We start from the raw sequence: 221,923 nt of genomic DNA, 5'->3' as shown, positions 1-221,923 counted from the left end.
CACTTTACCCAAACGTGGCAGTAGCGTATACTTCATACTGCCTGGTGTGACCCTTTTGCACTGCAAAGAACAAGAAACAGAAACTTAGTAATAAGCATAACAAAATAATTCAGGAAATCAAGTCACTGATGGACACAAAGCAAGTGGCACCAAACCATCTTACACATGCCAATTGTCATGGCTCTTTTATTTTATGTAAGTCCCTCCAGAACATGTAGCATGTGATGTAGCAGGCGGAGGACACCTACATAACTGATATTGCTGCTGTATCCATCATTTCATCATCCATCATCACTTTAACTTCTCAGCCACTGCAGTTTGACCATTATTTAACTTTATTGCACTTTATTGCAGTCACTGCATGTAAAGCCACTGCTGATACTGTCTTTTAAATTAAAAAAAAAAAAACATTCAAAAAAATAACATCCTATTTCCAGTAAGGCTAAATGTTAATTTGATATTACACCAGTAAAGTTATTCTTCAAAACTTTGTAGTTTTTTCCCTCATTTTTCTTTTTTCTAATTTTCTGCTGGAGGTGTTCAACATGAGTTTTATACAGAGCACAAACAAATGCAGCATACAGTATACTGCACCACTCTGCAGATGTTTCATCAAACATATCATATATACAGTATATAATTATTTTGGGGTAACATGATCAAAAATACAATGCATACAATACAATATATGAACTATATATAGGAATATTCAAGTAACAGTTTGTAACCAAAAATATTAAACTGTAGAGACAGGCTTAAACAGACAAGGGAACAAAATACATATAAATTCACTGTAAATCTACAATGGAGGGCAACATTTGATTCAGAGAACACAAGCGGTGGAAAGTAACTAAGGGCATTTACTCAAGTACTGTACAAGTTCTTACTGTACTTCAGTATTTAAATTTTCTGCTACCAATTCACAACTACTCAGCAGCACGTTAAGTCATTAAAATGACAATAACTCTCCTTTTACCAGCTGAAACATTCAAGTAATGTACACATTAATATATATAATCCAATAATATAATACCCAATATCTGAAATGGGCCATTGTATCTAAAGAGTACCTTTAGTTTGGTACTTTAAGTATATTTTGATGCTGATACTTTTTTACTCTTACTTAAATAAAAGATCTGAGTACTTGTTCCACCACTGGGTAACACCCACTGGTGGTGCAGGACAGTATAACATATACTGATGTCACAATATTAACAAAAATGCAATGCAATAAGTTGTTCAATTTCACTCAGTAGCCGAGTGCAACAGCATGCATGATTCTTTATGCACACAAACACATTGCTATGCAATTCGATACACAGTGGTTCTCACGATCCAAGACGCTCAACATCAGCTGCATCTACAAATCATATCCAGTTAAGACTGAGACAGTCCCTTACCTTAGTGCATCCATATTTAAACAAGATGTCTTACTGATTTACTGTAAATGATGCTGCTCTCCAGGCCTCAAAGTAACAATACACAACAGGTTCAGGATGTTCTCCTGCCTTCTATGTCAGAAAACCTCCAGCCCCTAGAAAAAAAGAAGCAGATAAACACATTTAGTAGATGTGCAGCCAGCAATATAGAATGGGCCAAGGCTCCTCTGCCTCCTACATCATGTGCAGCATGTGGTAGTTTGTACAGTGGCGATTCTTATTCTTCATTCTGAAATACTTATGCAAAATTTAAGCTTTTTGTTTCACAGGCAGTTTGTCTTTGTTAATTAACGTAGTTCATTTATTTTCTAAAAAAAAAAAAAACTTAATTCACCAGGTACGCGTTTCGATGCATTCACTGTGAAAAAACAAACATAAACAAAAAGAGCACATTAGGGGAAGTGTTAGGGGTTGTACTGCCACTTGGTCGTATTTAATTAGACAGAAGCGTGGCATTCATTGCCTTTTAGCCGAATCATGTTTCAAAAGATGTAGATTGTTGGGAAGGTACAGCTCATATCTGTATTCCCATCTCAGGGTGCCTACCGAACATTCTGTTGTTGTCCAAAACATGTGCAGTTTATCAGCTGCCACATAAGGGAGTCTGAAGACATTGCAAAGGGATATTTTGTAAATTAGTGTCAGTGTGGTTTTTAACTGTGGTTTATTGTTATTGGAGATGTATTCGAAATGTGTGTGTGTTTTTTTTAATATATCTGAAGCTCAATAACCCCACACAATTAACAGTTTATTATTGGACAATGCTTAACTTCTCTTTCCATTAACATTACTGCAGTTGCAAAGTGCATCTAAAACAACCTCTTGCTTAATTGGCATGTACATTGCATCACTAAAAATGCATTTGTTTTCAGCGTGGGAATCAACTTCTAATTGCACAAAATCAAATATCCAACAATACAACAATTAGTTCCATTCATATTGCTGCACATTTGTTTGTTATTATACAGGGTAAAAATGTGCAAAGCCATAGATCAAGAGTAACAGATGCAAAGCTCAAAGTTGTACTATAAATATTCATAGGACAAGACAGATGCAAGAGCATTGCAAGCAGGAGAGGAACATTTGGAAGCAAACAATGACATTTGAGGTGCAGAGGAGAGTGGAAAACAGGGGGGGAAATATTAAGTTTATGCTGAAGAGATGGGATTTAGATGAATAAAGGGAGTGACTATTATGTCCTGACAGCAGAGGTGCGAAGGTTATTCCACCACTGAAGAAGCAGGAGTGCCATCCAGGTCACTGCAGGGAAGGGGAGCGCTGAGCAGCAACAAAACCTAAAAAAAGAGCAATGTCGGTATGGCGCGGAGAAAGCTAATGCTCAAACATCTGGAGAGTGTTTTAGATGCACTGGGACGGAGGCAAAGACTTCAATTTAAACCAAAGAAATGGGCAAAGCTGAAGGCCGTTAGGTGTACATACACTGCTGGGCGGAAATCTTTAAAACACCTTGAGTCCTTTAAGGTCTTTTTTCATTCAGAAGTACTGCCTTACACTTAATACAGTAGTGTCAAATTTTAAATATTATGGCAAGTGCCATATTTTCTATTCAACACAAACCCGTTCAGTTTACCTCCATTGTGCTTCTTTTTATGTATTCAGGACGGTCGTCTATAGAAAGTTTTCGCTGCAGCGTTGCGTAGAAGTTCACACACAGGCCTCAGGCAGGAGACTCAACTGCCAAAACAGAAGAACAAATATTCTCTTTCCTCGTTTGTGTTTTCCTTCTATGTGCCCTACAACGAAATTATGTAACTATGTTCATTTATGTTCCCTGTGCTCACTGTCTGCATCCTTAATTTGGGCCTTTTCTCCATGTAAACAAATGTGACACCTTGCTTGCCAGCTTAAAGGGTAGGTTCACTGTTTTTCAACCTGCACGTAATAAAAAATGCCATCTCCCGACACGTGCGGCACAACCTCACAGCTGCAGTCCTTAAAGCTGACCACTCTCGCCACTTCAATTACTCGCTGGGTTTTTAAACAGTCCATTAAGGTAATTATTTAGCCTGCCAAATCCTACAATGAATTTCCTTTTCAAAATTGGAAAGGTGGCAACGCAATGCTTTTCTGAGGAAAAAAAAAAACATTTTTCTTAACTGAAATTTTAAAAAAAGACAGTTTTCCTACTTTCAAAAAAGGAAATTTTACCTCAATGTTTGGTTGCCACGCTGGGGCGTATCTGCACCAGGTGAGAGGCTGCAGCAGAGTGTTAGGTTACAGCTACAGGTGTATCAGAGCCGTGTGCGATTACACCTGAGAAACAACAGTTGAAGCTCTGAGACAAAAAGCAGTGAACCTATGTTTGCTTTTATCATTAAGTGTGAATTGAAAACGCAACATGTATGTTAATGGTGTAAATACAATTCTGCCTTCAAAATAAACACACAGGGACGCAAGCGGTGAAGGTTATCACAATGTTTTTCTTTGGAAGATTAAAGCTAAGGTTTCTGTGTGCTGCTAATCCTTTTGAGTGCTGTACTCAATGAGGCGACACACTCACAAATGTCTGCATTATGCTGTTTGAGTCCCTCTTGCACTCTCCCCATCATCTGTGCACAATATTCATGCGGGGTTGGCATTTTCCTAAAAGAGGCCTCGCCTCGTATTTCTCGGCTTCTGACTTTTCCTTTTCTGCCATGTGATCTCTGTTTTGGAGGAAAAAGTCGCAGGAGTGAAGCAGCCACTTTGCATTTGAAAAGGTATGGATTCCATAGCTCCTATAAACACAGTCGCTTCAATTCACTCATTTTCCCTGATGCAGTTTGGCCTTACAGGCATCACAAGATAATCCCAAATCATAGGAACCTGATGAAGTTTACATACAACGATATGCTAATTTAGGCTGAGGCTCATCGGGGCTATAGTAAGATTTGAAACACAACATTGATCAGTGTTCAAACAGTATAATGAATAGTTGACATGGCCACTGTGACGTCACCCATTGTTTTGGGTTTTTTTGTTGCCTTTAGTTTGGCGTTTTGGCTGTTGCCATCTTGGCTTTTTGGTGGTGGTGCCATGGATACACATAGCTACACCTCTATCCATAAGTGGCACCATAATTTACAAAATGAACACCACGCTGCATTGAGGAAGATCTGAAAGCAGTGATAGGGACAATAAACTCATTAGGAAACTGTTAACTGGGGTAGTAAATCCAGTGAGAAGTGGGGTCGTTGTCTCATAAGTTTACATACGATCAGACTTCTTCTCCTAACCAGTGGGGTTGCCCCCTGCTGGCCATTAGAAGGAACACAGGTTTAGAGCACTTCAGCATCGGCTTCGCTTTTCAGACCTGGAAGCTCTGTCCACTTATTTTGCTGTTTATGGATCCGTGTAGAAACCTGGCAAAGTTGTAAGTAGATATAAGAGATCATTAAATATTTTCCTCTGCACACCTGCCAGCTGTGATGCCTGCATGGAACAACTCAGACTATAAGCGTCTTGCCTCATATAGCTTTTATGGCCTGAAGGATGTAGGCACGTGATTTACATGCAGTGACTCTGAAGCCTCTCTGTTCTCTGCCTTTATTTTCATCTGGACATACTCACTTTTTTGTTTTGTTTTTTTATGTGTCATTAATGGGTTATGTAACAGCATGACAACGTCAGCCCACAGCTAAAGACCGAAAAGGATGCAACACTGATCAAATTATGTGCAAGGTACCTGCACTGAGATGGAAAATAAAATGATAAACCTTGGGAACATAATTGAATGCACTTACAGTGGACTGTCATGGGAAATATGATGACGAACCACAGAAAAAGGGAACATGGTGGTGTATGCACCTCCTATAGGTTTGCAAACAAGAAACCAATCTGCTCTAGGTTTTAAACTGCGACTCTGAAAACATGAAACAGCTATTAAAACATTTGCAAAGCACAAATCATATGATAAATATTTATACTCAGTGGCCACTTAATTGGCTGCAGCTCATTAGACCTAGGATCTGTTTGCCCACAGCCTGGAGTCTTTGAGGCATGACTTATACGTTGGAAATGTTACACAAGAATTCCTGTTCATGCTGTAATGTTTTATTACAATAATTATTATTTCTGTTTTTTTATTTCTGGTGTAAAGGGCACCAGATTGAACAAGACAATTAAAAATGTCTTTTGTAGACATGAGCACGGTTAGAAATTGGTATCTGAACTTGCATTTCAGGCATTTAGCCAGCCGACTTCTCGTGTCTTGATAAACGTCTTCTGTTCCAGAGGCTGTGTGAATGTGCATGCTTGTCTGATGTTATTTACGGCCGACGATCATTGAGAAGAATTCGCCGACAGGTGCGGGCCGCGGCGCCCTTAGGACGGTCTGAGTAACGTCAACCAAAAGGGAAATCTGTGGAATGTAATGGAAAATCTCAACACTCAAAAGGCTTAGTCATGACACTGAGTCTCATCAAAATGAACTGTGTGTAAAAAGATATGCATTATGTGTACAGTTCTACTGAAACACGATGTTATGGAAAATAAAACTGAGAAATATAAATCATGCTTTGTGGTAGTTGCTCATTAATACATTTGTGAAAAACATTAACATTTGTTGCTCTCTTTTCCAACACTGTTTTTCATATTTCATACCTTAGTAAGTGGCTAAAAGGGTTCCTGAAAGCCCAAATTCCCTACAACCAACACATTTCTCATTGTAGACCAGGATGCCAGACTTCTTAAGGGTGTTTAAACTGAAAGTTTCCTGTGGATGAGGTACCCTCTTAACGCTGAGAATTAGGCTGAATTGGAGCTAGAGAGCTTTTGCCAGCTAGTGGTGCATACTTTGAACTCCCTCATGCCATCAGGCCCTGCTGCCTTGCACTTGCAGAGCCGTTCCCACCTCTTCTTTTATATTCGTAGGGGAGATGGATGGCTGGTTTGAAGGGAAAGCATATTACTGCCCTCAGTTTGGGGAAAAGGCGAGGATGTGAATGTGGTAAGCAGCTCGTGGAGTTCAAGGAGTGTAAGTCGGGTCACATTAGGCTTGCTTCCTGCACTTGTTGAAAGATACATCTTAGGTTTTGTACTCATAAATAGAATTTTGTATCCATAAAACTTTAAATGAAATTTACTTTTTAATTAAGGCCACTTTAAATTGCAAAGAATGATTGTCCAATTACTAGCCCATGTGTTTGTAGCAGTTCTTTACACGTCATCCTTTACACTAAATTCATATATGCAGTAGTCACACAATATTTACAATCTTATTGTGTATTTCCATCACTCCACAGGTTGTGTGTGTGTGTGTGTGCGTGAAAGAGAGAGGGAGAAAAGAAAACGCAGATTTGATTTCAGCAGACAGCAGGACGTGGACAAGTTGCTGGAGGTGATCCAGCCCCGGAGGCAAGGATTATGATTAAGAAAGGGGGGATGTGGTTAAGAGCAATAACTGCTTGCTCACGATGAATAATTGCGAGGGGTGATATCCAGATGGTGGTCTTGACTCATCCCCACAACCAAACCCAACACAGGACAACGAGTGGCTTCCACATGCATGCATTCAACAAGTAGCACTGACGATATTTCCTCATGCACATGTTTCTGTGTGACAACGAATAAAAAAAATTCAACAAGAGGTGTTGAAGGTGTACTTTCCGCTACCACCTGCGGCCTCATACGTAAAATCTGTGTCCTTTTCATTAAAAAACAGCATCTCCAACCATGCTACAATACGCTGCCACAGATAAGGAGGTCAACTGATATCAAAGAGATTAATAAGGCCTCCAAGTATAATAGCTTTGTTCCATTATTCATTATGACCATACTCTATTCTTCACTTAAATATCAAACTGTAATTAGACCCCACCTAAAAAAAATCCGCCCTCTCCAGCTGCAATATCGGGCCACCACGTGGACATGAATGTCACGAGTTCAAGAGATCAACAAACAGCTGACGCTCATATTTCTAGTTGATGTCTGAATAGCCGGGCAATTTTCATATCAAGGCTTAACTGACTGGTTGCGTTTGCCTTAAATAATTCTGACTTTTAATGTGTAAAAGTGGGCTTTAATTGCTTCTAATGCACGGATTACCAAAAAGAATCCATACATCAGATTAACTGTATAATTCATTTAATCCACACACAATATTATAGCATTTCATTCGTCTGGGATTAGAGGGCACTCTTTTATGAAATGGCATGACTTAATTTATCATAGTCACAGATATTATAGAGTAAACATGTTATGGATTATTGTTTAGAAAGTTTGTTTTAATTGATGAACGTTTCTAATGAATGAATTTGTGCCAGGAACACTAAAAGCACAATAACATAGAGAATATGCCTCAGTTCTGAAATTTAGACGACATGTGCTCTAAACCCGTGTGCCCTTTTGACCCCTTCACATTTAAAACAGAGACAACATGCCAGATACTTCCCTGTTGAGCAGGACTCAGCAGGCTTTTAGAGAGGAATGGGATCAAAGGACATCATGCTATTTTTTTATTTTATAATACAGCTAAACTGATATTACATCTCTAAAAACTGTATCTGCCATGGTTTTTTGTGTGCTACGGGTGAGTTAAAGTAACATTTTTGGAATTGTTCTTATTACACATATGACACCTTAACCCCGTAAGCCCCCATTGGATGGTGATTTTGAGCATGTTATGTCAATGTTGTAAGTGTATAAACCTGGGTTGGGGTGATAGTCAAAGTAACAGTTGCACCTTACACATTACATGGGGACATTTCACTTCTCACAAGTTCACATATGGACAGACATATTAATAGAAATGCAATGTCTTTGATGATTACTATTATAACTAACTCTGAATGTGTTTTCTGTATTTCTGCACTGTATCCGTGTCTCACAGTTAAATAAATATATAATTTAAGTGATCCTGGGCTTTTTTTTTTTTTTTTTTTTTGATTGTCACATTACTGTAGGCAGAAACAGAGTCTGAATGTTTTGGGGGGGTTCTCGTTGCATTGTTCAGGGACAGGTGAGAGTGTTCTGGAATGTGTGGATGTGAAGCTCCCCTTTTAGTATGATAAGTAGGGAGCATAATAAGCTATACAGACATATATTATATATTTGGTGGAATGTGAAAGTAGGATTATTATACATTATACATTTGAATTGAAACTATTTAGCCAGGAGAATATGTGCTCATATGTGTTACTTACTTACGTACATATTTTTCTGTTTCTTTTACTTTTTCCATTTCAGAATGCCACAAGCAAAGAGAGGTGTTCTTTACAGTGTGCAGGGTGATTGATGCCATCTCAAATGGAGACAGTGATTTTGAGATGGAATCAGACACTGATCCGAGTGACGAAGAGGCAGATGAAGATGCCGGTGAAGTGGACAAAGAAAAGCCCAGCTGATGGTTATGTGGACACTGAGCCCCAAACTAACAAACACAAACACACCATGCCCCGTGAAAGGTATCGTTGTCTGAAAAAGGATTTTATCAGTCCCAATAGTGATTTGTCTGTATCACCAATGATTCCCTCCATACGCCTCTGGAGTACTTCCAGAAGTTTGTGTCAGAAGTCATGATTCAGGCTCTGACAAAAAACACAGATGAGTACAGCTTTCAAAAGAATGGGACATCTATAAACACAAGTACAAAAGGAATTGAAAAAGTGATTGACATGTACCTGAAGATGGGCCTAATGCAAATGTCTGGACTCCGTATGTAGTGGGAGACAGACACCCGGTACACCCCTGTTTCTGATGTAATGCCATGCAATAGATCCCAATCTCTGTTGACATCATTACATTTTGTAAACAGCTTGACAGTGTTGGAGACAGAAAAGAAAGACAAACTCTGTAAGCTCAGACCATGGCTTCATTCATTCAAAAAGAAATGCCTGCAGGTGGTACCAGAAGAGCACGACTCTGTGGATGAGATGATGATTCCTTTCAAGATGAAATTCAGCAGCATAAAGTGTGGGTAAGAACTGGAAACTACGGCATGCTCTGTGACCTGGAGCCCAATCCGAACTTGGATCGTCAGATGATGTCGTGATGAAGCTTGCCTCCAGAAGGTCAGAACTACAAGATCTATGCAGACAACTACTTTACCAGTGTCCCATTCAAGCTCCTTCATTGTGAAATTCACCACATGGGAACAGCTGGGCAGGTATGTCTACCCAACTGTAGAGGCGAGAGGAAGCTTTGACATCAGAGTGGAGGGGAACCACGACATCTGTGCTGTGAAGTGGTATAACAGGTCACCCTTTGCTGGACCAGAACCCGTGCAGAAGATTCAACACTGGGACAAAGCCACCAAAACCTACATTAAAGTTAAGAGGCCTTACATTGTTGGTACCTACAACAAACACACAGGAGGTGTGAATTTGTTGGGCTCATTTGCAGCCAAGTACAAGTTCCCCGTGAAATCTCACCACTGGTGCACCTTCATCTTCTGGCACACCGTCATCCTCGCTGTGATCAACGCCTGGCTCCTCTACAAGCGGGACTGCAAAGCTCTCAAAATTTCAAAGAAGGAGGTGCTTCAGGAGAAATACAGGAGACAGTTTCAGGCACAACTAGCATCCTCCATCATCGTGATGAATACAACACTCAACACACCAAAGAGAGGGCGATCATGTTCAGGCAATAGGAGCCCAGATACACAGACATGGACATCAAGGAGCCCCTTGAGTGCTCAGAAGAGACCATCATTTGATTGTCCATCAAATGAGGTCCCAGCCAAAAGGTCATCTGAAGATGAACAGAGGGCGCTGCAGACACTGCCATGCCGAATATACCAACACCCCATGCAGCAAGTGTGCTGTTCGTCTTCGCTTTCCAGAGGAAAGAACTGTTTGAAGAACTGTTTTGAAGCATGGCTGAACGTTGGCACACTCAGACTGTAAATACATTTTTATCTTCTTCTATGCATTCATAAATGACTTTCAAAAAAATATAACTGTTCATGATTGATTGATGATTAATTGTTCATTCATGATACTGTTATGGGACAACATAGCCACTCAACCCTGCGAATGAACCCTTAGCTGTTTTGTATATTGGTTCAAACAATGTGAATATGAACGTTGCAATATTACAACATGTCCCAAAAACTTACTAAAACATAAACATTTTGAAAACCCTTTAATTTCTGCTTTAGAGCCCCCCTACAACAACATCTGAGAGGTGAAAAAAATTAGCTCATTTTTTTGGTTTTACAGGGTTAAGGAAGACCTTGATTTATGACACTGATCTAAATTAAATCAGTATTTTCAATCCAGAATTGCCCTTTTTTTACTTTAAGGTTGGATAAATCATCTAATTCCACCCTGTCTGACAGTCCATCTTGTTGCAGCTCTTCGCTGAAGCTATACGCTGTTTACGTTGAGTGGAATATTCACACCGGACCTCTGAATGGCTGCACCAGTCCACCAAATGGAATTCCACAGGTGTGTAGTCTGACACGGTTTTTGGAAAGACCCACCAGTGAGCCACAGCTTATTAAGGGTTTAATAGGTCTCAGCTTTAACAGTGAAAGGTGGCCTGCAGCCTTTTGTTTACACGAACAAAAGATGACTTTAATTACTGTAAACAAATTTTCTTTCTCGAAAAGAAAATTGTCTGAAAGCTGCCTGCTGGAGTTAAAATAATTTAAAAGAGCCAGACCGGCTTCACAAGCACGGCCAACAGAAAAACACATCCACAACCATCGACTCTCGATTACAGCTCTTGTCTCACAGCCAACAAGCTCGTCTTCTGCCGCTCAATCACGGTCACATCACCGCTCCACTTTAAACACTCTCAATTACTGTACTCTGCGGCTGCTAGAAGTGCGCTGATAGCAGTCAGCTGTACCAAAGGACCGAAGGAGCCTGAAGCCTGTCGATAGCAGCTGACACCTCCACTGTTGCCCTATGGTAGTCATGACGACAGAAGCGGCAGATGCCAGCTTCTCTGTATCAACAGCCCTAAACAAACCCAAACTGTAAGGCAGCCAGCCTGTCGTGCTGCTCGGCATGTGGCTGAATGTTCAGCGGTGGGTATTACAGTTTTAATTTACTTTTCAGCCTCTTTTATCGCAGCATAATGCTCAAAGTCAGTTGGTCTGAGCTGCCATCCGGCACCATCCCTAAAACTGCTGAGCCTCCATGAACTGAGCTGAAATCTAGGTTGATCAAACTTTCACTTTTTGGATTATCTACTAATAAAACCATGTTTGCCTTGTGAATCACTGAAATATCCTTCTCCACTTTTGCCAGTCAATAGAGGAGAGTAAAGCTTTAATTTCCCCCAGGCACAATCTGGCTCGCAGGCAGCAGTCAATAGAAATACAACAAATTAATTTTAAAAACGGTGGTCCACGCGATATATACATACCTACACAATGAGCACAAGCACACAGGTCAATTGTCAGTTTTTCTAAGAAATCATTACAGAGGTCAGTGGAGAAAACAAATAAATGAAGAAGAGAAGAAGAGAAAAGAAAGAGGGGCACTGCATCACTTCCACCGGTAGTCACAGTTCAAATCGCATTTGTTTAAAAAGCCAATAGCTGAGGGAATTAAAACCGGCCCGTGTATCTGTTTGTTGCACCTCTGGGGGGCTAAAACCTCCACCTTGATGGAGGCAAAATTAAACTCAGGTTGTGAAGGCTTCAGAGAGTCCAACATTATGACCTGAGCTTTCTGTGCACGTGATACAAGTGGCAAAGATCAGTTTTCTTTACACCAGCAAGCGTGTTTATGGGACACATTCACAGTTTTTGAGGTCACCAAATCAGGGGATTGCAGCAAACGTTAACTCAATAAATCTATGCGTTGCCTTTTTGTAAATAAAATCAGTGTTGGCACCAAAGGTGAGCTCATCATCCAGGATAGTTCTCAGGTTTTTGAATTGCTGGACTGCAGTCAGAGGCTCCCCTTTATAACAGTAGGGTCTCCTTAAAAGTCCATGAGCGTCTCTTTGGTGTTAGACACGTTCAGTTGTTGGAAGGAGTGCTCGCACCAGCTGACAAACTCTTCAACCACTGGACCGTGACTCTGTTCCTCATTGTTCCAAAGCCTGACAATTACAGAGTCATTCGCAAACTTGGGGACGTACCTGTCTTTGCGATGAGTCATTTGCGTCCGAGACAAATGAATGCGGGGCGAGGACGCGGCCCTGAGGAGATCCCGTGGAAGATGAGAGCGTGCATGCTGAGGGCCATTTACTGCAGCTCTGTTTGTCAAAAAATCAGCCAACCAACAAACAGCGTTAAAATCCGAGTTAATACTTGACAGCAGCCTTTGTGCAAGGATGTGTGGTCGTACACAATTAAAAGCTGAAGAGAAATCGATGAGGAGCGTCTTTCGGTTTTTTTTTTTTGTTCCCATCAAGATGCCTCAACAGAAGATTTAACAGGGTTCCAGCAGCTTCAGCCCCTCTTCTCGCCTTATACTTAAGAGGGTCCAGTCTTATCTAAAATCTCGCTTTTATCAATTTGTTAAAAGCTTTTCATTACAGCCACAGGCAGTACTTATTTAATGACCTTGATGAGCCACTCCTTCCAGAGTCTGGCTACCTTCTGCTGTTCCAAAGAAGACTGAAAGATACACATAAAAATGACACTTTGTCTAGCACATTTCGGGAGTTTAGCCCCGATGGGCTCAGGACCAGGACTTTTCCTCTTCTCCAAGGATTTACATACTGTGGCTTAATCAATCTGTATCTCACAGCCCTCTACCCTCTGTCTCTCAACTCAGAGAGTTCATCATTTAAAAAAAAAAAAAAAAAAAAAAACTCCACCTCATTGATAAAGTAATGACTCATCTATCTTGTCTATGTGACACTCAAAATCTATTTACAGTGGAGGCAATCCATCTTGAGGCTGTTCTTTTTACTGGATCCATCATCGGCTCTCATATTTCACACATGGTTGTGTTATAGTAAGTGTTTCCCCCTCACGGTCCGCCGACATGCAGGCCAGGCGAAATGGCACGATCGTGAGAGTGAATGTGTCCGTGATAGACTGGAAACCGCGCACTCCGTGATGAGAGGTGGGGTACAGCCTTGTCCAATCCCACTCGCCGTCTGCCTCGCGTGGCCCTAAACAGGAAAAGGACAAGTGGTTTACAAAGTGGATGAATGGGCGTTGTGTGTAACAAAACACAGAGTCTCCAATTAGTGTCCATATTTTATATCAAGAGACAGATCACACTGACTCAGCAGTCTGGCAATACATGGAGAACAAAATCATTGTTTCACTTTTCACAATGCACAACACAATCGGTGCCGTTTAAGTGCCGTACAGTTAAAGCAATTACAAATTCAACTCGGTGACTCGCTCTCCAAATTTCCTACCTCAAAGTGAATGTCTCCTCTGCCCACATACGGCTTTGTTTCCAGGATTTCCGGCATCACTGCTTGTACTTCACACTTTCCAACCGCTGTGAGATGAAAATTTGCCTCTTCAAGAATCACTCCACACACCCTCTCCCCTTGAATCACCCCCTCTCCACTCCTAAATGCTCCTCTTCTACTCCTAATGTGCATTTCCCCGAAAGTAAAGAAAGCCATTTCTGCCTGTCTCCTCCGGTTTTGATTCCCATATTCTAATATTTTTTAACTGTACTTGACTCGGTCGAACGTCAGAGGAATATTTTGTTACATCGATCGACATCTAGAACTGTGGCTCTGACACATTTTGTTATTGTATTTGGATGTGAATTAATAGCTAAAAGGGCCAATATTGACTTGTTGTGTAGCTGAAAATGGTGATTGTGAAGCTGTAAATACAGACCTGCTGTAATAGGGGATATCATCTCCAGTAACTATGGTTTAGTATGTATATTTGTAATTGCATTACCTTAATTGATAAAGATAAAATATCATATCCCCAACAGTTTGCCTACATAGGCTATATTAGCAAGCTAAAGCATGCTGTAAAAAATACGCTAATATAAGTGAGTCCGAAATGCAAATTAATCCATCTCTCTGAGAAGTTATCAGAATGAAGTATGGATCGGCGTTGAACTCAATATGAAGAGGTTTATGCCCAGATGATCAGCTTTATCTTCAATAGAAATAGGCAGCGAGCACGTAATTGGTTGTGCAGGCTTTAATTTAGACTGTGCCCTCTTGTCCTCTGTGCCCTTTTCTGATTGAACGTCATGATGAAGTTTTTGAAGCAGTAAGCAGAAGGGCATTCAGCATTTCCACAGGGCTCTTCACATCTGATGCACATGACTCGGCTCTTTGCAGCAGCTTTCGCTGGTCACGTTGAAGTGCCGAATTTTGTCTGGGGATTTTTTTAATTTGTCATTGCGTCAAAACGTCAACAAAGACTCGCATTAATTTAATTTCAGTCGTCTTTTGTACCTGGGATGCTTTTGAAATTACTTTTACCAAGTTTTTTAAGAAAAAAAGTAGCTCTGAATCAGAATCATCTTTTTCCATCTCCGTCTTTCACCCTCGCTCTCTCTCTGTTACAGTATATTCTCACAAAGGACATAAAGATAAGAATTAATGAATGAGATCTGACCCACCAGACTGGCACAATTTAGCTTGTTAGCGATAACATTACTGCTGCAGCAGTGGTTATTTTAATGGTCAATAAATTAACTGAGAGTAGAGTATCCACGACGATACAGTTTACAAAAGCAGAAAGAGCCCCTGAAACTGAAGCATAAAAACTGTCGACAAGAAAAAAGCAACAATAATATGCGTTCCACATTTCTTTTCTGCTGTGCCTCAAAATAGATTTTTGTAATCTGACAATCATGTATGATCATGTCAAATGCTATATGTATATAATCACATTTGATTATGAGTAGCTAAATCGAATTTTCTCTTATTTTTTCGGCTCCATTTGATCCCTTATTTAATGTTAATTTTGTCTATTGGTTAGCAGACAGCAGATGATTAATGTCAATGATTAATGTCAGTAGCAGTTTGTTCATTAACTGTTCATTAACTGTTGTTTATTTGTGAACCTTATTTTCGGGTAAATGGTAGCTTTCATTCGACATTTTGGAAACACTTTCGTTTCATATGTTTGTTTCGGTGTTATTTTAAGGCTTTATACCATCTATTCATCCAAGTTGTCCACTAAGTATGAACAAAGCAATCATGCTATCATTATTTTCTACTCCCTGTGCAGGCATGCTGAGTACCGCTGGGATGCATGTAGATCTGTGGGACAAGCGTGACACGCCAGCATTTGAAAATACACGTGAAACAGATAATGGATTTCTCTTCATTCTGTTTGTATAACAGATGAACCGCGAGACTCTTGATGCATTTCAATTTCAAACACGAGTGAAGCTCCCCCACGGTTCACATTTTTTGCAAATGGCACACAGGCTCAGAGAAACAAAACTGCATTTCATGGCGCTTTACAGATAAATGTAGTTCGGTTAATAGAGCATTTCCTGAATGCATCTGTATCAGTGTTCACATGCTGAACACTCACTGTGCTGATTGGCAGGCAGTCCCAGTTCTCCTGATCCAAATCTGCTCAGCAGAGGCAGTCCAGAAGGTGTCTCAGTTGCCTGACTGGAAGGATTAAAGACAACATCAAACAGTAATCTGAGATCTGTTCATTACAGCTCCTCTGATAAAATGGAAATATGGATGTGAGTTATGCAAGTTGAACAGAGGGAGAGAGCGTCTGAAAACTTGATGTAGTTTAATGGTGCAGACACAATGAGCGTCACTGAGTTGCATCAAATCACCTAAACTGTTCAGACCATTAAGTAAATAAACAACTTAAGCAAACAATCATATTTCCTCACACGGTGCGGTTAAATTCTTGATTACACGCCAGTCGGAACAGTTTATAATTACACAGTTTTCATAGTCAGTTCAGTGCGTGTGAATCCATTCTGCTGCTGACAAAAGCTGTCAGCAAATCATTTGCTTCATTGTCTACTTAATAGGTGAGAATAAGTTTTGTGTTGCCTCACCTTACCTCCTGTGCAGCACATCATAATGCTTGTAGGAGTTAATCAAAAGTTTGGGCATCTAGCTTTTTTTTTTTTAACAACTCCTGTCTTCATATAACATACAGTTATCTTGTTTTTACTGGTATGAAGGTCTTAATCATCAAAATAATTTTGCGGGTGGGTGATACTGACATTTTTAAAGCTCTGTCAGTCATTTGCTTCATATTGCAAATACAGATATCAATTTAACCTTCATATGGTAAATACATCGTACACAGCAGCTCAAGGACACTGAAGCATTCAGATAATAGTAATGGTGCAGTATGTGCTACATGAGGGTCCAGTGATGACAACGCTCAATTACATTTCTCACTTTGTCTTTTTGTTCTCGCTCGAACTCAATCATCCGCCTCTTTCCCTTTATTACCATTTGATTAAAGTTCTCCAAAGGCGTGGGGTTTTATAACGCGTGAATCACCACTTAAAACAGAGTCATGCAAATTGCATGCACATATAAATAATGTGAGGTGTGTCACATTTGTCTTTCATGAATGCGACCAGAAATGAGTAACAGATCAGGATCCAGACTGGTTTTGCTCCAATTCTGCTGCATTTGTACATCAGATAATTTCTTATCTGACAATGCACATGTTAACATGAAATGCTGTGATAAATAAAGACTTAATTAATTTTGATTATAAACAGGATTTAGTAATGCCGTAGCAATATTCCGCTTCCGTCCACCTCCCTCAGGTGTTCATGAGTGGGTTCAAATCCGCTGACTACATCTGCATAATGTTGAATTTCCATAAGCTCTCAGTCATCCATACTGTACTTAACATCAGTGTCTTCAGAGACTCTTTAATGACCGACCTTTGTTGAGTCCGCTTCTACTGGTCCACAGCAATTTTCACAGTTTTTGCATGTGATTGATGTGCAAGAAGTGGAAGAGCAAGAGAAGGTCTGATTGAGCATGTGTTTGTGGAGGCCTAATAGCCAAATGGGGCCACCATAAATGGTGTTGTTGGACAATGTTGAACCTCGTTTCCTTGCTGATTATGTGGAAAATACATTTCCCTGATGGTGGGTTGATTGCAAAGTGTTGATCTGTAATATCTTTTTGGCCATGTGTTAATACCATATGTTGATTGGTTGCTGAATAATCTGAGCCATGCTTTCTGATTCCTGCCATATAAGAGGCTGTAATTTCGCCGAGGGGCTGGTGACCATGTAATGACGTTCCAGCTCAGTCATTGCTCAGGCAGAAAAGAGGTTGGTCCAGCTGGCGAGTTAAAAAATGAGCTGTGTCTCATTGCCTAACTGGCTTTCCCGTAAGAAAAGACTCACAGCTTCAAGTTTTGGTTGACTGGCCCAAAGAGGAGGAGGGACAAGCTGCTGAAGAGGTTAGCCAGACAAAGTCGTTTGACTGGCTAACTGTTTCAGAAAGGAGGTCAGGCCGGATGTCTGATCACACTCTCATGTTGGGCCTTCCACAGGCAGTGATGTAGTGCCTGGGCAGAGATCGCACCTGGCCGCACTAAATCACAAGCGACCACTAGCCATTTACCCAAACAGAAAACAGTGCACAATCAATGTAATGAGAACACACTCTGCACTCCAATGACCAAATGGACCAAAATGAGAATACAGAAAATCCTGGTTCACTTCCCTCGGTTGCTCAGTTGTCTCTCCTGAAGGGCTTTACAAAGCTCTGCACATGTTCACCAGATGCACTATGTTGCCTCTTAATTGCTGTGCAACAAATCTGTGCTCGTGTCATCAGATACAGTAACTTGTATATGTCTGGAAGAACTGTCACCAGTGTGTCCTCAGATGGCTTTTCCTTATATGGTCGTGTTTACTCTGCAAACGGTTGGAGGTTTATTGTCTCGGATTCCCCTGACTACACTCATCCCCTTACATCCTATGTTTCACTTCGCCTTACTAGGATTACCACTTTCTGTAAAAGTATATTGTATCCTCTTAGTCACTGGGGACAGATTATATGCTGTGCTTTGTACTCTTAGCATTATAATGAACTAGGAGATTTCTGCCAGACTTCACAAGCTCTTATACTTGATTCTATTCATTAACTGGGAGGTACAGTTAAGAGTAAAGGTAAAAATTGGTTCTCCAGATAGGCTGCCATTATGAGCATTAATGTCATAATTCTTTGGCAGAGTCTGTCTACACGCTGTGCATTACATTCATTTGCCAAACACATTCAACCTACACAGGAACAAGAGCTGGATGTCATCAAGGCTTTAAGTACATCCTTTCCAGAAAAACAAAAGTGCTCAACGCAGAACAAGTGCAAAGTTGCATTTCTTCATCTTCATTTTTTGTGTTTTTGAATGGCGCAAAAGTCTAATTTCAGTGACTCCCAACTTGGGGCGTCTAACTGTACTCCAGCAAATGAGATGGGGTACTGCATGTACAAAGATCAACTAATTAACTAAACTAAACCAGAAATTGGGCTTTGATGTAAAGAATATATCTAGCTTCCATATTTCTGTTAATGGAGGGAAGTAAAGAAGCAAATATGGTTACAAAATTGATAAGATGCTGGAGTGCAGTATATTTACAAGAATCAGTAAGCTGATCATTGACCTACACAGTGGCGTGCACAGAGGGGGGGCAGGGGGGGCGACTGCCCCCCCTCGTGGCCCAGTTTTTGAAAAACGCGCGCTAAAGTGCCCTCTTGGGAGCCAAAACACGCGCTAAAGTGCCCGCTGGGAGCCAAAATGCACGCTAAAGTGCCCTCTTGGGAGCCAAAACGCGTGCTAAAGTGCCCCATGGGAGCCGAAACGTGTGCTAAAGTGCCCCCTGGGAGCCAAAACGCGCGCTAAAGTGCCCTCTTGGATGCCAAAACGCGCTCTAAAGTGCCCCCTGGGAGCCAAAACGCGCTCTACAGTGCCCCCTGGGAGCCAAAACGCGTGCTAAAGTGCCCTCTTCAGTGGCGAGGACACGCTATGTGTGCCCTTTTTTTCCTTTCTGCCTCTGCCCTTCAAAAAGTCTGTGCACGCCACGTATGTCAGGTGGGTGTTAGCTGAAGTAGTAGTTAGCTTAAAGTATGGTAAACTGATGAAATAGCTAGATAAAAGTATGGATCAACAATTGAAATGATTAGATTAAATTAATGGATGAACTGTTCAACATTGAGTTTCTGTAAAAAAAATAAAAAAATTAACTAGTAGCCAACACGGCTGGTGCTGATGGAGGGGTAATCTGGGTAATCATCTGGTAAGGCTGTGGTGGTGTGTCAGACCAAAAAAAGGTTGGGAGCTGTCTTAGCATGATTCATTAGCGGCTTTTGATTATGGAATTGTTGATATATCTGGCAACTGAAGTATTCATTTCTAAATGTGTGCGATGCTCACAAAAGCTTCCTCTCTGGTTTTGCAGCCATTATGACAAAAAGGACATTTGGGGTCTGAGGGTAACACGTGACGTGCAGCCTAACAGCCTATTTCAGGCAGCTTACTACCCATTTTTGCATCCATAGAGTGAAGTTGTGCATAGATATACCCCACCGAACACTGAATTTGTACTGGGAATATACAGTCATGATAAATGATGAGCACATTTCAGCCTGCAGCTCAGCCGACATTGGCAAAGGTGACCTGTTTGTGGGCTCCACACATGCTCAAACATTCAGTGTTACAACGTGAAACGGCCTGAGCACAACACAGACTCCCATCTATTCCAGCAGCGAGGCCTTTTCCACGTGTTTTAACACAAACACTGCTGATAAATTAAGGCTACACTTTAGTTTCCAATAAAGTGGCAAATGCTCAGAGGTGATGGATAACAGGGGACCCAGGTGTGAAGTGTGGCACCCAGCTTTTCCATCAATATGTTGGCTTACAATAGTTTTTTAACAGGGGGGAAAAAAAATAAAAAATCCAGCCAACACTTCTAAGAGTGAAATGAAATGGAAGGATAATTTGAGCTGTATAGACCCTTTCAACAGGCCTGCTTCTTCTATGAGGTTAGCAAAAGTAACTCTGTTATTTCCTCAGTTCGGGCCTGGAAAATTACACCACCTTTGACCGTGTTGTTCATGCGGGTGTGTGCCTGCGCATATGTGTGTCTAACAAGGATGTATACTCTTTATGTACGCTGCTTCCCTCGTGCAATTAATCGATTTGTCAGGCATTAAACAATCAATAGCCGTCAGACTTGCTATAAGCATGCTATTGGCTATAGATAATCAAAGGCTTTTGATGAATTATTTAGGCTTTTCTTAGTTTAGCAGACTAATAGAATTCAGCTACCTTGATCTTGGCTTTATGTTCATGATATCCACAGATTGTATGAGTGTATCTGAAGAATTAAATCTTTCATTCCACATTGCCAAAACGTAAGAATACGTAAGAATCCTTGCACATATCTCACTTGATATCTGTCTCACCTTGGCAGTAAAACAAAGTTGACTTTAGCCGAGACAGCACACAGTCCAGGACCACACACATGCAGAAGCAGCAGCATTTCCATCAAACATTCGAAAGTGTTGCAGAAATATCCAAAGTAAGTATAAAAATGGTAATACATTCATTTATGTCAAAGATGGATGTGATCGTGTAGGAAAGAAAAATGCCTCCAGCGAGTGATAGCAGGGGGTCCATAAGGAGTGGATTGAGCGTGGAGCTGGTGAAGAGCATGTCAAATAGACATTAAACGCGTCAAAACCGGTATTTGCACCAGGGGGCTCAGAAAAACTGTATATGAAAGGAGAAAAAAAAACTTTATAATTGATGCCAGTGCCCTCTTGCTCAAACAAACATAAGTTTCATTTCAGACCGCTCATCATCAAGGAATGAAAAAAGTGAGCAGTTTGATCTTTCTTCAGAAGCAGAATAGAGCGAAAATGGAAAATATTCACAGCTCTGATTGCTTCTGTGCTTCTGCACGTTGCACATTTTGCAGGAAATGTGAGAGTTGTCCAATTCTCCAAAATAAAGGTGCACTCATAAAATCAGCATAGATTTGTTAAATCTCTAAGGCCCAGTCTGCAAGATTAAGACGTATCTATTGGCAGAAATTGAATATAATATTAAGATTTCTAGTGTGTAATCACCTGAAAATGAGAATTATGCCTTTGTTACCTTAGAATGAGCTCAATATCTACAAAGGGAGCAGGTCCTCGCAGCCTAGAATGGACAAATCAAACACTGGCTCTAGGGGGCGCCTTTTGCATGTTTGGCTGTTGGTTCTCCTCCACGCTTGGAAGGGGAGGGTGAGGTGAGGGGTATGCAGTTTGTTGCAATATGCAACCTCACCGCTAGATGCCACTAAATCCTCCACATTGGACCTCTTAATACATTCTGTAGGAGGGCCATGAGTTCATACTGTTGTCTGGATAATTAATTGTAGTGTGAACTGGTAGCACAAGACAGTGGACAGATTTAATGGCGGTCTTGACTATGATATAATACCTAATAGACATTGCAATTGATGGTGCTTATAGTACAGTCAGGCTGAAAAATAACTTGCCCAGGGTCTTCTTAGAAATCTCTCAATTTTTTTTGCTTATCATCCTTTTGTTTGCTTCGCCAGTCCAACTTAGAACAAGATTAATGCTCCACTTTTTTACTTGAATGCTTGTTCTGAAGCCGTTTGCGGCTCTCCAATAGTCCCCTTTCACAGATTCTCAAAATTCCATCCACCACCCCAACTTGCTCAGCCTTACTCTCTGTCTCAGTGCACATTACATCCTGCAGTGGAGCATTGCCATTGGACCTCAACTGTGAGCAGTTTTCATCCTCTGTGTCCAGCTACAGTACGTATGGATATGGTGGTTCTGAGGGCTCAACACAGTGGAAAAAGCACATGCAAATGCACATAGAGGAAGCCACTGAAGAAAACACCAAACTCAGCTCTTACACTCTGCATAGTCCAGAGTTGATCATACCAACCACAGCAGGCTGGAATATTTCTGTAGTATGCAAGTGTACACCAGCACCTGTGCACCTGCTATAACTCCTTGCAGCCACCTCAGCTACATAGGTTGTGGATGATTTCTTGGGAGTTTGTGATCATGTCAAGTATTTTTAATGTTCCACAAGAAGTGCTTTCGCTTCAGTATTGTTTCAGGCCTGATTCTCCATCAATATGAAGAAGCGGAGCTTGTGGTCTTCGTTTTTATGTAAAAATTTGAATTACTTGACATAATTCACTTTAAACTCATTATTTTTATCAGTGAATGTGATATATGTGATACATCCTTTTTGAAACATTGCACATGTTTCCATCTGTGTGGGTACAGCAGTGCAACATTTCAGCTGATTTAGTCGACCAGCGGCAGTGGCTGTGTTTTAATTGTGCGTGCCAGCCTCGGTGCAGCTGCTTTATTTGTATCCGTCTTGTGTGCAGTGTCTCTTTAAACGCTGTTTGGTGTTGAATTTTTGGAGCCACAGTGGTGCACTGCGATGTGGTTTTTGTTTTTTTGCGGTAAAATAATCCTGCAGCCACCTGCTTCACAGTTGTCTGTCTGGCAGAGAAGGACAATTCTATTTGCACAGTCTGCCCATTTAATTGGCACACATCATCCACAAATCACCGTCCTACTCATGCTATTGACCTATAGCACAAAATTAGTTTATTTATGTAGCCACTGGTTGGTTCGATGGGTGCTTTCATCATTAAAGCAGGTCAACAAGTCTGTTAAAATCATTTCTATAATGAAAGCTCCCACAACTGAATGATAATGTACTCATGCACCTTTATGCTTATAAATTAGACAAACTTATTAAAGTAATGTATCGTATCTCCATTATAAAAATTCAGTTGCATACATATTGATTCTAAGTAGGCTTTTTGTATGTAATGTGTTCACTCTAACAAAGTGACAAAATATGGTACACACAGCAAATGTTACGCCCGCTAAATACGATATTAAAACATTTTGCACTCATAGCATTTCTTGCTAGTATTGAAGGGTAAATGACTGATGATGATTGATGTTGATGATTAGTATTCTGTACATATTGTATAGAATTAGTGTGTAGTATCAGTATCAGTGTCAGTCATCTGCAAAATCGGTTGTGGTTAGCTAGATCTTCACAAGGATGAAGAAAAGGAGGCCCTTTTGGCCAACTCTGATATTGGCTTCTCTGGTCGATGGCTTCAGATGGCAGATCGTGACTGGCCATTTGAAACCTGAGACATCACAGAGATAGTGCCAAGTCATGCTGTTTCCGGAATTTGTAACAGGGAAAACACAGAAGACGAGCTCATCGCCTGCTAATTTGAAAGGAGAAAACAATTTTTGGATTTTTATCATGTTTTATACTAAATATTTTTACTGCAGCCGATCATCTGGACCTTTGTCGATTCAATGTTGATGTCAACTTTTGAGAAAACATTCAGGGCTGGAGCCCAAGAAGCCACCCACTACTCTGCCAATGGCCTGGTCCACACAGGTACTTTTCAAAACACCTTTTGTATGTTTTCTGGAAAAATCCTTCAAGGGTGAAGAGATTCAGAAACTCCATCTGCAGTGTTGATGTCTAAACGAGGAAAACACAGTTTTCTGCATGTGACGATGTTATCTCCTATACGATGGCAAAGGTGGGTCATGTCTGTTAGGATGATACCGTTAGTTGCAGGTAGCCTATTGGTAATAACCTTTTTCTGACAGGGCCCAGAGGCGCGAGGTTTCAGGACTCAAATGCAAGACTCAGACACAATCAGCGAAGTAACAAAATAAAGAAGTAATTTATTAACAAAAGGCGCTCAGGATAAATAACAACAGCACATACAACGTATGGCAACAAAGTACAAACAAAAGACGCTAAGGATAATTTAGAAGGTCAATTTCAAAACTCAAAAAGGGCTCAAATGGCAAGGATTCAAAGTAACAAATGAATCAAATCTAGACTAGAAAAATACTTGTTCAACAATGATTTACTTACAAAAAAACACAAGGCAATAACAGGAAGCAAGGATTAAGGAATGCTGGATAAATCACAGCTTGATACAAAGACATGGCACAAGACAATCTGGCAAAGGACAAAGGGAGACGCGGACTATATATACACGAGGTAACAATGAACAGGTGGAGACAATTAGGGCGGGGTAGACAATCAGACAGGTGGGAAACACACTGGGAAGTCAAGGGGCCTGAAACAAGAGGAGAGTTAGGTTTCACAATAAAACAGGAAGTGTAAGACTCGTGAACAAAAACACTTAACAGATCTGACGAGACATGACATTTTCAGGCTTCTGATTGGCCAACTGTCAATCATGTTTTTGCATTTTCATTTTTAAAACATGGCTTGTGTGGACGTGACTAAGGAGAAAAAAAAAAAAACCTGTGTGCATGTGGAATAGGCATATGACAAGTCAAAATGTCTGCTGTGAAAAAGGCCATTTAGGGAAACGCACCTCAGGTTAGGAAATTATATCTCTGCAATGACAAGTAATTTCACAACATTAAACCTTGGAGGCAGTGTGATCTTGATGATACTCAGCACAGTTGGTGGTTTGAGATAATATGCAATCGCACCCAGTATACGTAGCAATTACAGTTCGTTGGTGGTACAAGTCATCAGAGCTGTATCATTGTCATTCTTTGCTTGTTAAGACTCTTTTCAAAGTTAACTTATCCTTCACTTCGGTAAAAAACATTATCGTGCTCTTGTCTGTTACAAAGGACATTTAAGAGAGAAAGTGTGTGCATTTGTGTATTATTTGTGGCAGTGAAGATGACTGGGAAGCGTTTATCCTGTATCTGTGTGTGACTATGTGTGTGTGTGCATAGAAGGGGGTCCTCCTGGGGCCTATTAATACTGTTTTTTTTTTTTGGGGGGGGGGGGTTTGAAGTAATTCAAATCCCATAAGCACCAGAACTTCCTCGGGTCATGCTTTATCAACAGCTCCAGCACCTCTAGCTAATATTAACATGTGGCCCATGTGAGATTTGACAGTCAAATTTTCCTCAGGCCAGCTAAGTTCAATCCTCATGAAAGGCCACACACACAGTTTTCTATGGAGCTATTTACAAAACCTCTCTTATGTACTATAGAAAGACCTTCATGAAACCCTGGTGATGCAACCGTTGTATAATTGATAAAGCTACATACTAAAAGTATATAGATGAGAAATTACACCAGTGGAATTAAAACGCTCTTTAACCTGACAAACATAATTTGCCTCTAAAATCGTCTTTTCAATGTCACAATTCACTTAGTGCGCCAACATCAAGCAACATATTGACTGCACCAATATCAACATGTTGTCTAGCAAACAATATTGCTTGCTGCTTTGTCTGTCAATGTATCAGCAGGTAATTTGGTTTGGATCAGAGTGAAAACACAGTCCTGGGTGTCCTTTAGAAAAGCCTCGGCTTGAATGATACGTACCAAAATCATCTGCCAAAACAGATTATTCATGATAGAAAGTGATGTATTCGTTTGTGGTAAACACGGCAAGGGCTAGTATTATCATTGCAAATAGTAGTACAGGTTGTAAACAAAGGGAACAAAAATAGAGAGCCTCATTTTACCCCAAGTTGCCATTGTTTAAACTATTACCATATTTTTCCATTGTTTAGAACATGCATGTATATATTTTCAGCACTGAGACAGACTGGCAGCCTGCTCCAGATATACTTGGCCTTTGCCCCCCGTGACCCTGAACAGCATAAGAATGGATAGAAAATGATAGATATAGGTAGTTAGATATAGGTATATTTTGGCCAAATTGTAGTCCTCACTAAAAACTGAATGTGCATACACATAAATACAGAAAATGTGTCACATGAACCATACAGCCTTTCATGACACACAGGCATAGGCTTGTGAAGATGGTTCATTTTTTCCTAGAATACACATCCTTTTATGTAGATCAAACATGAGATAGAAAGTAATATCAATATATAATGTACATCACAAGTGGTTTAAAAAGACATTCAAGCAAAAAAAAAAATCAAATTACAAAGACTGATATTAAAACATATTTCAAAGAATCAACCCTTGTATATTTGAAGTCCCACATGCCACACATTCATGTGTTTTTTGTTTTATTTTCATCTATTATTGTTTATTTTTTGGCATTTTGTTTTTATATAAATAATTGTGCATGTTGAGTTTGGAAAAAGAAATTCAACCATTATTCAACCAAAGGTAAAAACACTAACAGGGTGTTTATGGAGATTTATTCCACTCAGAAATCAGAGGTGAAGGATAAATAGAAAGCATTCATCATTTAGGTGTGGATCTCCGGGTGCCTGGCTGCTTTACATTGCAAAATTCATTCCTGAGCCAGAGTGGAAACATATAAACAAAAGATTAATAGGTGTTTTAAGTGTCTTCTAATATCCCCTGTGGAGACTTATATTGTGTTTTTGCTTTTTAAATCGCTGGAGCCTCATTTCTTGCCCTTAAGGACAAAGAGCTATTTTTCAGGTACTTTCAGCACGGTAGCCGGTTTATGTTTGCAAATTGATTTCATTCAGCTGTAAAAAAAGCTTTGATCTGTGAAAATTTCCTCCCTTTATGATTTTATCCTTTAATAATGCAAAAAGAGAAAGCAATTGCTGTTTTATTTGAAGGAATTCGCTTATGGCACATAGTGTCTTGAAACTAAAAGTACAACAACGCTGCATGCAGGATATTGAATGTAAATTTAAAGGCACCCAGTTTTTCTCCTGTTCTGGTTGATTGGACCTCTTCTCAGGCCTGACACTGGGCAGTCACCAAACTGCATAAAAATATATAAAGGTGCAAGCTGTCTGGCTCAAGCTAGAGCTAAACAAATACGAGAATCAGGGAGTCATCAATCAAGCGTAGTCTGAACACGCCTTCGACCCAAGAAGAGGTCTCACACCAAGACCGGAAAAACTGTTGCTTTTGATCAATCTCAGAGATGCTTAAATATGTTAAAGCTGCTTTAGACAAGGCAGCAACTTTCAAACAAGGAGCAATTCAAAGTGCTTCACATGAGACACTGAAATGCATTAAAACATCACCTTTTTTTTTTTTGACCCGTCCATCCACCCCACCTTCGTCAATATGCAGACCTACATCACCTGGCGTCCTCCTCTGATCCCATTGTAATTACTACGGTCACAATAAGTGTAAATATAGGTCACATTGCACAGTTGATACATGCATTTCTTTGGTCAGGACGATCATGGAGGAACACAAATTCATCACCTTATGTACCTTATTCGGGTTAAATTGATAAATATGCTCATTAACTTCACAAATCCTCAAATGCAATCTTCTGAAGCAGTGTTTCTCCTTGCAGTGGTTAGAAAATGCCTAAGAACCTCAAATTTCCTCACAAACTCATGCATAGCTGTCACATACTGGCAGCAGGCATCATACCTTAATCCCAGATTAAGCTTTGAAGCAAGGTTACTCACTGATTATCGTAGAAGCTGTACATCATTCGGTATGTAACCATCAGTATTTAACTGACTTTCAGTTCCTCAACTGCAGAATGATTCCTATAGAAGGAAAAGGATGGACTGCATGAGACAAATATCTGACTCATTAATGCTACATCATTATACATCGGCTCCAGTGTCTCTCCTTTTTATCTTACTTTGCTCTCTTGTCAAGATTGTTATTCCTGAAGCAACCATCACACAACGAATACATTCTTTTTACCCTTGCAAAAGCAGCATATCGGTAGAATCTGAGACTTAAATATATTTTCTTTAAAAAAAAAGCAGCCCAACTTGGATGAATGAATGAATGACATGCGGGCCAAAAGACATAAAAGTCAAAGAAAGTGTTCGCTCACAATGGCTGTCACTAGTCAGACTATCGATCTGGCGATGCAGTTTCTGAGTGAACAGCCAGTCTCTTGTTCCTTTGAACCAGCCTGCTGTTGCTGCTGCTGAAAATATGAAATGCATTACTTCCTCGGGCTCTGGAGGATATTTCTCAGAAAATATTAGCACTGCAATTACTGTAGGTTTTGATTTCTGATTTTGTTGTGTACAGGTGGAACATGCGTTGGGAGAGTTGCTTAAAATATGAGAATTCGTTATCTCGGGACATGACTACTCAAAGCCAATTGCATCAAAATCTGGCTGTCTGGAGAATATAGACCAAAGTCGGTAAGGGTATTTTAACATTATTGTTTTTTACTTATTTAAAACTCTTGCTCTACAGTGGCCCAATGTTAAACAAAAATACCCTGTTGGGTGTCCTTCCGGTGGAGAAAACATGATAAACTGCCCTCTAAGGTGCCCTTCCGGTGCAGAAAATGCATTAAGTTGCACAGAGCTGGTGCTCTTTACAGTCCACCACTGTAGACAGGTATACTTACTAAAGGAACATCATAAAGGGTTTGGAATGATGCTTTTAAATGGTTCATTGGTACCTGCTGACATTGTTTCCCACTGCTAATGCTAATAATAATTTTGAAGACAAAAGACTGAGTGGTTATCCTCAGATTTCTGTGCAAAAAATATGATTTATTTGTCTGCAGGCTGGATCTCAGTAATAAGATTAGGTTTTCCAGAACCACACCACGATTAAAGTAGTAGTTCTCCTTATAGGATGACTGCATGCGTGTTTCTGAACATGTAATTTCTTGTATTCATTTATCATTATATTATTGGTGTGGTGATGAAAGAGGTGGCGGCATTGAAGGGTGGAGTTCACGCTCAGCATGAGACCTCCTGCTCATGCTGCCTGGGCAGATGTGTGTTTACACGCTTTTCACTGCCATTCTGTTCCTTGCGCGATGGTACGTGTCCTACATATGATGTGTACAATATAAAGAACACCTCTTACAGCAGGATTTAGAATTAGCTCTGGAGCTGTCCGTGACCGACATATAACAGCCACGGGGGGAATGTCATGCACGTATGGCTGCACGATATAATCATGCTTACACAAACATACAAAAAGACAAAGAGACAAAACCAGGACACACGTACGCATCTTGTAATGGTGTCATCATCAGTGTGGTCCAGATCAAAATCATTCTTAACAATTATGTATGAATAGAATCTATGAATAAATGAATAGAAAAAGACATAATACGTACTCTTTCTGTTCAATTAAATGCAACCTATTCTCTTGGAGCATTGCCTCCTTAAAGACAAAAATTTTAGTGTTGACCCTCTTTTCCCCTGTTATGTGTAGGATACAGTAGCACTAATTAAAAACCAGAGTCACTTACCTGCTGACCTAAATTCTACCAAATGCAAGGTCTGAAAGAGACAGACATGAGAAAAAGACCAATAGTAATAAGAACAATAGTGGCCAGATTGCCATTCATGGTTTCCAGAGGATCAGTCCGAATGACACCATGACTCTCTGTTGTTGCACCATCTGGATAAAGTGTGTCCATGCAGGGAAGTAATATTAACAGGCATAAAACGAATGGATGCATTATGGAACCTCGGTCATCAAATGGTCCATTTTGTACCCATGATATTGACAACCTAATCCCCAGATTTTCAGGAAATTTGCTGCGGACACACTGTCGGCTCAGGCATTGAATCCAAATGTATTTCCTTCCTCTATTGCTACAGATATAGTCAGATAGCAACCACATTTTTCCCTGTAAAATAGCATCATATTCCCTGAAATGACAGGTATTTCAAACTGTAATTAGGTGGAGCTAAAGTGGCTTCTTATTCCTCACCCCTGGCTGCCTCTGTGAGCTTCTGTTTTTCTCTCCATGCATTAAGTTCTCTGCTCTGCTCCATAATGGCTGAACCACCGCAGGCAACTATATCACTGCAAAACTTTAAGGTGCACAGACTTTTACGCATACATGCATTTGCCACTACAGTAGCCATGTGAGCCCCCCCATGGAGGTCTGATAACAAAATAAATGATGATCCTGCAGCAGCTGCGGGCAGCTCTGATTTTTCCATGTACATTCAGGTGTGTAGCCATACCTGATCAAAGCGTTTTCAGAGAGAAAATCAAGAGATAGAAGAGATGGTGGAACATATGTAACTTAATTAACAGTGACAAGTCTTGAAAATGTCATTCTGTGTCTCTGTTTAAACCAAAGTCTGTAATTAAGAACCCTGATTAAATCTTGGCTATCTCCGAAAGACCACATACTGCATTTAAAGCATTCGCCAGTTTAACTGTGGAATCTAATTAGAATGAATGACTTGTGGATCAAGTCCAACTTAGTCTGCCATGCTGCATTCGCAATGATGGAAGTAGAGGATGAGGAGATGGGGTGGATCAAGTGAAGTGGGAGAGAGAGGGGGCCTTTGAACAAGTAAAAGAGATGCGTGTGTTGGACCATATCAAAGCTCCCGGTTTATGTGTCTGTCTGGCTCTCTTGTATTTCACTCACTACACTTTGGTATAATATTCCGTCACTGTTTCCTCACCTCTGTCAGTCACACAGTTAAGCAATTTGGTGTAAAATTATACCTGAAAGCAAAACATCTTTCTTGAGACAAAAAATTACAGAATGCCACCATCACAAGTTTCTTTTCTTTCTTTTCTTTTTATTTGAAAAATATTTTGCGACATCTGAGTTGGAGAATAGACAGGTACATGTAAGCAAGCAATTTAAGGAGGGGAATTGCAGGAGGGGGGTTGTGATGAAATAGATTGTGAAAGAGACAACATTTAAAGCACACACACAAAAAAAAACATGAGAAAGGTAAAGCCTGAGTGTGTTTCCGCATACAAGTGATGGAGAAAGCAAGGCATTATGTCTCACCCTCTGATCTACGGGAGGGTCACTGTGACACTGAGCATCAACTAACCTCTGCTAATGCACAGAGGCTCCTAGTGGATTTATAACAACATAAAACAGGGAAAGCTGGCCTGTCTCCAAACTGCTTGTCATTCTGTTTCCAACAAGAAAGTTAAGAACTGTGCAATCAATGAGGTCATTATCACTTTTACTGCTCACGCCACAGTACAGCTTCTCCCCACCGGGTTCAGTCTTTCTCTTTGCTTTCCTAAAATGTTCACTCTTCATTGTTTGAACTCTGGAACTGAATCTATTTTGCATAATCTGAACGGCTGCAATGTGTGCACGAATTGCGTTAGTGGGAAATGATAGAAGCACTGACCTGTTATTTAACTATATTAGGTACAGTAAATGCATCTTCATCAGTCATAAAGTGCAAACATCCAGAGCGTGTGCCTTCCACGCTCAAGGCATGACACAGTAACTGTGATGTGTTTCCACACCTTACAGCTTACAAAAGACCAGATGTCATCACTGTAAGAGGAGCAACAGAGCAGGAAGTGGGCTATACTATTAGCCATAGCTTGGAGGAGGTCTTCCAGCCTCTACTTGATGCTGCCTCACAGCTTGTTATGAGTGCTGACTAATTATGTTTATTTTTTGCACTCACAGTAATGACCATAAATTGGTAGTTACGGGTTTGCAGATGTCAGGGATGCCTACAAAAATGGCTGATATACTTGCAAGGTGGCAGCTGCCATATTTTAGAGCTGCTTCCTGGACCCCTGAATGAATCTGATGTGTCTCGCCGGAGGCACTACCCCCTGGAGCGTCAAATGGAGTTTGTGCCTTCCAGTGTTTATGCCCCAAAAAAGAATGTGAACGTAAGTAAAAGTAATAAAGCGTGTGCATTTTCACATGAAAGCGACAGAAAAAGAGAGGCACTTCTGTGGAAGGCTGAGTCAAACAAGGTACGGGTATAATCAGATGTTGAGTACACGAGAAGTGAGCTTGAAAGGGTTTTCTGTAAGAACGAACTTGAGCAGCAACACTAACAGTCGCAGAGGAACTCCAAAGAGGAACAGAGCCGAGAGAAGCAGATCAACAATCATCCCGGCTGCAGAGTTCATTAAGACTTGTTCTGTTGCACGCAGTTAGCCCAGTGCTTCATTGAGGGGGACAGCTAGATCATGCCCTTGTGGAATAGCATCACTGAGTGCATTTGGGACTGCAGTGCAACAGCAAGCTCCTGTCACAATAAGACTTGTCACATGATGCTTCCAGGGACTATAAAACCAAAACACAAACGCGCATCGCAGAGTCTCAGCAGAGGCTGGAGGTTGGCAACGTAAAGGAGGCTTCCTCGTGGACGCACATGGGGCTGCATAGTCAGTTGTATTGGACTGAATTCTGGATGACTGGATATTAATATATTTAAGAATCAACCCATTCTCACTCCCAGAGCGTTGAATACCAACGCTTTGTCACGCCCATCTGCATCTCTTACAGATGCACAATGGTACCCTTTAGTGTCTGTATGGGACCAGGCTTTCAACTCACTCCAATGTAAACCCAGAGCAACCTTCTCCTCCCAGTCGTTCATGTTTAGGCATCAAAACTACTCATCGATCCACCCTACCGTCCTCCATTTGTGGGCTTTCTTGCTCTTTATATTACACCACCTCGCTCTGAGCATTTAATATTGTCCCGGATGGGTTTCCAGTGGAGTTAGTTTAAAAGCCTGGCGCCTGTATAAGACGCCAAGGTGTGTGACAAAGCGTCAGTATTTAATGCTCTGGAATTGAGAGCAAGCTCAAATAAACCCAGTCTCCTAGAAATTATGTTTATTGTACATGCAGCTAGTTTGTATTGCCAAGAAATTTTCAGGCAATGTAGCTGCCAGGATTATGTTCAGTAGCATTCTTTTTATTTTTTTGAGTGAAGGAAGTGCCACATTTTTGCACCACATACGAGTCAGGAAGGTGTCTGTAGAGGCATGGCTGAATGAATAATTTTGGACCTCCTCATTGTGTTAATAAAAAACATAACTCAGATGGCATCACGTTTCTGTCAGAGGAAAGAAGGAGACAGCATTGTTAAGAATATATTCAGAAGTTGTCACTTCTTCCTGCATTGAGCAGTGATCGTTTTGGTAATTTCTCACCTTTTTTTGCAGCAGAGACAGTTTTAGGGGTTGCCTGTTAGCTTGTTTGCCAGCATCACCTTCTTTCCAGTGCCTACATAACAAAACTGTGCTACCTTTCTCTTATCATTTGTCATTTTCTGTATCGTTGCTTTCATAAAAATGAACTGTCTTGGATAATATTTGCATGACTGCATTTCCTGTCAGGAAAACATAGTTTAAGCACAGCCACGCTGTCATTTTTGTGGTGAAAACAGTCTCAGGAGATGGTGTCGCTTGCCTTTATGAAGGTGAAGGTTTCATGTATGCTGCAAGCATCCCATTGCTTCATCATCTTCTTCATCATGACCATCATCTCGTTCTGTGATTATAAGAGGCAAGAGGGCAGATGATTAGGGAGTGACAGCAACCTTGAAACATCCCTTCATATCTTTTTAATCAAGGCGAGAGAGAGAGAGGCGGTCTGAGGACACGGTTGATTTTAAATCACCCTCAAAGTGAGTATTTTTTAAACGCGTGATTTCTTTTTTCCAGTGTGAGTGCACTTTGCTGTTGCCCATATGCCACGTTGGCATCGAGCCTACAGTTCAAATGGAGCAGCCAGCCAACCAGCTGGGCGTCAGGATGCACATACCACGACCACACCATCTCTCAGTATGTGGACGCGGCAACTGCTGCTGCTGCGCTTAACAAGGTAACTAACTGGCTGTTTGCCTGAGCAAGAACAGTGGTCGTTGCATAAGCGGGCTTGATGTGGGTTGAGGAGTCAGACACAGATCCTGCTTTGTAATACTGAGATGTCTAATGTGTAATCGTCTTTGACGTCCCATTTGCTGTCTCTGGAGGCTTTTTAGAGATGAAGGGAGCACTCTTATTTAACTTTTTTTTGTGATATTGTGGAGCTCTGTATGCAGAAGGTTATGTAATCATCAACACATGAGATACATTCTGTTGTGTTCATGTTTATTGATGTGCAGCCTTCCAAGTATCATGCATGACAAGTAAGAGAAGCGTATAATCACAGAAAAGAATGTGCATCATTATTGACTCTGCGTAGGTGATTGTGGCGGTTTCAGTTATTACAAACTAGCTGAAACTTATCAGACACAACTAAGCGGAGCAGACTTTAATAAAATAAGAGCAGAATCACATCAAAGCTTCTGACCAAATTGCTTATTTTTCCACTCCTTTCACATCTTCCTCTCAACCTAAAAGGGCCTCACTGGTGATTTTGGCCCATTAAAACCGTACACGCTTTACATTACTGCTTGTTATTTTCCGAAAACTACTTTAAAATTTTTAGATTGATTTCCTACTTTCTCAATTTCCAGAGGGAAAATCAGGCCAGTGACCCTTCCATGGTGGAGATTGTCTTCTTAGAGAGTGGTTAGCAGTGTGAGAGTACACAAACCATGAAAAGTAGCAATTACCAAAGTTGGGAGAAATGATGCTGTCACAGTCTGTTGGCATAAAGGCGTAAATCCTCTCTGCCTTGCCCACTTTCTTTCAGGTCCAAGCACAGTAAACTGAAATTGTGTAATGTGTTGGGAAATTTGAATACTTCTGCCTGAAGCTCATCAGCGATGTGACATGCATGCAGAAACCTATACAGAGAAGAACTTCCTCTCTGGTAAACAAAGTCACAAGGCATGCAGTGTTATTAAAGCACCATCTTGGCCCTGATGATGGCAGGGTTCTTGGCAGCGTACTACCCGGGGCTTAGGGATGCAGGTGGAATAAAGTAGTCATGCACACATACCTTTTATGCTTTTTAAACCTCTAACTGAAGGACTTTTGAGGGTCTGTAGCCCTTTTATCAACCACCGACAAGCAAAAAATGGTCCCTCTTTGAGAACACTTACACAAAGGTGCAGCGGGCGAAGTGAAATATTGGCACCTCCAGCACTCTTTGACACTGAAGATCAAGAACTGAAAACTGCAGAGTTCCACATTGAGGCTATAACAGAAGAGGCGGAAATTTGAATTTAGAGAAACTATGTGTCTTACTTTGCCAGATTTATCTTGCAATGTAATTTTTTAGAGGGTGATCATGAGGTGAACATTGTTCAGCATTCTACCGTTTTAGCTAGCGGCCTGGCTTTAGAGATGGCGACGTTGGCCTGTCTGTCCATCACTTTGTCCAAACGGGAATATCTCAACAAGTTGGATGAATTTCCTTGAAATTTGTTTTCACTTTTCTTCTAGTGCCACTAACGCGTTCACGTCCTCCTGTGGATGAATTCTAATAACTTTGGTGATCCCTTATTCTTTCCTCTAAAGCCATCATCAGGCAAAAATTGTAATTTGCCTTTGCTTATGACCAGAGTACCTGCTAATCTCATTATTCTCACCAGCCTTAGCTGTCCCTTGTGTCCTTTGTGTGTGCTATTTAGCAAATGTCAACATGCTTACATACGAAACTAAAGGACCTTTCAGAGACAACTTGAACTGCCATTTTGCACCCAAAGTTCAAGTAGTTTGAGGCCAAGCAACAACCTCTGGGGCTGAAAAATGAAGGCAACACGACGTGTCAAAAAACTGCATTTCCTCAAATGGCTACTTGAGGCTGGCTTAAAGTTAGACATAACTATGGCCATTGTCGCTTTAAGTGACACCCAGATGCTAGGTTTCAGCAACCAGGCTTCATTTGGCCCACCTCAGCTCCACCCAGGCTCCACCTCTTTGCCATTTTTGGATTAGCCGGGAGTTTTGCGGAGCTGGCAGCATCACAATGGCTCATCCATGTTTTATACAGTTTATGTGCTGGATATACATGTTACAGATGTACTAATGAAAAATTAATATTAATTAATGCAATAAGATGTGATCAAAATATTTTATTGTCATTGGAAAGCATTTTCTTAGGCATCAAACTGCTAGTTGAACAGTAACAAGGATTGTAATTTTCATTTTGAAATATTCATCTATTACATACTGGTATGTAGCCTACTTTGACCACCCTAAAATCATTTTACTTTTTCTTTTGTTCTCCATTCTGATTATTTTCAGCCACCTCTTATCAACAACATTAAAACACACATCTTGATACTGAGTATTAAGCTTAATGGAATCTGTGATCATGAGGACATGTTAATTGCTGCTCTTAAAACTCACACAAAGAGGGGTTGCGAGGAATTCTATTACAAAAGTCGATCTGTCAGTCAGAGGGCGCTGAAGTGGAGAAAATCATGTCGGCTAATAAGAGGGGGTGTTTGAAGACGTGAAAGTGAAATAAACCACGATGAGTCATGTCTCAATGTGACTCCGTTACAACACGCCGGCACAGCAGCACCTCATGTCATTCCAAACACTGCTGCCTACTTGGCATCTCTCCGCTCACTTCTGCAAGTCAGAGTGCTTAGTCTGCAGCTTTTCATATAAAAAGGAAGGTGTGGTTTGCGTGGGATTAAGGTCAGGAAGTGACACACTGATTCTGTACCTTGCTTACAATTAATACATCATGCGATCATTTGTGTTCATTTTAAGGATAAAAACAGCTGAAGAACTGCTTTTAAACTACTGTCACGACTGGAAAGATCTGATCAGTGCCAATCTTGAGCAAAAGCTTAAAATTATTATTGTTCGGAAAAAAAATGTCGAACAAGACAAGCATAAAATCAATAAGGGTGGCAGACAAACTGCTTAACAAAATGTCTTACTTTGGTAATATGTAACATGACACAGTGACTGAAAAGGAACCTAATTGGCTCTTTTTTTTCCATCTAACTGTCCAGTGATTTTGAAGGAAATCCTTGAAATGACACAAAACAATTCCAAAAAGAGAACACGCAAAGGTATACTTCCATCAATTGGTTTCAAGAGAATGAACTAGGCTACACATAGTGCAGTTTCATCAGTTGGCAGTATAGGCTACGTTATGCATGCCTGTAATAAACAGGCAAGTAGAGGTCACACACCAGAAACCAACCCTCATAAAACAAGAGGAAGAAGAAACAAACAGGCCACCTGTGAGAGAAAAATGGAGAGAGGTCTTCAGGAACTTTTCTTCTTCTTCTTCTTCTTCTTTATCTTCTTCTTCTTCTTCTTCTCTTGGAGCTGAAGCAGCTGATCAGTCATGTGAATTCAATGTCGACGTCAGAGCTCATTCAGAAAAGGTGTTTCCATCTCCCATCAAGCGTGTTAACTCTTTTTCGCAAAAGGAGAAAAAAAAACACCTCAACTGAGCTAACATTTTTGCAAAAAAACAAAAAAATCTCGCCATTTCCATCAGACCTTTTCTAATGCAATGCTTCAAAATGTGCATTAAAAAGAGAAGAATTCCACCATAGAGGACTGTTTTCTTAACAAAAGGACACTCAGGACTCTTATTACAGACGCATTTGTTAAGAGCCGTTGTTGTTGTTTTTGTCGGGCTGCTGTTTTGTTCCATGTGAAAGGAGCCTCTGCTCTCCTCTCCGCAGTTATTGCGGTACAACATACTTTGCCAAACACATGCTGCTGCTAATGCCACTACACACAGAATACCAACTGGGGCACATCAAGAGACAATCAAATATAAGTCGTGCACACTGGGAGCCAACGTGGTTGTACAAATACCGCCTCTATGATTAGATTGAATTTGACAGGATTGGAGGCAAAAAGCTGGAGGAGAGTTGTTTACTTGTCCCCTGCCCTAAAAAACACATGGAAGTACACACATGAAAGCGTGCAGACATGCACTGCACACACACACTTCTGAGCAAGATTAGATTTCATTTCTTTGTCACCATTTCAGTGAAATGATGGGCATAAATGCTCCCTCCTCTGCTAATCTTGACCCACAGTGCACACTCTCAGGGTCCCCAGACATGTTGTCAAATTCTTAAACCCTCTCAAATGTCATCATAGATAATAGCAGACAAAATACCCCAGTGAAAACTGTCAGACACAAGCTGTGTGTGCGTGTGTGCATGTGTGCAAATCATGCCTTAGCATCAGGAAGTGTTATTAGCTTGATAGACTGACCTGTTTTTTTTTTTTGTTTTTTTTTTCCAAAGAAGTTAACTCAGCACTCAGTCCATATGTTCCATATACATGTGCAGACATCGGGCAAAAAAATTTTTTGAAGTAGCATAACACGCTAAAGAAAAATTAAACTTGCTAGAGAACAATAAAAGTAAGTTTCTTATGAGTTTACTGTATTCTGGCTGTATTCTATTCTGTATTCTTCTCATGACACGGAGAAACTGGCGCACATAAAGAGACGGCAAGAAACAGCTAGAAACTGCAGCTATGTGGTAGTTGTAATGTTAGTGCAGACTTCATAATGTTAATCCGATTAAGCCAGAGACATCTTCAGTTCACAGATGTAGAATTTATTTAGGTCGCAGGTAAAGTAAGGCAGCACTGGGCTCGGAGTGACAGAGCTCTCGCAGGATCTCAGTCAGACGGAGCCCTGACTCCTGGGTGTGGTTCACATTTACCCTCTTGGCCTGGGACTGCCCGGTGCGTCATTGGCCAGTTACCTCTGACGTGAACAGGCCAACCACTGTTCATGTGAACTTACCAAAAAGTGAATGAAACATGAATGAATGTTGTCATTGAGGCGTGCATCTGCTGCAACAAAGCTAACATGACAGATTACAGAGGAACTTGTGGATACTTCTAGGTCCTGCTCTGAAAACTACTGAGACCTGCTTGATGGTCAGCATGAGCGGCCTTCTTTACCCGTCAACCGATTTTTTGTTAAAAATGGCTTCCTGTTGCAGAAACAAGTCCTGTGGATTCAACACAACTGTAGGTGATGAGCGACTTACTTCCTACTTCACATGACACGTTCATTTGTTTCCTTGCTAATTAGGAATTTTACTAATTTTTGTCCGTAGTTCCCACCCGACAAAGCTAGTGAGGTATATGATCAGATCAATCTAATATCAAATATATGTCAGATCAAGCATGATCAGGGGTAAACTGATGTCTGGAAAGGAGACCACTTTTAGTTTTGGTATGTGAGGCTATGAAGGGTCAGATCAGGGAAAGATAAACCAGAGGTAGTAATGTTTGGGGGGCTATTAGGACTAAATTAACTATAGATGTAGACATAGATTGTCACAAAGGAGAACATTCCGCAGTGGGACAATGCCCAGAGCATGATCTGGTCTTTAAGATGGGAAAGGTATGGGTGGAGTTAGATAAACAGTCATGCTATATATTGTGTTGTCTGTATGTTAAGGGGAGAGTCTTCTGATCTGAAGCTCTCTCCGATGGCCGGCATCCCTGATACTGCTTGTTAATAAAGGTCTCTTCAACTCAAGCTTGTATCAGTGGAGTTCCTCCTACATCATCATCATACCACTGCTTGGCAGGACCTGGCTGATAAACTTCACTAGCTACTTGAAAGCAGTTGTATTCCACGAGTAGCTCCACCTGAGGGAGCGCCTCAGTCAGAACACAGGCCCGGGTTCAATGAAAGTAAATTGAATTCATTGTCATCATGTTTTATTCATTAAATTATGGCCACTAAATAATTGCACGTGTGGTAGGACTGTCTTTTGAGAGTTGAGGCACTTTCAACTGCAATCAATGGATGACGTTCAAGAGCGACAACAGCAGACTGCTGCAGAGAAAGACACGGAAAGTAAGATGTAGAACATGGGATCGAGCTGAGTGTGCCATAATGGGAACGAGTTAACAGCTGGACCCTGAGGTTCTCGGCTGCTGGGTTAGTTCCTCCACAGTGCACTAAATCAGATCCTCAGGGGACTTGCATTCAAACAAGAAGCCCTGCGAGTACGGATTCTACAGCAAAAATTAACCCAACAAATTTTCCAAACCAATTTGTGCTGACAGAGAGAGATCAGCGTAAACGCATGAGACAGTGAAAAAGGAGGCATGTCTCACCCACCGGAGGGAGAAAGCAGAAATAAAGAGAATTAAGATAAACAAGAGAATTTAACGCCTTTCACGTAGAGGAAATCCGACTTGAAGCTATTGTTTTAGTGGCTTCATAAGCTCAAAAACAATTTTAGCTTTACCACAAATAAACTCCTCTTCACCACTGCAGGAAAGTGGCTGGATGCCACTTCTTTTGTTGCGCAGAATAGCAAGCGGGGAGGGGAACAACATTTCTGCTTTCAAAATCCTACATTGCCATCACATTCACTTTTATTCACCCTATGCTTTGTTTGATGGAGATATTTTATTCATATCCAGGGGATAATTGGGGATTATCGGCTCTAAGCTGGCATTTTGATGGCTTTTAAAGAACACTGATTTGCTCTGAGACAACCGATAGTACGTTTCCAAGTATAGTTTTATTAGGAGCTTTTCTGTAAGAGAGGGAGCCATAATAAAAACATGAGCATATGTGGTAAGAGAGGGGGTGAAACTAAGCTGCCGACCCAATTAAAAACAATCGCTTTTTGTTGTGTAAACTATTTAAGCAGCCATCGATCTCATTAGAATCATAACTGATCATCAAACTCCAATGATGTATGGTAACGTGTAATGTAACGTAAAGGCAGAATACTTTTCCCACTGAATGACTAGAGGCCAACTAGATATTCAGAAAAGAGCAACCATGAAAAACATTATTTGAACAGCATGTCCTCTCGTTGGGTATAGTAATTAGTACAGTTGTTATTTTACTGCTCAGTTCGTCACAGTTTCTGGTGTCGCTTCTCATAGTGTCATTCTTTTTACACAGTGGGTGAGTGAATGAGTAATGAATAAATTGTTGCATTCCTGTTTTTGCTATCCCACCTTACACCCCCATATGCTATTCACAATCTTGAGCCATTAATTCTGTGGCCCATTGTGTATAGTCCTGACAAGCTATAAAACTCATTTTTATCCGCCACAATGGCTCACTCATGTTGTCTCTCTCCCCTCACTCGCGCTCCCACTCCCGACAGTCTCCAGAACTTTCAGAAAGTTGTTCAGAGTGTTAAGTTGCTCAGTCGTTGTTGTGCTTGTTATTTGTACCCATCCTTTCATCCTACAAAAGAAAAACGGCACTTCTCCTCAGATTTTTTGGAGTGGTAATGAGGAAAACAGGGCCCACTCATCAACAGGACAATTGAGGAGAGGTGAAAGAGTTGAAAGCAATCATTGTCAGTGTGTCATCTTCTGGATGGGTCAATACCTTCCCCCGAAATAAGGCCAGTAAGAAAAGGCTGATGACGTGGCGGTGGTCTTTCGCTCTATTCATGGTTCCCAGAACATGATTTTGGTAACCTCCCTGGCATTAAAAGCAAAACTTTTTTAGCCCCTTTAGCGACATTCGTGGTCTCCAGAGGATGAAACCTAATAACCTTGTTAATCTCCTGACTTTCCAATCAGAGTCGCCAAAATTTTAATTTGTCCAATGCTTTCATTTATGACCAAATATGTGCATCAGCCTCATCTGTACTTAGTGCTAATTAGCAAATATTAGCATGCTAGCATGCTAAACAAAGACGTGAACAGAATCTTAGCATTGCAACATTAGCATTTAGCTCAAAGCATCTTGTGCCAAGCCTCAAACAGCTGCTATTGGGGGTGCAGGGTCTTAACGTTGTCCGGTCATGGTCTAAATGCCACCATTACAATTCCCCCCCAAACATCATTTTTTGCAGACCTTCCCATGAAATTAACATTGTCTTCCATGCATGAGATATAAAAAGCTGAGACTGAGCGGAAACTGGCACTATCAGCGTTTAATTGGGATGTCTGGTCTCCTCATCGCAGCCTCTAGGGGCCACTGTGGGTGGGCTTTAAAGTCTTAGTGTTACAGTTTCACATTCTAAAACATCTTCTCATATGATAGTAATGTACTTCAATAGGAATGCTTAGAGGGACAGGAGCAGACAAGGTAAGAGGACAAACTGGGATTGAATTCACCTCAAAAGTGGGCTTCTCAGCCTCTACATGTAAAATCACTTCCAGTTTTCAGCCCCTCTCTCACTTCAGTCCTGCTCTTCTTGCAAAGATGTTTGGACATGAATGTAGAGCATGAACTGCCTTTCTGCTGTTTTTGACGGTTCCTGTCATGGTTGCCGCTGCGGCGCCCCTCTCAGCTCAAAGCATTTGAAAGCCCTGAGGAGCGTTGAGCGCAGTGGGACTAAGCGGACTGGTCTTACTGTGAACAGAGACCGGTCAAGCAAAGAAGTTGAACTAAGAGCAGATTGTTGAGGACTTCACGGCACACAAGGCTCAGAGAATGACAACAACAGCAGAGACACCAACGACCGCTGCTGCACGGTGCAGCGCTGTGGGCGCGTGGTATGCGGTGTGCAAGAACTGTGCAGCTCTCGTTGCTTTGGTTTGTGGCTGCAGCTGCTGTGAGCTGAGAAACACAAGTAAGCAGGCAGACTTGATAAGCTTTATGCTTACAGTGGTCTGTAGTTTAAGTCGTGTGTATGGATTGTTTACACATCTCTTTATGTTGTCTGCTTTGGTGATGTTTATTCTGTTGTTAAAGTGGCAGTTACTTAATTATTTTTTTTTAATTCAATTAGACTTTTGTCCTGTTTTCCTGTCACTTCTAGCGATTATACAGAGAAGCGGGCCATTGTGTTTTTATAACTGTTCAGTGTTGCTGCAAAATCTGTCTGAACGACTTTATTGTTGGTGTGGAAATCAGGGCTCAGTGGTGTGATGTGATGTTGTTCCACCAGTGTAGTTGGATTGACATGGAGTGCAATTGTAGCCTGAAGGTGTTCTTTAATTTCACAATAGCAACCCAGCACACACACACACACACACACACACACACACACACACACACACACACACACACACACACACACACACACACAGGTACCTTTACTTGAGTACAATTTCTCTAAAGTAGCAGCACTTTTTTTAGAATAGTTACTCAGTTCAAAGTCACTGAAGATCACTCTGACAGTTTCAGATCACCATAATCAATACTTTAAAAACAGATAAAAAGCATGTTCACGTTTTTTTGTCACAAGGTTAGAATGTGAAAGTAGTAGAAGTTACACTCTTTGTTATATTTAGCAGCAGTACATTAAAATAGTCTCTCAGGGCTCTCACTGGGTTGAAGGCAGACAATCTGTACAACATGCCCAGATTTTAATAATACATCGGCTCTAAAAATCAAACTCTTTCACAGAGATAACGCTGCGCTTGCAGCAGAACTGAGCAGCGAACGTGGCTAAATGAGCAGCGAGGCATGTGTGGATGCGTGTTAACACTGGTCACACACCCCCCCGGGGTCAGCAGACACACAAACACACACCCCGTACACACACACGTATAGACACAAATATCTAAACACAGAGTTGACAATTAGTGCTATGGTGCAATGTGCTGCAAAAAGTGCAATTTGCTGCAGGTCACAGGGGTATCCAGAAACCCCAGAGACTCTGAGAGCAGGCGTGACCTCAGTGTGGAACTATTAGTGTGTGCAGGGGTGGAGGGGCCAGGGTGCACCCGCAGGTTGCAGCATTTTCTTTCCTTCTCATTACACCAAAGAAAACAGCGAGCAGAGCCCACCAACACCAGCGATTCATTTTCTTTCATTATTATTGAATGAGAATAGTTCCTATTTAACTTTTATGTCTGGAACACTGGAAAGCGATTAAGGTAAAATAATGCTTCTCAGCCAAACGTTTTACATTTTGTCCCCGTCATCCCTCTTGGACCACTGAATGAAGGCGTCACAGTGATGTTACACTCAGACAGAAATCATTGAGACTTCCATGACTTCCCCTGAAGGAAATGATGCTGCCCTTATCAAATGGAGCAATGTAGCAAGGTCCCCTTACACTTTGATTGAACACTGACAGAATACTGATAGAAATCCTCCTTTGGATAGCAGGCACTCTTCTAAGGCCAAATTTAAGCTATAAAGGTCATACACAGAATATGACTGTAAAGTTATCAATCATCTAAATGCATTGCGGGGTCTTCGGGGAGTATTCATAGTAAATAAAAGGGGAGAGCTCATAATATGTGAAAGAGAGATGAAAGGAATGAAAGCTGTTTGGATAACAGCATTTTGTGAGGCTACTGTCTGATTAGATACTGAGAAATTGCCACCGAAACCTTTGAAAACATTGCCGCCCATTCATCAAATATGCACATCAACAGGTTTATCTTGAAAATCGGAGGAACACTTTTAACGAAACCATTTGCCTTGCCAACAGCATTTCCATATTAGCCTGTTAGATGTGCACCAAGATGTAGCCTTAGAAGATTCAGACACTTTTCCCTGTTTGTTCTTATGATCTGTGCTAATTAGGTATAGTTAGATGAAGCCATCTCTCTCAAAGCTGCAGACAAATGATCCAATTCTTTGAAGAGCGAATTAATGCATTCGAAATCCAGTGTTGTGACATAATGTCTTGCAGGAATAATGTTGCTTGTCTCTACAGAATGGGGTAAACAAATGATTTAATTGGAGTAATGAAATCACATTTGCCAGAATTGCCCGTTATTTCTGTAATACTTCCTTTTATCTCTTTATCCCGGCAGCAAGTGTGGCGAGCTTTAGAGCAAAGTTTGGCTCTGAGACATCAAGCACTAGCACATGAACGAGGAGAAACGAGGCTGTAATGTGCTGGCTGAATAATATCAAGCAATCAACTTAGTAAGTTTTTCAGTCACATCAACTTATAAGAAACACTATAATGCATCACCCCTCCTGTGTTCGGTGGCTGGAAACGAAGATGGTTACGTATGTACTGACCAACGGATGGAGCTAAAAGAAATGTAAATGCACATCATGTAAACAAAATTGCGACACGTGTCTTCATGTGTTTGTTTTTGTATCAAGTTTGAATTAATTACAAAAGTATGATTCACAGTTTAGCCCCAAGTGGCTTATAACTGTTCAACCTGAGCGTGTTTGGAATTCATTAATAAAAGTGGAGTTTATTGAGATGAACGTTAATTAATCTTTCTGTCTTGTTTGTGTTTGTGTGCTCCCTCGGTATCTTTCTTCCTGGATGATCATCGGTGATGTAATCTAAAAACAAATGAGTCCCTTCTCTGTACCCTGACTGGAAGAATTAACAGCCATAAACACTGCGAAGATTTGCGTCTGTTGCAAATCATTTTCGCACCAGAGGTTTTCACCGCAAAGCTTCAGCGCTGCACCAGTGACTCACTCGTGTCGCTCTGTGTGGCTTCCTGTGAAGATAGGTCATCCTGTTCTCTGTCTCACAGTTTCTGCTCGACTCTTTAACCTCTGCTGACAGTCGACTGTTTCTGTCTTTGCAGAATCCCTCAATGGATTCAGCCTGATTGATCGTAATGAGTTTGGGGAGCTCAGACATGGCTGGGGGTGCACTGGGAACGGCCTTTTCCCTCCTGCTCCTTGCCTCTATTATACAAGGTAATCCTGGACCACATGTGCTGTTGCTCATACACCAGAAAAGATGGGATATTCACCGTGGGTTTGAAACATGTATTGGCTTCTGGTGTGACAAGCTGCCTCAGTATAAAGCTCTGATTTTATCTGCCTGCATCCCAGCGGACTGCAGCATGTAATATCAATTTCAAAGTGTGAGTAGTTTTGTCTCCTCACTTTTCTTGCTTCCAATGTTATCGGATGTGCTTGACAGGGCTCCGGGATGTTCAGATGTTCCATGAAGAAAAGATGGAGGCAATAGCGGGACAGGACGTTACGTTACCCTGCATTATAAAAAACAGCACTGGTCTCCAGATCGTCAGTATTGAATGGAGGAAGAATAGAAACGGAAACACAAAGCTGGCTCTGTACAGCTCAGCGTTTGGACGGAAACTGTTCTGGCCTAATGTCACCTTGCAGATTGAGAACAGGTCCATAGGCTCCTACCTACACCTTTCAGGGGTGACAAAATGGGACAGTGATATCTATATCTGTGACCTTACAACCTTTCCCCTGGGCTCCATCAGGAGAGAAACAGAGCTGGAGATCAAAGGTAAGACGACAGCAAACACATGCAAAGCCGTACCTGCACACCTCGGGCAGACGCTGCAATCTTCACAGGGCTTAACATTCAGATGATGTGCGGCAACTTTCTATCTAATTGTCCGTTGCATATATTTCATGTTGCTCCTGATTGCATCAGAGCGCTGCTCCTCTGCCAATCTCAGCGGTTATTTACGTCTGAGCAAATGTATGTAATAATTACAAGAATACATCTACAGTAAGGGCTTCTTTTTTTCCCTCTGTTTGGCCGATTGTTTTGCCCTCATCGGTCATTAGCAGGCAGAACACACCCTTACCTTCCTTTAAGCTATGAGTGAACAGGAGGGGTGTTGTGATCACAACAGAGGCGGCAGACAGTTACAGGAGGTGTTGTTTATGTGTATTGCATCTTACTTACAGTACTCAGTAATCTTTTGCTGAGAGCATTCTTGTGTTGTTGATCCCAGTTAATCTCACATTTTCTGTAAGATGCTGAAATAATATGCGATGTGGACGGCGCTGTTGAGGTGCATGCCGGAGAAAATGTGACCATTAATTGCACACGGCTCCCAAATGTACAGTACAAGTGGACCAAGGTAAGGGAAAAGAGAAAAAGAGTCAATCAGCCTATTTTTATATAGTGAACTTCACTTCATTCACTGATTTTGACATCAAAACCTAAAAATACAAAAGCATCTTTTCAATTTGAATGGTATTCATATGCTACGTAATCTTGTTTTGCCCTAGAACAAGAAGCTGGTGTCAGAGAATGAATCTCTGGAGCTCTCATGGGTGACTGACACTCACACAGGGGTTTACACACTGACTGTCAGCACCGGAAACACAAGTCTGCACAAAGAGTTTATCATCACAGTGCTGACAGCAACCACAAGCTTGTCACACCGTGGTGAGTTTAGTCTCGTCTTGGGTTTTTGTCTTGTCATTTCCTGTTTTATTTTGAAAGTCTAACTCTCCTCTAGTTTCAGAGCACTTCCCCTTCCTCATGTGTCACCTGTGTGTCCGCCCCGATCACCTGTTGTCTCCACCTTTTCCTCATTACCCTCCATGTGTTAAATAGTTGGTGTCTCCCTTGTCTTGTGCCAGTGTGTCTTTGTCCATCGGTCGATTCACCCGTACCTGCCTTTGATCATCGCCACAGCGCTCTTGCCTACGATTCCTTTGTTCCTCTTCGTGAGTGTTTTTTGTTGTAAATTCTATAGTCTAGTTTTTGCTGTTTTGTTTCTTCTTTTATTATAGCCGATTTTCAGTCTTCTGTAAGAGTGTCCTTTTGTTTGTTTGTATCTTAGAGTTAGTGCTTATCTTCATAGCCGTTTGTTTTCTTCCTCCTTCAAGAGCGTTTTTTTTTTTCAGTACATTTTACAGCCATAGTTATCCTTTTCTTATCCTCCTTTTGGAGCGTTTTTTTTTTTGTTACTTTGTTGTCTTATGATATATATTGCTAGTCGTCTCATAGTGTAATTTCATAGCCATTCTGTTACACTCTGCGAAGAGGTCTCTGGGTCGAAGTACAATAAACCTGTGTTATTTGCAATCTCTGAACCTGAGTACTCATTCAAGTATCGGCCTGACAGAGCTTAAGAACAGGTGAGCTTCCTCACTTCTCTGCCGCTATTTCTCTCTTTGTGTGGCACTCAATTTCAGCATTTCCTCAGGGCTGGATTAACAATCTAGCAGAGGGCCCGAGAGACTGAATGGCTTAATAAACTGCACTGGACCAGAGAGCTGATACTTGACTTTTGTTATTATAGTGTAGCTCACTCAATTTTAATTTTAATTAGCTGAAAGGAAAGAGAGAGATTCAAAGGATTTTGAAGCTGCCAGCCATGTTATGAGAACGTAGCAGTAACTGAGAATAAATTGAGAACTACAGAACTTTAAGAAAACTCTCAATTATTTGCTGCAAATCAATTGCCCCGTGGGATTCAGGGTTAATACTGTGCTAAGTTAAAGGAAAGCGGCATGCACAGTTTTAAATTGTAAAACAACCAAACTGCATGTTGTCTGCACCCACTGCTGATACAGCTTGGTGTATTGCGGCGAGTGGGCTGTGCTTAAGCAGGAAAATAATCCCCGGTTGTCTACTTTCTCATCCTGTATACGTGTTCCTCATGAGAATTTCAATGTGCAACAAAGGAAAGAACACAAGCCACACAGACGTCAGAAGTCACTTCCTCCTCATCTACTTTCGAACAGAACAAACACAGGCGGCAGAGTCTCGGCAGCCATCTCTGAATCATGACATGGGGTGAGAGCACAATCTGTTGGACAGATTGGAGAAGTACAGCCCTAACCGGGGGTTAAACGACAACATGCGTCTCAATAATTTCAACCTCTCGCTCATGTCTCATAGGATACGTGAGCTGAGATTAAGAATGGATCGATCCAGGTGTATGTTTGGATGTATGCATTGCTGCAGAAAAGAGCTGAAGCACAACGGATTAACTGTACTCATTACTTAGGAATAGATATACAACGTACTACTGAATTTGCAATTCATGCCCAGTCCTTTGCCTCAGGAATCTGTGCCCATGGCTTCACAGTCCAGGCTCTTGAATGAGCCCTTTCCCTTATTTTACCTATTGATTATGCACAGAGTGCTCATAAATGCCAACTCGGCCCATGTTTTAATGATGTATCACTGTGCTCTGGGTGTTTTAAAGTTTTGTGGTGCATTACTGATACTTCCTACTCTCTAGTCGGCTCTCCAATGTGAAGCTAGTTAAAGGAATAGTTTGACACGTGGGAAATATGTAAAAACAGCAACTTGCCGTTTTACTGCGCAGATCACAGCTGCCAGGCATCCAGCAGAGACTCCGGGAAGTTACTGCTCCCGGTGAAGAGATAGTCCCAGCGCGTGACTCCCCATAAAACCGGTTTCACATTTCGCTGTATTTGGATAAAACAAACTAGATGTAAGACATTAATTAGCGACTTTTAGAGGTGCTGGCATGCTGCCTTTAGATAGAGCCGGGCTAGCTGTTTCCACCCTTTATGCTAAGCTAAGCTAACCGGCTGCTGGTTCCAGGTACATTTCAACCATATAGATGCGAGTGGGATGCATGCAGACGTCAAACTACACCATAAACTTGAATGCTGCAAATACTTAGAATTCTTGTGTGACAGATACATATTGCTAATCCACAGTTTTCCATGTCAGGTATTTCTTTTGAATTCTTTTCAATGAAACCATCAAAACAGTCCTGTGTGTTGTGACAGCATGTTTATTCAAGACTACCTTTCTTTGCCACTTTCAGATCTTGTGACAGTGTCACCGCAGTCTAATGTAACTGAGGACGGTTTGGTCGAAACAACAGACAGCGGCATCACCACATCGCCCACCACCGGGTTTTCAACCACTGACACCAAGCGAACGGGCACCGGTGTGACAGATGATAATCCAAACCCCACCAATGCTACAATCACAGCTGGAGAGCATGTAACATCTTATAAAAATCATACACATATCAGCACCACATCATCTCCTGTCACACACACTGACCGCTATCATTTCAACAACTCCAATCAGGAGATAAACCCGACTCGCACTTTAAACACATCCACTTTGCCTGACCAATCAGTTGCCAGCTATCAACCCACAACATTAAGTAATGGTAGCAAGGTGTTCAGACCAACACAAGAGACAAGGAACGAGTCTGTGCCGCATACAGTGCATCCAGTGGTCAACTCCTCAACCTGCCCGGAGGAATCCAGCACCCTGGGAAGCATTACAGAAAACTCTGGTGCAACCCCAACCCAGAGCATTCTAAATATAAAGGCCTCTGAAGATGAAGGTAATAATTACTTAATATTTCACGGTTAATTGATCCATGTTGGCAAGTTCTCCCCTGCCACTAATGCAGCACTTCAAGGATAGACTCTGTGACCACATTAAGCGAAAAAATAATTATTATGATCAGCAATGTGTTACATTGTGCATTTCCAGTCCAAGTGTGATACCCTGCATCATCCAGCATCCCTTTATTTGCCTGAAATTGGCTTTTTAGTGATTCTCTCAGATTGGTTTGGGCACATCATTTGCCCTGCTGCTAGCAGTGTGCTTAGCATTGTTTGCGGCTAACGAGGTGAGGCGAGCCGCCGCAGTGCTGGAAAGTAAACAATAAAAAACGGTTTAAAAGCAGCAAATAACTGCAGACACCAGAGCTAAATGCTCAACAGGCAAGACCCCTTAAAGAGGACAGATGAACATGAGGCGCAGTTTCTTCACCCTCACCATCTGCATCTTCATCACATGTGGAGGCTTTATAGATCCGAGCTGTCTCAGCCTTAGGCTAGATTGCCTTTTCAAGATAGAAATCTCGTTAATAAGGAGCGTCTGCTCCTGGGTTTGGAGTCCGACCGGCTGAGGGGGAGGATTCAGGGCACACGGGCAAAAAGTTCCACACTGCAGCTTTACATTTATTATCAATATTCACTGGAGTCTGCTGAGTTTCACCAGAGCAAGCAGGTCAATATCTTGCAAACACATCCCTAGCTGTTGCTGTCCTCCAACATGACACTTTTCCCCTCTCGGGATATGCTTCTTAGATACGAATGGTGTACGGAGTCATCTGTTGTTGGTGTTAATCATCCTTCCAATGCTGGTATTGATCGCGGTGGCCGGCCTCCTCTACAGGAAACAAATTATAAAGCAAAGGTAAAACTCTTGCTACCTATTCATTAAAGCATCCTCTACACCTGCTTACACTTGTATTAAGGGTCAAGCGCCCGGTGACCCGGAATGAAGCGAAAAATCAATGGATCCAAAAAAATGCACATGGCCCACAATGGCTGCACGCTTCCCGGCTGCAGCTGACTTTCTAGCAATGTAAATATATATGTGCTCTCTCTGCAGGATGGACCTGCCGCCTCCGTTCAAACCCCCTCCTCCACCAGTCAAGTACACAGCTGCAAGAAACAGTGAGATTTCAGCCCAGCCCTTCCCCTCTTCAAGGTGTAACTCAGTAACACAACTTAAAGATATGAAACTGAGGTGTACTGATGTATAATGCCTGATGTATTGCACAATGACAGTTGATGATTTGCATGCAGTATTTATGGGGATATAGCGGAAGTTGTGTCTTGCTTTGGGTACATGCAGAATTACTGAATGTATTGTTTCAGGTGGGTTCTTTGCTATTGTGTATAAAATGTGCTCATGGTTTCGTTTTTTGTTTCAGATGTATTAAAATCCATGAAAAAGTTATAATATTTGAAAATAAAAGCTGGTTGAATTTGACTTTGAGTTATTCGGATGTCTTATTATTCGGCTACTGTAGCTTATGCAGCAGTAAACAAGCGTTTTACTGGCACTGAAACAAAACTGTTGGAGCTTTGTGGCTCATAGACATTGCGTGTACTTTAAAGAGCTGCTGTAACTCTGTAATGTCATGTCATTTAGGATTTCATGCCCTGAAGCCCAGTGATGTCCTGCAATGGAGCTGTTTAGTGCTGATGTTGCAAATTCGCTGGTGGGTCTATATCAAAGACCATTGTAGTCCACATGTACCACAGACTGACAGGGCTTGAAACCACAAACCGCATGGGCTAAATGGCTAACAAATAAAGCCACCGCAGACTACCATCATACACACACACACAACGGAAATAAGTGTGGATCACTATGCAGCTTTTCATATTTTTGAGTACATACTGACTTTATTCTTTTTTTTTATACTGTTTTTTATTATTTCTTTGGTAACTTACTTAAAAACCAAACCATTTGGACTCTGCTTCTTATTGATTCTCAAACACACACAAACACACACACACACGGACACACAAAGTTTCCATCACTTCTGGGGACATTACAGAGGCGTGCATTCATTTCCTGGAGATTTACTCTAACCATAACCTAAGCCTAATCTCAACCCAACCCTCACCTAAAATTTGACGATTTACGTTATGGGGACTTGTGCTTGGTCCCCATAAGGAAGGAGAGTCCCCGCAATGTGACTGTGTACTCGGACTTATGTCCCCACAACGTGAGTAACACAAGTCCACACATTCACATACATCTCTGCATTTAACTGCACCGAGAAAGCTTTCACAGCTGCATTTTTTTTGTATGATTTTCCGACCACAGAAACAAAACCACAGCGTATTGTGTGTATCCGAGATATAAATTCTTGATACACATAGCTGTGAAGCCCCTTGCACACAGAGAATTTATTAATCAATATATAAAGCTCTATTGAACTGTACTCAAACCAAATCTGCTCGTGTGCTTGTTAAACTTGGCACGGTGTGGACTCGCTGTCTGGGAACTGAAAAGATGGTGTCACCACAAGTGTATTTATTTAGGTTTTAGGTTAAGCCTTGGTGTAGGCTTAACTTAAGAACAAGGTTCAGCATATTAGTGCCAGGACTAGGAGTTCATTTGAAATATTTTGAAAGTCTCCTGGAAATTTTCTGCCTTTTAAGGCTGAAATGTTTTTTGCTTGCTTGTTTCTTTGCTTACATTTTAAATTGGCACATTTTTGGATAAATGTTGGAGTTGCCACGTTTGGATGGTAATCCAGTGATCTACGTGACATTACACTGTATCTCACAATGGTTTTGAGCCCGTGTGCCTCAGAATGAGGTTACATTGTTTCCTGTTTGTAACTGAAGAGCACCCAGTATTCAAAGCGCTGTGATAAGGGAGAGGTAACTAAGGGAAGGTAAAAATAGACTACAGTGTAGCACACCTCACCGTCTGAACACTGTGATGCCCCGTAGCCTGAGAGCGATCGAGTCAGACAGACAGCCCATTTTGTTCAAGACGGCTGGAATATGACAGGTAGGATCAGACCAACTTTTCAGAGCTTCTAAAACTGTATCTAGATTTTCAAACTTATATCTGACGCGGCCACATTGCACATGTTTGGGTGAATGCTGAATGTCTCCGATGTCCTCTTAAGGCTGCTTTTACCACAAAAACAGGAAAAGCTAAATCATTCCTCATGCGTATGTCACAGAACATGGCAGAACAAACGGTGAAAGTAAAGGCTGGAGGATTACAACAAACAACACAATGAGCTCATAGCCAATTTATGTACAGTATGTAGCGGTTTACTGCTGTCTACTGTAGTCCCACATAGCCTTGTTTTGTTAATGGCGCAGTACGTCTCTTTAGCATGTGCATCACACTTGATTTCTGAAACAGTTTTTAACCAAATTATTTATTTTAACCAGAGAGAAATTTAACATTTACAGGAAAACTGTGGTTACAGCGGGAATAATGTATTTCCTGTGGATTTTGTCAGTATCGTTAAGCAGGAATTGGTTCAAAACATGTTTCCATTTTTTCTGAAGAACCATCCTTAGATGTCCCGTATACAGCAGCACACTACTGCATATGATATGGCACACGGTGGTTAGACTCATGGCGTACACTAGATAAGTTTAGAGTGGCCATAGCATTCTGTAATGGCTGCAGTTCCCTGTCCTAAAGGTCGGGGATTGGAATTGTACCGTGTCGTTGAAGCATTCGGTTGCATGTTTGTTTGTCACCGGCGCGAAGGCCGTGACGCATTATAAAAATGTTTCATCTTTTCTGTTTGTTATTGAGACGTGCAGAGGGAAATTCCAAACAACACGCGGACTTTGAAAGCTCGTCACTTTTTGATTCCTTTGAAGTTTGCCGGTTCAAGGTGTTAATGGTCAGTTTGTGTTTGTCTTCTAGAGTGTAGCATTGCAGCCGTGGCTCTGGTGCTGCTGTCTCTGGCCTTGCTGATCTCTTTGTGCGTCAATGTCATCTTCTGCATCAGACGAAGAGCCAGTTTGTGCATAGGTACGGTTTTATGTAAAGACAATTCCGGCACGTTGTTTTGCTTTTTAAATGTGGCCACCACTGATTCTTAAACGTCTCTCAGCTTTTACAAGGACAACAGGGTATTCTATAACTTGCTAAATATTTTATTCATACAGATGATGAGTGCTGCAACCCACACATGTTTGAAGGAGAAAGGTATGCTTTTTATTTATTTATTTAATCAGGCTTAAACATGTGTGCATGTCAGCCTATTATTATATAGTCCAATACATCTTATTTTATTAAAAGTAATAATAGCTATTTTACCATCGCCATTTTCTTTCTTATCTACGAATGACATCTTACTGTAGAAATAAACTGTGAAATTGCTCTTCTCTGGCGTGCCAAAGCCCTTCACAGGATGAAGGGCATTATTTTCATAACCTTAATCATGACGAGCAGCAGGAAAATCCCCACAATCATCACGAGCAAGAGGAAAATCCAATCTACGGCAACATCAGCACAGACAGAAGGGGTGAGCCCCGGCCTTTTCTGTCACATTCGCAAAGAAATAACAGGAAATGATTGCATTTGTCTTGGAATGCCTGTGTAACACTCAGTCCATCACACAATTATTTTTTGCATGAGCTTTACTTTTTTTTTAAATACCTCTAATATGATTGTTTCCTTCTTCTGTATGTATAGACAGTATATTTGCAAATGCCACGTGGCCACATTTTTGAAACATTCAAAGTGTGTACTGAGACAAGCGAAAGGTTTTTTGCACCAGTTCCATTAAGGTTATGCTTTAGATTAACTCATAAATAAATACAGAAGAAAACATATTGAATTTTTTATAAATAAAAGATTTCTATTATGCAGCTGCTTTGTTTGCAGCAATTTAATAAGTAGATGAACCTTTAAAAATCGACATAATTTTTCTAATGTATGTGTGTGGTATCACACGCATACGGCCTGCTGAGTAATTGAAAAGGGTCACTGTGATCTTTATGCCCTCTGTGATGTGAGAATGGATGCAGACTGTCCAGATTTTAAGGCCTTGGAGTATCTGAATTTCTTGCGATGGTTCAATGATTGTTTTAAGTAACTGATTCTGACGCGATGTTGGTGGTTAGAGCAGAAGACAAGATCGCTCAGAAGAGCCATGCACACCCCTCTTCGTTATCTTGTTTTCTGGAGTACAACTAGACCGTTGGAAGGACTGTTTGAAAGCAAAACCTTTGCAGCCACTGTGTAGAATTTAGTCCTCAGGCCAGCACTAATTAAATATATTCATTTAGAAAACAGAGGCTGACCCAAACATTTCTTGTAGACTGACCTGGGAGTACAGTTTTTATTTATCAATGTGACATATGTGTGCTTTCTGTAGTTAGTAGAGTAAAAAAAAACAAATGACCAAACCATGTGTTCTACTTGTTCAGTTTCTGTGGAGGTTTTCTATGAGATGATGACCATGCAACACACAAGAGATCGCATGAAGGCAAGTGCTGCGACTGCACGCTCAGACGACCTGTTAACCAGCAGTGCAACATCTCTTTGGAAGTTCATTTGCATGCATGTATAGTTCTTACACAGCTTCCACATATTTAGTTTACGAGACGTTGTCACATGCTGTATGTTATTTTAGCATCGTTAATAGCATGTGTACGGACTACTGACAGTATCACAGAGGGGAAACAAAAAGAAAAACTCTGCTGCAAGCTGTTGCTCAAGCTTAATTTTTAATCTGCTTGGTGTTAATTAATTAATTAATCATTAATTGTGTGATCACACCTGACTTGCACATGTGTTTCTACCTGGAATGCATGCTACAATTACAAAATTGAATAAACATACACTAAAGGTAACAAGGAAAAATGGGTGCGAGTTGTTGACAAAGTTGGTAAATGCCGCAACGTGGTACGCTTGTTGTTCTGTTTGCGGTGAAACTAAATAATCGATGGCGTGCATTTCATGTGAAAACACACAAGCAGTTTAAACCCATGGTGACTGAGTGCTTTCACAACGGAAGGCAGCTAACACCATTGACACTGTGGTCAAAGGATCTGTGAACCAATGAACGCAATTAAGCACAAAATGTTCTAAAAATAAACCTGAGTTACAGAAATACATGAGAACACACAGCCACAGGATTCCACCCTAGATGCTCAACATGTATAACTGGGGCATAGCACTGCAGCATTTTGTTACTCACATTTTTTAAAAACAGGATTTTACTAACAAATTTTGTCTCCATTGTCTGAAACCAGTCTCTAGAGCCTGACCTGAATTATGCCTCACTGGATCTGAAGGTGGCAAACAAACACAAGAAGAAGCATCGGCATCAGCAAGGCCACACTCAGGGACGACACAAACCACAAGATCAGCTGCCAGCCCGCCTCACACCCCCCGTGAATGCCTTCTTGGAGGTGGAAGCAGACATGGATTGTCAGCTTCCTTCCAGAGACACCAGCACCATGGTTTCACACAGCAGCATTTACCTGAATAGTCAACAGATAGCTCAAGAGACAGAGGACATGGAAAGGGAGAGGGGTATAAACATGGAGAGGGAGAACGTGGGCTGCGAAGGGATAAGAAGGCAGGAGGATGGCGGAGGGAGAGAGTGGACAGGAGGGCAAGAGAGCGAGGAAAGAAAAGATAGACGTGATTGTAGTAATGGGAGTGTATGCACACAGCTGTCGGATGTAGAGGCTGTTCAGAGTGGCACAGATCATTTCATCAGCAGCTTCAGCCATGACTGTGTCCAATAAGATTAGGCAGACTTCATACTTAGACTGTTTTCCTATTTCAAACTGTTCCGAGTAGTTTGAATAGGCCACCTGAAAATGCCAATAAAAGTCCATTACTGCGCCTGTGAGAATGAAAACTGCTGTTTGTCATATTCAGTATTCAACGAGCATTGCACGGTTGAGCAATTTCCTCTGTGATGCAGACAAAGTACCTCTTGAACTCTCCACATTGAGCAACTCAGGAACAAAAGGCGCACCTTTCTGTGCACAGAGGATGTAATAAACGCTGAGGATATAAAGAGAAAAGGAAACTCTGTGTGTGACATTTAGAGGTCAAGGGCCACGTGGAAATTTTTTTTCTTTCTTTTCATTTGTTGCAAAAGACAAGGAAAACATCAAATCATCACAGGACATGGAAGATCTCTCACTGTTTTGGTGTCTCATACATCTGTAGACGTCTCGTAGAAAAGTGTGAAGGGAGGGGGGGGGATCTTTACATTTTTTTTTCCATGCTGTAGGCGATGGCCAGGCCTCGTGAGCTGAATAAATGTACTTGCCCAGACGCAGGTGAATCTGCTTTTCAGTCATGTAGCGCCGAAGATAACATTAACATAAAGATGAAATTAAAGGAAAGAAAGCAAAAAGGGGAAAGCTATAAATAATAATGTCATTTCCCTTCCCCTGTGGGCACGTTGTAATGTAAATGTCACCCACAGAGGATTTTCGACGTCAGAGTTATGATAATGGTCATTAGCTTTATAATCTAGCGCACTTATGAGCTAACGCGCCATCTGCTTAAATGATTATTTCCCTCTCTCTGTAATCCCCACTCAGGAAGGATAATTTACTGGCCTGCTTTCTGCTGAGGGGACTGAGCTCTGAAGTGAAGTCAGCAGTCAGAGGCCTGCAGCCCACTAACTGTTTGTTGACAGTTTTTCAATAGCTGACTGTGGCCTACTTCCCCTCTATGGATTAATTTTTGGCCTCAGGCGTTTTGGATCTAACTGACAGAGAGTACAGAGAAGCTACATAAAGGGACACGCACATAGCAGGGCACTTTAGGAACTCTGTGTGACAAAACCTGGTAAATATTTGTCTTTCATTATATGCCGGCACTCAATCTCTGTCACATTAGAGCTGTGATTAGTAGCACTTTCACAAACAAAGAGCGAGACAATAAGACACGGATTTAGAATAGTTTAATGCGTATTTTGGACGGAGGAGAGCTGAGGTGATGAAGGCGGGCTGTATAAGGGTCTGGAAGGAGAAGAGTGGGATGATGGGATGAGGGAGGGAGGGGTAAGGGGAAGAAGGGTGAGGGATGAGGGAAGAAATCCGGGTCGTGGACAGATGCCTGGAGGAGTGCAATGATCAGCTGTCGGCTGGTGACGGGGAGACAGAAGGGAGGCGGAGGAGTCCAGACTCTGGCTCATCAGATGATCTTTGTTCCCAGACTTAGTAATAAAACTTAGTTTAAACATCAAATGAATATCAGCTAGATTCAGAAACATAGGTATACTTGATTGACAACCATTGCCAAGAATGCTTACACACTGTATCAGCCTCTCCATCACATTTTTTCACTGTATGCCAATCGGCTGGATTGCACAGGACGTTTCCTTGGTTGCTTTGGATGACATAATAAAAGGGACACTTTTTTATCCACCTCAAACAGAGTGAAAGTTTTAAAGGTTTCTTGCAATCACAGATGGTGAAATGGTGTGAAATGAAGTCGAAAGCAAAAATCATTTTTATCTTTGTTCTCCCTCTTTACAAAAACACAGGCAATTTTTACATCAGGAATACACAGAAATGATACAGAAATGAGGTATCGTGGTTAAATTGAAAGTGATGTCTTAAAAGGAAGGTTTACAGTTTTTCAATTCTGTCTTAAATCAATAGTCAGGTGCCCATTTGCATACTGGAATGATTTTTCTTGTTTATACTAGGAATTTAAAGATCCTTTCCCAATGCGCTTTCAATGGAAGTAATGGGGGGTGAAATCTTTGTTACAGTCCTAGTTTTGTGCAAGAGTGAGTTCCAAACTTTACCCAAAGCTAAAAGGAGACTTCAGCAGTCTGACTTACACTGATGAAGAGGATAAATTGCTAAGTTAGAGTCTTTTTAGAATAAGGTTCCCTCTTTGTGTTTCCCCGGACAGTGATTCCTAGCTGAACTGCAGTGGTGGGATAGTAACACCAAGAGGGCAACTCTGTACTAAAAAGTTTATTTAATGTAGACTGCTGAATATTAGCTTCAAATAAACGTTAGAATCAGTTTTTACACATAAATGATCCACCAAACACTAAGACTGTGCAACACTACCAAGTAAAAGCTGTTTCAGTGTTCACATGGGTGCTTGACTAATAGGCTTGAAAAATTGTGAACGTGTATCCTTTAATGAAGAGGAATGCTCTCACAAAGCCAAAATGTGGCACAGAAGGAATATTTTAAAGCAATGAAATAGACCATCAAGCCACAGTGTTATGCTTATTATTATTACACTGTGGCAATAAAGGCTGGTTGGCAAAGGAGGATATTATCCATCTGTAGTTTTGATAAACTCTGCCTTTCGTCCTTATAACAGTGATCTTTTAAAAAGAACTGTGTCAACTTGTCTTCAGTGAGTTTGGATGTACGGTAGCTACTCTGTGATTGGCTGTTGGCCTGTAGCGGCCTTATAGAGCATTTCATGCATATAAAGAGATGACGGGAAATGAGGGAAGGAATGACGAGCCGGTGACATTGAAATTTCTGGTTGGTTATTTGGTTATTTACAGCCTTCACCCCTGGGGTGCCCCAGTAGAGCTGTTATTGTAATTGTAACACCTGTCAGATTTCACTAAAATGGGCAAAATATCATCAATTAGATGTGTGCTTTTCTGATCTGCCACCCCTTTTGTATTAATATGTTTAAGTTTAGGCAATTTAAATGTCTTGGGCAGGTTAGGCAAAGATCGTGGTCATGGTTGACTTCACTTTTAAAACAGTCTGGTATAAAAGTCTCAAGCTTTGCATCCACCCAGCCTCCTTCCTGTCTGGGCTCTCACACCAAAACACATTATATCATGAAGTATGTTAGGAATTGCTTTCAGGTCTTAAAGCATGCCTGCAGGACTTTTTGCATCAATGTTATTTCACACCAAGTCTGCCTTTGCTACCAGGAATTAGTCATTATTCTCATATCTGCAAGAAGAGAATATGAACATGAATTGTTTGACCAAACGACCAATATTGTCGTAGCCCAGGTTTATTTAGACCAATTTACATAATGTTAAAGAAAATGTTAAATTCAAGTATTCTGTGTATTTCTTTAAGAATAATTTTGAGATTTTGCCTGCTGTAGCTGTTTAACAACAGGCAGCTGTCATGTTGCTGAATGCTAGCATAATAATTGTTCTCTTTAAATTGGTTAACATAAAATTACAGTGTTCAAATTTAACCATCCATGACAGGACTAATTTAGCTTGGAAAATACTGAAGGGGTGGGACATTTTTACTCAGACTTAAACTATTAGGAAGGACAGGGCGTCATCAATACGATTAAAATTTTAATTAATATAATGAGCTACCACCTACTATCTTCGTTTGGCTGCAAGAGTCCAAACTTTTAACAGTTGTTAAAAAATATCATGACTTCTTTTCGAGCGTGCTGAAATGTCTTCAAAACAGCGTTAAAAGCTGTAAGGGCGACAGGTTTTTCAACACCTAATTAACGCATAATAAACATGTAAATATAATGTAATTTAAATAAAACACATGTTATCGCATACGAAAGTCTCTAGAACGGTCCAGTAGTGGTAACCGGAAATGGAACCTTTTTTATGCTTCACAGTGAAGCGTCTTGCAAGGCGGAGACGATCTTCGTTCCAAACATGGCAGCGCGCATGTGAATGTCATGCCATCTCAGTTTGTCACACAAATCACTTTACGTGTGGGTGGCTTTACTCATGTATTGATGCTGACAGGTAAATGACATCTTGCGGAATTGTGCTTTCATTCACCTCAGTCAGCTAAGGTCCGGGAAAACCGTAACTTAGCAACTTATTCTATTAGCTACCTTCTGTCGGTGGTAGCATTTTAGCTAGCAGGTGGTGAACCACAGACGGAATCACAATGGATCCTGACCAACAGCTGAGAAATGTAAGTCGCATTCATGTGCAGTGTGGGATATGTTGGCGTTATGTGCAAATGAACAGTTTGGTGGTGAGTTTGAGTGATTGTTTCTCTTGCAGCTGCGGGATTTCCTTCTGGTTTACAACCGCATGACTGAAATCTGCTTCCAGAGATGCTCCAGCAACTTCAATTACAGAAACCTCACCATGGACGAGGTGAGAATGCTTGAAGTCATGGATACCTTTCAATCTATGTGTGCAGACATGTTTACATTCAATTGCAATGCTGAATTTGGGTGTTTTTTTGGCTTTCTTTAAGTTTTGTTTCTGTGCAAATGAGGTCACAGGAGATGGCCAAAAGTATGTAGACACATACTTTAAACCCACATGTGTGAGCGATGCTCATCAACCTGCTGTCTAGAGTATCATTGTAGGCTAGACTTTAACATGCTCAATGAGTGACACCAAGGAGCCCTATCCAAATTATGACCCTAACCCCAGGACAGGGGAGTCCACATACTTAAGACCATATGGTGTATCATGAACACATAGTGTGGTTACCCACTCATCACCTCTGGTTGCCATTGTCTGCCCAGGAGCGCTGTGTGGACAACTGCGCGGGGAAGCTGATTCGCTCCAACCACCGCCTGATGGGCACCTATGTGCAGCTGATGCCTCGGATGGTGCAGCGGCGGATGGAGGAGATGGAGAGCAAGGCCGCAGAAAATGCCAAGGCAGCAGAGGCAGCTGCTGCTGCAAACGTGGCGCCTCCTGCCACGGAAGCTACGCAGCCACCTCAAAGCCCCATCACCATATCTCCGTCCACACAAGTGCCTGCTCCGCTGTTAAGTCCCTCAGCGACTGATGTCGCGCCAGAGGCCCATGGCTCATTCTTAAAGCCAGCAGGATTAGATATTCCAGTTGAGTTTGACGCTGCTGTGTCCAAATCCACAACAGCCACAGATGTCAAATTATCAGCTGCCACAGCACTTACACCTGCGACTGAGGCGGTATATCCCTCAGTCCTTAATGATGCTGGTAATGGACCATCTTATGCAGCAGGCTTTCCTCAGCCGCAGATAGCGCCTGTCTCTGTGCTATCTAACACAACGTCCACATCGGCAGACGTGCCTGTGTCAACAATAGCTGCAACAAAATCCACAGAGAGCCTGCCAGGCCAAGAGAGAGCCCCACAGCTTCCCCCGCCACCAGGCCAGTGATGACGCCCGGTCTGGGTCTGTCTTGGGCGGTGGAACTGTCCCTGACTCCCACCAGAAACGACCTACATCACTGGCAGACCCAAATGTGAGAAGAACAGACGATTAATAGAATGGCATAAATTATGAAATAACATGTTAACTTCTCAACAATATTGTATATCATATTATCATGACTTCCAACCTTTTCTGGCTGCAGTATCTTAAATGTGACAACTAAGTCATGGAATTATGTGGTTAAAAAAAAAAAGTGTAAACAAAGCAAAATATGTTTTAAATTTTATGAGGTATTCACGTGTGGTCCTTTGCATCAGCTATATATAAGATTTCTCTAAAGTTAGGGTGTAAAGTCCACATTTAGTGATACGTTGAAACTAATTAGTTTGATACTAAAGTTATGTTGATGTTTGGTTGCACTATGGAGACAAAAGGTTCATTTTAATTACTCTGTCATTAAATACAAACCAACCAAACTATTATTGCAGAAAACTGTGTTTTCATTTTCATGAGGCCAATCAGTGAAGCTCTTTATACAGTGTATACATACTTCATGATATAATGTGTTTTAGTGTGAGAGCCCAGACAGGAAGGAGGCTGGGTGGATGCAAAGCTTGAGACTTTTATACCAGACTGTTTTAAAAGTGAGATCAAAACAGTATTATTATCGTCCTTGCACACTTTGCTGAACGTCAGCATCAAGGCTAATGGCTGTGGCTGTCATTCTGGTTTAGTGTGCCTTGGATTTTGAACATATCGGCAACAGCGTCGGCAGCAAATTACCATCACGCCTCCTTCATGCTTCACAGTGAGAACGACACATGCAGAAACCATCCGTTCACCTTCTCTGCGTCTCATAAGAACACAGCAGTTGGAGCCAAAACATCTCAGATCATCAGACCAAAGTACAGATTTCCACTGGTTTAATGTCCATTCTTTGTGTTTCTTTGTGAAGGCCGTTTAAAGCAGTCTTCTCTGAACAGCTGATGTGGAGATGTGTCTGCTACTTGAACTCTGAAGCATTAATACACTCTCTAATCTGAGGTGCAGTTAACTGGTGATTTCTGAGGCTGGCAACTGTAATGACCGTTAAGAATCTAAAATTTTGAGTTGTTTAACACTTTTTTGTGGACCACATAATTAGATACATAAAGCATTGATGTCTTCAGTATTAATCTACAATGCAGAAAATAATAAAAATAAAGAAAAAACAAAGATTGTCCTGGCCTGATCATTGTGCGACATTCATGATCCAGGAGGGCTTAGTCTGACGACTAACCACACTCATTCCTGTAAAAGCAAAAATCTGATTATCCACAGTAATGAGAATTAGAGCGTTCATTACTTTTTGGGGTGTTTTCTTATTTTAAACGCTCCATTTACAGCCTCTTGTTGGAAAACATTAAAGGCCCCCCTGCTGCTGGATGTACTGACGTAGCAGTGGGTTGGGGCGTGCGACTCATGGTCTGTGGGTGTGAATCCAGTTCACGACCTTTGTCACCTATCATCACCTCTCCCTCTCCTCCCATCATTTCCTGTCTTTGCCCTAAACATCCATGCACTCTGAAGTCCAGCAGCAAAGCAACGATAAGCCATCTTACAACAGCATTCCCACTGGCTTCACTCCTCGGACTCAAAGTTTCTGACGTTCTTCAGCGCGACTGAAGAATGCAATACGAGTCTGACCCAGTGAGACTTACAGGCTAGTGGAAGGAAGCAGATTTGGTAATTACACAGTGGCACATGGAATAGGTATCATTTTTCTTAAAACGCATTTCGCAGTATTTCAACAAAATGTCTCTCTTGGAGTCACTGATGATCAGTCTCACTGTGTTCCAGTTATGAGCTGGCAAAAAATAAGGTTGGCACATTATTGCCTCTCAGTGTACTGTAAGGGCAACCAATCGTAAGAAAGCTATGAAGACAAGTCTCTTAATCAGCATATATTGATGATAGAACATAGAGGCCAACCAATATATTGGCTAATATTAACTTTCAACACTAAGTTGAAAGTTTTACTCTCAAACTCTGATATCAGGCTCCAGTACAACATGAACAGTACAGCATTTGGCCACCAGAGAGCGCTGACAAGTTTATATTCAAACTCTAAAGTCTCCTATTGGCTGATGACTTTTGGACAGTCTCAAGAGTAAGAAATGCACAGGTATAAATAATGAAATTAATGATGGCTGAACACTTGAATAGAATGGAGCCGTTGATAATGCTGTTAGACACCTGTGATTTTCCTGCTGTGAATATCGGCATCGATGTCCTGTGATGGTTTCGGTCCAAATTCTTTGATGACCAAATTTAATGCATTATAATAAATGTTTAAATGTTCATGTGAAAATAAAAGTAAAAAAGACTGTCAGCAAACAGAAACAGATCTCTGTCAAATTTTGATATCCATATCGCCCTTAGAAATCCAGCATTTGTCAGGCTCCAACATTAGTTATGAATCACAGATCTTGTTATGTTGGCAAACAGCAAGTAAACAAAGAATGAAATTAATGCCCATGGATTTTTCGCTCCGCTACATCCCTGGTGGCCGTCGTGTCTTCATTAGTTTGTTTGTTTTTTTTTCATGTCAGTGCATTTGCAGCACAAAGATGTACTCACTCGGGAAATCTGCCTGTTGTTGATGCATCATATTCTCATATTTATGCCTGTGATGTGCAGCACTTACACCAATGGAAGCACCCTCAATCATGACAAAGAAGAAGTCAGACCCTTTACAAAAAACAATACCACCCTGTGAAAATACTCCACAACAAGTCCCGCATTCAAAACCTCACTCAAGTAAAAGTATTATCAGCAAAATGTACTTAAAGCAAAAAAGTAAAGGTACTCATTCTACAGTAAAATGGTCCCTGGTCTGATGTTTTTGGATTATTGTTACTGCTGCATTAATGTGCATGCTGCACATGCTGTAGATGTTTAAGTTTGAGCTAATTTTATCTAATTATATACTGTTTAAGTAGTTAATCTACGGCAGTGCATCATATTCTATAGGATCATCATGTGTTTGGAGTGTCGCTGTCCTGTGAGAACCACGTATCTCAAAAATTCAACTCTTCATGAGGTCACAAGAACAGCCCTGTTTTCAGCTTTGTGGCGATGCATTTTCCTGCTAATCCAAGAGGACGTTTAAATAGCTTATTCATCTTAAGAAGAGGGAACATTTCAGAGATACGTGGTTTTAACTGGACAGGAAGGGCATGAGAAAGTGTAATCTGAAATGTAACTAGTAACTAAAGCTGTCAGCCAAATGTACATGCCTCTGAGATGTAGTAGAGTAGAAGTACAAAAAATGGAAATACGTGAAGTACAAGTACCCCGCATTTGTACTCATGCATGGCACTTGAGTAAATGTACTTAGTTACATTCCACCGGTGAAGCTGCCCACATCCCCCTACGCCACCTCACCTGACGTCGGTATTTTGGGCCGCTGGGTGCAGCATCGTCGCATTGCCTCCAGCAGGGGGCGCCGCTGCGGGGCGTCCCGGGACAGCGGAGCCAGTAGCAGAGCCCCTCTCAACTGCTCAGCAGTAGCCCACATCGGCTCGGAGGAGCGGGGCGTGGACTCAGCCCGACTATTCTCTGCTCTTAAATTTGCGGAGACGGCCGACTTTCAGAGGGAGGAAAAAAAAAAAAAAAAACAGACACGGAGAAGAAATCGATCGATTCGCAGCTGGTAAGAGTTTTCAGAGCGTTTTTTCTGGATGTTTACTTTTGTTTCCATTGCGGTCGGGAAGTTTTTTTTTTTGTTGTGGACGTCCAACTTCACTGACTTTTTAACAATAGGTTTCAAAGTGAGCCAATAGGCCAGCCCATCCGCGTCTACGGAGGAAGATAAAGCCAAGGGGAAATGTGGGAATGTGCAGATATTTGTGTACTTTGTAATTTCATTTCGCCCGAGTCTGGCTGGCTGTTTGTGAGTCTTTGAGCGGCAGATACTTTACTGTAAATGCATTTAACAATGTGCATGACACGAATGACTTAAAGATTGCTCCACCATTAAGATGCATGTTTATGAACATACAGAAAAGAGTGAATACATACATATTAATACAGCCAGGCTGTTTTTTCACATCATCTTACTTTCACATTATAATCAAGCTATTGTGACTGATGTCTGTTTAGCTGCTCTATCTGGATGCAACGCATGGCAAAAACACTACATGCAAACCTCTATATTTACTCTATGTGTGAGAGGAACAAACTTTGTCTCTTACTGTACATGAGGACTCTTTGCTTAACACCTTTGTGCAGGCTACATGATCCTGATCTCTGAGGAGACTGACAGAGCAACCGGTCAAGAGAAGCAGCCTGCAGCCCAACCATGGATGACATCTTCACACAGTGCCGAGAGGGGAACTCCGTGGCCGTTCGTCTGTGGCTGGACAACACAGAGAATGACCTGAACTTGGGGTGAGCGGATACATGTGCACGCGTATACACAAAGCTTTGAAGATAACTGCACCTTCATCATCTCTTGGGCGTCAGAGTCCAGCATAGTTTGGAATTCTGCAAAGCCTTCTCGTGATTGGAGTTGACTTTATGGCAAACGTACCACATTTGGTGTGGCGGGTGAGGAGATTCCTTCCTCTCTCTGTGTGTGTGTGTGCATATAAAGTGATCCCTGGCACATTAGAGGTGGTCAAATAGTTTCCATATTGTGCTCTCTCTCTCTCTCTCTCCCTGCAACTCCACATGCTGCTGAGCATCACTCAGCTTTGGTAATTCCAGTCCAGCTTTTTTTTCTTTTCGTTTCTTTTCTTTTCCATTTTCTTCTTGGATTTCTCTCCTCATGATGTAATCCCTTAAAACTGAGCATGTGTATAATTACTCATGTTGTGGACAAATAAATCCGTTTACACAGTCAGACACTGGCTTTCCTTATGGGGACAAAAACACAAGTCCCCATAATGTAAATCATTACATTTTGGGGTGAAGGTTAAGTTAAGGTTCAGGTTAGTCTCCAGGAACTGAATGTCAGTCTATGCAATGTCCTCTGTGTGTGTGTGTGTGCGTGTGGGTGTGTATAAAAGCACTGGCAGATTTTGGGAGGTTGAGCGGTGACATAAATGACTCATACAACAGAATTTAGCCTAAAACTCATCCTACACTGGGCTGAAAAGCACAGCCTGACCCCAAATTATAGTGCTGAGATGGTTCAGTTGATCGGCAGAAAATGAATAAAGAGCACAAGCGATAACAGCATTTAAACTGAATATGAGGGTTTTATAAGCCAGTGTGGACAAGATTTGAAGATTTCGCCCCGTTTTCTGGCAACAATTTGTGATATGTTGTGTATCAAAAATAGTGAATTAATCTAAAATATGAGCTGGAGGCTAATTTACAATAGTCACAAGTTGCAGCCCTATACGTGTGTGAGTGTGTGTGTGTGTGTGTGTGTGTTTGGGTGTGTAGGACACACAGAGCACTTCTGCCTGTTTACACAATTTCCTTACTAGAAAGGAGCGAAAAGACCTCACTGCCTAAGACCTCAGTTATCTCATTCCTGGGCCAGGCCATATATGTGCAGTTTGTTGACGTTGACTCTGAGGGCTGCAGAGCCGCGAGCCAACCACGCAACAGCCAAGGCCATTTCCTCTGTTCAGCTCCATACAGGGCCAGGCCTTGGCTGACGGGGCTCCTCAGGCAGCTAGCTGCTGCCCCGCATAAACATCTGAGAGAGCAATCATTACGCCGGAGGCCTCCGCTTTGGCTGTTTGACTCTGAGGAGGCTCGGCTGTGCGAACTAGCTATTTATATTCCCCCCAAAAAAAGTGATACGTTTTATGTGTTGGTGGGAAAATACGTTGATTGGTGGCAGCTGAAATGCTTTTCCCCTCTGTTTTTGGCGCAAAAAGTCAAAAAACTGGAGAGTGAGACAAACTTTAAATGCCACATCTCCTCGAGTAGCTGCTCTTGTATTTGTGACACAGGAAGACACAGGCAAAGAGAAAGAGGCAGAGAGAGACTTATAGAGAATGTGTAGCTGAGGATTCCACTGTGTATTTTCCGCTCTGTCATTCCTGAGTTTTTTTCCCCCTGTTACTTTTTATAGCGCGCAGGGTTGGTCAGACCGTGAACTGTCTGTCCACAGCGCCGGATCGGAATTGTCAGAGAATGCGATTATTTCACTTCAGTGTGAGCCGGCAGCGCAGCTATGTCCTACAGGCTATACAAGCCCTCCTGACGTTTTATTGGCGAATAGAGTGCAGAGTTTGTGGCTTTGCGTGGAGATGCAAGAACGGGTCAGCTAATGTAAAAGGGGGTCGCCCGGGTGAAGGGGCCAGTCACACGTATGCGACAGCTCGGCTCCTCGCAGGCTGCAGCGGTGCCGTGCACGCTGTCTGTGTGTTTGCGTCTTTGCGTATGTTCGCAGGCAGACATGTTTATCACCAGGCCGGCCCTCAGATGGGCTTTAGGCCTCCGGCGGTGCGTGAGGAAGCATGTGCCTAAGTCTAAATAAAGACTGGTAGGTTGCGGGTGTGTGAACCTGTGTGGCTGTGTGTCAAAGGGAAAACCACACAGACAGTGTTTTGTCAGCTGGCGTATGCCTCAGAGTCGTTTAGAGAGCGTCAGCACCCTCCTACACACACCTCAAGGGAGAAACTATGTCTTCGCTCTCTCTTAAGAAAGTTCTCATTCGACCTTTTTTCAATATCACAGCTAAAAGGCTGATTGTCGTTTCAGTGATGACCACGGCTTCAGCCCCCTCCACTGGGCGTGCAGGGAGGGGAGGAGCGGCGTTGTCGACATGCTCATCATGAGAGGCGCTCGCATTAACGTGATGAACCGCGGTGATGACACCCCCTTACATCTCGCCTCCAGTCATGGACACAGAGACATCGTGGCTAAGGTACACACACTCAGTATGGTCACAGTCGCACCTGGTGCATGCCGTGTTTACACTGAATACCGACTCTGTTGTCCAATCTTCTCACTTTTTGACCTGCGACTGTCAGCTGATCCTGTGCAAAGCCGACCCCAATACAGTCAACGAGCATGGAAACACACCGCTCCACTACGCCTGCTTCTGGGGCCAAGACGAGGTGGCAGAGGTACAGTGCAACACACCCACAGACACTCCGCTGCTCCTGTCTCTTAGCTGGAAAGGCCCTCTTCTGGGGAGAAACGGCCACTACAGTGCTTTTTTTGTGAAACAGTGGAGCTTGACCGCTCCCAGCGTCCTTGTTTAAAGATCTGATCCATGCATAATATAGTCTAACCCTTTTTTTTTTTAGGACTTGGTGGCCAGTGGTGCCCAGGTGTGCGTATGTAACAGGTATGGACAGACACCTCTGGACAAAGCCAAGCCACACCTAAGACAGCTGCTTCAAGGTCAGAGGTCATTTGTGGGCATTTTAACACCTCAGCAGCTCATTTCCTGTGAAAAGAAAATCACTGTGTCGGCATCACAATTTTTTTGTGTGTGTGTGTTGTTACCTCTGCTTTTAGAAAAGGCGGAGAAAATGGGCCAGAGTATGACCAAAGTCCCCTATAAGGAAACTTTCTGGAAAGGCACCATGCGAACACGACCTCGTGAGTAACATGAAAAAAAGTAAAGTAAAAAAAGGTCCAAGAATCATCGCAGCAAATCAGGACGTTTGCTTGATTATTCGGCTCTTTCAGGTAATGGTACCCTCAACAAGCAGGCTGGTATTGATTATAAGCAGCTTTCGCTCCTGGCAAAGATCAATGAGAACCAGTCTGGAGAGGTCAGCATTTATATTATATACTGTATTTGTAGTTTTTCATTATTTTTCAGCACCCCAGTGGTTTAACGGATCATGCTCTCTGTCTGCAGTTATGGCAGGGGCGGTGGCAGGGGGATGAGATCATAGTGAAGGTGCTGCAGGTGAGAGACTGGACCACCAGGAAGAGCAGAGACTTCAATGAGGAGCATCCGAAACTCAGGTAATCACACGCCAGCATTCTAACGATGAGGAAGTGAACGTGGTGGTTTTGGTTTGCCCTCAGCAGTGTTCCTGGTCGTGTCTGCACACAGCACAGAGATATCAGGCTTTCACTGAGTCCATTAGTCAATGAGCATTTGGATACACATCCTGGTAAACACGGTGCTGACGTGAGGAGGGCAGTGATCGGTGGCTTCTTGTGCAACGAAGAGAGGAGTTTTTAATTTTAGATGTCATGGAAATGGGTTTGGGTTGGCGCAGTGGTGAAGCAGCCGTTGACAGCTGTTTACAGCGTGATGAGCTCTGCTCTACGATGTGAAAAACAAATTGCACAAACAAATGCCATCGCGGCAAACACGAGATCCATTACAACACGAGATCTGAAATATGTGCGGACAATTTCCAGAGAGGACTTAACAGTCAGCTCGCATGAGCATGTTGGCACAGGTTCAGCGGGGGCCCTCCACAAGCACCTTTGCATTCAGCGAATCATTGCTGACACATCTGCGTTATCGCTTGTGCTCTTTATTCATTTTCTGCCAATCAACTGAACCATCTCAGCACTATAATTTAAGGTCAGGCTGTGCTTTTCAGCCCAGTGTAGGATGAGTTTTAGGCTATATTCTGTTGTATGAGTCATTTATGTCACCGTGAGCAACTCAGAAGCAGGTATTTACACAGAAACCTCCTACCGAGATCTAATTAAATGCACAGTATGTAATTTCTGCCACTGAATCAAAACAATAACAAAAGATGGAGTTTGATAGCGTTGTGAAGTAGTGTGGAATTATGGGAGTTGTTGTCTTCATTGTCAAACAACCACCACCACAAACAGTAGTAAACAACAGAGTGGCTAGCTGGTGACTTCCTTCTTTACTCTGTGACGTATCATCTGGGGTTTACAGTGTTCCCAGTGTTAAACCAGTGGGAGTAAAGGGGATGTGACGGCACTGGCAGGTGACCAAATTAAACGCACCGTTACATTGAATAAATTGATGTATTTCTCAGGGTTTTAACCTTGTTTGAAACATTTGGCGTGACAACAGTGCAAAACAAACACGCAAAACGCAACATAAAGGAAGGCATATTAGCATACTACCTAACCCTCATCACCAGCAGCTTCAGACGCTCCTGAAGTGACAGAAAAAAAAAATCACAACAAAACCTTAATAGGACAAAAAGGAGAAGAACCTGTGAGCGGTCCAATTTAAAGAATGTGATGAGTGTGCAATCAGAAGAACTTGGCAGCGTGCTTTCATGTTGGCTCCAGTCCTCGCTCCCTTTCAAGACCTGAAGCGCACATAAAAGTGCTCGGGACAAGTGCGCTGAAAAATTCAGGGGCAACATATCACCTGACGTCTTATTGGGAAAATGAGAGAGAGGCAGATAATGAAAGAGTAAATCTGCAGCCCGGCTTAACTTTAAAGGACGGGCGATGATACAAATTCGTATAATAACATGGATTTGTGAAGAGTTTTCATGCAGAACAAGCTTTCAGGACATTTAATGTTTTTTTTTTAATTGCATTTCCTCCCAACTGTGAAATTGTTAATTCTTTATCATCTGAGAAAACCATCCCTCTTCCAAGAATATGTAATTATTCAGCTTTTTCTCTTCTTTTTTACGTTAAAATGACATTTCTATATGTTCTCTCTCTTTCTGTGATGTCTCCGTAGGATCTTTTCTCATCCAAACATTCTGCCTGTTCTTGGGGCCTGTCAGGCACCTCCATCCCCTCACCCCATCATCATCACCCACTACATGCCGTACGGGTCCCTCTTCAACATACTGCACCAAGGCACCAGTAAGCTGTTTGCGCTTATGCACTTGTATAAAATGGAAAGCCATTGCTATTGCATCTGTAGATTTGCTCCTCTGTCTTCCTCGTCCTCAGCTCTGGTGGTCGACCAAAGCCAAGCCGTGAAGTTCGCGTTGGACATTGCCAGCGGCATGGCTTTCCTCCACACCTTAGAACCAATGGTTTCTCGCCTTTACCTCAACAGTAAGCATGTCATGGTAAGACGCTGCACTGCTGTCTTTGACCACTGGCGGATAAGCAACCACAATAATAAAAGATCTATAACCGCCTCCACACAACTAAGGTGATGCTGTGACTCCCTGGCTCGCCAGATGTTTGATGATGTGATTCATTTGCAGATTGATGAGGACATGACGGCCAGGATAAGCATGGCAGATGCTAAGTTCTCCTTCCAGTGTCCTGGTCGTATGTACTCTCCAGCATGGATGGCCCCTGAAGGTACCTTTTTTCCACTCTTTGTTCTCCCTCCCGCCTACCTCCTCCTCCCATAATGCCTCCTCACCCTTTGTGAGTCATACAGCAAGGAACATGCTGTGCTGTATAATTTAAAGTCAGCGGTTGTCATGCGGCTCATCTGGTGTGTTGCCCGTGATACAGGATACAAACAAACCCTGTGAGTAATCTGGTTATGTTTATGGCTTTCCTCGTCCCACTTTTGTTTCCAGCCCTGCAGAAGCGGCCTGAAGACATCAACAGAAGATCTGCCGACATGTGGAGCTTTGCAGTGCTGCTGTGGGAGCTGGTTACCAGAGAGGTTCCCTTTGCTGACCTCTCACACATGGAGATAGGCATGAAGGTAAGTTGGCGCTACGGACGCGGGAAGTAATGGTGCTGAGGGGGCTGCAGCACCCCCTAAAATCTGGCTTAATAAAAACCGTCAGTTCATAAAAAAGTTTAGGCATATAATGACTTCCTCCTTTTTTACTGAGCTTTACATGTGCAACACACCGGCATTTACGGCAGGAAAGTGTTGAGAGAGAGAGAGCGAGAGAGAGCATGCATGCAGACAGAAGTGCAGAGTCTCTGTGAACAGTGCTGAACTGCTGTCTTGATGAACGAGGCCTCTGCAGGTTGAATGTGCATCTGTAGATCCACATATGCCTGTCTCCTGCATGCTGTATCCTCCCTGTCTTGCCTCATTATAAACCATGATAACCTGGTTATAGGTCACATGTCTCACCCTCACTGCCTCACTCCCTCTCCTTGCAGTTGTCAGACATTGGAAAATAATGAAATGGTCATTCAGGTTAATGCAAAAACCATGAATGTAGCCCAACATTTAGTATGACGTCATACTATAGGCTGACTTCCAGCATCCCGGGTTTTTACAAGTACTTATCTTCCCACAGGCTTATACTGTATGTTCACATCCACATCTGTGTAGCTTCTGGAAACAGTGCACCAAGCCTCCAAAACATCCCGTGGCTTCTACAGGTTTCTACCGTCATGATTTTTACAGCAACTTTTGTGTCTTCCCCACCCTGTTGCTCAGGTGGCTCTCGAGGGTCTCCGGCCAACCATTCCACCGGGGATTTCGCCCCATATCTGTAAGCTGATGAGGCTCTGCATGAACGAAGACCCGGCCAAGAGACCCAAGTTTGACATGATCGTCCCCATCCTGGAGAAGATGCAGGACAAGTGAATAGCTTGGCCTCAATTTGTACACTCCTGTTACTATGTGTCCTTTTTTTTTTTTTAATCATCAAACCACTCGTTATCTTCACTCCGATCACATATCTGCTAAGCCACTGTAAATAATGTCAGAGACCACTTCAGCTACACAGTTCAAACAATAAGTATGATATTGCTTCTCTTGTATAATTTAAAATTGGGGTATAATGTTCTTTAGCCTGGCTATGTTGCCCTTTTATCACGGTTGAAACATGTTCACTGAAACATTGGCAAACTTTCTGATCCAGTGCGGATTCTATTCAGTGACGAGTCAGACAGAGACCGACGCAAAGAAACGTGTATAGAAACAACGCTTTCGTACACACTAGCGAATACCAATGCAATAAATGTTTTATATTTATGACAAATCCTTGTCCTTTTATTCTGAGACTTCATCTTGTTTTTGTGGAACATGTCATGCTCACATTAGCTGACCAACAATATCCTTGCAGAAGGTGCTAGAAAGCGCCGGACAGTTTTCAGCCAAATGTTGTGGCGTTCCCCAGCGGATGGAGTCTGACAGTTGTCGTGGAGGTGATTCATTTTTAAGTTCTGTTGTTGAGCACTGATGAAGGACACAGCATTGGCTGAAAGCTGCAGAAAATGTATAGCAAGTGCTAACAATTATTTGTGTAACTACTGCTTCCAATGTCAATAGTGAGCCATGAAGCTCATAAGCTCAAAGAACATGTATAATTTACTATCTTTTATTTAAAAGATTCATGGCCCCTTTCTTGAGGCAGTCAGATTCAGCTCAGTATAACAACAAATGATGGACTTGCTGATGCATGATCCTATATTAATGTTGATGTGTATGGGAGTGAGCTTATGATGCGGATTTAAAGTGTTTTTGGACTAAGCTGCAGTGCAGCATGGAGGTTTTTCCTGCAGTGAAGACATGAGAGCAGAAAGTACAAATATTCTGGTCAAAATCTGAGTAAAAAAAAAACTTCTGCAAAATCAATTAAGTCTCCTAACAACAACAACAACTAAACACTTCTGAGGTGAATCTGCTGCAGCTCACAGTTTGCTCGGAAGAAAGGGGGGAAAACTTTGGCACGTGATGAGTCAGCTGACTGTCTCCGCCTTTCACAAGACCGAGCAGAGAGAGACGCTCATCACAACAAGCTGTGAGCTGCCGCCGGCGAGCACCCAGAAGAGGGGCCTCTCGGCCTTGTTTGTGGAAGCGGAAGCGGGGCTGTGTTGAATCTGCCGACCTGCCCGTGTTCACCTCAGCCGGGGAAGACGACGAGGACCCTCTAGATTTGCATTTCTTTTGAGGTACAGTTGCAAAAGAGCAGCTCGCTAGCTACTTTGCTAGCAGTCAGCGCCGTTCCACTTTAAAATCAGTTTGTGGGCGCGTGAGTCATTTCCTCTGAAGTTGAAGCGTTAGCTTACACCGCTGAGCGCTGCTTCCTTGACTGTTTGTCCGCGTCCCCCTCCTCTCACAGGCGGCCAGCGACAGTCCTCGGAGGACACCTGCTGCCAGAACCATGAGGCTCCCCACCCTGCTGCCCTCCGCCGGGCTGCTAACCTGCGCTCTGGTACTACTGTTCGGGTCCTGTCATCCTTCACCGACCCCAGAGAAGTCCAGGCTGGTGCTCGTGGAGCAGCTCAGCCGCACCGGGGTCGGATTTAACTGGAGAAATATCACCTGCCCCTTGTGCAAAGCTGTCTTCACCATCCTGGATGTCGCCCTTCTGGTAATACTTGATCATGTTTCGTACTTGAGATGGAAAGAGGATGCTGCTGCAATGCAGGGCTGAGCAATGTCACCAAAAACGTGGATCATCTGTAGATCTGCATCATGAATTGTGTTGAATTCCTAATGATTAAGTTGAGAAAAGCTCTCACTATTAGATCTTATTGTTTGTTACTTAACCAACCAGTTAGCTCACATTTCATTCCCGGATGTCAGTGATATTTTAACTGCTCATAAGCAGAACAAAAACATAAGTAGTGGGAAGAAAGGAAGTATAAAGTAAAAACATTGTATATTTCTCATTAGCGAGGTCATTCGGACAGTATATCTTGTTCTATACTGATGCAGGTTTAGCAGGTACACCCAGTTTAATCCATCAGCCGATGCAATAAATCCTATGTTCACAAGGCGTATATGGTTCATTCTGTGCAGCTGTGAAAAGAGGAGTTGATTGAACTTAAGGCTCATTCTGGAGGCTATTTTTGGTGTTGGATTGTGTTACATTATGGTGAGAGGTGTTTCTACTATCCAATAGTCTGTGTATTAGCTACTCCACAAACTACAGCCACAACACAGCCTCCAAACTAAAGTCAAATCATAACCCCGCTTTGGGAATTTCAACAAAAAACTGAGCATTATAACCTTCATGAACGCTGGAGCCGAGATCAAGATGTGCTGTAGTGTCAAAGTGACCCTGTTAACGATAAATGTATGTTTGTTTGTTTTTTAATTCATTGTTGTTGTTCCTTTCTTTTATTTTTTCTTCTTGTTGTTTTATAGCCAGTCAAATATTTCTGACCTCCCGCACTAAACTGTGGGCTAAATGGTTGCTTGAATGTCTGATTGGATGTCGCTGTTGGAGCTTTTCTCAGATTGAGATGATTGAAGTAAAGATAGTACATTTATTGGAAATTGTGATATGAGAACAGTTAGATTGATAAGACAATAGTGATATTCATGTCCTATTGCTCAGTGCACAGATGCTACTTATTGATCATTTTTAATATCCGTTAACACCACTTTTACTATGAATAACTGGGGTTATTACTGCATGCAGGGTTACTCAAGTCCGCAAACAGAAGCAGCATGTGACACTAACCCCCCCCCGCCACCATACTTCTTGTTCTGCCCCTTGAAAATCTTTATATCCACCAGTGCTTATTGCTGATTTAGCACAATAATACGCATGAGACATCTCTTTGTTGACCTCAAGTGCTCCTGTTGTCCAATAGTTACAGCTGTTGCCTAAAGGCCTTTCAGTTAACCTCTTCCCTTTTCCTGTTCTTTCTGTCTTGCTTCCCGTAGAGCGATGCAAATGAAGAGCGAGTGGCGCGGGCAGTCGGTGAGGCGTGTATCCGCCTCCATCTGGCTGATGAGCAAGTTTGCCGGCAAATAACGGAGCTGTTCAGGGATGACTTTATCCGGGCGTTGCAGGAGTCCTTGCTGTGGCCCACTGAAGCGTGCGCCCTGCTGGTGGGCCCCTCCTGCGGCAAATTTGACATCTACGCATCCTGGAACATCACTTTGCCAAAGGTCCCCAAGCCCCCTGTTAAACCACCCTCTCCACCCAAACCGGGTTCTCCACAGAGCAGGGTCCTGTTTCTGACTGACATCCACTGGGACCAGGTGAGTGTGTGCCAAAGCAGAATTTAACTGAAATAATCACCCAAATCTATCAATAGCCCCGACTCTTTTTCTATGTGGGATAAAATGCTTTGAGTGCCTGAAACTACACTACACTATACTACAATATATGCAGTTTCATATTGATAATGGACAGTATAAATTCAAGGATTGCGGTGTTAAAGTCATGCAAATAACTGCCTCCACCGACAGGAGTATGAAGCAGGCACCACCGCAGACTGCAAGGACCCTCTGTGTTGCCGCAAAGACTCCAGATCTCCCCGCTGGAGGCGGAGGGAGGCCGGGTACTGGGGAACCTACAGTAAGTGTGACCTGCCTTTACGAACGGTGGAGAACCTCCTGGAAAACGTGGCCGCAGCTGGACCCTGGGATTGGGTCTACTGGACCGGAGACATACCAGCGCACAATGTTTGGTCTCAGACCAGGAAACAGCAGCTGTCAGAGCTTACAGTCGTCTCCAGGCTCATCCACAAGTAATTTTCTCCTAACTTTTAGTTCTTTTATATAAGATAAGAGCACAGCCGCTCCTTTCACACACACTAACAACTTTACCTGCAACCACTGAGTAGTTTTTAATAGAGTAACTTGAAGTTGACATGTCAGACCTTTCAGCGATGTTTAAGGTGATTTACTGCTTCTCTTTGAATTTTGAGCTAATCCAGTTGCTCTAATGTAACCTCAAAATGGCCCTGTACTCTGACTCCAAACATGTTGATAACACTGTTTTTGTTGCTGCTTTGGTCAGATGTTTGTCATATGTCACCTGGAATTGATCCAATCAGCTAGTGACCTTTGCCTCTTCCTCCTGTCTTCTGGCCAGACACCTGGGACCTAATGTGACAGTCTTCCCCGCTATAGGAAACCACGAGAGTACGCCAGTGAACAGCTTCCCACCGCCCTTTGTTCACGGCAACAGATCCTGCGCCTGGCTCTACGATACAATGGCAGAGGAATGGGCACCATGGTTATCAGAGCAGGCTTTGAAAACTTTGAGGTTCTTGCTCTTATTGTGTCTAAATGTGTGTTGTGTGTTGATGTTATTGTGCAGGTCAGGCCACCCTGTAGAGAAGATGTACAGTAAATGCTGTTGTTAAATGAGACGTAACAGCAAGCAAAGGATTTGTTTTAGATCTTAAAGTAGAAACTGTGTTTATGTTTGTTCTTGCAGTTTCACTTTTAGTTCACATCTCTCTTGTTTGCAAGAAGTGGTTTCATTTTTCAGAATATTGTTCCCTATATAGAGGGTTTGGGCTTTTGATGGGTGCCCCCAGAGCTGAGTTTCATTTCCTGAGTCCTTAAACCACATCCTTTGGGTGCAATTTCAGATATGGAGGATTCTATACGATGGAGGTCCAGCCTGGCCTAAGGGTGGTCTCTCTCAACATGAACTTCTGTGCTCGAGAAAACTTCTGGCTGATGGTGAACTCTACCGATCCTGCTAACCAGCTGCAGTGGCTGGTCCACATTCTGCAGGCCAGCGAGGACAAAGGGGAAAAGGTGAGCACAGCAGCAAAAACAAAAGCTGAGAGAAGACATTGAGTCAGTTTGGTCTCTTAACATTGTAAAGCTAATAAAAGGCTCAATGTGGTCTTAGTGACACTCAGGTTCATGTCCCACCTCAGCCACATGCTCAATTATAGATGAGGTTAATGACTCAATGGTGTTCGCATTTCATCCCTGTATTTACTGATACTGATCATGAGATTACAGTAATTGAATTTTCATTATCATTTCCTCCTTTGATTTAGGTACATATCATTGGTCACATCCCACCTGGCCTGTGTCTTAGCAGCTGGAGCTGGAACTACTATCACATTGTCAACAGGTAGCTACATTGATCATTTAATCAGAAATGGAAGTAGCTGTAAATCACTGTATGTCCTGTTTAGTTGCTGTTGTGTCTGTATACTCAGCAGTGGTTTCTTGTTAATGTATGATGCAACAGTTTCAGACCATTGAACGTAATGTGGAACACATATTCCTCAGTGTCAGTTTATAATTGCTTCATGTCTGCCATCCAAACAGTAGTCTGGGACTCTTGGGATATGTTCAGATGTGATTATTTTAGTCAGTTAAATATGTGGTTGACTTGTTACTAGCAAACGTTGTTTCTCTTCCTCTTTTGTATGCATGGGCAGATCAGATGTCTCATGTGGTTTTGTGTGTCTGCTTTAGTCAATGAATATGCAAGTTTTTTGTTTTGTTTTTTATTCAAAGGTCAGTGTCCTGCTGTGGTTAAAGTTCCTGCATGTGGCAGCCTGATGTTCTGCAACCTACCAATTAGAGGAGAGATGAGACAAGTTGTAAAGTTTTTTTCTTTCTTGTTTAAAATCCTCTCTTTTCCAGATATGAAAATACAATTACTGGACAGTTTTTTGGCCATACACACATGGATGAGTTCCAGATGTTTTATGATGAGGAGGCCATGACCCGCCCATTAGGAGTAGCCTACATTGCTCCCAGTGTCACTACTTACATTAATCTTAACCCAGGTGAGTTCATTAAGTTGTTCTCCCAACATTTCAGGAGCAGCACATAGCTTAAAAAGTGAAAATCATAATCTTTCTCTTTCCAGGGTACCGTGTCTACTACGTGGATGGGAATTACCAAGGCAGCTCTCGGCTGGTGCTCGACCACGAAACCTACATCCTGAACCTCACAGAGGTAAACCACAGTCCAGGAGCGCCAAGTGGCCCACAGCAGAACCCCAAATGGACACTTCTATATCGTGCAACCAAGGCCTATGGTCTGACCAGCCTGTTCCCCTCTGACTACGACGGGCTGATGCGGACCTTTCTCAGCGATGACCGGGTATTCCAGAGGTTCTGGTACCTGAGACATAAAGGACACGTGTCAGAGCCCTGCAAGGATACGTGCAAAACTACATTGCTCTGCTTTCTGCGAAGCGGGCGGTCCGATGAGCTGGATCAGTGCGACCTCCTCAATGGTTTTGAAGGAAACTTGGCCCGGGCTGCCAGAAAAACCCTGTGTTGACTGACTGTCTGGGTGTGGGAATAAGCAATATGACCAAATATGCATTAGAGCCAAAAAGTAGATTTTACCTGTTGCTGGTTGGTCAATGAGGATTGTTGTATAGGCTTGATAACATAAAGTCACTTGAGCTATTGTTTGTACTCTGCCAGTTTGTGTGGATTGTGTATACCTGACAGTGTGTCTGAGAGGCAGTTATGCCTTGTGTTATCAGTGATGTTTTACAAAGACAATTTGATTGTGATTTGCAACATGCCTTGGGTTTGTCGGCTGCTGTTTTTGCAACGATAGTTGTGTAAAGACTGCTTGAAATTTTCCAGGAAGATGTTGTGGCAGATGTGCTGTAGTTGTGTCAGGGAGAATACTGTTAAACATATCTATCCTTAACAGCAATGTGTCAACTTTTAGAGCTGCCTAAATGTTTCTGGTACAAAATAGCTTGCAGCCTGTATTATAATTCTTCAGTGTTAGTATCCTCCAGAGTTTTCGAGATAGGCTTAATAAAATCCCAACATTTTCATCCAACGAAAATCTGAATCCTTCAAACTCACAAACATAGCAAAGTTTGTGTTAAAATAGATGACAATCCGTCCTTTTGATCTGTCCCACAATGCAATGTGAACGCAATGTTTGCTGGGATTTCAAGTTGGTACAAAGATTAAGAGACCTCAGCCATCTTTTTTCTCAGGTTTGAGCTTTGCTGAGTTGCTACACTGTACACAGTATCATAACTTTATCTTTTTGAGTCCGCTCGTTGTGGGGATTTAGGTCAGTTTGTAAAGTACTGTATCTACCTTAATGCGCAGCACCATCAGCATCAGCCACGAGGTCTTCAAACCTGAATAATTAACAGTATTTCTCATTGAGGTTTACTTATGTCTGCACTTTAATTCTTTGTTGGCTAGTTGACGTTGAGGTTTAACAGAGATCGAGTTCGATAGACCCAAAGTGTGATAAGCATGGCAAGGTTCTCAGAACTTGGGTCTACGTGACCTGCGGTGTAACATTAGCATGACAAGTAATGCAACTTGTAAAATAGGCAATAATTTAAAGAGATTGTATAAATTGTGAATAAAAGATCAAATCTGATACTGTCCACTTGTTTTGTGTTTGAGGGGAAAAATAATGGTGAAATGTCTTAAAAACTAAAGCTACATCATGGATTAAACTCATGGAAGCCATTACCTTTAAATCAACTGAGGCAGTAAAGGCCTGCTGCCTCCAAGACTAACTCAGGGTGGAGCTGTGTGACAGCTTTTCTATTAACACATTCCTGTGTCACCATGTGTTCTGGTAAATCTGAGTGGTTTCCACCATTGCCCCACATTTCCGTCCGTTTGTCTTCACAATAAAACAACTCAGTGTACATAATAATAGCTACACACAGGACATTTAAAAGTGGTAGTTTTAAATCATGTGATCAGGTGCAAATGTTCATCAGGTGCAAATGTTTTTTTCTGCTTCTGTTTGGAATTTTTACATTTTATTTTCAGACATTCAAAAGAGTCACCACACATACAGATTTTAACTGATTCACTGGAATACATGACTAGTTATTTCATGGTACTTCTTTACATATCACTCATTATAAATTTCAGTTTAAGTGCCACAACTCATTAGAGCAACACTGCATGGTTTGACTGAGTGGAGGAGCTCACTGCATACAACATTTGAACATAATTTTATGCCACTCATGCATTTCTTGAATTAGTGTTCGATCTACCAATTTCTGCTCACCATCCATTGTTAAAAAATACAACTGTAACAAGCCATTTTATCTTCTTAAAGGGATAGAGTATTCTTTTTAAGTCAGGTTGTATAAGGTACTTACACAACCTTATACTGTAGATGGCAGCTGGCACGCCCCCAGTTTGGAGAAGCAACAGGAGTACCTGTGTAGGAGGCTATGCAATGTACTGCAGTAAATGGGGGGCAGCAACAAAACACATTTTAGTCATATAAAAGGCCCACCTAAAAATCTATATCACATTTAAGTGTATGCTATATTTAAAATATTTTTCCTGCTTTACCTTGGGAAACTGAAGCCACTTATGCAGTAATTACTGTTTTTGTCAAAGGAGTCTGGTGGCTTTGTAGAGAGGGACACAACAGCTTCAGTTTTCCATGGGAAAGGGCTGTCTGAAGGCAAGGTAAAGCAGTAAAATATTTTCAATATAACGTACACTTGAACTGGTACTGTCTATTTTAGGTGGGCCTGTTTTTAGGTGACTAAAATGTGTCCATAGCAGTACACTGCTTAGCTTTCTAAACCAGTATTCCTGCTGCTTCTACACAGTGGGGGTGTGCTAACCACCATCTACTGTAGGTAATTCACCTCAAAAAACCAAACTATCCCAATAATCTTTCTAAATGGCTTTTATTATGGCTCAGAGAAGAACATAGTAACACCAAAGTCCTCCTTGTACAGGTCCCAGGTCTTCGGTTTGTGTGGGTTGTCCAGCTCTTCCCTGGGTAGAAACAGCCTGTGGAAAGTTTGGAGGTCAGCACTATTGTCAAAGAAGAAGATGAAACCTTTTGAGTCACGACCTACAGAAATATTCGCATCCAAGCAACAGAAACATACTTGTTATCCACTATGAAGGAAGTATTGAACCAGAAGTAGAAGGGAACATCTTCATATCCTTTTGGCAGGCCCTAAAGGGAAAGACAAAAACAAGAGATAAAGTGAATGATAGGACGATCAGGATAAACACCAGCTTTCCTTACACGTGCAGTTTAAAAGATGTAAAAGAAAGCACTCACAGCACTTGATTCAAACATGACCTTCACGTCCCCCTCAACCACAGGCCCTTCCTGAAGGCTGATGACTGCTGCGTTGCTTCCCACATCCGGAAACACCTGAAAACCACCACGCGTTAATCGCCTGTTCAACAAATGAATCAGTGTGATGTGATGGGTGCATGTTCCAGGTGCGTGAGACTTACTGTGCAGTTCTGCTGTTTGGCGCACACACATTGAAAAACCAGCTGATTCTTCACAATTATCTTCATCTTGAGATCGCTGCCATCACCTTTACCCACACCTGAGGAGCAAAAAAAAAAGAAAGCACGTTTTAACGCAGGCACAAAGAGATATGTAACGGATAAAAGTTAGCATTGGTGTATCGTGCTGGGTTTTACCTGCTATGGAGTGGATGCGGATGCTCTTGACCCTGAGGCTTTTAGGTGGAGGCAGCTGTCTGTTGAACTTGTTCTTCATTATCTCGTAATACCCCACGTAGCGGCTCTGTAGTTCACACAGACACAAAAGAACAACATTTAAAATTTTTATGAGAAAATCTCATACTGTCTCCAGTGAATGTATTCAAATCTTAAACTGTCAAGATTAAGGGAAAGTAAAATCTCTTTCTCCCTCTATGAATGTATACACATATAATGCATGCAGATATGTAAACATACTGCATATGTCCAGTATGACTCCAGACTCCACTGCCTCAGTTTAGTTTTTAACCACTAGGAGGTGCCAGTCAGAACAATTTTGAATTCTACACAAAGTGGCCTTTAATTGTACTCCTAAAATGGCAAAATAATTGCCTCTATTAACAACTTTTTTGGCCCTTGAGTGGCTTGTTCTTACCTGAGAAGGAGTCTCCACTCCCTGAAACTTGGAGCTCCGACTCTTGTCTGTCCTCCTCTCACCAAAATACTCCAGACTGTCCTGGTGGACAAACAGAAATGAATGTCAGGAAGCAGCCTTGTTTCAAAATGTTTTAGCCAATTTAGCCTTGTTTGAACTTATCTGAAAACTAAAGGGATGTACCTGTGCGCTCTCAAACTGGTCACTGTCAATAAGCCAGGTGCACACCATAGTGCCTGTGCGTCCTGTGAAAGCGAGCAGTAGCATTATGGAATTACGTATGACTTTTAATCAACAGTAGCAAAGTTACTGAAGTTAAATAAAACTAAATTCAAAACTAAAACTAAATGTGAAAAAACATTTTAGTTAACTGGGATGAAAATAAAAACTTAACAGAAAAAAAGAGACAATTTCTGACTGAAAATGAATGAAAAATACAAAACTATAATAATAACTCTGGTCAGCAGAGAGAAAAGTAACAGTGAGAGCTGCAATTTTTCAACAACTATACACCAAACTAATGTCTTCATCTCGAATAAGTCACCAATGATAATGAAACAAATTGCAATCTTTGGCGTCACCTTTGCCTCCTTTGCAGTGAATAGCGATGATGTTTTTGGGATCGGCAGACATCCACTCCCTCACGCTTGCTGTGTATTTCAGCATGTCCCTGGGACAGATAGCAGGACACGCAATGATAAAGGCATCGATACAAGCTGGAAGGCCCTCATGTGTAGCTGTAATCTGATGTGTTCCAGCGTAATTTCAAGCAAAGAGGGAGAGGTGAAACAGAAATGACACATCGCAGCAGGGAGCGTTACTCACTCCAACGAGGGGACGTTGTGGTCATCAATGAACACTCGTTCAACCCTGTAGTGGAAGAACTGCGGGTCATAGCCTTTCTCACCTGGAAACAAAAAAGATAATGATTGACCTAGTTTGTATAGCTCTAGATAAAAGGGAATGCAGAGCATGAGATGAGAAAAGGTGCCAACTTACTGCACAGGTTGTAAACTTTATATTGGCCATCATGTTTAGTGTCTAGGAACCTCGCCACTTCCTGCACAGATAAAGGTGTGTATACTCAGAGGTCTGTAGGTCTGCTTTATATTGAAAGTTCCTTGTAACAACAGCGCCCATGAATGGATTCTTTTTCAAATAGGTGTTACAATTAAATTGGAAACAAGTGAGTGATGGAGGTGGGCTTTACTTTTATTTACTGTGCGTGACCCATTTTGTGTTAGACTTACTCTGATTGGATTCCTGTAGAATGACTGCTTCCCAGAGGAGGGGAAAGACATTGCGATGACACGGTCTACAGAAGGTAAAGACGCAAACAAATGTTTCACTTCTTACAGGGTCTCATGTTTAGTAATCGATTGTAGATGTATTTTCTTACATGCATGTATGGTGTTTTTTGTGTCCTACAGTATCTAACAGCTACCTGTGACATAGGTAAGGTCGAGGTCAAATCCATCCTTCTGATACCGCCGCTTGTTCTCAGAAACCTGAGAAAAATATCAGGTCAATGATGCCAACTTTAATTCTACAAAGGGGCAATCCTCGAGTGAACTGTACTACTTTAGGAGATGACCTTACCATCCTCCTGGTGACCTTCTCCAGCTCCTTCTTCTGAGCTGCCAGTCTGAAAACCCTCACCAGGATTAATATTCTCAGGACACGAAGAAACGTCACCACCCTGATGAAGAATGAATTAAAAAATATACTTATGAATCAGTAAACAAATGTAAACATCTTAACAGCATTGAGGACAATATATTCCAAATTATTAGAGGTTATTTAAAAAAAGGCCAAATAATAATAGGGTCTATGGTGCAGAATAAGATAAGATATGAATAATGAGGCTGGTGAATGCAAAATGTTCAGTCAGCTTTTGATGTCCCCTGCATTGATTGTTGATGGTTCAGTCTGAGGTTAGAGGAGTTCAGAAAGACAAATTGCATAAAGAAACCTCACAATATCATTATGAAATAAATCCAAGGAAGCACTAGAATTATTATTTTTATCAGAGTTCTCCATCTACAGTAGGCTGAGCCACAGTTTTATTTACATTAATTGTAACAGTCTTAGAGGCCTGCACACCTGCACAGGTGTTTTCAGTTATCCAGGCTGATTAGACCCACAGTCAAATGAAGCTAGTCTGGGAATTGCGTGATGTCACCAAACTCTTTTGACTGGTTTGAGCTCAGAAGACATTGAGTCAGGCGACATTAGTGAAAACACCTGTGTGGGTGGACTACTGAGGATTTGTTTTAGGATCATTATAAATAAACTCAGGGCTAAACCCAATAAGAGAGCTTCCGTGTACTTATATCATTCTTTATCCTCTACAAAGACACCAAATATCTGTCGCTAACATATTTAGCGACAGACATATTTAGGGAATGCAGGGAAAAGTAGGCACCTGGGAATGAGACTGGTTCCTGACAGATCAGTGAAGGTGTAGATCATGGTGACCACCAGAGTGATTACCACAACACAGGAGTCTATGATGTTCAGCTTGGAGCTGTAGTAAACTCTGACCCTGAAAGGTGGTTAATTAAACACAACATGAGAAGATTACCATACAGCTGACAAAACCAGACCATACAACTAATAGTATCTTAATTAACATGAAAAGCATACTGTAGCAGAGAGTATATATTCAGCGACTACTGCACTTTGAATCATTATGTTTCCCAAGACCAGCTGCATACATGCCATACATTTCCTGTCTAGCTTCCTCCTTGTAACTTCCTGTTTAACAGCTAATCACATTTGATTTCTGCTGACACAGGATCCCGGGAATGTTTGCATCACTCTTTTCAATGTTTCTGGTTCAAACATTCACAAGCAAGCAGTTGTGCAGCAGTAGATGAATATGTGAATAAACTACATTTGAATATTGGATGCAGTTTACAATATATATCTTGCAATCTGATCTTGCATCCACCACCCAATGTCTAAGGCAATAAACACAAAGAGTTTCCAAAGACAGAGTTGCTCATATCACAAAAATTAGGCCAACATGCATGACATCTGCGGCTATACTTCTGCACAACTGCGTGCAAGGCCATCCCTCCTCACTCACCCGTCCACATAGACCCGCGATAGTACATCAAGGAGAAAGAAGAAGGAGATGACGAGGGAAATGGCCTCTAAGGTATTTCCAAGATCTCGGCTCTTGGCTGGCAGGGAGATGTCCACAATAACCAGCACAAAGTCCACTAGGATCAGTATCACTCCGAATATACTGGAGGAAAAGACAGACAGCATCATCAAACACTACCAGGCAAGGAAAGACACGTCACTGGCAATCAGGAGTCTAGATGACCCAACATCTCAGCAAAAAATTTCCCAAAACACACTCACCGAAATCCAAAGGACATAACAAAAGGTGCTATCTTCTTCCGGATATTGCTGCAAAGGAGGAAAGAATGTACAATCGTATTTACCAGTTAATGAGTGAATAAACTTCTGCATGCAAAACTGTCAGCAGTCCAAGCTGTATCAACTTACTGATACATTGTGTCTGGTACCACACTCTCATCCTTTCCATCATCAATCTCCACTTTAGCATCTTCCATCTTTGCAACGTTTCTAAAAGACAGACAGAAAGATAGATAACAGACAGTGCAAAATCTTCACAAGAAGTAGGATGAAAGGACACAACAGCACATATAAAGCAGCAGACATAATAAAGGTCAAGCCTCCCATGTTAGTCGCTTTATCTTCCTCACCCATTTACACCTGAATCCGACCCTGGACTGAAATAGACAGAGGACATGATGTGTGTGTCTCCCTCCTGGCTTTGTCCTGAACCTGTGGTCTCTGCATTCGAAGCGTAGACAGATTAAAACTCCCTTGTCCAACATTTTGTTCCACAGTTACAATGTAAAAAAAATGAATAGAAAAGAAAGAGAGAGAGAGAGAAGCTACAGAACAAAAAACTCTGTGTCCTGCCCTGAAATACTGATGTTAGTCTTGCACATAAATGCACTCTTTGAAAGAAACAGCGTTAACATTGAACGCCTCATCAGCATCCAGGAGCTCATTATCACATAGCAACAAGTGTTGTGATTAGCCGTTGATGCAAAAGATACCAGCAAGAAATTAGCAAGTTGTTTCAGAAAATGAAGCATCCAGGATTCACTATTAGCTCCAAAAAAAGACAAAAAAGACAAAAAGCTAGATAAACGTTAAACCACACCAACCACCCGCTTCCCCTCACACAGCCGTCTCCTCGGACCGTTTGTTTACCTGTTGACACCAAACTAGCCCCCCAAAACTAGCTAAACTCGCACTGTTCGCTCACCGTTAGGACAGTCATTCGTGGAGTTATACGGGAGTTAGTCTTGTGACTTCTTCTTGTGAAGACAGAGGAAGACGGTTCAAAGGTTAACCGGGTAGATTTTTTTTTTATGTCCGTCCACTTTTACTCGTCCTTTTGTGCAAACGTAGCGGTTTCGGACTTCCTGGAGCTCTGCGCAAAACACGCACAGCGCTTTTCTTCCTCGATACTCTTAACTCATCTTTTCTCTCCTTGACCCACTTTCACACCACAACTGACTAAGCCTGACCGTAACCTTCCTGTAACTGTTACCGAGCTTTTTTCCTTTTAAGATTAGCTAAAAGTAATAGCTTTAAAGACAGACAACAGGCTGCTGCTGTCCTCTCTCATCTCCCTCCTCTCTGTAACATCTGGTTTTAATTGAACGTTACATTCCCTAACGCCAGCTAGCTTAGCCCTCTCCACAAAGCCTAACCATGGCTGCGAGGTAAGCTATAACGTTATCATGACAACAAAAATAAAGAAAAATACAGCATTATGCTGAACATAGGGAAAGGCTACTTAAAGTAAACAGAGGCAGAACAATAGCAGGCTGTAACACCAGTCATAAACTTTATTGAAATTGCTTTTTAAACAACCCTATAACAAAAATTCAATGGCATCAACATACACGACGAAAAATGCTTAAAACAAACAAATACATGTAACTTACAATAAATATTGTCCAAACAGGATATATGGCAATATGATATAAACTGTTTTCAAATTTTTAAAGCACTAACCAAAACCTAACACAGGAGGGAGCCATGCCTACATCACTCACGAAGTGTTTATATTTCATGTCAAGATTTTCAGCTGTTTCATGTTATTGTGAATTGACTTTCTTCAGATCTTTTGATTGTTGGATAAAATGATCAATCGTTGCTGATCAAATCCATTTTTCTTCTTACTCTCTCTTGGGTTGTTTTGCGTTTGCACTCTCTTGGCATCAGTGATTATCTCTCAGTCAGTGAACACTAAGTGTATGTAGTGTTTGTATAGTGTCACCTACAAGAACATCCACTTTCTCCCAGTCGGTTTGTTTGAACTCCTGCATTACTTGGAATTATTTTCCTAATGTTTCTTACTTATAGTTTATATGGTTGAATTTGAAAGGGTAGTTTACCCACATGTTAAACTAAACCCTCAAAAAATCAATTTGATTTCTGTTAAATGAAGCACAGCAATAAAACACAAGTCAGTACTTTAAGAAAAGGAGTATACACATTTCTAGAATGATTTTATTGACCAAAAAAGGAAATAAATAAGGACAGTACTTCAGGCATGTAAGGAATGGAGTCCTCTCAACACTCATTGTCCATGAGGCCATTTGCAGGTCTGGGATCAGCTAGCCTTTCCAAATACTAAGATGCTTGATAGAGGAGGGAAAGGACAAACTGGCTCGAGTTCAGTGCTTGGCAAGGTTGGTCGAGTTGGAATCCTCTAATGTGGACCATGCAGAACCAGCCCAACCTATAAATAATACTGACAAATCTTTAGAGGAAAAGAACACAGAACCTGGAGAAAACAAGGGGAGGCGGCGCAACATGAAGGTAGGCTTGTGGTACAGAGATTTTTAAAGTTTGAGGAATTTCAGTTTCTTGATCGGCATCTGTTTATTCTTCAACCTGTATTGACGATTTCAGACTGACCTTGCAGCAAGGGGCTTCTTCCTAAAAGCCATGGCAGTGTTGCTGTTGTTGGCTCTGGTGTGGACAGCCATGGCCTCTTCCACGCAGTTGTCAGTATGTATCTTGTCTTACTTCAGGATATGTCTGCTTGTGTTTGTATTGACAGTGCAAATTTAAAATGTGTTGTTAAAAAAGCATAGATTACAAACAGGACTGTGAAAGAACTGTAATTCCTAGAAAGTCCACATGAAAAAAATCTGTTTCATAGATGCCTGGAGGTGCAGCCCTATGCTTTTACTGGCCCCTCTCTGGGAACCAGTCGAAAGTAGAAGTGATATGTATGACTCAAAAATGTCTTTCTCATTTAAGGCAGTGGAGTCCTGTGGGCCAGAGGTTGCAGCTCTCAAGCGCAGCATCAGGAAACTGGAGAATAAGCTCTTGATTGGGACTTGGCAGGTGGAGCACTTGCAGATGCACAAATACTTCAAGCCATTTCAATCCGCTGCACCTAATACTAAACCTGAAACTGACGCAGGCCCCGCTGTAAACCACAACAGCAGTGGAACATTAGACAGCTCTGATATGACACTGATGAAACCACTTCCACCAGCAGGCAGTTTAATTGTCCACGACAAAGGTAAGAATAGCTCACATCATATCATATAAGTGTTTGAGTGTTTATTTATAGTAACATTTTGGTTTGGAGCCTGCGGTGCATGAAAGGATTCTGGGAATTAATTAATATTCATATTCACTGAGATTTGCACGTCATTTAACGTGAATTAAGTAATGGTGAGGGTGATAATCAGCAATCTGTAAAGATTTTTCATTTCTTCCCAGACTGCTCTGAGCTGTTTGACAGACTGAGACCACCAAGCGGTTTTTACCGCATCAGACCCAAATCACACCAGGAGCCTTTTTTGGTCTACTGTGACATGAAAGATGGAGGAGGATGGACAGTGTTTCAGAAACGTCGGCACGGAAAAGTTGATTTCAACAGGTATTTAATCAGAGGCAGTAGCCATGTATAGCATATGTGAAAATACCCAGTCTCCAAAACCTTGCAAAGCCTAAATATCTACCCAATTCTCATTTCAGAGACTGGGTGGACTACAGAGATGGCTTTGGTGACTTGAAACTGTGGAATGATGAGTTTTGGTTGGGGAATGAGCACATTTATTCTCTACTCTCAGAAGGTAGGATATCATTAAAATCCCAGAATCACTAATTTGCATCTCATTTTTTACAAGTGGTGTTTTATTTTTTTGATAGGCTTACAGGGTCTAAATGTTCTCCCTGGTTGGCTGCTTTTTTCTCATGCATACACGTCTTTGCCCTGAAGGTCAGAACCTGGTGAAGATAGATCTAATGGACTGGGATGGAAAGAGAAATTACGCATTTTATGAGAACTTCAGGATCACAGATGAGGCTGTAAGATCAGTTTTACAGTTCTCAAAAGTAACTGCGATTCCAAAAAAAAAACATTATTAATATAGGATTGCATTAATATCTATTCCAGGACAAGTATCGCCTCCAGTATGAGCTGTATAGTGGGCAAGCTGGGGACGCTCTGACTGGTGGTGGGGGGGTGGTGGAGCACTGGTCCGCCTGCCTCAGCGGTATGCAGTTCAGCACCAGAGATCAGGTGAGTAATATATCCCTTTATACCAATCTAAGGTGGCATTTTGACAGTGGTAACACTGACGATGGTGATGCTTTGACAGGACAATGATCGCTACATTCAGGGCAGCTGTGCTCAGGAGAATAAGGCAGGATGGTGGTTCAACAGGTGAGACCTTTCAAATAAGTGTGTATTATCATTACCATACCACAGTTCTTTCTCATATATTATGTTATCGTTTAAAAAAACTTGTGGACCACAGAAAATGCAGGACCTTTAAAAATAGATGGAGGTTGAATCACTTCAATTTGTACTGTCTGCAGGTGTCATGCAGCCAACTTAAATGGGAAGTTCTACCGCACAGGGAAGTACAAGGGCCAGTATGACAACGGTGTGGTGTGGGGGACCTGGAAAGGCCTGTGGTATTCCCTTAGACACACCACCATGAAGGTGCGGCCTTTGGTTTTCTTGGACACCATGGGCAGTGGAGCGGGGGAAATGTAAAAACCAGGCTGGGTGAATGAGGGCAAAGGCATGTTTACACTCTTCGTATTTTAATTTCTCCCTTTGCGTCATCAGTTGAAACTATTATCAACTTGCAATAGCACAGTATCTTCTGTTCTCAAAGTAAGCATCCTTTCTATAAAGTGTATCATCTTACTCAAAAAATAAAAACAAACAGCATCTCAGCCACAATGCCTCACTGGTGTTCATGTTTGACTGTCCTAGTTGCAACAACTGCGTACTACTGCGTACTACTGCTCTGTGCAGAAAATACAAGAAAAATGCTTGGCATTGCTTATATTATACATGCAAATTAGAACAATGAATTAAATCATAGTGAGAGAGGGTCTCACTACACCACAGTATTGTACAATGGGCCTTCACAGCATGATAAAAGCAGCACATTCGGCAGTGTAGAACAATAAGACTAACCCGTCTTCTGTAGTGTATTGTATATACTGTCATTGATAGGGTTTGTGTTAAACAGTGCATATAGACATATGACTTATTATGGTCAGGGCTGTCAACAGACTTGCTGGGGCCCTGGGACAAGAGACCATCATAGGGCCCCCCAAGCACCCCTTAAAATAAATTAAGGGTCATTCAGGGGCCCCTATGGTCCTGAGGCCCGGGACAACATACCCGGTTGCCCCCCCCCCTGTCAACGGGCTTGATTATGGTAAATACTGTACCAGCAGCTGACATACAGTGAAACCTACAAACAGAACAGTCAAACTCTGAGTGAATCAAAAATATGTTCAAACATAATGCCTATCAAAATGTGAAAAATTAACACAATTACAGTGAACAAATGTAATGTAATTCACTCTCTCAAACTTCTTAAATATCCAACATACAATATAATCTTCATTGATATGTGTGTTTGTGTTTAGGTTGAAGTCACAGATGTAGCAGAGAGGTTTTTAGGTTTGAAAGAAATGGCAAGTCCTTCCTGGTGTAGTACTACAAATCTGTGTGGTCTACTCCTCCTCCCCTGTATACGCTGAGGACAGATCTAGGTCCAACATCCTCTGCTCTGCCTCACTCAACCTGTAAGGCGAGCTGCCGCTGCTGCCGTAGTCTCCAGACATCGGCAGAGAGCGGCAGCGACCTTTCCTCTGCTCCGAGGATGAAACGCTAAAGGTGGAGCTGCGCTGCCGCCCCTTGAACCCAGAGCAGGACTGAGCCTCCTTTAACTTCCGGGCCAAGATGTTCCTCTGGATCGGCGATGGGCCACGACGGTTCCAGTTCTGCTCTGCCCGCTCTGCTCGATCCACACTCAGGCTGATGGGCCCCGTGGATGGACCCCCAATTCCTGAGATTCCCGCTCCAACTCCTGTCTCACCGCTCCTTTTCCTTTCCACGTTGCCACTGAGGTCTGCCTTAGCGTGTTTTCCATATGCTGAAATGCTGTCTGTGCTGGTCCCTGTGTGCTTAAGTTCACTGTTGTGAGAAGAAACAGCTGTCTTCATCCAGGGCCTCCTCTGGTCACTTCTCTGAGGTCTGGATTTAGTCCAGTCTGAGGCCCCATGCTCTGGAATGGGGTAGGAGCGGTATGGCTGCCTCTCCCATCCTCCTTTGGTCCAACAGCTGCCTTCAGGAAGGGTCCGAGATCCCACCTGAAAAGATGTGATCTTTGTTAATTAAAAAGGTTTAAACGCACCTACACACATACAATAAATAAACACATAAATACAGCTGGATAGGTGACCTGGGTCATGCTCCTTTCTCTGAAATGTCTAGAATGTGCAGAGGGTGGAGGCTGGGGTTTGGTGTCATTAAAACTGGAGGTCCGGCGGAAATTTGGATTCTTATGGCAGGAGTTTCCCATCCCTGCATCTCCTCCTCCTCTGAAGCCTGCTAGCCCGCTCCTCTCCACCATCTCCACCCAGTCCGCGGTGCGGTCACTCCATTTTGAGCTGCCACCACTCGCATGAGCAGAGGCATGAGGACCTAAGACCAGCTCCACTCTGGGACTCAGTCTGTCTGACGTGACCCCAGAACTCTGCGCCGGGGGCTCAGAAAAGGGAGCTGCAATACGAAAATGGTTGTGGTCGGCGTCGTCCTGGAGGCCCAAAGGGAGTACGGGATGAGCGAATCCAGTTGGTGTAGGGATGGGGGAGGTGGTAGGTGAAGCAGATGTTTCCAACAAGGTGTCGTGGACTGGGCTTGAAGAGACGTGGTACAGCTGTGTGGCCTCCTTCAACCCCTTCTTTTTCATCTCTTTCAGCTGCTGCTGAGCCAGCCGGTACCTAAAGAGACAACTGTATTTTATTTTCTATTTCTATTTTAAGTTTCGCAATAATTTGTATGTGTGATGTAAGAAAACAATATTCTAAACATACCCAAATATTGTTGGTAACATCTTCTGACCTGTGGGGGACAGCCTCTCTGGGTCCTGTGAGACAGGTATCACTAGGGTATGGGGGAGAGGTTGACTGCCAAGGACAGGAGTGTCTTTCTGGGCTACACCCCCAAGTGGGCCATGGCCGTCGGACAGGCTGGGTCTCTGGAGGCTGTGACCACAAATGGAGGCCTCGTCGGAGAGCTTGCGTCCTCCAGGGGAATGCATGGACCCTCTGCGGACAGAGCTGCACTGCGGGGTCTGGCAAAGCTTCCTCCACACAGTCACCACAACGGTGGCCAGAATCACAGCCAGGCAAAGGGAGATACCAACCACCACGACCATGTTACCACCTAGGGGTGCAACTCCGACAGGTGCAGGGGGGAGGGATGGAGAAGGTGCAGGCAGCACTGGGTAAGAAATAGAGGCAATTGTGTTAAAAGTTAAATGAAAGTGAAAAAGAAAAAAAAAGGACATAAGATGTGAAGACACTGACCGACACAGTCCTCCAGAGAGCACATGGACTGTTCCTTCACCATGCCAGTGCACTGCATCCCTCCCACACCTGAGGGCAGCAAACACTCACGCACTCTTTCCCTCACCCCCTCTCCACAGCTCACACTGCACAAGCTCCACGGCTGCCACGGGCCCCATGACTCTGCAGAAAAACAGAAAAAAATATATAATTGTGTAAAAATTGGTACATTTCCAGCACAAGCCTGTAAAAAAAGCAGGTAGAAGAAAAAAATCAGACCCTTCCACACAGAGCTGAAAAGGGCTCAACCATCATATCACATGACATCAACCAGTCAGTGCTTTATTCCCAAAATAGACAAAGCCAGGACACAGCTGCAAGCGACCTTCTATTGTGAGAATGTGACAGTTATGGCTGGTTTACTCCCATGTTTGACTAGTTAGAAGTGAATATGCTCAATGTGTCAACATGACCATGAAGCCCCTCATTCACTGGATTTTCCATGTATACATATACACACACACACACACGTATATACATACATACATATATATGTATACGTATATATGTATGTGTGTATATATACTCGTGGTTGCTGTGTAAAACATAAATAAATACAGAATGCAATAATTTACATTTGAACTGTGTTTACTGCTAACAGTTTACAAAGTGTTCCTGAGCGCATGTAGTAACATCCTTTATACAATCATGTGTTCACAAAGTGGTGAACCTCGCTCCATCCCTGCCTGTGAGCAACTGAGCCTTTCCAGGATGCTCCTTTCACACCCAATCATGAAACTATCATCTGTTACCAATCAACCTGTTTACCTGTGGAATGTTCCAAACAGGTGTTTTTGGAGCGTTCCAGAAATTTCCCAGTCTTTTGTTACCCCCTGCAACTAAACAGAATTCAGCCATCATTAATATTTATTTTACCTACTGTCTTTTTCCTACAGTGAAATGTGAAAAAGGCCTCTTGCCTGCTATTTAATGAGGCCATTCCTCAGCTAGTCACTGGGTTTTATCTGCCACTGGATTTTATTTGGGAAAATCTGGATGAACAAAGCAAAATTCAGGTCTTACTGAATAAATCACTGCACCCCGTCTCCACTGACACTACTGAATGACAAACAGTAGTGTAAATCTATTCTTGGAAGCCACTTAGTGTGAATGTGTTGATCTCTTAAATCTCACCTGTGCTCCTGTGAACCACCAAACAGGTCTGTGCAGGACTCGGCGAGCGACTGAAGTTGAAAACAAAGCGAAAGCAGTACTTATTCCTTCCCGGGTAAAACACAGAGCAGTTGAATTCTGTCTCATTCTCTCCCTGAGTCAGCCAGTTAAAGGCCAAGGGAGGAGAAGAGGGCTCCTCTGGTCCGAACCCCAGCAGCGCTGTTCCACCTGCTCCCATCCCAGAGGAAACGGCAACCCCTCTTCCAACACCTGCTTCCTTATACAGCAACACTTTCCCATTGATGTGAGCACAAGGTGGAGTTATCAGTCTGACAGTCATGGTCCCTTCACAACCACTCCTGTAAGCGTTGCCATTTTCCACCAGCAGCTTGTAGGAGAAGATACGAGACAGGTAGAGAGCTCCAGAGCTCTTCACATCCTGTGCTGCATGAGGAGACCGCAGGGCCACTCGTATGAAGTCTCTTTCTGTGAAAGGGAAGGCGCAGGCCAGCTCGATATTCTGGGAGCGGAGGGGTTTGATCGGGTGTCGCGTGCGGGCTCGGACCTTGTCGATGCTGTTTCGCCCTATTTGGTTGTACTCCATGTAGCTGACCTCTAGGAAGAGAGCAGACTCAATGCCGCTGGAGCAAGCCTGAAAATGTTCATTGGTGGATATCCCAACCTGGAGAGAGACAGAAGAAGAGTCGTATGTTAATCACTCTGGTCGACATTCTGCAGCACAATAAGCCAGCTTAGTGCGTAAAGTCTGAGGTCTAGTTTGTCTTGCCTGAAAAGATCCTGAGTGGTTTCCGGCCCTCTCCACAGCGATGTGAAAGGTGGGCCACTGCACCTGCAGTTCCGAACTCCACCACCAGGCAGTGCTCTCCACGCTGCTGTCCTCTGTGCCATTAGCACGAGGTGCAGCAGAGATGCTGGTCTGCCTCAGCAGGAACCGGAAAGTTCCTGCATACAGGAAGCAAGAGCAGTTGAACTCCACCCTACCGGTCGATTGGTCGTCGGGAAGAGTCCTGGTCAGGAGGGTGGTGTTGGTTTCCGTGTTGACTAGAGAGAGGCTGGTGCTGCGGACAGCACTGCTGTTGGATTTTGTGCTGTAGTCCACAAATACACTGGCGTTGCTTAGGGCAACGTGGAAGGAGGGCCAGATATTGAGCCCTGCAAAAGCTACAGGAAAGGATGCACAGAAGTGAGATACAGCAGAGAGACATTTTACCTACCGTTGATGCATCTTGCACTAACTTTTAAGTATGACCTTGAGTAAAATGTGGTCTGACTGGTTTTGTTGTTGCTGTGTCTTTGTGTATTTTTTAGATCAACTATCTGATCTTTCACTTGTCTTGGTATGACTTGGTATGTCTGTTACTGTGTCCACAGAGTGTGCTTCAGGTTTATTTTCTAGAATTATGTGTCCCAATATCTGCTTAGGTGTAAACAGTTACACGTAAAGTTGTCTAATTAATGTTTGGACTGTTTGAAAAGTAGTGCCACTTCTGGTAACATATTTGTGCATCATGATACAAAAAAAAAAAACCCACGTACAGTCATGAATTAAGTATGGGCCTATTGATAAATTTCCCAGCCACAAATGATGGAATTTGCTCATTCACATAATAATTTCAACAATTAGTGGTTGATTGCTTAGCAGCAGCTCTGAGCATATTAGTACAATAACATTACCCGGGGAATAAGCAAAAATGCTGCAGCACAGTGGCATATCATTCAATGAGCTATTATGTGGCGTGGTGTGTGACTCCTGTTGCGCAGAGCTCACATCCTTACGAAGCAAAGAGGGTACGGGAAGAGGAAGAGGCTGACCCTCCACTACCCCCTTCACTCCTTTCCTTCAGCTCAACTCAACCCTCTCCCATTTGAATGAGGAAACGTGCACAGCCCATTGAAGTGATAGATCGAGTGAATTTAAAATCAGCGCTCCTGCTGGCCTCTTCAAGCATGGAGTTGTGTTATGAAGATGCGGTTTGGTGACACTCACCGTATCCCATGAGCGCCAGCAGAAAGGGCAGCAGTGAGACAGCCTGAGGCATTCCGATGTCCGTGCCTCTGGTTCCTCCTACACCGCATGACCGTCCTCTTCCACCACCCCTGACCTCTATAAATCAGAGGCAGATCACAAAATAACACCAAAAATACATTTTAAAAAAAAATCCACAAGAAGACAGCAGGAAACAAGCAGTGCTTGCTGAGCGGGTCTTGAGACAGGAGAGGGCATGGAAGAAGTGGTGCACTGATCTGAGGTATGAAAAACAGGAAGGCTGGAGCACGAAGCAGTGACCATGAGTTTTCTGGATTTACAGTGGCGTCTTCCTCTTCCTTTCATCTTCACAATGGGTACGGACGGATAACAAATATTTGTGATGCAGAGACAAATCCTTGTTGTTTGGTTGCCCACTCACTATTTTTCAATGATTTCCTTAGCAACACAATAGACTACTGAATGTCTCAGAAAAAAATCCCAGAATTTGAGATTTTGGGCACCAAACTTTCTTTCTTTGCATCTTTTTTTTTTTGGACTTTTCACACCCCTATTCAAATTGGAGGCTTCTTTGCACTAATCCCATGAGGTATCAATCAATAAAATCAATACATACTCAATATAGGTAAGCAAAGAGTTGGCCTAACATGTATTCTTATGTGAACACAGTTACCATAGCATGAGTACTTCTCTCCTTTACACTCAACTCAAACGCACCTATGGCTATTTTACCGCATGTCCTTCTTTTTAAATCTGTTTCATCGTTGTTATATCACCTCTTCGGTGCGCGCGAATGATTTCAAGTCTAAGTCTTGGGTTTAGCATCAGAGTTGGACCTCCAGCCGGGACTATCATAACCTTCACTGTGAAAGGAAAACAGAGCTGTTCTACTCACATGTCTTGTCGACTCGGCGCGGCATTATTCCGCTGCAGTTATCCAACAAACAGAGCCCGGTAACGGCCGCTCCATGCGCTGCTAACACATTTCTCCTGCTAATAATAAACTGGTAATAATTTCTGTGACAGTCGGCGGGGCCGTCCGAGGGCGCGCGCCCGTGCTGAGAGCGCGTGAAGGAGATCCGTCACTTCACGGTCAGCAGCAGCGCGCACTTCTGAGTAACTCAGTGTTTTTGTTCCTCCCAGATGTAGAGGAACAGTCCAGACAGCGTACTGTGACGTCGTGGCAAATACAGCAATTAGCTACTTTGTTTCAGAAAAAAAAATCGAATTAATGATATAATTGCGGAAATATTTATCATAAAATTTAGTACTTTGATACTTTTCCACTTCCACTACATTTCAAAAGCAAATATTGTACTTTTTACTTAACTACATTTACTGAATTACATTTATTTGTACCTTTATAGTTTAGGTACTTTGTAGATTTATATTATCAATCAATCAATAAATCATGTCAAATTAGTTCCACTTTTACCAGATGCAACATTAAAATAATGTACACATTAGTGCATCACCAATCATAATCCAGAAATATAATATATTCTGAAATAAGATATTCAGCATGAATACTACTTAAAGTATATTTTGATGCTAACACTTTTGTACTTTTATTTAAAGAAGAGTTTGAATGCAGGACCCGTTGTAAGAACAATATTCCTACACTGTAGTTTTGCTACTTATACTTACAGTAAGTAAAAGATCCAAATACTTCTTCCACCACCACCCTTTACATTCCTGCCTGGGAGGATTAACAGGCAAAATGAAGCAAAACTATTCACTGGTTTGGAAGTGGTTCTGAATATCTGTGATTAAGCTGAGACTTCCACTCCCATTAATTTTCAAAACACTGGCTCTCGAGTGCAGAAGTGGCTGTGCACTACCTTCACATGCAGATTAAGTTAAGGTAAGTGAACGAGCAAAGGGCATTATAGAAAACTCAATTATATACAGCGCAAAGAGAAATATTCACCTTGACTGACTGATAACTGATTGTTGTCAGTTTGAACAACCGGCACCTGAGTCATCAACAGACTTCAGCACAGGTGCCTGAGGAAAGTGACTACATGGAGAAATATGAGATTCACCAGATGGATCCACCCCTTCAAGTGGCAGTCACACATAAATCTTTTTTATGTGATGGGGTTAAAAGATCAGACAGAATAGCACTGTGTATGCAGCATCCAGTGAATGAGGTGTATATCAGCCCAGGAGGCAGGGTAACAACAACAACAACAAAAAACATTTTGCATGATCGAGTCATGGAAGTAAACTGCAGAACTATTCATCTCACACATTCACATTACCTTCCCCTCTCATGAGATGACTGACAAGTCATTACTGAGATGTGAACAGATGACACTCGGCCGTTCAGGATGTGGATGAACTTTGAATGCACCGTTGAATAAATTAGTCGTGCTCAGCATGCAAGAACAAGACCTATGTTGTACAGAAAAACATTCACCAAAAGTTCAATGTTGTGCACGAATCCCTAATTATTATGATCAGACCTGCCTCGCTCCGGCTCTCACGACTTCCTGAAGTAACTGGGTTCATCTAGTGAACCACATGGTAGGGTAATCTAATCAGCTGTAGACCGCTACAGACCTTCATTTTTCCTCCAGAGAGAGAGAGAGAGAGAGCCAGCAGAAAACAGGAAGCTTCTCTGGAGATGAAACACCCTTTACTGCTCAGCTCAGCTCACAATAAGAACAAAGAACGTTTCTTTTCTGTGTGTAAAAAGCCCTACAGGGACGCACATGGGATTAAAAAAACAAAAGCACAGTGGTAACACTCCCAGCAGCAACATTTAGACACGCAGCTACTTTAACTTAATAGTATGCTCGTATTTCACACATTCATTACGACCTCTGCAGCTCCACTTTATGATATACTGTCAGTAGATATGATTAAGTGATTTCCAGGCACTTCACTGTGCCAATTAATAAGACGCTTACTTTCTAGTTTGGCTTCAAAACAGTCACAACTGGAATTTTTATAACGCGATCTCTGCGATGAAGACACTAATTGCCTGAAGAATGACATTTGGAAGTGTGCCCTATATTTTATATCCTGTGAACCAAGCTGACAGCAGATCAGGCATGTTATTTTATCTTCCTCTTGAACATAAAGTGGGGTATTTAGCTCTGGGGATGTTCTCTCCTTCCTCAGAAGATGAGACGGCATGACAAGCTTCATTCCTTAATCATTTATTAAACAAATGTATTTTCTGCTTCTGAAAACATGTGATGTGTGGCGGTGGGGTTAGAAGCTGTGCAACACAAAAACATGTCATCAACGAAACTCGAAATCAGAGTGTTGCAAAAAACGATATCACATTAAGTCAGTTTTCCCAAACCGATTTATTACTAAACACATGTGATGAAAATCTGGGAACACTTTGCTGCAAGTTCAGTGTTTGCAGTTTCTTGAAGAGTTTCTGGAAAAGCATCTTCTTGATAAACTTTTCTTTTCCTCTTAGACCTAGATAGAAAATAGCTGGTACCATCTCCAGTGGATTTGCAGAGATCTACCACTAACAGAACACCGACTGTTCAATAATCATAGGAAAGATACATTAGTGCACTCAAAGCACAGCAGGCACTCCGCTGCAGTACGCCTGTATATACATGTAGTGGTAAGAAGACTGTTTTCAATGCATCCAATCTATCAGCAGAAACAGTGCAACTTTTTACTTAGTTTGAGTTATTATCTCAACAATGATGACAGTGAACTGCTCAAAAGAGGTTTGGGTAGAATCTCAAACCCTCGACGGAGTCGTCTCTACACAAGTGGCCCATCTTCTCAGCCAGCAACAACCTGGAGGAGACAAAGAAATTAAGAAGCAGAAACATGTGTGACAAAATGCAGCAGTGAAGAACTATTAACTGCAAAGCGAAGACCACTGAATACAATACTCTCATTGTTATAACAACAGTGTGTCGTAAAACAGCGACACTGGCAGGATGAGTCTTGGTAAAGTGTTTCACTTTTGCTCATCTGCACCTGCGAGTCAACTTACCGCTCTTTAGACAGAAGAACGGAGAGACCCAGGAGCTTCGCAAACTCCTCTGCTGTCAAAGAGCCTTTGTCTGACACCTGTAGAAGAGGAAGATGCAGAAATACAGAGACAAGATGGAGGATAAGATAAAACTTTGACTGTGACTTATTTGTAGAAATAATATATATCTGGGATAGCATGCTGTCTAGACCACGTCAGTGTCAGCATAATGTTTGTGATGGTAAAGCTTACATTGTCCAGTGCTGAGGCGATCATTTCCTCCTCGCTGTGAGACTGCAGCTGGACCACCATCACACCACTGTCAAACACACGCAGCCTACAAAGAAGGCAAGACAGATGAACGAAAGAGTGTGTGTGTGTGAGAGAGAGTCAAAGAGAGAGATCTGACAGATTTGTACTGAAGTGATCTTTTATTAAGCTTAAATAGGGACATGGCTAAAGAACAGCAACCAGTGTGGGGGCTACTAGGACCAGCGTAGTAAGGAAACAGCCCAGTGTTTCTTTTGAAACCCCAGGAAGTGACAGGAAATGACAGTCACAGAGGGCTGGACACCACTTCCAACAACAGGAAGCTGGGCAGGAAGAGCCTGGCCTTTGTGAAGCAGGCGCCAAGCCTGCCCTATATATTCCTTTAATAGGAATATATAGCCTGGTCTATATACATAAACGAATGCATGAAACTGTGTGCAGATAAATTAAACATCACAAACAAAACTCAAGCTCACCTCAGTGGGAGCTTCAACGACTCAAACATCTTGCACGCGTTCAGCAAATCTTCTGGGGATAAAAGCTGTGGAAAGAGGAAAAAGGGGAACTTCAGTATCTGACAGGGCAACAAAGACTACAATTTGCGTGAAGCGTGAATTTGTGCACCTATGAGAGCATCACCTCCATTCCTCTGGCACGATTGACGAGGCAGTACACCTCAGTGAGAGCCATCATACCGCCACGCTCCTGAGAAAGCAGGAAACAGTAGAATGAGTGAGACAAATAGATTCAGCAAGAGAATAAAAATGGAGACGAAAGTAAGGTTTAACTGAGTGTATGATCTTAGCCTGTGTAGATGTAAAACATGCGACACACCTACCTCCAGAGGGGCCTGTAGCATGTCTCCCAGTTGCTTAGCCAGCTGCAAATGGTAATGTGTACCTGATCCATGCGTTTCCCTAGTAACAGGGTTGGCAATACCCATGCTCAGCAGGTAGGACTTAAAGCGGATTGTCTATAAAGCAGAGCACAGCTGTTAATGAATAGCCAGCTACTTGAAAATTAAATTGCACAGTGTAACTGCATCATGTTGTAACACTATTGTTATGTACATATGTGCATCAGGCCTCCCATTTGACAAGTCGTGTGCAAACTGGCCCAGTGAAGCTGGAGAGTTTGACTTGGAGGCTTTTACAATCAAAGGGAGCTATTGCCGCAAGTCCACTGTTTCAAGACTACATCACCTGTCCTCCTCTTTCTGTTTGCAAGTTCTTACCTCATCTTCTGTTATGTCTCCCTGCTTGTCTTTGATCTTATTCGCAATAGATCTGGACAGCTCCACCATCTCTTTGGCCTGTTAGAGAAGACGATACCTCAGCTAATTCCACTGAATAGCAGTACACCCCCAAATCCAATCCGATGTAGTTTATACAATCATGTGTTCACAAGTGGTGAACGCCCCATCCTCGCCTGTGAACGACTGAGCCTTTCCAGGATGCTCCTTTCACACCCAATCATGATACTATCACTTGTTACCAAGCAACCTGTTTACCTGTGGAATGTTCCAGACAGGTGTTTTTGGAGCATCCCAACTTGTTTGAAACGTGTTGTTGGTGGCATCAAATTCAGAAAAAGCGATGAGATAAAATATTAAATATGTTGTCTTTGTACTGTTTTCAGTTGAGTTTATGTCAAAAATGATTAGCAAACTATTACATTCTGTTTTAATTATGAGTCACAGAATTTTTGGAATGGGGATTGTATATGAGCTTCACACAGGTTTGATATCTATGGTTGTGATGTTTAAACAATCCCACAGTAGGATTGTCAATAGAATACATAACATAGACTTCTAATAGGTCAATAATTACATTATAAATTAGCAATGACAGGAAAATGTGAACATACAGAGGAAAGCATTCTTTACCTTCACCATCAGCTTACTGAGGTCCTCAAAAGCCTGAAAAAAAAGATACTAAATGAGTAAGAGTGCTCAAAAATGTTCACAATTAAAAAACCACAAAACCTCATGGCTACAGAGATCATTTAAATATCATTCCACAGCATCATCACCCCTCCTCTGGCTGATGATGCACTTCTCCCTAGCCCTAAATCTCTATTTAATTCAATGTCATACCTTTCATAAAGCCAAATATATATCATCATTTGATTTGATTCATATTAAAATACAAACAGTCAGTCCAACAGCTGTTCTATGAACACAAAACTTCATGGTTGTCTAATGGGTGTCTTTGGTCAGCTTGAATTCATGTCAGTTACAATTCATTCTGATCATGACAAATGTCAAACATTCTGAATTCTTAGTAAGTTCACAGTCATTTTCATCAAAAGAAGGATAAATACATAACTTCAGCTTTAAGGAGGTTGACGCACAGTTTACTTGACTTAGTTTCTACTCAAACCTTAAGTCTACATCAGAGCGACACAACCACAATTCCCATTTTGACACATTGCTCAGTATTTCAGTATTTTCGCTTTATGGTACCTCAGAAATGTTTTTGTCCGTTTCTTTCCTCTTCTCCTCTATCTTCCTCTCAATGCCAACAATCCCCACTGCACGCGTCCTTCCTGCCTACATGACCACAAAGGAAAGAAAAACACATGTAGTGAAACACACGAGCACTTTAAAAAAGTTGGTCCTTGAAGGACGAGGAAAGACAAACAGTGCAGAGGGAACAAATAACAGTCGGCTGCGATTACATTACATTACTGAATCTTAGCGACAATAATTTCATAAAATGTACCAACAAAATAAGATTAATGTGATCTAATTTGGAGACACATGCCAATAATGCAAGTAAAATGAGTGCAACTGGCAACACAAAAGCTTTTTTTTTTTTTTTTAACTTTGGTGCGAGTCCTGCTATGGGACAATATATCTAATTTCATATATCAGTGAATAAGAATGAAAACAGCAAATCTACAACATGCATACCAATACTACTGTTTGAAAAGCCCTAAAGAAAGAATTTCTGACTATTCTAACTGTCGAGGCCAAGAGTATATTGACAACACTGCCATCCTGTGGAACGTAATTTGAATTAACAGAGGTGTTGCACCTGTTGAGTGACGCTTTGGCTGATACAGTTTTAGCGGTGTGGAAACAAATCCTGCAACCTTCTGGCATCTCAATCAAACAAATTCCAGAAATATAAAACAGCGGAAAGGAAGAGGCTCTAGTCTGATGAGGGGGTTTAGATTCTAACCTGAGAGCCTGTGCCTGTTGGGATGGGCTGTGAAACTGGAGTATTCTCCCATCTCTTCTGAGTCATTTCCTCTGTTAGCCTCCTGTAAAACTGCACGCAGATGACATCATGTCAGCTCCAGGTAATAAAGAGTCTCAGAGCAGTAGGTACAAAAAGTGCAAACAAAAAGCCATTTTAGCTACATGTGTAAGTGGGGCTACCTCAATCTGCCCATGCTCTTTGAAGGACAGCTTGATGAAGGAGTACTTGCTGTGTTGGTAGGGACCTGGCTCCTTGTTGGCAGGCGTTGGGTGCAGATGGATAACTATTTTTGCACTACAGCAACAACGATGCAACAATGAAATGGATGATGATGAAAACAATTTACCACTTTGAAATTATTGTTGCTGTTAAATGTGGATGTTCATTCTTGACTGTGGAAATGTTGTTTTGCCAAAACAATCTTAACTCAAGCTCCAACTACCAATTTTTCCGAAGCTTTTAACTGCAAGGGACTAGAATCTTCTTCCCACATACAACAACCAGTTATCACGTGACCAAAGTTACCTACTAAATTCACGTCATCACATTTGAGCCATCTCCATGACAAAGCAAACAAACTCCATCCACTGTTCATGGATGCTGAGGAAGACAATGAGATGCAGTTGCAAGCTCCAGAAAAAGCTAGTAAGTGGACCTTGATTTAAGAGTTTATGGTCAAATTAGGCATTTACGTGTTTTTTAATAAGCAAAACCCTGTTTTCATTGCATTTATTTAGTGACTCTCACCTCTTTCCTATTCCTGCAGCCTGCTCCTCAAAGAAGATGATCTGTGACAGCGGCATGGCTATGCAGCATTCCTACAGGGGGCAAGAGTTATCAGGAAAGCCAAATACAAAATGTAAAAAATCTGTCAGTTTGTAGCGTTTTCTGCTGTCTTACATGATTTTTAACGTCCCTCCAGATCAACCGATGGGTGCTCAACAAGGCAACTCCAACATCCAGCTTAGCCTGGTAAAATGACAGGAAAACACATGGCATGTCACTTATCGCGTTATAATCAGCTTACACTAGACATTTAACCCCGCTAAATCATAATGACCTATCTGAACTTCATCAGAACCTTATGTGCACCGCATTGCTGCCTTCTTATTAACATTATTTAAGTTTTAAGTGCTGTGTTGTGTCAGGCCACAAACTCAGCAATCAGAAAACAAAGCTATACCTTATCATCACCATCATACAGTCTGACCCCTCGCTGCTGAATCACTAACGTTTCGTTTATTTCTAAGAGCCCATTCGACCACGAAAAGCGGTCCATTTTCACTCAATTATTACAATTCCTTATTCTACTCTGCTGCCGAGATCCATTTTATGTTTACTTCCTGTACGCTGTGCATAACTGACCTGATACTGCCTGCAGAAAAACACTAAAATACAACATAAAAAATGATTTGACTTAAAGCACAGTGAAATTCTCATAGTAAAGACTAGAAATCAACTCTTTTTCACTGATGATATTATTCAAACTAACTGTTTTTTGTTTTTTCTTTAAATAATTTGTTGCACAATGTGTCTTTTCTTACAGGCTGCCTCAGAGGGGTCCTTTTCTGTGTTGACGTTACTAGCGCCAGCTGTCAGTGGAAGCTAGCAAGACTGCTAGCTTTCCGAGCACGTTATTTTGAACTGTTTTAAATGAATTTTTACATTTTTCGGTCTTTGTCGTAACTATCGCCAGCATCGGATTTCAACTAAGCTTGAATGAACAGATGTGCAAATATATTTTCGCATTTTCTCGTGTGTTTCTATTCAGCTCTGCTCAGAGTTATGGTAGCTGTAGCTGGCTAGCTTGTTGTTAGCTGCGGATAAATCTGGTGCAGACAGGTTTTGCACTGCAGACACAGCTTCTCCTATTTTGAAGTCATTGTTCACGGGCGGAAAGTTGTATCGTATAAACCACTGTGAAGACCATGCAGCTTCATGACGTTGCTAATAATTTAACGTTAGTGCGATTAGTCATTGCTGTAAATTATGCTTTCGCAGCATTATGAATTGCAACTAGCTACGTTGGATCATTAACATAGTTTTTAGACTTAAAGCCATCTGAATGCATTTTATCTTAAATGATTCTATCTGTTGTATTGTGAAAGGTGTATTTACCAGTTGCATAGTGTAATAACTTTATTGACGAGGAGGCGAACATTTGTTTGAATCTACGAACATGGATAAGAAATCGTTTGATATTGTCTTGGATGAAATAAGAAAGGTAAGGAGTGTTTCATCCCAAATTATCTTTCAGATTTAAAATTTGAAATCGTCTCAGATTCGGCCTTTGGTCATTCTTCATTCTTTGTTTCAGTGCGTCTTGACCGATCAGCGGATCAAGGCCATAGAGCAGGTGCATGGATATTTCTCCAGTGAGCAGGTAAGTGTTCAAACGGCAGCACTGTCTTGTAATGTGTACCTCTCAGTTTGTCCGCAGTGAGAAACCCCGTGGAACCTCCAGTTTACCGCATACTGTATTTTACCACACCAGATGAACAGGGTTCCCACAAATTTGCAAAATCTTTCACAGTTTGTGCCATAAGGTTCTCCAACGGGATGAAATAGAACTATAGTTCTATAATTAATCCGTATGCCTCAGTAGGACCCATTAATTTCTTGATTTACCTTGCACCAAATGCTGCATATGTGTAGATTGTATAATTGAATTTTGCAGTAAATGGAACATGTGTGTTTCAGTTACGGCATTTTGGCACAAGTGTAAATTGATGTAATCACAAAAACTTTGTTGGAACTAGTGCATACTGAGGATGAATATGTATTTGCAAATATTATTCCATGCCAAACAAATGTGTATGTGTGTGGAAAACTCTTTTCCTCCTCCTTTATTTTTAGCTACAAAGATAAGACCAAGTTGAGATAAATTGTTTTGGCCTTTCATACTACTTCCATAGGTGAGCAGTACAGCTCTACTGTAAATTGTAACACTGTCTTGGAACATCTGCAGGTGATGGAGATACTGAAGTACTTCTCATGGGCAGAACCGCAGGTCAAAGCAGTTAAAGCTCTGCAGCATGTGAGTAACAGGGGTTTTAAGTCATTGTGGTTTGCATGAATATGTTTATCCCTTTATCGTTCATGAAAAAAATAGAAAAAGAAGTGTGTAAAAACAGCTTCAACACTAATTTTATTGAAACTTTGAAACATGTGTTAATTGTGATTAATTGCCACCTCTGTTATTGGTATTTTTAAAATGTTTATTAAACATGCTTCTTCTCCTTCTTTTGCCATAGAAAATGGTTGCGATCCCTACAACCAAAGTTGCAAATATCCTCAATTGCTTCACCTTCTCAAAGGACAGACTGATTGTCCTAGAACTAATAGCTTTGTGAGTACATTTTAAAAATGTAATATCAGCCTGTTTGGTCCAGTCAGTCATGAAACTGTTACATTAATTGGTTTCTCATTAAATATTGGATTACTGTTTGTACACAGGAACATTTCAGATGCTCAGAATTATCGTCCTGTGGAGGATCTCTTTCGCATACACCTGTCTGAGAAGAAACGGGCTCGCAGGATACTGGAGCAAGTAAGTTAACCTATAAAAATTCATCGTCATGGACTTGTGTTCTAGCTATGTGACCATATAAAGCCTGTTTGTGAACTGTATGTGTATGTCCTGGTGTCAAAAGACCTTGTGGAGTCCCTTTGGTAGCCATGAAATCCCAGGAAATAACTGTTGCTTAGTGAGATGTACAGGGACGAGTAATTGTTGCTATTAAAAAATCGAAAAGCAGTGGTAGTCTGCATGAGTTAATGCTTTATCTTTGAATTCCATAATAATTATAATATCTTTAATGTAGGAACACAATTTCTAAAATGACAATACTTCTGTCTCTCTAGGTGTGTAAGGTTGGCTGCAAGGCTCCTGTAGCCATGATCTCCTCCTGTGGTATAATACCAGGAAATCCATATCCTAAAGGCAGACCCAGCCTGGTCAGTGGCACATTCCCTGTAAGTATGGGCTGGCCTCTATATTTCTGGTATTTGGTAGGTCCCCACAATTTAACCTGGAGTGGACAGCACAATTAATTTTTTTTTTTGTTGTATTTTTGTCTGATCAAAATAAACGTGACCATGGGAAATTGTTTATTTTGTTTATAATCACAGGGAATCCCTCCATTAAAGAAGGAAGGTGAAAAGAAAGAGGACACATCTAGCAATACGGAGGGGAAAGGAATTGCTTCTCGCATTACTGGACCATTCAAACCTGTAAGCACTGGAATAGGAATCACTGGCAGCAATGCTGTAATAGTGTCAGGAAGCCACAGAAAAATCTCATGACTGAGTGATGAGGCCTCACATGACTTAGTTGCATTAAGTGCACATGATGAAAAATTCAAGGTTTGGACATACAGTCTCTTTCTATGGTTTTCCTTTATTATTTCTTTTTTTTAAATAATTTTCTACATTGTAGATTAATACTGAACACACAGCTATGAAAGAACACATGGAGTTATGTAGTAAACGGCCTTTATGGTCGAACTGCTCCAAAGAAACCACTATTGAGCCAGACCAGCAAGAAGAACAAGAAACACAAAGAATGGACATTAGACCAGTGGAAATCTTTACTTTGGTCTGATTAGTAAAGCAAAAAGTGGCCACTTTGAAGAATCTTAAATACGAAACATATTTCACTTAGTTTACACATTTTGTTTTTGTTTTTACCACACAATTCCATGTGTTAGTTCACAGTTTTGGAATCACCAGTATTAATCTACAATGTAGAAAATAATAGAAAGTAAAACCATTGATTGAGAAGGTGTGGAAATTTTTCTCTGGTACTGCATGTCAAGTCGTTTATAAGCTAATGACAGACCAGGGTGAGAGTGCACATTAACGGCCACCCTTCACATTCAGACATAAAGTATGAAAACTTTGAACACTGTTCTGGTGACTGATGACATTATGATAGACGTTTGACTTCTGGTAAACGTTAAAATTTTTCCTCATCATCTTAGCTTTTATATGACCATACAGAGCAGTGGTTGGTCACCTTTATATAAAACACATTGCTGTACAGAATTGGCTGATCAGTGAACTGTTTTAGATCTTTTGTCTTTTTCTTTTCTAGTTCCCTTCAACCTACAACCCTCATCGGCCTGTACCCTACCCTATTCCACCGTGTCGACCTCATGCTACCATCGCACCAAGTAAGAAACAACCCACCCACCCACACACACGGACACACACACACACACACACACCTGTTCTGACAGTACCCTCCCCTGCCCTGTTCAGTGGCCGCACACTGTGTACAACTTCAGCAACAAAAAAAACAGATATGAAAGATAGGGGGAGTTTTTGGTAAAGCGTTTTTTTTTTCTTCTATGTGGGATTGGTTGAGGTGTAGTCAGTGGTGGGGTGATTCTCATGTTTGTGTGCGTATGTATGAATGTGTGGTGGACGCTGTTAATATTTGCAACTGCTACTTAGGTGCGTACAACAACGCAGGCCTTGTTTCTATGGGAGGGGTTATAACAGCCAACGTGCCCCCTCCCCCCTACAACTCCACCCACAAAGTAGCAGGTATGAGTCGAGCGTGTGTGTGCGTGCGTGTTTGACTGCAAGTAGACACTCCTTGAAGCTTGCTGCCTAACTATCTGGCATGCTGCTTACTTGCGCTTCTCAAGCTTGAAGCCTTTATCAGGAAAAAAATGTGCTTCTTATATCTGTTGGAATACTCTGAGTGACCAGAAAAATACCCCAAATATAACAGCTGTGTATTGGATTCCTTTCTTTTAGAGCTGATGGAGAGCTTCTGTGAATATTTTAAGGGGGGTGTTGTCGTATTAGATTGTATTGTATTCACGGCAACCACTGCTTTTCAGGCATATTTGATATAATACAGTATTTCTACTATTTTCTTCTCCTCCAAATGCAACCCCAATTCCACAAAAGATGGGACACGTGTAAAACGTAAATAAAAACAGAACGCAATGATGTGCAAATCCTTTCAAATCCTTTTTGACCTGTGAACAGTCCGGTGTCTCCACTGTCGTATCCCCCACAGAGGGGTCGAAGGCCAAGGCCATTCAGTGTTGGTTTTCAGCCTCTCAGATTTCTTTGGATTCTCTGAAACTTTTGATGATGTTACGGATTGTAGATGGTGAAATCCTCACATTTCTTGCAATTGTGCATTGAGAAACCTTGTTCTTAAATTGTTTAACTATTTGATTACACAGTTTTGTGCAAAGTGAACCTCGCTCCATCCTCAATTGTGAACTACTGAGCCTTTCTAGGATGCTCCTTTAATACCCAATCATGACACATCACCTGTTACCAATGAACCTGGTTACCTGTGGAATGTTTCAAACAGGTGTTTTTGGAGCATTTCATAACTTTCCCAGTTTTTCATTGCCCCCGCTCCAAGTTGTTTCAATTCAGAATAAGCACATGTTGACCTAAATCGATGAAGCTGATGAGGTAAAACATTAAATATATTGTCTTTGCACTGTATTCAATTGAATATATGTCAAAAAGGATTAGCACATTATCACAATGTGTTTTATGTATGTCTTACACTGCGTTGGAATTGGGGTTGTGGACAAAGTAGACAGAATAGACAATTCTGTTGAATTAATCCACCGTGAGTAAGGTATGTTTTTTCAAGGCTGTCGTATTGCACCACAGTGTTCCAGTACTTCTGTTTTCTGGTCAGTCATTGTAGAAGTATGTTTTTGGTGAACTGTGAGGACGGATCTGTAGTTGCTTGGACTGGGAATAGCCTCAAACTAATGTCATTAATGTTTTTCTTTCTGGAGTCATGCTGTGTGCTGGCATTTAACATGCATTGCTTGGGATAACTTATTTTTTTGAACGCACTGTCTCATCAGTTTTCACAGTTGAAATACATCTTTATGGGCCTTTGGGGAGATATGTGGTCGTAAGTGCAAATACGTCTCAAGTTTCATGAAATTGACAAATGTCCAAAGAAGCCTTGAGATAAGAACGGTGTTTGCTGAAAGTCAATTTGAGGTTATCAGGCTATTAAAACGTTTCCCCAAAGGTAAGAATAAGACATATTCAATCTTGAAAATTGTTGGAATATCCATGTAATAAGTTGCACGCAGGTATGCTCTCTCACTGTTCCTACTTGCTGTGTCTGTCTTTTTTTTTTTAAGATGTGAGTGGATCGCTTCTTCCACAATAGTTTGTTGGATTTTAATCCATTCTGAAATAACAACAGAACAAAACAATAACACTACTGCTCAGAGATACCAAAAAAAATATCATTTCATGTAACTAAGTAGTCATGATTTCAGATTACTCTTCCCACCAACTCTGAACTTTTAATGCCTCCAGGTTACGCCAAACCGGGCAATCCGCAGAACACCACACCTGGAGTCAACAGCGGGCCTCTGCTCATTCCTCATGGGTCCACGCCTTCTACCCCTGTCCCACACCAGGCCTCTCCTGCCCAGCCGACCCCCACGACCCCTATCACACCAGTTTTCCCCGGCATGGTGCCCTCTCACAACCCCAAAGCCCCCTCGCCCTCCCCTGCTCCGTCCCCGTCTGTGATCAAAGCAGGCCCACAGACCCCCAGTGGCCATGCTACACCCACACCCTCATCTGTCATTAAAGCCCACACCCCTTCCGGCACCCCTTGTGGAACTCCTATCCCCGGTAGCTTCTCCTCTTCCCCCTTCCATGCCGTTTCCCGACCTGGTACCCCTGCTTCCTCCCGCAGTGGCCCAGACCTCTTATCTCAGACGAACTCCATGGGCCCAGCTCAGCAGAAGGTTTTTTCCACAGACCACCAGTCAGGACCCACCCTCCCTGGTATGCATCCACAAGCAGGTAACCCCTCTGGGTCAGTGATCCGAAGCTACACCCCCTCTGGGCCACCATCTCTCACTCCTGGATCATCCACTCCAGTTATTCCGAGCTGTTCCACCCCAGGCCTCAGTCCCAAACCCTCCCCTGTTCATTCTGCACAGGTCCAGGCTGCCATGGCTGCGGCTGGAGTCCTGAACAGACACACTGGGGGTAGTAACAGTGGCAGTAGCAGCCCCATTCCCTCTGCTTTCAAGGGCACCTCTCGCTCTGGCACGCCTTCTGTTAGCTCTCTGGTGGTGCCGGGTCCTGCGCAGGCCGCCCTGGCACGTTCCTTCGGCCTGTCACATCCCTCAGGTTCTCCTCAAGTCTCTCTCTCTAGTCCTGTTGCTATCACCGGCCTCCAAGCTCTGTCATCCAGCCCAGCACCCACTCATTATCCTGGCTTGTCCCCCTTTCCCTCCCTCTCTTCCTCTCTCCCTCCTTCCACCATCCCCGCATCCATGCCAGCAATGCCTCCCACCAGCAACATCTCTAACCATCCACCAACCTCCATCTACCAAGGCCTGGCTTCCAACGCCGCCGCCAGTGCGGCCTCCCCTTTCGGTCTGGGCCTCACCTCTGCCCCCTCTATATTCCCAGGCCTTCCACCTGGCCCTAGCCCCGCTGCCTTCCCAGGATTAGGGGTTTCAGGAGGGCACAGTGCTGGGAGCCCTGTGTTGTCTTCTTTCATGGGACTGACAGGGGCCACTCCATCTTCAGTAGCATCGGTGGCGCCGCTGCAGGCAGTAGCTGCCGCAGCAGCAGCCGCGGCTGGAGTTCCGTCATCATCGCCAGTTTTACCAGGCTTTGCATCTGCTTTCAGCTCCAACTTCCAGCCAGGGTATGTGAGCTTTGAACATTTGTACTGCCCACTATACAGAAGCCATGTCATATGAATAATCTGACATAAACTTAATGATTTCATATTGATTTCCTGATATTTTATTTTATTTTAATTGAAAAGAACATAGCAGCAACTGATGTTGAATGTCATATTTTATGCTCTACTACTTGTAAACTCAGTAGTTAGCAGTCAGAATTGGCTAATCATGTGACATTTGTTTCCATCTCCTGGTCCAATAACATCATAAATCATTCATATCGATTTTCCACTTTGGATTTTATTTGCTAAGTGGAAAAACTTCACCTCTCAAGTGCAAAGTCCGTTTGTACAATTGCGTCTGCCGTTGTCTGAAGGAGTTCTTTGGCAACCCTACTGGGTGATTATTGTCAGCCATATATTTAGCATACTCTTGTCAATGACACGTGCTTGGAAGCACATGTCTCACCTTTAATCAACTTTTCATGCTTTGAAGGGCAGGTGGTGCCCTTGAATGACTAAGAGGAAGCTGTAAATGGTTGACAAAACTATTCCTACATAGTATATCTTTAAAGTACAGCAAAAACAATTTTCAATAAGAGTCCTATTATATATAATATACGTATGTTCCTGTTTTCTATCCACTAATGTTAGAAATTGATGGAAATGAATGCTTGATGTTGCACTTAACGTAACATTGTGTGTCATGTGACAGTAATTATTCCGTGTGTTTCAGGTTGAGCAGTGGACTCCAGCCTCCAGGAAACAGCGGGTTTCCCGGTTTGCTGTCCTTCCCTGCTGTACCAGGCTTCTCTCCCTCTGCCTCCCCTGCTGCCCTTGGTGGCCTCCACAACCCAACCATGCAGTCTGCCCTGCTGCAGGTACGACACCCACCCACACACACACACACACACACACACACACACACACACAGTAAAAAGTATTTGAATGTCGGTTTGATAAAATCTCATAGCAGCAGTAACACTGTCTCTTTGTCTTGTTCCAGGCTCATCCCACATCTGCCTTGGAGAGCTTTCCTCCTCAGCCCAACAGCTTCACAAACTACCCACCAGGCCCAGGAAACCCGTTCCCCCTCCAACCAGGCCTGCACCCCCAGTTGGGTTGGCAGTGAAAACTACAATACACTCAGAAACACAGATTACTCTTACACGCTGACGCCTGTCGCACACCCTGCCCCACCCCTCGGGCGGTCGATGTGTTATTTTTTTTGCCTTGAACCCTGAGGAGCACAAGGCAGATTGGAGAGTTTCAGTAATGCATACGTTACAGCCAGAGTGACTTGCAAGGAACACTACTGAGAAAACAGCCGTAGTGTTCAGGGGTGATGATGTATGTCTTATATAATTCATAGTTAACAGTTGTAAATATCAGTTGTCAAAGTTGTAGTTTTACAAGTAGACTGTGACTGGTTTTAATGTTAGCGGGACTTGGCTGCTTTTAATCAAGTTTATCAACATTTATTAGTGAATAATGAATTATAGAAAAATTGAAAAATGTACATGATATCATGTAATGACTTAACAGTATCCTCATGTAGTGTTTCATGTCCAGTCTCAGTGGAAAGGACATGCTTATGATACTGATCAATTGTCCTGAATTGAATATTGTATTCTGACATGAAATTTTTAGGTGACTTATGGTATATTGAGTCGTGTGGCACAGTCGGGCACGCCATGAATATTTTTAATGCTCGTGCCGTGTCAGGAGTGGCCGTGTTGTACACAAAAACTTGCGTATGGCCGTGCCACTCATTTTTCTGTTGTTTTTAGTGAACACACACTTGTGGCTGTCGGCAGTTTACATTTTTACAAAGTTCTTTTTGACAGAGGTCGCCCTGCTAGTACTGTTTTTACAGTATTTGACCGAACGTACTGTATGCAGATGTTGCCGAGAACAACCTGAAGCGTTTATTGATACAGTTTGTGGACTGGAGATGTGAAATGTCTGTATTCTCCATGAATGCTTTGCAACATAGTGAAACTGGTGATTTTATTTCATTTACTGTACACCTCAGTATACTCAGAGACAGTTACTTTTTGAGAGTAATAGACATGTTTGTTACACTGTGTTGTTTTTGTCTGTTCTGCCCTTTTTTTGTATTTGCACCTGTTTTATTTTGTCAGTAAACTGCTGGTCGCTGTAGCCGTTGCTGTATCTCTGTGTGCGAACCACGGCTATCAGGAAAGCCTGTAAAAAAAAATATATTTACTGAGGGTGGACAAAATATTGGAAACACTGCATGGAAAAGAATTTAATGCAGCTTAGTGAGGACACTCACTGGACATGCAGATCCTACAGTTGGAGGGCAGCTGCTATTTGCTTCCGAAGAGGTGTAGCAATCACTTTTTTTAAAATGAGTGTGCCGAGATTAAAAGGGGTCTAACAGTCTGATAAATTGCACATGCTGTAGTTTAAAAAAATGTAAAGAAAATGGTAAAAACGTGGTAAGGGGTTAAAAGTAACAGTTCATGTCAATTAAGGATTTTCCAGGATAGTTGTTAGCTATTACAAGCTAAAGCCTCAGCATGACCAGATAATCTGTGGTCACCAAATACCTTCATTGATATGCAATTATTATTGTGTTACATTGAATTTACAGTCCAGTCAGTGCTCTGTATGGTGCTTATCATAAGTACCTGTCATATTGCACAACACACAGGTGATGCTATCATTGGTGTCAGTCATAAGACCTCTGACGCCCAGTTATGCTATCTCATGGGACAATTAACCATTTTAGCAATTTTTTCCATTCTATTCAGACTTTGATGGCTTGTTTCTGGTCGACCAAACCTATTAAATTAACATCAGCAATATGATGAAAATTTATAAAGAGTCTGCAGTTTCTTAAAAATTTTAAACTGTGATCAGTTTAATTTCAAGGCCCATTTAATCTGACTTTATGTAGTTTTGCTTTTTGTAAGAATGTCAGTTTCTTCATCTACAGAATAGGACATATTCTTTCCCAAAGCCGATCAAATCCTTACATTTTTTTGATTTCTATCATTTCAGTGAGCAATTTTAATGTTTATATCACTATTGAATCCTTTACTGTGCTATTTATTGTAGAGGCAACTAGTGCCAGTAATTTAAGAATCAAGTTCGCTCGCACTACAGCAGGTGCAGGAACGGAAATGTTGACTTCCTTTTCTTTTGATCTGTCTATGTTCTCATGAAGTATTAATAACAGGTTGTAAAAAACAGTATTGAAAAAATGAAACGGAAGCTAATAAACACATCTTCACTGCCACTTCCAGATATCATTTTCCAGCACGTATCGTTTGCTGATGATCAACTCGGTGGTGGAGGTGGAGCCAGACCTACACCTTCTTTCAGCATTACAGCTTTAAAAGGCTGGGTGGCTCCCTCCTCATTAGATTCACTTCAACAAACTCAGTCAACCCACTTCCCTCTTCACTTTCAACCAGCGTATGGAGATGGAGGAAAATATGGAAAGCCAGAAGAGAAGAGGAACAAGCACAGAAAACATAATATGTAAGATAAACTACATTCCCTATTGTTTTGTCTTCTGAGCTTTAATGTTACGTAACTGTTTGTGTTGCGAAAGTAAAACATTACCAACACCACACTTGTTTTAAGCTTAAATCAGCAAAGGTTGTTTACTCTTCCCTGAGCTCCATGTTGAGCGTGTGTTGTATTTGTGTAGTCAAATGTGCGAGCAGCGGGACTGTGTCATGTGTGGCGTATATGTAGGACCTCACCTGTGCAGGTGGAAAGCAGCCACAGAGGCTGGGGGCAAAGTAGAACTCCATCGTCATAGAGACGAAAATCACATGTCACCAAGATAAAGAGTCCCAGAAGCATGTGACTGTGGATGTTTGTGTGTGTAGTCATGCTCCGTGGAGCCTGGTGAACAGGGAACTATCATGTTGCACGGCTGAGTTTGGATTGTGTGTAAATGTTATTTAATTGGGTTGCTCGTACAGGCTTGTTTTCATATCGGAGGTTCCGAACCATAATCGTTTTTCCTGTTCATGAACAGGATGTTGTGACAGAGGCTCCTGTGTACACATCATTTACATGCACCCAACTCCAACCAAGTATTCAAATCAGTAATACAAGAAGTGGGTGTACAGATTCTGAAGTATTTTCCACACAAACAGGTATTTTTTAAATCCTATTTAATGAAAACAATACAGCTATAATGAAGATTGGCACAGTGTCAACTAAGATCATAATCTCAACAAATGCCTGACCTTATAATGCTACTTAAAGCTCTGTGCAGCAGTGACATTTTCGTCAGTTCAACAACAGGCTTTTTTTTCTGGTACTAGAACGAAGAAAATTATAACCAAGCAGGACAAAGGCCATGAGATTGAGGCTTCCAATAAAAATATGGTCCCATGACAGGGTGCTCAGTCAGGGGCTGAGGAGGTAGAGCGGGTCTTCTACTAATCAGAAGGCTGGTGGTTCGATCGCCCGGCTCCTCCAGTCTGCATTGGGCAAGACACTGAACCCCAAATTGCTCCTGATGGTGTGCGACTGGGTGAATGTGGTGTGTGTTGTACAGAGCTTTGAGTGGTTGGTGGGAGCAGAAAACGTTACATAAATGCACTCCATTTGCCATAATGGCCTTCTTGCGAAATGCGTACAGATAAAAGCTGTAATTCAGACAGCCATTATTAAGCTCCCCTCGCTTAATGACTGTCTCTTATTGTCTAAGTGGCGTAACAGAGATCATGTTACATGAGCAAATGTTGTACTGATTGTACTGGGAGACCATCTGCGTGTGAGTTTCTTTGTTAAATCTGAGATGGAAACCAGAAGAACAATCAAGACAACAATATTTATGAATAATGTTCTATTATATATGTTGTTTGTTCTGTAATGATTCAGAGGAAAATGTTAATAACTATTGTAAACACAAAGCTTTTATTCACACAAGCCATTTACAATGAGCTCTGCAGCTGAAGGCTTTCTTTAAGGTATCCTGGCTTGAAGTTACAGAGAGCTTTTCGACGTTTATGGCAGATTTCCCCTCGTTATGCCTCTGTGATGTAAATCTTGTGTCTTCTCGATTCAAACCTGTTCACATCTCTAGCTTTGCGATGACAAGGAGCCTTTCTTTCATATTTCAGACACACTCAAACACACACTGTTGTCTCTCCCTCTCTGCAGCTGAACGGACAGGGTCTTTGGGATGCATTGGTTGGTTAATAGTCATACTCTCCGGCATCTTCGCAATTGTCCTCTTCCCCTTCACAGTCTGGTTTTGTGTGAAGGTGAGTGAACTCAGTAAATGAGTGGGCTGAAGAGACAAACTGCTGCTTCCGTTGCTGCACATTTGAAGGTAAAATGGGCCTCTGATGTGGTCTTCCTGTTGTTTTTGCAGATTGTGCAAGAGTATGAGCGCGCTGTCATCTTCAGGCTAGGACGCATTACAGACAAGAGGGCTAAAGGACCAGGTAGACACAATTTATTCGTTTAGACTAACTGTTAAAAGAAATCCTGCAGTCAGGAAATAATTTTCCCTTTTTTAAAAACTGATAATTCATGTTTTTTTTCTGTTTGTCTGCAGGAATTTTCTTTATTTTGCCATGCACTGATTCCTTTGTGAAAGTGGATCTTCGAACAGTGTCATTTGACATCCCACCACAAGAGGTACAACAACACAAAACTGTCTGCGGAAAATGTACAGCATTATAAAATACTTTCAGTCCAAATCTGTGGACGCGTGCACACAAACTGTCATGTATTTCTATCCCAGATCCTGACCAAGGACTCAGTTACAGTCAGTGTGGACGGAGTGGTGTACTTCCAGGTCAGCGACCCCATCGCCTCTGTGGCCAACGTGTCTAATGCTGACTTTTCCACGCGGCTGCTGGCTCAAACCACCCTCAGAAATGTCCTGGGCACCAAGAACCTGGCTGAGCTCTTATCTGATCGTGAGGGCATTGCTCACAGCATGCAGGTACAGAATCTAAAGCCCACTTAAAGCTATGCAATTAGATAAATTGCAGTGCTGTCTATTTTTCACCTTGGTAAAATCTTGACGTTGGATGTTGTGATGTGGTTTGGTGCAGGATAGTCAGTCAGCTACAGGTGTAAGTTCATCCTCTTTCTGCCTTTTCCAGACCAGCCTGGATGAAGCCACAGACAGGTGGGGCATCAAGGTGGAGCGTGTGGAGATTAAAGATGTGAAGCTGCCACATCAGCTGCAGAGAGCCATGGCTGCAGAAGCAGAGGCTGCAAGAGAGGCCAGAGCCAAGGTCCGAACACACAAGCAATGAATGGCCATTAAAGGAGAAGACGGGTGGTGCTTTCAGGCTCGTTGTTGTGCGCTATCCTAACCTCTTTCTTGATCTACATGCAGGTGATCGCAGCAGAGGGTGAGATGAATGCATCTCGTGCCCTGAAGGAGGCGTCCCTCGTGATCGCAGAGTCCCCGTCGGCCCTGCAGCTCCGCTACCTGCAGACTCTCAACACCATAGCAGCAGAGAAGAACTCCACCATCATCTTCCCCCTGCCCATGGATGTCATGGCTCACTTCATGCGGAAGTGATTCCTCGGCACCGTCCTGTAAAGTCACTGCTAAATGTAACGAGAGTCGGGTGGGGTCAGGGTACATGTCTGTGGCCCCTCGTAAAGCACAACGCCACAATGAAAGATAATGCTGTTGTTGTACGGTGGACGTCTTTTCAGACTGATCACAGGAACACCTCTATGTATATATGTACAGTCAAGCTGGGATCAGGCAACGCCTGCTGACCTAAAATTTGTGATGAAACTGAGATTATACATTATAATGTTAAAAACATGTAATAAATAACATTTCATTTACGATACTGTAACGCTGATCACTTGCATACTTTGATATATTAGATGTAAACTAACCGGTGAAGTTTTATTAATAAAGATTACAAAGCTTTTGCTGCCTCCACTCTTGAATCTCTAATATACTGTCTGTGATATTAATTCAGTTTTTTTTTTTATCTCTTCGCTATCAAACAGATTTCTTCCCTCTGGGCTTCACATTGCATGTTTTAAATGAGCAGGCTCTGTGGCAAAAGGACTTAGAAAACAAACAGATTTAAGGTTTTAATATTGAAAGAATTTGTAAAAATACATGAAAAACAGTATTATAAAATAGTATTTTATGTGTTAGGTGGTCTGTTTTTTGTCTAGTAGTTGTGTCCAAGCATACTTTGATGCTTGTGATCAAGACCATAATATGAATATGAATATTTACAGCATGCTGTTAACTAGGACAAAGACTTGGATCCAGCATGTAGCAGGTAAACACACCTGAACTCTCGAATGGAGAGCAGAACTCACCCTGAAATGAACCACGAACATCACATTGCTTTTCTTGAATATTTTTTAATACTGCGTTCTCCCCAAAAAGGTACAAATAAAAGCATCGACATACCGTGTATACATTACATGTTGAACTATCTCATTCCTCGTCCTCTAGGCCTCCTACGCTACAGTTACGTTTCGACCATCACAGATGCAGAGAGCTAAAAGAAGAGAAAGGGGGGAGCGAGAAACAGCAAAAGACAGAAAAAACATGCTTCTATTACTTCGTTGGTGCACTAAGACACAACTCGTGTTGTAAATGTATTTACATTCAGACATACAATCAGTGCCAGAACAAACAAACTCAGTAAACTTTGTCTCTGGACCAAATCCATGGGGGGTAATGGCGTAGCTTACCTCCGCAAATTCTAATTCTAGTGCTGAAGGTTGGAAACATCTGCTACAACAGCATTTAAACATAAACGTGGACATTTCAAAAAGTCCCTAATGAATTAGATAAATTACCCATGTTTCTTGTGGGGATGCTCAACCAAGTGCTACATATTAAATGGCTGCTACATAGTGTTCAGACAAGAGGTCCTTCTATATTTAACAAAATCACACGAATGACTTGTATAAAATGCGGTCATTACATTTTTGACATTCAGCTCATAGTGAGACACAGATGTCCACAGGACACATTGAAGGGTCATTACAATACCAGTTCATTGTTTAGAAATCATAGTCCACTCAAAGGTGAGATATTAATTTGAGAAGAAATCTGTAACTTTTCGCTGTAACTTGTAAACAGTCGTCTATGTTGCATCCTTGTAGGCTCTATTTTTTTGCACCTGAAGTGACCTTTAGGAGGACCCTGAACAATCTTTCAATGACGCAGGTGAACTGTAATCCTAAATGTTCGAAAACACAGTGACGTTCTGACTGGCAAATTCCTACAATTGATCGTTATGCAAATTATGCAAAGACATTCTCAAAATCATCAGCGTGGGTACAAAATAAGTGACAGCTGAGATACATTTCTCAAATCCTATGCTGTGTACTCGACATTCTTTTTGTTTAAGAGCATTCAACCCTGTGTACGTATCATACAAAAAAATCTTGAAGATCCATGAAAGAATCATTTTTACGTTTTCACGGCCATCAAAAGTGCTGGTATCGCGATGAGGGATCTACTTAAAGGTAAATTACTGAAAAAACTGGCAACCCAGAAACGTCCCCCTTTACATGCTGGTAAAAAGGTTACATCTACCTAACCTGTAATTTAACAGAAAAAGTGAGCAGGGGCGCTGGAAGGAATTTCAATGCCTCGATACCCCCCACCCCCAACACACTCACTCACACACACACACACACACACCATCACCCTCATGCATCTACTTAACTTTAGCAATATTACATTAGTCACTAACCCTAACCCCTGCTCCCATTAGCAACGTCGCTGTATCTGCCAACGCAGACATACCCTCATCCCTTCTCACTGGCCTTGTTTATTTACAGCAGCTCATGTTCATGTGTGGTCTGAACCGCTTTAGCTTTGTTTGCTAACGAGCGAGTAAATCACTGAGATCACACTGGATAATACTGTAGTTTTCTATGTTGACTTGTTCAAAGCCAGATGACAGATTAGGACCCTGAGGGTAAGTTAGCCAGTAGAGTACAGTACAGGAGGCGGCTATTACATACTGTATGCTATAAAATAATTCTCATTTTTATATACCAAAGGTTGGTTTCTCTGTTGTATTTTATAGAAGTGGAAAATTATCTCGGGAAAACATCTTGAGCGTGTATAATGTTCTGTAGAGAAGCTATACAAAAAATGAAAATTGAAAGGATTTCTAATCTAAATTTAGAAAATAATTCCCTGAACGATATATTCTTGCACACTGAGACCTCGGCGTAGCTTGCAAACATTTGAACGTAACAGGATAAAGCGTGCCGTTCAGATAAACAAAGCAGAAGCATCAGAAGAGGTTGTGAAGAGGTTAGAAACACAGGTCCGGACGGGGTTACGCTGATCTTTGTAAGACTAGTCACAAAGAGGTAAACAGAGGGTTAACCTGTATTGTTTTTAACCTACATAGCTTATAGACCTGTCATATCATGAGACAGTCCCCTGAACGCCACCTGTGTCTGCGCGATGACAACAAGTCAAAAAAAAAAAATCTCCTATATCTCCTTTCTCCTGGGGAAGTCGCATATTCCACTTGTGTCCCGTAGGTGATTATTTTCAAAGTTACAAACACTCACTTCCTTCGCAGCTCGAGCTTAATAAATAGACAGATCACAGCAATAATAAGTTTCACATTAAGACTGGAAGACTTTCACAGTACATGCTTGCTTAAGTAGCAAAATACATGTGACAAATAAATTAGATATGAACATCACATTTGAAAGAAATCCACAACATTGAAAACGGAGATTCCTGTGTCGGGTTTCCCCTTTAGCTTTGAGCTCCCTGGTAGCTGTGTGTTGTTGTTGTTGTTGTTGTTGTTGCTGTTGCTGCTGCTGCTGTTGAGCTACAGACACAACAGACTGCACATTCCCGCTGAGGTAAATACAAAATGGCAGACGTAGTTTTTGCAAGTTGACCTGAGGGATCCCGAAAGTGAAGGGTAGCTCATGTGGCGAGACGCTGTAGGAAGACCTGGAAAGGTGTGAGCATTTAAGTCCTCTGTGAGCTGTGAGGGCCGGGACTCCAGGCGGGGTCGTCCCATGCAAGTAAAACTATCAGCCTTGAATTAATTACAAAACGTCTACATACGCCTCGAGGAGGCCAGAAAAACAAGATCCACTTTGATTCGCATATTAATTCTTTATCCAAAGTCCTTTATGAAATAAAACGTTGCTTGTTCGCTGCTGGTGAGACGGCAGGACGGAGTATAAGGCGCTTTGTTAGGGTAATTTTTTTTTTCCAGATAAAAAACAAAACAAAAACCATTTCTGCAGAACGCTGATTCAGTTCATGACTCGGAATTAGAACTCATCTCCGAAAACAGAATTGACTATGAGAAACTAATCCCCATGAGAGAGAGTATAGCTTATTTTATCAAGGACGCGACCGTGGTTTTAACACACCAGAGTATTGTGTTCTGGTGACAGCAGTGTGCTACTTTCCATCTGTACTGTTTCCGTCTGACTCATGACTACCCATGCAGGGAGGTTTCACTACACGTCGACACTGTCTGTGCCACTATCATACAGTATGTACAGTCTACGTTTCCAGTCTACATACAAGTTGGGATTGTGGAACTGAGCCGCATCACACTGCTCATCTGTGTTTCACATGATGGACACCCCCAGCTGTAGAGGCTTGAGAAAGATCAAGACTCCCTGTCAGCCCAGTTTGCCCTGTGACGGCCTTGTTTTTCACCAACACGTACTTTCACGTTCATGAGAGGAAGAGGAGGTGACGGAAAGTGAAGGAAATGAAAGAGGACATTATGAAAATAGGAGAGAGAGAGAGTGTGTGGGGGTGTGTGAGCTTATCTCTGCAAAGAGCTGAGACAAGCAGCAGAGCCGCAGCGATTGGCCGACACTCTGTGTGTGGGCGTGGCCGGGCCGGGTGAGTAATTGTGATTGCTTGCTGCCTTGTGAGTGGGTGTGGCTGGTCCCGGGGAGAGGTTTTGATTGGCGGCGGCTCTGTGGGAGGGGGAGGAGTATTGGGCCTGCTGGGGACAGCCGTGGCAGTGAGTGGGGGAGTCGCACCCCGCTCCGGGTGAGGAGGAGAAGAAGGGGGACGATGGGACGGGGGAGGTGGAGAAGGAGCGGTGCAGCGGGGAGGAGGCAGGGGACATGAGGGGGCTGGTCTGGAGACGCCACAGAAGCTCCTCGTTGTTCCGACTCAGCCTCTTCTTCTCGGTGCTCTCCTTCTCGACGGACTCATGGAGGTTGGCGTTCTCCTCTGACAGTTGCCTGCAGAGAGCACGACTCAGCATTAAGCAGGGAATATGCAACGTTACACACCGCATCATTGTTTAGAAGTCCTCGTTGACGAGGGTGATGACGATGACTGAGTCTGTCTTACCTGGACAGGGTGAGGTTCATTTGAATACGAGCCTTCAGATCCTCATTCTGCTGCTGCAGAACCTGGACCTTCTCTTCAAGGAACACGTTCTTTTGGGCCTGCTCAAAAGTAGAACACAACCACAGCCCAATATTTCATTCACCAGACAAAATGACCATCATGTGCACCCAGACCAGGGTTTCTGTTATCCGATCACTACCTTCTATCTTCTAGCAGGAAAATCTGTTGAAGTCCAACATAGTTAAATCTTTCGGGTCATGATGTCACAATTGAAATAATTCAAGTCAGATGAGAAAACATTCTGGCCCTTGCTCCTCTACCGATATTTTCACATCTAACCCGGAGAATTAAGGGCTTATTTCAACCATTTCTGTAGCATTGAAGTGTGTTTTATAATGATAAAATTTCTGTTTCTGTACATGGAGTCTGAGAGCGATAAAGCGGCTGTTTCAGAGCAAAAAGGATGTTACTGTTTACCTAAAAGGTCCGTCTCTGAAGTGATCCTTTCCATAATGCTGTCAGACGCTATATAACAATATGAGCCTGTCAGTGGCAAAAACAGGCATGTTTAGTGGACGTATATTGATGATAAAGCAAACACCCAGAGGGATTAAATTGCAGCCCCTTTCACAGATGCCGCCTGCAGCGCTCTCACTCAATGGTGGACCAATTTCAAAAATTGTTGTCCCATTCAGTCACTTAGACACAAAAACATGGGGAAATAGGGTCTATAAACACAAATAACATTTGACCGGAATGTCTCCCATTTGTCCGGGACATTGAAATCTTCCAGGACATGTGGACCACCACCATTTTTTTCTAATGGAAACTCTGATCTAGACCAGCGTGCATATATGTGTTTGTGTAGTGGTGGTGGTGGTGGTGGTGGTGGTGGTGTGAATGGGGGCTCCAGATAGCTTATTTGAGCCTACCACTTTCTCCAGATCAGAGATCTTCTTCTCTTGCTGGTGTATCTGCTGGTTCTTCATTTCCACAACCTCCTTCAAGCTCTTCAGATCTTGCTCAATGTGCTGATATGGAGCCAGAGCATCCTGTTTCAAAGTTTGGAAAGATAGCACGTACACTTTCAAGCTTGTAGGTCCACTTTAGTTTATTAATAAGCAATAGTTCTAGTGGCTCATAGTTATTATGTGTTTCAGCGGTTAGCAGGCAGGTAAACTCACAACTATCTGTTCGTCTGTACTCCTCCTCAAAGCCTCCTCAAAGCGTTTGGCTTTGTCCCGCAGACTCTGGTTTTGAAATGTGAGCGTATCCACTTGATCCTGCGCAAGCATCCATGCAAACACAGGAACATACATTGCATCAGTACGTATTCGTGTGCATCAACCAAAAAAACTGCGTCTTTGTTGTGGAATCATACCTGCAGAGCAAGTCTGTGTTTCTCAAAATCCTCCTCCAGAAGCATCTTCTGCTGCTCATGAGCTTTCCTTAAGTCTACACACAAGTTCAGGAGCACAAACAAACAGCTGATGTCATTTCTAGCAGCGCTGGTGTCACACTGTGTTTTTTAAATGAGATCCAAAATCGTACCTCTCATGGTACGGGCGTGCTCCTCATGCAGTGTTGCCATGGTGATGTTGTGCATGTCTCTGAGCTCCTGAATGGCTGCCTGGTGGTTGACTGTCATCTCCTCCATCTAACACACCCACGCACACACAGCGGTGTCCTTTAAAGACTGACCGGATGTCACGCAGAGGATTGGGTCTCATCAAAGCTAACAGAACAGACAGACACATCTCCCATGATGCCCTTCTCTCACCTGTTCCTGTTGCTGAGTCCTCAGTTCCTCCATCTCTGACCGATGCTCCGCCTTCAGGTGTTCAGCCTCCGCTGAGTGGCACTTCCTGAGCCCCTCCTCCACCGCGGCCAGCTCCGCCTCCTGCTGCAGCTGCAGCTCCTGCAGCTCTCGTTCAAATGCCACCTCCAGCGCCGTCTTTTCCCGGTGGAGTCGCTCCCATCGTGCTGAGTTGGATGCTGTTATGAAGTAGAGTGGATCTTATGTTATATTATTAGTTCTGAACAGTCATAGTTTTACTGTACATTTATGACAATAGAAACTGCAGTTTACAGGTGTAAACAGAAAAGAGAGAACCAAACAAGAAAGTTTGGTTCTCTTTTTTCTGTTTACACCCGTAAACTGCCGCTGGACGGAGTCCTGGAAAAATTTCCCCACGGGGACAATAAAAGTATATCTTATCTTATCTTATCTTAAACTGAGGTCAGGGTGTGTCAGGACTTACTGGGACACTTGAATTGAACAGAGCCCTTGTTAATGTCATTAGTAACAATATGCTTTTCATACTGTGACCAGTCAAAATGTCTGCTGTGAAAAAGCAATCAGTGGTCTGATTCGATCAATTGAATGTTTCATATATTCGGTCAACGTTGCTTCTCACTCACCCATTTCCTCTCTGATCTTTTGCATTTCCAGCGATAATTTCCTCTGATTTTCTTCTGTAGTTTTATTCTGAAAATTGAAAATAAGCACATTTTTGACACAGTGCAGGTGACAAGTACCATTTATGCAACTGATTATGGAGCATGGACATAATGTTACCTGCTGGATAATGCAACAAAACTAAGAACCTGCAGCCATGCTAGCAGCTCAGAGGTTTAAACTCCAGCTCACAGTGGTGCTTTGAGCCAAATGCTAACATTAGCATGCTATGATGGGAATTTATTTGTTCAGCAGCTTCTTGGTCATTAATTAAAGTTCTGGACAAACTTAGAGCCACATGCTAGCATGGCTAAAGTATAAAAATGCAGCTTAGAAAAAACAATACCTGTGCCTTTTTTCAGCAGAATGAATATATGTTTATCCCCCACTAAAACCACAACAAAAGCTTTAAGCCTTATAAAAGAAGATTAGATAAGAAACCACAGGATTATGATATCTGGAAATGAACTGACACAAATGTCATCAAATGCTTGTTAAGCTGAATCAACCTGCATGAGCTGCCTGGGTAAAGGTCAGTGTTGCTTACTGATATGAATAATGACCATTCACAACTATAAGCATACTGCAGCTGCTGTGTCTGACCGATGCCAGCAGGGGGAGCTCAAACCTGCTCAGACAGGCCCACAATACAACCATTCCTGTCTTCCATATTCTCACTGCGAGTACCCGCTGATTGCAGCACTCAGACAGTGACCATAAAGAAGTCAGACAGTCCCTCGACGGCCTGACAGCAGTATCAGAGCAGTAACACCTCAGAGGCTGAGTCCTTCCATCAGACCCAGAGCTGGATGAAACCAGCTCACTGACACACTGAACTCTGCAGGACCCCTCCCTCAGTCGCAATCACTCTTGCTCATCGGGCTGCCGGTGGACCATGCTGTGAATCTCACCTCCTGGTGTTAAATACTGAATGTGTTCTTGAGTTCATGTGTGTGCGTGAGCATGTGTCTTTTACAATCCAGGCTTTGAGTAAATGGAAAGGTTGACGCGCTGTTATCTGTCTACGCAGGAGCGTAGATTAACCTTTAGACCATCTCCTGATAATCAGAACTGGGGTTGTGACGGGTGAAAACATGATGATGATGATGATGATGATGATAGCACCACGACTCTGTGTGGGTACGTGCTGCAGTGCCAGATATTATCATCATGTAAGACAATATTAATTTTATTGAGTGTATGCATGGTATTATTCAAGCTGGATACCTTGAGGCAGTAATGCTGAGTGGTGATGATGAAGGCTTCCAGACCCAAGGAAGTCTTCCTCAGTTCTTCTCTTAGAGCTCTCAGCTGCCTCTCCTGCTGCTCACAGCGTCCCTGCAGCCTCTGAACCTTAGTGACAGAGAATGAAAGAGAATTTTTTTATAAAACAAAGAAAAGAACAGCGCAAACTCCAAACAGACTTTGCCAACAACTCACCTCCTCCCTTTGCTCCTCTTTTTCCCTTTCCTCTGCTTGCCTTGCCCTCTCTTTCTGTTGAGCCTCCTCTTTCTCCTTCTGCAGGCTCTCCTGCTGTTCCTGCTGCAGCCTCAAGGGGGCCACGCGGCGAGGGGACCCCGGGGGAGCCGACCCTCGCACTGCTGCTGCGGGTCGCTGCCCTGACTGGACTGCAGGGAGAGGAAAGAACAAACATGGAAAATTAAATTAAAGTACAAGTGAGTCTGCATGGGCATTAGCTTTTTTAGGAAAGTCACTGTGACAGAAATCCTCAAATAACATAGACAGCATATGAAATGCCATTAATTAGTCATGTACTATTTCTTAAATCTAACTAGGACACATCTATCTATAATGGTGAAATTGATGAGCATTAAATCAGAGGAGATTTGACCTGACCTATTCCTAATGACACATGTTCACATGATAAATGATAGCAAGTTAATTGAGTCATTTCTACTGAGGAAGCCTTGGGGTAATTCCCAGTCTGGTGTTCCTCATGATGGACCATCTAATCTCATGATAAATGTGATCAGTATCAAGAAATGACTGACTGTAGTATGCAATGACATACAGACACTGTTACACTCTACTTGTACGAGTGCATTATCTGCATTTTGTTTTAAGTAATGTCTCCATTGATGGTGAAGGTAATTTAAAGGCCAGACAAACACGTGACAGCAATTTCTCCTTAGGGGGACACAACCATTAAGCTGCTGTTGATGTACCGGCGGTCAGATTAACCTCTGTGTGAGTCACCTTGTCATGTAGCGTGAACACAGTAGCCCACGGCGACGAGCAGCACCGGGACACAGCATCACTCGGCCACACTAAATTCTTTTAAGATATTCATAAAATACAAAATCGCTGGGGCTCCACATCACCTGCCTCAACCATATCATTCAGGCCTACTTGAGGAGCGGTCTCCATGACAACATGAGGCTGGGCTTAGGGTGCAGGGTCCCAGGTAATGAGTCGGTTAGAGGCAGGCGGGTGGGGGGATTGCTATGGGCCATGGATAAATGAGAGAAAAGACCGGAGAGACAAAGAATACAGTCAAAAGTGGGGGGAAGGTACCTGAAGGCGCTGAGTGATGGTAATGGTGAGAGACGTTTAAGGTCAACATAGGGAAAAGATATACTTGAAAGTGTATGTGTGCAGATAAAACCTTAACAGGGGGATTTTCTCTGTAAGACCTAAACACAAAAAGGTTAAAAAAAAAGAGACAGAGATGTTTTTTTATGGCGTATTATATTCCATTGCTTCTAAAAATGTGCAGAACTGCAGGCTTCAATATTACATCTTCATCAGTGTCTTTGCCTTGAAGGCACATTAGGATTCGCAGTCTTTGAAAATGACTAGAAGTCTTATGTAAATTATGTCGTCCTCTGTTGCAGCTGTGCATATACACACACGCGCACACACAATCTGTACTTCTGTAGGTTCTACATGAGAGGTTAGGGAGAGTTGAGTGAATACCAAATGAGTTTATGTGGCTGAGTGTGAGGGCGGCATGCAGATGATAGCAGAAGGGTTGATGGAGGGGGAATAATGTAAAGGTAACGGCAGACCTTGTGGGGTACAGACACTAGTGTGTGTGTGTGTGTGTGTGTGTGTGTGCGTGCCTCCTCAGTCGTGGTTGAAGGTGGTGAGGCCTGCCTATTCGTGAGGTAAATTTCATTTTCATTTCAGCGCACTGACATTATCCTGGCACAGTGTCCCGAACAGCTTCAAGCAGGAGCAACAAACTGACAATATCTGTAAACAAAAGAAAAGCTACGCAGCTGAGAATCAGAGAGAAGGGAAAGTTCTTATTTAGCGACTGTGTGGGAGGAGACGAGGTCCAGCGAAAGATGCAGTCAAGAGAAGGGTGAGCAGCAACAGCAGCACTTCAGTGAAAAAAGAGTGAGCAAAGAGAGAAGCGCTGCCTGAGGAGATGTGTGTCAGCTATGCTAAGATGGGGAGGCCCTGTGCAATCCTGTGAGAAAATTATTTTACCGCTGCTGAGCCAAGAGGAAGAAATTTCCAGGCTGCATGGATCAAATCACAGCCTTTAAGTAAGTGCTAAGCGTCATGAATCTCCATTTGGAGCCGTGAACGTCCAGCACCGGATATCTGAAATGGATGCAAGCCGCCTCTGGGTGTGAGCGGATTAAAACGAGGTCATACAAATAAAGACTATTTTTGGAAGGGGTTTGGGAAGGCATACGATCAAGTGGGCTGGAAGAGGAAGAATAGGAGAGCCAGAGCAGTCAAATTAGCACAGGATTAGATCGAATGGAACAAAGCTTCTGATTTGTCCAACACAGGTGTAAGTAATTCCCTTCAATGTGGGAAAGCCACCAGGGTTCTGGCACTTCTGACGGCACACACTCGGTCTTGTCATTGCAGGAAAAGCGCTAATAACCTTCCTGATGACGCCGTTCTATCACAGCGTTCATGTACTTCACCACATGCCTGGAGCTGCAACAACTGCACTGACTGCAGCCATAATTTATGGCATTTATTACACCTGTGATCGAAATGTCTGCCGAGAAAAGGCCTATTGTGCGTGCTTTTCGAGCCTGAACAAGTCAAGATGTCCGCCGCGGAAATCTAAAAACTGCTTCTTTCACAGAGGACGTCCGGGCCGGGGTGTTGTGCAGGAAGGTTCACTCTCACAGGCTGGGGAATGTAGTGGAGTCATCATGAATGTTATTAGCAACACCTGTGCTCTGAAAAAAAGGCTTATTGTTGTGACTGTTGGAAGGAGAAGACTCACCTGGAGACTGAGGTTTGGGAGGAACCACCGCCAGCCTCTTTGGGGAGGACGGGAGAGAACGCGTGACCTCTGAACTCCGATTGAACTCCTTCCGGCCGACTGTCAATCAACAAGGACACAACCAATCAGTGGGTGTTATTTGGCTTACTTTAATCAGAAAAGCACACAATGACATTTAGTTTTATATAACATCCTGTCAATCAGACGTCCTCATACATACACACTCAGGCATCAAAGCAACCCCCCCCTCGACTCCTCGCTCTCCCCTTTTCCTCTCTTCCACTTCTTTGCCGATTTTTCTCCTCTCCCAACTTTTTTCAATCTTTCTGTTACCCTTCTGCTTTCATCTCCAGCTATCTCCCGCCCCCCTGCTGCGCGGTATAACTATGTCCCACGGGGCTCTGGGTCAAAGAGAGGCAGAGCATACGGGGGGAGACGTGCCCATCACCTCGCTGCTCTCTGCGACATTGCACGCTTTGCAGCCGAGCGAGACGACAATCAGGCGCTCTCGTCGCGCATTGGGTGAGGCGTGTGGGAGGAGAGAGGGTGGGGTTTGAAACGATAATTGTGAGACGCGTCACCCAGCGGGCTCAGAATGCCGATGATAGGGAATAAGGGAGTGGGTTTCGCGAGGTTAGCAGGGAATTTGTTGTTGTGCAGCTGAGAGGGGGAGAAGGAGAGGGGCCTTGAAAAGAAACTAATTGGACCTGTAATGGGAGAGAAGCCTCTGATCCTGAACAAATCCCCCAAATAACCCTGGAGAGACACTTCAGGACTGCAGAGACAGTGTGTGTGCGGTTGCGTGTGTGCGCTCACTGTGCGTGTGTTGGTGTGGCCATGCAAACGCCGCTCTCGGAGTGACTCATTACCGCCGAGCGAAGCCCCGACTCGCACGCACGCACTGCCGCATCACTGTGCCGCTACTAAGACCGTCTTGAGCTGGTTTTTAGAAGTCGTGGCGTGCAATCTACTTCACACAAACACTTTCCCAAACACTCTCACCAGGAGTTAGGTGAGAACATCAAAATAGATTTTCTCTCTGTGTGTTCAGTACAGAGGTAGCTGTGAAGTGAGGAAACAAAGGGAAACACTTACTATTAGAGGCAATACATAAATTAATATGCATTCAGTGCAGTTACTGAGCTGCAGGAGAAAATTACAATACAAAAAAAACAATATTTTGATATAGTGTAATTCATAGATGTGGGTGTAAACAGTGAAACAGCTACTTGGTTAAGTGCGGGATGATTTAACAAGACATGCTAGCGGCTCTGTGTGGCTGTATAGGAGTGTTTTGAGCCAAACGCTAACATCGGCATGCTAACACGCTTCCGATGACTATGCTAACATGGTGACGTTAAGCGGATACAATGCTTAAAATGTTCATCATATGATTTTAGGCTGTCAGCAAGCTGACATTTACCGATCACTGCTGCAAGCAAAGTACAGCCGAGGCTGACGGCATGTTCAACATGTGATGGGGATTCATCCAATAGTTGTGAGGGCAAGTCACCGAGAACCATAAATGTCAACCTCACGGAAAAGTCGGGAGGATTAAGATATTTTAGTGGTAGACTGCTGATTAAATATCACCTCCTGTCAGCCAGAATGCCATTAGACTGCAAGAAGTCGGCATATTTGGGGTCGAAACTGAACTTAGACTAAGTGTGGAAAACCAGAGTATTAGCTTGCGGTGCTATCACCATGACCAAAACTGTCTTACTTTGTCAGAAAATGGCGTGTTCATGTGAGAGAAAGTTCAAGAAAATGTGTTTTCAGGGCCTTTAATAAATTCGATTCAGATATTGTCTGCTTGTTACACTTTTGCAGCCACTTTTGGGGTCAAAGTTCGCATGGAAAGGCACAATCAAGTCTTCGGCGATCACATAATTAAAGTGACGCCGTTGTGTGATTGGCAGGAACGTGTTTGCACTGAGCTTGAGCACGGTGCCCAAACGTGTGTGCAGGCGTGTGCGAGAGAGCCTCAGGTAAGGGCTCGTTGTGGGCTCTCTGCACAGAAGGTCTTTGTCTGATACCTTCAGGGGCTCAGCGGGACGGAGGAGTCTGTCGACTGATGAGGCGTGTGTGTGTGTGTGTGCGTCTGGCATAGTGTGTGAGTGCTCGTATTGAGATAGACAGACAAAAGTTGACTATAGAGCGCAGATAAAAAGTGGTATCTGTGCATGACTTGCAGGTTGACAGGGACTCATCAGGTATTTCTTCATCAATAATTTACAGCACATTTAAAATCAGCTCAGGGCAACAGAAAGACGGGGTGAGAAACATTACACTGTCTGCACACACAGACCTGGCTGGGGGCAGAAACCAATGGCAACAGTACTACATTGATGTCTACATTGTTTTGCTGTCTACACTACATTTTGCTCAGGTAAGCTGTGTTCCTTTTTGAGACATCCTGTTATGGCAGAGACGTGCAGAGCCTCTGGCGTTAATTGCCACGTGTGAAAATCGCAACCGTGTGTGAAAAGCGTCACTCCTGGCGTGCCTCCTCGCTTCTCAACCAACCGCACAGGCGCCATGAACCAGGACACCCAACCAGCCGATAAACATTTATTAGCAGTAGTCTATGGAGAATGTGCTTCATGCGTGGTGTGTGTGTGCTTTGTGATACTTCAGTATAAAAGCTAAAAGGCTCTTTGATCTCAGTATTTTAATGTTTTCTAGGAAATGAGGAAAATGCTGTCATCATGAACACTGGAATAAAGGGCCGAAACGAAGGCTTGAAAGGCAGTTCCACCCGTGGATACCTCGAACACGGCTCAGTACATCCTGTAAGTGAAGTGAAGTGTTAAGTTAGCGGCTTCAAGCATTTCCCGACATGCCTTTGAACAACCCCTGAGAGCAGGAGGTTGCGCTTTGTTAGGTGCTCCACTGTAAATGGAAGCAGAGAAAGCTGAAAAATAAAAGTGGTGGAGTTGCATTGCATTGCTCCAATGAGAACACGGCATGCCTCTTCTTCACTGGATTTCTCACAATATAAATACTCAACATTTGCACTCTAAGTCTAGAGTCTAGAGCCTAGAACAGAAGCCCAATTTTGGACATACATGATACTGGTTATGATACATGATACTGGTTATGTTATGTGACAACAGCATGTGACAATAGTGAAGTGAAGGTCAGATTGTATTTGCATATGCAGGTGAGTGCACGTTCCCTTTATAAACACATGATGTTCCTTCACAAACTGAAAACCACATTTTGACCGAAGTTAATCCATGCCAAATCACAGATGATTCTCCCGCAAAAAACTCTTCGACTGACCTCCAGGGGAGCTTCTTGGCTGGGCGGGCAGGTAGCGCCGGGGCAGGGCCGGGGTCGAGGGCGGCTGGAGGCTGTTGCTGCGACACGGTGCCCCCCTCTGGTGATCTGTCGACGGCGGGCCGGTGGTCACTCTGTGAAGAGGAGGCTCCTCGCTCACACTCAGACCTGGAAAACACAGAATTGGATTTTACACGTTTTTTTTTATGTTTTTAAATTTATAGTAGATATGTTCGTATGTCTTGAGAGTTCCCTGCCTGATTTATATCTCAATTGTCGTCTCTCCCCCTTTTTCTAATCACATATTGGTTTTTCTACACTTTGATAGGGCTGTGTTATGGCTAAATTTAGGCTCACTGGACTGCAAAATGGTTTGTAGCCTCTGGGTTTAGCTGCCGCTGCTCTCAATCATCCTTTTGTTAAACCTGGGCACTTATCCTGCGTACACACACGTGTTTACACAGCGACACTTCAACACTTCCACATGAGCACGTGCACACACAAGAGAATACAACGCACGCTCCCAGGGAAGCGCAGTGATCATCGCTCAGCCTGGCCCACAGTGCAGCTATGATCTGTCAAATGACTAGTGGGTAGTTTACACACACTCGCAGGCACACACTCTCACACACTGCGTATATCCTGCTCATCTCATCCCCGATCAATAATGACACAACAGATCGCCTGCAACTCTCCACCTTCTTCGTGTGACAGGCGGCGGATGAACAATCTAACAGAGCTACCCCTAAGAAGCCACGAGATGATGATTAAGCCACGCGGCACGACTTTCATCTCTCCGCACCCTCAGAGATCAGTACATTTGGAAAATGTGATGGAAAAAACAAACAAACAAACAAAAAAACAGCTGCTGTCAAAATTTAGATATCAAGAGTTTCTTTTGGTCTGCATTATCTAATGTGAGAGCCAAGTCCCTCAGGAGCTCAGTGTTAGAATAGTACACAGCAGGGAGCCTCATCTACTTTGCAGCTTTGCCATCAGTGTGGATTTTGTCAGTGACCAAAGTATTCCACCTCCCCTCACAAACACACACACACACACACTGAGCTACTTACGAACACACTCTTTCATTTCCTCCCTCCAACGTTTGCAATATTGTACCAGTGTGGTTTAAATAGTGAGTTAGGAAGTTGGCTTGACATTGACTCACACAAAGATTTCCACCTAGAAACTGATAGTTTGTCACGCTTTATTTTTCTTTTACCTCAACGGAACACGTCATCATACCTTGGTGCACTGTCGCCAGACACAGTAATTTTGACAACTAAAGAAAGAAAAATTTAAAAAAATCTAAAGACGAGGAAGGTGAATGCACATATAGCGTTAGCCAGGCAAGCAGCGCTGGTGCACATATTATTGTAAAATCAACATACACAGTATGCATGCATTTAAACTCATACTATGGGTCTTTAGAGACTAGGGAACACACTAGGCTTGTAGGTTCCTATTTATCCTCACACTTGTTCTTATCTGGTGTAAAAGAGTCACAATTGTTAAAAGGTTTTGTTTTTCTGACAGTTTTCTCTGAAAAGTTTACAGGCTCTTTGCAGACTTGAACTATGTGAGAGAGTTTTTTTCTCTATCTCTTGTATTTTCCTCTCATTCAAAGGTTCAAATTTGTGGTTCACTTTCTTGCCCACGGACGCTTCAGCATGTGGACAGGAGGAGCCAGGGATCAAAACGCCATCCCTGTGATCAGCGGACGATCTGCTCTTTCTCTTGAGCCACAGGAGGGATGCTGAAGATGGTAACTTTGAAAATGAAGAAGAGCCCGAAGGAACTGACAGTGAAAATTATATGCTGGTCTCAAGTGATCAACCAGGTATTTCAGAACGAGAACTGGAGCGAGAGTATGACAACGGTTGCTCAGAGGTCATGGGCTTGTCGGCAGAAGCTGTGGATCACTTGTGTGCAGTGTACACAAGTATGTTGCTCTGACAACGAGAACAAACCAGCATGCATCAAAGATTGCAATAAATTCTGAAAATACATTTTTTGGCACCTGTGAATGAAAAATGTTCAGAGAGTAACCATGGATCGAAGGGACACTCAAGCAGGGTTTGCTTTAGCTGTTCTTTAGTGTAAATATGAATTGAGTAGAAACTGAATTTGCTCACGTTTAAATGGCAAAAATGGAAAAACACACATTTAAATATGTCACACCCTCCACTTCTGCCCTCTCCTAGTGGCAATCCCTCTTCCCCTCCCCTCCTCTCTCTCCCTCTTTCTATCACACTCATCCTTAGGTGGGCGTGTGCAGGCTGGTGTGTGAGGCACGGACAGGTGTGGTGATCTGCTGATTGTCAACCCTACTCACCTGCAGCAGGGTGTGGTCTACTCAGCTCCATTGTTCTCCTTGCTGCCATAAATACCAGCTTCAGTCCATGGCTCGACGCCGGACCGTAAACTACCTCCATTTTGGACCACCCTGCTACCTTCTGCTAGATTCACCTCTGGTCTCCGAAGACTCTGCTGCTCTAAACCCTCTGCTTCAACTCCAGCCAAGCCTCATCTACTGCCACACCTGTCCGCTACCATCTGCCTCACCTCCAGCCTTCCCCTCAGTCTCCATCAGTAACCCTTGTCTCTTGTTGGTCCTGTAAAATTAGTTTCGTAGCTTTAGTTTGTCCCTGGCTTAAGTCCTCTACGTTTAGTTGTGTTTTCTACATTTAGTGTTTTGTTGCCAGTCTTGTTTCCTGTTTATTAGGTTCCCGTCCAATAACTTTGCTATTTAGCCTAGTACTTGTTTTGTACAATTATTGCTCTGGGTATCTGGTTAGTTGTAGCCCTTCACTGTATATATTATCACACTCGTGGGTTTTTGTATTTAAACTTATTGTAAATAAACTCTGGTGAAGACTTAGTTGTGTGCTGTGAACTTCGTCTGCGTTTGGGCCTCTGTCTGCGAACCGTGACAAAATAAAAATGCTTACATGGCACATATGCCTCTCTATGATTTCTTACTGTCATCATATACTAGTGATGCACTACTCTTACACTCCCAAAGCTTCATTCATCCCAGAGCTCCTCCAGGAGTTGATGAGCGAGGCTGTTTATAGTATTTCCTCCTCATTAACCAGTCAAGGGCACGGCAGCGCGCCCAGGCCAGATTTGATCTTGGACTCTCTGCTCTTGCAATTACTGTCAACATCCTCTGCGTGAGGACTTCCACAGGTTAGAGTCTTAAAGATAAAAACTGCGCTTGTAAGAAGCAAATAAAACGATTTCGTTCTAAATTGAGAGAAAATCTTCAGCATTCACCTCAAACGCTCCATCTTTCCGGGTTGACGCGGATCAACTGGTTGGTTGATGTGAACAGAAGTGTGCTCATTAGTCGCAGGTCAAATATGTACGAGCAAATTCCCGGAGCGCAGAGCAGAGACAGTGAGAGTAAATGATGAGGATGGGTAGTCAGAGACACGAGATTGAGGAACGCTGTGAATGATAAAGAGTAGAGCGGAATTCGGGGGCTGAGAGGAAGAGAGAAAAAGGGATGAATTTCATTAGCAGTAAAAGCTAGCTGATATGCATCACTGATTGGCAAAGTGCCAGCCGATGATGGATAACAGCGTGGGGAGGATGGGAAGGAGGAGGAAGGAAGAGGCTGGCTGGATGGGATCAAGATGAAGCAAACAAAAGAGCAATAAAGGGATGGTGCGGCGATGGAGCCGGTGGCAAGCTTATTATGATGGTGGGCGAAAAATACCAAAGATATTAAAGGGGGACCATGAGCAAGCAGACGCAGCTGAGAACAAAGGACGGCAGGTTGTTCCAGATCAGTGGGAGGCCATTTTATTGGAGCACCTTGCACCTCATAGCTATGCCAGTAGAATAATGCTGACTCTTGTGTGTCAGTCCTGTACAGCAACCGGAGAGGAAACAGATACTGAAGCGTACCCTGCAGGTTCTCGAAGGTTTTCCCTTGGCGTATGTACAGAAAGTGTCAACGTGGCCGCATGCCATAAGTACCACTTTTAATTTGAGGTGTTTGATTTCGCTGCATAAACCCTCCCGTGCTTGTCAGCTACATCAGCACATTCGCATGCTGCAGAAGAAACTCTCCCACTATCCTGAAGGATTTGATCGCGGTGGAGCCTGTCCAGGCTGATTACAGCGCACGCCCAGGTGCAGCCTGCAGTGCTGACATGCCAAAGAAAAAGCTCTTATTCTTCAAAACATACAGTCCCTGGGAAATACAGGCATACTTTAAATTGTATTGTATGCTTAAAAAAACACCCCAGCAGCATCTGCCACAAATTGACTCATTGTGGTATGTAGGGGATGGCTGGCGGAGGGAAGGGGGATTTATGTAGTCCCTTACTAATTTATTCACTGTTTTATGAGCATTTCTGCAGTGGAAGTGGAGGAGGTACTCAGATCATTTACTTGAGTAAAAGAAGCAGTTCCACAATGTGAAAATACTCCATTACATGCATGCAAGATGTACTTAGGCAACAAAATCAGCTAGTACTTAAAGTATCAAAAGCAAAAACATGTTCATCTTTAAGAGTGATAATATTATTTATCATTATTATTATTATTGTTTGTGAGTTGACATGTAAGATGCCTTTTAATATTGTAGTTGGTTGGTTGTAGTTGGTTCATTACTTAATGAACGGATATGTACTGGCTAGTGATCGAGATGATAATCATATGTCAAGTAACTATAGCTGTCAGATAAATGCAATGGTATGAAAAAACTATAATTCCCTCTGAAATGTTGTGGAGTAAAAGTAACATCAAAATAATGTGAAGAAGTGTAGTGCTCGAAAAAAAATTACTGTATGTTTCTACTGTAGATGCTATAGTACACAAGCAAAAACTAAACTAAAGTAACAAAAAATAATTCAAAAGTATGCTAAATTGTGAGTAACTGTGCATTGAACATGGTATTTGGAAGTGGAATGTTTTTTTTTGTGTGTTTTTTTTCTCATATCAAACACAAAGTGTGTATGGATACAAATTGCAACTGAGGTGTAAACGAGTGAAATAATTCAATCCCACGCAGAGAAATTTCCAGTTGTTCTGTGATTTTGGAGTCTATCTTGAATTGTGCCTGCTTGATTAGACTACACAGACAGATGTCACCTTCATTCAGCACCGTTCAATACTGAAGACACTGCGTGTAATTAAGCTTGAAGATTGTTCTCTGATTGGTCCTGTTTATTAATTGCTGCTTCCTGTCAGCCGTTTGAAACTGGTTTCAGATGTCACTCTTCATCCATCAGTCATGAAGTACAGGGAACTTTTTTCCCCTATCAGTGCATCATATTGTTTTGTTTTGTTGCAATCAGAAGAGAAACATGGAAATCTGTCCAAACACTCACTCACCAGACTGTCTCCAAGACATGTTGAGCTTTCAATAAGCATCACATCGTTTAGATTCATGATTCTGAAGTTAAAGATGTTTAGACGTTAACTCAAAAAACATCAGAGCAGCCTTCAAACTGTGTGTTTCCAACAATCAGCTCCTCCCGGCAACAAACAGGCATGCAAATGCAAAGTGCGCAACTGTGCATCTGCAGCGGCGTGTGTGAAAGTCAAGGTTAAAGCTGCATACATAACGCACAAAGTAATGGCCCTGCAGAGACTAGACCTGGCCTGCAGACTGAGAGATAGATTCGCTGATAACACTGGAGCTGACAGCAGCATCCACAGGCCTCCTGTCCTCTGTCAGGACCCAGATGTCAGGAGATTAAAGGTCCGAGCAGAAGGACATGTGAAGTGCTCCTCCTCCTCTGCTCAAAAGAAGAATGACGCCTCATGATTGGTAGATCAGCATTTACTGGAATGACTCAAATGGCACTGGAAGCCATTTGAATTTGACTTTTTAGGATTCGTAATATAATCTCAATAGCACGCTGGGAGATAAAGATCTTTTCTGTCTGAAGATCCAGTAGTGCTGCCGGGAATCTGCTGGGCCAACGGTAGAGTATCTCTAACAAGGAAAGGCTTACAGGACAAGAACTTAAGTTCTCCATGGATTGTGTCAGATCAGGAAAAGAATGAGGAATGTGCAGTCGGTTGAAGTTCTGGCATTGAAAGAGGGGACAGGCCCAGACGGGCTGGGTTCAAACCCCGCTGACAGCTCGGATCCCTACTGCTGAAGTGTCCTTGAACAAAGCACTGAGGGCCAGTTTTCCACACAGTTGGCTATGTGGGGTCTTCGCTTATTGCTGTGCCTTTAGTTTAATTCACTTTCTTTAGTGGGACACCGTGATTGTCTGCTGTCACCAAGGTTTCAATAGAACACTGCTGAATTAAATTTTTTATTTTGTCTTCCTGTGCACATCTGAAAAGAAACAGATTTTCACACAAACACAACCCTCGCCAACTGTGTAAAGGTCATTGTGATAAACTCAGCAGTGTGCACAATCACCATTTTGGCATAACATTAAGAAACACGAGGACAACCTCGCCAGTGGAAAAGAGAAGAAATAAAACATTTGCATTTGTTTGGTGTTTTAAAGCTACGGGCTGAGCCCTATTTCCAGTGGAGGAATTGGTATGTGAATGTTTGTACTGCAGTTTTATTTTGTTATGTTATTAAGGCAAAAAAAAAAAAAAAGAAAAGAAAAACAAAACTATAGTTATAACACACATTCTCTGCAGGTGGTGCAAGCGTTGAAGCTTTTGCACTGTTTACTTTCTTTGCCTGCAGGTGGCAGCAGTTTCATGTTTACGTCTATTCATCTGTGGTGCCTCCATTCATGCAGAAGTGTGATGGAAAAGTTATACAGCTCCATAAGTTGCTGGAAAGCTAAAAAAATGGATGAAACACTAAAGATGGAAACATAACACAGCAAATAAAAGATAAGGCACCAAAGATACGGCAGAGCATTAGACTGAGACATAACCGGAGACTGTGAGAGACGATGCGAAAGCTACACGTCCACAGGATGAAAACATTTGTGCTAGGAAACCACCAGCCAGGGTGGAAAGCCTATTCGTGCTGTGGAACAAAATGTAATTCACTGGCAACGTGGACAGAAATGAGGATTGCTCAGTAGGAGGGAGGATGAGGAAGATGCTGTCGTGTTAATTACATGTGAAAAAAACCACGGCTCTCTTTGCAACATAATGCAGAATCACACAGATGATTTTTTTTTTATATAATAATTCACTTTTACTAACACACACAACACCTGCGAGTACACACATCTTATAGTGAGTGACCTTTGTCTGATTTTGATGCTCCTGTTTTCAACATTTCCAATGTTTTTGTCAGTGTGGACCATCAGTTAAGCTCATAAACAGCGATTAACACGGAGCTGGATGGAATACGCTGGGAGTTATCAGTTAATGAACAGGCCCATTGAGCCCGTCCTCACACTGCTGCTTCAGTAAGCCTCTGCCATGTTAGTTTTTCTCTCCTCAGCCACAGAATGGCAGCCATATCTAATTGGCCCATCTAATTTGCTGCTCTACTAGTGTGCGTTTGTGAATATCTGTGCGCGCACATGCACTAGCTAGCATGAGTCACGGAGCAGATCTGAGCCATGGCATCTGGGGTATGGCATCCACTCTCCTCCCCGCGCCAATCCCTCCGTGCTCCTCTCTTTCCGCTCCTTTTTCCTCTCACATCCTCCCTCTCCCCTCTGCTCATTTTGACTCATTGGATTTTTGCTTTCATCGCTGCGTCTCTTTTCAGTTTTTTCCTTTCGTTCATTTGATTAGCACCATTATGTCGCCTGAAGAGGAGACGGATGGAGGTGGTAGCACTCTAATAACACAAAGTTTGCTTTGGCGATCGAGTTTCAGTCGTGGAGTCAGCGTGGCTCAAAGGCATAGCCTTCATCAGACTCCTTCTGCTGCAGTCTCCTATCAGCTATCTAATGGAGCCTGTCGATTACAGTGGAATTAACACCACATCCTCGCGGTTTCTCACACGCACGGATGCGCTCGGTGCAACACACACGCATACACACATCCCCGGAATACCTTAGGGGGTGTCAGCGACTGGGCTAAAGGGAGGATTGAGTTAATGGCTAATCAATGTCATATAGAGTAACCTATAGCCCCCAGATGCTAGACAAACACACACACACACACACGTACTTGCATGCACACTTATATGCAAACATGTGATGAGAATCAATCCGGTATGCTTACCAGTGTAGCTCAGTGTCACCTTGGTTACAGTGCAAGGGTGTGTGAGTGATGTGTGTTTCCATTTGAGGTCTCCTGTATCTGTGCTTTACCTCACTCCAAGTCATCTACAGCATATCAGTGTTTTGGGTTTTTTTTTTTAGTTATAAAGTGCATCTCTGAAATTTCCAGCTCCATCCCAATAGAAGAATCTCCCAACAGTTTTAATTGGAAGCACTTTCTACCAGAGAAATATTATCATGGGTAACCAGGATATTGTTTCTGGGACGAGATTATGCTGTTGAATTTTTTAAACGTCATTTCTCAGTGCTGCGAGCAGCACGAACAAAATTCCATTAAATGCCGCGTTGTCGGGGCGCAGGCTGACTCTCAAAAAATTGGAAAAACCACGACTATGTGCATTGGCTTATAATGAATAAGTGAAAAATGTGTTTCATGTGGGTGTGTAATTCAGGTGTCTTGACGTTATGCGCTGCGGTTTTGAACTGATGCCTGTGCAAATCAGAGCGTATTCCCCCCAGCCAATCCATTCGCCCCTGCCTCGCCACTCTCTTCTCCACAGACACGCAGCTGTCCACGCACACATCTGCACATTGATCAGAGCTACGACAGGAATTTAAACTCCAGGGAAACTTCCCCTAACCCACTTTACCGGCAATCCTCTCCTCCCCGTCGCTCTGTTCTGTAACGACTTCTCGTATCTGTATGATCCAGAGCCCTAATGGAGTCCGCGTTTCCTGCTGATCAATGGGGAGAACGAGCAACTGAGCCTGGCCTTTCTTCTCCCTGTTACACAAGGAGGTACTGGGCTGCTGCGGCTCCCCCAGCATCCTTGGCAGAAAGATGTGCGAGAACTCATCTGTCAATCTGTCTGTTCTTTGATCTGAGTTGGAACGCGGTGAGAGGGGGCAAAGATCCCCGGGTGGCAGAGGAAAATCAGGTATCGCAAACAAGCACCACATTCACACTTCCTGTACCGACATACACTCGCCATGCACAAATAAGCGCAGGTTAAACAGAGAGGGAGCCTTTGGAAATTAGAGGCTGAATTGTTTAGCGACTCTCATTACTCCTACTTAACGTCCCTGTGCCTTTTCTGTTCTGGTGTTTCACCATCTCGCTGTGAATCGCAACATCAGTCGACAAGAGGGTTTCACTCAGAAACACACACTCCAATATTTCACATTCTGCCTCAGGCTACGTGAGGATTTCAAAACGCGATTTTTTGGGGATAAAATGACAATATCTAAAATTCAAATGAGGGAAGGGTTTAACTTTGAACGAAAAGTCACCTCTATTTTTTTTTTTTTTAGCTTTTCTAAAGCGCCCCTGGGACGAAAATAATAATAATAAAAAAATGTAAATTTCAGATCACGCAGAAATGGTTTTGCAGGGATTCATCTGAACGGTTCAGAAAAGATAAGAATATTTTTTTCCCAAACAAAGGTTAGACAAAAAGGCATCAATTGAGTCCTCTGATTAGAGCTCAACAAGTTCTCGCACACTGAGAGAGGGAGAGTCGCGTCTACAGTCAAGTCCGCTTTAGTTCAAACAGGGCGGTGAGTTCAAATGCCTACAGCAAAAAGGTCACAAGCGACACACAGAGTCAAAGTGGAAGTAAATGTTCCTGCCCCCCCGCCTCTCTCTCTTCCACACACACACACAGAAATGAACATCAAAGGCCCTTAATCTTTTGCCTCTCATGTCTATCATCCTTGATTCTATTTTGGTCTCACTGTGCTCGGAGTTCAGCAGCAGGAAGAGGAACATTCTGCTGCAGGCACCACTTTTAAAACTTCTAGTCTTTTGCGTTGTGCTGGCAGGTGCTACCCTGCTGTGGAAGTGTGTGTGTGTGTGTGTGTGTGTGTGTGTGTGTGTGTGTGTGCGTGTGCGTGTGTGAGAGTGTTTACAGGTGTAACATAAAGCGGTCAAAATGCGTACGATAGATTACTGGAGCAATTCTGCACATTGATATTGGCAGCTGCTTAAACAGACAATATGCTAAACTATGCTAAGCTAAGCAAGAAGTCTCTGTTAAGAGTCAAATCGAGCCTGACGTGTGTTGCTGAGAATGAACTAGTGATCTTTAAGTGCAGCACAGACTTTTCTGTTGCTTGACTGTCTCTTCACTGACGCTTGATATGGATATCAGCAGAGTAATTTATTTGGAAAAATACGACACAAATGAAGCCATTATCCGGAGGAGAGGGCTGGGTAAATTCAATACTGTTGATTATGTTGCGTTTGTCTCTGACATCAAGCCAACACAGAAATAGAAAAATCAAACTATACAGCTGCGGGCGGCAGTTGGTGGCATACAAGCACCGAGTGCCGTGGAAACTGTTTTTCAGCTCATTACTGCACACTGTACCCTCATCTCTTCACATTTTGACTTTGCAGATTTACTTCAGATTCTGGGGGGAAGCGTCATTTTGAGTGATTAATTGCTATAAACCACAACATTTTAAAAAAGTATTGAAATTTAGTTTGAGGTAAGAATTTAAAATCTAGGAGGATACTGAAAAGAAAAATATATACAGTGCATAAGAAGTGGCTGCATCTTGGACTAATGGGCTAATCTGCTGAGATTTTCTTGATTCAGTGATTCCTTGTTTGGTCACAAAAGAGTAAAAATGGCCATCGCAATTTTTCAAAGCTCCAGCTGATGTCTGCACTTAGCTTGTTTTGTCTGATCATTAGTCCAGGACCACAAAATACTCACTGACATAGAAAACACAGAAAATTACATGTTTGGTGTTTCTTATTTTTACCCAAACATGGAGAAACAATTGATTAAAAAGAACGACAAAATCAATGTCTTGGCCTGTATGAAACATATATGATAAAGTTCTCCCTGTTCCTCTGTGGCTGGAAAGGCGCCCTCCCCACATGACTGCACAGTTTGTATTCATTTTCAACCAATGGGGGAGAGGAGAGAGGGATGAAAAAAATATGAATACAAAAGGGAGGGGGGAGACGAGGGATAGGAGTGATGACATAACAGGGGGCCTGACGTGCATGAGAGTGGAGGTGCTTACGTCAACTGTAACTGGGAGAGGAAGAACAAGCGTTCCTTATGTAGGTCACATTAAAAACACATGCAAGCTACCGCAAATTCAGCCAGCTAACCGACCGGCCTGCCAAGCGGCGTTGAAATCACGGCCGTAAGTACACCTCCGGTTCTCCAAGACTGTGGAAATGAGAAGTATCCACACCGCTCTGTTATCTCTGCCGACGCTGACTCTGACTCTGCAGCACGCACCAAGTTAAGGGCCTGTTAAATTACTGATGAGTCTGGGGAGTGACATCGCGCGCTCTGTTGTTTTTACATACATTCAGGACAAAACGAGCTGAGCTGTCAAACGCGGAAGTTTCATGCCTTGTTGAGTCGATCCGAGTCGACGAATTATCGCTTTTGCGTCGAATCGTGGAAAGTCCCAATGAACAGTCGTCCTGCTTTCACGTCTGTAATATCACATCAATTTTGCGTAATCAAGAATCTCAAGACTCATGCTTGAGCTAATTAAGCAGTTTGTAACAATGGCCACATGCTCTGACCTCCAATCTTGATGATTATAAAAGAATGAACTACATACAGTATGTGACACATGCAAAAACAAACGAATGCTTGAATACACGATGACACCTGAATGCATCATCATACATACACTTGCATACCGGCAATGTCTGTTGCCTGAAACATTCCTTACATTGTGTCTTTGTGTGATATAGAAAAACTGCAGCTCCACAGCCCATGTATGAAAATACAGAGTGAAGAGTAAACTGCAAGCGGGGTGGAGCTCAGGAAGGGAAAGCAAACTGCAACATAATGAATGTGGGAGGGGGCTGTTTATGCAAACTGCATTCATGAGGGGGATATGGCGATGAAGACAGCGTGGTGATGGTAATAGCATACTCGTGATGTAGTGAAAAACGAGGTGTTTGTGAAAGGCTCATTGGGATTAATAGATAGATAAGAGTACAATGTAACAAAGACAGACACATGCTGGAGAAGCTGAAGACACAGTCAGAGTCAAAGCTCAGAAACCGTAGCGCTGGTGTCAACTGATTTGTATCGAGTGCACTCACGGTGGGCTGTCCTGCAGGGGTCGCTCTGTGTGCTGTCGGCAGAGTGGGCCGAGGAGACGGAGGACACGCTGGAGCTCCTGACGAAGCCAAAGGCTGCCAGGCGGCCCGCGGGGAGACGGGTGGAGCTGAAGCCCGGGGGGCGCAGGCCTGACTGGCTTGCTTTGGGAAGCAGAGACCTGGAGGCCGCTGCCTGGGGCTGGGCTGCCGCCGTCGCCGGAGCAGGAGCGGGAGCATGACTGGTGAAGACCTGGTCGTCTGTTGGAAGATGAAAAGTGGCGTTAAATAGTTTTCTAGACAATATTTAGAAAACAGGAAGCTTCTCAACAGGCGTGGCATGCTGTAAAGTCCGCGTGGAGCGTCCTCAGCTGAACTGATATTATCCAGACAGAGAATATAGGCAGCAGTCAGACAGTATACAGAGACTCATCATTCCCTGCATTTCAGCTTATGCTGCAGCATCTGGTGCTGAACAGAGAGCACAGCGAGAATAGGAAATAAAATTGTGTGTGCATGCGTGTGTGTGTGTGTTTGTGAGTTTGACTGGCTACTGTAAACTCATTAACCACCGCTCACATACCAACAAAATGCAGGGGATTCAGCATACTTGTGATGTTTATTTCCCCTGTGAATCATTCATCCTCCCGTGTTGACTAAGCTCTCAGTGGGCACCCGGAAGTTTTCTGTGTTATGGCTCTGGCTGCTACAGCGTGCAAATATAATAACTATACACAGAACAACCTGCTAACAGCTGCTTTTGGCTCCGGCCGTGCTTGCAGACTGGGCTGGCGGCCAGCAATTTCTCTAATGGCGCCACTGTTATGGTATTCAATATGACACCCGCAATTTAGATCTTTAGATATATCTTTCCGATACAGACATCGTGTTTGCCTGTGTTTAACAGTTCATTACATGATCGGTAATTCCTCATTGTTATTTATGGGCTAAAGGCTTGTGAACGGTGCATTAAAAGAGAGAAGAAAATGAAGAGAGAAAGCGTCTTTACAGAGGAAGAAGAGAAGAAAAGACGGGGAATCAAAGAGAAAAAGGGAGGATAAAAAGTAATCATAGCTCCATTGTGGCTGCTGTTGTCAGTGAGCAATGGGGAGAAATCCTCCCTGTTGGTAATCTATGGTTTCCAACAGCAAAACAGATGAAATGTGCAGGCATGAACAACCGAGGCTGCACACACACACATGCAGACAGTGGGCAGCGGGTAAATCCCCAGGCCTCGGAGGGAAGACCCGTCTCGGCCGCCCCAGCCAGCAGCGCAGGAGAAGAGTATTATCCCCTGCTGGCTGCAGAGATAAGGTGGGCAGCCCTCCTTTCCCCTCCATTTGGCGCAGCTGTGTGCTCCAGTGCACGCTACAGGGTAACCAGCACATCAATACGAGACAAAACTCCAAGAGGAGGAACACAGGATGAGATACAATGTGGGACAGAGAGAAGGGAGAAAAGTGGAACTCCCCTCCAGCGGCATCTGTGCCGCTGCTCACACTTATCACTTATCCTCCTTCCTCAATATCTGCCTGTGCGCCATGCGGTCTGTTTATTAGATTGCAGCTCGCTCCTCTTGAGTGAGAAGGTCAGGATCATTAAAGATAAATGTCCTCATTTCCCTCCTGTGCCCCACTCCATTCTTCCTCTCTGAGAGAGGAGGTGGGGGGAGCGAGTCCGACAAACACCTACTTAAGCCTGGATATCACAGACCTATGCTCCTGCTAAATGAAAACACACATTATTCATAAGAGTCTACAAAGGAATCAGGAGGTGATGAAATTATTAATATGACTTTGACTGTCCTTCTTTGTTTGTTTCAGTCCCACAATAAATTTTTTTTTTGCCTCTTTCTTCTGCATTTCTCCTACATTTGTCACTTCCTTATTCCACAAATTGCACCTGTAAAATACCCTCCACCTGACCAAAACAGGACTTCATCATGGAAGTGCACATTTGAAAAATGCGCCATTAATTATAAAACCCTGTGTGTTTTCCTGGACTTGCAGTTTTCTTCCTTCACTTATCCCAAAGATTTGAATAAAACCATTCACTTTGCCCGTGGGTCAGGAGCACCACTTTTCAGTTTCTCAAACAGCCCCTTGAGAAAAGAAAACATCTCGGGAAAACATCCATTGGCATCCATTGTAAAAAAGTGCATCCGAACTTGAGATGAATTATGTAAACTGGGCTCAGAAAACTCAGCGGGACAGGCGGCTGGGATGAGCCCTATAATGACCAACCGATTTTAATTACAGCCCAAGGTGTGTTCAGACGACCTGCCTGGGCTTCCTCCACAAACCGTTAAATTGCACGTTATTAAATATTACACTTGAGTGCATTGCAATCTCTGCTGGAGTACTCGAGCAAAGCTTCAGTGCTGTGCAGGAGGGAGGGCGAGAGCCTCAATATGCAGAAATCACAGCAGCTTCAGCACAGACGTCCTGTCCTATAAGTGGATCATCCTCATTAACATGACAATACAGAGTTTAAAACCTACACAGTAATTATGTGAGAAGTTAGAGTACTTTGACTGTTACACAATAGCTATACAGTATAATTATTATAATATGAGTATGCAAGATGGAGAGATTTTCCCCTCACAAGTACCTTAACGTTAACTTAAAAAAACACAATTTGGCACAATGCTAGGCTCAGATTTCTCCAGATGAAAACAACAACGATAAAACAACAGAAATCCAGTAATTACATAGCCTGCATGCACAAAAACAGACACTGATAGACACAACTTTGAGCAACGCATATACAGTATATACTTTAGCTGGTCTTTATCTATGCAGGGTGTGTAGAGCAGGGGACAGCAGGGAGGAGAGACGATTCCAGCAGGAAAATACTGACATTACTTAAGAGTTAATTGCTTTGCACTTCAAAGTCTGGAGTTCCCAGAGGGCCAAGCAGCAGTAAGACACCATACATATGTATTAATAGGGATTATGATGAGGAAGCCCGGCACATCATAACACTGCGCCGATCAATCGGGTCTGTGCAGTTCTGGGGATCTGTGAGTGTACACATGCACATGTACGTCTCTGTGTATTTTTCTTACTGTGTGTCCGGGTTATCGCACTCAGGGAGAGAGCAGATCTAATATGCATGGAAGCGACAAATGGCACGGCCTTCCAGCAGCGTGCAGGGTGATGAGCAAATTTCATACTTCAATATCCCGGCGACAGCCGAGCTGTAATGTAAATGTGACTTCAGCAGTCGGAGGTGGTATCTGAATCATCTGAATTAGAAAATCGCTGTGTGCGGGGACAAAGTCTGAGCGAGCTTTTATTTATTTATTTTGTTTTGTAGATGGCTGCCTTCTGGAGCAGGAAAAGTCCCCTCAGAGTGCTTCTTAAAGCCCTCCAATCAGATCAGCCAAAATTAATCTCAGAGAACGAATTTTAATGAGCTGCCTTCATCTCGCGCCAATTTGAGGGGGGGAACAGTCCCACCACTGCTCGCTGCTGCAAAGGAGAGGAAAGATAAGGTAGCTCTCTAGCGTGTCAAATTTTGGGTTGCTGCAATAAAAATCAGACACGTACAGTAGCTGAAAAGAGGCCATCTCCATCTGGCATTCTAGCCGCTTTACATGAGGAAATGTTTTATTTACCTGTGTTATCTTGGCTTTTCTGACTGGTTGCCGGGCTGACAGGTTGGACAGGCTGGCTGAAGACTAGCGTTGACCTCTGAGCTTGACCCGGTCCTCTGCCCTTGGCTGAGCCCACACCGGTCCTGGTGACAGCTCCCAGACCCAGACGCAGACCTCTGCCGGAGCGCAGGAGGCTGCCGCTCCCTCCGGCCTGAGCGGCCGTCCGGGCCTGCAGTGCGTCTTCAGCAGGGTTCCCTTTAAAACTGGCTGATCTTCCCACCTAGAAATCAAAATAGTGAAATTAACTTTAAAATGAATAAACTTCATGTATAGTCTGATATTGAAAATCCAATACTTCTGTCCTCTAGTCTCCCTGTAATTTAACCTGGGACACAAACTGAAAACAAATATCAGCATATTTCAAGAAAAGGGGCAAAGTTAATTTGAATAAATTGTACACAACTATAACTTTGTTACTTTCTCAAGCATGCGCGAGTCTGCTATGACTATAAAAATCACCTTGAAGTGCTCACGGATGTAATTAGAGTCAGTCCATGAGCACCCATTGGGATTTTCTGCCGCAGTTCGCTTACATGCTAATATGTTTAGCTTCAAAGTCTGACTGTCATGACATGTTTAATGTTGTATATGTTTCCTGTGAACATACTGGGCAACAAAGCATTTCATGCACCCTGCAATCTAATTATCCATCACCATAATTCGATGTTACATCTCTCATTTTATCCGTATAGACTTGAATTTCTTTGTTATCAAGCATTCTGTATTTAGAGTGTGATAAGGCTGGTCATGTGCAATAGATGGGCACTATCTTGGTTGCATGACTGCAGTGTGTCCAGAGATCTGAGAAGAAATAAACAGTCTGGTAAAACGTGGATCACAGCATATCTGATATTATTGGCTCTGCAAGAAAATGTAACGCAGACCTACAGGGAAACTGACATCCAGAAATTTGACCTGTTCAACATCTGCAGCGTGATTCAAGAGTAAGTGCTGCCTTTCAGCGGCATTACGCTGCGTGCTGGACAAAATGCTAACGCACTGTACATGCAGTGACATACAAAGCATGGCGAATCATCTTGTCCCTGCGGGCTTTGTACTTCAAAATGCATTAAGTATTTATTTCCACATGCTGGTGTTTGACGCCGTATGAATATGAATGCCAAATGAAGCTATTTAATCAGAATCAATAAGGAATGATTTTAAAGCGATAATGAGCAGCTCTTGTGCGAGTGGGAGAGAAGAGCTGTGATCAATTATACATGGTTTACTGTGGGATGGAAATTATGGACAGCAGCTCACGAAACCGATATGCAGAGTCAACTAATTTAACGGAAGGGGTTTGTCTTTGTACTTAATGCATATGGTAGCGAACTGTACATCATAAAGTAGTCCTCTCCTGCTAATTGTTATGGGAACCGTCATAATTAAATGCTATTTTTGTCCTTCGCTGTTTGTGTGAATGTGCTGTGATAGTGGATTGTGCAGAATCTCAGCGTGACAGAAAATCCTTTGTTGAATGAGAATGAGCCAAATACAAAACTGCAACAAAGATCAGAACGCAGGCTTCTGTCTTCCAAGAAATATTCAGAATAAAAACCTTGAAATCAGATACTTATAATAAAGACTGCGCATAACACCCACCTCTGACGGTGGGCCGTAGAAGTTGTCTGCTTTGCTGCCCAGTTTCGGGGGCGCCGTGTGGCTGTGTGTGTGCGTGGGAGGGACAGTGTGTGTGTGTCCAGGGGGCCTGATGCTCCTGTTCAGCATTCCTGATGGGAAGACGTTTGTCTGCATCTCTTGGCGGTATTTGTCATAAAGCAGATTGGAGGCACTGAGTACTGGGGCTCCTCTGGTTTCTGCGTCGGGCTTGGAGGGGTCTTTAGGGGCGTCTTTGAAGGAAGTGGCAGCTTGGCCGTGTGTGTATGCTGAGAGCCGGGATGGTAGAGAGGATACCTGATAAGGTCCGTCAGAAGCCTGCGGCTTAAACTGAGGATTCTTTCGGACATAGGTAATGATTTTGGGCCGAACTCCTTTAGGTTTAAGTTTGGGTGATGGGGAGCTCTCTTTGGGGCTGGAGTTGTGGTTAGTGCTCTGCTGGTTGTTAAGAGGCGCTTTGGGGATTCCACTTGTGCTTATATTGGTTTTGACTGGTGCTCTCACGCAACTGTTGCCATAGCCCTGAGCTGATGTCGTTACAGCAGGGTTGCATCCGGACGGGATGTGTCTAATCACCCCAGAGACATTCCTGGAAACGAGGTACATGGAGGGTTGCCTGCGTGGTGAACCCTGGGGTGTCCTGAGAGGGGAGTGGGGAGGGGTAGATGACCTGGAATCAACCCCCGTCCTGTTGGGACTGGAGCAATTCCTCCTATATGTGAGCTGAGTCTGGGGCCTCTTCTCTAAGGTGGAAGGATTGGAAGGACTTGAATTACGCCATGCTGCTGTAGCCGGCTGCTTCTCTGCAGGCGGAGCCTCCCTCAGGGCTGCCTGGTTGGGCTGCCGGGGCTGCGAGGCACCAGATGCTTTGTACAGGGGGGAGAAATCTGATGGCTCGCGTAAAGACGATTTTGTAAACTTCCTGTTTGACCCGTTGCTGTGTGAGTCTGGAGAGGGGTTGGTGGAGGAAGGTTGCCCTGCCTCAGCTTGATGAGCACTGGGCTCTGGCAGGCTCATCGCTCTTCCCATCTCCGTCTGACAGAGGGGTCTGACGAGCTGTTGCCGTCGAGGCGGCATCACCCTCTCCTCAAATCCAGCCCTCCTCCTTTGGCCCAGCCCCCCGTCGGCAGACAATCCATTTCTGTGATGACTTCCATCCTCCTGTCTCTGATCCTGGCCGTAGTACTGAGGATGGCCATGTTTCTCCTGAGGATGCGATGGTGGGGAGTTCTGGTTGGCATCTGCAGCAGGTGCCCTTCTTCTGGTCTGGGCTGAGGTAGTGTTGTTTGCATTGGGATATGGGTTGGTCTTGGAGTTGGACAGCGAGATGAGAGACGGGGCTTCTCCGCTACTATCCAGAGCGCTTGACAGGCTCCCGCTGAGGGAAACGGCTGACAGGCTGGAGACGAACACATTTGTCTCCGACTTGGACTCCTTCAGACCTCCCTTCCGTCTCTCCCTGTCTCCTGCTCTACCTGACCTGGTGTCCCTTTTCTCTACTGAGCCCGTCACACATGTGTCTAGCTCTTCAGTGCTATGACAGGCAATCCTTTTCTGCACCTCTTTACCTCGCTGTACTCTACCCTCCACTTTGTTGCTGTCGTTGTCATTCCTCCTCACTCCGATCGAAGCAGAACTGGCAGTTGAGCTTGAGGATATGGACATGGCGCCCTCATCTTTTCCATCTCTCATACTCCCGCCATCGTCCTCCTCCTCATTGTCCTCCCCCTGATCCCTGTTGCCCAAAAACGCATGTATCTCCTGGCACTCCAAAAGCTCGAACTCTCTGAGATCAGGCTCCATGCATTGCTGCTCCGAACCCCAGATCACCAGCTTGTCCGGAGAGTCACTCTGAGAGACTAAAGGAGGAATCGAGCCCGTGCTGAACCCTGCATCCTCTATCAGCCCTTTTCCTTCGTGATCGCCGATCGAGTGCAATCGATTGGCATTATCATCCCCGGCTTGGGGGAACTGCATCTGGGTTTTGTTTCCAATCTTTTCCCCTCTGTCAACATTGGCCCTCAGTCCCTGGTAACCAGTTGGGATGCTCATCTCGGACCGATTCTGTTGGCGAGCTCAAAGACACCTGCAGGGTGCTGAGGCCATCTATGGACTTACAAACGTTTCTTCCCTCCCTGTCCCTCCTCTTCAGGGTCTGTGTGATGATGGCCCTTCAGCTGATTATACCAAGGACGAAATGTCATCTCATGAAATCTTTTTCACTTCAACTCGCCACTTATCTTGCGTTTACTGCGAGTTAACGACACTGTCTTTGATGGCTCTCCAGAGAGAGATGGACGTCTGTTTAACCTGAAAGAAACGACAACAAAGGAAACTGTAAGAAAGGGCAACGAGTGTGGCTGAAATGCACTTTCACAGAAGCCATTCTGTTCTTCCCCACAGAGCCACTTAAGGTGTTCTATATTTAGTCTGGTCTGGGTAGCTGCAATTTCAGAAACCAACTGTGCGTAGCCCACGGGCTTGAGCTCTTTATTTGTGTGACTCATATCAATGGATGGTTATTTGAAGCTAAACACTTTGCCCGGGGGACAAAGAGACCCTGGAGGCATAACAGGAAGGGTCTTCGAACTACCTTGTTCCTATTTTAAGGCGCTTGTATCTTTCATTAGCACGTGCTGAATCAAAACATTTGACACTACATTACGAGAGCGTGATGCTCATATTGTAACCAGCAAGAGTAGTACGGCATTAAGAATAGGAATTATCATATAACAACGGCTGTTCACTGGAGGGCAGAAAGAGAGAGAAGTGAAGAGAGAAGTGGGGGATAGCTGAGGCTACAGACTGTTTGTATGGAAGTGAGGGAATCACCCTGGGGATGGCTGATGAAGACAGGAAGGAGGAAGAGAGGGAAGGGTGCGACCTGTTTTGTAATGAGCTTCTTTTCCTCAGGAGACATTGAAAAATAGAAGGCAGAATGAGGATAGTGGGAAAACATCTGCAATAAAAGTATGCTAACAGAGCCCCTAATGTGAGACAGATTAAAATCACGAGTGGGCGTCGTAACAGGTGAGGAGTGAAAACACCAGTTTAGGAGGGATATATCCATGTTATGGGTCTGATCACCACAGGAGGGTTAACGCTCTTCTCCCAACATGCCCTCTCTAACATGCCATATGGCTGATTTAGCCGATGCCACGGTTCGATCTCACGGCAGCACACCCTGCTTCGTTTCAAATCAACATTCTGCGGGGTGGACAGAAAACGGACGTTCAAATCGCTGCGTCGCTACGAGCAGGCTCCATTTCAAAGCAACCGGCTGTACGTGGCGCCACCGCAGCATGTACAGTCGGTAGATGAGCAGATGGCAGGGAGGGCGAGCGTCTGAGAGCTTTTGTCACACCGTGTCAAAGCAGGCCGGTTTCATCACAGCAGCATGAACGGAGAAAAAAAAGCCCAAACCAATAAACAAGCACGCAAAACGGAAAATACATTGACTCTGACAACAAGAAATGACTCTGTTGTGTTGTTGCTCTCGGAGGTAAGAAGACTTCCGGGTGTCTCTTTACATTTCAGTCTCTCCATAATTATGCAAGAGCCGTGTGAGGAGTTCTCCTTCTGCCTTGAACCAGAAGCATTAAAACCACAGAATATTAATGGACTCGGTGTCGATTGAGGATCTGTTGTTTACTTGTTTGTCATACGCAGCCTATTTTCTACATCTCACACAGACTGAAGGCGTATTCCTGTCAGGTAAACGCTGCACGCACTCACCTGTCTGTGCAGGCAGCGATTATTGTATATTTAGCCCGAGATGGTCATTATGTAGTCAAATATATGTGTCTTCAAACCATCACCCTGAATATCTGAGCAGATTCCGAAGTTCAGATAGAACTCCCACCCTCTAATTATGTGTGCGACGGGGGAGTCTGTTCTCATTAGCAGGTGCCTTCTCCCTGCGTCCTGTGGCAGCGACATCAGTGAGCAGAGTGAACCGCTAAGACGGCAGCTTTCGCTGCCTTTGGCACATGTGACGCTGCTCCAATCGGGCGCAGAGCTACATTTTGTCCAAGTGCACTGGGAGGGGAAACATTCAAGGATATGATTTGTATTCCTGAAGGCCGTCGGCTTAAAAGCAACTCTGAGATATTATCATATTTTCCTGGAGTGTGTGCTAAAAGAATATTTGACGGAACTTTTGGGGACTTGGTGAGCTGAATAAGGTACAAAAAAGACTGTTTTACTTAAGGATTCTGAAACTTTTATAACTAAATATCAGACTTTTGACACTCTGAAATACATGTTCACTTGCCATTAGAAGATATTGGTCAAAATAAGCATTTCTTACTGGTAATATCTGCTTGAGATGCAATGTAGGATAGTCCACACTGTCTTCTGAACTCTGCCTCTGTGCACACGGCTAATATTTACCCTTAGCTGGTGCACACAATCAAATAATTAGCTAATTATAAAACTGACAGAGACAAAACTCCAAGAGGCAGGGAAGGGGAGGGATAGGAGGAAGAGAAAGAGACAGAGAGTTGTAGTAGGGAGTGGGTGGCACATCGATTAGGGCACTGATGTAGCACTGGCGGCTGTGCTGATGACAGCAGTCTTGGGCCGCTGAGTGCTATAAGCTTGGTCACAGTGGCTGAACCAGAATAAGCTGCACATCGCCTCACAGCGAGGCAGACAAAACCAATCTGGGAAAACCCTAAACACAGCGAGACAGAGAACAAAAGAACCTGTCTGACTGCATGAATGAAAGGGCCTGTGGTGATGACAAAGAGCATAAGAAATTAGGTGCGTCTTGGGATTCTTCGGGAGCTGGTTTGAGGAAGAAAAACCTGACAGGTCCTCCCTGCTGTCGCATCGCCTTATGTTGGTGACATACCTACTTAGAAGCTAAAAGTAAGGATCACATGGGAGTGAGTGGAGGAACTGGTGCTGGTGAGGGGCTGATTTTATGTGTCCTTATGCAATTACAAGTGTAACAAATGTGGATAAACATCTTTGATCATCATGCTCATTGTCTTTGAGTAGAGGAAACACTGCAAATTAGACTGGAAGTACGCAGGGACCATGTTTGACTTTACAGGTTGTGTGTGCACTGTTGCTAATGGTGTACAGTCGTTTACATTATTTTGTTATTGGTGAGTCGTGATGATAAGATAGATGCACCTGATGGCGATATGTTAGCTTCTTTCAGAATCAAAATGCTTAAAAGTGGCACTGATTTGGACTTTTTGATGGAATTCAGAGAATACCAGAGAGGACAAGACTAATATTATTCCTGCACGCGTGCATGTAGAGGTGATCTTTGCTGGACTGTATAATGAAGGCAGGCTTTGTTTCACCTGATGGTGAGAGCCACTAGTTGAGATAGCTACTGAGTATGAGCTCCTCTGGGAAAACAGCAGGAGGTGAAACCTAAGAAAAAATTGAACAGTCCTGCTTCGGTTGCCATGGCGATGCCATATCCCTGGGAATCGGAGAATACACGTCCTGACCCCTGCCTCTTCCATCGGGGGAAAAAGGTCAGCGTGAGAAAGAGGCGGGCCGCTCTGAAGGTTAGCTTTAAGCTTTCACACTCACAGCTCATGCATACATTCTGCCGTGCGACGCTTTCACATCTGAACTCACAGCTGCGCGTGGAAGTACGCAGCCACATGAGCACATGCAAAACACTCACAGCACTAGAGCTGCTGAGCGAGAGCCCCCCCCACCCCACCCCCCGACGAGGTATGTAATGATCATCTAGAAGCAGTCGCCCTGCAAGTGGGTAGATAGACGCGTCGCTGAAGTGATCAGAGCATGGAGGCAGGATAAGACGCTATCTCAGCACTGATCAAATTCAGCCAAGGACTGGAATTTGTAGCTTTCGCTTGGCTCCTAACCCGTCAAGTGCTGCATTTAACCACCGAAAACTCCTCTCAGAAGGTGAGAAATGGTGAGCTGAGAACCTGACCTCACTGGAAATGGAAAGAAAAATAAAACCTATAGTGGAATTGGAAAATAGAAAGGCCTTCTTCATTCTCCTTTGCTGGTCTATGTGGGTGAAAGCATGAGACGCAGACGTGAGGTGGGAGAGATGAGACGTGCAGATGGATACAGCGGGGAGGAGAGTTTTCACAGGAGAGCCACGGTTTTCTAATTATCCTGATGGAAGGGTGTGCATCATTCGAGCCTCTATAGTACGAGCTATACAGGCCCGTTTCTGAAGCGACCCACTCATGTGAGCCCAAGAGGGGAGAGAGGAGTAATTATTGAAATCCTTTATATATGTAACACTAATGAGCGCCTAACTGCTCCCTCTGAAGAAACTGCTAACATATAGGCAGGTAGTCACACATCACATCTGAATTACTGCGTTACTAGAAATGTGAAACAACTGCGAAAAAATAAAGTTTACAGAATTCCTTCATAGCCACAGCAATAAGAGCGTAACGTCGAAACACAAATATGATGGCCGGATCGTTTCCTTTCAAATATTAAAATAGTTTTGGTTTGCACAAGTGCAGGTTACTGATCAGATTATGATAAAAATCAAGCATTTTTCAAGGAGGATATTTGAATTCAAGCATATTCCTAACCTTGAAAATGGTTAAAATAAAGGGTTGGGTTGTTAAGGAGAACAGATGTCCTCTTTCTTGTGAGATTTATTGTTTAAGGAAAAAAAAAATCTTGTTTTTAATGTAGTATCACATAACTGATCTGAGGGACGGCCAAACATCTGATCTCATGCATTATCAGGCTATAGCATCATCTGATCTAATTCACATGTGTTTTCATTAAGTGGAATCAGGGAGTGGGGTGAGAATATTGCAGCGCTCAACTCCATCGGCAGTCACAGAGCTGTGCTCGGTTCAGTCGTTTTGCGTCTGTAATAGATATTTATTGAGCAGCTCTTTATTCAAACATAGACGGTGCTGGAATACGCACCATCTTGTTACGTTTGCGTAAATATTTTGAGATATTGTGGAGGAGGGCGGTGCATTTTTTTCAGTCAAGGGGAAGGTCGAAAGGAAACATTTGTAATGCTGCGGAGGGTGATGCTTTTTCCAAAATGTGAGGGGGATTTCAAGTGCCAAGATGCTGAGATATGAACCACTGCGAACCTTTTTTTTCACTCAGTGGATCACAGTTAAGTCCTGCTGATAATTTTATTTCAAAGAACAAATTTGCCTCAGCATCTCGTGCATTTTCCTCTCCACTACCCGACTAAGTGAAGCCAGGCAGGACGTGGAACGCGCAACTCGTTCGCTTGTTTTCAGAAGCATGTGCACACGTGTTACAACATGAAGACCGTATGTGCATATGAACGGACTGTGTCTCAGTCACACACCTGCACAGGCGCACACACACACACACACAATCAACACATGCACACATGCTTTCTCTCAGCGTCTTTGTTGTCGGTCCAGCAGCACATGTGGCTGTTACAGAAGCCATTTGTCTTTGGCACTTTGCTTTATTCCTCTCCTCCCCCACTGGAGAGCAGACAGGTTTTATAGCTCCCTGGTCCCAGGGGAACCCCAACGATGCATGCACACACACACACACACACACACACACACACACACACACACACACACACACACACATTCCCCCTGTGCCGTCTCTCTTTCATCCCTATTTACACACACATACTTCTGCAGAGACAAATTCCAGCACACTGGAATAGTAGCAAAATAGTTGGAGGGAACACAAATGGACAGAGCTTCGACGTGTGTGTAACCATAATTTATGACTCCTGATTGTTTGCATATGATATAATTAGATTTAGTGCAGGATTTCCATTAAAATGCAATGTAGCAGTTATCCTTAAAGATGAAACTCCACTCCTCTAACACAGAACATGCTGTGTCTTTGCATGCATGTAATTAATCTCTAACGACATCATCCTTGTATGTCCTTGTACACCTTCCCGAGGCTGGATTGTGTTAAAAATCTGCGTGCGAGAGTGCGAACTTGTGAACATCTACCCCCTACAGACATGCGCGTACATTTAAGGCTTCTGCACATATCGCTGCAAATAGACGGGTAAATGCTGAACACACACATAAACAATCATCCTCTCGTCCGTTTTGGAGGAGCATTCCTTTCTCCTTGTACTTGTAATCTGTTCACAATCATCCGGCAGGATAAAGCTTAGTGAGAAAGTCTATTCAGAAATAAGCTAAGCTTTAGTCATCCATTCCTTCTCCTCCCATCTCTGTAAGCAACACAACGTCGACAGAAATAGCACTGAAATAAGCTAAACGCTCCATTTTCACACAAGACACAACAGACACCCTGTAGACAGAATTTCACAAGTGATGATTCACTAAACTGTGGCCGCGTGTTTGTGTGTGTGCACCCAGCAGTAGCTCACTATGCACAGCAAAGGGATTATCATCACAGAGAACAGTGAAGCAGAACCGGGGAATATCCAGAAATAGTATCCTCCAGTTGCTTGATTATTGCTCGGCACTTGTATGTATAGACATATAAACAACAACAGAGCTGCTTCTCGTCAACAAGCTTCCCCGACTGCAGCACAAAATAGCTCCTAGCCGGATTCAATTAAGCTTTGTCCCTTCAGTGATTCCAATCTGTTTCATCCCTTTCTCAAAAAATCTTTCCATGTCTGTCTCTATCTCGTTCTCCTCTCCCTGCCTCCAGCCTCCTCTTCCACCTTAATAATACAGAGTTAATGAGGGCAGGGCCAAGCGATCAATCCCATTTTCATCCTTATAGACGGCACATCAGCAGAGTACATTTGCCCAAATAATCCTTCTCTCCTCCCCTGCTGTCTCTCTCTCCCACTCCACTCCCACATACACACAGTTTTTGCACCTCAAGGGGAGTCATTGTGGATGGCAGGGGGGAACTGTAACAGGATTTCTGCAGGATCTTGGGTCAGAGTGGGTGGTCATACCTAACTGAATAAGAAGAATGAGAAAATCAGATCATCTGCAATAAAAGATGATTTATTTCCTTACGGCGCGCAGGCAGGCGCCGCGTGCTACCTGCGATAAAATCACCGGAAAATCACAAAAAGCCAATAATAGGATTTATTAGCCGAAGCGAAATGAAAAATGGAGGCACGTGTTCGCACGTCCGTCCACCGACACATGTTCACACACAAGGCTTGTCTCGCCGTTCGCCGACAAGATGGCAAACTGCGCCGGTAAAAAAAGAGGAAACAAAAAAACAGGACCAAAAGTGTCACGTCCAGAATTAAATGTGAGCTTCGAGCGTGCACTTGCATGCACATGTGCAAAGTTGCACATGTAAGTAACATGGGTGCCACCTACACACACACATACATACACACACACACACACACACACAGCTACACACAGCCAGGCAGTAACTATCACTGCAGCAGGAGCAGAGACAAAGAGCCAGCTTCTCACTGGGAGAAAATGTGGCTTATAAAACACAGGTCTGTCACGCAAAAACACACTTACTGATGAAATTCTCCGTACTGGGAATGAATCTCCTCTAAATCAGACATGGTCCTGCCTCACTGTCTGGTTTTGCTGTGCTGTGCAGCCTGTGAGGACGGATTGTGGTCGAGATGGATAAAGGGAAGACAAATGTGGAGGAAATGAAAAGAGAAATGACAACGGGAATGAGATGGATTGGGAACAAAAAACAAAGAGGAACTGATAGGGAGATTAGCATGATTAGAAATAAACGGACTGCTACAGTCTGGAGGAGAGAATTAGGAGGAGGAGGAGGAGGAAGACGCGAGACTTGTGTTTATTGTTTGAGCCCTGCAGTTAAAACACAGATAGATCCAGACAGGGGTGGCATGGAGGAGAGGGGAAAAAGGGGCGTCTGTCCACGCTGGTTGCTGGTTGCACCGCATTGTTATTAGCAAACCCCCTCCACCCACTACCCTCACTTCTGTCGCAGAGAAAACGTTAACTCTTGCATGGCTGGTGGGCAAAACTGTTTGAGGGGACAAAGAGGAGAGGTGAGGAGAGGAGAGGAGCTCACTTCAAATGCAAAGCGGCTGCGGACAAAGAATTTAACGATGGTGGAATTCACTGTGGGACCGCAAAGGAAGTTGGCACACGCTCACACAAACGCACACAGTCAGACATAAAGCTGGCAAAGGTGAAACAGCCCAGACAAAGAAAAGCTGAGTGCAACTCAGACAGGCTGAGTCACTTCTGTATATTTTAGGAAAATATGATAATACAAATAATGATGCTGCTGCAGAGAGTGAGGGGGGGCAGCGGGAAGGTGGGGGGATTCTGGTTAGTATTGCGATGGGTAAGTGTTCGTATGCATGTGTAATGTGCAAGTGGCAAACCCCAGGGGTGTGGGGGAGGGACGACCGGCAAAGGATCAGGGAGAGGTGAGCAAAGAATAGAGCGAGCTGAGGGTTTTGGGTGGTGATGATGTGCAAAAAAAAAAAAGAAGGATGGTTTGAACTGGTTCTGTCTGTGTGTGAGAGAGAGACAAAAAGACTGTTTTCATGCATTGGACAAAGGGAGGTGATGGGGCAAAAAAGTCTTTTGGGACATTAAAGAGGATTCACATGTGCTTCTGCTATTCTGACGGCAGATTAGTGTATTTTTGGGAACAAGGCTCGAAAAGAGTGTAGATGTGCAGTGTGTTTCTGTTTCTGTGGCTTTTTGCTGCCAAGTTAAGTACAGCTCTTACGGCTCTGTCCCCATAATAACACTGTGCACTTAAGCTCATTCACAGAGTAGCATTCATTTGCTTAATAAGGACTGCAGCTTGCTGACTAATATAACTGAAATGAGCAAGAACACAAACACACATTAAAAACAGAAAAATCTGCAGCTCTTCCCTCAAACTGACTTTATTTTCAGCAGATTGATGCACACGCTTCCACGCAAGGGAAGGGTCTTTCATGTTGACTCCCCACAGGACGGGGAAGTGTGCGTGTGTGTGTGTGTGTGTGTGTGTACACATGTGTGTCATCCGAGGGGGCGTGTTCACCCTCTGATGTCCTGCTTGTGACTGCAGGGGAGGAGCTACAACAACATCATTGCCACCTTCCAGACAAAAGACAGCGTGAATTTGAGAATGTGTGTGTTGACACTTCGTTAACACTGTATTCACACACACACGCACGCACACACATGCACTCATTTGAGCATCCTGAGCAAAGAGAAGCCTCCAAATTATTTAATTTTCAGTGATCACAACACAGATTAGTGCAATAACTGCAGCCTTTTCCTCTTCCTGTCATTCTCTCTTGTCTCTGAAAACACACACACACACACATTGTGCTACTTTGTGTACTTTCTGTGGTACCAATTTGTACAATGCTTTTGTCCAAATAAAAAGAGCAATACACGTATAAAGAAAAAAACCCTTGGAAGTACACATATTCCACGTGCAATCAAGAGGGATATTGACATACTTTCCCTCCTCTCTCTCTCTCTCCACTTATCATCTCTATTTTCTGCCTCCCTCTTCCGTCTTCTCCTCTCTTCTGTCCTATAAAATGACCTTGAAGGTCGCTACGGTGCGCTACACTCATGGGCTTTGCGACAAACTGTTGTACCTGCAGAAACACACACACATACGTTAGTACCTTAGCCCAAGCGCTGACACACACACACACACACGCACCCACCTACTGACTGCGAGTGGTTTTCCTGGCAGAGATCTGCTGAATTGATCACTGTTCAGACGCTGCAGAGGTCAGATGTAATGAATCAATCACACATGCATCAGCATCTGGAGCAGCAGCTACAGCAGACAGCGCGCAGCCACAAGGCCACAGGCTCTGTCGGCCTGCTTTGATGCAGTGTCAACCTCCACATTAACATGACCCGGAGGGATTGGCAAGATTTAGCAATATGGACTAGAAGATCCATAGATGTGGGAAGTCTCTGATATTGGGATCGATAATAGAAGCAGACAATTCCGATAAACACAAGATCCACACTTCCCACACATACTTAATGCATAACACCTAAGTGTAGAACCCCTAACCATCGACCACATTTTTGGGCAGCGCAGCCAGACGCCAAACAACATCAAACTCTACACAGTCGCAAAGCTCAAGATATCAGAATGACAGTTTTAGTCATGTAAACACAACATGCGCCCTGGCAAAGGCAGGAAAACTGCCCCCACAGTCTCAAGGACGACCTGATCATTAGACACCGATCAATCAGGACAAGAGGCAGCAGAGTGTGAAAGACGTGCCCTCAATCTGCAAACCTTTGCTGGATCCGTCACTCCTTGTCTTCCCTCTCCTCCCTTCCCTCTAAGAGGCCTACAGGTGAGGCTGAGGACATGGGAATTGTTGCTAAAAGTAGGTATCGCACGTAGAAATACCGCACATCTGATTAATGCTCCTCGGCTCTTTGCACAGGAGTCAGAGGATGCTGGGAGGTGATGTCTTTATGTGCACGGCTGCAGGAGCAAAGCATTCACGCCTTCAATGGCAAATGAAGATGAAGAGCAGAACCAGACGGAACTAGAACAGTAAAAGCATTTCACATAGGAAACCGCTGTCTTGTGGCAAATCACAGAAATGGTTTCCTTGATCAGTCACTGCACAAAGCATATTTTTTATTAAATTATTTATTTCAACTTCACACACTGCTCCATCTTCAAAAACCACTTCCATTAAATGGCTAACGTCTGAGTCAGCATAAGAGCACCATAACACTACAGCACAATTATGAAACATCTCGTCTGGCATTTATTTTAAGGGGAAAACAGAGATGGGAACCTTTTCTTTGCAAACTCCGGCATTCCCACAAATCTGACCAGACGCTGTGCAAAACCAAGAAAACAATCTTTGTTATATTTAAAAAAAACAACAACTTCCTTCAAAGTGTGTTGATGTCACCTTTCGGTACAGTGGATCATAGCTGAGGTCAGGTCTAAAGCCTGGATAATCTATGTCTGATCATTAGCATCACCCACAGAGACTTGACCTGCTCCATCCATCACACCAACCTGCTCCCTCCCTGTCTGACCTCACTGTCTGTCCAACCGCGCTTTTCTCTGCTGTAGCCCACTGATCTACTTACAGTCTGCAGGTCAACTTCCATGTTTTCTTTTCTTTTTTTTCATAAACAGGTTGAAATTTCTCAAGTCCCCTCAGAAACTAGCCCACGCCGCATCGCAGCAGCCAAGATAAAAAAAAAAAAGATCGGATCCACATTTAGCGACGAGCGAACCGAATCGGCACCGAGATCCAAATCCTACCAGCGAAAATACATGCGACACTTCTTCAAGAAACCGATGCCGGCCTAAGAAGCATCGCTGCAAACATCCTCGCGGGGTGCTCTCAGTTGAGCCACTTACCTCCAGGCTCCTGTGGTGTCGATTGGTTCAAGAATGTCGGTCAAATGCAGGAGTTGCGAAACGAAACACAAGTGCGTCTTTCCACTCTCTCTCTATCTCTCTCTCTGTGTGTGACTGGTGGAAAACAGTGCAAGGCGAGAGAGAGATGCTGCGGACAGGAGGAGGAGGAGGAGAAGCGGTGCTGATGCTGCAGCCGACACCTGGCAGAGCATCCTTCTGCTCAGGCGCCCCGGCTTTTTATCTCCAACTCATGCGCGCCCTCTGCTGGACCGCGTGAGAAGTCGGAATGAAGAGTGTGCCTAGGCTACGCGTAAAGAAGAGCGGTTTCTCCTTGAACAGCCAAACAGCCACTGGAAGAAGGAGTCTGGGTTTTGGAGAAGCTCGTTTTATTTACAAGAATGATGCATGAAACGTGCACTGAGAAAAAAAAAAAAAAGAAAGAAAGAAAAGAAGGAAAGCGTCAACAAGGAGACAAGCAAAACAATTCTGGACTCATAGGAGGGAAGTTACTATGTGTGGGATTTTTGTGTGATTGGGCACAAGTTTATGTATGTAGGGGGGAAAAAGTTATTCTCAGCCTCTCATTCAGCTTTCAAGGGTCAGTCCTGATGCAACCAACAGGCGACGCCAAAGTAAAGACATTTCAAATCCCACACAGTGACTTTTGATGTGAAATAAGTATTTTTCTTAGATAGAATTACATATCTGACAATTTTAAAGAGTTCTGTGCGTAAATGCAGCAAAAAGAAAAATAATGCTCCTCTTCAGTGAGGCAGTGAGTGAGGGGAAAACTGAATCACAGTGACGAACAACAAAATGAGAAAGCTTCGATGATGAGTGACAGACTCAAACAGACGCTGCTTTTGTGCTTTTTCAGCATTTACACACAGTTGTACACACAATGAGAGCAAACGACCAGGAAAAAGTCTGAGAACGTGATGCAATCACAGCAAAATGGCATAAATATGAAACAGCCGCACGTCAACGCTGCTTATGGACCTGAAACATCAAAAGAATAATGTGACACATGTAATGTAAAGGGAAAGCAACGGAAGCAGCATCAAAGGGGAAATAAAGGAGCTCCTTTAATCTATTTATATGCAGTATGTCTATATACATGATATTTATTTCAGAAGTAAACACGAGGTTTGGCATGACATGATGGAATAACAAGTACAATTATGCCAGGAGATGGATTCAGATCCCTTTGTATTGATTCCTTGATGCCTCCTTGAAACAAATGAAATTATGGGAAATGGGATGCACCATGTGCTTTTGATCTGTGAAACTGCAAGTTTGTGATTAAAGCACTGTTAAAATGCATGGTTGGCAAACAGATACTTGAAGTAGTAATGTGATATTACAGATTATTATTACACTTCTACAGAGAAAGGCTGTATTACAGGCAGCCTACTTTGACCCAGAGGAACTTGTTTCTGCCACAGTCATGCCAATATCCCATATTTCTGGTTATATTACTGCACTCTCTTGTTAATAAGGTATTAATGGGTAAAATAAGGTGAAGGCGTTGATTTTACCAAAATTGAGAGTAAAGTTTCAGTTGCACTGATCATGTAAACACAATACAGGGAACACAATGTCAGACACAAACAGGGCAACATAAAATAAGCCTTTTCTCCAATTTACAAATAATTTACTGCACGAAATATAAACAATACCTTATATACACAATCTTGATTATACATGTTTCTATTTATAGACAGCCACTTTGTTGTGAAGGACTCCCAAAACCACAGCGAATTTACTTCAGGGTAGAAAGTAATGGAAACATCATATAAGACAACATGAACAAAACATAACATTTTGGGGAGTACTACTGCATAAAAAGTTGTATGAATCCTTATGTAGCCCCAGAGTGAGGGGCGCTAAGTCTGAAAAATTGAATCAAGTGACATCACTTAAGTCAGAAAACTCTTGGGGGCGTGGATTTACGAAGAAAGGCTCCTACTAGACTTCTGCAGCCTGGTCTGCTTGATGCTAGTGGCTCAAGGCTGCATTAGCTGCTGCTAGCATAACACACCAAAATCTCCGACTGAAGTGTCGGCGGTCAAGTTGCATTGTGGGTAAAGCACGCGCCAAGGTTTTGACAAGAAAAAGAATACGTGGAATTAAACCATGATATCTATGGGTCTGCTGCAATGATAAATCAGTGCTCTTAAGTTTATGAAAAAACATGTAAAAAAAAATAGGACAAACAAAAAAATGAAGAAAAATAAACGTATGTGCGGCGAAAGCCTGCCTGATCAAATTCTTTGTAGGCTTTTTACTTAATTGTAAATATTAAATTGAATCAGATCCGTAATCTGAAAAGCACGCTGGAAATGACCACGTTTTAGGAAGTGGGTAATAAAAAGACATTAATAAACATGAGAAAAGGCATAAGATAAATTGAGAACAAATAAGTTCATCCAAATTAAACATTTTCAGAAAAAAAAATAAGTCGGCCTGTATTATTTTTTGAAAAGAGAAACTAAATGTTACAAGCTACAGATGCAAAAAGTCACAGCAGCCAGCACTGTGAAAACCCACTGTCATCTAACGTTTCATGACATTAACAGACTTCCAGCCACTGTCAATGCCATCACCTGATGATCAACATGTATTAGGATTCACATATCAGATTTCATATATTTACCAAGGGTATTAAATATCCAAAATAGTGTATTTTAAAAACAATCATTATAATTGTAAAGATAATATAAAATCAGGTTATCTGTTATCTGTTGACAATTTAAAATCCTGGTAGGCTTTAGACCAAACCACTTCCTCTGAATCTCATCATCATAATTTGCAGCTAGATCCAAGGCTTGTGATTGGCTGCTTCTTGCAAAGAGCTGTGTGTGCATAATCACTATAGTTTATAACCACAATCAGATGCCAGGCTTTCCCTTTAGTAAGAAAAACAATGGTACCTCAGATGGTACCAATGTGATCCTTTGGACTTCTAGCTGGAGTCAATGGAGACTGTGCGCTACAGCTCCCTGCTGGTCCACAAAGGGAGGTGCAGCCATTGGCCCAACCACCCTTTTCTGCTAGTGAACAGGGGTAATTATATCATTGACAAGCCAAGTGTGTCATGTGCAAGCTCTCATTTGTCAGTGGGGACTGTTGGAGCTGCATGTCAACACTACTTACATAAGAGCAGGCAGATCTAACAGAATGTCGCTCTATGGGTACCAAACTGTATTTAATATCACTGGAATACTGTGTCACCTGATTTTCAGAATTTTGCAGATATATACAGTAATTATTGTGCTTTAAAGGCCCAGTGTGTAGGATTTACGGGGCTCTATTGACAAAGATGTAATATAAAATTCATCATAAGGTTTTCAACAGTGTATAATCACTGGAAATAAAGAACTGTTGAGTTTTTGTTATCTTAGAATGTCTATAGATGGAGCGAGTCCTCTTCCACTGAGTCCATGGCATTCCCATGTTTCTACAGTACTACAGTAGCCCAGAACGGACAAACCAAACACTGGCTCCTTTCATTTGTTGCATGTTTTTCGCAGCCACTGTGGGGGGTGGGGGGGGGGTGGGGGGGGCGAAGGGTGTTCCCTGGGTTGCAATCTGCAACCTCATCACTAGATGCCAATAAATCCTACACAATGGACCTTTAACAGAAAGAAAGACTAAAAAATGTACTGCTGTTGAACCTTTTGGCACACAGTCCTACTGCCAGCAATGTGACCCAGATGCTCTTCAAAGAAGTAACTACAGCCCATCATGAAGAGAAGCAAATATTATGGTCTCCCTCTATCTCTGACCCTCCCTGAAACAACACCGACATGTTTCCTGTCTCCCCCCTCAGACAGCCAAGCGATAAGGAGCAATAGAAGCTCAAGGCCAAGAGAAAGGGGGTGACAAGCTTATTACAAATTGAAGTAATAAACATGTCAATTATGGCTTGAGAAATCCTGTTGTTCTACCCAGTAGTTAAGGGGGAAAGTCACAGGTTTGTGAATTTGAGGTCTGTTATTTATCATTACTTTCCCCAAAAAGGGAGTAGTGCCAGTGAGGGATTGGGAGTTGTCCAGTCAAACAACACACAGACAGACTGGCGTCGGGGCTGATGAGATGTATGCAGCATGTTCAAATGCTTCCTACAAATCTCCATCATCCTCATCCCCGGCGTTGATCGCATAATGCAGGAAGGCCTCCTTTTCTGGAGACATGGCCTCCAATTCGTGGTCGTGCTTGAAGCCGTTCAACTCTGTGTCTGGAGACGAGCGGGCCATAGCTGCCTCGGTGCTATGATGAATGCCATAGGCGAAGTAGATCACTAAACCTGAGAGAGCCGGGCAAGACACAACAACATTTGTGTAATACACTCGCCAAAATTAAATTAAGTTTATACTCAAGCTTGTTTTACTATCGTTCCAGCAGACTGAAAATAAACCCCCAGAGGCCCGAAGCCAGCTTGAGATAAACTATGCATTAGCATTTTTGCAACTCTATTACCGCAAAATGAAAATGAAAAAAGTGCCTGATGTTGGCAATAAGTCTTAGAGAATCTGCAGTGAAGTGTATGTGTAGGAAAATCAAGCATCCTCTAGGCCAGCCGCTCTGAAACTAGGGGGGCAGGCTCCCCCGTGGGGGCGTGCATGAACGGGAAGAATATGGAGTGAAACTAAGTAGAAAGAATATGATTTATGTTGGGAAAATAAACAAACAGGAGTTTGCTGATGCTATTGCGCTGACCTTCATTTCACTAACATTCAGCCGGGATGCTTTTTGATTAGTTGCTTCCTCTATCATCGTTAATGACTGATAAAAATTGTGGGGTGAACTTTACACGACTTCTGAGGGGTGGGGGCATGCCAGAAATAGTCTGAGAACCACTTTTTTTTAGCCAGAGACACTCAAGTGAAGGTCAAGTCAAAAGACCGATCTCTTTTAAGGGATCAATGCAATTTTGGCAACTAGTAAGTCAGTTTATACCCTGAGCGGTAATGGAGACTACCTACCTATCACCATCCAGACAGAAAACCGTATCCATGTGCCTCTGTCCAGCTGCATCATCAGGAAAACATTGACAAACATGCTGATCACTGGAATGAAGGGTAGCAGTGGAACCTATAGAGTCAAATATGACATAAAGAAAACATGGTGCCTTGTGTTAACATTAATTGTAAGGGCCAACGGTAGTGTTATAATAGACTCCAAATCAACTGCTTTTAATCCTAACTATCCTGCATAGAGTGCGTGTCTGGATTCAAACCTTGAAGGACAGCTTTGTCTTGCTCTCAGGCTGTCTCCAGATGATGAATGTGAGGAGGAGACACACCATGAAGATGACACTGAGGGCTATGATGTTCCACACAGCGGCGCCTCCCTGCACCGCCAGTATACTGAACACCAGGATCAACGCTCCTGCAGAAGCACATAATGTTTAAATGTTATTTCATGAGGAACTCTGCATGTGGAAAGCACTAAAACATTAACTCACCATTCTATTTATATTTATTGTATTCCATTGTATTTAAGTAGGCTTGGTTTGATCACATACCCATCGCAGAGGCACAGATGTTGACCGTGAAACCTGACAGTGTTGATGGCTCAGTGTTGTCTGGGAACAGGAGGGTCTTGAAGCTGAACCTCTCCTCCATACCAGGCAGGATGCCCATACTGGGGGTGCTGATGCCATCGCTCAGCTCTACGTCCTCCTGTGTATTCGCCATCTGATACACAGGGCTGGGCTGCTCGGGCTGGTACCTGACACAATAGAGCATAAGACAACTGTGGTACTGCAGTGATAAGGAGCAACATTGCAACATTATGTGCACAACAAACCTGCTTATAAGTCATGCGAAACATACTGTAATGTCAGCTGCAGCCAATGTAAGTCAGTCAAAATTTGAGTCACGTGAATGCAGGGCTGAGTTTCACTGCTTGCTAAAAAGAGATATAAACATACGTGGCAGCAGGAACCGTTTGAGCCTCAAGCTGCATCACCATGGAAATTTCTCTGCCTCCCCAGCTACTTGCCAGTGTGATTTCCACCTTGCATTCACGCATGAAGTGTGGAACACTCTTGAAAAGATGTGGACATGTGCGAACCCAGTGTCCCTGGAATAAACTCTCCATACTTGAGTACCCACACTGACCTGAGCACCAGCACACAGGCGGCCACTAATGTGTAGGCCAGCAGCGTCCCTATTGACATCAGGTCCACCAGGTCCTTCAGGTCGAACAGAAAGGCCATGATAGCTTCGAAGAGCAAAGAAGAGAAAAAAAGAGTTGGAAACACGAGAATACCTTTATTACTATAAAAACTAGTTACACCAAATGTGTTTTCAAGATACTCATCTGGTTAATCAGAAACATGTTTGGAGTTTAAGTGTGTTGGTCTCATGTGGTTCTTATTTTTTTTAGCTATGATAACTAACTGGTATTGTATTATTTCTGCTAAACATTAGCACGTTACCACTGTCATTGTGAGCATGCCGATGTTAGCATTTAGCTCAGGTGTGCAGTACAGCCTCACAGAGCTGTTAGCATGGCTGTAGGCTTTATGTGTGTAGGTCACAAACATGTTTGTCGTAGGTGTGAAACTAATCAAAAGCTCGCAGCAAGGACATAAAGAACAGATTAGTAGCTACTTCTGCTACGACACAACCCAAGCTTTTCCCTCTTTATTTTACATTCCCTGTTCATCTTACCAGACATAACCCCGGCGGCCATAGTGGATGTTATGGGGGATTTCCTCTCGCTGACACGGGCCAGGAAGGAGAAGAGCAGGCCATCCCGAGCCATGGCAAAGATGATACGGGGTAGGGGAAACATGGAACCCAAGAGACTGGGAGAGGGGGGAGGGGGATGACAATTGTACGTGAAGGGTAGAGGATCAAGAGGAAATGAAGAATTGAAAGAGGTCGATTAGTCAAAAAAGGAAGAATTAGCGAAAGGAAACAAATATTGTTGGCAAGATAGGGGTTGTGGATTTGGGGCAGGAGAACGTGCAACGGGACACAAGACTGGACTGTAGAGCAGCAGGGGCATGACGTTGGATTAAAGGTATTCCAATACCAGCATGCAAAGTTTCTTCCCCTTACATAGCAAATATGGTGCTGCACATGCGGTTACTCTCTGTTACAATTAGGTTTTTTGAACAAAATTTTATTTGGCATTTACATTCCTTCTAACACTACCAAGATGCAGGCAGAAAAGTTCCATTAAATCTGCTAAAGTTCATTAAAAAAAATCAAGTCTAGCCACTGATCCATGTTAGGGGAATGACAAAGTATAGCCTTGACTCAATCAGCCAATTACAAAGAGACCTGGCCATGTAAGACAGGATTAGAGACAGTTAGTGTTGCCTTTTCATGTCCAGCATGAAAGTGTTGATATCTGGCAGGTTTCTTCAAAACACAGTTAAAACTGAATCTGCAATTGGCAGGCCAGAGCATTTGCACTCTGGTGCAGCTCAGCCCAGCAGCGTACAAAGAAGCCTTAGTGACCGAGAACGCTGTTCTGAAACATGCTTGTTAGTGTCTCACCTGACCCTACGCCAGAGGTGAGGGTTGCAGTTAGCGGGGGCTGATCTCGGCCATAAACTTGAAAAGCAGCCCGTTGTAGCCCAGATCACACGGGGCATGGGGAACATAGCACCCAGCAGGCTACCGGGGCGGGGGGACACCAGGATATATAGCATCCACACTTACACCCACAAGAATGCCGTGACACAAACATGAACAGACACCAGCTCACATATACAAGGAGTATTATACAGTATACATACAGTACATTTAAATAAAGTGTGCATGTACAACAATATCACCATTATAAACCATTAAAAACTGAATACTGATTAGAAATTGTGGTGGCCTTTGGTGACATGAGTAAGTGTTACATAACCACTTCCATACACTGATGGTACAATATATTCTTAGCAGTGCTCTTATTTTTAGTTAAGGGATTGAATGTCTTCCGAGGTTAAATATACACTCACAGTCTCTCTCTCTCACACGCACAGAAATGTCTATATGTGTGAGTCTGCATGTTTAGCTGAGATCGAGAGTAGAGTACATGAGCATGCATTTAAAACTAATGGCAGACCAACGCAGGTGTGTGTAACTGCACTCACCTGGTGGACAGAGCACAAAGAGAGCCTACGGCTACAGCGTATTTGGCTCCTCCCCAGCCAACATATCTAAAAGCTACAGGCAGGGGGCTTTTGCTGTCCAGCAGGTAGTATGGCATCATGAGGGTGAGGGCGGCAGAGACGCCAAAGTACGCCACAAAGCAGATGAGCAGCGAGGACACAATGCCGATGGGAATGGCTCTCTGGGGGTTCTTCACCTCTTCACCTGAGTTGTAAACAGAGAGCAGGCACAGTTAAAGGGACAAAAAGTAGAGCTTGTATTGCAGTGCCAGAAATACCAGCGATCGAATGGAAGACAATGCAGAAAATGACAACACACAGACACAACAATTTACTGCAATAAACCGCCGTATTTTTTACTTGGCAAGAGACAAAGAGTGGATTCTGCTCCAATGAATTAAACAGAAATTAGATATTCTGCACTGAGTGCAATAACGCCCCCTAAAGACACACAGTACACGCACTCTATCGGACAGAAGCCAGATAATTAAGTGGGTCACCATCATACTGTACATATTCTTCAGTGTCACAGATCAGAAAAACTGCTTTGGTTACACTGAGAAGTACTTTCTAATAATAACGCTTTATTTAAAGCAAATGAACTGTACGCTAGGTTGTCAGTTGAGCCGGTAAATAGTTTGAATGCAATAGGTCATTTTAATTTTGACTTTCTTAAAAAGTCATTTGTGCAACTGTTAATACAACTAACTAACTCACACTTCAATGCAAGGTTTGGGCAGATTTTGAATTGTATACAATATTCAGTCTTTTACGTTTGTATTGACAGAACTCCACGAGACACAAAACCGGGCACACATTCGCATTTAAGAAACATTTTCCAGAGTGTTTTGCAACAAACTCAACAAGGAGCTGGTTTTCCCTGCGCTGTTCAGCTGCAGGTGATTACGCAACAGAGCTCCTCAGGCAAACACTCCCGTCTTGTTCTGCGGTGAAATCACATCGCGATGATGGAGTGTGTCTAACGCTGCCCAGATCCTTTCTCCTACGCCACTATTCATGACAGGTGACAGCTACTGATTGGCCCAGATTACTGGAAGGTCAGGGGTCATAAGCACAACATTGCCAACAGTTGTGTGGATGTATGTGTGCCTATGTCTGTGTGTGTGTGTGTGTGTAAAGGGGGATGGGATAATGGCTTCATGCCAATTTAAATCTAGCTAGCCGGAATACACGCACACATACGCGCAGATGAGAAAATGGCTTTCGGGCTGGCTGAGAGTGTGTGTGCGTGCCCCGACGGGCCAAACTCAAACAATCATTCATGGTTAACTTCGCGCCAGCCAATCAGGATTCAGGAAAAAGAGAGGTGGGAAAAGATGGGGGGCAGGGAGCAGGTCCACTGGAAGAAACTCTCCCTTGAATCAGGCCTTGAATCAATTAAACAGAACTACATGAGGACACACACTCATTCGCAGGTGTCGGTCTGCACAAACCTCTTGTCATGATTTACACCCCTGAGCTGCATCACAGCACTTGGCGTTCCACCACGAGAAAAACTAGGCCAAACGAACTAAACTGCACCTTTTCTCTCAGCACTCTTATGTAACACTCCTGGATGTTTAGACAGGCTTGGGATTGAAATGGTCCCAACTCTAGATTCAGTTACACCAGCCCCCGGCCCCACCCCCCCCCACAAAACTGAAACACATCCATGAGGCAGTGGAAGAGAACATGGCCAACAGAGTTTTCTGGTTCATCCCGGACTGACCTGTGGTGGCAATGCAGTCGAATCCGACAAAGGCGTAGAAGCAGGTAGCAGCTCCTGACAAGACGCCGGTGAAACCAAACGGCATGAAGCCGCCGACTCCTAATCTCTCTTTGGCTGGCAGGATGTCTGTCAGACTGAGCAGCCGAGAAAGGTTTAATCAAAATCAGCAAAAAATAGCCTGTATTGGATGAATTTGTTGTTTAAAAGGGTCAGTTCATCCAAATAAATCCCCCCCCCAAAAAACAACTATTTCTTACTTGAGGCTGGAGTTACTGGTGTGATTGGCATGTAGGATCTCTTCAGGGTCTATCTGCCAATTCTTCAAAGTACCTTTGACCAGACCAGAGACCACCATGAACACCAAGACGAGGATGTTGATGCAGGTAAAAACCTTGTTCACCATCGCTGACTCTTTGACCCCAAATGCCAGCAGACCTTAGAAATGGAGAAGACACGGAAAAGAAAATTTAAAATGAAAAACCAAACTGAGTGTTTTTCTACTGAAGTCTATCAGCTGAGTGCATCGAGTATCTGCCAACACGAGAGAGAGAAGGATAGAAAGAAAGAAAGAAGTTTTCCTACCTGTGAGGGTGACTATGATGAGCACCGCAAACATGTCAGGGTACTCTGCTAATACACCCGGTGCGTTCATGGCTGTGTACTCTCTGCAGAACTCCTCTATACGCTTCCCTATCAGCTCGTCGAAGGTGGCGCTCCACGCACGGGCCACACTGGAGGTGCCTGTGATGGCGAAAGACTGAGCTGAGCTGGATTTTGCGGAGCCTTTTCAGTTCTGTCTCCAAGCTTTCGCTTCTGTTGGTTAACACCATGATTCTCTATCTGCACGTGAACACGAACAACAAAAAGGAAACAACATAGCAGTTGAGCGTGTTTACCAATGATGTAGGAGAGGATGAGGTTCCATCCAGTGATGAAGGCCCAGAGTTCCCCGACAGTCACATAGGAGTAAAGATAAGCTGAGCCTGTCTTGGGAACGCGGGCTCCAAACTCAGCGTAGCACAGACCAGCTAGCACGGAGGCTAAGGCTGCTATCAGGAAAGACAGCACAATAGCAGGACCTATGGGGGACAACAGATGTCATATAATTAAAGGCTTTAAGATTTGACTCACAGGACATCTTTTAATCACTTACAGTGACGCGAACTTGCCTGAATTGTCTCGTGCAACAGCACCGGCTAGCACGTAGACGCCAGCGCCCAGCGTGCTGCCCACGCCCAGGGCTACCAGGTCAAAAGTGTTCAGGCATCGGGACAGACGCGAATCCTCTGCGTTACAGTCCACCACCTTCACCCTCAGCAACTGCTTCCCGAAACCCAGAAGCTTCTCCAGCGCCATGGATCACAGTCCGGCCTCAGGGAGGGGAGGGGAGGGGTAGACGGCCGACTGGGATTCAGAGGTCACAGGGGAGAGGTCACACGCACCCTAACGAAACAGAAAAAATGACAAATTTGCAATTCCTAACACTTATTAATGACTTCAGTGCTTTACAATCAGCACAGGACATTTTCATTTCAGTCATTAGCCGAGCCAGCTCTATCGCCGCCATTACCATGGCATGACACCTGCCATGAACACACAGGAGTTTTTATGAATGTTTGCGACTGTTGCCATTGTCATTTGGTCAATTATGTCATTTTGAAATCAAAGTTGACATTGTTAGAGACGTCGTTATGACAGCCTGACATTACCCAGGACAACATAATCTGTCATAGCTGGCCTACTCAACGGAGCTATTTAGCTTCGTTGTTAACAATACATTAAACTGTCATGCAGTTTGCTGTCATGATGAATGAATATTTTTCTTAACCTTAACTACAGTGGTAAAATTTGCCAGTATAATGACAGTAACATACACCAAGGTGATTTGTAGTTTCCTGATGGACAGAGAGCTTTACTTGTTGCTAAAGTCAATGCTGCTAACTGCTGTTTGCTAGTTAGCTTGGTTAGCCTAGCAGCTAGCTGTCCTATTGGCCGACTCAGCCCCTCAAGCCAAAACCAGGAAGAAACCCATGCCAGTACTATATGTCAATAAAAAATGGCATAAATGACCAAATGACACATTCATAAAGACTCCTTCGTGACAGGAGTCATGTCTAACGCACACCCCTTCAAATAAACGTTAACATGTAACAAGAGCTCCTAACTCAACAAGTCACCCAAAGAGCGCAAACTGATTCTTTTGAACACCAATTCAGACCAAAAGTAGCCTGCATAATGCTCGATCCACTGGTGCAGCAGTGCATCATTTTTGTGTGAAAGTACGTAGAGACCACATTCAAAGTGATCAATCAATGAACACTGGTCGCGCACTGGTTAAGTGGAACACTTTGGGTTAAGGGGGTTCACTTGTGCCTGACAGACTTGTTCTAAGTAGAACGCTAGCTGTTTCCTGGGGAGTTACATAACACAACCCAAATCCACAATGTGTGAGCTCTAGCCAAAAAAGCCAGGGGCCTATAGGGATAATCCATCTTATTGCCGGATACGTTGCCGACATACGTTACATAACACAACGCAACTCACGAGGGAGGAGGCAGAGCTCTTGAACAGACCGTTCAACACAAATTATGACTCGTGACACAGAAACACTTTCTTGAAAAATTGCCGTGGAGGCTCATCACATTGTGTTACACCTACACTACACAAGAAGCGAACTCTACCAAGAGTGCTTTGTTGTCATTTCCCTCTGCTTAGGGTCATACGGTGCAAACAAGGACAATTCATCATTATTCTCTGTGCTCAACGTTAAAGAAAGCAAAGCGGAAAGCAAATAAAACAGGGCCAAAGTGAAAGACTCGGACTGAAAGACTTTTGGCCACGCTCCAAAAACAATTCCCATTATGCAAATCAAAAGCGTCTTTCATTAGAGCCACCCTGCCTGTTAAATTTCCACTTCTTTCAAACCCCACACATCCAGTCTGTAATGTAGAGTTCATTCCAGCCTTTGTTTTTTCTCAGACTTTGAAACAAGCTCATCTAGAGCCACAGAAGACATTATGCAACTGAGGACACGGGCAGAGCAGTAGTCCTTGTGACAAGTAAACTGGACCTCATGTGTAAAATCAGTGCAGTCACCCTTTATATTAAAGACTCTCTGTCTTGGCGGCATGCTACTTTCTGATTTAACCACACATATACAGTACAGACTCATATCAAAATGGGAGAGAGTGTGATCATAAAAAACACTTTAAAGGGAAGGAAAAGGAAGGAAGGACTGAGCAGCCAATGCAGTTTGTACCCTCTGGAGGCCAAGTGCAGCTGTAAGACCCCTTTCCTAAGTGGTTGCTGAGAAGAGTCAGTCAGTAGTCTGTCCAACATCTCATGCACATTCCCCAGTGCTGAGCTCACATACTGAGAGGTAATACTTGATATTTGGGAGAAGAAAAAAAATATGGAGGGCAGTCTGTAGAATGGAAAGAGAAAAAAAAGAGGGGAGGGGGTATAAACAATGTCAGGCAGCAATGTAAGTTGTGCTGGTATGGCAGAAATCTAGTGGGACGTCCCACAGACGAGAGACTGGGAATTGAGTTAGCACAACATCGTGACCCATTTCTAGATAATGGCACCTCCCAAAAACCCACTGACATGACACAAACCCAGAAAGGTCATGTGGACAGTGCAACAGTCATGTCACACCTCATGGAAATTTCCATGTACGGGTAACCTAAGGTGACAACCTTATAGCCTTTTTTAATCCAGAAAACATCCAGGCTCAGATACAATTTTCCAACCTGACCTATTAGCCCACATATTAAAGCAGATATTAGATTCACTGTGGTTGAACTCTCTCAGTGCTGAGCCTAAGGTACCACCATGATAAAACTATTTGTTTACTCGTTGCCCCAGACTGTCCACTGTGACCGAGCTGAAACTACAACACGAGTCAGAAGTCATTAAATTCAGCTTCTCCCCTTTGCAGCTGCTGGTCAGGATTGCAGAGGTCACTATTGTTTGCACGGTGTCACTAATCACGAATGGTGTACATGTCAGCGGTGAGGCTCTTTAGAAATGATGTAGAAAGAATTACACAGGTGCAGGGTGTCTTATTGTACACTGGTGTGGTACTGCCTATCATCCTGAGCCTACAGTGAGAGCAGCCGTTTAATTTGAGCTGCAATGACTGGTCGATTAATAATTAATGAGTAGCAGAAAGACAGAAAATCAGCAGCTATTTGTTTTATTTTTAAGAATGAAATTATCAGCTGTTCCAGATGGTTTCCTTAGCTTTATGACAGTAAACTGAATGTTTCTGGACTGTGGGTCAAACAAAACAACACGTTGGAAGATGTTCGGCTTTGAGAGATTGCGAAGGGTACTTTTGACTATTTCCTGACATTTTATAGAAAACAGAAAAGAAAGAAAATATATTAATCAATAATGAAGATAGTCGTTAGCTGCAGCCCCACTTTTAATACACATCTCATAATTTTTTTTAAAAGTTTAACTTGTACATGTCACAAAATGTGTGTAAATGTAACTACATGTTGCACATGCAAACACACAGAACATATAATTAAATTATGAAATGTCTGTTTTCATCTTTCAAAAAAAAAAAAATCAATCAATAAATAATGAAAACAGCTATTACACAAATAATCCATTAAATTACGGGGCCTAACCAGCTGCAGCAAGACTGCTGAGCCCACGCTTATATTATTATTCTGCCCAGATAAATAAGCAGCTGATTATCACAACGGCTCGTGCGCCACATTGCTGGAAAACCTGGGATTCCATTAAAGAAAGCTCAAGAGTGAAAACACTATTCAGATATCCCAGGGTAATCACAAAGTGCTTACAGGAACGGACACATACACACATGCAGGCCCTAAACACAGGGGAAAGCAGCCTATATGAACCACATGACCCCTCGTGTGGTTCATGTAGGCTGCTGGGTGACAAGTTACACAACAGCTGAGTCAAATCTTCTGTCAATACAACTTCATCAGACCAAATAATGACACCTAAAAGGGACTGAATCTGACCATTCAAAACAAACTTGGGCCTCAGAAACATGCGTGATGAAACACACACTGTTAATGCTGCAAACAATGTCAAAGCTATAGATCAATGTCAAAATGGCAATACCTTGCTCCAGCATGGCAGAATTAGAAAACACATGGAGTACTTACTTGAAAGCACCCACAGATACACTTCAGTTGTCGATGTGAGTGGAAGGTTTGACAGATAGAAGGATTAAAAGACGCATTTGTTAACTATTCTTCAAGCTGCTGGGAAGAGTGGAGAGTGTTTGACAGCCGCCGTTCTGAAATAGAATCTGGAGGAATCACATGGCTTGGCTATTCCAAGCAGCATGCACACACAAGCACGGTCAAAATGTAGCGTTGGCTGGCTGACCGTGAAAACCTCACTAAATGTATTATTACAATAATAACTCTGGGTGCCGACTTGTGCTCTCTCTTATATTCATCACAGTTTTGCCGCTGCATGGAGGCGAACAGTCACAGTAACCCAGTTTGTCTGCAAATGCAGCAGCTTTTGTAACAGAAATGTGCCTCTAGAAGCTCTAACAGGAGTTGGTAACTAGGCTGCATCCAGACAAGCCTTTGCATTGGTGTAACTCATGCATGCAAGCAGTGGTGAAAGAAGTATTCAGATAAAAGTAGTAATAACACACTGTGAAAATACTCTACTAGAAGCTAAAGTCCTGCATCTAAAACCTTACTAATCTAAGCATTATCAGCAAAACTTAAATACCAAAAGCAAAAGTCCTCAGTCTGCAGAAAAATGGTGGCTGTCAGTGTTTTACTATTGTATCTGATCTTTCTGGATTAATATTACTGCTGCATTCATGCGCATGTTGCATTTTACTGCTGTAGATGTTGAGCTAAATTTAAGTACTTTACATGCTGTCTGAACTAGTAGTTTAAAAATCATGTTTTCATCTTAGCAACGATGCACTTTTTCTCATCCCACAAAGAAACTCTTAATCCTTCAGTTTTCATCAAATTTGGACATGCATGGTTTTCACTGAGCAGAAGGGGAATAAACACTGTAATCTAACAGTAGTAAAATCACAATATTTGCCTGTGAGATGCAGTGGAGCAGAAATATACATTTGTGCAAAAATACTCAAGTACGGTACAAGTAGCTTGACTTTGCACCTGATATACTTTCACTGCATTCATGTAAGCGTGGTCCCGTCCTATCTTTGTGTACACACACAGAGACGCGTACACGACCCCCTGTCAGCTTCAAAATGATTTGGCAGGTGAGATGTGAGGAAAACGGAGGCCGGCCTCAGTGGAAGGGAGTGGATGGGCGGGAGAGGGGGGTGTGATCCTTCAGAACCAATGAGAGCAGACCTTGAATGTGACATTCGGGATGGCGAGGAGTCCTTTTCAATGCGACTACAAAGTAGTTCAATTTGTTTGGCAGGAATTGAATGATGCATCTCCTAAAAACAGAATAAACACCTGGTCGCTAACGTCATGGAAAGCCGGGCCAGTGGTTTTACTTCTGACACAACAGCATTACCTTACACAGCCCTAGAGATGAGCGCTGGTGAGATTGATCAGAATACACATGAATGCACTCACTATGGATGCACAGCCACCGGAGTGGAACTGCTCCTGGAGGTGGGTTCACTGTGGAGAAAGAGCAGTATGCAAAAGTAGAGTGTGAGCTATTTGTTGGCTCAAGTCCCCATGGAACCATCTTTCAACATTACCAATATCTGATTACTCATTATGTTTGCAGCAGTGTCCTGGTGTGCTCTTGATTACGCAGCAATGACGCAGGTTTTATCTTTTGGTCTGCGCATGTAAATTAAGTTTACCTTACACTGCCTTAGAGATGAGAGCTGGTGAGATTGATCAGAATGATATAAGCAACTGCCCACATGCATACACTCACTATGGATGCACGGCTATCGGAGTGGAACTGCTCCTGGAGGTGGGTTCACTGTGGAGAAAGAACGGCATGCAACAGTAGAGTGTGAACTATTTGTTGGCTCAAGTCCCCATGGAACCATCTTTCAACATTACCTATATCTGATTACTCATTATGTTAGCAGCAGTGTCCTGGTGTGCACTTAATTACGCAGGGAGTTGACGGAGGTTTTATCTTTTGGTCTGCGCATGTAAAGAAAGTGTTTGTTTGTCCGTGTGCCTCGGGGTCACCTTGAACACATCGTGCATGGGGATTTCAACAGCATCGGTCCGTCTGTGGCAAAATCATATTCCTGATTCCTAATTCCTAAATAAGGGTTGTTGACAAAAGGAAAGCTTTATTCCAAAACATGTTTTAGCATTGTACACTCTTAGTTAGGCATTTCTTGCTTTTTGTGAAGTCAAACCACTGGCCCATGACAAAGGACAGAAGACAGGAAAAGTGCCCTCACACAGACCTGAGAAATAATCACATACCAGGGGAAACAAAAAGATTGATCCTTTATCTCCATTCAGCTACAGACCAGCCCATATAAACTGTTCTTAGAAAAAGAGAAAACAATGATGCATTACATTAAAAACATTACATTTTAAAAAAGCAGCTAATCACTTCTGTAAGCATGACAACACGCTGTGTGTGTGTATTACTTTTACCCAAAATCGTAATAAGCCCCTGATCCATGTTTTGTACACAGTGCAATCTATTCACTGCGGCTGCACTTGCTTACATTGTGCACAATGTCAAATACCACCAACTGCAACTTGTTTTGTCTTAACTGTGAGTGTAAACAAAAGCCACAGGTTATGCTCTTACTAAGCACACAGGTGACCAAGCGTTCAGCCCGGAGGCCAAGCAAAGAGGAAATATGTCCAAGGATGCTGAGGCCGTCTCAGCGAACCTGGAAAGCTTCCACACGCTTTCAGTGCATACAGTCCTGCAGTCAGCAGCTTGCCCACGAGTGACCCACTTTAACCCGGGCTAAAGTTAGACTCGCTGGAACTGGTCTGTGGTCATCGAGATCTGAAAGGTCACTTGTTTCCATATCTCTCTTCAAATACGGCTAAATTTGGAATCTGGTTAATTTAGCTTTTTTTTCTGTTGGTCACACTTGTTTTGAGATTCAGCTTTTACAGAATGATGTTAAAGAACTGTCACTCACAGGCCATTCCTAGCAGTTCCCCCCCCCCCAAAAGCCAAACTCTGTTGAGACATGTTGCGCCATAACTCCCATCAATCAAACTGGATCACTGTATGGGCTTTAGAACACTATGATTTATCTTGTTGCACTGCTGGAGTTTAACCACTTTCTTGTGGGTTAAGACAGTGTATGAAAATTTGAACCCTGAAGTTTAGATCTTAAAACTTTTGCGCAAGTTGAAGAATTTCTTAAAGATTTTGAAACTGTCACTGTTCCACCACTACTCATTTGCTGCTTGATCTGTCCGTGTCTGCTCTGTGTGGCCACTTGCTGCTTTCACTCCAGTCTAGACAACAGCGTCCTTCCTCACATCATCATCATCATCATCATCATCGGCTCTCTTTGAGCAGGCTGCGCTGCAGCTCCTGGCACATTTCAGGAATCACCTCTCGTGCTACACGCTCGTGGTCACAGACGACGCACTTTAAGTAGCCCCGAAATGTAGAATCACGCAAACTTGACCGAAACTGTTGAGCGGACGCCGAGCTGCGCGTTGCGCGAACAGGAAAGTATGCAACTCAGCTGTGATGCTTCTTCCACAGGCATGCTGCAGGAAGCCGCAGCACTTACAATGCAGCTGTTAAAATGGGGTCTGAGCGACCCGAGCATGCGGTTTACAGCGTGCGGGCTTTACTCGCGCTGCCATTCAGCTTTACGCACGGAAACGCGCTTCCCTACGGCGCTCTGTGTGCAATCTGGATATCATGTAGCCCGGGGTACAGATATTAGTTATTAATTACACGTTGCAATCTGCATGCATGTGGCTAAGTAACATAATGCAACGTTGTACGGGTGGTTCTTTACCTTATTTACCCTGCGAGAGCGCATGAAGCAATGATCCAGGATCAGATGAGTTTCTTTGAGAAGTCTAAAAAAAATTGTAAACCAGAAGTGCGTCGATACACGGTGGTCGGCAAAGTTTGGCCCCTCTTTACAGGTGGTAAGGGGGGATTTAAGGTTTCGGGTTGCCGTTCAGATGGAGGAGGGGATATAGAGACAAAAAAGCAGCCCCGCCCGCTCACTACCTCGTTGTGCAACAGCCAACTGCTGCAAGAGGCAACTGGCTGGAATCAACAAATTCATGACTATTTCACATTAACAGGGTTGTCTGGACTGTTGGCAATGAGAGGCAATCAGCTTGCCACTCCACTGAAGCTCACTGCGTGCTCAAAAACAAACTGAGCATCCAGAAAAATGTCCAAGTAAGTGATGACTCTCCTTCCGTCTATTAGGGCGTCATTAAAAACTTAAGAAGGATTCATGGAACATTGGAAATAATTTTGGGAGTTATTTTCATTGTCAGAATGTGCACAACGATGCAAGAGCACCATCTCCTGAGCCAAAGTTTTCCCTTAAATGCACCGAGACAGCGATCATCAAATGGATAGTTTATTCTCAGGCAAATAAAATACTGAAACAAAAGTTGTACAAATCTGAATACAAAGCTCTCAGCTCTGGTAGGGTCATCAGGGCAGTCCATGGGTGACGAGGAGCACTGTGGGATGAGGTGGGGAGCAAAAAACAACCAGACTAACTGTGCCACAGAGCGCAGGGAGACAAGTTGGTTGTCAGTCTTTGCCAGTGTGAAATTTCTACCTTTCAAAAGTTCTTTTGGCACATGTGGAAAACATTAGCGTGTAAGAGAAATAAAGGTGGTTAAGCGGTTTTTACAGAGATCCAAGTCAAATATGGTGTCAATTTAGAGATCAGATGTTTTACAAACAGATGCCAGCAATTCACTGTTTACTCTTAATAAATTATGCATGTAAAATAACGCCAGCATGTAGAATAACGGAGTGGTTATTTTGAGCTGACAATACAAGGCCTCGTTTCAGCATGGGTCTTGTTGATAGGTGTAGCACACCCTTCTTTACACTATTCACAATATTTACACCAAGGTTTTTTTCACCTTCCTCTTTCAGTTAAAGTAGCGACAGTTGAGTTTTATTTATGCACACCTTCTTCCAGGAATCCCACTTGGTGATCCCCACGGCTTCAAGCGTGCTGAAAACAACAAAACGTGAATGAAAAGTTGCTGTTGCCATGTCGTCCTCTACGATTTGGCTTCCAAAAGTGTCTTGATGTCTTTAATGCCGTGCTCTGCTGCCACGGTGATGATGTGGTCCAGGGCATTCACGTGGCCCAACATCTTCACGACCTCTTTCACTTGGTCCCTGTTGGCAGATATGGATTATTGTAGAAAAACACTAAAAGACTGGTCAAGGAAGTATTCTAAGAACACTAGTTATTTAACAGAACAACCCTGACAATTCATTCCTCCTAAAGCACCTTCCATAATATTCCAGCAGAGGGAGCTACAACAGAATTACAGTTCCCTCATTTAGACACACTGTATGTGCAGTTGTATATTCAGAGCCTACTAGGGCCTCTTACTTGGCATTGCGCCGTTCCACATCAGACATGCCCAAACTGCTGCGGTACAATAAGTTGGCCAGGTGGGTGAGGTAGCGACAGAATGGCTCCAACTGAGGCAACGTCTGCTGGCCCTTCAGCCCAGAGAACCACTGCACTGGCAAGCACTCCACCACCTGAAAAAGGTACAAGAAGGGACAAGCTGGAGTTAAACACCAGCTCTGGGTCACCCTGTTCAGTGAGTCACAAACGGCCAGTGTTGACCAACTGAGGAGGCGAGTTAAGCCTGCTAGCTGCACAGGGGAGTGGAGAGCAGCCGGTCACATTGACCTGGTTTGAGAGGCTTGTATGATAAAATATAAGCACCTCTCATCAAATTGTAAGGAGAGCCAGGAGAGGAGCCAGATCCACTGCTCAGGTAGCTAAAAATATGTATTTTTAAACATGGTTGGCACATTGTGTATGATAAAATACAGTAAGATCCCTTTGGAATAATTCTGAAACCTACGAATGCAGGTGAATGCCTGTGAATTTCTAAAATACAAAAATCATACTTTTCTCTAATCTCAGACTGAACCTGTGAACCTATTGGGAGGAGACTGATTATGTGTGTGAAAATACCAGAAAGCGTCACCTCTGAAGCTGCAATCGCTCTACTGCAAACAAAACTAATGACAATGTTGACTAAGCTGATGGAATCAAGCATCAAATAAGCCTACAAATAATGTGCCAACAGTGTGGACTGGTTTATCTATTAAAAATGGCCCTCGTATACTCTGTCCCAGTTCTTCAAACTGGAATTAAAAGCCAGACACCCTTCATGTCCACTCTCCTGACCGAGGACAAAGTTGAGGGAATATGCAAATAATTACATTTGCTGTGTTCCATGTGCCATGTTCTGGTACTGTGTAGTGTACTGTGATTTCACTGAACAAAACTTATGGCATTCTCAGTTGTAAATAGGTAAATGGAATGTGGAGAAATGAATGGATGTGTCACAGCTGCTGCTTCTTAACAACTTGCTCTCATTTCACGTGTCTTGTCACATACGAGCCAAAGACGGGTGTGTTGGGTTTTATGATGATTAAATGGCATTTAGCAGGATTTACAGCTGCCGTGCAGTTTTGTTCAGGAACGCCCGGATAACACAACAAATGTTAAGTCTTCCTACATAGACTGAAATATGACAAGCCGACTTCATCCATATGATAAGATGTGAAGTTTATGAATGACAGTTGTATTGATTCTGTTTCAAACACATTTGTTGATCTGATCAAGCATTCTGACTGTATGAGCTCTGCTGTGTCTTTACACAAAAAGCATGAAAGTACAAAACAACTGATGTGTGTGTCTCTTACCTTCTGGCACTTTGGAACATTGTCCTCCCAAGTATCTGTGGTCTGCAGTGCAGAGAGGATGTATCTATTCAGAGTGCTGTCCAAAGCCAGATCCCTCAGACAGGACATGGATAAGACGCCTTCCCACTGCAGGATGTTGCCCAGCAGCTGTTAACAGAACAAAAGAGTTAGACTGAACTCATGCAGACCAGGACAGCAGCAACGCCAACAGCACATTAACATCAATATCCAAGTAGTTCTAGAAGCTGCCACAGAAGCAAACGCCATCATTGGTTAGTGTGCAACCAGTGATACACACATGTGTGCACACAGTCATAAATGCAAAGCACCAATCAAAGCCAAGCAGTACTGCAGTGAAGAGGCAACAGTTTTCTTGGTGTCCTCCTGTATTTTCAAATCTTCCTTTGTATGTGTGGCGTGATTGACAACAATCGCTCAGGACCTTCATTTGGAGAAAACCCTCAGTGTAATCAGTGTTTGTATGAACGTTTGCACATACCTTCACACAGGACCAGAACTGCCTCTGGTAGAACAAGTAGGGGCCGCTATTCTTGTTCTCCAACACACTGACAAAAAGCAAAAACACAGTTTTAATCTTTCGCCGACTTCACAGCACACAGACAACCTCCAGTGTAAATAACGGTGTTACATACTTTTTGGGGTAGAGTGGAAGGAAGACATCTTCATCCAGAGTACGCCTGGTCCTTAAGACGATGGTTTTCAAAAGCTCCTGATAGAGAGGAAAAAAAGGAAATCATTCTACCACAAGAGCCAAAGTAATCTTATTTTCAAGATGAAGTACATTGTGTTTATCCAGGTGGCACAACCTGAATCCAAAAAAGCTTGGACACTGTGTAAAAAGTAAATAAAAACGGAACGCAATCACTTGCAAATAAACTGTGTTTACCGACAACTGTTTCACAATGTGCTGTTCACAAAGTGGTGAACCTCCCCACACCCTTCAGAAGAAGCATATATTCACAAAAATCTATGAAGCTGATGAGGTTAAACAGTAAATATATATATCTTTATACTGCTTTCAATAGAGTTTATGTCAAAAAGGATTAGCAAGGTCTGTTTTATTTATGTTTTCCACCAGCGTGGGCGATAAGCCGATCTTGATAAGGGATTGCAAGAAAATTGATGTCAACAATGATGAGCTTTGGACATTTTTACTCAATATGTATAGATCTATCACACAGCAAAAATAAATGTGACAAAAACCAGTCAGTCTGAAATTGTGGGCCAGCACGTCAAAGCAAATGCACCGCATTGTTTGATCTACAAGTGAAGAAAGTGGATGTGAGTGTGGATGTCCTCTGGAAAAGAGGCTACATGATGAATGGCACTCATCAGGGCAGCATTATCAAATTACATATTATGACAAAAAACCAATACTGATCCACATGGAAAAGATAACTTTTGTGGAATCAGGGTTGTAAGAGAGCAGACGGTACCTGTGTGTAGCGGTTGTCCCCATGCAGCACAGTGGGGTAACCTTTCATTAGTCTGTGAATGAAAGCCACCAGACTGGCTGTCTGACTGCTCGACAGCGGGTCCCACACTTGTTCTGCCAACACTGAAACACACACACACCACCCCCGATACATTAATACACATGACATATTTTGTACTGGCCTCCATTGTTATGCCAAGCAAGTCTTAGTATGCTCAATGCAGCTGTGCGGGATTCTCTACCTGTCAGTTTGGAGAGGATGACCTTCTCCACTATAGCAGGCAGCAAGCTGATATCTCCATCTCCTCTCTGTAAAGTGCTGTGCTCCTCAAAGCCGTAAAACAGCAGCGACTCAAACCAGAGCATGTACTCGAAGTTTGCACACTGACCCTGAACAGGGGAAAAAAATGGATTTCAGAATTCAGTCCTCCCTTTACAAGAAATGTCAGACTAAAAACACTCACACGTGCCTTACCTCAAGAGGGTTCCACGTGATGAGCTGCAGGCGGACTAAAGGGTTGAAGAGTTTGGGCAGACAGAGTCCTATGTAAGCATCCCTGTAGCATTCGGCATAGTCTCGCCTCCACACTTCAAAATGGGATTTGATGCAGTCAAGAGAATGGAAGTCCTCCACCACATCCTCAAACACTTTCTTACATTCCCTGATGATGCGATCTGAATGAGACGAAAAGCTTTGGTTAGGCGTGAGCTGCAGAATATCTGGCGTCAGTTACGTCTGGGTTAAATTACATTTCACCAACACATTTGCCAGTTCTCCTCATTATAGCTGATACAGATTTTTGCAGCAACTTAATGATGTACCTCTCTCCATGTTGAAGCTGGTTATGTCAGTAGAGGTTTCCTCATCATCAGATGATAAGCCTTCTTTATGCTCAGCCCTCTTTCCATTCTGCTCTCTAGCTTGTCGCCGCCGTGTTCTGCACCCACACACAACCACAAAGGCAGACAATGAAAACCAAGGACAGAATGCTGAATTAAATACAACCAGCTTGGAACTGAAACAACGCCCTGAAAGTCACAACTGTGGGTCTCTTGCATGGAAAACCTATGCTTAACAAACAGAGCTACATTTAGGGCTGTATATCTGGAATAACAGCACAAAAAGATCAGATGTCTTTGGCATTTTCTGGTCTGAGGCAAGCACAAGGGCAACAAAGCCTGTACCGTCACAAAAATTAAGCCTACAAATGCTGACAGCATGTCTTCGAGTACGGATGAGCTTCATACCGTCGTGCTTCTCTTTCTGCTATCCTCCTCTGACAACTGTGCGCTTGGTATGCTGCGCGGTCTCGACCAAATGAGTCTAGATTAGGAGCCATGACAGCTTTATCTGTAAGAGACAGGAGCCATGTTAGAACCAATAATGAAAAGCTGGGACATAACCATAACCTTTTTCTTATTCTAGGCACTCAACATAAAGAGTAGTCAAATTTAGAATAAGTCAAAATGCTTAAAAATAAAGTAAGCTGAGACAGGCAGGTGATAGGCATAAGGATGGTTTTAACTTACAAAACATGTTAAAATGTTGACCTACAACTATCTATAAATCAGCAATAGCACATCATATTTGATCAAAATTATTACAGCATCATTCATTTTCTAGTCACTTACCTGGCGGCACCTTCCTACATGTCACAGTGACAGATGACAAGTCACTAACAGATTTTAACTTTACTTAGTGACTCATTGCTTGAGCTGAGTTACAACCACCCAGCTGACTGTGAGACTCGGCCATTAAAGAGCAGCTGAAACAGCTCCTCTGATAAACATTTCCCACGTGCGTACATGCTCGCTCGCTCACAATCACACCTCAATTAACCTCAATCGCGCTCATGAGGGAAACATAAACGGGGGTGGTGGGAGACAAGGATGTGAACAGTGCGCGCACTCACACACACTCACATACAGAGAACTAACGAGGTCTGTTCAAATAAATCATAAAAACCTTCAAGATGGACTGACTTGAAAGGCTTGCAAACTCCGACGATTCATCTTTAATATCATCCTGTCTTCTCTGGACAAGTCGTGAGGCCCGTTGCCTTAGTAACTGGTGCATGGCAGCCTCCAGCTCCAGGACAGCAGGCACCTGAAAGATATGATGCCTTCTGTGACCTCTGACCCAAACAAAAGCGGGGCTCCGAGTCACAGGGATGTCTTGCTGGAGGGACAAGAGGGGCATGACGGGCAATATAACACTGGAACCAAAATATCACTAGTGTCGGGTGAAAACTTGACATGGCTAAAATGTCATATTTCCATGGAGGAAGGCTTCAACACTATGATCTCATGTTCAGCCAATGGTTTGAGTTGAAAATATTGACAAACCAAGTTAAAGTTAAATGCCTTGTGAGGTTAATGGATTAATATCAGAAAATTAGAGTTAACGGTTTTTACCCAACATTGACAATATACAGTTCCAGTCTTGATGTTTACACTGTATTAAAGGACTCCAAACTGAGTCGTAATGGATGGTTAGTGTCCTGTTTCCATCACAGTGTTCTGTGCATTGAGAGCCACCTAACAGGGTTAAAACAGAAATTAGTGTGGATGAGGAAACACGTGTTGGCAGCTGGCAGGCCACTTCTCTCTTTGTTCCATGCAGCCGCTGCTCTGCTGCTGCAGGATTAAGACTGAATTATTCTGTTTAGACATGCGTTTAGTAAGTAGCTACATAAATAGAGTTTGTGTCAGAGACATCACTTCATTATGATTTAACAAACTGGACTCATCCTCTTTGTTAAGACTGGACTTGTATATACTTGGTTTTGTCACTATATTGGGCCCTCTTATAGCTCCAACTCATCTTCAGATAACTTTGTTTACTTGTTGTATGAGTAATGACTAGTAGAAATTGATTACGTTTAAGTAGCTGAAAACGTATTCTGATTCAAGTCAGAGCATTTTGTTTCTGTACATCAGCCACTAGTAAAAGTATGTCACTGAGATAATAGAACAAAGTCATATTTCCCACTAAAATGAGAGACAGATGTGCCCAAAGTGACAAATTTGCAGTCACCCTGACTTGTCAGCACCATTAACTAACGCTAATAATAGAATCTAAAAAAACAATTGAATCATAACAGAAATAAGCTTTTTATGACTCAATGTTTCACAATACTGATTTTTTCTTAGTCCTTATGCCTTTAAACTCCACATTATGTGGTCAGAGATCACACAGACACAAGACAGAAAACAGCTAATCAGACAGCATATAAATTCTCCCTTACCTTTTCACTGAAACACTCAAGCAAGTCTCCAACATACCCTCGCATCTCTTGCAAGAATTTATATTGATCTGCATTGTCATTGGATGAGCCCTCCAGCTGCTGTATGGTGCTCTCGGAGGCAGCTAGGTCGTCTTCGATCTGTTTGTAGCGCTTGGCGTTTGCGCTGTGGCCTGCACACATTTGGCCGAGCCTACAGACACATGACATACAGGGAAAGACAGGACAGAAGGATGACTTAGATGGGCCTGAAGAAACACAAAGCTAGTCGAATCTTAACAACTGACATAACTGCTTCAGAGTGCAAACCTCAAACAAACACAGGGACATCATGAAAAGTGATTAACAGGAGACAACAAGATAAAATAATGCACTCCTGGTAAAAGAGGAGTTGCAATTAGGTGGACTAAAGCAACCCCACCTCCAGACCCCCCCCTCCACATTGCCTCTCTGGCCCTTAGATCTGTGGGTTGCTTCTCTCTTCAGGACCACAGCACACAGAAATTGCAGCAGCTGAGCTGAAGACTGATATTACACGTTGCTGCGGTGTTCCACGGAACCTACCTATCCAGCAGGCGTTTCTTTACCAGATCAATGGATACCGGGGTTAGGTCACTAATAGGGGCCCCGTAGTGAACGGAGCCGTTGTCTGCTCGGCCAGTTGGCTTGCCAGTCTGTGGTGCCACGGTGCTGTAGGTGAATGGCAAGCTGTAAGAAGAGCCATAGGGCTGGCTCTCGTAGCTGTTCTGGTAGTAGACTGTGGTCTCCTCTGGCTGGGTGCTTTGGACCTAGTCATTAGAAACAAGGAAAACACATAATGCTTTTATTATTATGACTAATAGCACGGCTGCTGTCTGTTGCCAATTTATTAGGGCTGGAACTCATGGTAATGGTTATTTGCATCATCAGTTAATCCATCAGTCACTTTTTTTGACTAATTGTCTGGTCTATGTCAGAAAAATGTCCAACAAAAGCTTCCAGATCTGAAAATGACATGCCCAAATTGCTTATGTTGTACAAACCACACTCCAAAACCAAAAGATACTCAATATATAATGAAATAAAACAGCTGGAATCAGCAAATATTTGCCATAAATGATTATGAAAGCAACTTCGACTTCTTGTTTAATCAACCAATCAGACTTAAATTAAACTAAAGAGCACCGCAGGGTTAAATGATAAGAAAATTGGAGAAAAACCCGCATCATCCATGGTCAGAAGTCGTACAAGAAGGTGAAATATTTTACAGCTGTTCAGAGATTAAGTACATCTTACCTGGGGTATGCTGATTCCTTTTCTAATTTGCTCCTGCTCCCAACGGCTCACCTCTTCATCCTGACCTGTATCCAGTGCCTCGTCATCACTACCCTCAATACCTGCGTATGTGAAGGGGATGTTAGTCTCATTGGAGGCAACTAATAGAAAATACTAGTATGTAATTAATGAACTTGAAAGTGCATCGCTTGCTTACGGTACCTATCTCCTCAGCTATCTTTTGTCGCTGGCTTTTGTTCTTCACCCCACTGAAGCGGATCCTCTTCTCTTCCTCGTCTTCGTCGTCGCTGGCATCTTGGTCTTCTCCCACCAGGCGTTTCTTAGGAGCCTCTGTCTCGACCAGAGGGGCGTCACCTCCCAGCTCTCTAGCCAGTTGCCGGCGCTTTCTTGCAGCATGGATGAAGGCTGCATCGGGGATCTCCCCTAAAGTAAGAGAGAAACTGGTCTAAGTACTTGTGCAAATATGCAAATACAAAAAGGTCTTTCAGGTTTAAAGGCATGGTGCTGTATGCAGTGAGATGAAAGCCTTAACAACGGGGGGTTACACTGACTGATTAGAGGACCAGTAATTCAGAGAAGAGCACAAAGTTCCGTCAAAGATTAGTTACAGAATTCAATTTTTAAAACTGTTATGAAATCAAATTTCACTGGTATTTCCTGTTACATAACACTCAAAATACAAAGCTATCATCAAGACCAGGAGTTGGCCCAGTTTTTACAACAGTATGAGCGTCAGGCTGGTTGTGCCAGAGATGATAATCAGAACATTGAACAAGCAGTCAAATTTGAGTGTGTGTGTGTATGAGTGTATAATACCTGGTCTGAGGCTGCCGAGGGAGGAAAGCGTGTTGAATGTTGCTCCAGTATTGTTGTTCTTGGAGGCTTGGCCATGTGCCTGGCCACTTTGACCTCGTGCCTCTTCCTCCTGCTCATCAGTGCTGTCCACCTCCATTTCTTCCTCGCCCTGTTCGCTGCCTGCTCCGCTCGTGACCTCCTCTTTGATGGCAACCGCTGGCTGAGGTGGAGCATCTGGGAAAATGGGATGCAGAAATAGATGAGCCAAGAGGATAAGTGATGGGTGACTGGTTATGTTTCATGTTACATCACTGGCCCATTCAGATACCCCCAGTAGCATTGGTATATACAAATCTTAAGGATATTTCAAGTAGCTCAAGTTTTGGCCATCTGTGGTGAACACTGACAAGCAAAGACTCTGACTGGCATCTGATTTCTGCCTGATTCTTTATTAGGTTAGTGCTCAACAAGTGTAATCACAGAGCATGGCAAACTTCTGTGAACATGCACTGATGCTATGCACAGAAATGTCTGATAATATTAACATGACTGATAATTTCCAATATACCACCGTCCTATAAATGGTAATGTGATACGAGGAGCATTTCTGCTGAATGTAAACACAAGTACAATTCATAACTTCTACCTAAAGCAGCATTAACTTCAATGGGAACTTGGGAATAGGAACCCCCATCTTGTGACACAAATCACAGTAACAGTTGAGGTGCACGCTAGTAGGGCTGCAACTACCAATTATTTCCATTGTCAATTAATTTGTCAATAAATTTCTCAATTAACTGATTAGTTGTTTCGTCTATACAATGTCAGAAAATGGTCATGTATGACATTCTCAAATGTCTTGTTTTGTCCACAACTTAATATGCTCAATTTACTACAATAGAAGAGTTACAGAATTTAAGAGGATGTAATCAGAGGATTCTACAGCTCAAACCGATTGATTAATGCTGCTCTACATATTAGCAAAACTAAAATGAAATGCCTAAATTCAAATCACTAATGTGACAGCGGAGAGGCAGGTAATGTATGGCATGGTCAGCTGACGTTATCCCACCTGATTTGATGTCCTGTTTGACATGTCCAGCCTTCTCCAAATCCTCCTTGTACTCCTTCTTCAGCTGTTTGACGATCTTCTTGCTGTGATTGGACTTCTTCACTCTGAACACCTCGGATCCTTCTGTTAACAGGCGGTCAAGCGGGAAAGTGAGTGGTGAGGCAAGTTAAGCATGCACATCATCCAGGTTAAGCCGATGGTCAGAGGAATGATCCCCGGTCTGGAGAGGTACTCATCTATCGTGGTTTACGCAATTATTAATACGATTTCTGTATCAAGCGGGAACAGAAAGATTGACATTAATGATTCAACTCATCAGCACAACACATTTCCCCCATCTAGTTCACCGGCTGGCTAGCTAACTTAGCAAAGTTACCTTCTTCATCGTCGAAACTCAGTAAACTTGCTTTCGTGGGTCCAGGCACCGGAGCTATATCTTTGACTTTCTTTTCTTTCTTGACGGCTCTTATGCTATGAACGTTAACCTGAAAGCCGTTGCTATGATAGTTATCCGCGATGTTCGGTGCTGCACTAATGCTGCTATTGAAGGTCTCCATGAACGGGATTTCCTCCACTACAGGCCCAAACGATGTCGGTGCCAGTGGCGGTTGCCGACTCTCCTCCTGTTCGTCCTCGTCGGACTCATTCCTCCGCCGAAAATTTGCTCGTTTCGCCTTTTTAAACATTATCTTTTTCTGCTAAATGCAACAGTGCATGGTCAGACGTAGGACACCTTAAAATGGTGCATGGAGCCGAAGGAAATTATCCCTAAACTCACAGTCGGCCATTTTCTGTGATATTGCGTATCTTCTTCTTCGTCAAGATTTGAGGCGGACCACGTGCGTCACCGGCACATTACTGCACCCAACTGGTTAAAAGCAGTACATGCATCAGTCATACACAGTAATGAATTACATATAACATCTGAAACTTCTGTGCTCTGCCTCGCGCTTATGTAGTGCTGCACACTGTTGTATTTAACTTGATTTTAGGCATGCTATGCAATCCATGTTTACCTATATTTTACTATTTTATGCTGTGTTTTTATGCATTGTATTTTATCCACAATTGGGTTTTATTCCCCATCTTATTTTACATTCATTGTTTATCTGTTTTTATGTCCATTCTGTCGTTTCATTGTAAAGCACTCACTTGGTGCATGTGATTTTTTCTTGTAAAGCACTTTGAGCTGCAATTCCTGTATGAAAGGTGCTATACAAAAAGTTTATTATTATCATTACTATATAACACATGTAGCAGTGAATAAATAGATGAAAAACACAAGCAGAAAGTAGTGTAAAATTATTCTCAGTATCGCAGTGAAAAGTCTTTATCAGATAGGAAGAGTAATTCACATTCAAATACAACAATCCCACTGTTTGCTGTATGCTTATGTTTATTGTTTGGTTTCTTGTTTCACTTAGGCATTCAAATACAAATGTAAGTTAGCACATCGTTTAAGGCATAAAATGACCACTGAAATTGCCTTTAACTGCAGTGAATCAGCATTCAGGTCAGAGCTATAGCAGTTGTGACCGAATGCTGCCATAACAGCATTCGACGGTATAAAGCACTATATTTGTATGAGTCTTCAAAACTCAATTATTGTACTCAAGGTCGTTAAAAAGGCCCGTGGTCATCAGCACAGTTATAAATTGAAGTTGGTGTGCACAAATATGCAAGCAAACACTATAACAATTACAGAGAGAGAATTAGAAGTTCAGAGTTTTGACATCATAGGCAACATGGGCTTGCTCGACAGCAGATATTTTGACACTTCACAGCGCGAAAGGCACAGGTGTAGTAAATAATAAAATGAATGATGGCCGAATTCCATTCAGCTGCTTCAGTTTGAGGGTCCTGCTATTGTTCATGCTGTCGTGGTTTACACAACAGAGCCATCATTAATGCCAGTCGGCACGCCTGTGCTTCTCCTGCTGTGACAAGTCAAAACGTCTGCTGCCAGAAGGGCCTATTGTGCACAACTCAAAGGAGCCAAAGTCAATTCAAGACACGGCGTTCAGTATTTACTCACATGAAAAGTTTATTTAAGAGTAAACAGATTCAAATACGGATACATGAACAGATAAACAGTCTGTCCTTTTCCTATCTCGTTTTCACTCACGCCTCATTACCTCTGGGCTATTTCATTCACTTACCTACTTACCTGGCAACAGGTTTTAGAAAAATACTCTTGTAGAAGATGAAAGATCCAAATGCATACCTCTAAAATTGCACCTGATTTGCTGCACACATTGTTGCCACAATAAATGCATTACGTTGAGAGGAGCATATGTTCTCTCCTGATCGGAACACATAGTGCGCATTCCGGACTTTGACGGCATTCACTTCCTTTAATAAATGCCAGACATGCGAGCTGCAGTTAGCAAGGGTCATTACGGAGCCATTACTTGACACAGCGTAGTACATGCTGCGGTAGTGATAATAACTGCTGAAATTAAAGTGTCACCACGAATGAAGCTGGAGTGATATGTTGTGATTAATTAACATCAAGATGACCCTTTGCCATTAAAATGATAATTGGAGATAAATATCTTCCCAGTGATGGTAGTGTTTCGGTTTTAAAGTCCCAGACCCCCTTTTCTCTCTATAACACGTTCATCATTAGTGCAGGAACTTATCCTGTTGTGATGTAGTAAGAAGTGACCAGTCAGCTGCTACTGATGAACCTATGGTGGTAAACATCTCCTTTGCGTCAGGAACCCATTAGAACAATGGCTCTGTTTTACTTTTTTCAGCGGTCATAGATATAATATCTCCTCTGACTCTCACATCAGAGGGCCTGTGTTTTGGAGGACTGAGTTCATACACGAACAGTTTTATTAGAGCACAGTTTCAAACCATGTCCTTGGTTTTTGCCACGTAGCATTTTTCCACTGTTGGAAACGCAGCGACTCATAGCCCGGAGCTTCCCCTAACCTCAACTTTTAAGAAAGTCTTTGGTTCTTCAGTATGCAAAGCAGCGGTGGAGGAAGTACTCAGATCATTTACTGAAGTAAAGTTAGCAATACCACAGTGTAGAAATACTCAATACAAGTAAAAGAACTGCATTCAAAATTTTATTGAAGTGAAAGTACAAAAGTGTAAGCATCAAAATATATTTAAAGAACCAAAATTATATAGAATGGCTCACTTCATACTCATATATTTCATATTATTGAATTATAATCATTATTAGATTCATGTACACATCAGTTTACTGTTGCAGCTGGTAAACATGGGGCCAATTAATTAACATACTGCACTACACATTAATCTATAATAATATATCATATTTTATTTGTTGATGGTATTTCATATTGATAACCTGAATCTTTATCATATGATATCAATTGAATACAGTAAAAAGTACAATATTTGTATCTTATATACAGGAAAAAGCACCACTTTGGATAGGCCACATTAAATTTAACTATAAATTGTCCCTTAATGCTGACGTTGACAACATTAATATTTGTACTCGTGTGTCCTGATGGTGTAAGAGTGCTAAATGACCAGCGACGGTTTGGCCTGACCTCAGTCCCATAACGACTGACTCAAGGTTCAAATGAGACACGCGAACATGGATTGATTGCTTGTTCCAGCTTCAAGCAAACAGGAGCATGAAATTCTTCTAATAACCACTTGGGGGCACTGCAGCCCCTCAGAAGCAAAAAAAGCTGTGTCTTATTTGTGGCCAAGGTATGCTCATAGTTCACTCATGTATAAATGCTAATGAAATACAATGACATTTCCTGATCCAGTGAATGTATCTGAAATAAGCCAGCATGAATATAGATGACATCAATACTGCTACTCAAATGTTCATAAGGCTCATCAAATCGCTCCCCTAATCGCTGAGAGGGAGCAGTCGCCGTGTGACCATTTCAGGTGATTATTTGTGGAAGAAAAGAAATTTAATTTGTAAGAGACGTATATCATTATCTGGCTGCTGTGTGTGTGTGTGTGCAGGGGACCGTGGTAAAAGGGAGTATGTCTTTCCTCTTTTTAGGTACTGCAGCAGGTGTGATGCCACTTTAAATTGCCCCCCTCAGGATACAGTAACTGTAAAAGCAAAGTTATAGAAGCCAAGGTTTCATTTGCACTGATGGAACAAACATCAGGGTTGAATAACCCGGCTTATTAAATACACAGCGTGCGTGTCAAGAGGTAATGAAGATGGAATGAGAATAAAAAAAGAAAAGGAGGCGCTGTAATGTAAGGCCAAGAGGATCTACACCTCCCACCTCTTACTGACTTCCATTAAAGCTAGGAAGGCTATGGAACAGTATATTAGTTTAGATGAAGATGTCAAAATCCATCCGTTACAGAATGGCAGCATATGAATCGTGTGCTTTTGCTTTCATGAATGCATTTTAAAATATATATATATATATATATATATAACAGAGGGAAAATTTCCCAAAGACAGAAAACTAATTTTGGAATGAGCTCTTCATCTGTCCCAGCGCTCAGGTAACAGCCTCCTTTGAAGACACCAGATTAATGTTGTGACACAAGCACACATGAACAAAGCTGCAAAGAAATGACTGCTGTGGATAACTAATTATACTTATCTCCAACGGGGGATCAGGATTCACTGAGGTAATTTCTGTTTGGACTCTCTGTGTGCTTTGTGCTGGCGGAGTACATTATTCCTCCCGCAGCAGAGGAGGAATAACAAGTGCATGTGCCATTCTTACTATCAATCACTGAGATGAAATCAAGTAACCGGCTGCCTCTGTTACCAGGGACACAAGCTATTTGAGCACAAATGGACCCAAAAGCTCTGACAAACAGCACACAGTGGAAACACACGCGTGGACTGCCTGTTGCCACGGTTATTTATGAAGAGAGGGAAGTGGTGGCGTCCGCTCTCGTATGTTTTCGTGTGCACGTGCACAATGATCCATTCGAGTGTGTGTGTCGGTGAGAGTGTCTGCTGGTTCCTCCTCTGGCTGCCGGTGTCACACGGCAGAGTTTACAGTATGTGCTGACGAGCGGAGCTGATTATGGTGTGGGGGTGTGTTTGTCTTAGGTGTTAATCCACACTTGTGAATGCGGCAGTGACCTCCAACTGCCTCCTTGGTGCATTAGAATAAAAATTGACACTACTCGTTTCATGCTCCTTTTCAAACCCCCTTCCCTTCGGCTGCCGCCCCCCCACACCCTCCCTCAAGTTTCCAGTTTATACTCTCCCCATCTTTTCAAGTGAGGCGGTTGTTTTTTCGGGACGGGTTTTAGGAGTGCAGATAGAAAAGTGGCAAAGACTTAAAGTAAAAAAGTATGGAGAAGAAAGTTGTCTGAAACTGCTGTGTCAGCACCATCACCTTTCCTCTCCTCCAACCCTCCTCCTCCTCCTCTCATCTATCACTCAAGGTAACATCAAAGCCTAATCACTGGGAGACTTAGCCATAGTTACACATCCTGTCCAGGCAAGGAAACTCTATCAGGACTTTTGCTCACACACACACCTGCTTTGCATACATGCATCTCAAAGACCAGCTTCACCCCTCCTGGGTGTGTTCGAGAGTAGGGCTAGTATTGAGGATTTAAAAAAAAACAGCACACGCCCCGATCTGTGACCCCTGACGAGGGGAGGAGCGGAGACGTGCTTTCAGAGGCCGCGCCGAGAACCTCGCCGCAGCACCTGTGAGCAAAGCAGACGGAGGCTAAAGTTGAAGGAAGCGGAGGGGGCGGAGGAGATGATGCGCCTGATTAAAGCGAACACACAGAGAAAATTATGATATTTAAACCCACTTTGAAGCTTCAAACTGGTAAATAAATGATGCGCTCAAGAAGACTCAAGAAATGGCTGCGTCTCCTACACCTGCGGCTCAGTGCTTAAATATTCATTTCCTGTCACAGTCACACACACACACTTGAGCGCATGTATGGCTCATAAGAGTGAGTGAGTGTGTGTGTGTGTAAAAGATGCATGTTGAATTAGAGATGGGGCTCAAAAACTGCTGTCTTTGAGAAGAGAGGAGAAAAGAGGAAAAGAGAATTAAGGATTTATTTTCTCCTTAATGATGTACTCAAACATCCTCAAAAGCCCCTCATCAGCGGACAGCACGGCAGAGAAGAAGCGAAAGCCCTCCCTGCTTTTCATCCGCTCCCTTACCATTCTTTCATCCCTGCAATGCTCATAATGGTCCTGAGATTAGTGCTGGATGTGTTAACTAAACTTCTCATTTGGCAGAAAGGGGGGGGGGGGGGTTGGGTCGTTGGGGGTTGGGTGTTGGGTGGGGGCGAGAAGCTTCCTGTTTGAGAGAATTACTGCAGGAAAAAATGAAAAGAGAGAATTTTCAATGCGGATGTTTAGAAGATGAAAGGGGAGCTAATTCAGAGAGGAATTCCAACAACATTTTGGTATAAGCTAAAGTAATAACTACGTCATTGTGCCCAATTGCGCGCTTTCAGAAGCGTGCACACTTTTCCCGCCGCAGATGTTCCCACTCGGGCCAATGAGTAGCCTACATTCTGATCGTTACCGACAATGCATTCAAATCCCATTTAGCTCACTGTTCTGTGATTGACAAGCCGCGATAGCTGAGGCAAATCTACCCGACGCAAGAAGATTTGACTCATCTCCACGCAGGCTAAAAAAACTATCTGACCGCCGCGGCTCATGCAGTGGTGCACACGCTCTCTCCAGCACTTCTCCGCTCCACTCTTCATCACCGTCTGCTGATTAATCATTGTATCTGACTGCTCATTAGACCATCTCTTTTAAAACTGCTTGACCTTGCATCGACTTTTATCCCCTCTCATCTCTCCATTTTGCTTTTCTTCCTCCGGTTTGCCTCTCTTCTCCGTCTCTTCATTTCCTAGGCAGCGTATGTTTCAGACAGTCCTTCAGGGGTTTTTCTCTTCCGTCAGCCCGAGTACAGATATTTCAGCACCTTGATTTCAGAGTAATTACATAGGGATAAATGATGACTCCCCCTGAATGCATTTCTCCACTCTTCCTGTCAGCCCATCAGGAACAGGACCCGGGGCACGGCAATCACTCGCTGCTGCTCTGCAGGAGGGGGTTCGAATCTCCTGAAAGTTTACACGTAAAGACAAAGAGACTTTTTTTCTTGATTTCAGAGTAATTGCACAGGAATAAGTCTCTATAAATGCATGCCCCCTTCTTTCTGTCAAGGCGGCAGGAAGAGGACCTGAGGCGCAGCAATCACTCGCCGGTGCGATGTTTAAAATGCTTACACGTTGGAGTCTTTTCTCTTAGCTTTAACTTTTTCTGTGGTTGTCTATGCAGGGGCTTCGGCTGTGCACACGTGCTACTTTTCAGCACCACACTGTGCCACATTCATGCAGTTATATAGATTCCCACCGGGGAGTTGCCAAGGGCAACCACCTTCTGCTGTTCGCCATGGAGCCGCTCCACTAGAACAACTGGGGATTGCTCGTAGGCACTTCGATAATAGCCGTAGAGGGACAGCTCATTTCCATACATCATTTGACCCAGATTTTCTCACCTGCTGCTCAGTTTCAACACTGAAGCTCTCAAAGTACACTTTTTTTTAAAGCTTTAGGGTGCTTTTAATCATTTCAAAGTTTCTGTGGTCTCTGCAAAAAACAAGGTTAAAACTGAAAATTTCTTAATCAAAATCTGGCTTGTGTGTGTACAACCAAGGAATATTAATGGAAGGGCTCTCTCGCCAGCTCTTTGACTTGAGAAAATACCTTTTTGTGATTCCTGTCACCTTTAAAGAATGCCTTCTGCCCAAGGGCTATGTGAAGTATATCAGTGAGGAGCATCAAAATCCAACCCGATCCTATGTTTGATATCCAGCAGGTTAACAATAACAACTTGAGATTCTGGGCGGGTATGGGACATCTGTGAGTGATGTTTTTGGCCCATGGTAGGAGAAAAAAAAAAAAAAACCTGTGAGGCAGCTAGAATGACAATGAATTCAGAAAACAAATAACAGGCACTTTGTAACATCTCTTCTCAGGGACACATCCAAGCTCACCGGGGGTAGAAGCCCACTGCTGCCCCAGCAGAAGGCCTCACACCAGGGCCTTGATTTAATCACTGCCCAGCAAGGGGAGAGGCCAAGCAGGCAACAAAGCTGCCCTCCAGCCTTCCATCCTCCTGCCATCAATGCTCCCTGTAGGTTGACCCAGGAGAGGCCATCCCTCACCCTCCACCCTCCACCCGGGTCGTTTGAAGATGAGAGGAGCTGGGTGTGAGGGGAGGGACAGCCTAGAGGAGGAGAGGTAGATGAAAACCCTGGTTGTTCTCTTTGAACTGCTAATCACTGTGTTTAAAGCTGACCTCGCTTCCTGTCTCTCTTTCTGTGTTTGGCTCATTAAAATATGTACCCTGAAAAAGGGTCCAGATGGGAGTTCACCATAAACCACCATTTCTACCTCAGTTCCAGTCCAGCACGCACGCCTCATTTTCTCCCCGAAAGAGAACTTCACGTGGTACTTGAATGGGAGGCTTTTAATAATCCACGCCTACACTAACTAGCTCACTCTGCGAGCAGCCCAATCGGCAAAATAAACGTTGACCTTGCACGTTGAAACTTTGAGTATCTTTGCCACGGATCATATTGAAACGTTTCGTGTTATCACAATTAGGTGTGGGCACAAAAACCACCTGGTTAAGGTTAGGGAAAGATAATGTTTTGGTTTGAAATACCCAGTTTTTCAGGTATTTCAGAAAACAGTCATTCAAAGAAGAGCAAAGAAAGCGGCGGTGAAGGCTTTTCTTGACAGAGAAGATGTTCCCGCTCTTCTCTCGGCCGCCTTCGGCGAGAGTTTCGCTGTCCTGCTACATCATATGGTTCGCTGATCTGATGGGTTGAAGTTAGCCAGTGATGGATGGTGATAGACAGATGGTTCATCCAATCACTTGCCAAGTATTTTTTGAAAGTGCCTGCCCTTTTCTAAACAGTTTCCATGGATGACTTCCCAGATGGTTCTTTACAACAAACCATCTGGCATGTCCGGTTACTAATTAGCTACGTATTTCGTCAATACACAAGGAATCAGGGTACATGGGAAGTGTGGCTCGACCTTAATACCTGAGGATGTGAGGGTTGAGGGGGTGACAATAAGAACAAAGAGTTTGAAAAGATCTTGCAACGAGATGTGTTTACCTAAATGGCTCTAAATGCAAACCGACAATCAATATTCACCACACTGAAAGACTTCCTAGTGAGCTTTGCAGAGTGCATACGATATGCCAAATCTCCCAAACATCTCTGACACATTTTTGAAGTTGGTATCAAAGGAAATGTGGCCAGGCTGTCTTTTTTTTTAGTAATATGGCCAGACACAAAATTGCATGTTTCCTTCTGCTAAGCAGGGAAGTAAAATCTAAACGCGGCTAAATCTGTTTTTTTTTTTGTTTTGTTTTTTTGTGGAAACATTTGTCCACACTAGCATTTTCAAGTTGTCTCTGCAAAGATCTTCATTCACACGGAAATGCCAAAACAATAGGACCGCAGCCAATTCTTTTCTTCTTCCTGCTCTTTCAGCATACGGACAAATTGTGCATCACAGCCAGCAGGTTAGGAGTGGGACAGGCGCTGGCTGGTACTTAGTTCAGCCGCCTCAGATCGTTAAAGCTCCTCCTGTCCCATCCTGCTCTCCATGATCGCTTACGTTTCATACAGATTAACTATCAAGTCATTTACAAATATGTTTTTTCTGTTTTCTGACTGCACTGTTGCACTGAAAATCACTGAAGATCACCGTTTTCTGATTGCAAAGTCAGATTAACGGCAAAACCTGAACAGTGTGATCAGCTCCACTGACATCCGTGACAACACATTGTTGTCTGACATCATTTCCATTCCTAAGTGGAATGGAATGGCGTGGCTTAGTGTGGATGGAAGGCCGAAACTGAGTGAAAAAGACTTTTCAGACTTAGCCGACGTGGTCTGAAATGCCCTCTAATGCCAGGTGTGAACTGCGATCTCTACTCCACTGGATCTTGATCAAATTTGGATACGTTTGCCGTGAAGTTGCGAGGTCTGGACGAGCCCACGGAGGCTGGAGGGAGAGTGGAGGCGGGGCAGGGAAGGAGGGCATGATGAGGCGGAGGCGAGAGGGAGAGTAGGGTAGCAGGGGATCAATCAATCATCGCTCCTCTTGGTTTATATTGACTCTGCAGTCCCACTGGGCTACCATGGTCAATGTGCTTTCAGGCATTTTGCGTGGGTCGATGAAGGAGCGTGCCTGGCTTAACACTCACCTTTTACAGGGATACGTGCATGTGTGTTTGTGTGATATATTAGATGTTTTTATGCGGCGCGTATTGGCAGGTTCTCGTCATGCTGAAAGTGCGGCCAGATAAATGAATGCATGTTTTAGAAATTACACCATCATAAAACACATTCAACTCAAACCAAGACAGAGTGAATCCACTGAGCGTCAGACTTTGCCATGTGCTGAAGATTGAGCTCTTTCAAAATGAGTTGATCTTGCTCTCAAGCTGCAGAGTGCCCAGTGGCAGCCTCCCAAAAACCAGCAGCATCAAGGTTGGCTTTGGCCCATTGACCGTGTTTGGCATTCAGTCTGTCATATAAATGGGTGATGAAAAACTCTCTACACCGCACGGAACCAGTATCTGTGTAACCTATTAGCCTGCACTGATGTTCATCTACCACGGCGGCTCAGTCTGTTTGAAGTGCAATAATTGCGGTGATTAAAATAAAGTTCCAAGCAGCTTGATCAGTTCATCGACAGCCAGCAGATTCAACGGGCAGGGCCTTTATATTTTTTAGCATTTTTAGCTTTTTGGTGTCCGTGCTTGTAATTAAAACCTTCTATCATGGTGTAAGTACATTACTAGTGATATGCAGTGTGGGGTGCATCTAATATATGTAAATGTTATACAGGCGAGGCTGAGCAGTCATTATGTTGCCTTTACTGCCACCTCTTGCATTCAAAGTCAGTGAAATATTATGTGTTTATTGATCCAATGGGTGCAGCCTGAAAGGTGAGTCACTGACACTGATGATGATGAGCACACTGTTGCCAAACATATTCAGTTCACTCTGAATGTAATTCAGCACGAATGCACGCTGTGTGTATGCACTGTATGCACAAAACGTATGAAATAACAAGCAGAGCGCAGAGCTCTGCAAATGATTAAAGTGATAAATAACATGCAGGATTCTTACAATGAGCTCTGAGCTGCTCGCAAGAGAAGAAAAGTCACATGCAAATCTTGGAAATGTGAAAGGAACAGATGGGTGGACAGAAAGAAGTCAGCTACCGACTATGTTTTCCTTCCTCAGCAATGCATTCTTACTGACAGTGCATGTTTTGCAATAAGGGAACTTAATGTATGTTATCCTTCATTTAGCTGAACAGAAATATTGAATTTAGACCGAATTAAAACTTCATTTAACTTCATTTAGTTCTAACAGATCAAATTTTACATCTGGCTAAGTTTGTGACATCACCAGTGGCAGCGTACTCAGTAATTACTGAACTTTTTCCAGGAAACTCAATTTACAGATGTCACCATTAGTCACCATAACTCTCAGTGACTGATCCATTAAAAGCATTCTAATTGAATTGAAGTCAGCAGTGCTGTAGAACAGCGACTGTCCTTGTCAGTCTGATTTTCAGGGCAGTTGTTTATGCAACTTAAGGGCCGCATTTGCTGTCCGTGCCGCACACAGCGTTCAGGAGGTCAGCCAGATTCTAGGCAACTGTACTGCGTCGCTTTGAGTGCTCTGACACAGCCTGTAATGTGTCAGTTACTGACTTTAAAAAACAATTTATTTTATCAGACGCACAAGCAGACTGTTCGTTAATGGGCAAAAAGCCCTGCCGGGTCAACATGAAGTCCCGGGGCGAGGTAAAGCAGGAAATGAACAGATCCTCTGAGGAGAAAGCACAGAGGGAAGGAAGCTTGAGTTTGAGGATTGTGAAGAAACGGAGAGTTTATTGAAATAAAGAAAGGGTGGGGATCGAGGAGAGCGTCTTTGTTGACCGTCTTTCTGCTCGGGAGAACATTTTCTTCTGCTTGCTGATGACAGAAAAAACCCTTCTTAGCAGCTTTACCCCGAACACTATATTTGCTCTCATCCTTCCATCTCCTTACGTAAATGAGGATAAACAGGTTTAATTAATGTCTAATTGTGTCACAGTAGTGAGTAACAGCAGGATGCCTGTGGAACTAAAGTTGTTTGTAGTATTTGTAGAATAGATTGTAAGGCTGCTGCTTTTTTTTTTTTTCAAACCCAACTGGTCATCAATCATCTAAATGATGTGATGCCACGAGCATGTACTGACAGGCTCCGAGTGATGGATGATTGACAACCGATGATTACCTGAGGTGAGGGGTGTGTCTGGTCCTGAGGGTAAACCTCTCTGGGGTTTTTTACCTCGTTGGTTCAGATTGCCAGATGACCTGAGATGGGGGCGAGAGGAAAACAAATTTGCGATAAATAAATCAAAATCAGTTGTCAGAAATGATCAGCTGCGTCCATCACCCTCGACTACATACATTTGCAAACATTTGTGGCTTTTACTGGATCATGTTACCGACTGTTAACTCTTGCATGGCACAGCAGCATCATCGCGGGATTTTAAAGCTGTCCATTCGGAAAAGCCAAATCCACCTTTCAAGGACGCATGCAAGGATGCTGTGAAAAGGGAACGAATGGGGTGTTGCTTAACATTTACACCTCAAGTTCTGTGCACACGTGAGGTAGTCAACACTGATGGCCATTGTGCAAGCTTCACAAGAGTAGCAAAAACCGAAAATGGATAAATTTACTCAGATTTTTGTTTTACTCATGAGCATTATACACATTCAAACCACAGATTAGTTTTGACAGCATTATTCATATTCATGTGAAATGTGTATTAAAGATGCAAACATCTAAAATTCGTAAAATGAACTCACATTTTTAGATGTTGCCGTAAATTTCGCCAAAAAAAGGGACCTTTGCAACTCTGATTTGCTGTAAACAAAGTCCTTTTAGAGCTCAGACAATCAATTTCGAAGTGATAAAATCTCTTCAGTCCACGGAATCAAAAGCCAGCAGTGCGGCAAGTGTCGGTCGGAAGTAGCACACTTGAGAGCAGCAGAGTGGAGGTTTGGTTTTACAGGAGTAACTTCATACTCTGTAATGTGAGCTTTTTCCACCACCCAATTTGCTGAGCATCTCTGACACCGTGACCCTCCTTTTATTAAGAGTCTGAGCGGCGTAAGAGGGGACAATGTTTCTTTGAGCTGGCAGGCCCACTCAATAGAGTCAAGGTAATAAAACGAGTTTGAGAGAAAGGCTGAAAACACGGAGAGAGCTGGATTGAGTTGAGTTGAGCAGCAGCGGGTGGACAGGCCAAAAAGTGAAAAGGCTTTCTATCTGACAGGTTATTGATTGGCTCAAACTTCCCAAAAGGATCCTGGAAGACTTTTAAGGGGAGAAATGGATGTGGCTCGCTCTCCAATCCAGCCATCTCCGTCTTTCTTCTCAGAGCTTGGCATTGTTTGAAATCTTGATGGCATTTGAGATGCTTAAAGTGCAAATCAATGGAATGAAGGATAAAGAACCGCTGCTGTAAAACAACAGAGTCTTCCACTAACACATCTTTATATCATTTACTCGATCAAAGGCTGTGCAGCAACAGTCACGGCATGTCAAAAATGATATAATAACGTAAAACTGGTGCAATAAGCCGTCTAATTAAGCCATCGCACAGACTGCTGTTCTCTACCTATGGCAAAGTGCACATTTCCGAACCATCACATGTGTGAAAGTTGTCTGTTTGATAAGATAAGATAAGACTTTATTAATCCCGCACTGGGGAAATTAAATTGTTACATGATGTAGCAATGACGTCCATTGTAAAGCAAGACTGAAATTAAATACAAATTTAAGACAAGAACAAACGACCCTCACCGTACTCTGATCACACTTTTTCTGACTCTCTCTTGAGAGTAATTGTTGTAAATAACTGCATGTAAATTGCATTTCTCCTTGAAATATGACAAATCTCACTTTTATTTCACTGAAACTAAACTACTGATCTTTGCCAAATTATCTCCTTTTTTGCTATTTTCTGTCTGTCCTCGAGTCTGAATAGCCTATACGCAGTCACTGGATCGGAAAGGCTCGTGTAATTTCAAAGTCCTCTCATTATGTGAACAGTCTCCAGGAGGCTGCTGAATGTGGTCTCTGACAAGACTGATGAGAATGACCATTGTTGACCTTTAGGATTTTGACAGAGTCATGAAACTTTATTTCCTCAGTAGAATAGGGCGGATTCTCCGCTGTCACAAGCCCAGGTTTGTCTTGGTGGATGACTTTATATAGCTTAAGCCATTTGTAGAAAAAGGCCAGATGAAAAGCTGGCAACCTGTCATGCACAGTAACATACTGTTGAGTTGGAAAGGGCAAAACCCACCGTTGTAATAAAGCCTAAAAGCAGCTGGGTCCTGCTTCTCTTAAATGGAACAGTGCTAAAATGCATTAAGAATACATTTTCTAATAATTATTTTCCACAATAACTCATTATTACCTCAGAAAGCTCGTCCGTAGAGGTTTGGATTAAGTAGGATTTGCAAAGCACGTGAATATACCGTATGCAATGCATTCCTCATAAAATGCACACGTGCACGTAAATGGACAAAGAGAGACACATGTTGTATAAGCAGAGAGTCCATTAAAATTCTATTATTACCTTTCCTGCAGTCACACACTCCGTTTTCACAATTTCATTTTCCTTGTGACATATTTCAATTAATCTGCCAACAAAATGATTGTGGATGTGCGCGTCTCAGCGCACGCAATATGAATTTCTGAAACATAAATATTAAAAAAATAAAGGTTTAATCTTGGTGCTTTTTCTTAGACAGCATCAGGAGGTTTTCTAGTATGTCTACGGATAAAGATTTTTAGTGATATTTATTGACTTCTATTTATTTTATTTATTTTTTTATTTTAGTCTTTTAACCATGATCAGTGAGCTGCTGGGAGTACCTGTCAATGTCTGCTGCCTTCCGTATGTGTCCTGTGTTTCTAAATGTTGTGTATAATGTTTGAGATGCCCTCTCCAGACTGCAAAACAAATCTACCTACGGGTATCAATAAAGTTACCTTGACCTTGACCTTGAAGTGATGTCACTGCTGCATCACACCCAGACAGACGTAAATGCACGTATTGTAATTATGTCCTTCCCTTTTTGCTTCAGGCCCCTAATTGCCCACTGTCACGTCCTCACGCACCCTGATCCCTGACAAACTCTCAGGTGGAGTCCCAGTGAGAGAGAGAGAGACACAACAGAAGAGGCTCGAGTGCAGAGTAATATATAAAAGGCTTATCACCGAGTGAGAAATGTGAAGACCTGCAGCTTCTTTTTGTCCCTGAGCAGTCTATTGGCGCGAGCCCCCAGACCGCGGAGGTACCTAAGTCCCACCGCTGGTTCGTTATTGCTCTGCACTACAGCAGCTATGTGATTAAACGTATCATTTCTGATACGGCTCGATTTTTGCGCTGCCAAGTGCACCGCTTCGAGTCAAAAAGGTCAGGCTTCCCTTTAGCCTGTGATTAATGGTGCCGTTTGTTTTCTGAGCAGCTAACAGGACCAACAAGTTGAAAAGCATTGGATGGAATTATGTGAAGTGGGTATAAGCCTATGGATAGTTGGTGGTGGTATAATGTAGTTTTGAGACTCTAATGTACTTTTTATTGATGCTATGAGTAGGTGTGAATGCAGTGGCTTGTTTCTGAGGCTCCCACTTGTGTCAAGGGCTTAAATCAATAAAACATGTGTTGGAAATCCGAATGAAACATCCAAACATGCAGGTTTTAGCATAAAGGCTTATAGAAAAAAGCATCAAAGAAGTTGTTTATCTGTAAATGAAATGCATGCACTGGTAAATTTTGTTACTGTACTTTATTAGTACCTTCTGTAGCCCTGGTTGAATTAAATATAAATAGTTTGCATATCATATTCATAATATGGTTAAAAATGTATAGGGTTAAAAAGAAAGTTCATATGAATGGCTAAAAGTAAAGGAAACACAAAAGTTGTAACCTTACAGTTAAAACGTTAGAGTTCATGTAAATGAGCATAGTTTATTTGACTAATATTAGTATTTGAGCCAGCATGGGAAATTAGAAAAGACAATCTAACTTGGGTAGCAGCCGTATGTGTCAATCATGCTTTTCTTTGTTGTGATTGAATGGCAGGAAGCTAATCAGCCAACCCAATTTCACTCTCAGGTAGAGGGGTGGGGCTTAGTAGCAAGCTCCTAGTACCTGGATAGATGCAGAAACTATCGCCGCTGAGTGCAAAATGATTGTGCAATCACAATAGCGTCAGTAACCTAATGGTTGACGACCAGTCGCTATCAGGTTGGACTGTTGTGATCTGCAAGGAGGTAAATAAGATTCTGTGTGTTGTTTTGGTGAACTGTGACTAACTGGCTACAGGCTGGTTGCTTAGCTGATTTATCTGATTCCGGAGATGGACATTGGTGACTGTACGAGAGAGACGTGAAAGCTCCTTTGGACTACTTTGGAGAGGTTTTGCTGCTTCTGGTGTTTGCTGGAGACTGTCGCTGCTGTTTCTGTTTGCTCTGCTTCTGCGCTCTGCTGTTTGCCGGTTGACCATCCCGCAGCTTCACCTCACTTACCCCTCTGACTGACAGTATTCCTGGATTCGTGAGTAATAACTGATTGCAAAACGTGCACGTGTTTTATTTTGAATGCTTGTGTATACAAGTGATGCTTCGTCTCAGGCCTGCAACTAGGGTTTGCAGACTGTGTGAGTGTGTGTGAGAGAGTGTGGGCCCACAGGTATATTGTTGTTTTACTTATTTTTGTTAAATAGACTATGCATTTGAGATGTAAAGGTAACTGATGAAGATGAATTGAGATTTATTTCATTTTACATTTAGTTTACCATTGACTTAAGGAAGTATTGTTTGTTACCTTTCAATTAGATATTAACTAAACTTGTTCATATTGCATTTAAAGCACTCTTGTTGTGTTGTATTTCATTTAAAGGTAATTTTTGGTATACTCAAATTTGATTTAAAAGGGTGAAAGTTAAAAAAGATACATACTTAAAAGGGAACGCATCAGGACATTACCTATTTCGTACTTAATTTTATTAATTAATTCATTCTGTAATTTAAAAAAACAAGGGAATAACAGTATTTCATAAATACAGGTAACAGCTATTTAAAACCGTACCCAGGCCCCGCCCATAGTATAACTACACAGATCAGAGTCACATAATTTAATACCAATACATGGGATGGGTGTTACACTTATTTGATCACTCCTAAAAAAAAAACAAAAAACAGTTGCGCTAAAACATCATCTCATCTCCACTGATTAGAGATTCGTGTGGCAGATGTGCATTCATGCTGTGTATTCACACAACCCACGCGCACACACACACACACACACACGCACGATTCTTTCCACCCCACAAAAAACATGTCCTAACTCAACTTATCTCACAACTCATCCATAATCAAAACTGACACTCCTTGCCTCTCCGCGTCCCCCATTCTCAACCCACCCCGCCCCTTCTGCTCTCACATCCCAAAATACCAGGCTGCTGAACACCAGACTCTCCCTGTAAGCCCCAGGCCAATTAGTGTGGTGTTGCAGCATTGTTATCTGCCTGTCATGGTGGGTTTCTCCTGCCTCCTCTCTGTTTGTGGCAACACAAACTGCTGCTGCTGCTGCTGCTGCTGGGCCACAGGCAGCGTGAGAGCCGGAGAGGAGATGGATGAGGAGGAGAGGAGGCAAAGAAGAGGGTTTGTCAGGAGTGGGGGGGGGGAAATCATCCTATTTAAGAAGGGGGGACTTTTGAAAATGACTGAAGTTTTTGGACTAATATTGTGCACTACGCTGCATCCAGTCATGCTTCTTTCTCTGTGACCATTATGAGGAAATACAGCACAGAGGAATGGAAATGGTTGCTTACCAGATGAAGGGCTGAAACACACACAAGTCTTTAAAATATTAGCTTCCTCTCTACCACCATCACAAATATACAAGGTAGATAATCATCTACAAACTCCACACCTGTCATCACTGGGATAAGACACAGCTCAAAGTTAGTCCTCACTAGTTTACCTCTCCATCACCTGATTCCTGGGCTGCTTCTGAATCTCTTTTCATGCCTTATATTTTCCTTTAAATCTTAAATTAGTTTTATCATCTTAATGTCATATATTCCTTCACTCTGCTGGAATATCTGGTTTAAAAGTTGGACCGTGCCTGAAGCAGTGTTACTTAAACTCACGCTGTGTTAATTACAGTTGCGGATTGAAAGCACAGTGCCATAATGTTGTGGGAGCATAAACTTTTAACCATCAAAACACATTACTGTAAAGCATTAGCAAGCTCAGTATTGTTCAAAATACATTAAAAGCCTTATTTAGGTGTAAATGCATTTACGGCTTTTATTATACGTGCCTTTACCGTCCACTGCCGTCCTGTTTGTGTCCCTGTGCAAACAAAACAATTACAAATTTGACAATTTCGATTCATTGCTTTAATCAAACGTACCCCAGTGTACCTCAACAAGCAACATGACGTCTCAGACGGCTTCAAAAGTTAGCTTTAGATTCAAAAAAATGTGCTGCAGCACAAACAAATCACTTAGCCGCTGCATGGTTGTTGCAAAAGTACTTATATGCCCCGGACTGTCCGCGAAACAAGGCTGTCAAGGGGTGCAGGGACAAAGACAAGAGTTAGTGGCAATGGCAGCGGAGCCAAGTAAAAATGCTCTGCCCCACTCTAACACTGTACGGCTCAGGAAGCCAGCCAAGAGGTAGAGCCACAGCAGCTAATGTTAGCGACGAAGCCGCCGCACGTGATCAAGGCGATGCTGCATTCTGAGCGGCGCGCTGACAACTGCCCGCCAACGGCTCCTGTGCTCGTGATGTGTGTGCACGCTGTTGCAATAAGTCCCGCTTCACCTTTTGCTCTGAGGACGACCACGGGGACATGAAGCGGGGGAGGGCCACTTTTGCCCCTGACGACTTTCGACACATTCGACGCACACACAGCCTGCACAGGCACAAGGCCTTAACACAAATTCTGACTGAACAGCTTTGACAGTGCAGCAGAGAGATATGTGGTAGCCTTCTCATAGAGTAATAACAAACGTCATGCTTCTGTCAGTTAACTATTCTACCCGAGTGTGAGCAAAAATGCTGTAGACAATTTATTATCTAAAGGCTGCACGGCGGAGCAGCTGATGTTGGGAAATGGCATAAAGTTGAGATGTAAAAATGAGAACATGAATTAATCTATAATTACTACACGTTTACATTCTGTATGTATCATAGATGCTGCACGTGGTTTTGTTCTCAGCCTCCTTTTCCTGACAGAAACAGAGGGCAGGAGAGGCCAAATTAAAGGCAAGACAGCTCGCTGCTTGATACCATTAACTTGCAATACTTTCTTTTCTTGTCTCGACTTCTTTAGAGTTCCCCCTGAAAAAAATGTGACTTTCAGGGGAATTCTCCTCTTCGAATAACGTCTGAATCACAAGAAAAGACAAGAAAAAAGAGCACTCGCCCCAACAACTCTCTAGAATGTAATTCCAAAAAAAGAAAGGAAAAAAAGAGTCCCACAGCTCTCACTTGAACTTTGCTTTTGTCGAGAGACATTTATGCTGCTTAAATTTCACATCCAGGCATTTTTGCAACATGCACAGAGGGTAGCGTGAGAGAATACAGATGATCGTTTGCCAGCGCACATGGATCTGATGAAACTGGTCTGGTTTTTAGGATGAGTGACTGTAGGGGAAACTGCCTTTTATGTTTGGAGATGGGATGAGGGTTAGCAAATGAGAGCTGGGACTTTCTGTTGTCATTGGCGTTATCACGTGGGCACCTCCCACTTAAGATACTTTCATCTTTCGTGTTTTTTGTTTTTCTTTTTCGGGCGTCGCACGCACAAACTCCAAGAGACTTTGTTCAACAGGGCCCCAGTGCAGCTCACATCCGCCATCAGCGCTGATCAGACTTGTAATCATCCACAATAGAGGCTGACATTAAATCAGAATCGTGCAGGACACATGGGATCGCCGCGGGACAGGAGCGTCGCCGCGTTGCAGTGTTGGGATCTGGACGAGACGAGGTTCAGCTTGAGTCTGGGGAGGGGATGAAAGTTAGGAGAACATTTGCATGGAATTTTATTTAATATTTAGTTGTATCAGCTATTTCGGCACACAGTAGGAATGCATAACCATCTGCTCAATATGAATTCAGAAAATCTGAAAAGTACTGGCCTATTTTCATGAACTGCAACATGATGATGGCACTCCAGTGACAAAGTCTCAACATTATCTCTTTAATTTGGCATTTCCTGTTATATTTAAGAGGTAACTGTGGGAAGAAGACCCTTTCGTTAAAAATGATAACCATGGAGAAACAAAAAGGTCAAAGGATCAGGATAGGACAAGAAGATCTGGGCCAGAAAAGATGGAAAATAATTTAATTTCCACTCTTAACCCACTGGATCGTTAATATTCTCACCATCTATACCGCTAGATCTGGCTAACAGGATAGCTGGATCAGAAAAACACAAGCATACCTTCATAAAAACACAAGTTTATAACGGTGTATGGCACACAATATGACTACTGTACCTGCCGGCCTGTCAGCATAAGTTTACCACTGCAACATTAAATCACACCTTAACCTATGTTGTAGTGCTGAAATGAATTTCCATACATTTGACTCCAGCTTGTATTTCTTCTCTTCAGCCAGTCACTGGTTGCCCTTTCCCTCCCCAACTGCAAATCCCTAAACTCATATACATGTGGTTTACAAATCCACAAAGGGTACCCTGCCCTCATCTACCATTCCTGCCGCACCAGGGTGAGCTCTAGCGAGTAAACAGATGGCTGAGTGTTGGACTGTAATTCAGATTCAGACCTCAGTCTGCTGCTGACGATCTCTGTGGGGACTGCAAGTTGCTTTCATTTGTCTGCTTGAATCTTCCAGTCCCTCAGCTGTCTTAACATGCACCTACTCAATAATAGATTCTTCCTGACTTGAGCATAAGTTTCTACTCCTGCCACTGGTTCCTGTGTGTACTGTCCACTATTATGACCAGTAGCTGCAGAAACTCCTTCATGCTGATGCCCGTAGGTCTCCTGAGCATGAGCACACATCACAGGGATGCGGGTTGGTGTTTTCAACAATGGGACCCACACTTGTGATGGGTGTGATTCCCACCGTTGCTCGTTGTTGATATTGGAGGATAGTGTATGCAACATTATCTGCTATAGCAACATGTTCTCACTCCAAACTCGTCCTTAAGGCAGCTTTGTCAGTGGCCGTCTGCTTCAAAACCCCTATAGCATCAGTTTTCAGGGCTCCGCAGTAATATTAGATATGCAATGTCCGGTCAGACTTTGAAAATAAAGCTTGCTGAGAACAACAATAGACATGTGGCTAACATTGCAAAACAGTAATGTTATAATATATGTGCTTTTATGTGCCATTTTCATGCGCTTTTTATTTTCTAGTTTTTATGTGCGCCTCAAATTGCCCTCTTGGGAAAACATGAACTTGAACTTCCAGTAACTTGCACATGTTGTTCTCTAAGATAAAGAGCTTTTTAGCCGAAGCTCAAGCAGGAAGACAATTATCAGTCTAATTTCCTCATCACGCCCGGTCTCCACCTCTTAATTATTATCCAGTTGACTCAGTGGGTTATGTGCACAAGCTTTGCTGTCAACCAATTGCTGGCTAAGGGGTGCTTGCGCTAGTTTAAATGTCAGTGTCTCTTTGCTGTCACTGCAGTGTACGGCGCTATGACCCTCTACCTCGCCGCCTCCACTTATGTCAAGGGCCCGTCAATAGCTCCACAGGAGGAGGGCCTCTCCAGAATGGATGCAAACTGCTGTTGTTGATTGTTATCGGTCCCAACAGTAAAAGATTTCTGTTTACTATCAGCTGCTGTGCTGCCATGGAAAAGGTGCATCCTGGCAGGATAACTAGAGAAGCAATGGATATAGGTGAGATCCTGGCAAGATAAAATTACTGCGCACTTCCAGGTAATAATAATCTTCTTCCTCTCCTCTCTTCCTCTGCTCATTTGTTGGGCCTGCACAGCTGGTAAATCCTCTTTAGCACACCTTGTTGCTTCCCTCAGGTTATGTATTTGCTTGACTCCCTCTTTTCGATGGGGGCTGTTTTGTTAAATATAGATGTGTTTGTGCTGCGACCAAGACTGCCGTAGTGCTGTTGCTCTTGCCCCACAACAACCCTGTTTGAGCAATGGTTCCTTTAGGGCTTATTGTGCCTTAGAGGAGCGCTAAATTGCACTTCAGTCCAGTTTGATTTTGTGCTATAGGAATTTTTCGACTAAGGTTGAGCCAAAGTCAACAAAAAAAACTTTCCTTCCCTGCGTGTGGGAGGAAGTGGGGGAGCATTCAGCTTTTTTAAAGCGGAGGAGTAAGAGATCCATGAATAGTAGTAAGCCTCATTACTTTGGTAAATGGGTAAATGCCCCATGGCCTGTACCACCTACAGTATGCCAGCTGCAGGAGCAAATTGGTCTCCAGGGATTCATAGACAGCTGTGTGTGTGCATGTCAGAGAGAGTGTGAGAGTGAGAAAAATAAATATTGGCACAGAAGCAACTACAAAAGAATGAAGTCACATAAACACATTTATTAGCTTCCTAATAACAAAGAAAAAGAACGCTGCTGCCTCCCTCACTCCGTCCATCTGCACATAGAACAAACAGCAGCTCGGTATAACAACGCTGAAAAATGATTTTCTTCCTCTTTACCTTTTACCTTAAACCTCTTTGAAACTTTCCAAACTTTCTGCAGCACTGACAGGAACAGTTTTGGGAGAGTGGAAATGTAACCTCACTGCTATTTAATGACCTAACTACCCTAACCTTCTGCACACACATCATAGCTATTAGATATTCTGGGTCATTAGTCCGCTGGCTTTAGTCTTGCAACCACAGCAATGCAGTGCAGCTACAACAATGTCTGATCAGGCCCCTTTTAACTGCAGCCAGCTTTGAAGTTAATTGTGAACAATGCCTGACCAGAAATGGACACAGCCTTTTAACTTTTTTTCAAGCAGAATATCCGACTCCATGCACATGGCCACGAGGCCTTCAACAACCTTGCGTATGCCGACGTGCTTGCACTTCTGAGAGTTTGTTGAAGTGATGAGCTGCCTCTCGCTCTCTCAGAGGACCTCTTTGACATGACTCTATTTGTGTGTGTGTGTTTGTGTGTGTGTGAGAGACCAAAACATAACAGCATAATTTTTTTCCACGTGTTCTGCATCATAGAAATTATCGGGCTCTACTTAGCTAGAATGTATAACTACGGTTGTACGTCTCCTCCTCCCAGGAGCATCAACGTTCAGAGCAGATCTCCGTGTTTTGGCCATTTGAAAACTGAACTGAGGGTCTGAGGGTGGTGTCAGACGCCATTAAGTCACCAGTGTTTTTGCAAACGTGCAAAATTTCTTGCAAAATAAACAACACCACATCCTAGCTGACATATAAAAAAAACTTAGTAAACTTTTGAGTTACCATTGAATTTGCCTTTTTCTTCCCACTGGTACTGATTAGAAATCATTTGGGGCAGAACCTTTCATCATGATAATAGCTACTGTGTATGGCAACATCTCACCAGTCACTCTGAGGAGCCCTGTTGCCTGCAGGCTAAAATCTTGTTACGTGTTGTGACAGCATCACCAGCAGAGGAACTCTGTCCAGTCTCAGTGTGTTGGAAAGTTACTAATTGATCCACTAATGATCTGACACCATGTAGCATTTATGCGGTTATCATGTCAACTGTTGTTTCTGTTTTCATCTTTAGTGAAACGCAGATGACAAGTGTGGACTTGGCGCTCCTGTCATTTTCCAAGGTTTAGCAATCACAAGTCGAGCTGTAGTTTAGATCATTGGCGTCTTTCTAAGTGCGTGTTCCTGCCATGTGCATGTGTGCTTCGCTGTGTAGTAGAAGAAAAAATATCTTCACTTGTCCTGGTATTCAGCTGCTTTTTTGCTTCGCTTTTTCCACTGCCACCTCTAATTCTGAGTCAGTGCTGGAGAGTTCACCACCAAGGTCAGGCAGGTACAGTCAGACTGAACAGATATTTACAGAGACTAACAAAAGGGATGTGTGTGTGTGTGTGTGTGTGAGAGAGAGAGAGAGACAGAGAGAGAGAGACAGAGAGAGAGAGCTTGACCCAAAGAGAGATTTCTTGGTATTGTGTGTTTAAGGAGACAACAACCCCCCCCCCTCCCAAAAAAACCCTTTTCACTCCTGTGAGCCAGACAGATCAGACACACAAATACAAAGCAGAACCACCCAAACAGACACACTAAGTCCGTGCTTTTGTAAGCGATGAAAGGTAGAAGCTGTCACACAAAAGAAAAGCACAAATAAATACTTGCCCACCAGGCCTGAGACACAAACACACACACACACACACATTCTGACTCACCCATGAAGCCGAGGTAGCTCTCCCCCCCTGAAGTGTGTGTGATGAGTCGAATCATCTTGTGAAGCTGAAGGCCGCAGTCAATGGCAGGAGGCAGTGAGATCAGACAGCTCAGGTCTGTGTACATTTCTTTATCCGTCCACCAAAAGGCTGCAGCTTACACACCATTTGGTTCCATTTTCAAGATTTAATGGCAAACATTTCTTAACCTCAACATGCTCCTTTATTCAAATACCGATTCTACATACCGATGCTGCTGCCTCTTTGAATAGATGATTGAAATGTCCTGTTAATTACTTTTTGCAAACTATACTGTACATCTTTCATAGAGAATTAAGGTCTGGAATTCATATGCTGTAATTATAAGGCTAATTAGAGGCTAACATCTTATTAAGTGAATTTTTTGATGTTCATGTTGACGATATTTGATAATTTCTTGAGTTAATTATGATGATTATGCTTCTAAAATCCTTACTGTATAATCTTCCCGTAATGCAGCACAATTCATTACAAGTATAGCCAATTTATGTAATGAGGGATTTTATTATCAGGGTTATTATTTCCTTCAGTGGTGATTACATCTATCAGCAGTCGAGCATGACAAATAAATGATGTGTTTATGAACTGAGAGCTTATAGCAACAGCCGACAAAAACGTGCACCCTTGCCGAAAAATGCTTTATTGAAAACACCTTTTTGACAGAACACCAAAGCAACCCATTGGTAAAGATAATCTGAGAGCAATATAAACAGTGTTTGCGTGTGTGAATTTACGTGAGTGTTCGATGACCCTGGGAGGTGCCGCCTGATCATGGCTCTGTGCACCAGGTGACTTTGCCTCTTTGTCTCCTGCTGAGCTAAGTATAAAGTGGGATCCTCTTCTGTATACAGCGCCCCTTTACAATCTATGCACAGGCTGGCAGCTGTCAGGGGTGGGAAATGAATAGACTCGAGCACTGGAGTGAAATACCTAAATCTACAGCATCCCCTAACAAAAAAGACAGCTGACACAACTTTAAACGAAGATGTATTCTGACAGTGAGTTGCTTTTGGTTAAAAAAAAATGGCCACTTTGCCTCCATTTCTGCAACATTTCACAGATTACCATGGCTTTATACTGCCGACATAGGTAGAAAACTCGACATGATGGTTTATGGTTTCTTCATGCTGAGAATAAAAAGTAGCTGCTCTGATTGCCTCTGGGTTAAGGTGCCGATCATAAACAGCAGCGTCTCCGGTTTATGTCCAGCTAGAGACCTTTGTTGCATGTCATCCCCCGTCTCTCTCGCTCTCCTCTCAATTCAGCTCGGCTTCGCCTCTGCTACAATGAAACTGTTTGAATCCTGTCCACAAGGAAGGAGTCCATATGCCTTCTTTCAAACTCCCCGTTTAGTCTCGCTCCATGCAGTTGCGGTGTGTCACAGGGAGGTGTACATAGACCTAGACTGTTCTGCAGATATATGTGCCTTCCAACATGGTTAAGTGCAAAAACATTATACAGTCCGTTACTACTCAGCGAAAATGACGGAGGGATGTCAGCAAGCCCTGACTGAGGATGTTGAAAGAGCTACATGTCTCATTAAAGGCATTACTTTGAAAGACCGCAGAAAAACTGACGAACTTGCAAATGCAAACGGATGGCTTTGGCAGCATAGTAGACAGAGTTGAAGTGACTGTACTGACAGTGGTCTTTAAATCCATGTGTCAGATTTGCCCCTCTTTTGCTGACAGAACAGGTGCAATGGTTGCAAGAGTTCATCAGCAAAGGCTTTGGAGCAGCATATTCCACAGTATTATGGTGCCACTATCTGGAGTTGCTTAGATAGGTCTATAAGGGAACAAGCTAGCCCTGAGCAAACGAACATTCAAAGATACCCAGATACAAATTCCCCTATTCATACCCATGACTGTATAATCCTGGTGAAATAAAGTAATATGTAAACATGCTACAGAGTATACCAGGACAAACTGTTATGCATTCTGGCCTCTGGGTCTCACAGTATTTTTTAACTGCAAGATATTTAATTGAATCTCGCACTTTAACAACAGAAAAAAAGAGAAATATTGAATCTGCATCTGGTATTCCATCTGGAAAGCATATATACCCTTCACGAAGAGGATTATTCAAACATCATATCATAATAATGAAGGGAACGTGTTGCTGAGATATCTCCACATTCATTTGAGCTTATTTTTCTGCACATTCCTCCCTCGGTCTGCTTTCCTTTCTCGGGTTGTGTTTGTTCATTATCAGGGCTGAAAACAGTCTAATGATGAAGTACGCCGCCTCTGGAGTCACATGAGGATGTGGAAATGTGAAGCTGAATCCCTGCAGAGTCAAGAAGAGTCAAACACACACACACAGAGGAATCTAAGACACCCAAGGAGGAAAAATGGTTAAAGATGTGTCGAACACGCATGATAATGTCTCCGACGAAATGATGGAGTCACGCGAAACCTGTTATTAGATGGTGAGAAATGGGCTGAATGTCTGAAGGAACGAAAATGGTCGCACACACACGGTGAATGCATTTATAGGAGTGATAAATGGTTAATAAAACACAGGTGGATGATGGGCAAAAATGGTTTCATGCAAACACCAA

General features: G+C 43.0%; 14 protein-coding genes across 23 annotated transcripts; 8 read left to right on the top strand and 6 right to left on the bottom strand.

Moving 5' to 3' along the window:
• The first annotated feature begins 45,167 nt into the window (after window positions 1–45,167).
• Window positions 45,168–51,178, top strand: si:ch1073-15f19.2 (T-cell surface protein tactile). Its single transcript, XM_041953080.1, has 7 exons — window positions 45,168–45,363; window positions 45,593–45,931; window positions 46,411–46,517; window positions 46,669–46,828; window positions 49,197–49,733; window positions 50,488–50,596; window positions 50,795–51,178. Exons 1-7 carry the CDS (start codon window positions 45,282–45,284, stop codon window positions 50,946–50,948), a joined length of 1,488 nt encoding a protein of 495 aa, XP_041809014.1. The 5' UTR covers window positions 45,168–45,281; the 3' UTR covers window positions 50,949–51,178.
• Window positions 51,179–51,882: 704 nt separating this feature from the next.
• On the top strand, window positions 51,883–57,694 carry LOC121617477. 2 transcript variants are annotated; one of them, XM_041952670.1, is made up of 6 exons: window positions 51,883–51,923; window positions 53,606–53,713; window positions 53,851–53,890; window positions 54,085–54,209; window positions 55,117–55,175; window positions 55,945–57,694. In XM_041952670.1, the coding sequence occupies exons 1-6, from the start codon at window positions 51,911–51,913 to the stop codon at window positions 56,443–56,445; spliced, it is 846 nt and encodes a 281-aa protein (XP_041808604.1). In that variant the 5' UTR covers window positions 51,883–51,910; the 3' UTR covers window positions 56,446–57,694. The 2 variants fall into 2 exon arrangements, with proteins under 2 accessions (XP_041808604.1, XP_041808605.1); XM_041952671.1 differs by lacking the exon at window positions 51,883–51,923 and adding an exon at window positions 52,603–52,720.
• Window positions 57,695–60,301: 2,607 nt separating this feature from the next.
• On the top strand, window positions 60,302–62,915 carry timm10b (translocase of inner mitochondrial membrane 10 homolog B (yeast)). The gene is made up of 3 exons (XM_041952860.1): window positions 60,302–60,567; window positions 60,660–60,755; window positions 61,136–62,915. Exons 1-3 carry the CDS (start codon window positions 60,541–60,543, stop codon window positions 61,757–61,759), a joined length of 747 nt encoding a protein of 248 aa, XP_041808794.1. The 5' UTR covers window positions 60,302–60,540; the 3' UTR covers window positions 61,760–62,915.
• Window positions 62,916–65,350: 2,435 nt separating this feature from the next.
• On the top strand, window positions 65,351–73,533 carry ilk (integrin-linked kinase). Of its 2 annotated transcripts, none has more exons than XM_041952130.1 (13): window positions 65,351–65,447; window positions 66,026–66,184; window positions 68,459–68,624; window positions 68,731–68,826; window positions 69,010–69,106; window positions 69,224–69,307; window positions 69,398–69,483; window positions 69,573–69,682; window positions 71,358–71,485; window positions 71,576–71,697; window positions 71,839–71,938; window positions 72,166–72,296; window positions 72,993–73,533. In XM_041952130.1, exons 2-13 carry the CDS (start codon window positions 66,096–66,098, stop codon window positions 73,140–73,142), a joined length of 1,359 nt encoding a protein of 452 aa, XP_041808064.1. In that variant the 5' UTR covers window positions 65,351–65,447; window positions 66,026–66,095; the 3' UTR covers window positions 73,143–73,533. The 2 variants fall into 2 exon arrangements, with proteins under 2 accessions (XP_041808064.1, XP_041808065.1); XM_041952131.1 differs by lacking the exon at window positions 65,351–65,447 and adding an exon at window positions 65,647–65,687.
• Window positions 73,534–74,285: 752 nt separating this feature from the next.
• On the top strand, window positions 74,286–80,597 carry smpd1 (sphingomyelin phosphodiesterase 1). The gene is made up of 9 exons (XM_041952129.1): window positions 74,286–74,452; window positions 74,623–74,874; window positions 76,179–76,499; window positions 76,710–76,990; window positions 77,338–77,511; window positions 77,843–78,014; window positions 78,266–78,342; window positions 78,864–79,009; window positions 79,093–80,597. The coding sequence occupies exons 2-9, from the start codon at window positions 74,665–74,667 to the stop codon at window positions 79,509–79,511; spliced, it is 1,800 nt and encodes a 599-aa protein (XP_041808063.1). The 5' UTR covers window positions 74,286–74,452; window positions 74,623–74,664; the 3' UTR covers window positions 79,512–80,597.
• Window positions 80,598–80,982: 385 nt separating this feature from the next.
• On the bottom strand, window positions 80,983–87,785 carry tpte (transmembrane phosphatase with tensin homology). 3 transcript variants are annotated; one of them, XM_041952281.1, is made up of 19 exons: window positions 87,421–87,785; window positions 86,846–86,936; window positions 86,625–86,705; window positions 86,478–86,525; window positions 86,197–86,358; window positions 85,531–85,650; window positions 84,705–84,804; window positions 84,550–84,613; window positions 84,356–84,420; window positions 84,105–84,165; window positions 83,931–84,012; window positions 83,687–83,775; window positions 83,289–83,350; window positions 83,106–83,186; window positions 82,649–82,754; window positions 82,454–82,551; window positions 82,272–82,367; window positions 82,093–82,163; window positions 80,983–81,991 (listed from the first exon to the last, which is right to left on the bottom strand). In XM_041952281.1, the coding sequence occupies exons 2-19, from the start codon at window positions 86,890–86,892 to the stop codon at window positions 81,889–81,891; spliced, it is 1,536 nt and encodes a 511-aa protein (XP_041808215.1). In that variant the 5' UTR covers window positions 86,893–86,936; window positions 87,421–87,785; the 3' UTR covers window positions 80,983–81,888. The 3 variants fall into 3 exon arrangements, with proteins under 3 accessions (XP_041808215.1, XP_041808217.1, XP_041808216.1); XM_041952283.1 differs by lacking the exon at window positions 86,846–86,936; XM_041952282.1 differs by lacking the exon at window positions 87,421–87,785 and having other exon boundaries at window positions 86,846–87,355.
• Window positions 87,786–88,717: 932 nt separating this feature from the next.
• On the top strand, window positions 88,718–91,365 carry fgl1b (fibrinogen like 1B). The gene is made up of 9 exons (XM_041952944.1): window positions 88,718–88,988; window positions 89,082–89,180; window positions 89,436–89,703; window positions 89,907–90,066; window positions 90,165–90,262; window positions 90,409–90,497; window positions 90,586–90,711; window positions 90,791–90,855; window positions 91,011–91,365. Exons 1-9 carry the CDS (start codon window positions 88,983–88,985, stop codon window positions 91,189–91,191), a joined length of 1,092 nt encoding a protein of 363 aa, XP_041808878.1. The 5' UTR covers window positions 88,718–88,982; the 3' UTR covers window positions 91,192–91,365.
• On the bottom strand, window positions 89,477–98,909 carry LOC121617725 (thrombospondin type-1 domain-containing protein 1). 3 transcript variants are annotated; one of them, XM_041952942.1, is made up of 9 exons: window positions 98,839–98,909; window positions 98,087–98,184; window positions 97,192–97,308; window positions 95,971–96,365; window positions 95,205–95,865; window positions 94,032–94,193; window positions 93,537–93,945; window positions 92,903–93,443; window positions 89,477–92,810 (listed from the first exon to the last, which is right to left on the bottom strand). In XM_041952942.1, the coding sequence occupies exons 3-9, from the start codon at window positions 97,241–97,243 to the stop codon at window positions 92,172–92,174; spliced, it is 2,859 nt and encodes a 952-aa protein (XP_041808876.1). In that variant the 5' UTR covers window positions 97,244–97,308; window positions 98,087–98,184; window positions 98,839–98,909; the 3' UTR covers window positions 89,477–92,171. The 3 variants fall into 3 exon arrangements, with proteins under 3 accessions (XP_041808876.1, XP_041808875.1, XP_041808877.1); XM_041952941.1 differs by lacking the exon at window positions 98,839–98,909 and having other exon boundaries at window positions 98,087–98,245; XM_041952943.1 differs by lacking the exon at window positions 98,839–98,909 and having other exon boundaries at window positions 95,971–96,356; window positions 98,087–98,245.
• Window positions 98,910–100,404: 1,495 nt separating this feature from the next.
• Window positions 100,405–105,974, bottom strand: vps36 (vacuolar protein sorting 36 homolog). Its single transcript, XM_041952533.1, has 14 exons — window positions 105,809–105,974; window positions 105,526–105,594; window positions 105,373–105,443; window positions 104,805–104,919; window positions 104,605–104,694; window positions 103,884–103,970; window positions 103,305–103,337; window positions 102,654–102,731; window positions 102,258–102,392; window positions 102,059–102,124; window positions 101,896–101,960; window positions 101,402–101,486; window positions 101,171–101,247; window positions 100,405–100,968 (listed from the first exon to the last, which is right to left on the bottom strand). Exons 1-14 carry the CDS (start codon window positions 105,902–105,904, stop codon window positions 100,887–100,889), a joined length of 1,149 nt encoding a protein of 382 aa, XP_041808467.1. The 5' UTR covers window positions 105,905–105,974; the 3' UTR covers window positions 100,405–100,886.
• A 249-nt stretch (window positions 105,975–106,223) lies between these two features.
• proser1 (proline and serine rich 1) lies at window positions 106,224–116,563 on the top strand. 2 transcript variants are annotated; one of them, XM_041952041.1, is made up of 12 exons: window positions 106,224–106,849; window positions 106,943–107,008; window positions 107,594–107,662; window positions 107,880–107,974; window positions 108,082–108,175; window positions 108,490–108,600; window positions 108,757–108,858; window positions 109,721–109,799; window positions 110,083–110,175; window positions 111,952–113,308; window positions 114,024–114,168; window positions 114,294–114,434. In XM_041952041.1, exons 1-12 carry the CDS (start codon window positions 106,805–106,807, stop codon window positions 114,417–114,419), a joined length of 2,382 nt encoding a protein of 793 aa, XP_041807975.1. In that variant the 5' UTR covers window positions 106,224–106,804; the 3' UTR covers window positions 114,420–114,434. The 2 variants fall into 2 exon arrangements, with proteins under 2 accessions (XP_041807975.1, XP_041807976.1); XM_041952042.1 differs by lacking the exon at window positions 110,083–110,175 and having other exon boundaries at window positions 114,294–116,563.
• Window positions 116,564–116,600: 37 nt separating this feature from the next.
• Window positions 116,601–120,194, top strand: stoml3b (stomatin (EPB72)-like 3b). The gene is made up of 7 exons (XM_041952043.1): window positions 116,601–116,800; window positions 118,445–118,548; window positions 118,659–118,731; window positions 118,845–118,927; window positions 119,034–119,237; window positions 119,401–119,535; window positions 119,640–120,194. Exons 1-7 carry the CDS (start codon window positions 116,737–116,739, stop codon window positions 119,826–119,828), a joined length of 852 nt encoding a protein of 283 aa, XP_041807977.1. The 5' UTR covers window positions 116,601–116,736; the 3' UTR covers window positions 119,829–120,194.
• Window positions 120,195–124,068: 3,874 nt separating this feature from the next.
• mtus2a (microtubule associated tumor suppressor candidate 2a) lies at window positions 124,069–154,106 on the bottom strand. The gene is made up of 15 exons (XM_041952754.1): window positions 152,181–154,106; window positions 150,399–150,657; window positions 146,786–147,040; window positions 134,573–134,737; window positions 131,288–131,386; window positions 128,632–128,696; window positions 128,296–128,421; window positions 127,032–127,098; window positions 126,391–126,605; window positions 126,162–126,267; window positions 125,992–126,065; window positions 125,795–125,893; window positions 125,543–125,662; window positions 124,611–124,711; window positions 124,069–124,498 (listed from the first exon to the last, which is right to left on the bottom strand). The coding sequence occupies exons 1-15, from the start codon at window positions 154,104–154,106 to the stop codon at window positions 124,069–124,071; spliced, it is 4,107 nt and encodes a 1,368-aa protein (XP_041808688.1).
• Window positions 154,107–165,807: 11,701 nt separating this feature from the next.
• slc7a1a (solute carrier family 7 member 1a) lies at window positions 165,808–184,181 on the bottom strand. Of its 3 annotated transcripts, XM_041951717.1 has the most exons (15): window positions 184,101–184,170; window positions 182,063–182,110; window positions 181,747–181,794; window positions 176,338–176,611; window positions 176,065–176,247; window positions 175,751–175,909; window positions 175,426–175,603; window positions 175,169–175,302; window positions 173,422–173,644; window positions 171,998–172,134; window positions 171,443–171,545; window positions 170,845–171,050; window positions 170,557–170,708; window positions 170,303–170,411; window positions 165,808–169,623 (listed from the first exon to the last, which is right to left on the bottom strand). In XM_041951717.1, exons 4-15 carry the CDS (start codon window positions 176,522–176,524, stop codon window positions 169,439–169,441), a joined length of 1,956 nt encoding a protein of 651 aa, XP_041807651.1. In that variant the 5' UTR covers window positions 176,525–176,611; window positions 181,747–181,794; window positions 182,063–182,110; window positions 184,101–184,170; the 3' UTR covers window positions 165,808–169,438. The 3 variants fall into 3 exon arrangements, with proteins under 3 accessions (XP_041807651.1, XP_041807652.1, XP_041807653.1); XM_041951718.1 differs by lacking the exons at window positions 181,747–181,794; window positions 182,063–182,110 and having other exon boundaries at window positions 184,101–184,181; XM_041951719.1 differs by lacking the exons at window positions 181,747–181,794; window positions 182,063–182,110; window positions 184,101–184,170 and adding an exon at window positions 180,319–180,378.
• Window positions 184,182–184,672: 491 nt separating this feature from the next.
• paxbp1 (PAX3 and PAX7 binding protein 1) lies at window positions 184,673–195,667 on the bottom strand. Its single transcript, XM_041952865.1, has 18 exons — window positions 195,247–195,667; window positions 194,871–194,993; window positions 193,820–194,032; window positions 193,205–193,426; window positions 193,004–193,104; window positions 192,293–192,516; window positions 191,732–191,921; window positions 190,467–190,590; window positions 189,732–189,834; window positions 189,306–189,421; window positions 188,959–189,158; window positions 188,726–188,873; window positions 188,485–188,606; window positions 187,681–187,757; window positions 187,527–187,593; window positions 187,028–187,174; window positions 185,691–185,845; window positions 184,673–185,470 (listed from the first exon to the last, which is right to left on the bottom strand). The coding sequence occupies exons 1-18, from the start codon at window positions 195,554–195,556 to the stop codon at window positions 185,350–185,352; spliced, it is 2,763 nt and encodes a 920-aa protein (XP_041808799.1). The 5' UTR covers window positions 195,557–195,667; the 3' UTR covers window positions 184,673–185,349.
• Between the last annotated feature and the right edge of the window lie 26,256 nt (window positions 195,668–221,923).

The sequence above is a fragment of the Chelmon rostratus genome, chromosome 14 (genome assembly GCF_017976325.1).
Source record: "Chelmon rostratus isolate fCheRos1 chromosome 14, fCheRos1.pri, whole genome shotgun sequence".
NCBI classification, from domain to species: Eukaryota; Metazoa; Chordata; class Actinopteri; order Chaetodontiformes; family Chaetodontidae; genus Chelmon; species Chelmon rostratus.
The sequence above is the reverse complement of the archived record's forward strand: the minus strand, read 5'-3'. Positions and strand labels throughout refer to the sequence as shown.

Coding starts and splice junctions, on each gene's coding strand:
- proser1 (XM_041952041.1), top strand. CDS start 106,805: ATGGATAAGAAATCGTTTGATATTGTCTTGGATGAAATAAGAAAG. Junction 108,601..108,756: donor TGGTCAGTGGCACATTCCCT/GTAAGTATGGGC, acceptor TTATAATCACAG/GGAATCCCTCCATTAAAGAA. Junction 108,859..109,720: donor TTACTGGACCATTCAAACCT/GTAAGCACTGGA, acceptor TTTCTTTTCTAG/TTCCCTTCAACCTACAACCC.
- timm10b (XM_041952860.1), top strand. CDS start 60,541: ATGGATCCTGACCAACAGCTGAGAAAT. Junction 60,568..60,659: donor CTGACCAACAGCTGAGAAAT/GTAAGTCGCATT, acceptor TTTCTCTTGCAG/CTGCGGGATTTCCTTCTGGT. Junction 60,756..61,135: donor GAAACCTCACCATGGACGAG/GTGAGAATGCTT, acceptor TTGTCTGCCCAG/GAGCGCTGTGTGGACAACTG.
- smpd1 (XM_041952129.1), top strand. CDS start 74,665: ATGAGGCTCCCCACCCTGCTGCCCTCCGCCGGGCTGCTAACCTGCGCT. Junction 76,500..76,709: donor CTGACATCCACTGGGACCAG/GTGAGTGTGTGC, acceptor CTCCACCGACAG/GAGTATGAAGCAGGCACCAC. Junction 78,015..78,265: donor GCGAGGACAAAGGGGAAAAG/GTGAGCACAGCA, acceptor CCTTTGATTTAG/GTACATATCATTGGTCACAT.
- stoml3b (XM_041952043.1), top strand. CDS start 116,737: ATGGAGATGGAGGAAAATATGGAAAGCCAGAAGAGAAGAGGAACAAGC. Junction 116,801..118,444: donor AAGCACAGAAAACATAATAT/GTAAGATAAACT, acceptor CCCTCTCTGCAG/CTGAACGGACAGGGTCTTTG. Junction 118,549..118,658: donor CAGTCTGGTTTTGTGTGAAG/GTGAGTGAACTC, acceptor TTGTTTTTGCAG/ATTGTGCAAGAGTATGAGCG.
- si:ch1073-15f19.2 (XM_041953080.1), top strand. CDS start 45,282: ATGAGTTTGGGGAGCTCAGACATGGCTGGGGGTGCACTGGGAACGGCC. Junction 45,364..45,592: donor CCTTGCCTCTATTATACAAG/GTAATCCTGGAC, acceptor TGTGCTTGACAG/GGCTCCGGGATGTTCAGATG. Junction 46,829..49,196: donor CACAAGCTTGTCACACCGTG/GTGAGTTTAGTC, acceptor TGCCACTTTCAG/ATCTTGTGACAGTGTCACCG.
- LOC121617725 (XM_041952942.1), bottom strand. CDS start 97,243: ATGCCTCAGGCTGTCTCACTGCTGCCCTTTCTGCTGGCGCTCATGGGA. Junction 93,444..93,536: donor ATGTTACCAACAATATTTGG/GTATGTTTAGAA, acceptor TTGTCTCTTTAG/GTACCGGCTGGCTCAGCAGC. Junction 92,811..92,902: donor GAGAAAGGAGCATGACCCAG/GTCACCTATCCA, acceptor ACATCTTTTCAG/GTGGGATCTCGGACCCTTCC.
- fgl1b (XM_041952944.1), top strand. Junction 89,704..89,906: donor TTTAATTGTCCACGACAAAG/GTAAGAATAGCT, acceptor ATTTCTTCCCAG/ACTGCTCTGAGCTGTTTGAC. Junction 90,067..90,164: donor GGAAAAGTTGATTTCAACAG/GTATTTAATCAG, acceptor TTCTCATTTCAG/AGACTGGGTGGACTACAGAG.
- vps36 (XM_041952533.1), bottom strand. CDS start 105,904: ATGGACCGCTTTTCGTGGTCGAATGGGCTCTTAGAAATAAACGAAACG. Junction 104,920..105,372: donor GCTGCAGGAATAGGAAAGAG/GTGAGAGTCACT, acceptor TTGTTGCTGTAG/TGCAAAAATAGTTATCCATC. Junction 100,969..101,170: donor GTTCTTCTGTCTAAAGAGCG/GTAAGTTGACTC, acceptor TGTCTCCTCCAG/GTTGTTGCTGGCTGAGAAGA.
- paxbp1 (XM_041952865.1), bottom strand. CDS start 195,556: ATGTTTAAAAAGGCGAAACGAGCAAATTTTCGGCGGAGGAATGAGTCC. Junction 194,033..194,870: donor CAAACAGGACATCAAATCAG/GTGGGATAACGT, acceptor CCATTTTCCCAG/ATGCTCCACCTCAGCCAGCG. Junction 190,591..191,731: donor TTGAGTGTTTCAGTGAAAAG/GTAAGGGAGAAT, acceptor CATATCTTTCAG/GTGCCTGCTGTCCTGGAGCT.
- slc7a1a (XM_041951718.1), bottom strand. CDS start 176,524: ATGGCGCTGGAGAAGCTTCTGGGTTTCGGGAAGCAGTTGCTGAGGGTG. Junction 170,709..170,844: donor CATCTGTGCCTCTGCGATGG/GTATGTGATCAA, acceptor GTGCTTCTGCAG/GAGCGTTGATCCTGGTGTTC. Junction 169,624..170,302: donor TTCTGTCTGGATGGTGATAG/GTAGGTAGTCTC, acceptor CGGCTCTCTCAG/GTTTAGTGATCTACTTCGCC.
- LOC121617477 (XM_041952670.1), top strand. Junction 53,714..53,850: donor AAGAGCCAGTTTGTGCATAG/GTACGGTTTTAT, acceptor TTATTCATACAG/ATGATGAGTGCTGCAACCCA. Junction 53,891..54,084: donor CACATGTTTGAAGGAGAAAG/GTATGCTTTTTA, acceptor GGCGTGCCAAAG/CCCTTCACAGGATGAAGGGC.
- ilk (XM_041952130.1), top strand. CDS start 66,096: ATGGATGACATCTTCACACAGTGCCGAGAGGGGAACTCCGTGGCCGTT. Junction 69,484..69,572: donor ATGAGAACCAGTCTGGAGAG/GTCAGCATTTAT, acceptor CTCTGTCTGCAG/TTATGGCAGGGGCGGTGGCA. Junction 71,939..72,165: donor AGCATGGATGGCCCCTGAAG/GTACCTTTTTTC, acceptor TTTTGTTTCCAG/CCCTGCAGAAGCGGCCTGAA.
- mtus2a (XM_041952754.1), bottom strand. CDS start 154,106: ATGAGCATCCCAACTGGTTACCAGGGACTGAGGGCCAATGTTGACAGA. Junction 126,606..127,031: donor AAAGATCAGAGAGGAAATGG/GTGAGTGAGAAG, acceptor ACTTCATAACAG/CATCCAACTCAGCACGATGG. Junction 125,894..125,991: donor AACACAGACTTGCTCTGCAG/GTATGATTCCAC, acceptor ATGCTTGCGCAG/GATCAAGTGGATACGCTCAC.
- tpte (XM_041952281.1), bottom strand. CDS start 86,892: ATGTCCTCTGTCTATTTCAGTCCAGGGTCGGATTCAGGTGTAAATGG. Junction 84,166..84,355: donor TCTACAGGAATCCAATCAGA/GTAAGTCTAACA, acceptor TTATCTGTGCAG/GAAGTGGCGAGGTTCCTAGA. Junction 82,368..82,453: donor CCAAACAGCAGAACTGCACA/GTAAGTCTCACG, acceptor GGTGGTTTTCAG/GTGTTTCCGGATGTGGGAAG.